The 207,403-nt window shown below is 43.8% G+C and overlaps 2 protein-coding genes across 7 annotated transcripts; one reads left to right on the plus strand and one right to left on the minus strand.

The window, feature by feature from the left end:
- Positions 1-1,042: 1,042 nt before the first annotated feature.
- PEAK1 (pseudopodium enriched atypical kinase 1) lies at positions 1,043-106,685 on the minus strand. Of its 5 annotated transcripts, none has more exons than XM_054272450.1 (8): positions 106,598-106,685; positions 58,776-58,945; positions 41,576-41,666; positions 28,676-31,936; positions 22,368-22,484; positions 20,379-20,575; positions 12,547-13,295; positions 1,043-2,966 (listed from the first exon to the last, which is right to left on the minus strand). In XM_054272450.1, the coding sequence occupies exons 4-8, from the start codon at positions 31,828-31,830 to the stop codon at positions 1,812-1,814; spliced, it is 5,373 nt and encodes a 1,790-aa protein (XP_054128425.1). In that variant the 5' UTR covers positions 31,831-31,936; positions 41,576-41,666; positions 58,776-58,945; positions 106,598-106,685; the 3' UTR covers positions 1,043-1,811. The 5 variants fall into 5 exon arrangements, with proteins under 5 accessions (XP_054128425.1, XP_054128426.1, XP_054128427.1 ...); XM_054272451.1 differs by lacking the exon at positions 106,598-106,685 and adding an exon at positions 90,273-90,294; XM_054272452.1 differs by lacking the exon at positions 41,576-41,666.
- Positions 106,686-107,035: 350 nt separating this feature from the next.
- On the plus strand, positions 107,036-146,659 carry HMG20A (high mobility group 20A). 2 transcript variants are annotated; one of them, XM_054272905.1, is made up of 10 exons: positions 107,036-107,203; positions 128,472-128,564; positions 130,688-130,835; positions 132,121-132,336; positions 134,432-134,564; positions 134,896-134,927; positions 139,083-139,158; positions 140,001-140,216; positions 141,505-141,648; positions 143,921-146,659. In XM_054272905.1, exons 2-9 carry the CDS (start codon positions 128,476-128,478, stop codon positions 141,639-141,641), a joined length of 1,047 nt encoding a protein of 348 aa, XP_054128880.1. In that variant the 5' UTR covers positions 107,036-107,203; positions 128,472-128,475; the 3' UTR covers positions 141,642-141,648; positions 143,921-146,659. The 2 variants fall into 2 exon arrangements, with proteins under 2 accessions (XP_054128880.1, XP_054128878.1); XM_054272903.1 differs by lacking the exon at positions 107,036-107,203 and adding an exon at positions 107,212-107,312.
- The last annotated feature ends 60,744 nt before the right edge of the window (positions 146,660-207,403 follow it).

Here is a 207,403-nt window from a genome sequence, read left to right on the forward strand (position 1 = left end):
CATTTATGTGCCAGGAGAGTAAAGGAAGGGGCTGCAGATCTAGCATCAGGTAAAGGCTGGTGTGTAAAGTGAACACTGTAATGTACAGCTTTAAAAAATAATACAAGAATTGCACATAGATCCATAGGAGAGAAGCACAGGCTCATAACTACGGCCGTCTGCTTTCCATCACCCGGGTCACAATATTCAGGATTGCTTTTCCCTCTGCATCCAGATCCATTCTTCGGAGCAACTTGGAAAACAACTCCTAGCCTACCAATACTGAGCAAAGATATTGTCTGTACAGAGGTTCCATGGGAAATGGCTCTTAGGGCACAGAAGGAAGTCAGCAGTGGCCTTGAAAAGTGAAAAAGCTCCTTCAAGTTGAGGTTTTAAAAATTCTGACTCTTCAATCCTCACTAATTCCTGCTCTAGTCCAAAACTTTGTCTGTGATGCTCTTTGAGCTCTTCTGACAACATTCCATTTTTAGGGAGTTGTCCATAGCAACATGAGAAAACACTGGTTTCAGCAGACAAGAGATGGGCAGCCAAGCACTGCTGCAGGAAATGTGGATCATGATGCTGTTGGTTGTGGCTGCCAAACTTAACAGCTCCCTCCATAATCAAACAACAGTGTTTTTGCACCCTTGTTCTTACCCTTCGTAGAACTGTGTCTGCAGTACAAGTATCTCCATGTTGCCTGTTAGCTACACACAGACAAGCTCTAAACATTTCTATCTCCTGCCAACAAACCTGCAGAGCCAATTTCAGTCTCACTTTGCAGTATGGCATAAGTGACAAGAGCAGACCAAACCAAAACAGAAGAGGTGGCTTTTATTTTTGTCCCTGATTCATAGCAGTGATTGTCAGAGAAGGTTATGTACGTCCCATCCATTTCAAGTCAGGCTTTAGTGCTTTTTGCAATGGAAGGGGAATTTCAAGGGTCCACCATGTATTGTTGTATTGTTCTTGTATAAATGTGGTTATGGCTACATTACATCAACAGTTCAGACTGGTGAAGGTTTTCTAGGAAATAGGATAGATAAAGTGTGCATATGCTGCTTTTTAATGCACAGGTCTCAAGCTAAGGGTAATGGTGTGATTAAGGCAGCATTGATGAAATTGTGAATGGTTAGAAAGGATATGGGTAGGCAATGAGGCAGAGGAGGAGGGAAGAGGACTGAACACAGGTGCTTACTGCTCACTGACACTTGCCATGCTCAGTGGGAAAACCACATCTGGGGAGGAAAATACAGGTAGTGTAAAGTGTAAGAGAAAGATCAGAACCTGTTTGGTTGAGACCAAAGGAAAGAGGAGCACAGCCTGCTGTGGGGGACTGACTAAACTGAGAGGAAATGTGTGGTACGTGGAGTGAAAGCAAACGAGTGTTCTGTGGCATGGTGGATAATTCATCTCACATTCACCACTAATCCATCTCTGCTTATGGTCACTGCTATTCACTAATCAATGCTATGTAGGAAATGACAGAAACTACCCAGAAGAGGAGGGCAATTTGTTTACTGTAGTGGTAGAAATAGTGGTATCAAAGCTTGCTCTCCTTTTCAGCCAGATATGAATCAAGTTACATACTGTCTGATCCAAATGCAGTTGTGTACATGATCAATCCCTAGCAGGCCTGGCAAAAAAGTAAAGTTTCTGTCATACTTGGTACAGGATGCAATTTCTCCAATTAGAACCTATTTGCTCAGAGTTGCTGGCTTCATTGTCTAGGCTGTTGGGTAACCACTGTACAAAGTGTGAGCCCTAGTGCAGGCTGGAGTGAGGGCTGGGCAGAGGTGGGGATGCTTCACGAAAAGCAACAGGCTCTACAACTAGTGCTGCTTCATGAGTCTCACAATGCGATGAAGTGAGTCTGTAGTGGCAAAAGCCAGATACTGACAACAAAGCCAGTCTTCCAGAATAATTCCACAGTCCCTCTCCAAGGACTTCTCTGCAAACTTGATCATCAGCAGCGTCCTTTTTATATCGAGCCAGTTCTGAAGTATGGCGTCTCTCCGTGAGGGGTTGGAAGATGTACTGAGAGCATGGAACAAGTCCTCACGTGGGCCCCAAAGCAGACACTGAAGGATTCCTTTGGCTTCTGATATCAAGATCCTCTCCGAAGGGTTGGGATTCAGCAGGCAGCTGGCAAGTTGTTGAAGCCCTTGCGAGTAGAGGGAACGGCAAGGAATCTTGGGGAGATCGGCACAAGTGTACTCCTTCTCTTTCAGCTCTGGATTCTCATCAAAGGGGTTGGGTAAGTGCAGCATTTCATAGATGAGGATGCCAGTCTGGAACTCATCACACTTCTTGTACTGCGTTGCAGTGATGATTTCTGGCGCCAGGCGGGACTGATCCCGCAGGACCTCAGGGTCCACCATGTGACTCTTCTGCTTGGCCTGCGAGAAGTTGCTCACAATTAATCTGGCCGGGCAGGCGGTGTTGGGATTGGGCTCCGTGGCCTCGGGGCTCAGGGGGCTGCCTCCCGGCCTGGAGTGAACCAGCAGCAGGTTCTCCAGGCGCAGGTCACAGTGGGTGATGTGGTAGGGCTTCAGGTGCTCCAGGCCCAGGCACAGCTGCAGGAGCAGCAGGCACACCTGTCTCTCGTACAGGTCGGGGCTCTTGCTGTGCCGGGCCGCGGAGTCGCGCACGAAGTCGGCCACGGTGAGCTGCGGCACCTCGCGCGTGATCACCACCACGCGGCTGCGCGGCTTGCTCAGGGTGCCCTGCCTGCTGGGGCTGTCCCTGCACGAGCCCTCTGGGCTGCAGGCGCTGTCCTTGCTCTTCTGCTCAGCCTCTTTCTCCTCTTCTTCCCGCTCTTCTTCCACGTCCGCTGCGTCGTCGTCCTCCCAGGGAAGGAGGCGCATGGGAACCTCGGCCAGGAAATGGCCGCAGTCCTGCTGGATGTTGAAGTTGATAGCCAGGCTCTGCCGGATGGACAGGCTGTGGTAATACTGCTGGGACTCCTTGGCCTTGCTCTTACAGATCTGGGGGAAACAAACACAACAGACATCATTCTTTAATTCCTAAATTCTATATATATTTTTTAATATGTACTTTGCTAATGGGATCTCCAGTCTAGGCCTAAACAAGAGCAATGAACATTTTTTTAATGAACTGACCTTGGCAGACTGTCTTAAGGCACCCAAACAGCTCTCACTGGCTAGTAAGCAACTGCAGAACAATACATGCAGGCATCTCTCCCTCTGCACAGATGATCCAATGCAAAATACAATTCTGGTTTTTAATCAGAACAGCAGCTGATACATGGTAAATGCACAGCAAAGCTTTTTTACAGTTACTTGTTTACCTGTATCATTTTATTCCAAGTTCTCTCAGCTTTGTGTGAAGCTTGAACAAGACAAAAAGAATCAATAGCAATAGGGGATACAAAGAAATATGCATAAAGTATTTGACCAAACACTTGCACATGGCTGAGTGAGCATGGCATAACAAGTCAGGCCCTGTCAGCTGGGTGACTGATGTTTGCTCCTTGCCCATGGTAAGTGGAACTGAAATCCATGAGCTGCAGCAGTGCAGTGTGTCTGCACTGAGGGGTGCATGTGTGCATGCACAGGCTGCTGCCAGGCAGACTTGGCTCAGGTGATGAATGGACAATCAGTACAACATGGTACCTTACTTGCTTTCAACCAATTATCAAGATCCAAAATATGGTTTGCTTTTTTGCCATATATACTGTATTTATGTCCAAAACTATCTTATTGATATATACATTATCAACATAGTAATTATCCTTATGAATTGTTTGCACTCCCATAACAACTGGCAGCTCCAACCTCTGACAAAAGTCACTGGACAAGCCCCACTAGTGCCTCTGTTTCTAAGGCATTAACTGATTAAAATTACAAAGACTCAGCTGTCTTGACCTTTGCATATTAACCTTAGTTCTACTAAATTCAGAGAGATCATTCACAGCATGTAAGGTTAGGTGTATGTTTTGATCTTTTACATGATTAGAGTCTAAATATTCACTTGCTGTAATGCACCAACAGGTTTTAAGTGCAAAACTCAGAGAAGAAAAAAAGAGGAAGTCACTTCTCTCCAGATGAAGCTACAGCTTCCCTTAGCTCATCTCTGGAACCAAGGAAAGCCAGATACCAAGGTCAGCACTTGTTCTACACAGTCACCACCACCAGGAAACCCAGATCTCATCCCAGCCCCAAATGGAAGCATTAGGTGATTTTTCTTCCTGTTTCTCATTTTCCCCCTTTCAGAACTTCTGCAGCTAAGTTATAAACCTGTCTTTCAGTAACACACACATAAATTTTTCATACTTTACATGCTTGTGTGGTTAAGAAATATAAATTCAAGATTTAATCCTTTATGGTAGTTGATCAGAAAACTGCATTGTCAGATAACCACAGGAACTCAGACAAAATTTGTACCAACATTCTGATTGTCCTCTTATCTTTGAGACTCTGCATATTGCCATACTTCACAAGCATTCACATTCCCCTACTCATTATGTACACTAAAACTGCCTGTTTGTAACTGCCACAAACCCACAAAACTGATTTGAAAAATCCATTTTCTAGTCAATTTTATTTTATTTATGAGAGGAAATGTTGATCCTTACCCTGTTTATAGACTGGCTTTTGCTCACTTAAGTTTTCAAATGTATTTTACCCTGTTAAAGGTGAAGTGAGTTCTCAGTGGTATGTGTGCCCCCAGTCTCTACTCTCAAGGGTTATAGAGGCAAAAATATAGCAGTAACCTTTGAATTATATAGAAAAAGAAAATGCTAGCTGATTGTCTTTGAGACTGAAGTCCCCAGATGGATTAAATACTTAATACTGCACAGAAGCCAGAACTAGAAAAGCTGTACAGACTCACTCATATATATGTGTTGAATGTACACACATGGTGTGTATCAAATCTGAGTGGGAGAAGAGCTATTAAGGAAAACAAAATTGTTCCATCTTCTATGCCCTTCAAGTCCATGGCGTTTTTCTTGCACAGCCAGCCATGGGAATACTCAATTCCAACTGCAGAAAAGGTTCAACATGTTGTAATTCAGCCTTTAGTTTTAAAAAATACTTAAGTGACCTAATAAGAAAAAACCAACAAAAAACCTCATTCTGAAAGAGTTTAATTTTAAAGTCAAGTTTACTTGCTGATAAAAAACGTTGAGAACCACACTTGGCTTTAGCTACTACACTCAATTTCTTAATCCACAGAGGATTTCTAGTGCCACCAGTCAGCTAAAACTGATATTCTGCTAGGAATATATAATCCACAAAGTATGTGCTCTGAAAACAATATACACATCTCAGTTTGGTGGATATAAGGCTATTTTAAAAGTTTTTGGAAAGGATTTTTCCTTGCCAACAAGAAAAGAAAAGCAAAGGAATCAAGACTTTCACCTAGTTTCTAATTTTAGCCCTAGGCAGCCTCTTTTTCCTACTTCAGAGAATGCTCTCAGATTTACTACTGCTTCAGTTAAAGTTGGAGATAGGATCTGCACCTCTCAAAATCAGCTTTGGTTCCCTCATTTTAGTAAGCATGGCCAATCCCAGACCTGTGAGAGTACAGAAGCACACTTGGATCCATGCTTTATGGATGTGGTGCTGCTTTCTTCTCTTTCAGAAATGGCTGGCCATGCACATCTGCATCCAAAGGCATCCAGCTGTTTGTGCAGAGGGGGCTTTTCCTGAGCCAGGGGCCTGCAAGGTCAGTCTCCTCTGTCTGGTCATCCCTGAGATGACCTCTCCAGCCTACTAAACCCACCCCAAAGCAGTTCTCTATCTTCTCTATTTTGCTTTCCACTATTCAATCCTATATCAACTTCACAAGTAAGTGACAGCCCTTCTCCTTGCTGATTGGCTAAAAATTGATTCCTGATTCCCATCCTTAAGTTTTATACCTTTTCAACTGGGGAAAATATAACTTTCCCCATCTTTGCTTATTTTTGAAAATACCCAGCCCTTACTTCTCCTATCTTTGTTCCTAATCCTCTGATTTGTGTTGCTCTTTCTGCATTCTCCCCATGTATGAGATCTTTCTGAAGAGTGGTACCTATAATGAATTCAGAATTGCAGCTCCAGCATTCACAGAACAAAGCTTTGTGTCCAATGATCCTCTTTGCAGGATCATTGTGTCCAAGTGTCCAAGAACATTCTGCAGGGAGAATAAGTTACATTACTAACTCCATGTGTTCTTGAAAACATTCAGAGCACTGTCCACTCTAAAGCAGGGAGCCACAGCAGGGCCAAACTTTCCCCAAAATAATTTCTTAAATTTCATGAGGTCTTGCTTCAGACTCCTCTCTATAGCAATAAAACAGAATTTAAGTTATCAACAAACCAGACATGAAATACTAAACAGAATAATGATTAAAACTGATACTAAAATGACTGCATTCATTAAAAGAGAATTTCCCTTCTTATTGTGCTGTTAAGGAATCCAACCAACATAGGGAAAAAATCTCAAATCCCACAAATGACCAACAGTGATGGCTTTTGGACACTTCCAGCCCTCTTGTTTAGTACAGAGAAGTAGATGGGTACATGAACCTGCATTCAGTATCTACAAAGACAGGAGAGCTGAGATCTGATTTGAGATGTATTTTCTGCTTCTTGCTTTTTGTTTACAAACACCATGAAGTGAGAAGTGGAAGAGGCAGCTGGGTTATTTCAGGCTGATTAAACTGCTGACTACACAAACACTAAAATCTGTACACTGGGCACCCTTCAATTGTCAGGAGGAAGGGAAAGCTGGCAAGCTGGGCTTTCTGCAGGCAGCACCCAAACTCAGAGTGATAACAAATCAGACACCTGTCTGAATTCGTAAAGCAGTTTCTAGAAGACAGACCTGCAGTTATCTGATGCTCCTGTAAGTGTCTGGCTTCTCTTCAGGTAAGTCTTGGGGTTTGGCATTGCACTATTCAGATTCTTTTACATTGCAGGTTCTACTCAGAAGTCTACTTTATATTATGATTTTGCAATAGAACAGTAAATACTGCCCATCAATGGGTAATTATTCTCACCCAAGCCTTTTGTACTGGAATAACTCCACTATCACCTAAAACTACCATCTGAATGACAAAGACTTTAAACTTTCAAAATGGTCTGAATTGGAGTCAGTATTCACATTTGAAAAAAATTAGGGAAAAAAAAGTGAAATTTATTGACCTCCCTAGCAAGTATTTTCAGCTGCTGGTGATGAATTGCTAAAGGAGTGCACACAGAGCTGCTTTTCTGCTTGTGATGGTTAATTCTGTGTCAAAGCTGGGAAAAAATATATAGCCTATTTTCCTTTGCATTTTTAAAGCTTTTTTCTGTTCCAGTCATCTGCTCAAAAAGATGGAAATCCTGTTGCCTTTTACATGTAGATCATGCTGAATACCTGTTTTTTGGCCCAGGAAGAAAAGGTGAAAATACTTTGACTAAAACACTAACACAGAAAGTAGGATCAATGAGTCATTTGCTACTTGCTTTAATGAAATACATCCAGCTGAGCTATGAAGATATGGTATGTGATAACAGCTGAAAGGAAGGTGTTGATAAGGGCTTGGCCAGCCTTATTTCATGAGCTGATAAAGAGCTGGTTGCTCAAAAGATGAAGCAATGTTGATGAAAAACCCTTCCATATGACGCAAGAAAGCAATGAGAAAAAAGGAGAGTACAAGTAGGAAGGAATGCAAAGTATCCAACTTCCTTTTCACTGGAATGCATTGTCATCATGGATCTTTTCCTTATTGCATCCACATGAACTAAACATCTGTCATGTTTATAGGGACAGGACAGGTTTCTTTATACCCTGCCATTTCAGTTTTCCTCAGTGCTCCCAGCCCAAGAAGCAGGATTTGAACATTTCAGAGCTTCTACAAAATGTTCTGTGTTACCTTTCTTCTTCCTTTATGAGTGCTGTGGCTCACAGTGCCATCAGCTGCCTCTCCCTTCCCCAGCAGGGAAGCTCATTCCCACTCTGTCCCGTGCATTTCACACAGCAGCAGTGAACTCACAGCACCACCAGGATTGTGGGAAATGAATTTACAAGCACTGAAAATGAGAAACACAGAAGATCACAAAGACTGCACCATCTGTGCCACTTTGTTGTATTGCACAGAGGGACAACTGCAAATGAAATTCTGTGTAGAATGAAAGCTTGCTAATCCCAAATTGATAGCTTGTTCTTGGCACAACCTTGTTTTCCAAGGAGGCCAGTTTGATCTCTGATTGACCTCATTTTCTTGATCTGGCCTTGGAATAGAGCTTTGACTTTTTAATGATGTGCCAAAACACAGAATTCTGTTTTGCTGCGACTGAACTGGGAATGGGCTGGAAGTTGAACGTACATTGCTTTGTTTTGATCTGAAGCACAGAGTTCTGGGACAGCCTTTAACAATCCTTCTGACAGGAAGCTCCACCAGGAACCTGAATTACCAAATAAAACCACCTTAGCACACTGTGACAAACTACACATGACTGGGAAGTAATTGTCAGCTGCAGTATGAACCTGCCAGCCAATTCAGCCCAGTGCTGCTTACTTCTGCATTCCTGTGTTCTATACCTGGGACACAAACACAAACATTACCAGGAACCCTCAGGTTTTACTGCTACAACTTCTGCTGCCCTGCAGCAATCAAAGCAATAAATCTGAACTGCTCCTTGTGAGCTGTCTGCACCCCTGCAGCTGCTGTTACCCACCTGAGCAGCACTGCCACACGTGCTGTGGCCAGAGCCAGCTGGCTTTTATGGCTGTTGTTCTGTCTGCACTCTGAATCATGGCTTCTGTGAGTCAGCTGTGACACTGGACAGGTCTGCTTTGAGAGTTTAATTCTGAAAGTGGAACCTGTTTATGGCACTGACACAGTACTCATAGTGTCTGTTATTCCTTCTGAGTAATCTAACTTATTTATTTATCTTTTAATAAAAGATGTCCCTACCACATCAGTGCCTGATTCAATTCATGTCAGGACACTGAGAACAGAACTCATCCAGTCTGCTGGTGCTCTGTGCTGCTTTTACTTTGGTGCAACCTTTTCACCACATATTTGGAATTACTGATAAGACTGTGGTTTCAGGGGAATGTTCATCCATATTGCCCCAGATCTACCAACAACTTAGAAGGTGGTACTGCACTTAGGTGAAAGAAAAACACCTCAGGGGCTGGAATTTTATGGAAACCTTTCTTGAAAGGGAACTTTTATTTTTCCATTTGAAAAACTACTTTTCTGATCATGACTTATGTACTGGTTTTATTTCTAATGTTTCAGTCAAAATAATTTCCACATGGCTTCCTGCAGCTATTTTTGCACTGGGTGTTTACTAGCAGATTAGGTGAGAGTTGAAGCAAAAAGCAAAATAAAGTGCTGGGAAACAACACCCCCCTGTGAATGTTTCCTCTCATATCCACCCCAACAGAACAAGTTGTGCTCGTTCTCCACCAAATTTATCAGAGCATCTTTTACTGGTGAAACCACCAGAATGGAGAAGTGCACTGGTACATTCACCTCTACAAATCATTCATTGTTCTAAATTTAATTCAGCAGTAGTTAAATGGTCACAGCTGAATTTTTAACAATGCTTTTGTAACTGTATTTTTGGAAATAGAATATTAAAATGCAAATTTTAGGTATCAAGAGTATTAGCACTGTTTGGGGGTGAATCTCTGATTTTCTACAAAGAGAATAATAATTTTTAAAATCTCATTATGACATTGTTTCTCAGATCTAATATTAAAATCATAAAATTTGGGAACTGTCTGAATTGTTAGGCAGTGTTGCTTGGGTAGTTCTGTAAAACTCAAAAGAGCTACATTAATTTACATCATCCAGAGATGTGGCTCCACTTTCAAAGAGTATTTCTAAGACTTGATCCAAAATAACAGGAAGACTGTTTTGGATTCAATTGGCACACCAGCAATTTTCATTTCACTGCTTTTTCCACCCTGTTTTGGGGATAAGGGATTTAAAGTGGCAGGAAGACATAGGTTATTTGTTGAAGGTAGATTATTGTAATTTGGCTCACACAAAATACACCCATGGTAGTAAAAACTAGCATATTTGTTAAAGCTAAATTCCCCAAATCTCTGTGTAATGAAACAGCAATCTGTGGTTATGAGCTTTTGGACAAATCTGATCCTGGACTGATGGCTTATAAGTCAAAGATCAGCTTGGGGCCAACACCTTCCTGTAGCACAGTAAGTGCCAGGGGGGTATTTGCAGGAGGAACTTTTCCTCTCATCCTAACAGCACAACAGCTCCTGGTGACCTCTGCCTCAAGGATATTTTGTGCATACTTCACTCATATCTATTACCAGGCAATAGCCCTTGTTGGTCAGAGAACTATTTTTAAGAAATCTGAATTATGAAAAAAAATCTAGCACCTATTTGACCATGTTACCCTGCTTTCTTTCTTCTCTCTGGCTTTCTACAAGGGAAATGTATTGTGGAGGACAGGAGATAACAGACCAATGACACAGGGAATATTGTACAGGCACATCTGTGATGTGCAAAGAGATATCACATTAGTGATAACTCAAACCTGCCAATGGAGAAAATTACCACTTTGGGCCCTAGAAGGAATCATTTTGCATCATTGTATTAAAGCAAAACCCTCCAAACCAGCCATGAGCAATGCCAGTGCTGATTCTGAAGCACAGCTGACTGCAGGCAGGCTCATGGGCTGCCTCTCCTTGCCTGCTCTGTACCACTGCTCATGGCAGCTCCAACACAGCTACATTTCATTTCACATCTTTTCCAATAAGAAGTCCTTAATAATTAACACAATAGAAATGGTTAGACTCAGATATCTGCATTAAAAGATACCTCTTCAGGTCTCAGAAAAATATTAGCTGCACCAATCTTACCTTTCATTCAGTTTTTTATATCTTACTTGTAAACAGTCATGCAGGAGTGGTAACAATGTTTAGTTCCTGTAAAGCACCACCCTTGTGAGTATGTAAAATAAAAGGAATAACAGCTCAGGCCTCACACATCTGGGTCAGGCAATAAATGTTTTATCTCAGTTTCAACAAGGAGGAGTCAGAAGTTCAGTGATTTACTCAAGGTCACACAGGAAGCCTGACAGTGCTATGAGTCTCAGCTGTCCTCCTCACTATCTTCCTACCAGATAAGCAATGAGAAATGCAGAGTTACAGCACTCAGAAAGAACTACCTATATAAAAGCCCATGAAATAACAATATCTTGTGAGATAGCTGCCAGCTAGGCACTCATATATTAGCAGTAAATCTAGTAAATCTTATTTCTTTAATGTGTTAGCTGAAGAATTTATAAGGCAAACACTGATGGCTAGGCAGAGCTTCTGAAAGGCTGGTAATGAGCACTGGTGAAAATCTAAGACCCTATATGGGAACAGAAAGGTCTATTGCCCTAGAATTTACATTTAAAATTACATGGCTCTGAAAATGGAGAACTTTTCAATTTTGTAGGAAACCTTTCCTAACTAGGAGTGATGATTTAATTTCCTCTGCATGCAGGTGAATCAAAGGATTTTGTTATTGTGAGTTTCCAAAAAACCACTGACACATGTTAAAAGAGCACAGCTTTTCTTTCAAAATGTCATTAAGCAGTGACCACCGTAAAGACTAAGAAGTGTTGATTTCTCTTTCAGTCATTTTGGAGCTGCAACAAAAACATGCAATTAAACAGCAGGTACCAATGGCACAGATGGGTGTGGACTGAAGGAAGAGCCTGTATCTTGGGAACCTTCCTTCTCACCTCTGCCAGCAGCAGCCCTATCACTATGGGATGTGGAGCAGAGAATGGCTGCTGTCACAGTTTGCCACTGATGCCTGGGGTTAGCATTGCTCCAGCCCCTCTACCCTGACAGTGGGTTAGCATTGTTCCAGTGTAGGAGTGTTGGGGGGTAGCACCATCGGGACGGACAGAGACAGAGATCTCTGCAGCCAGGTTGTGGAACTTGGGGTTTTTTGCAAAGGGCCTGGGTGCAGGGCCCTGCTGGGAGCTCCAGCCACAGCTGGAGCAGCCCAAGAGAGGGGTAGAGAGGGTAAGAGAGTAAGAGAGGCAAGAGAGCAAAAGCATAAGAGAGTAAAAGGGGTAAGAGAGTAGAAGGGGTAAGAGGCAAGAGGGTGAAGTTCCCACTACAATACAATAAATCATCTTCTGTGTTGAATATTCTGATTCTCACTAACCAATTCAGTACAATATAGAGATCCTATATGATTTACATACAGCCTATAAGAATCACTACATTACCATACTGTGTTACATTTTAAACCCTAAAAACTCCTCTCTGGACCCCTTCTGCCAAGCTGGCAGGGTCCGCTGGACCCTTGGACCTGCCTGCTTGCAGAGGGTGTTGTTCCATCAAAAGGAGATTACCTTCAGCTGGCCACACCATTGTTTTCCAGTTGTTCAGTAACTAAGGGATCTCAAATCTTTCATTTCAATCTCGCTTATAGTTTCCATACTCTCAAAACCTTTTGCCAGGCAATCATATTTATAAGGCTTTCCTGTTTCATCTTCCCCAACACTCCAGCCCCTCTACCCTGACGGTGGGTTAGCGTTTCTGCAGCCCCCCTACCCTGACAATGGGTCAGCATTACTCCAATCTCCCTACCTTGACGGCGTAGTTGTTGAGGGGGTCCTTGGCGTAGGAGGCAGGGTAGTAGACGGCATCGCCCGCCTCGCAGCAGGGCTTGTCGCTGGTGAGGCGGAAATCCGACCAGCTGTCCACGCCGAAGCGCAGCTGGTCCTTCTGGCCCGCCATGAACAGATCCTCGCACTTCAGTGCCAGCTTCTTGAGCGAGTCGGCGTGCAGGCCGCGGATCTTGCCCACCACCTCATCCCTGTTCTCGATGCCCCGGTACAGCGCCTGTCTCTGCGGCTTCTGCACGCCCCGGCCCTGCCTGGCCTGCGGCAGGCGCCGCCCGCTCAGCGACTCCATGCTGGTGGAGCAGCGCTCCTTGATGCTGCCCGTGGCCAGGCTGGAAACGCTGCTCGTGGCCGAGGCGCCTGCTCTCAGCTTCTCTGAGGGCCTGTCCAGGGAATCTCCCGACTCGTTGTCCAGGACCTTGAGCTCCAGGCTGACCGAGGAGCAGGCGCTGCTCGCTTCCCAGTTGGTGTCAATGTCATAGGTGGGGTTGGCCATGATGCACAGGTTGTTCTCCAGAGCCTGCTTCTGGAGGTCTCGGGGAGTTGGCTCTGTGTTCGCTCTCAGAATTGTTTTCTTTGGCAGTGGAGGTGGTGTTGGCTGCAAGTTGTTCACCGTCTCCTGGTCTGCCAGCCCTCCAAAGGCAATGGCATCATCCAAAGCTCCTTTGGGTTGCCTGGGCTGTTTTGGAGGGATCATAGCTGCTCGGGACTGCCCTGTGGAATAAGGTAATAGTGAGAGAAGATTATAGTACTTCATATGTGCTGCTCTTGTTTGCACTCTGAAAAGAAGTTTAAGGCAAAAAAAATCCCAAAACCCTGACTAGGACCTGCCCCCTCCCCCAACATTTCAAAAACCTCTAGATACATACATGAAAAGATAAACTAATTAGCAAGTCAATGACCAAATCAGCATCATATATATCTAATTACATCCAGCCAGTCTTGATTTCACCTTGGCATATATTTTGAAATCACCTTCAGTGCTAGCAGAGCTGCCATTTTACATCCAGCAGACCAATGACAAGAACTGCAAGCAAAACCAAACCTCCATTTGACACTTTGGCCAAGTCCAGTTTCAGCAATTACACCCAGTGTCCTATAATTTCCTCTGCAGTCAACTGACTGTAATATTATTTCTTATTTTCTATTCAAATGTGCTAAAACTAAGGGTGGATAACAGTCCATAAAACAATTGGGAAATGCACTAGACAGGCTGAAAATCCTATTTCAGAATAAAATCCAGAAACTGCCAGACAAAAATAACAGTTTAGATACTCTGGAGGTCACATCAGGCAGTCAGGATTGCCCCAGCAGATTCACACAGTGAAATCAAGGAAGTCAAGCTAACTTTCACTCAAGTTGACAAGTGTGTTGCCATCAAGAGCAGGATCATAATTTGACAGAAATAGTTTCTACCCTGCAATCAAAACTGTTGTGCCCTCCCTTTGCCACAGGTACTTTTGCTGGCAATGTTACATTCAGAGATAATCAGACCTGGCTTTATTCAAGAGATCCCAAATGGCAAGTATGTACACACAGGCTGGGATTTTCTAGTTTCAGACATTTGTGTGAATCCAGGGAAGATAAACTTCCTGTCATGTGTTGTGGATGGCTTTTATCAAGGACATTTATGTTTCATAAGTGCCAGAGTCTTTGGAAATGCAGAATAAATAAATAACAATAATATAATGGAGAATAAAAACTAATAAGCACAAAATACAAAAGACCAGCTCACTGCTCTGGGACAATTAAACTGTTGTTACTCATATCAATTTGAGATCCTTCCAATTAACTGCTACTTTCAGAGAAATTATAAGTTTTCTGGTTCTCCTGGGAGGTTCACTCACTGTCATGGTAAGGTAGGAAGCCAGCTCTGATGGTTGAAAACAGCAGACCTGAAAGGGATGCTCTGAATAACTGCAGCTGAGCATCTTTTCTAGTAAGGGAACAGACACTATAACTATTTGAATATAATGTGCTGAATCATAAAATCATTTTGGCTGAAAAGCTCTCTAAGATCACAGTCCAGCTGTTAACCTAACACTGCCAAGCCCACAAAATCCTTGTAAAGAGAGGACTAAACTGGAAGACTAGGGGGATCTAAGATTCAGATCTAAATTACAACACTTCAATCCATAATTAATAATTAATGACTTTGCAGTTTGCAAAAAGAAATATTAGCTTCCTCTGCTTGTTAAGGTAGGTTGTTACAGTTTTTATGAACACTACAGAATCCAAAATCCACATGGCCAGGATGTACCAAACCCTGCAATGATGGGACAAAATGCTGAAATACACCTCCTAATTTCAGAAAATCAGAGAGGATCATATTTCTATATGTATCCACAAACAAAACAGCCTTACACCCTTTCTTAGCAATTGTTCTCTTGTCAGTCACTCCAAGGAGACAGCATCTCAAATGAAAGTTCTATCCCCATCTTTTCTTTAAGCTCCAGAAACCCTCAGAAAAGCCTTATGGATTTAATATAAGTCTGGCTGTTCCAATGTTTAAAAAAACCAAGTTTTGAGCAGGAAATTCTATCAGTTTTGTACATACCTGATATTCAGGGAAGACTGCAAATCATTGTAAAGGTTGCTGACAAAAATGTAACCCTTGGAGGGCTGGGGGAACCCGACTGCTCCTTTGTATTGCAGTGAGTGTTTGCTGTGCTGCAGCACTGAATGCTGCTGCCAGCTGGGCACTACAGGAGCTCTGTCCTGAAGTTCCTTTTGCAGAGGTGAAGTGTGGGATGAGTCCAAGCCAAAAGCAGAATTGATGTCTGTGTGCCAGACACACATCCAGATGCCTTTTGCTTAATCCTGAGACAACTTCATTTCTACTTGATACCCAATTCTCTTACTCATGCAAACATGTGTCCTCTTCCACAACTGCTCAGTCTTACAAAATCTGTGACCTATGTACTTCTCCCCAGCAACACTCTGTGCTAACGAGCACTTGCCTGTTTTCTCCTCCCCACTCTGCTGGGACAGCCTGGCTGCTGGGTTTTACAGACACTGCTCAGGAGGCACTCTGCTAAGGGGCCTTGCTTTGGGACTTGCTAACCCAAGGATGCACAGCTGCTAGAAGGAAACAGGGAAACAAATCAGAGCCAGATGCACATCCTGAGCAGCAGCAGCAGCAGCAGCTCTCTCCAGGAAAGGTAAGATTTATGAGTGTTACTGCTCCCATTCTCTTGTTTTCTGTCTGCTGTAATGACTTGTCCTCCAAAAGTCACTCACACAGAGGAGAGTGTTGGGACTGCAACCATGGCTGCTTTTGCACAGCTACTGGCACTGTGACATCCAAACAGAATTGGAGAAGGTTTTCATAACCAGAAGTTGTTTTTTCAGATGTCTGGAGGGGGTGGCAGGTTCCAGAGAACTGAATGTACAAGTCATTCTGTAGTTACTGTTTCAAGTACTCTCAGCTGAGAAAAAATGAGTTTGTATAAAATGCTATGTTACAGTGTGGTTTCTTCCCACAAGAACAAGTTTTCCATATTGAAATCTAACCATCTGTATTATCCAGTTGAAAAGTTTCATGTCTGCACTGTTTCTGTGCTGAGTTCCAGCACTGTACATTTCTTTCATAGCTCTTGGGCCAGTCTCCAGCTCAGCTTTCCCCAAGCATGGCAGGAAACTACAGGGCCAATTTTTATAAAATCATTGCCCAGCAAGAAAAATATTGTCTTAAATGTTGTCCCTGTCAAAGGCACAAAAATGTCCTTTTGCATAGAAATACCAGCAGAGCATTAATTTCTTTTTCTTGCCTATCCTTTCCTTCTCCCCTTGCATGCTTTAACTCCTCATTTCCTTACCTACTGCACAGACTCTGCAACACTGCAAGTTCAGCCTGAGCCACACTCTTGGGAGGCAAAATGAAAAGGAAGAACAGGGACAATATTAGGCTACCACTTGGAGAGATCTTTGAAGTGGATTCCAGACTGCTCAATGACAGAAAAAAATTTAACTCTTTACAGACAGCAGATTTCTAGAGAGCTTTAAATAATTCTGCAGCTCAAAAAGATCTTCCATTATAGAATCTCAATACACTATTTAAATATTAATGCTTAAGTCTCCAGACACCATGCAGAGTTCTGAAACTCTGAAAGACATCTGAGAAAGGCATTTAAGTTTAATTTTTCTGGGTAACTGCTTTATCATCAGACTTTGCATTGCAGCCTATTTATGTTAGCTGCTGAAACTATCAAATCTGACATCACTCCTTAATAAACACTTATCCTGGCTGATAAAAATAACCAAACCATGAAACAAACCCACAAATGCCACAGCAAAAGCTACCAGTATGCCTCACAGCCCCAGCTCAAATAATTGCTGTGCATGCACGCCACCCTGCTATGAACCTGTCCTGTACAGATTTGCACTAAATCCTCCACTGTTTACACATGTAGTGTTCATTGAATAGTTAAAATCTTACCAGAATGATGATAGATGTTAGAGAAATGGAAGCTAACATTTGTTAAGCAACATTGGTGGTGCATGTGCAGTGTCTCAGCAGTAACCTGAGGCTGGCACAGGTCTCCTGGGAGATGCAGGAAGAGAATCTCACTTTGTTTGCTTGGTGACTTGTCAGGTCTTGCTGCCCACCCTCCATTGCACCACCTCAGACATTACCTGTGCTAATTATGCACTACACAAAATGCACCAGACTGATGCTATAATCACTGTCTGTCACTGAACTGTCAGTTTTCATCAACAATGATCTCATTACTTTATTTACAGCCTGGCCAAAGCACTGCTTTCTGCCCTGGTCCAACTGACTGACTGAGGCAATGCCCCATGGCAGACACTGTGATTGGGATTTGTTTTCAGTGTCAGCAGTCACAAAGGCTAGAAACTCAGCCTCCTTTTTTCCCCATCTTTAGGTGTAAAGAGAAAAACAGCTGATAATGAAATAACCTATTTTTTTTCAATGGCAGAAAAACTATCCTGAGTATACTGAGAATACCTTAATCTACTTACAGCCATGCAAATTCAATCAAGTCAATTTCCCCAACAAATTCAGACAAAGACAGAACAATTTAAAGATTTGTAAAGGAAAGGCTTTGTCTTCCTTATCATCAGTTACAGGGCTTACCTGAATTAACTTCTGTAACAATAAAAGAACCCCTTACAAAAGAAACATCCAGGCCCTCCCTTACACATCTGAACATTTGTTTCTTCATCTTCATTCAAGTGGCAGCCTCTGGATTTTGTTAAATTGTTGATACCACAGGTCCCCCTATTGCAGTTCTGCTCACCACATGAGCACCCCCACCATGATCAAGCCAGACTCTTACTTTGATAAGCTGAATGGATTCAGATTCTGAATTAGTCCCTATGAAGTGCTTGCCACAATACCAGGCATTTGCAAAGCTTTTCTTTAGAGCCTGTGCAATTTGTAAAACATTCTTCTTAAACTGTGGGCACCAGAGCCTGACTGTGACCATGGCAGTCAAGAACCTCTCTCCTCCTACTCAAGTTTCCTTCTATTTCCACAGCCAGGAACACACCTTATCCTATCATCATAAAAGCTCCAACTCTTTTATGTTGTACCTGACTCCTGGAGGAGAATCCTCTGTTTTGTAAGGTTTGTCTCTTGGAAGGCCAAACCAAATATATTTGAGGGCAGTACCTGACATAAACTGTTACCTGACTGCAGATGAAAATCCACCAAGGCTTGCAATTATTTCTGTTCATGACACTTCATGAGTGCTAAGGCATCATGATGTGTCAGAACTGAAGATTAGCCATTTATTAAAGTAGAGACATATTATCTGCTTTTTAATAAAAACCACAGAATATGTATCAGATCAGTTTAAAAGGTGAACCTTGTGCATTATGCTGCAAATTGACATGTGCACGTGACGCATTTTACAAACTCCAAACTGCAGCATGCAGCTCTAACTGCAGCTGAGGCAAGAGTCAAATGTGATGTAACTTCTCATATTATCCTTTCTTCCAGTTTCACATACCAGTATTTGTTAATTCTACAAAAGATAAGGTTTTGCTGCCCAGGTGATGCAAGATGTGAAAACAAGTAGGGATTATTCTCTGTCCCTACCTAGAAATCTCTCTGCTGCCATCTGAACTGGAGAGTGAGGCTGGCTGAATAAAGCAGGAAGCCTTTGAAGGGCAGCCAGGGAGCTCAGTGCCATTTAGGGAAGCATTGCTCCTAGCAGCAGGCAGCTCTCCCAGCCAGAGCCAGGCAAGCCCCACAGCTAATTAACCCTTTCACACCAAAGGTACTTTGGAGACAGCACAGCTCCAAGTGAACCCACGGTGAGGAGAAGGTTTTGAATAAATTGCTAAGGGGTTGACTTTTTTATGGCTTTAAAAAGAAACATTCGAACTTAGGAACAGCATTAATACAGGCCAGGACTGATGGAAGGGATCTCTTGGGACAGGCAGGCAGGGTCAGCTGGAGCAGGTTGTGCAGATCCTCTCCAGTTGGGCTGGAACTTGTGAATATCTCCACAGGCAGAGATTCCAAAACTCCTCTGAGCAAGCTGTTCCAGTGTTGATGGTATTTTGCTGCACAGGATAAACATGGTACAGGCAGTTCTGATGCAGCCAGACCTCAACTGCCTGGATTCTGCCTGCAATGTCCCTGTCTTCTAAATACAGCAAATATAGATACAGATACATACCTCACTAAATTGAAAATAATTCTTAGGTCTATGAGTAATTCACCATAAAGATACAGATTTTAGTTTTCCTCCTCAGAGGAGGAATTTCTTGGTAGACGTTACCATCACACTTGGATAGGATATTTTTCCTCCTTATGCTTTATAAACAATACCTAATTAATGTTTTAATAGCAGAGTGCACTAATAAGCTGGCCACTAATTCACATTTAAGTAAAAAAATGCAACACTTTCACTGAATGTCTAAGGAATGTGGGCACCTGAGGGTTTAAAGTTTAATCCTTGATCCCTGAAACCTGTGTGGACATGCCAAACTCCCTGTACTTGTGAGCCATCTCTACACACAATCACTTTACTCTTGGCAAATGCTTAATAAGTTGCCGTGTACAGGATTGGGATGTTCAAAAAACATGTATTGGGATATCCTGGAATGTAAATAAATGAGAGATTTTGTTGTTCTAGAAAACCTGGCTGCAGGTATCCCTGAATTCACAGTGCTGCAAATCAAAATGCTTTAGAAAATCAGGCTGATAATATTGATACTGTCCACTGGGAGATGCTGCTCTATCTTGCTCCCTTATCTTTCAGAGAAGCCCTGCATCCATGAATCTCTTGATAATCTTTGAGTAGCACCTTCAGGACATTTGTATCTCATTGGGAAGGACCAAAAGTGAACTCTCTGACCAGGATAAGGACAGTTTCAGCCAACAAGAGATGGGTACAAATATTTTAGCAGTTATTGATGCTCTAAAATAAAAAGCCCTATCTTTTGATGTAGTTTAGAAAAATACTGAATTTTATTTATTCCTTCTAAAGAAATTAGGTAACTTGCTCTGCATTTTAAACCTCTTTAACAAAAATTCCTCCAAAGAGATAAAACAATGTTGATTTTAAAAATCATCTGAGATATTCATCACTAAGAGCAATTAAAAGACTGTTTCAAATTACAGGAAAACAAACCTTTGAGTTTGTTGAATCTTCACTTTCTTGGTTATGACCTCTGAATGAGACTATATATCTTTATCTGCTGTAAATCAATATTAAGCAGTTAAAAGCTACCCTCATGAAGATGCATTGAGCTGCTCAGAAGAAAAGGCTCTTCACACACTGAAAAGGCCTCCAAAATGTGATGCGGTTCCTGTGCACTCACCTAGGTTGCTGTAGGTAGCGCTGCAGGTGCTCAGATCAGGAGAGTTTGGAGCTGCTTCCTTCTCCTCCGGGCCCGGGGCGCCGCGGGAGGCTGAGGCGGGGATGACGGAGGCGCTGCCCCCATTGTCCTGCTTCACAAACACCGCCCTGGGGACACGCGGGGACAGCTCCTCCAGGGCCGGCTCCTCGGGCACCTGACTGAAACAGACAGCACAGCGTCACCTGCGCTGCCAGCCGGGCACACTGCGGGACCCACGGGCTGAGCTGGGAAACGAGGAAGTTCTTGCAAAGTTCTTGCACCCTCCTTTCCTAAGTATCTACAGTTTTTCTTTTCCTTAGTGAGAAGGAACAACTCGTGATTGAAATAGTAACATGTTAGTTACTATTATCGTGATTATAATAATATATAGCATGTAAGAGTTCATGCCTTCGATATAAAAGCTACAATAACATGTTTTACAACTTGACTACCATCAACATCCATACTCATAAATGTGCAGGCATGATTCTGGGTAAAGTGAGTGGGACTCAGGACAGCAGCAGAGTTTAGGGTGCTTTTTGCCAGTGCAAGCAATTGTGCCTCAAACAAATATAACAGGGCATAGGAAGTAGGATTAAGTCCCAATAAATGCATAAAACTTCAATGATACAGTTTCATATCCTGGTAGGATTTTGGGAACTGACACTCTGGGAAACAGACCTCATTTAGGCCAGTAATCTCTTTCCCATATAAAATTCTCCACCATTAAAATCCATCTGCATTAGGCCAACTGCAGAAGGCACTGAAGACATTCCTCTGTGCCTGCTCTTAGCTGTGAAGTTTTAATCACACTGTGATGACTTACAGCACAGAACTCTGAAAATTGTGCATTTACTTGGTTTCCATGGATATATTTATTGCAGTATAATTTAAAAATGATGCATTATATGCATGAAAAAAGTCGAGATTTAATAAAACCCCACAATCATACTGAAAATATAACAGCAATTATCAATAATATGGCACAAAAACATGTCAGAGCAAAAATATTTCCATGCCTTTATGTTCTCTCACTTGCAGGAACAAATACTCATTACAGGCCAAATCTCAAGAGCATATGTGCTGTTTGCTAGCTCTCATTACTACAGCCTGATCAAATACAACAGGAAGAATTTGAACTACTTGTGACTTCCATTAGGGACAGGAGTAAGACACTTCCATCAAGAAACAATCAGCACATCATGTATCTGCAGAGATACTTATTTTTGGTGATAAGGATTTCAAACTTCCACAAAGAGTTAACACAATAAATTATAGGTATTTGTCTACGGCAAAGCCAAACCCCTGAAAATCCTGGGACACAATCTCGTAGCAATCCCCAGTAAAAGGTTCCAACATGCCAATGCTCTGCATGACAAGACCCAGGACAGTGCAATGAGCACATGCTGTTTCTGCTCAGACTCATGAATTTTAACTGCAGGCTGACACAAACCAAACTCATTAGAACTTGTTAGTAAAAGAGAAAAAATGGCGTCAGTTCAAAAAGATGTAATCTTTAATCAGCGTACCAGTTTTTGTTCCATTTTAGTACCATGCATAGGAATGGTGTGAAGAACATTCCATGTGCCATAAATATATCCACATTAAAGAGTTAACCTCAGTAATTTCAGAGTAAAGCAGACATAAAATTAAAGCAGTAACAAGGCTCTCAGGATAATTGAACTGAAGGCTTGTAGTTGCTGTAAATAATGTACATACCTGCATTCCTCAACAGGAATGTTTTCTTTAAGAAGAAATAGGTTCTAATAGCTTCACAGTTCTGTCATTGCCACAAACCAGGAATTATCACATCTCAAAGTAACTTTTTAGTATCACTTGGTGAGGTAAGAACATACTCATTCTCCAAACCAGACACATGCATGCACATACACTAAACCTAAGTTCAGAAGCATTTTGCCAAAGTAAACCAACAGCTAGAAAGGAAGAAAGAAAAAAAAAATACCAACTCACCCACTGTACTCACTCACACAATTCCCCATTAAAGGAAATTCTTTCAGGGCCTTCTTGAGTCTTTTAATCATGTCTTGAAACTCTGGCGAGCCATTGATTCCACAGTGTTCTGGTGTGCTACAAGTTGTGCAAGCTGTGAGCAAGAGGGCTGAACTCTGCACAGAGTGATACACCTACTGCACCTTAGTGTTTACCTTCGGGGGCTGGGCCCTGCCAGAGCCAGCACAGCAGCCCTGCCTCCTTAACTCCTGCCCTGCCTCCCTGCAGGGCCAGGGCTCGGCTGCATCACTGCTCTGGAATGGGCTATGGCCTCACTCATGCCACTGCTCCGGGAAAAGCACGGCTCAGCTCTCATCGGGAGCTTCAGCAAGTGACACTAACCTATTGTTAAGAGTTAGAGAGTATCTCAAATCTGTATTCAGGGCCTCAAAAGAATACATTTTAAACCACAGCAATTAGAGGTCAGGTCATGAAATCCATGGGGAAATGCTTCCCAGTATCTTAACGCTGAGAACAGAGAGATCAAGCTTGTGTACACAGTGCAAATGTCAGCCCTTCGGTGGTGCTGGCAGGACACAGCAGGAGTAAAAGGGGAACCATCCTCACTCAGGGAGCTCCAAGAACCACATCCCCAGCTGCTTCATGAACTAAACAGTTAAAATAGCTGGTTTTTTGAGGAAAGATGAGCAGCTGATAAACAGGCAGTTCTCTCAGATTAGAACCATTAGAACCTGATTTAGTGTAACTTTCTATCTGCTTACTGGTAACAAGTCATACTTACAGCTATCTCCTTATTTGGGATATTTATAGATATTTTGCCAGGATGGATTCTTTGATGCCTTGCATAAGAGCACATATTTAGCATCTAGCACAGTGGGCGCAGCCTCCTCTGTCCAAGTTTTTTTCTCTCCTCTTTTTTATTTCAGGAACTAACTTCACAGAAATTAATTATCTTAGAGAACTCTGCTCCTCAGGCACAAGTGGCTGAAGCTAAACAACTGTTCAGTTAGTGGAGGAAGCAGTCCTCTGCATGCAGAAAATGTGTCTGTTTTCCTAAGTAGCTGAGATTATGTGAAGCAAAAAAACTTGCCATAAAAATGACTGTCCTTCAGACAACACCCCACTGAATTCATATACTTGTCATTCACGTGTGCACATGCTCAAAACCGTCTTAAAAGTGTTATTTTTCTGCAGGGACAAATGCCTCTCTTTCCTTCAGGCTCTCCTCCTGCATGGATTTTGGAGGCCAGGCAGAAGATGATGTGGTCTAACTCGCCTCAGTCTTTTGGGAACAGCAGGATGCAGAAAGCTGCCTGTGTAGGGTGTTAATTTTGGTGAGGACACTGGAACCACAGCTCTTGTGTGACCTGTGTTCTCCTCTATTCAGAGCACGCCTGCTCAATTAGGGAGATTAATAAACAGCAATGAATACGAGGGAGATAAAGTGGAACGTTCATAAGAAGTGATTGTGAGAGTGTATCCTGAAATAGGGTCAGATCCAGAGGTAAAGGTGAGGGAACACAGCTCTGTACAAGACAGCACATAAATCCCAGTGGCAGGAATTAGTGACAGAGACAGAGAGAAGCAGATGTGGCCTTGGGGCCAGCACAGACTCTGATCTCCTCCCTGAGTGGACATCAGCACAGCAGCCATCAATGGCAGCTGTACAATTGGAGATGACAAGGAAGAGGACTTTGCTTTGCACACACAAAAACCCAACTGTGTAATTTGTAGCTATATTAGTTTCAAAGAGAGCGCTTTGAGATGCCCTCAGGCCCTGCACTTTTAAGCTAATAAAGCAAACATAATGCCTAAACTGACTGAATGATGCTTGAGGGAAAATGCAGAGGTGAATGGCTGGAGGGAGGTCAGAGGCCACCCTACCCAGAACTTCTGAGACCACTGCCCACTCTGTTCCTGCAGAGCACTGGGCACAGGCAGGCAGTGCCCAGGTCTCAGTCAGTCACAGGGCACTGAGGATACACAAAACATCCCAGTGGCTCCTGCAGCTCAGTCCCTCCTCACCGCCACCAATAGTCACTGAAGAGGAAAGTGACACAAACTTCTCAAATGACAATCTGAAACTACTAAGCCATGAAAGTTCATTCTTAATTCTGATTCTTGAGAAGCTGGCTTAGTCCTGAAGCTTGAGAATGTTTTTTTTTTAGATCTTGTATAATGCGATGTTTGCACGGATAAAGGGAGTACACTCGATAATCCAGTAAAGACATCCTGCTAAGCTCTTTAGTGTCACTGAAACTTAATGGTAATGACTTGCACAGATTAACTGTGCATTATAAAGAAGATATTTTTCTTTATCCATTTTAGGTTCTCAGTCTTTCCATTTTACAGACTGTATTAGAGGAGTTAAGAACAATACATGATTTTCCATTTCTTAATCTAAATTTATAAAATAATAAATGGTAAAGTCCCTTCTACTTGGATCTTTAACAGTCCTTGGTGTTTAGAAGTTCTCACATAAAACCAAACTTATGATGTTACCAAACTTATTGCTTAATGCACATGCAGAATTTCCAATTGTGTTAGAATTGGAAAATGTTCTAGAGAAAAACCTCACAAGTTTTTAATTTCTGAAATGGTTGAAGAAAGCTAGTTAATACTTTTAAAAGCACAGCTAAGCACGGCTCAGTAAGGTAGATAAAGCTTGCTGACACCAAGATAAGAAAAGCCCTCACATGGATTTGACAAGAAGGAAGAGCTGATCCACCTTAAATTTTCAGGGAGAATTTCTCCCATTTCAGTAGACTTGCTCAAGCAAGGAATTTCTTTTCATCTATAACATCCTTGAAAATGCTCATCAATTTACTTGGGCTGTACCTAAAAGGTTCTGGGTTCATGTGAGACCCTTACCCTAAGAGTTACACCAGAAGCCCTCCCAACAGGGAAGGACTTTGTTTTAAACAGAGCCCTACTGTGATTTCACAGATTTTCTTATCTTCCCAAGCAGTTTCTGAAGCAGCTGTGGAATCTGCAGGACTGGATCAGACACAGTGTGAAAGTTGAATGTGGCAGTGGTGGTTATTCCTGCCTGTCTCTGGATGAAATCCTCATCTTAATGTATGGCTACATTGTTGTAGAACAGTGATTCCCATTGTTTCCACTGAGTGATCTGTCACAACACTCATACTCCTCTGTACAGAGCTCAGATCTATCAGTTATGAGATCAAATCCCTTTGCAAAAATTAACACAATCTTAGGAATTAGATTGGTGATCACAAATTTAGCTATGAAGAAATGCTTCCTTATCTGAACCAGAACAAAATCACATACAGACCTCACTACCTGAAGGAAGTATTTCAGGAAAAACAGAGTTTTACCTTCACTTCATCCAAGACTGGCCCAAAGATTCCATAAAGGAAAGTTATGGCTGACTTGCAGCTGTGAGAGGAAACTCCTGAGTTGAGCCTGTAACTGCAATGGAGATGGCTATGCCCAGCTCAGATTAGTTCAGCTCTGATGTGCTTTCTGAGAACAGCCAAGGCAGCAGCAGGACTGGGCTGCACTTTGCTTTGAGGAAATGTCTCAATCTAACAAGTTGCTGCTGGGTATGAGCAGTGATGTCTCAATGAAGGAGAGAAGCCTTTACCTTGTGAAACTCCAATAGGAACACTCTGATCCATAAGATAACAAAGCCTTTGAAGGATCTTTTTGTTCAGCCTGTGATGAGTGGATTGCAGCTGTGCTGTCCCACCTCCATCAATTACAGTGACTCAGGCCAGAAACACCATGGTATCTTTGGTCAGTTTTAGGTTTTGCACCTGAGAACAACTGCTGGCTCATGAACTAAAGGTGTTCTCGTTCTAATTAATAAGAAAAATGGCATGACTGCTGATTTTTAGCAAAAAATTATCTATCTACAAATTTCAGTAAATTTATTATATCATTATTTGCAAGCTTCTTTTGAACCAGCATCCTGCCATCAAACAGAAACAACCACCCTGACAAATCCAAACCAAGTTCCTTTGTATGAGAGATCATTTTCAGCTTTCTGAAAAACTGACAGTTTTGCAAGTGCTGTTCAAAGGGAAAACTGACCTTTCTAGTGATGGCTTGAAATACCTTCAGCTGTTTTGTAGTTGTGTTATCAATCTTTAGCAGCTCTGTAATCCATTGCAAAGTAAGGAAATACTGGATCTTCATTAAATTTGCTTTCAAGACCCCCCAGTAATCTGACATTTTTAAAGCTTATCTTATTTTCCAGGGCATCAGTTTGTTTTTTCAGAGAGCTTGCTGTTCTTGGTGTTCTGAGTTAGGGAAGTGTCCTGTTCACTGATGGCTATCTTCAGGTCATCCATTCTCCTCTAAGCCTCTGCAGGCTTAACTGAACATTCTAAACATCTTTTTCATGCACATATTTTAGCCTGAATTACAGCTAACCTTCTACTAATACCTGGAGGGTTAACACAAAACAAGCAAAGCTTCTCATGGGTTATGCCTCCTGCTTGAGCAAAAATGGCATTTAGAAATCCTGATTCTCACCCACCAGGATATTAAAAGCGAAAGCCAAACCCCTTAAACAACAATAAAACCCTTCATTATGTGGCATTATAAGGCTTCACTTGGTGTCATTAACAACATTAAAATGTATTAAAAAACCCTAAATAACTCAAGGCACCAAGAATATAAGAACTGAAGCATAAAGCTACCCACTGCCCAGTGCTCCCACAACTCAGCACCTCAGTGTACTTTCTTCGAAATTTGTAGAAACCAGGGAACAATATTGTCAGAAAGAAGAAATTCCAACTCTAACATTTGGGAAATTCCAGTTTTCACTGGGGAAAATTCTGAGATATGATTTTGACCAACATCCTTGTGGACCTGAAGAAAACTGGAGTAAACATGCTTTTTGGAATGAGTGAATGAGAGATCAGTGACCCACTGCCTCCAAGAGGAAGGGCAGGAGGAGAACAGGACACATCCCAACAGCACCATCTCCAGGGCAGTGCCAGGATCCCTGGCAGGCTGCTCCTCTCACCACCCAGAGGCAGCTGCTGCCTCCTGCCCATGCCCTCCCATCAGCCAGCTGCTGTGCCTGAGCAGTGACTGCCAAGCTCCTTCTCTCCTGGATCTCAGCCCTGGCTCACCAGAGCACACGAGCAGGGCACTGAGAGCTGGGGCAAGGCAAGCTCCTGATGGCACTGGAACCAAAATCAACCTCACTTTCCCTGGCTTGGCCCAGAGACAGGAGAGAGAAACCAGGTTCCTGTAAAGGAACAATCTCCTGCAATCCTTTAACTTGGCCTCTAAAGGCAGCTACTTCTCACCAATCCATTTAGGGCAAATCTAGAGACTGCACTATTCTGGCACTTCTATGGAGGAAGAAAACCAAGTGATTTTGCTTTAGGATAAGTGGCAGTCAGTTTATGGTAAGCTTTAACTATGCTCACACAGAGATTTCTATTAGGTTAAAACTGGTTTTACCTAAAAACCACTGCAGTTTTCTTGTACAGAATACAGAGAAAGAAAACCAAAAAACACTGTCATGATACATTTTCTGGGGCTCATAGTTCACAAAATTTTTGGTTTTGTTATAATGAAATAAATAATTCAAGTTTGAGGCTACTTTAGAATTGGTTTGTGTAATAACACTGGAAGACAAAGTCTAACACATCCACAGCTGCGGTCCAGCACTCAGGGAATTCTACTCTGCCCACATGACTGACTGCAACTGATGTGACCAGCTCTTGCTGGATCTAATACTATGCCAGGGGACAAAGCACAGTCACTGCTAAAGGCCTTACAAGACAGACATAACACAATTTTGTAGATAGCCTAATTCTGTTACTACCTTTTTACAAGGTTCATTTTGAGGGTGCTGCAGTGATGCTGCAGTGTTATTAATTAGCATCTGTTGAATTCTTGGGCATGTGAGGTAAAGTTAGCACAACAGCTTCCATGAGTCACAGATCTTTTCATTTCTATTGTACCTCTCAATAGTAGCCTCCTATTTCTGCTGAGAAATTCTCAAGTTTCCCATAACACAGAAACATTTCTTAAAGCAGAAATTCAAGAGAATGGATCTGATCCAATGAAATATGACTATTGTGACACATGAGTGAGCCTGCAAGACAAACTCTAGATATCAGGTACTGCTTCTAGTAAATGTTTTACATCTTTTCTGGTATCTAACATAGCAGAAAGATTTTAAAATACCCTCTAAGTTACCTAAAATAAATATACTTTGAAAAAATGGCATTAATGTAATAAAACTCCTTAGTGTGTCCCTTTTCACAGCATATACAGGACAGCTCACAACAGAGTAAGTGACTAAAACAGCTGAGTGGTACCTGGGGATTTTCTTGGCAGCCTGAGGTGGTGAGGAGTGGCTGGCTGTGCTTTGTTCTGAGCTCTCTGGAGGCTTTTCCTGTGTTTCCCCCTTGTCCTTGGCCAGTGCCTCTGCGATGGCAGAGTCCAGGCCAGGCTGGGCTGGGAGCTCAGCCCGGGGCTCGGTCTGTGCGGGGTCACACCTGTACATGAACACGATCGAGGGCTTCTCGCTCGACTCCGACTTGGCCTCGCTGAACCAGTGGTGCCGCTGCACCGGGGGCGGGGGCAGCATGTGGATCACAGTTCCATCCAGACCCACCAGCTTCCCCTTCTCCCTGTCCTTCTCCCTCTCCTCCTCATCGTCGGCTTTCCTGCGGCGGAAGAAGCTCTTGAACGAGATCCAGCGCTTGGGTTTGGCGTCGGGGCGCCGGCCCTCCGAGTGCAGGATGGACTCGGCTTCTGTGGACCTGGGGGGGCTGTTGGGCTTGGCCCAGTTGCTGAAATGCCTCTGCAGCAGGTTACTGGCATGGTAGGGAGAGGAGGTGGAGCGTGGAGGGGGGAATGGCGGGGCCTGCTCTGCCTGGGGACTGGTGGCGCCCGGGGTGGCTCGCGCTGCCTTTGGAGAGGGAGTGGCAGCTGGCTGTGACAGCGGATCCTTCTGCACTTTAATGGCAGTGCTTTCCATCTTGGAGGACTCCACTTCAGGCTGCGATGTAAACAGAGATTTGGGTCGTACCAGGGTGTTTTTACCAGCATCTCCCTCAGGGGGTAAGGAATACAGTTCTTCTACGCTGCAGGACTTGGGAGCAGACTGAGGTGTCTCTGGAGGAGACTGTGGAGGCTGGATAGAGGCCACAATCTGTGAGAGCACCGTGCTCGCGTTCTCTCTGCCACTGCTGCTGCCGACAGAACCCTCCGGGGTCACGTCTGCCTTTGCCGCAGGCTCTTGCATTGCCTTTTGAACTCTGGAGGGGGAGCTGTGGTCAGCACTGTGACTTCTCTGCGGGGATATCTGGCTTTTACTGAGGCAGCTGTTGAACTCTTGGACCTTCTGAGCCACAGAGCCCAGCCTGCACTCAGGGCTACTGGCTGCCCCCTTTGCTTGGGGCAACTCAGTGGATTTGCTGCCTATGGCTTCAGTGCCTTTACTTTCAGTTTCTATTTCTTCATAGGTATGGCTTATCACACTTGTAGTTTTATCTTTGACAGACAGCTCCCCAGTTGTCCCTAGAAAACTTTTATAGATTGCCAAGTTATCATACGCATTTGGATTGATTACAATGGGAACTTTAATAGCATTTTTGGAGCTCTTAGCATAAGTGGGCTCATCATGAATGATAATAGGGAAAGGTGGCATGCCAGCATTGTTGTAACTGTTGAATTTTATCTCAGACAAATTGGGAGACTTAACCGGGATGGTTTTCGAAGAAACGTTTGTAGCTGTAGGTGAAGTAGGAGCTGACTTGTGGCTTGTCTTCCTGGGAGGAACGGAAGGTCCTGAGCCGTTTCCAATCAGTTCCACCTTAGGTATCTTCTGTCTTGGACTAGTGCTGGAAGTCCACACTTCCTGGTATCTGATTGCGCTGGATTTTTTCAGGTTGGCGTGTACACGTACAGGTGATGCTGCAGAGGATGCAATAGGTGTGCCTGGGGTTACTGGTGAGCTTGGGTTAGATGATGCCTTTTTGGTTTCTGAGGTTTCAGTCTGGTTCTCTTTACATTCACTGCTCATGGCAGCTGATACATCCACTACGGTGTATGGCTTGCACACTGGCTGTTCCATGTTCACCACCCTGTAAGGTTTAGCTTGCTCCTCCACAGGCACCAAATTAATAGTCACAGCTTGACCAGCAACATCTGAAGAACTTTTATTCTCCTGCATATCAGTCTGCACAGCAATTTTGCCATCCTTCTCCTCCAGGCGAAGCGCAAGGACTGCCTTGTGAGTTTCCGGACTTTTCAGAGCAGTTCTGGGTGCTTTTGGCACGTCCTTCACTTGTTGATTGTCACAAAGACTTTCATATTCTGGTTCAATCACTTTGAGTTCCTGAGGAGTGCTAGGAGATAACCCTCCATTACAGAGCTTCTGGGAAGAACTGCTGGTTGTCCCAGAACGAGACTCTTCTGTCAAAGAAGAATCAGGAGATGTAGAATCAGAAGATGCCATGCTCTGCATGCTCTCTTGCCCATAAAGAATCACAGTCTCTTCCCCATAACCATTTAAAATTTCATCATAACTGTCGTCATAGTCCACGGCACAGATCCGCTGCAGAGACTTGTTCCGAAGGGGCACAGTATTCCATTTTTTGTCAACACAGAACGGAACAGGAGACAGGGTGTTAGCTCTGAAATTAGCAAAGCGAGGCTGGCCCCTCATGCGGATTTCCATTGCTAACAACTCTTCATCACTTTCATCCCAGCTCTCGTGCTCTTCCTGCATGCTGCCAAAAAACGTGTCATCCTCACTCTCATCCCCACTAGACAACTCTGGATAACAGAAACGTCCACCTTCATTACTTATGACTTCAGTGCTTCCACTCAGAATAACATGCTTACTCTGTGAGTCCTTCATTCCACCCACCATGCAGCTCGGAGGGATCTTCCTTTCTAAGGATCTCTTGTAACAATTATTTATCCTTCCCAAGAAGGTTTCTCTCGCGTTTGTTTCATTCCCAGCGAGCTGAGGTGTGGTATCCAAACCCGCAATCTCCTTCAGAACTTCTGTCAGCCCATTATTATTGTTATTGGGCACCTTCCCCACGCCCTCGCTGCTGCCATACGGCCTGGGAACATGGCTGTAACCTTCGATCTCCTCCTCATTGTTATTGTTCAGTGGTTTTTTGCTCAGCACCGCCTTGTTGCGGTTCCAGCCCACGGGCAGGGGTTTGTTCTCGCACTGCTCCAGCGTGGCCAGCTCCCCGCAGAGCCCCTCTGCCACCATCATGGTGGGTTTCACCGCTATCGTCGGCTTCTTGGCCACGGGCGGGCGGAAGCTGCCGCTGCCCCTGCCCGGGCGCTGCCCGCTGCTCTGGCTCGCATTGGCTTTCAGGTTGGCATGAGAGAGCGGCTTCTTCTCCGACACCGGGGGCAACTGGTGCAAGCTCTTGGGCTTGAAGCAGTTCTTACATTCACCGGGTTTCCAGACGTGCTCAGTGAAAGTGTTGCAAGCAGACATTTTCCCAGAGCCCTGTGTCTGAAGCCCTGCTCCTCAGTGCATGGCAGGAGTCTCCTCCATGGGCTCTGCTCACCCAGCGCCGACGCTTCCCGGAGCAGTGATCATGCTGAAAGAGCACAAAACACAGAGAGGATGAGAATGGGGGAAAATCTGCTTGATCATTATATTTTTCACACTAGGGAAAATGTGGAAGGGGCAAGTAGCCTTTTGCTGATGTCTTCATTTACAAAACTATATAACTGAAATGCAAAATCAAATTGCAACTATCATTCTTCTCATACATAAAGAATTAAAACTTTGGCAGCTAAGTCCTATGCTACTTAAAGCAGAAGGAGGGAAAAATGGCAATGACTGAGAATTTAGAGTAATTCTCTTGACTAGTTCAGGACCATTGACCTTTAATTTTGTCCAATAAAACAAATGCAGGAAGAGGATATAAACGCAAAGATTACCACACATTACGCTTTCACCATAACTACTCAAACATGAGAGAGAAGAGCATGAGTATGTTTACTCTCCTAAATGCAATTGAGATAATTTGTTCTAGCTTTGAATGTGAACAAGCTCAGCTTAAGTGAGAAAATGTGTTCAAGCAATCCCAAACTCTGCCATTTTAGCACTTTTTTCATCAGAGTCAAATGATAACTGGAGAGATATTTTGGCTGAACAGATAGGCTGTTCTGATGTCCTGGAAAAGTCAGCTAACAATACAGTGGAAATCTTTCTAGAAAGTCACTGTTTTTTCTCCTTTTGCTTACCACAATGGCAATAAACCATTCTGATATCCTCAAAACAAAGCTAAGGATTTTTAGTCCCTGATTTATTTCACATGTAGCTTTTCTACCTAACCCCTCCAGAAATAACACCTGAAGAAGAACTGAAAATCCCTTTCAAAGTGAATCTTTTTATTTCCTGAAACAATCAGCCTTAAGTAAAAATCAAACATGAATCTGCTGTGCTTCATAGCCACCAGAGCATCCAGGATTTGAGAGTTTCATGAATTAATGCCTGAAGATTTTAAGCCTTCTGAGCCAAATCCGCAAGTCTGTTCTCTTCGTCACTGTTGCATAACTCAAATTATCGGAGACATTTCACCGAGGGGAAAGGATCTCTGTGTCCACTGCTACTCCTGTAAGCACAGGCACTGGGAATCAATAATGCTCTATCCTGACAGGCCTTGGGGTGCAGATACCCCTGCTGCTGCCCCAGGCACACCGAGAGGGCAGGGCTGAGCCCCTGCAGGTCCAGCTGCAGCCCCCGCAGAGCTGGGCTGGGAGCAGCACCAGCGAGGCCGTGCTGGAACTCTCAGGGCACCACTGCCTTTCATCAGCGTGGCAAACACAGCATCATGAGCAGAGTGACACCACGAGGGGTTTGTCAGTCTCCTCACGTCCTGCTCTGTGTTTTGGCAAGGGCTGGCCTGCGCTGGCAAAGCAACAGAGCAATCCTGATCCAACAGCAGATGGGGCTGAAGCCTAACTCTATTAGTGCCTGCAGACACAGCCGTGCTACCAGGGCTATCACATTTCATATGCTGACTAAATATGTTTCCAGACAAAGCTTTTTGCCAAAAAGCCACTGCCAAAAGCTTTCTCTGTATGACCTAAGAGATAGAAACTCTGCCAGACTGAGATCTGCCCAAACTTTCAGACTTTATCTTACATATACAGAGTAAAATGCCTTTGTATGTTTCTTAATCTCTCTCAAGTTTTGTTGCTTCAACACTTTGCAAGGCCATATATTGTAAGCAGGAAAATTACATTAAGAAACAGTTCTCCTAGAACCAGAGAAAGAGCACATACAAGATTTTTATACTCTGGTTAGCTCCCTCTTTTCATGTGTTTAACAAGCAGAAGGAGTAAAGTTACACTAATGGGAATCTAAATGAAATGCTTTCTTGAAAAATATATTTCTCCATCACATAAAAGCTTTGAACAACCAATTTAAACAAAAGGTTAGTGCTTGTGCATGGGTTTTAAAATTTACCCATGTGATTCTGAAATTGCATAAGCTGCACTTGCTCTAGAATTCCATCACAAGGCAGCAGCTTTAGGGTGTTCCAGGCATCTCCTGCCAGGAACAGGGGGGCACTGAGGAAGCTCTGCAGTGCCCACCTGCCTGGGGCTACATCCTGATGTGATGACACCACTGCCTGTGTCACAACTGTCACTCTCCTTTGCCCTGACACTGCCGCTGGCACTTCCTCTAAGCCAGAGAAGGGTTACACTCAACCTGAGAATGGGAACTACAGGAAACTCAGCAGAACCAGAGTTCTCCAGAGAGAGTAACAACTACAGCCCTGTCCTTCATCCCAGAACCCCCTCTGTGTGCCAGCAGTGCTGCCTGCAGCAGTTCACCTCAGCAATCACCCCTGGGGACTGTGGAAGTGCAGCTGTGGAACCTGCATACAGTATATACAAGCCATGGGTAGATATCCCAGCTCTTTTGGTCTCCAACAGCCAACAGAAGCGGCTTGAACACAGCCCTGACCCCAGGATGATTTGTGACAGTCTGGAACAGAAGAGCCACTGACTGCAGGTCTGTGAACCCCAGCTGGGTTTGCAACTGGCTCGGGCACAGCAGGACGAGCAGTTCCTGTCACAGGCCCTGACACTGCCTGCAGCTGCACCACAGAGGAAACAGCCACCTTCCAACCAGAGGAAATGGATCCTAAGAAAACAACCAAAACAATTCCAACACTGTGCTACTTTTGTACTTTGAAATCAGAAGCACTCCTACGCTATTTCAAATTAAATCCACAGTGACCTTTATATGCTGAAGCAAGCATTTGCATTCTAAAAAAAAGTCAGTTTCTTCCTTGCTGGACCACTAAAAGCAATCATTCTGCTGCTTTCCTCTCCTTTAAAAAGAATGCCTTTTTCAACTACAGATTCTCTATCATGCGTGGTAATTATGGTGAGAATAATTAGGAGTGATAAGAGAAATGAAATCTTTCAGTAGGCTGCTGCTTCCATGGCTGTCACCAGCTGCAGCTTGGCAGGGGGCAGCAGAGGCCATCGAAGGGACTGAAAATACACACAAAGACAAGGAAAAAATCACCCTGACATTGCTGGATTCCTACACTACCTCCAAAACAAAGCAGGGCAAGGAGAGATCCAGGCAGTCACACCTCAGATCTCTCCAGCTGCAGGTGACTAGGTGTCTTTTCTTCCCTACCTTCCCTGCTTCCACTGACACTCCATGTGCCTGCTAAGGAACAGGAATGTGCACCCTGCAGAGCTCCTGGCTCTATTGAAATCAGTAGTTCAGATGACAAAACTTATTTAAAGATGCTCAATCCACGCAAAATCAAGGCAATGACAAGATGTTACTTACAAAACAGCATCAGACTTGTAAACAAAGTATTAATAGCAAATATGTGACATCAGCAGTCTGCATTTCATCCCTGCATCTCAAAGCCATTTATGTAAGTTGGTAAACAGAACTATTCACAATTTATAGAGGGAAACACTGCAGTGCAGTGACGTTCAGGAACTAAAATTCACGCAGTGAGTCAGTGTCAGGAGCAGGCACAGACAGACAACTTCTGTTCCCAACAGCAGATCGTGACACTTCATTCACTAAATGCCTGAGTCAGCACAGATTATTTATCAACCTTAAAGGCCAAATCATTCTTTGTGTATGTGAGACTAATGCCCCTCATTCCAGCAGGTACACAGCTGTGCACAGGAGGGCTCAGCCTGGCCCTGTTGAGTTGGTATCAAGCAGTCAGGAAGGCAAAAGCATATTTCAGTTTTCAGGTCAGAGGGAGAAGATGACAGATCTGGAGTTGCAGTGCAAAGATGAAGCAGGGATCAGCTGAGATACCCTCGTGTCAGGAACCTTGCAGAGCCATGCAGAAATGTCTCTGTGGAGCTTTTATTTGTTGACATCATCTTTGCTGAGTGCATGAAGATAGTAATAAACATGCATTTCAGGCATTTTGCCTTTGTTCTAGGTAATTTCAGGCTGGCAGGTCTCCTTTGGATGCATGCTGGCTGAATCACAATGAAGGCCTTCTCCAGTAATACTTTATACTAAAATAATCCAATTAAAAAGAACTTAATTGGTGTGCAACATTCCCTACAATTTCAACATTTTAAAAATGAATAGTCTCTGTAAGTACCAGATGGTGACACGCACTAATTAATCAGGCCTGCTCAATGAAGAGCATATGAAAATGAATGCACCTATTAGACATGTGCTTGCAATGCTGTGTGCTGCAGAGATCTCCCCCCACTGACAGGCTGGGGCTCTCCTGAGCTGGACCAGCACCCTCTGCTCTCCTCTGGGATCACCAGGGCTCCTTTGGTTTGTCCTCCTCCAGGGAAAACCCATTTACCTTTAGTGCTGCTGGCCCTGACAATGGGGCTGCAATTTTTATGCTGCAGAATAAACTGCATTGATCAGCATTCTTGGGCACCAGTCCAGTCAGGGCTGCTGCACAACCACAAACCTCTCCCCACTGCCAGGCCTGTCCTCAGACTGAAAAAATCAGCAGTGGGAATTCAGCCTGGGCTTCCTATATGGGAGTGCCCAAAGGCCACAAAACCACCACAGCTTTGTGGTTTGTCTGAACCACTTAAAGGCATCTGGACAGTCAGTGATCATCATAAACAACAGTGCAGGTCTCACACAGCAGGGAAAAAGGGATGGCTATTCTCTGCCAGGATTTCATTTCTGTTTCTTTTAAATTTTAATGCAATCATAAACATTTCAAGAGACTGTTTTAAAAGCTGACCCTTGTGCAGGTCCTGCCTGGGGGGCAGTGGCTGTGGGGAGGCTCCCAGGGAGTGTCCAGCACTCCCCTCACTCAGCCTGTGCCAGGAAAAGCCATGGAACTAAAGAATGCAAGAAGCACCATGGGCTGGCACTACTTTTCCCCAAAGTGAAGGATATTTGCTAAATATCAGCTCACTGCAGTACCAAGACAGAGCTCTGACTCTGGCAGAGAGCACAGATGGACATTTCCATAAATGCTGGGCATTACCACTTTTGTAAAAAAAGAAGTTTTATCTTGCTGCAGATAGGTTTTTTTTCCTGTTTTAATGTTTCCCACTGTATTTTCTCTCCTTTAATAAGAGCTCAAATTACATAAGTATTTCAAAATACTAAGTAAGTGAAGGAAAACCATAAAATGTGATTTTTTTCCTCCCTAAAACTTGCAAGGATAAAACCTGACATGGAAATAACCAACGAACTGGAGAAAAAACCTGCCCAGGGCTAGACAATCTGTGATGCTTCAGAAGAAAACAGGCATTTCTTTGCAATTTACCTAACCCAAAGAGATAATGCCACAGAGCAAGGAAAAGGCAAGGAATATCCTCAGGATGTGCCCAGGTACTCTGAATGGATTCTGCACCACCACACTGGAACACACAGAGCTGTAATAAGGCCAAGCTCTGCCCTTTGGTGCTGAGGGGCCAGCCAAGGAAGGTATTTGAAAAGGGACTCTTATGTGTTCCAATAATAAGAATTCTTGACATTCTAAACTAGAGATTTTTTTCCTTTTGGAAAAAGAAATAATAATTTAGCATTAATAAAAATTTAAATTTATTTGGTCCATTTAGACATATATAAATTTTTATAATGATGATCACTCAGACACAGCAGTACAGTATATTCTTTAGGAATACTTTTTTATTTACATGGAAAATTGATTTTATTTTCTACTTTAAAAAAATGAGGTAAGCCAAACTATAAATTGTTTGCTTTCTGAAAATGGCTGTACAACATTCTAAGATTTAGCAGCAAATTATGGGTGTATATATCAGCTGACAGGAAAAAAAGCACAATAATTATAATTTCGAAAAAGCATCCTCAATTCCAGTGCATTTCAGTTTCTCCCCACTTTATTTAAAGAAAACTATGAGAATTAAGGCCTTCACAGCATTTTAGAAGTGCACCTGTATAAGTGTATCTTGACCAATCTAATTATCTTTGATTTACCCTTCCTGGGCTCACTTGAAATTCTGCCCTTTGATCTTTTTCCTTTTGTTTAAGCACATGCAAACACTCGTGGAGAAGAATGAACTTTACCAAATCTCTCCAGAGGCTGCTCACAATAAACAAAAAAAGCAATACCTGAGAAACATTATAGTGCTCTCATAGTCAGAGACCTGGGAACAGCTGTGGTTATCCTGTGCTGAGCAGAGGTGGAGAAGGAAATCAGGGTGGATCACTCCAGGATTGTGGAGTCCAGCAATTCTGCAACCTCTGTTTGCTTCAGCCTCTCTCCCTTGCACTCCTGCAAGTCTCCAGAGATCTGAGTGCTGAACACCTGAGGCAGCAAAACACACAAGTGCCAGCCCCCAAAACGCCCCAAAACGCCCATTTCAGTTTAGCAAATCACTTGTGGATAGCAAAATACAAACTAGCATTGGAAAGGATGGACAAGAAGTGACTAAACAGGACCCAAAGGCCCAGGGAAGTGTCAGGGCAGGTAACTGAGGAGGGAGGGGCTGGCTCACAGCCAGGGCAGGATCAGCTACAACACCAAGGCTGCAGCACAGGGGGCACCCTCCAGTGGTCCCAGTCCCCCCTGGGAACCTCAGGAGTCATTAAATAAAGACTTCCCAGGATTAAGTTTAAAAATAAATCACCACGAGCCATTATAAAAAAATGAGGTATTAAAAATAACCCATAAATTACAGCAACAGCACAGCAGGGCTGGACTGTGCAGAGCCAAGAATTGTGGAGAAATTCAGGAACCAGGTGGCTGAGCTGTGCAAAATTACAGCCCCTTATCAGGACCAGGCATCAGTACAGCACATGGTGAAGGCACCTGCTCTTCATCATCACTTCTGGGAAGGAAACCTGCTCTTCCTACCAAACCACAAACCAATGACCAAAAGAGAAATGCCACAATTTTATTTTAAACTTTTAAAAGTTCTCTCCAATTCCTAATGGCTGGGCATGCAAATGGTGTCACAGCAAAGGCCAGGCAAGCAGCAGATTACATGCTTTCTGTGTGAGAAAATCAACGACATGATTTACTGAGTATTGCACTCAGTTCTATTTATGACTTCTCAGGAAGAAATGCTGCATAAAACAGCCACAAAAATATTTTAATATGGAAAGCTTTTCATCCCTTCAGTGAAACAAAAAGATTAGGATAGTTTAGTTCAGAATTGAGACAAATAAAATAATGTAATGGTATATTAAATGATCTGTCACATAAAGAAGACAGACTGGGTGTTCCCATTTAGTGTCTATCTCAAAAAAAAAAGCAATAAACCCAATGCAGCATATTTACATCTCCAAAAAGAAAATTATTCCACATAAAACACTTCCTGAAAGAAGCTGGCACTGAGATCAAGGGGTCAGTGGATTCAGAGGAACAAGCAGACATTTGTACATGGGCTGAGCCATGACAGTTGTACAAGGTGGGGGGAACCCAAAGCTCCCAATTTCAGAGTCTGAAAGCTGCATTAACCCCTTCAGTGGAGAAGAGGATTTGCTCATTAGCAGATGGTTCCTGTGCTGGCCACTGGAGCAGCCTGGGCAGGTGAGGGCAGGCACTGCTGGGGGCTGGACCTGACTGCTGCTCCTCTTACCAGATCCTGCTTTTCCTGGTTTCACCTTGAGCCAGCAAAATCACCCCAGGGTGCAGGAGCACTGAGATGCCACCATCTCCCACGTAGGGTCAGGCCTCCCTCTCCTCCTCCCACACTTTGTCACTGTCCCAGACTTGTCACTCAGTCCTGGGCCATCCCCTTTGTACCTTTTGTGCCTTCATATGTTTGACCCTGCCAGTGTCTGGGCCAAGGGGCTGTGCCACACCCACAGGTCCTGCAGGACAAACCCACAGCCAGGCCAGGAGTGGGAATCAGCCAGGTGAGGAGGCCAGGTGGAAAGAGATTACTAAAGATTAGTACTGTTTGAAGCTTGGCACACTACAGACTAGAAAAATCAGGGTAAGGTTGCAGAGGAATGAGAGAAGAGGAATTTTTCTTTAAAAATAACCTAATCAATTTAACTTTTGAAGACACATACATTACTATTTTTTGGTGGAAAATATAAATAAAAATGAGCCCTATACTGCTGTCTCATTCACTATGTGGAAGAGCAATGCCTGGAAAGGGCCTGAATCTTTGTAAAAACTCCTCCAGTTTTCCATTCCACAGCAACCATCTCCTCCCCCTGCCATCTGCTTGGTGCACTCATTTTGCCTCATTCCTCACATCTATGATCAAAGACAGACATTCTAATTTGAGGGCCTCTTTGATAATCTTGAGAAACTAGCTACAGGTAATTTTTTGACCATCAAAGCTGGTTCCAGCAGCTTACTCTCACTCAGGCTACTCTTCTAATTAGGGTGTCATTTATTCATCCCAATAAGCTACTTCACCAAGCAAGATGAATGCAAGAAATTTTAATCTGCAGTCGTAAGCCAGAGCAATGAAATGAATGATGAGCTCCAAGTCAAAAGGTTAAAGATATTAATGTTTACTAGTGTTGAAGTTTACAACAGATAATTTCTTTACTTATTCTACTTATGCTTTGCCTAAAATCCATTCCCATAAAGTGGCAAGCCACCACTGATAAGAATGTTATTAGGGATAAAAAGCACCAGCATAGATGAAATTCAGAAAAGGAATTAGGAGGTACTGGCATTGGATGCTTTTAGCATACATAATAAGAATTGACTTTTTCCTTATTCTGATGATTAAGTGGTGTGCCTGCCAGCCCACAACACCCCAGTGTTCCAGGCACATGGTGGGGGCTCTGTGGGCAGCCCTTTCCCTCCATGGGGACAGAAAAGGACTAACAGCCAAACCCGGGGTATCCCACAGTCAGTAATCAGCTTTTTAGCCTACCAAAAGAAACAAGATGTAGGGCAGGAAAAAAACCCCACCAAAACCCCAGTAATTTATTTTAGTTTCCCAAAATCTGATTCCATACTTTAAAATAATCCACCATGGAAAACTATGCAGTGAAGGCATCATTAAATACAATCAAGGACAGAATCAGAAAGGAAATGCAACAGAAATCCTGTGTCAGTTTTTATCTCTACAGTCAATCACTGGTTTTTGCAGCTGGGGAATTTGCTCAATTTACTCCATGAGAAAAGAAAAAGCCTGCATTTTCACAGACAGATGTTTATACCTATCAAGTGTGTAAAGCACTATAATTTTTAGCCAGTGCTGAAGGAGGAGTAAGGGGAAGCATGAACCTGAATGGGCTGCTCCAGGCAGAGCAGGCAGCAGAGCCGGCAGGGCAGGCAGCTGCATGCGGCCAGCCCAGCACCACAGGCGGCTCTCAGGGCCGCAGGGCTGAGCCCAGCCTAACACCAGAGGTGGGCTCAGGGCCGCAGGGCTGAGCCCAGCCTAACACCAGAGGCGGCTCCTCAGAGCCGCAGGGTTCAGCCCAACCCAGTCCGGCACCAGAGGCGGCTCCTCAGGGCCGCTGAGTTGAGCCCAGCCCAACACCAGGAAGTGGCTCCTCAGAGCTGTAGGGCTGAGGCCAGCCCAGCCCCGCACCAGAGGTGGCCCCGAGGAGCCACAGGGTTCAGTTCAGCCCAGCCCGGCACCAGAGGTGGCCCAGCACAGCCGCAGAGCTGAGCCCAGCCCCAGAGGCGGCTCCCCAGTGCCGCAGGGCTGAGCCCGGCCCAGCCCGACACCAGAGGTGGCTCCTCGGGGACGCAGGGCTGAGCCTGGCCCAGCCCAGCCCCAGGAGGCCCAGCAGAGCCGCAGGGCTGAGCCCAGCCCGGCTCGGGCCGGCCCGCAGCCCCTGCGGATCGTACCTGGGGATGCCGAACTCGCAGCCCGGCCAGCGCTCGCTCCTGGAGCAGGACACAGCAGGAAACAACAAAGCTGAAGCACAGCAGACGAGCTCTAGCAAAGGAAAGAGAAAGAAAATCACCACCAACATTCAATTCTCTTTCTTTAGTTCTTCTTTATAGATTGAAATGTTTTCCTAAAGGAGTTGATTGCCAGACACAAATTTTGCTACTTGTGCTTGACAGAATCCTGAGAATGCAAAGCCTTTTGTAGCCAGAAAAAACAACGTGAATTTTCTGCTCTTGTACTGCTGAGATGACTCAATACCAGTCCACAGGGGTCTGAAGGTAAAAGCAGAACCACACTCATCTGAATTCCTTGCCTTTCAAACGAGATTTTTATGACAGAATACTTTATTAGCAAACTGGGCTGCTGCAAGCCCAACCAGGAACCACACCAAGCCCAGGGCAATTACCTTTTGTCACTGCCATTGCAGTGAAATGGGACAGGCTGCTATTACCTGCTCTCTTGCAGGGTCTTGAGGGAGGCTTATTCCTGCCATGTGCAACACTGTGGCATTTGGAAGTAAATTGTTTATAACAAGAACCAGTGTGAGACAACAGCCACAGCAGCAGCACCAAGCTGCACAGCAGCAGTGAAGCTCTGTCCCTGCTCCCTCTGAGCTCCTGGGGCTGCCCAGGACACACCAGCACATTCCAGTGCCTGAGGGAATTGCTCAGGAGCACAGCCTGGCCCTGCTGCCACCTCCTACCCAGGAGGGGAGGGTGATGCCAGGTGTCCCCAGGATGGTCACACAGCAGACCCCACGCTCCCTGTAGTGCTTAACCCTGCAATTTATACAGAAAAAAAGAGAGGTACGGCAGATCTCGAGGTTCTGGGCTCAACCTTGGCTTAATTAGTGGTGGTGGCATATGTTCTGTGATGGTTACATAAACAGGGATGGCATCCCGACCGGTGGCCAAGGAGTTGCCATGGTAACTGTGACAGCCTTCAACGCTGCCTTACTCATTGCTTTCCCCCTACTCCAGCAGCACTTCTGCTTCTACTTTGCTATTTTCAAACACAAACATGAATAACTGGAACTCTCTGGCCTTCTCTGGGAACGAAGCTGCCCAAAGCTGTGAGCCGCCGTGCCACTTGTGAGCTGTGAGCAGCACCCTTGGGCACAGTGCAGTGTTCCACCCTGGGGACAGCCACCAGAACAGCCCTGCCACTGCTGCAGCACATCCCTGCACACCTGGAGGCCAGGCACTGTCCTCTGCAGCCCAGACTGTTGGCCAGAACTCATGAGGATGATGATGATGTGCTCGTGCCTTCCACAGGCTTTTCAGCAGCTTCACTTCTTTTAGTGCATTCAGGCAAGCCTGGCCTAAAATATTTTATTCCCAGTTTACAGCTGTACATAATGAATAAAATGGATTTCCTCCATCTTTTTTTTTCCAGTGCACATCTCTGCTTTCAAATCTCTCCCTCTCTCCCTATTTACGTTTTCTTTCAGACTGCTCATAAAAACCCCTGACTAATTTTAGGACAAAGATTAATACAAAGCATCCTGCTCAGTAGCACCTCCTACCTACACCCAGTTTCAGACCTGTCACCTACAGCCAGGCCTAATCCACAGAACATCCACTGCATTTTCATCATTTTGGTTTCTCAGTAAAAACACAGAAAAAGGAAATTAAAATATACTAGATTTAAAAGTTCATGTAGCCTTTTGTATACTTGTTTATCACGTTATCTATTTATCCCTCACTAAAATCCAGCATCTGCAAAGATGATATACAGAGGCACAAGGAAGACAGGAAACATGGTTTTTCAAACACAAGAAATTTGTATTTTATGTTAAAGTCATTTTAAAAAGCAAGTCTTTTGTTTGCAATAGTATCCAGCAGTTATTCAACAGAAAAACCAGTCTCAGTAATGTGAATAAAGATTAAATGCTAAATTTTTTTGATTTCAGTAATTTGCAGAAATATTTTTTGGCATAACCAGAAAATGAGTCACTACTAACTTCACCTTCTATGACTGTTTCAAGCACAAATCATTTCTTATCTGACAATCACTCAGCTTTTAAAGCCAGCTGTTTTATAAAGCCTTTTGTTGAAACCTGGTATGTGAACAAGGATCCCAAAGCCTTAATTTTGAGAGAAATTGCAGTATGTCAAACTCAATAAAGGCAGAGGAGTTGTTTAGATGCCAGAATTATGTATGTTAAAAAAAAAATCAAAAAGGTGAAGTTAATAATAGGAGATTTATCAGCTGCCTGGATACAGGTGTAGGATTGGCCTCGTGATTGCTTCATACAGCAGAGCTGAGAAACTGAAGCAGATCTGCTCTGTGCTGTGCAGGTCTTCAAACTACATGTTAATACAAACATTTTTGCTACATAAAAATACTTGTTTCTTCTTCCTTTCTTCAGAGAGCAAAGTAATTTCCTTACTTCCATATGGTACTGCAGGAACAGGAAGAGTAAAGTGGAGAGACAGTGGTTGTGAGGAGCAGCTCTGCACAACTTCTGTTCACCTGTGGCTATGCCAAAGCAAGGCTTGGCTTTTGGGGGGCTTCCAAACGGAGCCCCTGCCCTGCCAGGACACAGTGCAGTGCCACAGCCAGGCAGCCCCAGCTCCCTGCACTGCTGCTCCAGCCCAGAGCTCTTCCAAGGCCGGGCTAATCCAACAAAAGGACGGGCTCTCAATGCTAATTAGCTCTGTGTAGTCAGGAGATGGACTGGGGCCTCTGCCTCTAATGCCCGATGTGAAATCTCTGCTCTCCACATAAAGCCCGGGACATTAACCACGTCTTATTTTCCCATTTTTCTTTTCAGGGAGCCTGGATGGATTGTAATGCACATGGATAGACTGAAATGCTCAGCAGATGATTTTGCTTAAATCTCAAGTAAGACAAATGTGAGGAGATCTTCAATCACTGCCCTGGGAGGTGTGGGCGATGTATTACACTTTACAAGGAACAGCATTTGGAAAAATTCCCTTTTCACTCCTCAGCCACTGTACTCTTTTAATTACTTGCTAAACTTGGAGAAAGAAGAACGGGAAAGGAAAAGGGCAGAGGAGACTTGGCAGAGATAATGAGATGGCTGCCTGCTGAAGTGAGGCATCATTAGTGCCTGGGCTGAAGGAGGGGCAGGCAGATCCCTCCCCTCCCCTCGTGGCAGCAATTCCTGCAGCCCCTGCTCTGCAGCCACACACCAAGCTCCAGGACACTCTGCAGCCACACACCAAACTCCAGGACATCCTGCAGTCACACACCAAGCTCCAGGACACTCTGCAGTCACACACCAAGCTCCAGGACATCCTGCAGTCACACACCAAGCTCCAGGACACTCTGCAGTCACACACCAAGCTCCAGGACATCCTGCAGTCACACACCAAGCTCCAGGACATCCTGCAGTCACACACCAAGCTCCAGGACATCCTGCAGCCACACACCAAGCTCCAGGACACTCTGCAGTCACACACCAAGCTCCAGGACACTCTGCAGTCACACACCAAGCTCCAGGACACCCTGCAGTCACACACCAAGCTCCAGGACACTCTGCAGTCACACACCAAGCTCCAGGACACTCTGCAGTCACACACCAAGCTCCAGGACATCCTACAGTCACACACCAAACTCCAGGACACTCTGCAGTCACACACCAAACTCCAGCAGCAAGTTCCCTGCTTCAGTCAAGGCCTTTGTCTCATAGGCTATGATGGATGATTTCAGTCTGAAGCTCTGTAGAAGTAATAAAATAAATTCTGCCTCAAATCTCCACAAACCTGTAATATGCCAGGGACCAGAGACAGATGAAAGTCTCTAAAGGTCCCTGGAATTTTACCACTTGCTATGCCTATGCATTCCCTGGTGCACGCTTCATTTTTACTGAAAATTCACTGCAAAGAAATAAATTAGGAAGAGCTGTCATACTAATTTTTTTTGGAAATGCAATTTCAATTTTCCCTATGAAAAATGTGATTTGAAAACTCTTGTAGATATTAGTATCCAAGGACTACAGTTTTTTTAATCTGGTTGGTTGGATTTGATGAGCTGCTCCACACCAACGTGGACAATACCTTTGTTTCCTTGTAGATGCAAACATGGGAGCATCTTCCTGAATTATACCTACTGCAAAACACACTCCAGGAGTTCTCAGGTGAGTACATCCTTTTCTTACAGAGGTAACCAAGTTCTGACTCTGACATGCTCGCAGGTCATGCACCAGGTAAAAAAATTTTGCACAAGTAATGCCCAACTGAGAGCATTAATATCTTTCAATATTATTATTGTAATATCTGGTGATAAAAGTAATGCCACAAGTGTACAGCTTTAACTGAAATTTAAACAAATTGTCCTCTGCTAATGATGAAAATAATTCTAATAATTACTGTGCCCAAAACATCTGGGAAGGAGATCAAAATCACTATCTAAAAATTAAGTACAGTAGTGGTTCAGGGCTTAAAGTCACATAAGTGGTGCCTTCTTTAAAAATACACCTCTATAGTTTGCACAGTGCTGTAGCAGAGAAGTATAAATTAGAGATATTTATAAACACACACACAAAAGGGAAGAAATCACAAGTATCAGATCCATTGGGATATTCTGACATCTCCAGATTGAGATCTACAGAAGATACATCCCAGGCAGAAAGCTAAATTAAGTGTGACAGATAAAAGGGGACTTAAAGCTGAGAAAATATTATTACAAACCAGAAATATTATACTATGAATGAATTCCAGGAAGAATTAAGTTAGCCAGCTGATCCAGTGAAAGATGTTAAAGTGGGGATGGTTTAAGGCCACCCCACAGAGAGCAGCCTGTGAGTAGCCAGTGGGGAAGGTGAGTAACACCCAGGAGTAACACCCAGGCAGGCCCTGCTGGAGCAGACCCACAGGAGGTCACAGCTCTGCCACAGCCCTGGCTTGGGGCTGGTGCCCATTCTGCCCCCAGTGGGTCTGTCAGCATGGGGGGCATTTCAGCAGCCCCTCACACAGACCCACACATGCTGTGCCAAACTCCAGCAGGTAACTTCCAACCCACATCATGCACTCCAGCTTTAAAAAACACTGCAAGTCTTCAATTCCTATAGTAACCCTGTGGACATGAGAACATGCAATTTATGGCAATTATTTTATAAGGGAGAAGGGGAGAGGTTACAATAGGATTACGAGCAAGGGACTTCCAAACCCAATTCTAAAATTATCTTCAGCTTTAACAAATCACAACTCTAACCCCCTCTCCTTTTTACTTATTCCTAAAGCCTTTCTTCTTTCTCCTCTTGTGCTTAATCTGATCTAAATTCTTTCAGGATGTCAAGGGGATAAATCTGCTATTAAGAGCTACTAGTTTCCATTTGCTTTTTACAAGTGGGTGTGTGACAACACTCTGAGGCATTACACAGGCAATTAGGTATGCACAGGATGCCCTACTCCAGAGAGACAATATGCAGAGAAGTGGAGGCTAAAGCACTTCTGCATTAACAGGAGGACCCTCCAAGTGCTTTGCACAGTGTGCTCCAGGGCCACTCAATTGTCCCACAGTGTCAGTATTCCAGCAGAAGACATTTAACTTTGTTTCTTCCCAGACCAAAGGATCAACACAGGAATCAGGTATTTATCCAATGCCAGTAGCAAGATTTCTACCTAGCAATTTTCTGCAACTTGAATGTAAATGATGCATGAAAAATGTGTTCTTATGAGATATTAAATATAAGCCAAGTGCTTTAACAGAAAAGTAGGAAACACCCCAATGATCTCTGTGTTTTGTCATCATCAGTGACTGCAGCCCTGAGGAGCCTCCAGCTCCTGCCAACCCAGTAGCAAATAAGGACTCAGTGCAGCTTCGAAGAAATTATGGCACTTTCTTATGTGCATTCAGAAAGAGACAGCCATGAAGCATTGCCTTGCTAAATGTTATAAAAGTTCTTATAAATATTCATGTGCAGCATTTGTACTCTGAGTATTTAATCATTTCTTTACAAGAAAGGAGCAGGGAGAAGGGGAGAGGAAGAAACTACTGTTTCTCGAATTCCAAAGAGATCAAGGTAACAAAAGAGGCACACTTGTGCACAGGTGAGCTATAAATTAGTCAGCACCAAACCCAGAAACATACAAAAAAAGAGATTTTTTTCAGGTAGATTTTCTTTTTTCATTACATCTGAAGTTACACAATAGTTTGCAGGTATTAACCTAATGATTTCTCTGATCATTTGAATTACTTGCATTTTGATCCTTTGAATTTTTACATCATTGGCTTTTGAAAAGCAAGCCTGATCTGTTGCTTCTGACATTGGTGTGAAGACAGATTGAGCTGCTGCACTCTGCACTCCAAAGCCCATGGTCCCAGGTAAGGCCAAGACCAGAGCAGCAGCACTGTCTGGAGCAGAGGCTTTGTGCCAGGGGCACTGGATCCATCCCTATGGGAAACAAGGCAACCCCAGCCAAGGGGGAGAAAGATGAGGAGGGCTCCATGGACAGCTGAAGGCTAATTAATTACTTCATTATGCTATATTATTCTATACTATATTACACTACATCTAAACTGGATCTGCACAGAATCTTGTGACTGTCTGCTGACCAACAGGCCAAGGAACCGAGCCACCATCGCTGTGGGTAACAATCTCCATACTGCTTTCTACTCTGGCACAGCACAGGAGCAGCCAATGAGATAAGAACTGTTTTGATCATTCTGTTCTCTGCTTCTCTCAGGTTCAGAGAATGTGCATCCCACACATCCCCTCTGACCCAGCAGGGCTGAGGGCCCTGCCAGCCTCCGTGCAGGCACTGCCTGTCCAGCTCTGGCCTTGGCACACAGCCCTGCATCAAAGCCTCTCAGAGATGAATTTATCAATACTGCTGGGAATGAATATGGATTTCTGTAACACGTGCTGACAACACAAAACCTGCTCACAAGTGGCTTGTGCGCCAAAGAGAAAATACATTGTAAAACAGCTTTGATGTCAAATGATAAACCTGATAAAAAAGCCAAGAGATGTGGAACAGTAACACCTGAACTGCTCAGAAATCACCCAGCAGAGACAGCAGTCAGGGCTCCTGCCTTGCTGTGATGTGGCCTCCAAGGCAGACCAAGAAAGCCTTGGCCACTTTTTCCTCTCCTTCCACAGGAGACACAGCAGTTCCTGCTGCAGACACATGTTACACCTGGCTGTGGGTACCAGTGCCTTTGCAGACCCCACAGTCTGGATGACCCTCCCCAGCCAGGATGCTGCAGCTCGAGGAAAAAATAACAATCTCAGATGTTTATTACTGCAGGCCCAGCTCCTTCACACACACCTTGGCTGGCAAGCAGACCCACTGCTGGCAGAACAGGCTGGGACAGCAGCAGTAACAGTGGAAGAAGCTTATTGCTCTGGTTCCCTGCTGGATCAGCCAAGGCAGATTCCTGCCAGCTGTACCTGTCTGTGCTCTCAGGTGGATTGGACAGGTCTCTGTGGAGTCACTCCAGGCCCATGCCATGTTTAGAATTACAAAGCAAAATGAAAAGTGGTGCTGCCTTTTGCTTCCCTCAGGAAAACTGCCTCTTGCAAATGGTTTTATCATTTTCATTATATCCTGTTTGATTTGCTTTACCATCTTGACTGGAACAATAGCTAAGACATAATAGAAAAAGATTTTTCCACAGGCTGGTTCTAATTACATTAAATCTCAAGTGAGATAGGACATTTAAATAAGAAACAACAACTGCAGAGTCTGAGATAATGACATACCGAGATACCAGGCTTTTTGAGAGTGCCATTAAAATGATGCATGAAGCATTACAGCCTCTCCAATTGGGTTTCAACACGAAAGCCATTCCTTCTGTGGCACAGTGCTGCAGAGAGAGGTCAGCACTTACTGCACTCAATGTGCTACTCAACAATTAGGAACCATTATCCCTTATGCTGAAGTTGCAACATAGACAGGCTTAAACTTCTGCATGAGCTGAGGCAGTTGGGAAGGCAGGGTCCCTGGGATGAATCACCTCATGAACCACAAAACAGTGGAGGAGCTTCTCAAGAGCTCCTGGATTTTGCTGCAAGTTGTACCTTTAACATTTTGCCATCATAACCAAATTCTCTTAATTTCCTGGAAAATATATCTTTAGATTTTCTGGAAACCACTGAAATACAGACATGCAAAATGGAGCCAGTGGCTGTGTGTCCTGCAAACACAATGGAACCTGTCACAGTCCCACTGCTCGTTTGTTTAACCTTGGAGCACTGCCCAACTGTGCTGCCAGCACTGGTGCCTGTGGGGCCCTGCAGCCAAGCCAAGTCCCCTGCTGGAAATCAAACTGAGGAAAGGGAGTTTCTGTGGGGAAGAAAGGACTTCAGGCACTTCCCCTGTGCCTCCCTGTCCTTTGGCTACCAAGTGCTAACCCAGGCTAAAGGGAAGGAGAAGGGCTGGCCTGAGGGGATTGAGGTGGCAGAAGCACTGGATGGGGTGGGAATGTTCACCTGCTGGAGGGCTCTGCACAGGGACCAGGACAGGCCAGATCCATGGGCCAAGGCCAACTCTATGAGGTTCAGCAGGGTGAAGAGCTGGGCGCTGTCCCTGGCTCACAACTCCCTGCAGTGCTACAGGCTGGGGCAGAGAGACTGGAAAGCTCCCCAGCAGGAAGGACTGGGCACAGCTGAACACAAGCCCAGGTGTGCCCAGGTGGGCAACAAGGCCAATGGCCCCTGGGCAGTGCCAGCAGTGCTGTGGCAGCAGGAGCAGGGCAGTGACCATCCGTCCCCTGTGCTGGGCTCTGCTGAGGCCACACCTCACACCCTGGGCTCACCTGGGAGCCCCTCACAGCAAGGAAGACACAAAGTGCAGGGGAGCTTTAGGTTGGAAATTAGAGAAAAATGTCTTCCCTGAAAGGGCTGTCCAGCCTGGCAGAGGCTGCTGAGGGCAGTGGTGGAGTCACCATGCCTGGGGGGTTTAAAAGCCTTGTGGATATGGATTTGGGTGTTGTCTTACATATCACAACAGTTCTACTGTCATTATGGTGCACAGATTTCATACCTCCTTGATGTTTCTCCTCTGAGCACTGACTGTTCCTGTCCTTGCAGCAGCCACCTGACTCCTCTGACTTCTCTCACTCCTCTGACTTCAGTTCCCACCAATCCACTCTTTTATACCACCAGTTCTTATTGGCTACAGGTGTTGCCTGTTATCATCTGGCCTGCTCTTAATCTTTAGTAATAGGGTCCAGCTGCAACTCGTTGGGGGATAAGATTACATTCTACATTACCCATACTGTGTCCTCCTACATTTGGGGACATGGGTTAGTGGTGGAGCTGGCAGTGATGTGTCAGTGGTTGGACACAATGACCATAAGGGTCTTTTTCAACCTTAACAATTCTCTGATTCTGTAATGGGGGAGAAGAGCTCACCAAGTGCCCTTGCTCACAGCTCATCCCTAGGCTGAATAACATCAAACCATGGCTCTGCTGGATGGCTGAGCTGAGCAGGGCTGTACTTACAGACTGGGATCACTTTCTTATCTCCAGCTGCTTTTGCACAGCTGTCATAGGAACGTTTCAAGGAAATTAATGAGATACTGAGGATTGACAGACTTTGTTTCAGTCAATCAGCAGAATCTGTGATTTTAAATTCTATACTCAGAGAATAGAAACTTTCACAGAAGCAGGTCAGTAAGTAAAGCATTCTTGTCCAGGCAGCAAAACATTAATTCTCTATTAATAATCAAGTGCACAAAAGAAAATTTACAAGGTTTTTTTCAGCACACAAAATAAAATTATTTTCTTGGGTGTATATTCCACACTTCAGCCTTGCCCCACTGAAGTGCTGTGACACACAGATTGTCTGTGTTCAGCCAGTGCCAGGGCACTGCAGGATGGTGGCTCAGACACAGCTCAGTATTGCAGTTCTGTGACCACATGGCAAAAGCATTTGCTAAATGCAGCTCAGGTCCCTGCACAGCACTGCTGGGGATGCCTGCACAGAGCCAACCTGAGCAGAAACACACATGCAACTAGTACTGCTTGTGACAGTATTTAATCTGCACCAAATAAAGAAGGAATTTAACTGGCTTTGTTACCTTCCTTAAGCTAAATGAGATGGCCATGCTCACCTCCATGACACCTGTGAACAGCCCCAGCTTTCAAACTGCAGCAGCTGCGCTGAGGGTGAGGAGGGAGGGTGGATTTCTGTCAGGTGAAGGACATCAGCAGTGAGCACCAGCATGGGAGGCTGCTGGGCCTCTGCCTCCCCCTGCTCCCCAGAAGTGCCAGGAGAGGTTTCAGCAGGTTTTGTGCAGCATCATGGCCTGAACAGATCCTGTCCTGAAGTCCTTGGGCTCACACTGACTGCACTTTTCCCTCCCGGCTGCTGGCACAAACCTTCCCCACTGGATCCCACTGAAATACCAACATGCAATTTTACATGCAAACTACACAGAAGGCTGTTTCTTCCCCAAATAGAGGAATAATTTGAAAACTTGCCAGTGTTGCTCATGAGCTGAAATAGAGGCTGCACAGGTCATGATGACCTCAAGGGAGCTGAGGAGTGTCTCCCCAAGGCAGGACATCCCTGGGAGCCAGTGCAGCCCTACAGAGCTGGGAGCTCAGCAGCACAAGGGCAAACCCCAGAGCCTGCACTGCACCAAGGGGCTGGCACCTCTGGCCCTGGCAGTGCTGCATCCTGGTCTGCCATCCAACCTTCTTCCTGCACAGCCTGCTGGTCTCTCATTACACCAAAATTTACAGAGCAGATTTCAGCTTTTATAAAACCCACTGTGCTTTCTAAAGATCCGCCTTGTCTTCCAGGCAAGTGAAATAACATCTTCTGTCTATGGCTCCTGGGGGTTGTTTTCCATCTTTGTTTTTTAAAAAAATTATTTAGATCTTGCAATGCCTATTTCTCAGCCAAACTGTCAGGGATGTTAATGAGATTTATCTGCACAGCCTCTCTCACTCTCTGCCCCCTTTCATTCTTTGACACACAAGTGCTTTTATGTTGCAGGAAATAAGGACAACAGAAAGCTGCAGATCCCATGAATGTAAAAATTGTCTTGAAGGCATGGAACAATCCAGCCCTAATTACAGCCAGCTGGAGCCTGCTCTCTCTGCACTGATACTTAGATAATTAACTGAATACTGACTGATGCAAGACTCAAGTATGTCACTACCAGATATTCAAGGTTAATTTTTGTATCCATCACCAGCATCAAGTTTAATGAATATTATCAGCTAAACTCTTGAAAATCAGTAACACAGAGTCATAGTCAGGCAAGGACTATTTTTCCTTCAGTGAGCTTGGTGCCATCTTTCTTCAGCTGCAGAAGAAATGTCTTTTACATAACAAGGCAAACTCATAAATTTTGATGCATTTAATACCTGTAAATTCACTCACTTGAAGCCCTAAACTTAAATACACTGAAATCACAACAGTGATGTAATAAATACACCCCAGACTGCTCCAGTGGGCATTTAATACCTGTTTATTTCTCAGAGTATGGCATCTTTAAATTGGTGGGTGGGTGTAGCCTCCTCAGTAAGCTTTATATGGATGTTGAAAGCAAACAGTTCTATGCTGAAAACCAAATATCCTGATTTGACTGTGCACATATCTGAAACAATTACAGGAGGAGACAGCAGAGACAGTGCTCAAGAAGTCTGAAATGTCTGAAAGTCAGAACTGCTGATGCACTTCTCCTCCTGCATGGAACAATACATGTTTAGATTGTGAGGTACCTGAACTGTGCTCTCAGCAAAAAACTGAAAGAAGAAGTCAGTCCCAACAAGAGAAAGTTGTCTGTCTCAGTTCCACTTTCAGCAGTGCTTTCCCTGCAAACAGGGATTTTTGGACAGATTCAGTCCCTCTGACTGGTTTACAGCTGCACTGATAGGAGAAAACAAACTGCTTATCAAGAAAACTCCTGCTTATCAAGTGGTACTTTTATTCCTACTTACTAATTCAAGAAATCACTGTGAAAAATCTGAAGTATTTTAACCTGGCAAAGCTGTTCATAAGAACAGCAATGCAGCACAGCAAAGCCACAGTAAAAGAGGAACAGAACTATTCAGGAATTGTTAGAGCTTGGGTAGGGCAGTGCAGCAGACAACAGCATGCACCTCAGCAGCCTGCAGTGCTCTCCAAACATCTGGGTGGGGAGGCAGAAATCCAAAGAATCCGGAATAGGGATTCTTTTCATTTTGTATTTTATTTATCCTTGCACCTTCTTATCTACTAATGGGAAAATAAACAATCCCAGTTATGTTTGCACATGGCCTACCACGCTCCTTCAGCAGGAAAAGTCTGAATTTTGTGAAATATCTTTGGAATGCCACTGTAATGTAAATCACAAAGCACTGCCACCACAGTGCAAGTTAAAGTGTAACCTGCAGTTCTCCCCAAGAGAATACACAGAATTTATATCACCAGAAATGGAAAGCAACAGAACAAAAATAAAAGCTTAGCAAAAAAAGTAGGTTAACTCATATAGAGAATGATACATAAGACAAGGCTGAAAAAGAAAGCAAGGCAGGTATTTTTGGAAATATTTTGAAGTCTCTTTAAAGCCCTGCCTATTTGCCTGTGAAGTATTTCTGCTTAAAATATAGATATGCTAATGTTCATATTTAAGATAGAGATGATTGGGCTGAAAGAACTCCTCTTTGGAAGAGCAAAGGAACAAAGACTGTGCACCATCACCAGCTGGTTCTGAGAGCATTTTCAGACTTATTCTGGGGAGGGTTAAGGAATCACAGGATCATTAGGGGTGAAGGGGTGGCTGGAGGTCATCTAGTCCAGCTCCAGGGAAATGCATGTTTGAGAGAAAAAGCTGCATTCTGGATAAAGTGAAGAAACCTTTGGAATCTGAGAAGCCTCCAAAACTCCAATTATTTTGTGTTAAAGGGGGCATAAGAAGTGCTGCTGCAGCAGCTCCCTGGATGAGGTGGGTGCTGTAGTACCAGCACTGCCCAGAACCCTGGCACAGTGGCACTAGCTGCATTCCATGGAAATGATTATTGCCTGCAGCAGGTTCAAATGTGATAATTATTTTTTTCACCTAGAAGTTCATACTTTTCTTAATTAGCAGGGTCTGAACTGTATGCAGGTTTCTTTTTTTGGCTTGGGATTTTTTTTTTTTTTTGTTTGGAAGAATGGGAATGTGTTTCTTGCCAAGGCCACATCACATAATACCAGACTAGAGAAAAATGAAAGGACCCAGTATGAAAAACACAATGCAATTATCACCAACTGAGCAGCTGATAAAAGAAATGACAGAGTTAAAGACACAAGTTTCACATGATGGAAATTCAGGGAAAGTGAATTTGTTACAAACATGGAGCAAATGAAAGCAGGAGACCCCACCCTAAGCAAGGCCTCTCACCTCCCAGCCACTGAGAATTCCCTCCTCCTGCAATAAGCAATCTGCCATCCCATCTCAAAAGGAGCTACAAGACCCCCAGCAGCAGATCTGCTTGGATGGAACTTACAGGGGCATGGCCAAAATGAAGACCAGGAGTCCCACACAATTACAAGATAATTTTTCCATTTTGTCCTGTTTATTTGAAATTTCCAGCCATCACACCAGCATTAATCCAAGCAAACACAGCCTCAGCTGCCTTCTATCAGCTAAACTGACAAGGACAGAATTTTTAACACACCTGTGATGGGCACATTTCAGAGATAAGTCCAAGTGAAAACAGAGATTCCTGCAAGCGTGAAAAATCTGAACTGCCCTCTGGAAAGAAGTGCATATAGGGACATGGAAAAAATATTAAGTTATTGTTGCTTAGTCTGTCAATGTTTCCATTTGGAATCAGCCTTCAGCCATTAAAACCTCAGCTGGAAAAGCCTGGTTGAACTTGACAAATGAACAAGCCTGGTCTCTGGAAGAAAAAAAGTAATTTTTTCTTAACCACCAACTCAAACAGATCCTGCCTTCAGTATCTTCAGCTTCTTTTGAGATCAATATCCTCAATTTTGCATCTTTCTTTTGTGCATGTGCAATTGCAGTTCAAATGTTCCCCTGTGCTCCCTGTTTTGCCCTGAGAGGGAAGCAGCTGGCCTGTTCTGCAGGGGAGCACACCCAGCTCTGTGCCCAAAGCTTCTCCAAACTGCAAGCACACAGAAATTATACAGCACTTGGAGGGTGGAAAACTGTTCAGGAATGCACACAGGAAATGCACTATAGAAATGTAAGATCATTAAAAGAATGTTATTATGGTTATTATTATCCTAAAAATCCATCTAAGTCAGTAGCCCCTGCCTGTCCCTGCAGATACCTCACTTTATCTGCAGCTCACATGGCTCCTCTTCAGTGCCAGCATTTTCTGCTCCTTCCTTGTTCTTTGTGCCAAGGCAAAGAGAAGCAACAAAGGCTGGTGTTGTTCCTGGAAAGGAATGGCTCCTGCAGGAGTCAGTGGGCAGCCTCCTTTCATGCCCACACGGGCTCGAGCTCTGTACAGTGAGGGAAGCTCTGCAAGCACGTTCCTGGTGCAGCCTCCTCAATGAAAGCATCCCACAGAATGTGTGTGGGTCCTGTGTGTGGGACAGGAGCCTGACAGGGCCTCAGAAGAATCCTCAGTGTGGCTGCAGAGCCAGGCAGGCTGAGGTGTGTGAGCTGCCCACAGCCTCCCATTGTTCCTGGGAAGGTGGTGACTTCCTCTTCATTGAATCTTTCCCCTTACTTTGTCCTTCCTTCCTGATGATAAATGCAGTTTTTATTTTTCCAACCAATTCAACATTACTTTTAGAAATTTTATCACTCATTCAGATTTCAGTCAGTGAGTCAAGCGGAAAAAATGTGTTCTCAAGCTGAGAGAAAACCCTCCCATGTAAAATCCCTGAGCCAAGAGCACCTCCCAGGCAACATCCTCCAGCTGCTCTCAGAGACAGAAAGAATTTGTGCACTCCATCAGTTCCCACCTAGGCCACTCCAGAGCATCTCCAGCAGGAAGGAGATGCAGGAAGGAGATCTGTCTGCCCAGAGCAGCAAGCCCTGGCTCTTCCCAGGCTCATCCCACCCAGCTGTTCCCTCAACTGCAAAAACCCCTTGCTGTTCAGCTGATGAACATCTTCCTGTGTCAGCAGAGGAATCTATCCATAGCATTGTTCTCCCTGTTTCTGGGCCTCTGATTGTCACTTTTATCAGCTAAATAATAGTAATTTGAATGCAGAAACAATTATGGGAACCTATTTGCTCAGCTGAAGTCCTTGTCCCCAGCAGATTTACAGTTAGTGCTGTTTTGTCAAAGGCTGAATGCACAAAGAAGTTGCTCTGCCAGGCAGGGATGTACAAGGGAGCAGAAAAAACATCACCTTTCAGTTTCCTAGGAATGTTTCCTCTAATGATGGTGGTTAGAATGTGTTTGTATCCCCTCCTGACTGCCTGCATACAGACAAGCCAAGGGGGTGCATTTTCCTTTGTAAGAATGGGCAAGAGTTTGTGACTAGGACTGCTTTGTAACTTGTGCTGCTCATATTTGTGGCTCTAAAGTGCCCTACAGAAACCAAACATCCTAGTGAGGTGCTCCAGCTCCAAAACTTTTCCAAAACAGTCATTAGAGCTGGAACTGTCTTTTTCTTGTTCTCATTAGACACGTGAGTGAATCATATCTGAGGATCTGTGCACACCTTCAAAGAGAAAGGACTGCAGGGCTACAGGGAACAACAGAGAAAAGGCACTAAGGAGAGCACAGTAAATCTGAAATCTTGAAAGAAGAAAAACATTTTTCTTTTAAGTTCTTTTTGAGCTCCATTTGTCACCACTGCAGACAGATGGAATCTGCAAGCCCTCCCTTCCTGCCAATGCAGCAGAAGACACTGACACAGTATAGAAACAACTCTGGCAACAAACCAGACAGCTCCTAAAGAGGGGAACTCAGTGAGGGAGGAACCTGGCAGCCTCCTGAGCACCTGGTGCACTCGCTGGGCTCTGAGCTCTTGGTTGGGAGGCTCCTAAGTGCTGCTCTGACTGTGCTCTCACAACAGCCACAGAGCACAGGGTGGGTTTCAGACAGAATTGCTACATTAATGCTGACCATTTCCTGAAATCCCACCCTTAACCTCACAGAATCCTCCTGGGGCACTGACTGTTCTCCCATTGAAGCTCTAACACAGGCTGTGATACAGGGGTGGAGTGAACACCTCACCTGGACTGGTAAATAACAACAGCTATATGTGTGAGGTTCAGAAATGCTGGTCTAATTTTTCTGCCATCAGTCACATAGAACTACTGTCAGATCTGTTCACTCTCCCTCTAAATAAAAGAGGGTAGAATAAGAGATAAGCATTTCAAACAAAACCACAGCACATAACAGATTTCCTTTGTTTTGTTCATGACAAATGAAAGGAATGTGGTGAGATGTCATTTTTGATATATGCAGTTACATCACAGTTTTCAAACTAAGGCAGAGTCTACTGAGCTGGGGTTTAGTGAGGCTTTGAGGAGAGCACAAACACCTCCTTTCACTCTCTTGCCTCAAAAGACATGGAAACATCATCTTGGTGTGGTAATAAAGACATGGTAATTCCCCTTCACCCATTTAAAAGCTTCTGTTTTTAGTGGCCAGTTCTACATTGTTACAAAGGCACAGAGCCCAAAATGGGACAGCAAGACAGACCTGGGGGTCTTTCTGCTCCCAATTTAACTTCAAAAAGTACAACACTTTTGTATTCCTGACTACTAAACTGACCTCAGGAGAACAGGCATAGAAGTATTCAGATGTTTAATCCCCAGCTATGAATGGCAGAGAAAAAGATAAGTAAATAAGAGCAAAGAAAAGAAGAAAATGGAAAAAGATTTTTGAGGAAATATTGAATGTCAGCAGAAAAAAGCAAACTTCCTAGTGTGCCAAATTAATGTACCTTTCCACAGGTTTCAGGAGTCACACAAAGTACTTAAAATATAACAAAAAACAGGGACAGAGCTACTTCTACGCCCTGTTCCAAACTGCATTTTGCTGGGCATTGGGTAGGAAGACAGTCAGTAATAGATAAAACTCTTTTTGTTTTTCAAAGATGAAGACATGGGATAAAACCACAGGAAGAAATTTCCACTACTGAATAAAGCACCAGATACTAAAATTTCAACTTTTTGCTAATGAATGAAGCTGACAAAATCACGTTTGCCTCTTGTAAGATTCTCTATTTAAACTCTGGTAGTAGTAAAACAATATCATCTATAATATAAGTTATCCTGCTGTACTGTATTGGAAATCAAAAAAATGGCAGAAAAATGAGTTACCACTTAAGTCTGAGGCACTGAATCCATTCTCATGTCAATGGTTGGCTTGGCAAAGCCTCCTGCAGCCACTGCTAATAAATCCTGCTGAAAATTTCAAACTTCCCACTTGTCCAGACAAATTCGCTTCACTCCCTTCTCTTCATTACTGCTGGTCAGGGCAGCAACATTTTCTGTGAAAGACAGACAAGAAGATTAATTCAAACAAATGTCAAATCTGATTTATTGTAAATTTTCCTTGAGTGACCTCCTGATCTCTTAAATGCTGTGAGAGCATTTTTTTTACAAAACACACATTTGAATTATTTTCAGAATTCTGGCTGCAGAGCTGGCACCTCAGATTTTGGTCCTCAATGTTCCCATTTGTTTCCCACTCCCCAGGAGCACACTGCTGCAGCTCTGCAAGGAAGGCAGATTGGAGGCACAGGCTGAGGAACAGCCTCTAGAACCCACTGGAAGAATGAAGGACTTTTCCTGGGAAAAGGAGCAGAGCTCTTTGGAGTTATTCAAGGGAACAGCTCTGTCCAGTTCTCCTGGGGTTTTGTTTGTGGGGTTGGTTTTTTCCCCTCCTCTGGTATTCTGCTTCTTGTGACTCCAAGTGTGAACACGTTTGTGGGTGACAAAGTTGGCAGAAAAAAAGCAAACACAAATAATTTGTGTAAGGGAAGCCACAAATAACAAGGAGCAAAGCACTTAAACTTGTGTGCAAAGCAAACAGAGCCTGGTGAGGGCACAGACTGAGCAGCACAACCAGAACTCCTTGACAACGACTATCACCACAAAAGGACTTTTTAGGACATTTGAAAGGAAGATTCTGAAATAGCCCTGCAGATGAGCAGCAACAAGTGAGATGAATAAGAATTATCCAAAGAGAAAACACACATTATGTGCTTGACAGTGGACTTAATGAGAAGGGTGAACATCCTGGAATTGAAGGCAGGTAAGGGAATCACCCCTAAATCATTTCTTCAACTTGTGGCTCATTGCCTAAATAGAGATATTAGAGATGAGGAAAAAATTTCCTGTGGATGGAGAAGATTGAATCTTCTCCTAACCCAAGTGTTACCAACCAATTTGCTTTTGCAGATGGGATTAGCCAGAAATAGGATGCAGGAGAAGAACAGGAATGAGAACTGAGCCCTGCAAAGCCTCCAGAAGGAATGTTAAGGGAACACCACAATCCTTTGTAGTTCTGACATCCTCACACAGCAGCAAACTTTTTCTTTGCATATTATCAAGTTGTTTGAAATAAAGAGCCCTGAAGAAAAGAGAAATCAGCCAACACTTTGTGGCATAGAATGGCTACAATGAAAGATTATTTAAAGTCTCAGCGTAAGGAAATGTTGTTTGTGTAAAATTTTAACCCCTTCCAAAATCTTTTTTTTGTGGGCAAGAAGAACAAGAGACTGGGAACTTTGTGGATTCATGCAGGATGCTGCAGTTCAAGGAGCTGGCTGGGGAAGGAGGGGGATGGATTTCTCCTCCTTTAGTGCCCACCAGCCTGCAGAACCTGTTCCCAGGTTGTGGGCACCTCTGGGCACATCTCTATAGGGAGCTCCAAGCCAGGAAACATTGCCAGAGCTGTAGCTATATAATAAAGTATCAACAGTTACCTGCATTTTTAAATTTTAGTTGCATGCAGGTGTTTGTACTTCTGTCCTAAAATTCTGCAGGCTTTGCCCAGCAGTACAAAGGGCTCTCCTTGCCCTTTGCCTCCACTTGTGGAGCTGCACAGCTGGAGATAGCAGAGACTCACTGCCACAGCTGGATATAAATCTGGTGTTCCTGTGGCTTGTGAGATCACTGAGGTGTTTCATAGGTGCCACAGAAAACATTTTATCTCCAACACCAGCACAGTGCACATTGAATGGTAGCTAAGGCAACAGGTGGCACAGAGATCACAGATACAGTTGTCATTGTACTCACAAGCAGCACAGGGACTTGAAAAACACAACCTACCACTCAAAAAGAAATGACTCAAGCCACTCTATATTCACTTCTGTTCCAGTGCCCAGTACTACAGATCCATTTAAAACATTTGAAGTTAATCAATAAAGATGATGTGCAATCCTTTTTAGCAGCTGCTCCAAAGAGGCAATTCACATGGCTGGAGTGAATGATGCTGCAGATGAGTCCCTCTGCATCTCCCTTGGCTTTCCCTGGGGGCTGGGGCAGGAGAAGCCCCTGTGAAGAGCTGCCATGTGCCTTGGTCCCCTCTGCTGTCCTTGCAGCACAAAGGGCAGGAATGTTCAACAAATGAATCACAGAGCATTCCTGCAAACACCTCACAGTCCATCCCTGCACCCATCCCAAGGGGCTGCCAGGGCTGGAGCAGCTCCTGGCCTGTCAGGCTGAGTGACAGCCAGGGGTAAAGGGGCACCTCCTCACAAGATTAGGAACAGGAAGGCTGTTTCAAACCCCTCCATCTGAATTATGATTGCTGACTGTGTAAGGAGGCAAAAATGGAAGCAAACCCACTGTCACAGACATCTTTTATGAAAAATCCTTTCCTTAGGATTCTTCCTCCTGAGAAGCTGAGAGGCCTCAGGAACAAAATGTAAACATTGATTATCTGCTGCTGTGGAATGCAACAGGTGCATCTGTGATTGGTCTCATAGAATTGTTTCTAATTAATGGCCAATCACAGTGAGCTGGCTCAGAGTCTGTCTGAGCCACAAGCCTTTGTTATTCATTCCTTCTTTTTCTATTCTTAGCCAGCCTTATGATGAAATCCTTTCTTCTATTCTTTGAGTATAGTTTTAATATAATATATATAATAAAATAATAAATCAAGCCTTCTGAAACATGGAGCCAGATCCTTGTGAACACTGTCACAACCCACAAGGAAACAAAGCTTCATTTGGAAAGGTTTTTCCTATTCATGATGATTGCAAGTGAATTCTTCCTGAGCTGTGAACAACTGGTGATGCTTCAGCGTTCAGTACATGGCCTGATTTTATCATAAAAGCTCACCCTGGCCTTCAGCTGGCTGTCAGATTTGCCAGCCTGGAAGGATTCTGGCAACACTTGTGCTGTTTAGTGTCTCAGCATGCTGTATCTTGGACACAAACCCCTGCAAAAATACCCAACTAAAAATATTTATGTTTGTTATCCTTTTTGCATGATACAGTCAAGAGAGGGGAAACATTCTTTCCAAATGGACTGAATCAGAGAAGCATGACAACATCACAGGGTCAACATCCATGAGCAAAGCATCCATTAAACCATGGGATCCCCTCAGTGGAGTCCCACACACACCCTGAGCAGGGCAGCTTTGCCCAGGAGGCTGCAGGGACCCCCTGGCACAGCAAACTGTGCCCCCAGGAACTCCCAGCCCCCAGGGGGACATTGCTGGGGGTTGCTGCTGAGCTCCTGAGGCCGCTCAGGTGGGGGCATTACACAGCCACTGACCAGGAGAGATGTGCTCTGCTTTCAGAGCAATAATATCTTCACTTCCAAATTGTCCCTTTGGGCAAAGAAATGCTGCACACACAGCATTTCCACTTTTGGAGGAGAAAGGGAAAGCATCAGTACAGCTCCTGACAGATTTGTTTTTAATACAAATTCACAGAGGTACACGAGAGACTCCTGAAAAGTTTAAAAGTCAGAACTTCTGATACTTTAAAAAAATATTAAATACATGATGACTGTTTAAAATAGAACTGATTCATGGGGAGAAAGGAAGTACTTAATGACTTGCTCATGCTTAAGGACTCTTAAATAAAACAAGTATCTGTTACTCATGCCTTGGAAGGATTTGCTGCTCCCGAACTACTGATTTGAAAAGCTTTTGACACAGCAAGATGAAGACACATCCCCAAGGGCTGCTGTGTGAGCTGAAAGCCTGTGTGCTCTCAAACACTCTTCCTTTCATTGAAGAAGGGAAAGATTAGCATGAGGAAGAAAAAAAAATAAAGACTTAGTTGTTTTGGCTTTGGAAATGAGGTGTCAGTAGGATTTTCTAGCCTGAAGAACCACCAAAGAATCCCAAATTATCATGTCAAGAAGTAGTGATTGAATTTGAGACCACCAGAGGCTATCCTGGCCCTCATGTGCATCTCTCCTACTGCAATTTTATTCATTAATTGCTGGCCTAATATTACAGACCCGATACCATTGAATAAGAGAATAAAATTAGCAGAAAAGACAGAAATGACAACTAGTCACCCTCCATCCTTATGAATGAATCAGGTAGTACAAACTTCAAACACAGGGTTTATCAAGGCTTGGCCAAAATGCAGTTTTGGCTCTGGGATAGCAGACAGGAACAATGAAGCAACACAAGCCTCTGCTCCATTTTTACTGCTCTGTGCTCCAACAAGCACAATTTCCTCTCTCAGCAGCTCCTGAAAACCTAGCCTGTTATTGGTATTTCATGTTCCTAAAAGCCCTATGAATAGCTGAATGGGCCTTTCCAGAGGAGGGCTCTTGGCACAGCCACCCCAGCTCAGGTAGCAGCACGGACACAGGGACAAGGAGACGCTGGCAGCAGCGTGGCAACAGGAAAAACTGAGAGCAACAATACACTGCCCCCAGTGCCAAAGCCTCAAATGGCTGTTTATGCAACTTTCCTTCACAAACTAACCCCAAAACTTGCACTGGGATTGCAATTTGCATTTCAACCCACTCTCCCCCCGCCCCCGTTTGCTGTTTGCCCAGTTTCATTAGAACCATCTGCAAGATCCTCCCCTTCCAGTTCCTTGTGCCGGTTCATCTGGCAGCTGCACTTCCTCATCTATTCAAAAAATCTTTGTTTCAAAGTTGTTGAGACAGAAGGTCTTTGACAGGCTAAAAATCATCATGAAAATCAACACAGAAACCACATCAGATGCTGTTTTTTACAGATTGAAGGCGAAGAATGGAAGCTGGAATATATACATATATCTATATATATGTGTTTTTTTTAATGGGAAGATAAATGAGGGTTTTGGGGATCAAAACAAATTTTACCAACTCTATTTATCTGCCAAAAGCCACAATTTAGTGAAGTACTGCAAGTTGCCACTGCAGAAGGGGTTTCAGGCTCACCATTATTACTGACAGAACAAGAGAAATGCAGAGAAGTATTTCCTTACAGCAGCTCTTAGCAAAAGATCAGTGAGGGGAGTGCAAAGGGAAGGAAGAATGTTAGTGAAGTTGTAGGGTTTGAATAATTTTCTTTAAACATGATACAAGTATTACAAGTTTTTGAATATAACATGCTTTTCAATCCCTTTCATTAGCTGGTGCATGGTGCTGCTTAAGCTTCCATCTTTCACTGTAACCCTCCTAGGGATCCTTGTTCCCTTCTAGGGACAGATATCCCTGGTGCCACCAAGCTGGGACAAGCTGATGGGACAGCTCCTGCTGCAGCACAGGGCAGGGCACAGCTGAGAAATGGCACAAATCCTGGGCCTTTCATTGCTTTGGGTATTGTTCTATTTGGGTATTTTTCGACTCCAAATTGTTTCTGCAGAAGAATGGCTCAACCTTCACTTGGGGATTAACAGAGAATTCTCTTCCAGATTCCTCCAAATCTTCTCATAAAACATTCTTAATAAAGCAAATTCACTTCAAGTATGAACACAAAATACTCGAACACCACTCCTACTTTCCCATTTAGATTAATACAAACATTTTCTTTTTTCTTATGCTGTTGCTGTTTAAAAGGTAACAAATAACTACAATATTCACCTGCTACCAAACCTTGCTTGTACATGCATAAATTTGAGGAATCTGCGACATGAACTGAACTATTTCAAGTCTCCCAGAGTCCCAGCAATGCTGGAAATAACTTTCTCCACATTTGCACAAGAAGCTCAATCCTTGAACTCTCCATCACATCCCAGCCCTGCTGTCATCTCCCCTGACCTCTCTGATTCTGTTTTATACAACCCCCAGCCCACGTCTTCCCTAAGCAAATTCCTAATTCCTTGTTTAACTAAACAAGACCATTTAAAGTTTCTCAAGCACTCTGACAAGCTTTCTACAGCTTCTACACTGGGATTTGCCATTTTCTTCCCACACTTTCCTTTCAATCCTAACCGAACATTTTTGGGTTTAAATAAAAGTATTAAGCAGGATTTAAAATTGCCATGAACAAATTGGCATATCTTCTCCCTTGAACTTTATCATAAAACACAATTTAAGTGCTTTTAATTGCACAGGCTCTAGAAAAAAAGATGCAAATCTAATAATTTGAGTTGACACATCATGCAAGGCAGACTTTAAAAGTATTTTCAGAAACACTGGAAACAGCATTATCATAATCTAACTTTATAAATTTTATATGCAAATAAAAAATTAAAAACAGAGACCTGAAAATATTTAACAAAATCCATATATTTCAATGAATAGTATAAAAAAAGTAGATCTGCTCTTGAAAAAGTATCCTGGAATCTCTCAGGGGAATTAATGGAATAACCACAGAGTTTGTGCTTCTGTGATCAACTAGCAGGAGAGACTTTTATTGAAACACTTAACATTACTTTTGTTAGCATATATTCACTCCAGTGGCTTATTAGAAGTTTTGGTTAAAACGAGATATTCTTTGTCCAAGAAAGCTGAACAAAAGCAAAGTCTGAGACACCAAGCTTGAAATTTCTCTTCCCTACCTCCCCACAAATGTATTCAAAAAAAAATACCATTTTGATGAGTAATCTCTTCCAAATCCTCTTTTCCAGTCACTTTTGATCTTTAGAGAATATATACATTTATATAAGCCAGAAACAACCACAAAAGCAATTTCAAACCCCCATCTCATTGCATACCCCTGTTTCAAGGTATCATGAATATATTAAGCTAAAATTGCAAACAAAGGAGAGCTTGGGACTATAAAAAAAAATTACACCCTGCTGTTAATGCCATTTTTCTTGCTCTTGAATAGGTGATGTCAATTCCCTGGTTTCCATTCAGCAAAAAAAGCTGTGAAATGGCAGTGGATTTTCTGCTCCAAGTGCAGGCCCACATCCAAACAATTCTAACATTAAAACTGTGGCTGCCAGCCTCAAATATTCCCTCCCACCGGAAAAAGCACTCCTGGATGTACCACAGAGGCTATCAGAAAATCTTATTGAATTGGCTTAGAGGAGAAAGTGGCAGATTGAACGTGTGCATGGCATTCTCCTAGTGGAATCTGCTCCTACAGAATGAAGTTCCTGAGAGCAGAGGCTGCTGTGGGCCTGCTGAAAGCTTCATGCCATGGACAAGGGAAAATCCTGCTGAAAGCTTCCTGCATGGACAAGGGCAAATCTGGGCAGATTCTGCTGAAAGCTTCATGCCATGGACAAGGGCAAATCCAGAGTGCCCAGCAGCAGAGGCACTGCAGAACTCTGCAGAGCTGCCACAGGAGCCCCAGGACAAACCCAATGGCACCTCCCTTTCCTGGCACAGCAGCTGCCAAAGGGCAGGGGGTTGGTTGGTGCAGCCTCTGCAGCCCTGGAACCTGGGGTGACCCACTGCCATGGGCTGCACCTCTGTCCTGGGAATGCAGCCACAGCTCCTTCTTTCCTGGGCTAAGGCAGGGGATCCACCTCTTGATGCCCACTTCTGTACTCTCAGTTAGGAGCAGTGCCCTCCATGGCTCTGTCAGAACAATCCTGCCCTGTCCAACACCAGCCCTCCCAAAACACAAGTGCTCAGGCCAGGGAGGCAGCTCAGCTTGAGCACATACCCCCTCTGGAGCCCAGAGCCCAGCTCAGCTTGAGCACAAGCCCTCTCTGGAGCCCAGGGCCAGCGTGCCCAGCACAGAGGGCTTGTGGCCCCAGGCAGAGCAGGAACAGCAGCTCACACAGAGCTGGAACATTCCAGAGATGTGTGGCACTGAGCTTTTCCCACAGCTACAGGCAGACAAGAACACTCAGTGCAGCAGGAAGCTGCAGAGAAATGCTTTAGCTGAATTCTTCTCATCGCTCAAGTCAGAAATGCAATCTTTACTTAAATGTTAAGCCATATACATGGGCCATTAGTCAAAGTTCCTGTTCTTTTTTTAATAGCTTTACCAGGTTTGACATTTTGTAACGCTATTATTTTAAGTCTGGTCTGGACTAGAATTCAAATATTAGGAAAATGATTTTCAAAAGACTATGCTAAAATATCTTCCCCATATTGCTATCATTTGTCAAAGTTTTGCTTAAAAGCAGGTATTAAGATAAATGAAATGGATCAAAAATGGAATACTTCCAGGAACATAAATGATGGTTAAATTAAGCTTGTGACAAGAGCCAATCCACACATTTTGACTTCTCAGTGAAGTACCATTTGACCTTGCAATGAGAAAGGCACTCATATACTATGTAAATCTAAAGGAAGAAAATACATCAAAAAGTGAACTCAATTGGTTGAAAGAGCCAGAAGGCAGAAAAAGGCAACAAGTGGTGAAGGTGAGAGAGAACATCAGAAATCGAACAGCAGCTCAGGGAAAGGGCCAGAACTGTAGAGTCGGGCAGCAGAATAAGCAGAGTTTGAAGACAGGTCAGAAGATACAGTTCACTGAACATAAAACCTGAGTGAACACTGACAAATCGAACAGAACCAGCTCTACTTGCTGCAAAGCCTCCTTAAGGCAAACAGCACTGGGGTGACAGCAGTGCTCCCTGCACAGGCCTGAGGGCATGGGAAAGGCTCTGCGAGTCCTTCCTGGGCTATTTCTCTCCCTCGAGTACTTAAGGCATTTTCCCTTGTTCTGACTGCAGTTTAAAAATACTGATGGAAAACAACTACAGTTGTAACAGGGAACTTCAAGCAGCACTTAATATTTCTGAAGTATTAAGATACAGAGTATGCATTTAAATAGCACAAAATGCAGCAAGTGTTCAGTGGCTCCAGATTTTTTGCCCAGTTATGTGAAATGCTCTTGCCTGAGCTGCATACAGAGCTGCACCCACACTGCCCTGCTCACCCACTGCACCACGGCCTAGGACTGAATGCACCAGGCAAACCACATCATCACCCAAAGCACTGCCAACTTTCAAACACTGAAAAAAAAAAAGGCAAGATTATTTCTTTAAACTCTCTGTTGGTAGAGACAGGTTGGGCATTAGTGGTTTTGGCAGCTGTATAAAACAGCTGCAGCTGGAAACAATTGGTGCTGAGCAATCGGAAACAGGCAAGGACAGAGGACAATACACTGCAAGTATTGCTCCCGTTCTGGCTTGTCATTACACACAGGAGAGCTTCTGCAGCCTCACTTCTCCAACAGCATTTGCTTAAAAAACAATTAAAAGATACTGAAATTTAGTATCAAGATCAATAGAAGAGTTATGCACTTGCATTGATAAGTATTGTTATGGAAAGGGAGACTCTGAGAAGCTTTAATTCTAAACTCACTTGGCACAGAAAAGTGGTTGTTTGAATCCTGCACTTAAAGAAAAATGAGGCAAAACCCCAAAGAGGGTAGTAAAGGACTATCAGAGAGTAATGCAAATGGTGACACTTGAGAACACCCACAGCTGACACACAGTTCACTGGGAATACACAGAAAGGAGAAACAGGTATCAGCAGTAAGGGGGAATCCTGGATCACAAAAAAGAACTGCTGGTGAACAGGAACCATTTGCCAGGTTGGTGCAGACCACAGGGCCAAAGGAACGTGGTTCACTGTGCTAAAGCAACTGCCCAGCGTGAGGGGACCTCAGTGAGTGTTATACTGCAATAAAACAGTTACCAAAGCTACAGAGGAATCTTTTAAATGCTCCTCTAGAAAATGATTTTACATGTTAGCTCAGAATAAAATTCCAAATTGGAAAGGTTGAAGCAGCAAGTTACTTTTTCAAGCATTTTACTCCTAAACACAAATTTAAGGACAGAGGAATGGAAAAGCAGGAATGCTCCATCTGTGCAGGATAAATTTTGGACTAGAAGGGAGGACAAAATTCAGCTGCTGACATTTGAAACAACAGAGGTAACAAACTGCAGATTTAGCAAAGCTGCCAGATATCAAAAATGTTGAGAAGGAGATCAGAAGGATCACAAATATCCCAAGGAGAGCCCCAGAGAGGACAAAAGTGGTTACAGGATGCCAGCAGCCAACAGCACCACCTTCCCCAAACTCACTGCCACCTCCACCAGCAGCTCAGAGACTTCTGTGACAGAACTGGGGTCTCCGTACTTCATATTCTTGCATGGAATTTTCCTTCAGAAATTCATCCAATTACCTTTTGAACCCATTTACAGTCCCATATCCACAACATCCTGTGGAAGGACATTCCACAACTTCTCGGTTTTGTGCGTTTGTTTTGAGCAGCCAGGTTCTTGTCAGAAAACAAAAAAGAAAACAGATAAGAAACTTGGTTCCTTTATTGCCTCTATTTATTTTTCCCATGCCATCCATAATGATCTGTGATTTCTTTCCCAGGCCCCCTCAGCCTGCCTTGCAGTGGAAGTGTCCTGTTGTGTGTTTTTGTGCTGAGTGGATGCTGCTCCATACCTCCAGCTCCCCACCCTGCATTCCTCTGCTGCATTCTTTTCAAGTGAGGCTGTGTGTCATATTCTGAAGCTTTTGAGAAGAGGATGAAAGAATTCTAGAGCAGTGAGAACAAAGAGGCGTGTTTGAAGGGAGAGAAAACTTATTTAGGGAAAAAACACAGGAAATAAAAGAAGTTTCACCGTGATTCTACGTGTTTGCAAGCAGAATCATTCAAGCATTATTAAAAGATATGAAATAGGGAACAAACTGTAAGATTTGTAATAGAAATCAGCTTATTTTTCTATGCCTTCATGCTTTACAGAGCTGAAATAATTTCAGTGTGCTCTGTTTTCCATTCAAATGAGCATTTCACCTCAGTTTGTAACTTCCCAGCTCATCTCAAAAGGGGCACCACTGCTAGAGGCAGACACTAATGAGCCTCTGTATTCTAATTGCATGAATATACTGAAAGAATAGAAATAAAGGCAGTGAAACAGATTGCAAAGAACTGGACAGAGGGTGCTGGTAAAGGAGGCTAAAAAAGAATTACTGGTCACTGTACACTTTTAATGTTGTGGGAGCAATACCTGGAACTGAACTTTTCCAGTATTAAAAGCCAACGGGGATCTTTATCATTGACTTCCAAAAGTACAAAAATTACAAAAAGTACAAAATATTCCTGAAACTCTGGCAGCACTGTGATCTAGCACCCAGGTCAGGCTCCCCTCAGGTCCCACTGAAGCACTTTGAAGCTGCTGTTCCAGGTAAAGTTGCTTTTCTCACCTCATCACCACTGGCTGTAGGTGGGCACAGCAGGACATAGTACATGGCAGCATTTCTTTACTAAAGGAGCCCTCAGTGAAGCCCAGCTGAGGGCAGGTAAGGGCACTGCAAGTAGAGTCCCTCTTGGGAAACATCTTGGATTAAAAACTGCTGCAAACCACACCCATGGCAGGCCCTGCTCCTCTCTGGATCTGCTCCGAAGCTTTGGGCAGCGCAGACACGGACATTGTTCATTTGCTGCCACAAAAAATATCCTATTAACATTTTTGAGGAACATCCCACTTCTGATCTCTGGTAAGCATCCCAAATACCCAAAACTATATTATTAAAACAAAAAAAAAAAAAAAGGAAAAATCCCACATAAAACATTCCATGCTATTGCATCCCTGGGCTGCAGAACCCCACAGAGGAATTTCACAGTATATTTTTTCAGATCACAAATGTTCGTGTAAATGCTGTGAATTGCCTTAAAAATGTTGGCTTCCATTATTTAACAAAAAATCCCAGCAGGTGTCATTCATGAGAATATTTAAATTTTTGTAGTCTGCCACTCCAAAAAAAAATTGAGAGCAATCTCAATTTTTTTGTTGTTAAGTTACACCAAGTATATTTTAGATTTTTCCCAAGAGTAAGACAGAGGAAAGGAAAAAAAGATATTCAAGTGCTACTCTGTGTATGTACTTGAGAGCTTTCCCACTTAGAAATTCACTTTAGAACTGAATTTTGGCAGGTGTAAGATTTTTGCCTTCTTTGTAAAATCCTTCTAATTTGGCAGAGTTATAATGGTTTGAAGAAAAAACCAACTAGGTTTATATTTTCTGCACATAATCTTAAGTGTTTATAAAATTCAGTATTTACTAAATACATTTTAGGACATTGGGAACTAGGGAAGGGATATTTGCCTTTGATCATAGCAGGTCAAGATTGGAAGAAACATGAGGTTTTCCACATATGACTGTTCTTGAAAATAGGCACAGAAACAGGAGAAAAACCACTGATATCTGCAAATCACGTAACACTTCTGATATTTTAAAACTTTTCAGCATATATGACTTCATAAACTTGATGCTGCTATGAAGAGCTACAGGCAATGGAAATAAAATGAGTGCTGTGCTGGTTTGCAGTGGGAATTCTTGCCAGCTCCCCACTGCCCATTCTGCATAAACCCATCAAAGTCTGATGCTCTGCCATGATTTCCCCACTGTAATCTGCTGCCTATTATTCTCTCAAACCCCATCTGCAGGTCATTTTTCTATCAAATGAGCTGGTTAAAATTCCTTCTCCCTTTTTATTTAAACCTAGGGGAATTTCAAATAGTCCAGCACTAACCGACAGGAATTTATTTTAACCATTATTTAAAACATCAGCAGCTTTGCACTGCTACAGTTTAACAGCTCTGATGGGTTTCATGCAGTCTCCCTTCACTTTATCTCCTCTGACACAGGCATTAGCATCCTGGGAGCCCAAGTGTGGCTCAGAGAGTCATTGCCTTTATTCCTTTTTAGGCTCAGACCTCTTTCCACACAGAATTTGGAGCATTACACAAATTTACTATGGACAGAAAGGATGTACTAGTGTGAAAATAGCTATATAACAAGTAAAAATATTTAGAAATGTATACTAAGGTAAATCCTCTTTCCCTTTATAATTTAAGAAATTTTGAGGTGATTTTCCTTATATAAGGGAAGCAAACTGATTATTCCCTGATCTTTGAGGAAGGAGATACTGAAGAGTTAAAATTCTGCATATGCATTTTGAACTGAAGCTTCTTCCTCTACCAGATAGCACTGTGAATGAAAGCCTCACACTTGCCAGCACTTACCTCCATGCCAGAGGGCTGAGAGGGAGAATGACCTGCATGGGATTGCTTCCTAAAGCCTGCATTTGAAGTGATCTAACAGGGTCCTGTGCAGCCTGGCTGCTTCTCACAGGCTGCCACACACACTCAGACTCTGCAGCCAAAAAGCAACTGTTCACTAAGAAGCTGTAGAGAAATGTATTTCTGCAGGCTGCAGCTTAAGAACCTCTTGTAGGAAGCCAACAGAATAGAAGACAATGGAAAACTGTTGGCTGTGATGGGGCTTGAAAAGAATGAAGTTTAACATAGCTTTTTTTTTCTTGTATGTGTGATGGAAGACAGACAGGTGAGAGCAGCATGATGGCCAATGCTATCACAACATGTTTCCCTAAGAAAACACCTTTGGAGCACTGGGACAAAGCCACCTAACCAAAGCATCAGGTGGCTGTGATTCAGTGCTCATTGCAAATGATTATTGGTGAGTTTCAGAAGTTAAAACTGCAGGTTCACAATTTACCACAAAAACCAAACACCAAAACCACCCAGTGCATGCATCAGGGTTCTCCTCCTTTTAGCAAAATGCCCTTAGCTGTGGGCTTGCTAAAGGGAAAGTAATTTTTCTTTTTCGGATTCTGAGCTATGCACAAGCTCATGGCAGTGCTGCAGCTTGGCTTGGGTTTCACTGAGCTGAGAGCTGACACACACAGAGCAGTGAAGGTGTGACACACAGCCCTGGTGCCACAGGCAATGCTCCTTATCTGCACCGCCTGTGGCACTGAGTGAAGTCACACAGGCTGTCCTGACAGATGAAAGGCAGGATTCAGCCCTTTCCCTGCCTGTGCTGTCAGCCAAGCCACTCGGCTTCCTCTTCTGTGCCCACCCACTCCTCACAGCGGGAGCTCTGTGCCCTTTCCAGGCTCTGTCCTGAGCTCCTGCAGAGACCTGAGGGGGCAGCACCACCACGGCTGGCGAGGAGGGGCAAGGGCAGAGTGCTCAGAACTGCCCCAGCAGCAGCAAGGGCTGCACTGGATTGTGACCTTAGAGACTCTGAGGGTGCTGTCCCCACTGCTCTGCTCTGACTGATCACTGTACAGGGCACACAATGGTACACACACCAACTGCAGAGCTGCCAGCCTGGCTCTAGCCTAGAGAAAAACAAAGGGAAACACCTGATCCACGAGGAATCCTTGTCTTCCTCATTTGCCCTGACAGACCCAAAGCTGAGTCAGTGGAGCCATGTGCACATGGACACAGGAGCTGCTGGTGTGGGGCAGGGGGCTGGTCCTGCTCCACAGGGGCTGCTCAAGGGCACCAGTGACCAACACCTGCAGTGCCAACACCACCTTCTGCACTGCTCCTCAAAGAGGCTGCAACCTGCAAGCCTGGCCCACAAAAGCTGCACCAGACAAACCTCATTGCATGGAACTCCAGCAATCAAGTACTGTGCCTGAGCCTCATCAGCATTACTCATCTGAGTATGCTTTGATTTAATTCATCTTAGTAAGGACCTGACCTGAGCTAAATCAGCACAGAGATCTGAAAAAAGAGATCCTGGTGGTGGTTGTTGTCTCTTTTGTTGTGTGTGTCCCATTTAAGGATCACTTATTTTTAGGCAAAACCTTCATTTTTAGGCTGTGGCTCCATTATCAGCAGGAGAACAAACTTACACAACTCCTACCTTTTCTCCCCCAGCTGTTTGTTCCCATGCCAGCCCAGCCACCCAAGATCACATGGGTTTATGCTGGCAGTTGCTCTTTTTGGCAGGATTCTCTTTCCTCAGCTGAATCACTTCCCTGGCTGGGTTCACCAACATGTGCTGGCACAGCACAGCAGTCAGCGCAGAGAGGAAAGGAATGACCAGGAAAAACCAGAAGTCAAGTTTTACTGGGCTGCAGTGCCACCACAGACACAATCCCATTTAATTAGCTTCCTGTTCCTCACCTGAGATGAGCTACAGAAGCATTAAGAGAGGGGAAGAGTGATGTTAAACTAAAGATAAGGGAAGGATTCGGCAGAGTAGGGAGCAGATTCAGAATAGCAGCATTTAAATGGTTAAATCTTGAGAGGACATCTTTTAATCATCCCACAAGTCACACAAATTCTAAGTTCCATAGAAAATTTAAACACACTTCACTCTGCCAATGCAAATATACTATTTGATATCAGTCTTCAGAACAGGGCCACACAAAGTTGCCCAAACAAATTATTTACTACTCAATGCCCAAAAACATTTCTAGGCTTTGTAATTCCAAGTTTGGCTACATTATCCTCCCAAATGTACAGAAAGAAATATCTCTTTTGTCAATACTGCCATCACTGAACAGTATCATTCCAGAAATCATGCAAAGAAATACCAACTTGGTCAAACACCAGAGTTCAAGAAAATACCTTAATTTGCAATAAAAAGCGGCTTTGGAAGAAGACAGGGATGGGTGCAGAATTGAGTATTTTGTATTTTTGGAGACAATATGCTTTGGTGTTTGCAAGAACATTCTGAGAGATGCCAGAGTGCTGGCTGAGTGCCAGCAGAGCTGAGCACCACCCTGGCAGCTGCTCCAGGAGCAGGGAATGCCCATCGAGGCTGTTGCACACCAGCAGCATGCAAAGGGAAGAGTTTCCCAATTTCCAGGGACTGCTGCAGTCCCCCAGGAAGGGGATGGGCACAGCCAACTGCCTGGAAGCCCTTCTGAGTCCTCAAATGCCCATTAGCTCAGCAGCCAAACATTTCCATAATTCCCTGCTTCTCAAAAAGGCTGTGGCCCACAGCCCACAGGTAGGAGTTAGTTAGGCTTAGGAAATGATCTAGCAATAAACCTAGGCAGAAATCCTTCATGTTCTCATCTAAAGTTCAGCATTAAAGGGACTCCAATGAGACATTTGGACATCGTGGCAATCTGGCAGCTTTGCAGAACACATTTGACTGCTGAGCTGTGCAATGATAAATACAGAGACAGACCAACCCCAATGCCCCACATCCATTAGGCACTTTCAGCCACTTTGCCAACACATCAAACCAATAAACATTGAATAAATATCACCATTTAGCACACCATCTAAACTGTGTTGTCCAAAAAAGTGGCCATAAACTACTGAGTTTTATGCTAACCCTAAGTTCTGATGACTAATCTGGTTCTTTCATTCCAGCAAACTGGAAGTACAATGGCCACAGTGGCTGACTGGCTGCTGGAAACTACAGCTCTTATGTGAGCTAATCCTGGGGATCTCAGCAGCTCTAAGCAGACAGTGGGGGAAGGTCCCATGCTCATGACTCATGCTACCATTTTTCTCTCTCCTATTGTTTTGCACATTCTATGCTTAATCTAAAATCCATTTCAACTAGAAACTTCCAGGCTCGGTGGAAACTTGAAGATAATATATTCCAAACAAGTGATGCTTCAGAAGGGTGTGGATCTACAACCCTTGAAATCAATCTAGATCTGGGCTGGCACTGCCCTGCCCTTGTCACTGGCCTCTGCTCCTTCCCATGCTTGCATGGCCCCACAGAGAGCAGATCCAGATGTGACTCAGCTGGAAACCAGGGCAGTGCCACCACGAGGAGCCACAGGGAGTGGGAGTGATGGAGGACATGTCACAAGATAAAGTTGTGGCAATCCAGATTTAGACAAATCTAAGTGGAGGTCTACCACTAAGAGTTATTAATCATCCTGAATGAGCCATGTCTTAAAGGAAATGGGCATCCTGAGCTTTGGGTTTCATTTTAAGGTATTGATTTATGTCCCTAAAACATTTTAAACCTGAACATTAGCAGAAAAGTTATCCTACATATACTGGTAATATATTCTCTTAATGGGATACATAGCAATGAAATTTTGTCTCACTAGATCTTTAAGAGCAGATTCAAACTTCAGGGATTATGAGTTCAGGCAGGATAATGCCCTGATGGCTGCCAGTAATGCTTGGAAGCTGCTTTTGATAATAGGTAGGATACCACAGTAGCCACACTCAACTCTAGGAATCTTTTCTGCTTCATTGCTTCAGCTTTAACAGGCCATTTTTGAGTGGTAAAACAGGAGTAGAAATGGCAATATTTTTATGAAGACACGCTAAATAAAATTGTATTGCTTTTACAAGGAAAAGCAATAGATTATACCAAAGTTTTAACAAAAACCCTGTGTGTCTGTAAGAACAGTGAGAGAACTGCAAGACAAGATTCCATCTGCCTCCCAGGACAACTGTTCATGCTGGGTACCAAGCATGGTTGGCATGAGGCCAAACACACCTCCAGAAACAAATGCACTAAGTGTCAGATATTTTAATATCAGCTTTCTATGCAAAGCATTTCTGTTGGCCTACCACCCTCTTCCAGACAGGGAAATTCCCACTAAATCATCAATAATACATCCAGGCAGCCATCAGTCCACCTGCTAATGAGCACTTCTAGCACACAGCACCCATCCAGAGAAATCAGGCCTGGAAGATGAGAGCATAGCCCTTAATAATTTACAAGGCTCATTAACCTTATCCCATAAGACAAACAAAAAGAATGGGGCATCTACTCAGATTTCCAGAGCAAACCAAGATAGAGTGTTTCAGAGGCCATTAGGATGTATCAGTCAATAAATACTCTCTAAATGTTCTTCTGTGGAATACCCTGGCAGCCAAAGAACCATCCATCTCTAAAAGCCTGTATTATTAGAGACACAACATCAGGAACCTTAAGAAACTTGCACTGCTGAAAATGAGATTGAAAAGGTTTGAAAATTATTCAATATGGCAAATGCTAAAAGATCTTCTGAATTTGCTATTTTAAGTAGACAAAACCAGTCCAGTCTGGTTCTGCATAGAATAAATACCAGCCCTCTACAAATGTCAGGTGTGCCCAGGGACAGAACTCACATCCAACATCAAATACTCACTTTGGCAGCACAACACAGAACCAGGAGTGGGGGAGAAAAGACAGCCCAGGGTCTTGTCCTGGGACTATATACTCAGTTCTGTACCTGGCCAAGCAGGGCATCCCTATTCCCACAGACATCCCTTCCACAGGGACTGGTATGAGTATCTGGGAAGGAATTATGATGATGCAGTTTGGTCTGCAGTTCATGAAAACCAACAGAAACAGCCCTAATACAAATTGCTTGGTTTTCATGGTGTCTCCTGCTATAAACACACACCTTACTGCTAGAAAACTGCTTTTCTCTCTGCACAAACACCCAGCAGCCACGAGGGTTTGCCTCCAGAGGGAAACTCTCCACTTACATCTCCTCTTCTATCAGATCCCACACTCAGTTATCATATTCCTGTGCCTGCTTTGAAGTCTTCCTAAAGGAGATAATCTAAATGCTGGAGGAGCTGGCTGGAACACCCAGTCATGCTCTGTGGGAAAGGAGGAGGCCCTGTGTTCTTCCCTGGCTCTGCAAAGCAGGTGTAGGAACAGGAGCTGGGAAGCTTTAGGTGCCCCACCTTGTTTCTCACTCCATTTACAGGGATCATGTGGGTTTTTTCCAGCGGTTTTTTCCAGACATTGTGTATGAGCTGCTGCATCCTCCCTTCCCTCTCCACATGCCCAGTGAACTCTCCCTCCCAGCTACAAAATCAGCATGCAGAACTGCTACATGATAGAGGCTAAAAGCACTTAAAACCCAGATGTGCTTCTTAGAGCCCATCCCATCTCACTCCTTCCAAAGGGAGGACACAAAGCCCCATTTTACTGTCGATCATCCTGAAATGGCAGCAATTAAGGAACATGCTATTTCCCTAATTACAATTTCGTTTTCACCAAAGCCCCTTTGCTCCCAGCAGCTTCTATGGCAGGCACTGAAGCACAGCCCTTGCCAAAGTCAAGTGTGTGTGACTCTTGTTCTTTCCTAAGCTCTGCCTTTCCACACCAACAGCCACCCCTGAAGGCTTTTCCAAGGTGGGCCATGGCACAGGGACTGTTCAACTGCTTGATGACATTTTGGGGCCACAAGGAGAAAAAACAGCACTTAAAATAGAACAGAAGAATCCTGAATTAATAGAAACAAGGAATAACAAGGTAACTATATATTCCATAAAGAGTGCTGATAACCATTATTCTTTTGATAATTTCTATCTTCTTGTAAAGAGAGTTTTTACTGAGGTTTCGTGTTGCATATTCTTTTGAAACAGGACACAAAGATGAAGGAAAAAGTGATATCTTTTCAAACTTTCTTCCACAATTAGAGTGTATCCTTAATGCTTAAACATAATTAAACTCAGAACAACTAATTCAAGGTCAGTAAAAAAACCCATCTTGGACAGAAGATGATCAGATAAGGCAAAATTATTATTTCAGTGCATGATCTGGGACATGCTGAAGATTAAATATTAGCAGCATATGTTCATGGAAGGAAAATAAAAAGATGGCATGTTAGCAAATACAGTTTTTCCTTCTGGCTTTCATGAGGTTACATCAACTTAATTATATATAAAAACTTAAATACTTCAAAATAAAAATCTGTATGCATCAACTTGTCAGGCCAACACAACGTCTCAGCCTATAAATAGCACTCTCTGACCCCACACAGTTGTGGCTAAACAAACATTATCCTGTTTTCCAAGGAAAAGCTCCAGCTCTGGATGACCTGCAGGGTGATGGGGCCAGTCTCCTGACAGAATTCCTGACTGCTCACAGGCAGCACTCACCCTGCCACACCCCATGGGATGAGCACAGAGCGAGGGTGAACAGTGGATGAGGTATAAATACTGCCAGAAAAGCAAGTACTGCCAGAACAGCACTGCTGTTGTGAACAGGTTACTTTTAATCAAAATTAAAACCAGTAACTGGTGTAATTTATCTGGACACATGTTCAGTGGTGCCATATTTCAGTCTCAACATACCTTTCTTCCACAGAAAAGTGCTTTTCTAATATCCAGAAGTAAAAGAATTTTTGAAAGACCATTCTGTCTCCAAAGAGACCATTAGGGTCAGTTTTCCATTCTAAACAGAAATTCCTATCTTCTCAAACAGCTCCAGCTCCTCCAAAATAACCAAACCATCCTGAGCTTTCTCGTGTCCTCACCTGCCAAAAGCAACAAACACTTCTAAAGGAGGAACAGCAGAAAACCAAGAACTATTCTTTAATGGCAGTGAAGTCTGAACCAAGTGAAAATTATTGTTGCTTTCTCTGGAATGACAATTACCAAAGGTTTAGCCCAGAAATGCCTTAAAAAAAAAATTAGGATACTAAGATTTGCTACCTTTCTTCATTTGTTTTTTGTCATATCTTTAAGGATTTCCTACCTGCAAGTGAGAGATTATCTATGTTAACACTTTAAATATTCATATTTGTACAGGCAAATGTTATCTACAATTTTCTAAATCACTATCTCCCAAAGTTTTGAGGTTTCTGCCTCAAAGTCTCAGTCCCCAGTAAATTTTATTTCCACGTCCCATTACAAAGTTTTTAATTTAAAATTGTAAGGCAGCACAGTCATGTGAGGCATTTCCTAACACAGTGGTGTGCCATAAACACCAGGTACTTTTGAAGAAATGCACACACCACGTACACTTATTGAGAATGGGTGTAATTATGCACCAGAGCCTCTCACCTTGCCTCTGCCCAGCCTGCACACTGCTCAGCAGGGATTTCTGCACTTGAGAACCTGATTTTTCACACACACTCCTCTCTCTCCTCAGGTACTAGAAGTTTTAGAACAACTTTCTCATTCATAACAGAACATTTTGCCTGCAGACCACACACAAATGTGACAGTGTGGGTGTTTGGAGGCTGCTGAGATGCTGCTGGATAAATTACAAAGGCCATGGCACTTCCAGCCCCCCCAGGAGCTGCCCAGAATCCCCTCTCAGTCCAGCTGCAGTTGGAAATAAGGCTCCCAATGCACATTTATTGTCCTGAAAGTTACAGCATGGACACATGACCTTACAAGGTGCACACAGAATACAGGACATAAGTTACACCTGAAGAGCCCCAGGCCTTCCTATAGACAGGGGAGAAAGATTACATGGACAAATTACTCTTTCAACTGCCCTTCAGGTCAGTAGCTTTCAATACTAACTTTTTATTAGATACTTCATTAAGTTATTGACAATCTTTATTTTCCTTTTCGAAACTGCAGAGATTTAATTTATTTTTCCTTAACAGTACAAGGTATGCATTCCCTGAGGATCTTAAGTTACTTCATTGCTATAGATTAATTTTCTCTAATCTTACTCCTTTATAGCTCATTCCTCTGTTCAAAGAGATTTTCTCTCCCCATGAAAAACTAACATGACATCAAAGCTGCAATGCTGTGCTTTTCCCAGAAGTAAGAGAAAGCGATATGTGAGATACCAAATTTTTTATACTGGAATTTTGAACGGTATCTTGTGACAGAATTTATGACATTAAACCTTACAGAACTTTGAAATTTTCTATTTTTTATGACTTGCAGTTACTGTACACAGCAACAAAATTAAATACATAAAATATACACCAACTTGATAAAAATTATAATGTTAAACTCTCCATTTTCAACATAACACAATGTAAACTTCTCTGCAAATGCCAGTCTGTCGATCTGCAGACACACAAGCTCATCCCTCTACTGCTGCCTCTCTCCTCTGTTGAAGTAAGCACTGAATTCAAATAGGAAACATTCTGAAGCACAATTGTTGAGCTGTTCCCAAGGGACAATTACAGTTTCATGCCTTAATCACTTCAACTTTCCATTTTGTTAATAACATAGTTGAATAAAAATGATCTGATGTTACTTGTGCATTCATTTTAATGAGTCCCTGGAAAGAAATGCCTACAGTGAAGCATGCCCAGATCTCCTGAATCAGTGGGAAAAGTTCTGCCCAAAGATTAGAAATATCTTCAGCTTCCATGCATCAGTAACATATTTTTGATCCTGAATCCCAATTCAGCTCTGAAGAAAAATAAGTTTAGGAGAAAGTTTCACAGTTAAATATGAAAATCAGTGCCTGAGCTAACATAATCCTCCAACCCCAGCTCCCCCTTCCAAATCTGAGCATATTAATCTCCTTTCCTTTTAGCTGCTCCAGTTCTTGCATAACAATGCCATTTCCTGAATTCAAATCTCCACAAATAAATCTTAAAGCTGAATAATACATTATTAAGCCCTATGAATATTCCCTTAAGCAGGGCATCCTTAAAAAACTGGGCTACACTGTCACAACTCAGCATCATTTTCTTTGGACTTTCAGAGTAAGAATAAGAAGTACTGCAGCAGCCAACAACCTAAAAACCTTACTGAAACATAACATTTCTCCCCTCTGCAGAGGAGATTTTTAATAAGCTACTAATGCTTTGTTGAAATCCCCATCCCTCCACACAGCAGTCGTTTATTTCTCTGTGGAAATGGAATTTGCACAGGCTCCCAGGGAAATTCTGGACGGGTATTTTTGGGGGAAGGAAAAGCACACGGCATCCCCACCTTCCTGCACAGCCCTGAGCCACACACCTCTCCCAAGTGTTCAAACCATCAAAGCTCAAACATTCACCTAAATGATCATTCCTGCAAGATGCAAAATTTACAAGTACTTTACCTAAGAAAGATGCTCAGTTTCGATTTGCCTGCTCCCTCAGCTCTGATCTGTTCCTCTCCTAGTGCAAATGCTCGCTAGAAGCTAAAAATGTGTGTAATTACTGTGTTCCAGCTCCAAGCTGAGCACAGGCTGGAGACTCTCTGCATTAGTTATTATCTCAAATGAGCTCCCTCAAGTGTGACTTGCTGGATGAGGAGGATGGCAGCTGATGGCAATGCAGATTGTGCATGGACATGGTCCACAGGACACTTTTCACCAAAAGTCTATCTCAAGCAAGGAAAAAATAAATCATCTTGAAGTGCAGCTAACTACAGGGTAAAGTCTACTGGATGTCAGAGAGCAAAATTTATTTCTCAATTAGGTCCATAAAAGCAAACTACTCATTATCACTGTTGTATCATCCACTCGAGACTCATGATACACCTTTTCTCAAGGGACCTGGAGAACACAAACAGTGTTACTAAGGAAAGATCAATTACCTGTTGTAAGCTAAACATTTAAAAAATGTCTTTGCAGTAATCCCGAGTGAAAAACAGACTGACATCCAACAGGACAAGACAGCGTTTCACACATGGAAATGAGACAAGTTCATTACACAGGAAACAAGAAGTAAGGCACTGAGAAACAAAGGCACATAATCTCTCCATTTAAACATTTTTGTATCAGCCACTCAGCAATCAGCACACAGTCCTGCCCCTGCCTGATGGAGCAAGTGCTCAGTACCTTTATCAGCTCAGTTATTCAGTGCAGCAGATGAATGCTGAGCCTGGAGCATGCCTTGGCACGATGAAATGCCAAGCAGTGAAAAGAGCTGAGCCAAAAGAACTCTGTGCCAGTGCAGCCTAAGCAGTGCTTTCCTCAGGAAAGAGGAACAGAAACCAGTGCACTTTTTAAAAACTGATCCTGAACATTTACCAACCAGGAAAGAGACTCACAGCTCTTGGAGTGGTGCCACTATCACCAGCATCTTGTCACCTCCCTCCCCATGCCCTGGAAGATCCATCCTCCAAAATGAACCTGGAAAATCAACTGAAATGGAAGTGAAGAATCTGGAACGACAGACTAGATCTTAAGGTATAATTATTTTAGGTTAAAAAGAAAAAAAAAAAAGGAAGCTTGAAAACAAAATCACAATTGAATGCAGCACATTTCAGCTCACTGTGTGACACCAACACCTCTCATTCCAGTATCTTACAAGTCTAGACATCTGTCTGGGACTTTGGATCTGAAGCTAAAATCTGGCAAAACTGATGCAGTAGGAACACAGCAGTGTAGCAGACTTTATGAAGAACCCTTTTACTTTGGTAAGGAACGGGATCTGTTTACAGGGCATTCTGCTCCAAACGAACCAAATTTAATCAGTAAGAAGTTTACTCACAGAATGATCGATTGCTCCCCACACAACTCCATTCAAAGCAAAGCTTCTGGAGCTTTGTTTTTCTCTTTAAAGTGCAAGGAAGCAGCTGAGCCATCCTGAGCCCATCTGCATGTTAACAAACCATTTCTTAAGGTAGGGATTTACAATCTGTGTAAGAAGATAAAAATCTGCACTTTTGGTCCAAGGGACTATCCCTGCACTCCTCTGGCAGCTGGAGCTGCTGAAAGTGCTTGAGGGTTGTGTAATCAGCCTGATAGATGTGCTCCCTAATCTGGCTGGAAACTAATCCCACACACAAGAAAACTTCAGCTTCGTGCTTTTCGTATTACTTCAGGTCAAGATTATTTACAAGAGGCAACTCTAATTTCCTACCATGTCATTGCAATTTTTTTTAAAGTTATTTCATGGAAACACATTTAGAAATGCTCTTCCAGAACTGTGGTAATTCTTAGGTAAAAACTTGAGTTGGACATGATATAATAACATCCTCAATAAACTCTAACATTTATTCCACTGGACTAATTTTCTATAAATTGCATATCCATATTGGTATTCTAAGAAAATGAAGTTTTATTGCTATATGCCCTCCCTTAACAACTGCAAGGCAAATAAAAGGAGTGTTAGAACTACTGTATCTTAAAATCAACAAAATTCAGGGGGGAAAAGCACCATCTAGTAAACAAAGTCTGCTGAGGAAGGCTTGACAGTTCAAATTCTGTCCTTGGCAGAGCTGACAAAAAGGTCTGAGGGATGCACTGGGTGTTACAAGGGGTGGTGGTGATGGAACAAACCAGGACAGGAAAATGAGGAACCACAGGGAAAGTGGATTGGAACCTCAGCTCTCTCCTGTACTTAGAGATGGTTAAAAAACCTCCATAAATCCCAGTTTTCCAAGAACTTGTTTACTGCCCCAAAGTGAGAGGAGTAAACATTTTTTTCACGGAAATTAGATATTTCACAGCTTTTTTTCCAGTGTTGTGCTTACACAAAGTGATACCACCACACAAAACAATCCAAAGTTAACAGGTTCAACAAAATGTATTTCAACTCTTTGGAGAAAAAAGGAAAAAATAGTGTAAAGTAGCTCAAGACAATTAATGCACTTCTGTGCATTCTTTTGGTCATAAAAATGACACTTCTCACTTAAAAACTGTTCATCCACCTTTTCCAAACATGAACAGACTTGTATTTCCACCATAAATCTAATCTTTCCACCCTGACACTGAAAATTTTCCACTGACCTCAAGTGCTTTTGGTTCCTCTGAGTCCCAAAAGGACAATCAGTAGCATAAAAGCTGCAGGTGAGCAGAGCCCAGATCCATTACTCTAAATGGATTGGATAACTGATCCATAACTATAAAATATTTATCTACATTTGGCATGTGGCTATCAAACACCATCAAGTTCATTAGGCAGTTTGGTGCAAGGATACATTTCTTGCAAGAATTATTCCAAGGTTTCACAAGAAGTTGGGGTGTGTTTTCAATCACCACAGCTTATTTAGAATATAATCAATCTGTAGAAAAAGAATTGGTTAATTGGCAGATCACCTAATCAAAAAATTCTGACAGAATTACCTCATTAATTCATCCCTCCTACCCACACAGAGTAAAATCACGGGAGAAAAATGCTCACACTGTTTTAAACTAGTCACTTCAGCTTTGTTTTGCTTTTTTTTCTACCCTGAATAGAAAAATGGAAGTAATTTTCTTAGATTGGCAACAGCTTGTCTCTTGAATCCACATTAATAGTTGGCTTTCAGTTTTGAAGATCCAATTTGATTAGTTCTCTGAACAAAATCCAAAAATCAGCAGCTGGTCCCTAAAGAAACTTTCTTCTTTTGGGGAGAGTTCTTGTCCCCTTTTCCCTGAGCCTCTCACAAGCAGGATGCAGTCACTGCCACACTCAGGGTTCCAGGCTGGTATTTTTTATGTGGCTCTGATGCTGGACTAAGTGATCAGAGTAAGAAACTCAAAAAGTCCATCCCCCAAGCTGAACTTGCTGGAAAATGACAACTTAGCACCTGGAGGCAGGTGCAAACTGAATTTCTCAATATATGGATAAAGGACAACCCATTTCTATTTATGTCTAAAAACCAAGGAAAGGAAGAAAAAGAATAGCAAGTTACCAAAATACAACTGCTGCAATACATTATATAAACAAATACTTGCAATCCTAGCCAAATTTATTTGTTAATATGTGAATGTATTTGACACATCAGAATGAAATCACTAAATAATCCTGCCAAGATGTTCTGGAAACAAAACTCCTTCTATGAGAACCTGGTGGAAAAGCAGACAGCCTTTTTATTCTGCTTTTCATTAACATGCAAGCCCAACAAGATCAGATACTGCAGCAAGTTACAGCCTCACTTGTTACAATGGACCATTACCAAGGCTACAAAGATAATCAGAATCATCTGATGGGCAATGCAGCCTGGGACAAAGAGTGGTTTTCAAGACAGGGATTTCAAGACACATTTCACTTTTTTTTGAAGACAGTAGAGGAGAACAAGTCAAAAGTACCCCAAGAAGCAGCTTTCTAAGTTTCTAAAAATAAACACATTTTCTGTTGTATTCCTAATTCCATGAAGCTCCTAAAATTTTGAATTATTTTAAACTCCCAAAACCCAAACAAAAATTATTTTTCCAGAACTGCAGCACCACTTGCAATATACTCAGAAGACAAATTCTGCTCATTTTCCAGCATTAAAAAGCAGATGTTCTTCTGTGCATTAACAACACTTGATTATAAAATAAATTTATCCTCTGTGCAAAGAGGAGTGAACATAATGGCTCCCTGAAGGCACAGCTTCGAGGTATGAGGGCTATTAGCTCAATTTCTTTTTCAAATGCTGCAGAGAAGGATGACAGAAAGCAAGCTTCCAGTTGTGATTCTCTAATCTGTCTGGTCCATGGATGCCCTGAGTCCAGATTTCCATAATAAACCCCATTACAGCACAACCCTGCCCTGTCCTCACGACACACAAACTGCAATCTGTGTGGTCCACTCAGAGAATAGCTCAGGGAAAGCATTTTGGGTTGCCAATGATTATTTTTTTAAAACCTGAGATAGCAAGAGAAGGTCATCTCATTTAAAGAACCCACAGGAATCTCATAACATTCCAAATATTTTTATTTGTGTGTGAAGATAGACATTTGTGTGGGATGTGGAGGGGAAACTTTGGGTTTATATATTAGTTTATTTGGGCACAGGATGATTGCTGGTTTCCTACCAAAGTTTTTGCTAAATTGCTTTTCTAAACTCTCTGTAGTACTGATTACCTGTTAAAATACTTAACTTGTGCAATTAATGAAAAAGAAATCACACAGCCAGGTAATTGGTCAAGAGCAAAAATTATCAAAAAGGAAAGAAATCTGTGTTTGGGAGAGTGAGAACAACAAGTACCACCGGTACATTTAAATAGCAGAGATACATTGAGGGAAACATAAATGCCATCAAGCATGTAAGAGGGAGGAGGAAAACCAGGCAGAAGCATAAAGGGCAGAGGAATGAAGAGAATGAAGGGTGGTTGAATAACAACCCATGCAGAGAGGACCATCTTGGAGAGATCTGATCTGCTACAGATTCCTCTGCAGAGCACAGACAGCCTTTACAACAGTCCACAGGACCTAAAATTCAAAGCATGCTGTGTCATAAAGCCCAAGTCCTACAAATAACTTTATTTTAACCACATCCTATAGGCTATGTTTAGCCCACAAGTGTTTCATTGAATTTTTCAACAGTTACTGGCTACACTTCCAAATTTTGAATAAAAGCATCAGAAATGTACACAATGTGAGAGTATGGATAATGAATATTTACTTTCTTTTGTGACAAACTCGAATCTGAAAGGTGTCACCTCCCCACCCAGCTCTCCCAAATGTTGCTGCTGCTGTTCTGCAGATGTGCTGCTCCACAGGCACCTCCCCTCTCCAGGTGCTGAGCCCACAAGGTTTCCATGGCCTGCTTTCCTGCACAGCCCTATGAACCTGTTCTCTGCACAAACGAGAGAGCAACAGATCTGGGATAAGCAGATGGAATGCAATATGGCCAAGGGGCTTTAAAAAAAAAAATAAATCTGACATAACTCATTCCTGGTGATGCTGACATCCTTCTGCATGGCCACAGGTTGAACTCCTCTGGGTAAACAGCAACTCAGCCACACAAGCACTTGACTCATGCCCATTTTTTCTGGGATCCATCTCTGGACACAGGTACAGAGTGCTAACCAAGGGACAGGACAGGAGGTGCAAGCAGCTCTTCAAAGTGGCCAAAACACTACTCTGGTCTGAGGGCTGGGGTAACCACTAGGGATTACAGGGGAGGGATCCCAGAACCATTCCCTTCTCTCCTGGCCCCACAGCATGCTCTGTTTCCTTTTACATGCCTCAGGATAAGCTCTTTCAGGGACAAAAAGCAACATAAATCTTTGACAAGAGTCATGGTTAAGCAAAATGAAGAATTTCAATAATTTCATTGTGTTAAATACAGATTTTGCACAGGTCCCTCTCCCTTACCATGTTCCTGTCCTCCCTCCTGTGTGCTGCTCCTGATGTTTGTGAGCCTCATCACTGAGCCCATCTGAATTGCAAACCTAGTGCTAAAACTCTCTTTTCTCCACTGCAGTAACTCCCTGCTGCTTTAACAAGCTGACTCAAGTTCAGTGGAGGGCCCACAGGTGCTGGTGGCAGGGGAACAAGCAGAGGCAGCTGGGGAGAGGAGGAAAGATAGGAGGAAGAACTAAGCCATTATTTTTGGATTAATTTAGGTGCTGTTTCGTGCTACAGTTGGGAGAGGAAAAGGAAATAAGACCTATAAAGAGCAAAGTACTGCTGCTGGTTAATTAAGACCTAGGAGTAAACATGCCAAATGGTGTTTGCCACCAACAAACAAATGTGAATCAGAATGTGAATCAGTACTGGAGCAGAGGAGGGAATGTTTTCTCTGCTACTCAGGAAGCACTTCAATTGTTTGGGAAAGGTGTGAGTCATTAACTCTCCATGTACAAGTGAGACATCCAAAGCTATAAATACTTGACATACTTCAGGGGCCCTTTGGAATGGAAGAATGGAAATCTGTACATACTTTTTCAAAATTACAGCAGCGTGAAGCCACGCATCACTTCACAGATTTTGATTTGTTGTGTTTAGGCTCTTCTGAATTGCATTACCCAAGCATGACAAGCCCTAACCTTGAAAGGCCCTGCTTTCTTGCTTCTGAGCTCTGGGTAGCTGAACAGCTCTTAGGGATAGAAGATGAGAGGTGCACAGGAACTGATGGAATGCTATTTTAATGCAGCAATTTTCTAGATCTCAATTGGTTGCTGATCACAGCCATTTAGCAAAATTACCTTTCTGATGGCAACCAAGAATCTCATGGCAACAGTCACATGCCATAAACACAATCCTCCCCCTCTGATTTGGCATCTGCTTGCAGGAGCTCAGCATGAAGGCAGTAAGGAGGTTTTACTGCCATCTTGTAAATTGACTTTTATGGATTCTTCAGACTGTAACGCACTGAAGCTCTTCTTAATCTAGCTCCTAACATAATTTATTACTTCTAGGCACAGGTAAAAAGGCTGGTTGGACTTCAGCAGGGCTTTCATTCCCAGGTGAAACCCACCACAGAGGGATAATCAAGCCAAGGTGAAGGGCTTGGCTCCTGAGCTACATTTAGCCAGTCTGGCAGCCTAATGGCAAATATTAGTGTAATAATCCAAGTATAGATCCCATTCCTTCAGATCTGCAGCTTTAACATTTTTCCCTATGAACATCATCAAGCTGAGATGGTATTAAACACCTACACAATCCTTCTAGAGAAAAATGGTTTTTTCCTCATGATGTGTTCTTCAAAATGAGTCTTGCACTGCCTTTTATCTTGGATATCAGAGATGGCAAGAAATACTGATGGGCTGCATGTGATCACACAGACACCTTCCAGAAGGGAGGCATGAAATATCCTGAGAGTCCTGGCTAACCCAGGCCCAGGCAGTCAATGCATTACTCCACTGTCACTGACAGACTCCTGGGAAAACAGATTGCACAACAGGAAGAGGGTAAAGCAGAGCTTGAGAGCTTGGACACACATGAGAGTCATTCATTTACTCCTGACCCCAAATCTCAGAACACAAACAAGAGGAACACAAAAAGAATGCTTTGCTTTATGTAGGCACATGGGAAGTATGATTTTGCAGTATCATAAATGTTTAATGACACTTTTATGCAACTAGTGATATCCTTTCTTAATTTAAATTCCTTTTAAAGTTCCCATTTAAAAAACCTCTTTAGAATTATACTTCTATTTTCCCTAATTTAATAAATAAAAGGTTGTGAAAAAATATTTTTATGAAGAACTTATTTTCTCCCAAACACATCCAAGTTATTTTGGCCTCAAGAGAGATTGATCAGGTGTTCTTACAAGCCAAATGATCTGTAGAACCTTTGATGAAGAGCCTTCAGAATGCAGAAGTCTGACTGCCCAGCTTATGGCTGCATTTGATGGGCTGCAGTCTGCATTTAACTGGTGCTACATCACACCCAGATTCCTTAAGATTGGGAAACCAGTGCAGTATGAGGTGATATCCCTTCCTTTGCTAGCAAGTTCCAAGTTTTATTAAATTCCCTCACTCAGTGAAGGCTTTCAGTTCTTGTACACTTGGCATTACAGTCTTTTCCCAAAGTGAGTAACTTTCTATACATTCAATAAAACCCTCCCATGTTTTAAAAACCTCCAAGTCTGAACCAAGTATTCCCACTTGCTGCTTCAGAGCAAGTAAATCAAGAAACAGGAGCTCATCATGAAAGGTTCTGCATGCCAGAGCTGCCCAGACTGCAGTGTGATAACACAGATCCTCACAAGCACAGCTGCATTATTCTGTTGATGTATTTGTGCAGACACCACGGTAATGCTGACAATTTATGTATGAAAGACATCTAAAGAAAAATTAATTACCTTGTGCTGTGGCATTGGTGCATTTTCTCTCCTCTGTCATCTCAGGAGGCAGAAGCACTGCTCCTGCACGAGCCCTGCCACAGCTCCCTGTGTCTGAAGGACACTGAGGCTGAAGAGCTCTGAAGTCACAAGCTGCATTTGCAGCACAGCTCATACATTGGCTCTCCAACATGGCAGCAATAAGAAAAACATGAGTTTGTCTCCCTTTCCACAAGTCTTAAGTAGCAGTAAGGCTTTTCAGCCTGGAATCACAAATCACTTAGCACTGTGCAATTTCAGAAGGATCCAGGGGATGCAGGTTTTCCACAGCAGGGCCCCATCAAGCTGTGGAGCCAGCCAGCAATCTGCCCTGATCTCCCTGAACATGCAGCTCTGCACTAAAATGCACAGAATGGAAAAAGCTAAACAGGCAAAGAAAGAGACACATGTATAAACACATCTATGTTTTTCAGATAAATTTCTCCTGGAAGTGTCAGTCAAATGGAGGCATCACACTGAAGTGATTCTTCCCAAAGGACTGCAGGGAGGCAGCCCAGAGGTCCCTTCTGGGGTCCCTCAGCAGAGTTCTGTCCCCCAGGGGAGCACAGCCAGCTGCTGCTCCCTCGGCCTCACAACTGCTGCCCTCAGGAGGGGGGCTGACACATTCTGCCACTGCACATACACATTCTTTTCTCACATAACCAGACATCTGAAGAATGGAAAAAAACCCACCTCATCTGTGAGTGGGCTGAAGGTACCAGTCAAGAAGTAAAAAGTTGCTCTTGTCAGATGAAGTGATTGATCAAGCTGCTGTCTCTCAGCAAGGATACGGAGAATGCCTGTGCAAGCTCACTGCAGTGCAAAGGAAAACAACTTAGATTTAACATGTTTCAATCTCTAAGTAAACAAATCCACCTCACTTGGTACTGAAATCAAGCAGGAGGTGTTGCAGCTCTGTCCTGCACCGTGGAGCAGCAGCAGTAACCTGTAGCTGAGGGAAGACTGACAGGTGAGGGACAATGTCCCCTTATGGATTCCAACTTGACCTAGAAAGAATTTATCAGTCTGCATCAACAGAGCACTGAACAGACCTGCAGGAACACAGCTGGCAGGCCTAAGGACTCCATCAGTTTCTGAATCAAAAATAAAATTATCAAGGTACAAAATGCTCTGAAAAAAATCTTTGTTAACCAATTTTTTTTTTTTTTGTAAGTACATAGCCTCATTTTCAGAAAGAGTAGTGGCAATGAGACACACACAATGGTCAGCAGAACTCCACAAAAAATATTTTGGGAACACATCAGTGTTCCAGGCTCTCAGCTCTGCCCCATTCCATTTTCTCTTTGATGTCAGTAAGTTCTTCATCTTATTAGTTCAAGCTTGAGCTTTTGATCAAACTTTTGTAGTACATAATTTGGAAATGAGTTTCTTAGAGGGACAAGAGCTGTCAAATCAGATTGACCCAAACAAAGCAGTAACAGCTTAGGACAAGTGACAGCCAAAGCTGGAATTTCTGAACATACGTGCAAGTTATTATTTTCTAAAAACCACAGTGTTGACATTACAAGGGAAGAAAAGAGAGGAAAGATCCTATCTCCTGAGCCCTTGATCAAATTACTTCATAATTCACCCACTAACCCTATCCCCTGGTTCCCATAACAGACAGCAATCCGAGACAGAACAAGCCTGTGGATTTTGGAGCATTAAGGGGGAGAAGGGAACAAACTACAGCGCTGCAGCTGAATCTCCCGAGGATGGAGAAGCACTCAGAGCTATTTTACATGGCAGAATAATTTTACAGAACCTTGCAGATATAAAATATGGGGACAAGTTGAAATCAGCCACAGTCCATGTGCATGACATAAAAACTAGGAGCCCAGAACTATATACAGTGTCTGCAGTTTCCTGTGGTTTCTTTCAGCAAACTTTTTTCAAAGTAACTGTCAAAGATATTAGATTCCAGTATTTCGAAGATGGTATCTACTAGTTCTTAATTTATCCCAGCCTCTTATCTTTGAAGCAATTCAGTTTCTGTCTCAGTGCCTAATTTCCATTTTACACATCCTATAATTGTGTTTGTCCTTTTGTCCTTTAAAGTTGACTTCTAAAGATTCCCATCATTAACACATCTACCAGGAACAAACAACTTGCTCTCTGTGTTCTTTGGTTGAGATCTAATTATTAAAGTTATAATTATTTCTCCTTACAGATTTTAATAAGTTGGAACTGGCTTTAAATTGTTCTTTTACTGAAAGCTGTGGGCCTGGACATTTCTTTCTTTAGGAAAGGATGTGTGCTTTGCAGAAGTTTCAGATCCTTAACCTGTAAATTAACTTGTTGCATGAGTTACTGTTCACTTGGCCTTCTATCAAGTCCTGGCTATTTTCAATCATATTTAGTTTCCCTCTGCATATTTAGGAACGACTCAGCCCAGAAATTTTATGCAGTGTTTCTAGAATTCCTTACTAAGATTTTTAAACATTTTACCTATTTTCTCTTTTCTTCGGTATCTATTTTCTTAATGGGTAAAGCATGAACTTTATCTTTTTAGAATATGGACATGGTAACACTTTTAAACATGCAAACCCAAAAGCTGGCAAGCCCTCTCCCAGATTAAAAAAAACCATGAAAAATAACTCACAACATTGAGCTATGCTTATTTCATGACACAGACTCTTTTCTATACAGGAAAGTATAAATAGTGTCCACAGCTGTGCAATTTATCCTCAGCCATTAAATGTCTCCACAGTCTTACAATTCCTAAATGTGTCTGCACTGCCTACAAATGAGCTGCATTAATATAAACAGCATGTGAATGTCCAGAGAGCCTATAAAACAAAAGCCCTAGGAACAGGCCTTAACTAAAAGTGCCATTCTCAGATTTAAAAAATAAGAGCTTGTAACTGTTTCACTGTTGATCAAATTGCCAAAGAACCCTTTCCAATGTTTTGATCCCACAATTTTGAATCCCTGGGTTGGATACCTGGAGGGAAAACCAGAGCTGATTTGAGAAGTGTGGAGCCAGCCTGCACAGTGCCCAGGTGCTGGGGTAGGAGCCATCCTGCTCAATCCCAGAACTGCCTGGCTCCACCAAAATCCAGCTCCTCCAGACAGAGGGGATGAAATAACCTGCACAGACTGACAGATCCAAACAGGGATCACTAACAGGCATGCACAGGAAACACCACTAAACCTGATTCATTGGCTCAGGTCCTAAACAAACACACTCATGGTATAGATATATACTGCTATAAATCCAGCGCTGTTCACTTACAGTGTACAGCTTATTTTAGTCTGACTTGTTCTTCTGCAAAGTGCTGTATCTTATCTCCATTTTAAGAATGAGCAAGTTTCTTAACCTCTTTGTCTCAGTTTCCAAGGCTACAAGTGAGGCATGACAAAGGCAGGAAGAAAACCCAGATATTTTTTGGCTCTCAGCTTTTTCTTTTTTTCTTGCTGCTCAGTCATCTTCTCTTCCTAAACTTCGGGATTTAGTTATTTTAGCATAGATATTATTCTATGTTCAGCCTGTTTTCTTGGTGATTCTAATCAGTTTCTCTGCAAATCTGGCCAATTGTTTGGTGACTAAATTTGATCACTTCTTGTTTTATGCATAGAAATAATCAAAGAAACAATACCCTGACCAGCACTAGCAGAGGAAGAGACATTCCTACAAAATAAAGTTAAACCACGCTATTTTTTAAAGGTACGCAAATGACGTGAGAGAAGACAGGAAACCACATTTAAAGTGTAAATCAAATCCATTCTTTTGTAAAATTTCTGGAAAAGCTTTGAAAAATGGCTTTTTCTACTTTTCTCTCCCAGAATTTCTTTGTTCCTTACAAAAGGAAAAACAAAGCAACAGGAAAATGAAGTGATGTTCCTCCTCTGGCAGAGAAGCAATGGAGTCTCCTCCCCCTTCCAAAGGGGATCACAGTTTGCCAGCTTTGGCAGCCACTGCAGCATTTAAAATAGAAATGAATCCCAAAATGTGATTTGGCAAAGCCCCGCTGCAATATTCACTAAGTCTGTTTTCCCTCTTTTCCACTTCCTTTCTCGCACTCCAATAACATGGAGAGGTGGCTGCAGCACCTCAGGGCTGAGAGGCACCCGTGGCTGACCCCCAGAGCAGAGCCCCACGAACTTTAGCACACATGGAACACAGGGATCACACAGAGCAGCTCCTTGTATGGCCACAGCCCCGAGCCTGGGACACGGCCAGCAGCTGCTCTGGCTCTGACACAGCTCCAGCTCCAGGGGAGGCAGCCCTGTGCCTCCCAGACCTGACAGCATCACTTCCTCTGGCACTGGGGAAAAAGCCAGCAACACCAAATTCTGCAACACGTTCCAGCAATTTTCCAACAGGACTGTGATTTTCGTAACACTTTTGTTTTCACCTACACTGAGGTGAGTCCTACAAGCCAGAACACACACAGTATTTTAGAGATGTGCTGTGTTGAAAGAAAGAATAAAGAAAATACAAGTTCAAAAGATGAGAGATGAATCAAAGATGCAAACCCTTCAGAGGGATAATCCAAATCCACTGCCAGAGTGAAGAATGCTGGCTGGAGTCAGCATGCAAGAACCTTCACTCAAAACAATTGCTTTGGAAAAGAATGACTTCATGTGAGACACCCTGGGCTCTGGGTGGGACAATAAGGCAGTTGTCACAGATGCTTGCAGCAACAGCAGAAAGCATGTGTGATTAACAGAGGTATTGAGCTCCAGGTGAAGGAGCCATGACAGCCCAGCTTTAGAGAACTGTCTTCAATGAGAGGAGCAGATTGTGTGGCATCCATAACCACTGCTTCACTGGGCTTTCAAACTACTGACTTCACTCTGACTAGGATGTGTGGTATATCAATTAATCCATCTCATTCATTCACAGAAAAAAAACCATTAAATATCTGAACCCACAGAATGTTAGCTTCAGCATGCAAGCAGCCAGCCAGCTGACTCATTCATACCATGGTTTCAATTTGAAAGGTGGGCAAAATGTCTCCAATATATTTATGCAATAGCAATAATACCAAAGTAATTCTGTTCAGGATCTTGTGACAAACCTCCAGAAAGTGTCAGGACCAAAAGTCTCTCATTCCAATTGTAAAGAAACTTTCCAAACATCAACATTTTGTCTTCTGTATGTTTTAAGCTTTAGAATTTTTATAATCACATCCCAAAGCCTGAGTCATTTCTACTTTGCCATCAATGAAACTGTTCAAAGGCAGCAGCAGGAAGACTCAAAGATTGATTTCACAGATCATTGGTCCAGGCAGTGTTTGTAAACTGCTGACCCCAACCATGGAGAATTGCTAGGGCCTTGCAGATTGAAGGGAGACTTCCAGTTTAAAACTGATTTGAAACCTGAGGTTAGCCTGCCAGTTTTTCCTAAAAAAAACCCCCAAACTTTTAAAGGAGTTCATTCTAAATGAGTCATATTAGCCCACACAAGTAAATCAGCACATTGTTCTGATTTCCCCTCCCTAAAATGCATCGTGTCCTCAGCACAATGCTACTGCACAAATAACTCAGGACTTGCCAAAAGCTTCCACCAAGCTTTAATTACAGCAGTCCTATTTTGTACATTGTCAAATCAAACAAGAACTAAATCAGCCTGCTAAAAACCAGCCAGTACTTCAAAATCTCCAATGAAGATTAAGAAGTAAATCTCTGCGATAAAGCATTAGCCAGCCCAGAAACATCCTCATTTTCTTGCTTCAAGATAAGACTGTGGTACACACGTGAAGTCTGCTGTGCAAAAGAAATGGCACAGCATTAATTAATTGCAACAAATTATTTTAATGCAGGTCATTGCTACTAAATGTTTCAGACAACTTAACTGTATTTCCACTTTGCCTTTTTGGCTGCTCTTTCCAACTGATTTAGCTCCACAAGTGAGAATGTTTGCATTGTCAAAGTTTTTGTCACTGTCAGCATTTTGTTGAGAACACTACGCCCCATTTCAGATTTCAGTATATTTTCCAGAAGAGTTAAAGAAATAGAGGGTGCATGTCATTCTGCCAGTCATTCTCATCTTATTAAGCTTTTGTCATGGCCTGACAATACCAAAAGACTTGAATGCATTTGACTGTTTTGCAAGCAGACTGCTTTCTCTCTTGTCATAAATGATGGAAAATGTGATCCTGGGGTCAACAAGGGAAACTGTAAAAATGAGGCTTCCTTACTTACAAGTATTTATTCAGTCTCTGACTCGGAGTTTAAAGGCAGGATCTTTCATGCTCTAAAAATAGCAAAAATCTGTTTTAATCCAAAATTTCAATTTTTGGATGGGAAAAGAGCACCTAGATTAAATAATCTGAAAACTGAGCAACAAACCAAGCATCATCCCAGTTCTCAATTTTCTCCAGTTGCTGAACAACACAGAAATTAATTCCCAAATCACATATCAAGTATTCAGCCACAAGCAAAGCAAATCCTCATCAGCAGGCTGGACTGCAAGCTTCTGATATGCAAGGCAGCTCTTGCAGCTCCCAGAGAGAAATATTTAACTGGCAAAATGTGTGCTTGCTCTGAACTGACTGTAACACATGACCTGGCATGAGCTTTGACAGCAAGTTATTCAAGAAAGATGACAATACAACAGAGTTACAAAAACAAAATACAGCAGTGCTAGGAGAAGCCTTTGGAAACACAATTTGTGATGTAAAGCCATAAATCTTTAACATTTGAACTAAAGACTTGAAGCTTTTAGAAGCAGCAGCCTCACTGCTAAGGTTAGAAGACATTCCCATACTCTATTATGGCAACTAAATAAATATTTACCATGGCTCTTTTCAAAAGGCTGGGTTAGCAAACTGAGCAAGACCATGAGAGTGCTCTGGGTCCTCTTTTAAACACTAGAATAATTGACTTGAGGCAAGCCAAGCTTTTAGCTCTCTTATTTGTAAAATCAGTAAATTATGGAGTTCTGGGTTTTGAGAAGAGCTGACTTAAAAAGCCATTTCACTCCGCTGCCTCCCTGCTCCCAGCACACAGGCAGCTGGGATGCTCATTAGAAATCTCCTCAACAGCACTTTAAAGGAAAAAAAACTTCAGCAAACCAAAGTCCCAGCAAATTTCTGGAGAGATGAGCACTTCAGTCACACTCTCCAGACAGTGAAATGTTTTTGAATCACCCCTATTGTACTACCCTGAAGATAAAAATGGGCTCTTCCCAAAACATGAATATAGCAGAGGATTCAACACCACTTCCTAAGCCAGCATTAATTAATTACTTCAAACAAATATATATGCAAGACATACATATGCACGTCCAGATAAATCTGAGCAAAGACACTCTATTCTCAGGATGAAAACAAGAAATGTCTTCTCTTTGAATGAAAGTCTGTACAACATTTTGATTTTGAGATATAAATATTTTTTAAGCTGTACATTTCAGAGCAACATAATGTAGGATGATCACATTTGTCCAAATCTTCATGGCCAAAGATATTTACAGAGAGGCCTCTTGAACTATTGACAGAAAATTTATAGCTTAACTTCCACAAATACTAAAATGGATCAGTCAATAACTGCTTCCTATGAAACTATAAACTTATTTGTATAAATAAGACAGGCAATCACAGAAGGTGATACACAAAAATGCCAGAACTGACTGGTCTGCAGAGCCAAACAGCAAAATAAGCCACAGCACCTAAAACTGTTTCTTCAATTCAGGCACTTCTTTTTTCTCCACCCAAAAGACATACTCTCTTTTCCAAGTGACTGCCCTTTTGTCAGATTCCAGAGCAGACCCTTCAGCCCTGAGTTTGCTTTGTCCACCAGCCTTTAATTATGAGGTGAAAGAAGAAATAAAGCAGAGAAAATGAGTAATTTGAATACAAGTTCCAAAACTTAACAGCTTTCACAGTTTGTGCCAATATCTCTTCAGAAAGTCATAATTTTATACAAAGCAAATTCTAATGATTTTGAATTCTGTAAGTGTTAAATAAAATATTTTCTACACAAAAGACTGCAGAGTTAAAGGTGCCAAACAAACTGTGGGGCATCAGAGGTGTTACAGAGCTAGAATAAAGGGAAATGTATCCATTTTTACATGGCTACAAGCAGTAAATACTTTATGAACACAAAATAAAAACTTGTGGCCATGCTCCGAACTTAACAACTTACATGTTATGTAATAAAAAGCACAAAGCTCAAGAGAGTTGCTCATCTGAAAAATATTTAAAAAACCCTTTCAAAACAATGTATTTATTCCAGCACATCCGAGAGGCAGAAAAGACCACGTTCCCTCTGTGTGCACATTGTGTACAGCTCTTGCAAAGGGAATGTTCATGCCAGGTCCCAGCACAGGCTGTGAAGCAGTGCAGGCACAGGAGGGGCACCAACCAGCAAAGCAGCACCCACAAAGCGCTGTCTTCATCACAAGGCACCTTCACTTTCCTCTCTCACTAAACATAAAGAAGGCAGAATTGTATTTCAGTATTTTTCCTTACCTAAAGGCCACAGTGCTGATTTTTCAGGTGCAGCACAGGTAAATTTGAGACTGCCATCCCTTTTGTTCCCTGTGTATTTTGTTCCTGAACCCTGCTGGTTCCTGCACCCAGAGCACAGCATTGAGCAGCTCCTGTGGTTTGTGGGGCTCCTTCTCAGCCTCAGGAAGACAGGGCTGTCCATTCTCCTATTTTTTAAGCTCTCAGAATAGAACTTGACTCTAGTTCATCTCTCAAATTAACAAGAAGAGTGGTGTGACATCCCTGCTTTCTAAGCTCCATCACAAAGCCACTGCCAAGAAACCAACCAGAAAGTTCAGTGCACCCCTGAGACCACAAATCCCCTCCCACGTGTCCCAGGAAGGATCCAGGAGCTGCCCAAGTTTTCAGCTATCCTCTGGCTGTCATTTTTCAGAACTCTGTAGCAGATAATGCAGCTGGGACAGATATTTTACCATGCAGCATGAAATGAACATTTGTATGTCTGATACACATTTACCTTGCCTGCAGAACAATTACTCCAAGAAGTCATGGAAAAATAGTGATGGAAAAGAAACCTTGACCCATGTGGCAAAGTCAACTTATGAGTTGAAATCTATGGATTTTTAAATACCCTAAGTTACAGACATTTGTAAACTGGCAACTGAAAGCCAAAAAAATTACAAAAAACCTCCAGCTCTTGCCTCACATTCACAATTGGAAAGAAATAAAGTTTTTAAATTATAGCTGTTCCCATTTCATTTGAAACACCAGCTTGAATGGACAATCATCTCTCACTCATTATCAGCAAGAGAAACTCAAGAAGCCTCATCCATCTGCTGCAGAGAGATGGAGGATGGGACTGTGCTCCTCTACAGTGACTACACTCATGACAAGCTTTGGTTTTTGGAAAAGCAGAGCTTACCTTGGTTTAGAAACTGATACTGATTTTCAATTATTTCACTTGTTCAGTAATGTCTTATCCATAGTTCAGATATTTGCATGCAGCACAATCACTGAGTACTGGCTGCTTATTTTTCCAATATATTTTCAAACTTCTATTGTGATTATTTGATTGGAAATGTACACCAACTCTTTTAGTCAGCAGAACACAAAAAACTCAATGTGTTATCTGTGCAATACAATTTAGTGACTATTGACTGAACTTCTAACCCCCTCAGTAAGCTGTGCTTGCTGCTGGAAGCAACAATATTCATTGTATGGATTTGTATTTCCTCCTGTGTTCTACAGATCTCACTCTGCTTGGGTGTTTAAATACTTTTTCATGAAAGCACCCCAAGTTAGCTGCCTGTGTAGACAGACCAATATTGAACTGCAGAGACTGAACTCCAGGGGGAAAACCCAATTATGTAACATTTGATCTATTTAATCTAATTCCCACTTTTTAAATGCTGTTGCTTTGGTATATCACCTGTTGACTTTTATTTCTCCGGAGAATGATTAGTGTATGCATGAACCTTCCAGCTGCCCCAGGAATTGTGCAGGAATACTTCAGAAAATACCATTATTCCACAGCATTTCCATCATCCCCTCTGGGGGACTGAGCAGAACTCCCTGATAACCTGTGCTGGTTTATCTTTTCCACCATGTTTCTGTACAACACTGCTTCTCACTCAGCAAATTTGGCTTCAAAAGGTCTGTCTGTTGCTATCTCCATTGTTCAGGAATAGCACTGTTGATTTACACTGATAAACAAAGATAATGTACAACCATAAGCAATGAAGTCAATTTGCAAAGGACTCAGTGGGAAAAAAGCCTCCAATGTTATCACTACCAAGTACTACAGAGAAAAATTACAGCCTTGTGGAAAAATAAAAGATGAGGGGTGAGAACTGGGCACCTTTTTTAATGCAGCACTCCTGCTGTTTACACCATTATGCAATGCAGCATGATTTGCAGTTGTGTATGTAAAGAATGCATTTGCTGAATGCCCTTGTGGCGCTGATGGCAATACTATCACAAGGGAACCTGATTCAGCTTCTCTCTGAAAGCAACAATCAAACACTTCCCACACTCCAACAAGCAGAACAACAGAGAATTATGCAGAACACAGGAGAACTCACCATGACTAGAGCTCCAGTGAGGCTGAGGAATCTCCATCTAGACCACTCTGCAATCTCTCCTTTATGCTGCTGCAGGAGGCTTTTCATGGCAACTGTTACTAACAGTGTGTCTCTCCCAGCTGCTAAAAACAGGTACTTTATGTACCAGAGTGCAACACTCCTCCTGATGCACCAGTCACTGAACACCTCACTACAGAACCACCTTTGGAAGAGTTCTGCTGCTGCTCTGAGAGGATAAGTGGGGTAACTTGTAAGGAGCCATGACCCAGCACCCTGCCTGCCAACAGCTTCATGGAGCAAGATGCCAATGAGGAAATGGCACGGGACTGCCAGAATCACAGGAAAGTGAAATACAGGGGAAGCTCTGAGCTCTGCTTCTGCTGACATTTTCTCTCACAGGGATGCTGCCTTTGCTGCACATGAAACACTTAGCAGGCAAAATTCAGGGAGCAGGAGCCTCAGTGAGCTTTGCCCTAACATGCCTTGGTTTTCTGCGCTTCCCAAGGAAACTTCTCTGGCCAAAAACACTGTCCTTAAACCTGAACCTGCCTCACTTCAAGGCCTGCAATAACACTTCCCAATTTTTGTTGTTACAATTGAAATGTATGTTATTGACAACTTCATTAGCAGCAGAGCAGGTTTGAGACTTATTGCTAATAATCTGATATTCCAAATTTAAAAATTAAAAAAATCACAGCAAGAAACCACAATTTTACATCTATAAAGCTCTAAAATAGTCAGCATTTTTGTGTTGGATGTGTGTTTAACACCAAGTTCAGTGAATTCTTCCACTGACTACAACACAGCACAAGCTGTTGCACAATCACAGCATGTGTAAATCATCACACTGGCAGCTCTCATGTGCCCCCCACTCTCTACATCTTTACTGGGAGATGTCTCCCTGCTTCTAAAAACTGAGAATGTCTACAGTTTACAGAACAAAAGTCATTAAATAAACTAGCTCCTCCAAAGATCATTCCAAATGGCAGGAGTCACACTCCTTAACCATATAGTTACAGCCTTAGAAGTCTCAGACTGGGGAATATTGTGCAACCTGTTTTCAAGGAAAACTACCCAATCTGGATGAGGAAGGCCCAGAAGGACAATTAGCAAGGTTTAAAGCAAATGGAAAAACAATTACACAACATGACTTACTCCCCCGTGGAAAACTCCTGGACTAATATTTATTCTCTCTGAGCTTGTATATATTTGCATTAAACTTCAAACTTTGTTAAAGCAACATGGATACAATTCTGAGCCTTCACAGAGAGAATCAGTGATTTTAACAGGATGCCAAACAGGCTAAAAGGGCACTCTGCAGAAGGCTACTCAGGGCTAAAACAAGGTAGAGAGAAAGGCAGAACTGGGGGGAAGAAAAAGGTGCAAAAAGACTAAACAGTTACCCAAGGACAACTTCAGCTACAGAGGCACTGAAATTTGAAACGTCTCTATTACCTTCACACACATGCTTCTGAATGTCCTGGCCAGTTTGGGGGGAAGATTATGCATTTTTAAAACTGTTCTTCCTTCTTGCTGCACCACAGAAGCCCCAGAAAGGACACCAACAAGCATAAAAGCAGAACAATGACACTCACTAAGAGGAAATTTGGCAGCTGAGACAACAATAAGAGCATCTGTGAGATGTACAGAGACTTATGCTAAGAGGGAATATACATGAAGCCAGCATGGAAGGATGTCTATATTTGTTCATGTTTATACTGTAAGATTTAAATGTCTTTTAAATGTGTTTGAAGGCTTTTCTGACAGCAAGACCCTGGGAGCTGGAAGACTGGATATAAATATATCCATGCAGAACTTACATCTCCTGCATTACAGACTGTCTTCCTCCTCTGGGGAGCTTTGTAGGGAGGCCTGTGTAAATACAGGCATGCATCCAAGAGGGAACATTTTAGGATTGAGATCAGTTCTACAAAAACATGGAAGGTCAAACTGTGAACACTAAACAGCTTCCTACAGAACCTGTAGCCAACAATACAATAACCCAAATCTGCCTGAACACCAATAAGGTTGCTTTGGCAAATTCTGTGCTAGTAGCAGTATTTTCTGAAATAGCACTAACTTTATCAAGTCAGTGATCTTACTTTTTAGCACCACACTGAACTGGCATCTCAGACAAGATGTTACTAAAACAAGTATTGCTAGAAGCCTACAATGTTTAGCCTGGCATGATTTTTATCCATTTGTTTACTGTGATTTCAAAAACTTTGCTAAAAATGTCTCCTGCAGTCAACAGTGACTGCATGAAGACAGTTGAGCATTTTTCAGCATTTATATTTAAGCACATGTAAGGCTTTTTAACTGAAATAGTACTCTTAAGGAAAATATGGGATAAAGTCCACAAATGGAAAGATTTTAAAATGCCTTTCCCAGACAATATTTATATTTTTTTACACTTTATGTAGATAAAATACTTTCCCCCCCACACTTTCCCAGAACCAAAGACTTACAAAAGGAAATCCATTACAGATTGATTACAAAACACTTCTCTAAGAGGTATGGCTCAAAACTGAGTTTGTCTTCATCCTGCACAGCAATATGTGATTACCAGGAAGAGATAAATGGTGCCTGAAGATCCCAGAGGTTCTGAAATCCTGTTGTTCTTGTTGTCATCTGAACAGAAAAACTCAAAAACATTTGTGGCAAATCCATTTTGTAACTTGGTGAGCTAACATGATAACTTTTATAATAGCTGAATAGTTTTGCATCCCAAAATAAATTCAATTCAAAGAAGGTGACCTCAGAGTTACACCCACTGTGTAGTTTTCCTCTATCCACATTTTGCACTATCAGGCAATCTCAAATCAACCCAGTCCACTTAAAGAGATATGGGAAAAGAAATTGCTTGAGTCCCTCAGCTACTTATCTATCTCAGGCAAAAGGAAAACTGGAAATTTCTTACACAGTTGATAATTTCTGCTTTTGATTTGGAAAGCACAGAGCCCACAGCGCTAAACCACAATTTATGGAAACTGCAGCTCAAATATTGGACAACTAGTTAGAATTATTACCAAGTAAAAACAAGCCATTCATCCTTGTCACTGATGTTGTAGAGATTCTAAACCTGTCACATTCTCCTCAGTGTTGACTTGCTCCACTTCACCCTGCTTTAAAACAGTGAAAGTCAACTAGCAACTCTTCCTCCAGTTTGCAGCCTGTATTTTTCCACTCCAGATTTAAAACTGTATGGTAATGGAAATTCTGCATTATTGTGCTGATCCATATGAAACAATGGAAGTATTTCAGCCTTAGGCCAATGTAAATCCCAGTGCAACTCCTGGTCCTCACACAGGAGCAGTGTGGGAGCACAGGAAGGTGGGAAGACTGGTAATGCCAAGCAAGGCTCTGCAGACAAGGTCCCTGCAGCAGCCTGTCCCAAGTAATGCACTCACAGAACGTGCTCCATCCACCCCTGCAGGTACCTGCATGGAGAACCCAAAGCCTTTTCCCGTGGGTCTGGGGCTCCACAGCTCCTCCTCCAAAATCCAGGGGACTTTACATACATAGAGAGTGGAATTTCCCTCACTGGTGATTTTTGGCTGCCACTAACAGCCAGTAAATTCTATATATGGCTGCAAATAACTTGACATTCTCTCTTTCAACTTTGCTTCAATTATTAAACAAAAACATGTTCTACAAGTTATTGTTTTTGTACTAAAAGTAGGTTAAAAACATCTGGAGGTGTTAACAGCAGAAAGATAAGAAAGTTACATTTTTAGTTCCCCTGTCAGTTGTTTCCTTTCACGCCACAGGTACTCCACAACCTTCTCGGCGCTTTCCACCAGCTCAGCACCATCTCCCCGTCAGAGCCGAGGCCTTTGCATTTCAATGCGCTGCCCGTACCCGAATGTCAGCTGTGACACACCGACTGCACGGGAGGAGCAGCTCGGCAGGATTGCCGGCAGGACTCCTCGGCAGGACTCCTCGGCAGGATTCCTCGGCAGCTGCAGCAGCGCAGCCATGGGGACAGCACGGGGCTGCCGGGGGACAGCGCGCCTCACCTCGGTGCCCACCTGGCAGTCCTTGGGGGCTCTGCTCCAACGGCCTCACAATCCAAAAATAAAAGAGAAAGGACTATTAACACTGCCTGAAACACAACCTCATCAGAGAGCCATCAGAACAAGGAGGAAAGCCACAGATCCCTTCAGAGAGAAGGGCAGAGAAAACACGGGCCATTAGCAGGGATGGGATGGTGCGATCCTAAACCGGGCTGAGAGGCAGCTGGAGGGAAAAGCAAAGACTAAACAGGAAAAGGAAAGGAGACACACAGGAGTGTAAATTCAGGAACAAGGTAGAGAAAACATGCTACAAGTTAACTTCGAGTAAGTTTTTTTGCCTACCTATTTTTCCTAGCACGATACAGAACAGTATCACGAACAGTATCACTAGCACGATACTGAAACTGTCAATATTATGACCCTTATCAATAGATTACAATACTTATCATAATATTTTACTATCCTGTTTAGGAAAAATAAATTAGTCAACATTTAGAAGTCATTTAACCAAATATCATCCTCCCCTTTATTTTTCTTTAAATGAGTGATTCCAAGCAATTCCTTTACTTGGAAAGTAAACAGGAAATAATACATATAATAGCAAACATGCCTGGAAATGGATTTTCTGAAGAGCTGAAAAGTCAGAAACACAAATTACCCAAGAAATGGGAATAGTATTTTGTCTCTTTGCTCTCTTTCACTAAAAGAGCCACAAGACCTGCAGATACATAGGAAATGCTGTTCCTTCAAACAAACTGTATGCTCTAAAGCAGAAGGAAATGCAAAAACTGCATCCATTATGAGCTGCAGCTGAGTGAGAGCGCCTACCTGCAGCCAGGCCAGGCAGCAAAGCCTGCTGGCTCCTGGTTCTGCAGCTGGCACCTCCTGCCCAGGCTCGGGAATCGCCTGAGCCCCACCTGCCCCTGCTCAGGTGAGGAAGGTGTAGTTAAGCCAAAGAGGTCTGTCCAAAAAGGTAGTTCAGGAAATCTGTGACTGAATCATCTACATGGGATATCCTAGCAGTACGGTAAAGCCATCAGGAAATGAATACCGAAGATTAATCATGGAAAGTTACTCATGGAAAAACTGGTGATTCCTTCTTGCATAGTTCTGTGTTTTAGAGAATAAAACAAAGTTTTCCTGAAAACACACTAAGCAGTAACTCTGCCAGGAAGATGCTACATCTGGATAAAACAACTTAGCCACTTTACAGACACAACCTTTTAAGCCAGTATGAGGCTAGATTAGGAACTCTAACAAGCCCAAACAACCAAATAAAATCTCCACAACTGTTTGCCACTCTTGCTATATGCCTTGATTCAAACTGTCTAGAGGAGGTTGTAAGTCAAGCAAAAGTCACACAGAAGGAAGTAGAACCAGTCTGTCACAAAGGCAGTTGTTCAGCTGGCAATTTTAAGCAAGTTAAAGTAAACTTTCTAACTATAGAACCTAATTATTGGAATTCCATAAAGTCTTGGTTCCTAAAACAACTGCGTGTTCTTTCCTTCATGCCCATATATCTCCATATGTTATTTTTTCTGTAAATACCTGGGAATAAAATGTTTTAGCAGACATTAGACAGCCTTTAAGCCACAGCGAGTAAGGGGAAAAACTTTGGAGGCACTTACAAAGCGGTTAAAGAAGAATGAGCTCTACAAAAGTAAATGGCAAAGACCTAAAGTAAACAGAAATTAGGCTATCTGAGGAGGAGCCCCTATTAAATCCGAGGTCAGAGATCCACCAGACGACATTCCCCTTTGCCCCTGTGCTTACCTCGGAGCAGCCTGGCCATTCTGCACCAGGTACCAGCTGCTCCACAAGTAGCAGACAACTGCAAAGTATTCACATCGTTTCACTCGCTGTCCCACGCGAATCCCAGCCTTCCAAGCCCAGCCTCAACTTCACCCTCAATAAAAACGGCCAAACAGACCGATCCACCTACAAATCCAAAACAACCTTCGAGAGAAAGGACCGAGATGATGGAATGCAGCTACACACGTACGCGCTAACACGTAAAGCCTTTCGAGTCAGTAATTCGTAATAATAACAGAGCAGGGTCAGAGCCCCGGCAGGAGCAGCATGCACCCGGCACCCTCAGCAGCTCCGTACCGGGCAATTCCTCGAAGGTGTCAGCGCGGCGGAGGCGCTCCCCAGCGGGGCGCGGGATGGCGCCGCACTCTCCCAGCCGCGCTGCGGGCTCGGCCAGCGCCCGGGGCTGTCGCCGAGCACCCGGGGCCCCGCGCCGCGCCCGGGGGCGAGGGCGCCGCTCGGCCCCGCGGGGGCCCCGGCGCGGCTGCCGGCGCCAGACGGGCTCTGCGGGCGCCGCTGCGACCGGGACCGCGGCGGGGCGAGGGGAGCCGGGGGAGGGAGTGACGGGCAGGCGGCGGCTGCGCCCCGCCGGAGCCCGGCTCGCTGCCCCCGCCGCGGCCCCGCTGAGGAAAGCTGACCGCCGCCGCCCGGCCTCCCCTCAGGGCATGAGGGGCCGTCACCCCCCTCCCGTCCCTCACCCCCCTCCCGTCCCTCACCTGGCAGGGGCTTCCCGGCCCCGCGGCGCCTCCCGCGGGGAGGCGGCGGCTGCGCCCTGGAGGCTCCGTGCGGGCTCAGGTTCGGGCTGGGGCTGGGGCTCCGTTCCCGCCGGGCCCCGGCGAGGACACAGCTCCCGGGACGGGGCTGCGACCGCCGCGCCCGCCCGCAACAACCAACTCCGGGCGCCGCCCCCCGCGCGCGCACCGCGGCGGGAAGCCCCGCCCCTCGTTCGCTCATTGGCTGCCGGCGGCGAGCGGGCGTGGCGCCACCGCGGGGCTGTGCGTGGCCTTGGGACGGCCAGGAGAGCCGCCGCGAGAATACTACAACTCCCGGCGTGCACCGCGCGCGGCCTTTAAATGCGTCCCGTCAGTTCGCGCGCGCGCGTGTGCAGAAAGCATGTGCTTCCGCCTGCGATGGTGAAGTAGTCCCGCTGCGTGGTTTGAGTTCCAGCCCCGCGCTGGGCCGCTGAGGGGAGCGGACCCGCGGGCGCTGAGCCGGGAGTGCTCCTGACTTGGCTGGGCCTTTTCCCGAGGGGCTCCTCAGGGGGAGGCGAGAGGGCCGCGCTGAGGCGGGAGCGGAGAGATCCCAGCAGGCGGGGCTGTAAGGTGGCCGTGCGCGTGCGGGAGGCGCGGCGGCTGCGCGGGCTGAGGGGACCCGGCTGAGGGGACGCGGCCACCCCCGGCGACCCCGGCCCTGGCCGAGAGCCGCCGGCAGGTCAGTAGGGACGGGCCCGCCGCCCCTCCTCGGCCGCGGAGGGCACGGAGCCGGCGGGCGGCCGCGGGTGCCATGGCCCGCCGTGAGGGGGGCTGGGGGAGCCGCCGGGGGGTGAAGGGGAAGAACCGGATGAGGGTCTAAGTGCTTGGCTTTCGGTGTTCTCCGTTATCTTTCCACGGTTCCCCCAAAGCGATATTTCATGGCTCCTTAGCTCTATTTATTTGTCCTTTCTGTAGGTCCATTTAACGTTGCCTTGTCAAGCAGGTGATTTATTATGGCGGGGGTTTCCCATACTTCTGTCCAGCTTTCCACATTCAGTTTCCCGTTCCTGGGGAACCAAGTCTCTTATTTTGAGGTGGCAGAAAGAAGCCCCGACCCTGGGGTTGGGGACACCGAGGCCTCGTGCCTTGCGAGGCGCCATTCATTCCAATCCTCTGGAAAACCAGCGCTAGGGCAAGGAGCAAGGGCAGGGGAAATAGAAATAAAAGAGCTCCTGCTCTCTAGAGTAGTGGCCTCCAGCTATTCTGGCTGTCAATAAAGAACACTTTGTATCATGCGTCTCTCATGTATGTAAATTTATTGGTTTATCAGTTATCTACACGCTGTACTGTGCAGATAGATACGTTATGAAACATACTCAGACATAGAAATTGAAAGGATAAAGACAAAAGTGAAATAGACAGTATTTTACGACATTAATTCATAAAGCTGCAAGTAATGTAGCTTTATTTGCCTTGTATGTGACCCCCTTGACCACTTTTAGAGCACATGCATGTTGTTCTGAAGTGACCATTCTTAACTTCTGAGGAGCGTAAATGTAAACTGCTAATGAAAACAAATAATTTATTTTTCATAAATTTTTTAATCCTGGCCACATGTGTAGGGGCACAACCTATTTGAAGATAGTGAAATGATAGTGAAATGCTGTTTTACCTTCTCTTGGCTTTTCGCACCTGAATCATATGCCTGTTAGAAGGGATGAGATATTCAGTATTTCTAGAACTATATCACTTGGTGGCAGATAGTGTAACTTCAGAGTTCAGGAAATTGAGGGAACCTGGTAATTTTTTTCCCCTGTCCTTAGAAATCTGGCATGTCTTGACATAGAAGTTGGGAAGTTTGGGACAGGTCTGGTGATAATGGTGCCAAAAGTATTTGAGTTAGTCTTGAAATCCTAAGTTAACTCTTATATAGGATCCCAGAAATGTTAGAAAAATGAGAGATTGTGTGATCTGACCACACTGTCTTGGTTATAAATGGATTTTTGTTCCTTTGGTTGCCCCTGGTGGGGCACACAGAGGGTGTGTGGTGATGACCTTTCATGGCTCAGAAAAGGGAGGAGAGAATCGTGTTCCTCTGGTCCTGAGGCTTGGGTCCAGCTGCTGTACCTGACTGTTAGAAGGTGCCTGTAAGAATTTCTGGTGCTGTGCTGTAAAGCAACCACAAGGAGAGAGATCCTCACTGTTTACACCGTGAGCTCTGGCAGGGGATTTCCCTGGCCCAGCTCAGGCTTGCAGGGTATGGCCATTCCTGCCCCAGAGCTGACGGGCTGAGCTCACTGTGCTGCTGATGCCAGCCCTGACTGTGAGCTCTGCTTTTGCCTGTGTGGCATCACAGTGTTACTGTCAGGGCACAGGAATGGGGAAAATTGTGCACGGAGGTGTTGGGGCTGGCTTTGTAACCTTTGGTGGTGTCTGTTTCCAGTGAAGTTCAACGAAGGGTCACTCAGTATCCCGGTGTGTCTCCTCACCTGCCACAGCAGCTCAGCCTTCCATGCTAATTGCTGCTCCTTGACTAAATTGGAAGTGTTTTAGGACCAGTTATTCAGTGGGATTTCTCTCAAGCTTACTTGCTCATCCAAGTTTCTGAATTCTTGCTGTACTTCTTGCCCTCTCCAGGCTATGGGTGAAAAATTTAAGTATTCCTGCTCACCATTGCTGCAGTGCACACAGACCTGTGCTTGGATTTTTTGAGTGTTGTGGCATGTGCTGTGAGGAATTGTTAGAGAATAAAATAATGGAGACACTCTGGATAGTGATCTGTGGGAGAGAGGGGTGACTCAAGGGAATATGCCTTTACAATTTTGAGGGCAGTAGGTGAATACAGAAAAGCTGTCTTTTTTTTTCCCCCAGTTGTTCATGTACCTTGTAATAAAATTCTGTTTCAATCTATAATGTGAGTGGCTTGGGAGTCCCAAAATGAAGTTGCTTTCTGCATTCCTTCTAGCTTTTTTGTTTTTTTTACTTCAGTGATTTCCCTTAGAAAGAGAGGGAAAATGTTTCTTATGTTCATGGAAGCTGTTAAGCTTCTGCTATTTTTAAGACAAGAAGAGCGATCAATAAACACACATTAGGTGTTCACAAGGTATGAATTACTGATGTAGTTTGTTTTCAGAAGCCACTGGTTTTTCCAGAGGATTGGTTTATGGAAGCAGGTAAGGCTGGTTGATGGTTATTTGCAATACATGGTCAAGTTAAAGCTTTGTTGATGTAGGTCAGGCTCCATGGCAGGGTGGGCAGTGTTGGCCAAATTGTGGGGTTGTGGCTCCTTCCTGTCAGTGCCCTCAGCAGCACTGCTGGCTCTGATGGCAGCTGCTGGTTTCTGCAGCAGTTGGACCTGTGGTCCTTGTGGGTCCCTTCCAAATCAGGTGTTCTGTGCTCTGTGGTGCAGACCTGTGGTCTGATGCTGGATCTGGAATTGTGAGGGCAAAGCAGCCAGATGTGGGTTTGTGCATGCACTGCCAGTGGGACAGGTCTGGTGATCAGCATTTCGTTACCAGACTAGTCTGTTTTAATCTCTTGCATAATGGGATTGTTGGGATGTATATGGTAAAGCTATTTGTATGCACATTAATCCCACAGGTGACTAATTCTTGTTAAAGGAATAACTTGCATTGTTCATAGCTGCTAGGGGCAAAGCTGAGACTGACATTTGATTTCTGAAGGTCTGCTTGGTACCACTTTGACAAGGACAGCTTTTGATGAATTGCAGCTGCACCTACTTCTGAGTGTGTTTATTTGTGAGAAACTTCATTCTGTGTTACAGGGAAACAAAACCATTTAACTGTGGAATACCTTCCAAGTTTCTTCCAAGCTCTAAATTTGTTAGGAAATCTTTTTTGTTCCTAGACCTTACTTTTGCAAGTTCTCGTGTACTTGGAAAAAAACCCATTGGCTGGAGTATTTTAACAGCAAATATGCTAAAAAGAGCCTGTGCTGTGTTGCCTTCATTAATGATTTTAATCCTAGAAAGAAATAATCCTGCACTGTTTTGCAGGAGACTGAGGCAAGAGCTGACTTTGGCTGATTGATTTCAGTCTTTTGGACCATGCATCTCTCCTGGCATACAGTGAATTGCAAAATAAACCTCATATTTCACTATTTCTGAAATTCCTGTGACTTGGATTGTTTGTACTGTTTCTTCATGTAAAAGGAATGGAAATCTAAGACATTGGAATGTGCTTTTTGTGCATCATGGCTGGGATAAGTAATGAGGTGAGCAGTGGCACCCTTAGCCTGCAGTTCAGGATACTGGGGTAGCATGAAAATGGCAAAGGATGGTTTGGTCACAACATTGAGTGGCAGAAGGTTTTGTTGCTGACAACAAAAATGTGTGAAGTGCATTAGAGAGTGAGGGTAGTCAAAGTGTTGGTTATTAGTTGACTTCAAGAGGCTTAAGACTGACAGGATTTATTTCTGGATCCTTTTTTCCATTTTTTTTCTTCCCCTAACAAGTGCAAAACACAGAGGATTTCTCAGCAATTTAGTGAATTAACAGGGGAAAAGTCTACTTTTGTTTTATTATTGTGCTCAAGTATGAAAAGATGATAAATTCATAGCTTTAATTATATGGTGGTGTCTGAGGGATTGTTTGCAGCCAAAAGAAATTCAGCAGTTTTCAACTGCCCTTCAAAATGTCATCTGTAGAATTGCCAGGCTTTGTTTGGAGGGGTTCTCAGTCTTAACCAAATGGTGGTTAAAGCAGGTCTGGGTCTGTTCTGTAGTTCCTTTTATTTCAGATAAGTAGTATGGCATGAATTAGTGGGTTTTTTGTGAATTTTTGTGTTTGTTACTTAAGAAATAAACTATTTGTTCCTCTTGGAATTCCCTTGGCTGCTGTTTTAAAGCCTTGGACATAAGGTGGTTTGTTTCTTCTTAACTTTGGAGTATTGTTTGCTGAAATCCAGTAATTGGCAAAACATTTAGTAATGGAAATGAAAGAGATTTGGGGAGAATGGATAGGGTAAGTAATCTCAGGCTGGTGTCCAGGCCATAATGATATGTTCAGAAAGGCTGAGTTTCTGATGTAACAGAATTAGTGTCCCATAGCAGAATGGAGGATGTGCTGTGCCTAACAATATATGGGAAGTGTCACTCCATAGTGGAGAGAGAGCTGTGGCAAAACAAGTGCTGGGAATATATGAGACTGTACAGGACAGAAAAGAGATCAACACAGAGCAAAGTGCTGGAAACAGTAAAGTGTGAATCTTCTGTCACACTTCCAAATGTGGGGTTTGCTAACACTGCATTTCTGCCAGGAAAACTGGGGAGCCAGGAGGGTGTTCCCAGTGCAGGGTAGTGGCACAGGGAGGTGAGAGAAGGAAGCTTGGAGTACAAGCTTTGTAGTTTGTCATTTTAGGGGTGTTGTTTCCTTACTTGTATTCTGGGTATGGTGCTGCTCCTCTGCCCCAGTTTTCCCCATCTTACTTTAAGAACAGTCTGCCTTGTTTGAATTTTCACTTATCCAGGACATTGACAAAGACACCTGCTGATACCTAAAGGATAAAAAAAAAAGACTTACTGAAGTAGGATATTCCATTTAAAGCTACCATCTCTTCAAATATACAAACATCTTGTTGGAATATCTCAATAATGACAAATTCTGGGGGATTTCTAGAGCAGAGGAGCAAATGTTCAGAGTCTCCAAAAGTCCTGAAATATTGGCATATTGGAATGCATTTTTTTTCCAACCCTGACAACTAGTCAGTAACTATCATAGGTAACCTCCTGAAATCTTTTGGAGCAGAGTGCTGGCTCTGGGTGCATTTACTGCAGTATGTTGTAGCTGCTATTGCACATGACTCATGCTGCTGCTGAAATGAAATTGAGATAACCATAGTTGACTAAATCCTCACTGTTTCAATATGTGGGAAACATGACAGAATAGACTCCAACTACTCTTTGCTGAGCTTAAGATAAGAAATTGCTGAAATTCATGTAAGATATGACAAGCCAGTATAATAAATAATAAGAAGAAATTAATCACAATTGTAGAATTTAAGTTCTTTTTCCAGACTTATGGGGAAGAATCTCATCTTTCATCAGGAGAATAAATGTTTGCTTTAGATTGGAAAGGGGGAAAAAGTCATGTCAGTTTATGATATAACCCTAATTTTTTTTTTTGTAATCATATTTTGTCCCACTTAAGACTATTTTGGGGCCCTCTGTTACTGGAATGGTTTCAAATGTTCTTTGTTTCTGGCAGCAGTGGAACTTTAGGGAGAGCTGAGTGGCAGCCTTTGGAGTTACAGCAATGTACATCCCTAACTCCTGGCTCTGTTAGTCACATCCCTTTTTCTCCTGCCAGCTGCTTTTTGGATCCTTTGCTGAGCCATTTCACCCTTTCATTTGGCATAAACTAATTTGGTAAATGAACTAAATGCTCTTCTGTTTCTTCAGCAGGCTGAACCACCATGTGATTTGTCCAGGGAACAGGTGCCAGGCTGAAAGATGATGCTCTAGGAGTAGTTGGTAGCTCAGCAGGCTTAGGCTGCAGTGAAACCATAGCCTCAGGCAGTGGACAGCTGGTGTCTGCACCTTCCAGCACCTGGCTTGTCTTCATGCAGCCAGAGGATCTTTCTGGATGCTTCTCTTGATGTCTTGTGAAAACTGCAGCCCACTGCTGCCAGAAAAATCCAAAAAGTTATCTTGGGTGGTTGGAGGTGGCTCTTCAAGCTTGATATGACTTTACCCCGCATGGCAGTGGGAGTTCCCATGCACATTCTTTTCCAATTAGCTCTGGTATTTCTTTGAGCCCTTCCTTTCCACTGTCCCTAGCTGGAGATACTGAGCCTCCTCACTTCCCTGGGATTCTCCCAGAGGGAAGGGTTAGGGAGTTCAGTAGCTCTGTAAAATGTCCAGTAAGCTGTAACCAGCTGAGAAAGGGGGAGAGGGCAAGACCTTCCTCTTTGCAGCAGCACATTACTGCTTTGTAAACTATCAAAATCTAGGCTGTAACAAAATATGCAAAGCTTGAGCATTAGAGAAATACAATTTTCAGGCCACCAGTATTTTGCTGGTTTCCCATTCTGTGTCAGTTGATAGCTGTGTATAAATTGTGTGACATCACCAGGATTCTGTAAATTGTTCACTAACGCCAAATGTGTACTTGTAATGTAGAAGCACAAATATTTTTTCTTCAGGCTCTGAATATAGGAAAAAGGTGAGAGAAAAGCTTCTGAATCATATTAGTTTGATCCCTGCTTTCTAAATGTCAATTTCAAGTAACAGATAGTGCGTGATTCATGCTGCTTGCTGATGGTTTTGAACAAAATGCCATCAATTTAAAACTTGTGGGTTATTTGTGGAGAGGTAATGTGACAAGTGCTTTTTCAGTAGTTGTGGTTGACTAACCTGGTTCAGCTTTCTGTTTTTAAAGAATGTACTCAAGCAAACCAGACTTGAGATGTGGTGCCATTAGAACAAGCACAGCTCTGGACAGGTGTGGGCTGGGAAAGGCTCCTTGGCAGCATTGACATGAGGAGGTTGTAGGGGGATACAGGATGGGTAAATGAAGGTGGTGTAGAATGTAGTCTTACCCCCTAAAGAGTTGCAGCTGAGCTAATTATTAAAGATTAGGAGCAGGCCTGATTTTAACAGGCCACAGCTGTAGCAAATAATAAGAAGAATGTTATAAAAGAGTGGATTGGTTAATTGAGAAGAACTGGAGTTAGTTGGCTGCTGTGGGGACAAGGAAGAGTCAGTGCCTAGAGGAGCTGCCTACAAGAAACATCAAGGAGGTACAAAACTCTAGCAATATGGAACCTTTGCAATATAATGACAATAGAACTTTTGCACTATAACTACAACTGGAGGTGACAGGATAATCCAGCTTGGGAACATTAGCATTTAGTGAAGCTTGAGCAGCTAAGCCTTAGGTATAAATAAGAGAACAGAAGAATCTGAACAGGCAAGGTAGAGCACGTGTCTGCTGCAGCTGGCACTGGCACTGCTACAGCTGCTTTGGAATTCAGAAAAGGTTGCTAGCACACTGGAAAAAGATCAGTTTGAACATGAGTTTAAGGCATATTTTAACTCCTAAAAATACAGGCAGGTGCAGCTTTAACTTCTTGAAATTATACGTTTATCAAATAACAACTTAATCAGAGTTTATTGATACAGGCTCTTAGCTTATAGGGTCTAACCTGTGAAATCATAACAAAATCTCCATGACAGCTGCAGTGAGAAGTTGTACAAATTTACTGTGTGCATAACTGCCACATGGGACAGCTGCTGTAGTGATGCTTCTTACTTTAAAACCATGATGGAGGTTTGAACTTCTCTGTGTTTCTGTTTTTTAGCACAGGGTAGTGCCTGGTGTTAAATGGGTCACAGTGATCACACTCATCCCCTCTGGCCTGTTCCTGTGGCTGTACTGCAGCTTTTTCTATAAGGAAATAAACTTTTCTAATTCCAGTCCAGGACATTTTTGGAAAGTACAAAAACTCTGCAGGTATTTATATTAAATTAACCCAAGTGGTCTTTGTCTTGACATAATATTGTTCTTCTGTTTACATTTGGATATCAAAGCCTGTAGCATTATTAACTGCATATTAAACTTAGACTGTGAGACTTTATGTGAATTGTTTTGAATGTGTAGTGATGTGAAAATTTTCCAAATATCAAAGATACTTTTCTTACTTGAGAAATCTTTTCTGTTAATATTATTTTAACCTTAAAAAGCTTAAAGTTCATTGCAAGTATGAAAAGCTGTGAACTCTGTTACAGATGGCTTACTTCAGTTTTCTCTATTAGAAATACACTTTACATGTTTGGATTTTTTTAGGCAAGTTATTTATATCATTTTATTGCCACTTGTAAAAACATGCATTCTGTCCCAAAGTCATTTCAACAAAGTATTTCTCAAAAGAATTACAGAGCAGACATTTATCAGGAAGGATTTGCAAGGCATGCAGAAAATAACTGATCACAAGGAACTTTGCAGCACGTTCTTCAAGTTTTTGTTCTCACATTGCTGTTACATGGAAAAGTACTATATTCAAATAACCACATGCAAAGGGTTTGCATTTTTATAGTGAGGAAGAGTGGGAAGACAGATTTCAAATGCATACTAAAGGCTAGATACATTTTAAAAAAAGACAGCCTTCAGCTTTTATCTTAGTGTCTTTATACTATAGACTTCTGTGAATTACTTTAGAAAAGTGTGTTTTCCCTATTGATACAATTTCTTTATTGAGATAATTTCTTATGCACAAGTCTGAGATCATTAATGTTTGTGAGCTCAGTGTCTATATTTTCCTGGAGACATTTGAGTGGTGCTCTATAAATGCAGGGACCTGCTGCTCTCTAGCTCTGATGCATGGTTTGGTGTTTTCAGTGACTGATCAGTAGAAGACTCTGGGCAAGTGATGAGCCAGGATTGTGGTAGGGCAGCAATACATTCTAACCTAGAAAAGGTCTGTCTTGTGGATAAATTTTACTCAAATCAGTTATCAGTCTGTAATAGGAATTGTGTCTGTCATATTTGTAGTTTTGAGACTTGAGTGTCTCTGCTTCTGAACTGCTTTGTAGCATCTCAGGTCTGTGGATGTGTTTGTATACCATTGTAACTAAAAATACAGAAATTTGAGCAATTGGAGGTTTTGCAGATCAGATAAAGGACTTTCCTGGCATTTGCTGTGACTTGAGATTACTAAATAATTTAGCATTTAAAAGGTGAATGAAGTGCAAAGAAACACAACAGCATCAACAAAACCAGACAAGACTTAGGATGGTAATTTATTGAAAGAATAGAGAAGTGTCAAGTCAGTGAAACAGTTGACAAATCAGTTGCTTTTTGGGTGTTGAATGTAGAGGGGGGTTACAAGTGTGTGAACTACTGCAGCAGTTATTCAGGTAGGGCTTGAGTATCACTGCAGAGAAGGGTTCATGCTGCTGGTGGCAGGAGTGTTCATTGGGGATTCATAATCCAGCTTTGGCACAGAATGTCTCTTCAATTTTTCATATGGTGCTGACTATTTCTTTTAAGATTTAAAGCCCTTTTGTCATGCAGATAACAATATATCCTCTGTCAGGCTAGAAATGAGAACTTCTTTTGCTCATAGGCAATGAAGGGCTTGATGTTACAGTATCTTCTTGGTCCCTCAGTCATCTGTCCCTTCATCTTGTGAAAGTGTGTGCAGCTCATTTTGCTGTGCCTTCCACTTGAAGGACAGATTGAACAAGTGGAGTAGCAAACACAGCAGCCCTGAGCTAAGCTCTCCATTTGAAGAAAAGAAAAAGAACCTGTTTAAAGCTGCTACTGTGTTAAACCTACTTGAAATCACTGGAAGTTGAGTTCTGTGAAGTGAGCCTAATGTGGGACTTTACTTGGAAATGGCAGCTCCTCATTGTTTTTTACAGCTTGTTGAAATGGTTTGAGTTGGGGTAAATACTGCTTATTGTACTCAGAATTGAGAGTGAACCTGAGCTTAACTCAAAGGCTGAGGGAGTCTTGGATTAGGGTCAGTGTTGGAAGTCCAGCTGTAGCTTCACAGAGAGAAGATCCTGGATTCCTTCTAAGGTTGTTCTTGATGGATTTTCTGGTTAATAGATGAACACAGTGAAAACCTTCTCTCTGTTCCTGTGCTGTTTTATTGTCTTGTCCCTCCAGCTTTCTCAGGACTGGGGGAGGTGTTGTGTGATACACCTGTGTTCCTATGGCCACTCTAAGGGCTTTTCCAACTGCTTTTGTCCTGTCTTCCATCCATCACTGTCTGTGTCCTGAAAATAAGCAGTGCTTATTTCTTCAGCTCTTGGTAACCTTCCTAGCAAAAAAGCCAAAGCAGTTGAGGGCATTTGATGATTTAAATCGGTGTTGATCAGGATTTGAGTCAGACAGTGTAACGTGGTGTCTGCCATAGAGATGACTTCACCTTGGTTTTGAGTGGGTGTTGGGATCAAATGACCTCTAGAAGCCACTTCTAGTCTAAACTTGGAATCACTAAATTTGAATGATGCAGGAGATGTATTCCTTGATTTCTGGAAGTAGGTTTAATTCAGTATAGCAGAAAATGGGGACCTTTCTCACATTGTTTCCATTTTTTCCCCTTCAGCTGACAAAGAAGCTGTGGTGGCTAGACATGTGCTTGGCTGGGTGGATCTTAACCAGCAAAACTAGTTGGCATCTTCAGATTTCTTTTTTTGTATGCTTAGGGGATACTTGTGTATAAAATGTGTAACTATTGGGTGATGTCAGCAAGTGTTATTGAGAAAGGCATTTTACATAGGAATAAAAATGAGTTCATGCTGATTAAGACATGGATACTTGAGTAGAAGAAAATTTAATCGTGAAGTGAGTGAATGTTTTTGCTTCTTGCTAATTGAACTGTTAGCTGTACATGAAATACACTTCAATTGTCAAAAGCCACAATTTTTACAAACTGAAATTTCAGACAGGATTTCCTATTCAGCTTGGTTTTTTGGCACAGTTTCAAATAATAAACTGCTTGTTTCCTACATGCTAAACTCCAAGACCTGGGCTTGCTGTGCTGTGGATGGGAGGTGTTAAGGAGAGATTGGTGCAGTGTCCTCTGCCAGGATTCTTTATTTACACAGTGCAACCTGCTCTGAGGTTTCCTCGTTGCTGCTGCTGATCAGGTAGCAGTGGGACTGGTGATGTGTTTGGGGACGTCCTCGTTGCTGAAGGATCAGAGTGTGCTGCTTACAGCAGGTAGGGCTTCACTCAAACCCAACCCTTCCTTCTGACTGTTCTGTCATGGAAAACAAAGCTCAGTTCAGATGTGAACTGAACCTGCTGAATTCTTTTTGGTGCTCTTACCAGGGAGCTTTGGAATGCTGTGGCCATATTTTGTCTGTGTTATACATAGATGACCCTTTCTGTAGGTCAGGAAACAGTTCCAGGGTGGGAATATGCTGGTTTGGGAGACTGCTAAAGACAAGGAAAAACAAGCTTCCATTACTGTAATAAATGTTTTATCTTGGGACATCTATAAGCTCAAATATGATTCAAGTTTTCATAAAATCTGAAGACCTTATACTTTTAAAAATATAATGTTTAAAAAGCAATATCATGCCTTTTTGCCTTTGTTTTGGGAGATGTAGGGAGGAGCAAAATATAAATGAGTATTTTTCCAGAGGAGCCTTTTTAAATGAAAAGGGAGTGCTGGTGACTGAGAAGGCACTTGTGTAATTCAGAAGGCTCTTGAGCTAACTTTGTGGATTAAATGTGGTATTTGATCCTCAGCTAATCTGTGTGCTTACTTCTAACAGTGCAAAAGGTAATCAAAGAATGTAACTTTTCTGTGCTTGCACTTCTGTTGTAAAATGTTCAGGCTCCACAAATAAAAAATTGTAAAATGTTTAGGCTCCACAAATCAAAAAAGACAGTAGTGCCTGAACTCTTGTTTTCCACCAGTTGCCTTTGTTTCTGCTCAAGGCAATGAACTTCAGGTTATGATATTATACTGAGGTGAAATCCATGTTGTAGTACTTTGGAAAATAGAAATGTTTTTCCACTTTCCCGCTGTTTAATGCTGTGTAAAGCAGAGTGTTGCTGACCTTTTGCAAGGATCACAAGGACTTTAGTTCTTATTTCTCTTTGCAGTAAGAATTGCATGATGTGTATTCAGGTCAGAGTCTCAGCACAACTTGAGATCTCAGAAACCAAGCAAAGACTAACAATTAGTTGAGCTGTCCAAAATAAAGGTTGAGATTGGTAGTGCTTCAGAGTTTGTTTCTGAAGTTTGGTTGTATTCTTAGCTTTGGGAGATTTCCTTTATGACCTTTTAACCATCTGTACATCTCTACCCATATATAGGGGTATTGGGATAATATTTCTGCTTTAGCTCAGAGGAACCATTTTTACTTAACAAATATATATAGAAATGAAATCATGCAAAAGAAATGTAAAAGCAGTATAAATCTGTTTGCTAAATATGGTAAATACTCAAACCTGAATGCCAGATTTCTTTCAGAACACTTGTAACTAAACATAAATTAGGAATCTTTCCAAGTGCAAGTGCTTGAAGACACAGTGTTGTGTGAGACCTCAATCCTCATGCCTGTTCAGTCATCAACCTGTTGGAAAAGATTTACATTCTCTTCTAGGGCTAAATTTATTGAGTGCTTTGATCAACTCCAGTTTTCAAAGCTTGAGCATGTTTCCCACCTGCAGTTTCTCGATTCCAGCATATGAGGAGCAGCTGTGGAAGAGGGGAGTTGGAAGAGCAGATTAAGTCTTGGCCTTGCTTTTGCCAGGTTCTTCTTTGCTCTTTGGCTCCGAGCCCTAGGCAGTGATACTCTGCTCTTTTGGCTTTTCCCTCACCTCGTTTGCCTTCTTGCCTATTTTGTGACAGGAGCTGCACAAAGAAGAGGCTGCAGGAGAAGTTCAGCACTGCCCAGAGCAGTTTGTTTGGGCTGCTGGAGATGGTCTGGAGATCAGGTGCAGTATTGCAAATGTGCTGCGGCTGTTCCAAGCACTCAGCCTAGGATATTTAGGCACACTGCTGCCTTTTTCTCAATGCTATTTCAGCTCCAAAATGAGCTATTTTCATTACCTATGCTACAGGTGTTAAAATGTGCCCTCTGCCTGCATATTCCCATCCCTCATGTGCATCTCTGGATCTCTCATGTATTGCTTAGCACTGGAGAACAGTCAGACCACTCCAATGGCTTTATGATTTTGTTGTTTTTTTCCTTTGTTTTCCATTCATGATGCTAACTATTGTCTTGTCTTCTTGCTTTTGGATGAAGATGAGTATAAGGAAAGCTTTATTCTAACTTGTCTGAATTCTGTTGTTGATTTAAGTTGATTCTTCTATGGAGCCATGGAAGTACCAGGGTTTTTTATGATTTTAAAATTTCTGTGGTCTCTCCCTTTGGTGCTGAGAGGGGTGTCCTGGCATGTGCCTAGTTTAGAGCACAAAGTTTGCCTTTTTATATTTTCCTGAATTTTTGTTATTGGTGTAGTCTTTTCCTCTAGTATCCATTTTAACACATTTTGTCTGTGAACTCAGACAGCTTTCAGATCTTGTTAACAGTGGTGAAAGAATCTGACTGCTGTTCCTGGAGAGGATGCTTTGGCAGGACTGGGCTGTCTTTTCTGTTTCTTTTCTTTTCAGGAATCCAGACAAGGATTTGTAAGCAGTGTCCATGGATGTACTGATGCTTACATGAACCTCTTGTCTGTTCCTTTGTGCTCTCCTTCCTTATTAGTTTTTCCATCAGAGTGTTTCCAAGGCCTTTACAAATCTTACCCTGTGATATCAGTGGGACTGCAAGAAGGACCTTGGCTTAAAAGGGATTTTGATTCATTTCATGTGATGTACCTCCAAACTTTAATTTCTGATAGATATTAAACTATTACCAGAGAGTTTTAGGGCCAGATCAGAAACAAACAGCCCAACTCAGTTCTTCACTATTCTTGCTATTAGAAAGGATTTGCTAATAGCAGTTCTGTTGTTCAGATTTATATGCCTGTTCTTTTGCACAACTAAAACTATCTAAAAATTGTGATTTCTTCTACAGTGATGGGTTTGAGGGTTCAAACTCATTTTATGTTGGAATAAAATGCCATACTTGTTTTATGTTGTATGGCAACAGTAAGAAAATAAGAACAAAAATGTATGGAAGCTGACATGTCATTTTTTTCCTGAAGATGGATCTTCTCTGAAAACAGACAGAATGAGTTGCTTGTTTTGTGTGAGAATCACTGACTCTTCCCACACTTCATTTCCTCTAACCTTTGTCCCTGTCCCCATATCAGTGCATTTAAAATATCCAGTTCCATGCTGTCTTTGTGGCTTTTGAGGTCAGAGTAGATGCTTTTGTGTTGGGTCATGATGCCTGTGGTGAGTCATTCTTGTAAGCAGATACTCAGTCTCTTTCTCAGTGCATTCTCACATCCAAAGTATTCGACCCCATATGCTGTAAATGGCCATAGTGACTTGTTTTGGTGGGGATGTGCATGAAAAATTCCAATCTGTATTCCTCTGGGGCAGCAGCCAGAGCTTCCTCTTGCAGAATATAAGTGAGCTTGGAGTATGTGCTCTGCTCCTGTACCACTTCTATGATGAGTAAAGCTTTGAGGAAGAGCAAAAGTGCTAAAATAGCTTTAAAATTACTTTCCAATCTCATCAGGTATATGCAATCTTCAATTATTTTATTTTCAAGTATGTGACTTTGCATTTCTCTGGCCAATCCCAATCAGAATTCCTTGACATTCAGTTATCTCTAGTTCAGAATACTTGTTTGGCATTTTAAATCAAAATATTCCTCAAGCATTAATTAATACTGTTTCTTATTTCACTGATGTGATGCTGGTAAATGTTTGAACTGGGTAAACACCATGAAAACTTCAGTCTGTTCATTTACATTTTTTAATAACTGCTTTGCTTATGGCACTTTTATGTTTGCATTGCACAAACAGTGAGTGATTGAGTCTTGCAGACATAAATGATCAGAGGAATGGAGCTCCAGTTTGGAAGGGAAGGGACCTCTGCTCACTGCTGGGGAGGGCTGGCTGCTTTCTGGCTGCTGGGCTGTGGGAAGTGTCTGTTCCAGGCACTGTTTGTGGCACTCTGGAGCTTGTGGGGTTTATGGGGTGCCCCTTGTACCTCCTTCATGGGAAAGGAACTGTTGGACAACTTTGTCCTGTGGAATACGAGGTCCTCAGCTCCCACAGGAGTTCTCAAGTGGCAGAGCAGGTGAAGAAGACTGAATTGCCTATAGTAACTGGAAATTCAAAAGGTATTTTCATGTGCAGATTACAAAACCTGCTCCCATCCTTGGTAATCATCTATTAAACTTGCTTTAGGTAGAGTGATTAATGAAAAATAAAAAATTCTCAAGATTTATTCTGAGATGTATTTTTTGTGATCTGAATGGTTTCTGTTTTCTCATGTAAGATCTGTAACATGAGAATTAAATTAATTTTGCAGAATTGTATTTCTTAATGGTATTAGTTTAAATGACAATTGATGCTATCGTGAACAAAGTTAATTCAGACTAAAATGAACTATCCTAATCCATAGGTATGTAATACCTGCAGTGAAGGGCTAGATAGCAAAGCATTCCCTCTGGACACCAGAGGTAGCCACAGTTACTGGTTTTAGCTATCCAGGGGTTTATAGCACAATTAGTTTTCATCTCTTTGTGGGCTTTTGTTTTCCCTGAAGTTATCCAAAAGCTGGTTTAATGGTAATGTAAAATTTCACTCATGTATTTGAAGGGAGAGAATCAATGTGGGACTGTTCCTGCCTTTGTCTGGAGAGTTGAGTGTATTCCTTTGCTATGGCTTTCATTCCACTGAACAGCAAGGTTTTACACACATTATGTATATATTTATATGTATGTGAGAGATGTCTTGTATGTGCCTCATCCTAAAACTTCATATAAATTAGACTGCAGAATTGAACACTTGTGTTTCTAAAAGACATGTTTGCAGATGTTTGACAGCTGTTTCTAAGGTCAGAGTATGAGTAGCTTTGTTAGTGTTTGCTGCAAAGGCCCAATTAAACTAAACATAAACCTCAGCTTTACATCTTTCCCTTCTTTCCTGAAGCTGCTTGGAAATGCAGTGGAACTCTGGAATTTTTTCCTACAAGTCTCTATTTTGGTCTGTGGTGTTTCTTTGTTTTTACTGGCAAGAAGTAAAAATAAAAGCAGTTGGCTATTCTCTGGAATGTATTTTCTGACAAAACCTTTTTTTGCCAGAAAAACCTTTGTCCCATTAGGTTGAACTTGCAATTTTCCTAGTCACAAAAACCTTTGTCTGATGAGTTGCCTGTAGGGAAAAAGTAAAATCTGATTTTTTTGAAGTGAAATATTTTAGATATTGAGCTTGTGCTACAGCTTGATGGAAGAAAAGGCTCTGTCAGAGGGATCTGAACTTTCTCTGACAGCTCCAAAAGTGTTGTGGTTTTAATAGGAGATGGACTTAGTTCAGTTTTCTTTCTGATGTTCTGGTTACTTGTGGAAAGGCAGAGGAAGTGATGGTCCTCAGTATTTTTAGTTTTTCTCTCAGTGAATCTGAATTTTTTTCTCAGTCATCTGAATTTAGATTGTTTGCATTCTGAAGTGCTTGGGTTCTGATGCTGAGATAAGGAATACTGTGACTCCTCTGTGATGTAGCAGATTGATTGGGTTTTTGTAATCTGTTAGCCTCTGAATGGTAAAATTTGGACATATTTACTCTGGCAAAGGGGGATGAGAGACTTGAGGAGAAAAATTCTCCACTCAGCAGTAACGTTTCTAAAACTAGAGCTGGTGATGAGGTAATTGGAACTCCTGCAGTGTTTTATAATCAGCCTGTAAGTTGGATTTCTGATGCTGACTTCATATTTAAATATGCTTAACCTTAATAAATAATCTCACCATGTAATTGGATGGCTAAAGAGTTTAGTAATTTATTTTTTTATTATTCATAAGATTATCTATTGTAATGTAGCCATTGAAAAGGCAACATTGTTAAGGCTGTTCTCCCTTTTCCCAGTGTTCAGGGGCATCTTAGGCTCAGCCTGGCCTTGGGATGAGAAGGAAATCAATGTGCATGTGCCAGTGAGTTATTGACCAGGGCTGTGCTCACCCTGCAGTGCCAGTGCCTCACTGGTGACCAGGCTTTGTAATTAAAAGAAAAGGGGGAATTGTGCAGGGATAGAATGTAAGAGAATAGTGCAGAGGGCAGTCTCACACCTGAGGAGTTGCAGCTGTGCTAATCACCAAAGATTAGGAACAGGCCTGCCCTTAATAGGCCACAGCTGTGTCCAATAAGAAGAAGAGTGCCACAAAAGAGTGGGATAGCTGGGTGAGGAGGGAGTTGGAGTTTGTTGGCTGTGCTGTGAAGGAGGAGTCAGTGCTGTGAGGAGCTGACCATGAGAAATCACTGAGAAGGTACGAGAGCATTGCAGTAGGATGACAACAACCAGGGCTGTGCAGAGACCCTGCAGTGCCAGTGACTCCCTGGTGACCAGGGCTGTGCAGATCCTGGAGAGCTGGGTCCTGCAGAGCCCAGCCCTGTCCCTGCTGGTGTGACTGCACTGGCACAGCAGGTGCTGTTTGTGGAAGCAGTGAACATTTTGGGCTTGGGCTCTGCAGGAGGCTTCAGGGGGGTGAGCCCTGGAGTGCCCAGGGACAGGAGGGGCAGGAAGGGCTGGCTCCCTGTGGCCCTGCAGCTGCCTCCTGACACCCAGCAATGCAGCCAGACTCCGCTGGATAAAATTCTTGGCACGTTTTAAATGGCATTTTTGCTCTTCCTGGTGCTTTGACTGTGGGTAAATTTTACCCTTCGTTTGTAGCGTGTATTAAGGACCCTTGAACTTTCTCATGTCCTTACATGTGCTGCCCTATAGGAGTGCTGTGAACAGTGCAGCCACAGTAATGTTGTGGCAAAGTGAGTCATTCTGTCTAGCTCCAGCCATGGATTTGTTCTCACCCTGATTTTAAAGCTACCTGCTTCTGAGTTTTCCTCTCTGCTGTACCAGTGTCATTAGAAATTTGATCACATGCTAGCTTTCAGTCTATGCAAAATGTAACTCGACTACTTTACTACTAGAATAATAATTACATATCATGGCCTACAAAAGGTAATGTGAGAAGAAATTAAGAAAGGTTATTTAAACCATATTCTGGTTTTGAATGGTGTTTAATTACCCACTGTTTGATCCTTGATGTGTGTAGTAGCACTTAGATCTTTATGCTGTAGAAGTTTTGCTGTCATTTCCTGAGTAACTCTGTCAGACCATGTTGGTACACTCTGTACCATTTTGTGTAAGTATGATCTCTGTGGCATGCAACCAAAGTGTCCAGCTGAAAATTTTAAACTGAAAGTTATAAAATACTGTTGTCCACTTTCTGTGTCAGGAAGTCATGATTGCTCAGGGAAGAGAGGGAAAGGAAAAGCTAAATTAAGCCACTTTCTTGATAATGTAGGATGTTCTCTAGGCTCATATAGAGGTTAACTCACATAACTAATGCTAACCTTTGAAATCCTGTCAAATACTGCTGTAAATGAATAAATCAGGCTCTTTATTTATGTGTAGCTGGGTGCTTTGTTGGAGCCAACACAGCCAGTAGTGTAGCAGTACAGTGAACCCAGAGCTGCTCCAGTTGGAATGCATTTTATTTGGAGGAGAGGCTTCCCTGCATTGAACTGTAGGGCTGGTAGGGTTTAGGGTTTAACCGCAGTTTCAGTTTTCGTTTTGCATTTGGGTAGATGTAGTTAAAAAGTGAAAATAAGGTATATGTGTGAGCCACTAGAAAATGAAATGTACATTGTTGCTGTTGCCTTGAATTCAGTTAAATGTGTTTCAATAAACATGGAGCTCTGCAGTGGGGCTGAAATTAAGTGGGTAATGATTTTGGAGCAGAGGTATGGGAGGTTATCCCTGAGAAATGGGACTGAAAGGCTGCTGTAGGTTCCCATCTGCTCTCAGGGAGTTTTAGGGGAACTGTTTTGTTTTCTTTCTCTCTGGAACTGATTAGAAGCCATTGTAAATTCACTGATGTTACTTTTTCTTTAGGATGTGGGTCAGCATCCTCTGAAAGAGCTACGCTTTTTTTATTTAACCCATATGCTTTAGACAGTATCGTCTCCTGGCTTCCTGTGTTTGTGTGCTGTTTATGTGTTGTTAAGGTTGGTGTCCAGCTGCCTCCCTGCAGTTTGAAATTGAGCTTGGGCCAGATGTGAGCAGACAGACCAGGACCTGGTGAGAAGGTCACAGTGGGCATAATTGCTTTGGCTTCCTTTTTTGAAAATCATAATTTAGGTTTTTTGACTGATGAATATTGTGCACCATGAAGCAGAACTTAATTTCCCTCTTAGATGATAACTGCATGAAGCAATTTATGGTGTATGTTTAGGAGCTGTGCTTAAACAGCTTCCTGGGCAGTGAAGAGCATAATTTTCAAATCAGTTGAATTTTCAGATTTCTTGTGATACATAAAGTCCCAGCCTTTATGTAGTTTCTTTTCTCTGTGTGTAGATTCTTATCCATGTGTGAGGAAGGATTGTTTGCCTTCTTTAAGGATTTAAATCCCATTTGTTTCAGCAGAGTATGTCACTACTTTTCCTCACAACATTATATTATTTGAGTTGTCTTTCTTTTCCTGTCAGAGATGCTGGTATTTGAAAAAAAACCCCATAATGTGGAGTTGTGATTCCTAGAACTGCAGATGTTGCTTGGAAGGGACATCTGGAGGGAGGTCATCGTAGTCCAGCCTCCCACTCACAGCAAGACTATTGCCAACATTGGTTTAGGTCAGTTACAGCTTTCAGCATTTAAAATCTGCCAGGGTAGACTCCACTTCTCTGGGAACACATCCTGGTGTCCAGCCTGAACCTGCAAAGCCAATAGAGCTGGGGAGGATTTGGTTCTGTCCTCTGTGCTACTTCCCCCCAGTGCCTTTGGGCCCCTGTGCAGGCTGAGCAAGCCCATTTTCCACCATCCCTTAAAGCCCAGCTGCTTCAGAGCCCTGAGCATCTTGGGGGAGCCCCTGGCTGCTCAGTCTCCAGCTGTGCCACAGCTGTAAGGGTGAGCTCCCAAAACTGGACCAGTCCCTGGTTTGTAGGGCAGAGCAGGAATTCAGTTTGTTCACTCCTGGATGAACCTTTCCTGTACACAGGTAAAGGTGTTCCTCTGCTGGAGATCAGTGCCTGTACCACCCAGGAGTACTCTGCTTAGCTTTAGTTATTTTCCAGATGAGGAGTCAGGATGATGGGATGCTTAAGGGTGGTTCTGAGGATCTCAGCAGCTGCAAAAGCAGGAGAGAAAAGGTGAATATCAGCCATGTTGTACTTGTGATAGAGATCTGCAAAATCTGTAAATGCAAGAAGCATTTCTACCTCTGCCTGTAGAAAACATCTACCTTTAGAACTGGGGTGGGATGTGGGAAAGCACTTCAAATATTCAAAACATGGAGCAGGATTTTATTCTCAGATCACTTGGATTTCAGTGCTGGGTGGAAAGCACCAACCCAGGAGAAAGCAGTACAGGGTGATAGCTCTCCTCAGTCCCTCCAGGCCCGAAGCCAAGTGTAATGGGTGAAAGGGACAGCAGGAATTGAGTGCAGTATCTGCTGCTCATCAGAGGTGATTCTGAAACTGAAGGAGCAGGAATTTAAGTACTATGGCCCTTCAAAATGGCCTGAACTGGCAACTCATCATTGTGGAGTGAGTTTATTAAGGCTTTTTGGTTTTGTTTGTTTTTATTTTCACTAAAATACAACATTTTGGTGTTTTAGTAAGGAAGGGAATAAATTAAGTTTTAGATTTCATCTCTTACATTAAATTCCCATGATAGGCCACAGGGTTACAAATGGAACTACTTCTAATTTGGGGGTAGTTTGTATTCAATGAGAAATACACAGTCCTTAAACCATTTGCTTCAGCAACAGTTCTGTGGGATTGAAGATAAAATACTCTAAATAGCTGTGTTCTATGCACACGTGGATTAATTGTGAAAATCTGGACAAGAAATTATTAGTACAATCTTAATTTGAAACTTCAGGGAGGACTTGGTGTCAGTTTTCTTCTGGGATCAACACAAACCTCTGGTGAAGGGCGCACTGTGAGGAATGATCAGGCAGGTGGACTGGAAGAGCAGGATCTGCCTACCTGTGTGCTGAGGATGGTGAATAGGGTTTATCTTGAGGGATAAAACAGAACTGCAGGGATTTCCAGCAGCACTGTGGCACTGGCACAGAGCTCAGTTAAAATGGAAACTTAGAATTGAGGTGTCATTTATGGTCTTTGCTGTCTGTCCCTAAGCACAGGATCTGTCCTGAAGCCATCAGCTGGGACTGGCCAATTGGTTCATGGGGTAAAAAATTCCTGCTGTGTTGTTATGATTGATTTGAAGGACTGCTGAAGGGAAACAATGACATGGTTAACTTAACCTTTTTTATCGTTGTTTTTTTTCCCCAGAGGTATGGAGAACTTGGTAGCTGGCTCCAATCTTCCTCCACTTTTTACAGATGAGGATGGATCTAAGGAAGGTGGTGAAATTAATGTAACTGGGTAAGTAACTCCTTTTTCACCTTCAGCTGATAGATACTATCTCAGCACCTGTCAGGGAGATTGTTTCAGTGGAGAAGGGCATTCTGAGTAATTTGTGAAAATAAGAGAAAGAAACCTGACAGAATTCCATTTTGCAACGTTCCCTTGGCCTTGATAGAAGATCACAGGACTCTGTTTAGGAGAAACCAGAACTCTTCTGAAGTGATGGAAAGGAAGGATGAGATGAAGGACAGTCTCAAACTGTTCTTTAGTATCTCTTAGCTTTAAAAGGTGAATCCCTAGGATTTCAGTCTTAAGAAAGTGACGTTATGGGGACAGAGAGGGGGGAAGTATCTGTTGGTCGTAGTGGCCTCTGCTAAGTAAATTATTTCAATTAAGGATATCATCAATGTTCATCAGTGATCTCTGAAACTGCTGTCTGAAACTGATCACTGACACTGATATCTCATTTTTGTCAGTCTGACTCTGTTTTTAGAAACTGCAACAATGGCCTCTTGAAATCAAATTGCCAAGAGAAGTTTTCTTTTAAGAATACATGGAATTTTTGCGGTGTTTTTATAATTAAAGCTTCTTTTCCATTTTGCAAAGCACCAAACAGTAAAATTCAGACTTTGCAGTCAGGTAAAACCCTGTAAAAATGAATGTGAACACTTTCACTCTAAATAGGTCTGAATTTGGATTTACTTATCTGGGACTTCAAAGTTATTGGTGCCAAATGAGGTCCATGTTCAAATGAGGCTTGTGTTTAAGAGGTGTTAATATTTTGGCCGAGCTTTCATCAGTATTTGCTGCAAATGGCTGCATCACATGAAGTTTCTCCTGTAGAGAAGTTTAAAGGGCTTCTCTTCTAAGGGGGAATGGAGAGGAAAGCTGAAATACTCTTCAGACCCTGACAGTGCATCCAGAGCTGTGCTGTTCCTATTCTTTCTGACACGTAGCAAATATAATTAACTTCAGGGAGGATGTCTGCTCTGTTCCCTTGCTCCCTCTCTAATTGTCAGTAATGTGAGCTCAATCTGCTGTCTCAAAGTCAGCCATGGATCTCTGCAGCCCTTTTGTCTTTACTAGTAATTATGTCACAATTGCTGATTGTAGTGAGTAATGAAAATATGCTGTTCTCTCTGAAGACAGACATTCCCATGGGCATTCAAATAACAATTCTGTTAATATGTATCAAATTTTTATAGCTGTAGTCTACATTAATAGGAACAGTTATTTTGAATATTTAAAATTTGCCATAGACATGAGTAGCTTTAGAGTGGAATAAATGAGCAAAGGAGATTTGAAGCATATCCTGCTGTTAAAGGAATTTTCATGAATGTAACTGGGTAAGGCCAAGTATTCTTTAGTCTCAAGAAGGCTTTAGAATCTGAGATGAGTCAAAAAATTTTACATTAATTTGCCTGCTGAGCACAGGGCTGAGAATGTCCATGAAGTTGTTGCCCCAAAATATGTGTTCAGCACTGTCAGTCTACCTTCAGAAGCATTTCTGCATGTTTGCTCTTCTTTTTTGCCTGCAGCCATCTTGCCCTTTTTTGGAGTAAGGTAGATTGATACAGCTCTTGCAGCAAAATTAAATTAGGGCCATTCTGGAGCCTGTTGGGACCTAGTCATAATTGTGTTTAAATACCTATGTGTATGAACAGGAGAGTGTGTGGAATGAAGTTCAAGCCAAGATCATACTCAATCACAAATCTCTACATGTGTTTGTGGAGAAATATATTAAATACATCCAGAAAGGTGTATCTTGGTTGATGATTAAGCTTTTAATTTCAAATTCCTTATGGTACTTTGGAAGAAGGATAGATTCATGCTGACTGGTTCCTGATGCAAACGTTCACTTGCCTGCAAGTTGTTTGTATGATCAAATGCTTCACTAAAAATGAAACAAAATACCACTTTAAAAATCAAACTGGTCTGAAAGTCCATGGGAGCTGTGGTAGTTATAGTGGTTGCTTGGATGGAACAGCCAGTTCTTCAAAAATCACTTCTAAATCCCATTTTTCTTACTAGTGTGAGAATGAATATATTTGCAACATTTTTACATGTTTTAGAAGATTAGGGAGGAAGTGATTTAGGAATGATGATTAAATTTTTTGTTCTCCACTTCTGTGCTTTTTCAGATTAGCTAATTCGGAGAGTTCATTCAGTGGTGGAGCTTCACAGCCTGTGAATAACCCAGATTTGGTGGAGGACTTGTCACAGGCTCAGCAGCAGCAAAATGAGTCTTCTAACGCTGCTGAAACCACTGAGCAGAAGCCTGAGGAGGAGGTGAGATGAAATAATAGTAACTTTTCAATGAAGCAAAGGCATAGAATTTTGTCATTATATTGTCTTACCTGCTCAGATGTTATTTTTAATAGGATCACAAATTTTTATCCATTTGCCATGTTCATCTTCTGATTGCCTAATTTCCTCCTGTGTTGCGCAGCTGCACACAGATAGCTGGCAGTGCAGAGAGCAGCACATGGGTCTCAGCTTAGCCAGAGGGGCCACAAGCTGGTGCTGCATTCAGGACTCAATCTTCAACTGCCACAAATTATCTTATCTCTTGTGAGCCAGCAAAGTGAGCCATTGTAATGTTCTGGTAGTAACTGAGGTCTTTAAACCATTATGCTTTTACTGCTTTAGACTATACCTTGTGTACCATCCAGCACTGATTTTTGGTGACTAAACCATGAAGGACCTGAAGTTCCACTAGGAAGTGGTTTTGGGGTTTTCTGGTTTGGTTTTTTTTTTTTTTGATGGATGTATCTGATATTCTCCCTTGTAGTTTGTTTTCAGCTGTGAGGTCCTTTTTTAATTGAGTGATAAAATTCCAGGAGGGAAACAAAAAGTAACATGATGGCAGGAACATGTTGATCTGGGGAAAGATTAGAAGTACTGAAAATAATTGTATGTACATAGCACTAAAAAATAGTGTTGTCCAGAGCTTGCTGTAGAAATAATTTGAAGCCAAGAGGATGAGTGATAATGTTGTTATTCCTGTGAACTCACAAGTGTGCCCCAGACACATCTTAGCATATTCCCTCCTTTGGAGTTTGTTTGTTGCTCCATTGGAGGTGGTTACTGGGAAAGGCAATCTACTTAGCAGATGAGAGTAGAAAAGCCTGTTTACTGTCTTTACAGCCACATTTTGGGCACATTGTGCATGAAGGACAAAGATCTGGAAATGACTACTTATCTATTATTAACTAGTACACAAAATCTCTCCAAAAAACCTATTGAAGTAAATGACTTGTAGGGGAGGGTATGTGAGGGTGAGAATAACTAAAACCAAGCAAACAAGTAATAAAAGAATATTTGCAGTTGCATTAGTTGAGATGATCATGTTTTGGATTATCAGTCCCTGTGATTTTACAATCAGATGTTGATGCCAATGTTATTTTGTTGTCCCTGTGGACTAGGAGACAAAAGTCAGGATATCTCTAAAGTAGCGTTTGAAAGCTGCATCCATGGAGAGGATTGCAGCCGTGTACTCCTGATGAAGTTGTTTATTCCTTCCAGAGGGGGTTATTTTCACTCAGCCTGAATTACCTTCCTTTTCATGTTGCAGCAGCAAAGAACCAAGCGAGGAGGCTGGGCCAAGGGGAGGAAGAGGAAGAAACCCCTGCGGGACAGCAATGCCCCCAAGTCGCCCCTGACCGGGTACGTGCGCTTCATGAACGAGCGCAGGGAGCAGCTGCGGGCGAAGCGGCCGGAGGTGCCTTTCCCTGAGATCACCAGGATGCTGGGCAATGAGTGGAGCAAGCTGCCCCCTGAGGAGAAGCGGGTACCACTGCACTTCCTTGTCCTTGCTGCTGCGTGGGAATGTTGTTAGTGAGGAAGGTGACACGGGCTGGTGGTTGAAATGGTGTTTAGGAGGATATTTCAAAATGAGGGCCACAGGTTCACATGATGGGTCCTGGCAGGGCTGTGGCATCTCCTCCAGGGGGGACTTGAGGAGAGCTGTATCCTATAGGTAAGGCAAGAATACATCCAGAGTTGGGGCATTGCTCTAATGAGACATCCCACAGTTCGTGTGGTCCATCCGGATGTAATTCTGCTCTACCACCTCAGATACATCTGAGACTTGTAAGGCCAAAGTCTTGGAATGTGATGTCTCCTAACTGGGAGTCTTGTGGCCTTCTGCACTGACAAATGAATGAAGCTCAAGGCCGTGTTTGGGCTGGTTCTGGAGTGAACCTTGTTAATGGGTTAATTGCTAATTAATGTCTTGCTGTCTTACTGTCCACTCCTGATTGCTAGTTGGAGGTTACTGCAAAGCAGTTTTTAAATCATACTGCTACTGAATGCTCTCATATGAATTTAATCTTCATATTTGAACTTTGAAAAATACTTTAAGGGTGTAATGAAAAATGAGATGACACCAAGATTTCCTTTTGTTGCTTTTTACTAAGCTTGTAGAATACCATTTACAGAGATGATATAAAATGGTGCATAGGCACTGTGATTGAACCGTAATGGAAAATATGTGGCAAGGCAAAGCAGTTGATTTGGTAACAGGGATAGTGAGAATGATGTTGCTTAGAGAAAAGTCAGGATTGTTCCTGTGTAAGCCACAGGAACATTACATCCATGGAGAGGATGTCTTGTGGTGATGAAAATGTCTGCTGGGAGAGAATGGTAAAAGACATCTGCCCCCTCTGTTCCCTGCACTTTAACATATTCCTATCATGTCTCAGGCAGATTTTTAACCTGAAAAAGGAAATTGAGTTCAAATCTCTAGTCTGTATGATGCTTTTTAAATCCCCAGGGAATCTGTCCTCAAATAAAGCTGTAAGTTTCTAACTCAGAGCAGGTCAAGGGAAGACTGCTGAGCCCTTTCAGCAACGCATTGCTGGAGGTGGAAAAAAAGATTTAATATCTTACAGACAAATAACATGTCCAAAAGCAGTGCCAACCCAAAAGCATCACCAAATTTGCACCTCAATCCAGAATGTTACTATTGTCATCAGCTGGGTCAAAACTATGTTGCAAATGCATGGAAATCATAACTTACAGGTATTGCCATGATGACTTAGAGAATACAGGTGACTAAGGTTCACTGATTTAATTCTTACATTCATTGAATTTTAAATTCATTTGGAGAAAAAATTGGGAAGGCGACTCTTTTTCTTGAGAGGATCCCATTAGTAAGCCTTGTGACCATTCATTAAATGTTTTTCAGTTCATCAGTTCCCTTAAAGAATTTTCCAGCTAAGCTCATTCTGTCATGCAGATGTGTGAAATACCTTCAGGCTAATAAAAAAAGGTTTCTGTTAACCCAAATGCAGATGGATTATATAAATTGAAAAAACTTTTCTATAAACCAAAATGCAGATAGATTATATCAATTAAAACCAGACTTTTTTATCTTTACACTGCTCTTTGCAATAGCCATGATGTTTTGTTCACCTCTCAGATGTGCCGACTTTTTTGTGGTGCTTTTTTGTCTGTGGGGCCTGAAAACAAGTGTGTGTTTGGAACTCTGCTGTTATGGGTCTGAACCATAAAGCATCATCTCATCTATCATCTGATAAGATGTTATTGTTTCGCAGCACTTCCTCCTGGCCACAGAACAGAAATTCTGAAGTGTCTGGTCAGTAACATGTTGGTAATGTTCAGTTGAGTAGAGTAGCAAGTTACTCCTAGGCCTAGCAAAAAAAATTTAAGATAATAGTTATTATAAAAAAGAGAGAGAACATGGGACACCAGAATACAGTAATTTATCCAGAGATCTTATGTTGTTGCACCTCATTGTTTCTTCACTCCTCTCCTGTTTGCATAGGTGAAATGGATCAGCACTTCATTTGACAAGTTGTTTTTCTTCCCTTCCTCCCGAAGGGGAGGGAACTCCCTGAAACCCTGGGACTTTTTTGTTTTAGCGCTACCTGGACGAAGCAGACCGGGACAAGGAGCGCTACATGAGGGAGCTGGAGCAGTATCAGAAGACTGAAGCCTACAAAGTCTTCAGCAGGAAAGCACAGGACAGACAAAAAGGCAAATCACACAGACAAGGTATTGAATGGGACAAAAGTATGTGCCTGGCTTGAAAGCCTTGGATTTAAAGGCTGGTTAAAAAGTGAATGTTCTTTCTGTGGCATTTACCTCAGCTGTGTGTAAAGGGAATTAGACTTAGGTGAATTTAACTGTGTCTAGATTGTGTTGGAGGATATGCTTTAAGAGCATCAAAGTTAAGCACAGCTTCTCTGTGGCTTTGTAGGAGAGCTGCACAAGTCTGTCTAGAATTGTTGTGTAATTAGGGTTGTGTAACTGCCTTAATTCTTTTCTTCTTGTTTTCTTAAATTTTGTTTATTTTGAGAGATTTCTTGTTTGTTTTGTTTTTCAGATGGAGCAAGACAGCCAGCTCATGATCATGAGGTAAACCTTTTAATTCTACATTTACATCAGTGGGTAGACTTTCAGGTGAAAAAAAACTTCTGGTGAAGTCTAAACCCAGTTTATCAGAACTTGAGTGTGAATTCTTCCTTACTAATGCATGTTAGTAAGGAAGGAACTCTTCCTAATGCAGGTTTTGAAAAGTTAGAAAGGACTGAGTGTTCTTACACTCATTGGTATGACAATACTCAATTTGATGAATCTTGGACAGGTACAAATGATGCAATGGAGCATAGTATACACTGAAAACATTGGTCTGTTTTGTAATGCAATGTTAGAACTTAAAAATAGTGTGAGACCTCCATAAGCCTGCCAAGTCAGCACCTTTAGGTGGCTGTTTTCAGGTACCAATTTTTTGCAGTAACACAAATGCTTGTGCCTTCCTTGAGAAGAAAATGGGTAAAGCAACCAAATAATTGGAAAATCTCTGGCTTAAACCCCCTCCTGCCCTCCCTTGCCCTCTGCATATAATGTCAGAGTGATAATGGCTGGAGCTCATCAACTACAGCACAGGCATCTTTACCACAAATCTCATGTGTCCTGGCTGACTGTGATTTCTCTCTCCTTGAAACACTGCAGCTTTCTCCAGTTGTATCACCTAGGGCCACAGTGCTTCTGTAATGGTTACCAATAAATTGCAAACAAAGAGCAGGGAAAAAAATCTTGATTATACACAGCCTCTTCACTTGTAAGCAATAGGGCTTTCTGAAAGATCTGTTTTTCTTTGTGAGGCTTTTTGCCTTGGGAAAGCAATCCAGTGTGCTTCTAATGTGTTCATTACAATAGTGACAAGGCTGAGCACTGCTGAGAGGCAGCTACTGGTCTTGAAGGAAAGTATCTTTCACTTTCAGGACAATGTTTTGGTAGCATGTTTTTTATATGCCTTTTATTAACTCCTAAAGGAAGTGCTTGCAGTGAGATTATCCTTTGGAAGTACATGGTCCCCAAGTTTTCTGATTCTACAATCACTGAATCAAAGTTTGTCTCTAATTGTACAAAAACTGAAGGCCTCAAGTTCTAGGTTGGCTGTGACTGTTACGTATTGTTTAAGTTATATAGGTGGCAGACTACAAATTTGGAGTCTTCACTCTTACCCTTCTGATTCAAGCTATCATTGCTGATGTTTCACATCATAAATGCAGTAAAAAATGAATTCTCCTCACCCTGCAGGACATTTAAGCTTCATCAGATACAGCTGAACATCAACCTGTCAGTCAGACATCCTACTCTGCACTGTGCCTTTGACTACTTGGTGGTTTTCACCTTTATATTTATAATATCCCACATGCTTATCACCTGATGTGCTTTTGCATCTTTTGTGCAGGGAAGTCAAGTATTATAATCCTGTGTAGGAGGGGAATAAGCAGAAAAGCTTAGATTGCTTTTAGAAGTATCTGCTCACGTTGTTACTGGAAGTGAGGCTAAAGCTCTTTGTCATCTTGCTGCTTTCTCCTATCCACACTGACTTCTGTTGCTGTGTTTGTGATTAGCAGGTACAAGCTGATGAAATTATTTCTTGAGAGAATATAAGAAAATAAGGTCAAAAAAGCTTTTTTCTTTCCCTTCCTCAATTTAAGTGTTTACTGATGTGGTTTCTGTGAGTCAGTGTTGAAGATATTTTCAACATTGTACGTAGAGTTGACCTCTAAAGAGTTTCATGATGGACAATTCAAATACTGATTATAATAAAAAATAACTAAAGGATGAGAGAGAACTTATAATAGATATTGCCTTGAAAAACATGCACACACTGTCCCTGAGCTCATCTATATGCATGAAATAGAACATTTTTCTTCCTTCAAATTGTAGTTTCATAAATATCACATATAGCAATATACAGTGGAACTATTGTCGTCAGCAGTGACTAAACCCCTGGATAATTGTTCTCCATTGTTCTGTTATTGTTTATTTCCTCAAGCTGCTTGATTCCAAGTGGGTCTGGCATCATGCACTCAGTTACACTTGTTACTGGAAAGCTTTCAAAGGTTTGTGCACACAGACTGAGGAGAGCAGGGGTTGCCTCGTGGTACCTACTCTGAAAACACTTAATGGGGTAGTACATTTATTATATCTGTTCCTTCCACTGTCAGCAGCCTGACCATGGCAGCAAAGGTGAGCTTAAACCCCCCAAAGTCTCAGCTGTCTCATTACCATACTTCACCAAGTCTCTAAGAACTTCAAGCCTGATTCATTGCAGAATCTTCAGAATTCAGCCTCAGTTTTAACAACCAGATGAGATTGTTGACTCTTGAAGCATCTCAGTCTTATTTAAGGTAAATGATAGAATTCAGATTGTCTTTTGGTTTGAGGGATGACTAAATGAAACGTGAACAGACTGGGTCCTTTCCAGTAGGAGGTAATCAAAGCCTTTTAAATGAGGATTTTAATCTTCAGTGAACCTCAGAGTGGCTTAAGTACTTTGGTGTTCTCAAGAGGATCTTTTATGTGCTGGGTAATGTATTTTGTAATGGGAGAGTGCTGATGGTTTTAATGATCACTCTTCTGCTTAGTAGAATTTCTTGCCTTTTGGAAGCTGGGCAGTTACATCTAAAGCCTTAATATTTTTGGTTTTTAGCTGAAGAACCTTTGCAACCTAGGGCTGCAAAGAGAATATCTTTTCCTGGCAGTGTTGTCTCTTCCACCATCTATTCTGTAGGAGCCAGTGATGATCCCAGCCAGTGGCTCTTTGCACACAGGTAGTAAACAGTGAGCACGAATTAGAATGTTTAAAATGGATGTTTTATAAGTGTTCTAACCAAGCTTCATAACTGCCAACATTTCTTAGTGCACATTAGTTTTGAGATCCTGGATTCTGGGGTGAAATTAATTCTTAGCCATCTAGGCAGCGTTCAGACAAAACAAATGGATTATTCACGCTTCTGTGTATGTCTTCTCTTTCTAAATATACTCTTGAGATATTTGCCCTGTAGCAGCACATACAAAAACTTCAGTGAAAAGCAGGTGTGATCATAAACCCTAAATAAATCCTACTGTGCATCACAGAGCTAGGAAGAGTTGCCCTTCTCTCCAGTCTTCCCTGTTTCTCACGTGTCTCCAGCTGATTCAGGCCAAGTGAGGTTTGAATTCTCACTCAGTAAATACAGAGCTCCTCAGCTGTAATTGTGCCACACAATAAAAGCTACCTTATCTTTAAAGGCAATCAATGGGCAGTCTGTCTCCTCAGGGCAAAACAGAGTAGCTGCAGTTCCATCTAGTCCTGTCTGTCCTGGTTGGTTGTCAGCTGGCATTCAGGTACCCCTCTGTGGCAGACAGCACCATGGTGATCTGAACTCAGGGGCCAGAATTCCCTTATCAGCTGTCAGACTTTGGGGTTGTCTGCTGGAGGACACCAGTCATGTGTAACACTGCAATTCTGGATGAGGAGTTTGTGATTCATTATCAGCCATGGTGTTTGAGAGTTGTGAAAAGCTTTTGTTCTCCGCACTCTTTCCTGCTGAACTTTATTTCTGTGTTAAGTTACAGGTTGATCGTAGTTGCTGCAGTTTATCAAACCAAATTTACATTGGCTTTGTCCATAACAATTCAGGTGCTAAAACAAGCATTAATTCCTGTTGATTTAGAAGTGGTGACTGAAGTATGTTATAGTAGGGGGTTTTTGCCTTCAGTCAAATCACATTATGTACAGTTTTTTTTACTAAGTTGTAGAGCATTTCCTGATTTGCAAGTGTTTTTGTTTTTTCTCTTCAGTGTTGAAAGGCCAAGAGCCATGAAACCTATGGTGCATTTTACTCACTCTGTCTCCTGTTTGTTGATATTCCTGTAAAGACTATTTCAGAATATGTCAGTTAGTTGATGGTGGAAAATATGAATGCATTCAGATAGTTTAAAAAATAATAATAATTTAAAATAATAATAATTCTCATGTATAATGCCATTAGAATGAAAGAGTATATTTTAGTATGTTGTATGTTCTTAATGATGGTTTGATTAAACCTATATCTTGAAAATCTAAGACCCTTCCTTTGGCCTTCTAGGAGCTGGAAGTGTCTTTAATCCATACAGCTTTTAGCTGCCTCAGGTTTTGGTCTCCTTGGCCTTTTATTCTCATGATCAAAACAGTTAAATGAATTCCTGAAAACAAACTGTTTAGCTATATTATTACTTGTTCTGTTGTAGAAAGAAGCAGATACAAAGGAGAGATCTGTCTTTGATATCCCAATCTTCACAGAAGAGTTCCTGAATCATAGTAAAGGTAATTTTAACTTTTCTGGGATACTTTCCTCTTTGCTTTTCCAAAATTCTTGGCAAATGCTGTCCAGCTGAAGAGTCCTTGCACTCCTCCCATCTCAGCTCACATAAAGACTTGGGTATAGTTTCTGCTATTACCTTACCTCTGTATATACACAATGGCTGAAAAGCAGTTTTTCCTGGCATTGTCTTCCCAAATCAGCCTTTTTTGAGAATGTTTCTGATGTTTATTCCAGCCAGTTCAAGGTTTGTCTACTGTTCTATAAGACTAAGAAATATCTAAAACGTATCCTGATGGTGATTCAGGCTGGTTAGCAGTGTTTTATTTCCCCCAATATGTGGAAGATTACACTGATATATTTTCTGTTACTCTGTTTAGTTTTCATATCTGTGTGTCTCAAGAGTTGAGTATTCTTTGCCAGATTTCTTGAAGACTTTCTTTACTGAACAGAATTTAGATTCAGATACTTTCTATGGTCGACAGAAGATTATTTTTGTAACTGGTGTCTTGATTGCAGGATTCTTAGCACTGCCACTAAACTTTGTCATGCTGATTGCATTTGAAAACAGTCTTGCAGCCTTCCTCCCTGATCAGTTCCCCCATTCATTTCCATTCTGATGCTTTGAATGTTTTCCTAGTTGTCTTTCTCTCTAGGAATGATCTCTGTAAAGTGCCACTGTAGGTGCTGTTGTCACTCCATGATGTGATGCTCTTTATCTATAAACCACAATGGCACCATTTGTAATTATCAGCTGAGCACTCCAGAACATTCTGTCTCATTGCCTGCTGGTCCTAGAGATGTTTGTAGCAGATTCTGACTCTCTGGGCTGGGTTGGTGTTGGCAGCCCGTGAGGCGGAGCTGCGGCAGCTGCGCAAATCCAACATGGAGTTTGAGGAGAGGAACGCGGCGCTGCAGAAGCACGTGGAGAGCATGCGCACGGCCGTGGAGAAGCTGGAGGTGGACGTGATCCAGGAGCGGAGCCGCAACACGGTGCTGCAGCAGCACCTGGAGAGCCTGAGGCAGGCCCTCACCAGCAGCTTCGCTGCAGTCCCGCTGCCAGGTGGGCCTGGGACATCAAACTGCTCGTGTTTATATTGTGGTGTGGGCTGAAAACGCATGGGTTGCTGTCACAGACATATTTTATGAAAAATCCTTTTGTTAGGATTTTTTCTCCTGAGAGGCTGAGAACATATTACACAAACAAAGGCCTAACCTCCTGAACATACATTGACCGAGTCTCCTCTCCTCCCCCTGCTAGTCCTTTCATGCTGACTCCTCTCCTTCATAATCATAGCCAGCCAAAACCACCTAGAACAAGAACCCATCGCCCGCAAACGAATCTTTGCCACAACAGTAATCCTAGCTCAACTATTCATCCTTCTAGCCTTCTCAGCCTCAGAATTAACGCTCTTCTACATGGCATTCGAAGCCACCCTAATCCCCACCCTCATCCTCATCACACGATGAGGGAGCCAGCCAGAACCAAATGTAAACAATAATTATCTGTTGCTGTGGAATGCAACAGGTGCATCTATGATTGGTCTCATGTGGTTGTTTTTGATTAATGGCCAGCCACAGTCCAGCTGTCTCGGACTCTTTGGTCACTCACAAGATTTTATTATCATTCCTTTCTATTCCTTGCTAGCCTTCTGATTAAGCCTTTCTTCTATTCTTTTAGTAGTTTCAATATATAATTTTCTTTTAATATAATATATATAATAAAATAATAAATCAGCCTTCTGAAACAGGGAGTCAAGATTCTCGTCTGTTCCCTTGTCCTGAGACCCCTGTGACCACCACCACAGGCTGCTCTTGTACTTCTGTACTCTTGGCCATTTCTGAGCTTTTGTTGCATGGGATAATGAAATACTAAAATGCATGCAGGGAGAAGTGTAGAGTCAGTGCTTTATTTCAACATAACATTTATTTTCTTATTGCTCCGACTCTTCCTAATAAAGTGAGACGCATATTCAGTCCTGGCTCTCCTTCACTTGTTTTATGAAAATGTTACTGAATAGAATAGACAGGACGTGCAAGTTCCTTGATTAAAATACAGGCTGTGTCTGTATTGTCAGCTGCCAGGGAACCTGCTTAGATTCTATGAATGCCCAGCTGAAAGAGTTTGTTATAATCAACTATGAGACCCAAATAAAAGAGAGCCATGCTTCATTAGTCCTGATATCCTTGGAACTACTCACTTTGTGGAGTTAGGAGGACATTGTTTAGCAGAATCTGTCACAAGAGCAGTTTGTGTGTTGGCACAAATTACCCTTAGCATAGTGTTAACGTTTTTGAATTGCTGTGGTCACCAAAGCACCTCGTGGCTCATTCCACTGTGTTCACTGTAGGCAGTGGGGAAACCCCCACGATGGAAACCATCGATTCCTACATGAACAGACTGCACAGCATCATCCTGGCCAACCCCCAGGAGAACGAGAACCTCATCGCCACCGTACGCGACGTGGTCAACAGGCTGGAGCGTTAGTGACACGGTGAGTGCTCCCTCCCAGGCTGCTCCTGCTGCCTGCTCCCTGCCTTTGGCACCTGTTCTGCTGCTGATGCCTCTGCTGATCACCATATTGTACAATCAAAAAGGTTTCTTCCTCAAAGCTGCTGAAGCAGGTTGTCTTAATGAAAGTCAAATTGGGTTGAAAGGATTCCATGGCATTAAAGGGCTCTGAAATTCCCTTTAGCTCCAAGATCTTTATGTATTTGTATAAGTTGAGTAAGAGTTCTGACAGAATGGTAACAGGGTGACTAATTTAGAAGAAGATTCCTTTCTTGAGTGAAGCAAATCTGAAGATTTTAGCAGTAATTGTAGAAACTGATGGCCATGGGGAAATTCTATTTGTCTCAAGAGGTTACAAGTCAACTCAATTCTGTTATAAATTGAAAATACCTCTGCTCAGTGGCACCTGTAGTCAAGCTGTTGTAATGAGGAAGGCTTAGATGCAAATGGAACACTGAGGTATGGTTTAAGCTGTACGTAGCATTTGCTGAGACTAATGTTTATGTGGCATGTGCGTAGATTATTATTGAGCTCATGATTCTGTATTTTTGCTGCTGTTTAACAGCTTGGAAAACTGTAATAGAGAACAGAGTAGAAAAACAAATTAACAAAGAAGTAAATACCCGTCTTTCTGCATTACTGTGCTGCTTTGCATTTCCCACACCTCTCACTCCCCCACTTGCCCATGATGCACAGCACTAGGCAGCCATGAGGAGTTTGCCTATTTCTATTTTAACAAAGTGCATACCTTCATTCTTCAGGCATTTATTATGTAGAGATCTACTGTACATGTCTTGAATAGTGTTTAGAAATGCAAATCAAGCTGCCTTGTGCCATCTGCAAATATGAAGACAGGGCTTTTCATCCTTTCTGGTTCTGACCTTTTGTGGTGCTGTGTAGAACAGTTAATTACACATTTCCCATTATAGTGTGGCTTTAGCTGGGAGATCATTGTCCTTCAGGAGGGTAGCCAGATGGAACGGACTGTAGTTCTAAGAGATGACTGAGCTCCCAGCAGAATAAAGAAGTGCCTTTACTGCTGCTATTTGTGAAGGGAACAGCTTGTCGATCCAGGTCTGGGATTTTTCAGCAGCTCATCAACCTCCTCTTTTTTGTATACTGTTTTCAGTTAGTTCTCAGGCTCAGAGGGAGAATTGGGAGGGGAGGGTTTACAGAATGGCTAACAGGGAGAGCAGTTTCTCATCCATCAGTTATTAGAAGGGTATGCCAGGCCCACAAATGGATATTTGTCCTTGAAGTACCTTGCTAGAAAAATCATATCACAAAACTACTAAAATCTAGACTTTCATTCTCTTGCCAGCTGGCTTCATCTTTCCTAAAGGATGGACAATTCCTGTGTTCCTAAACATATAATTTTCTTGGATAGGCTAGATTTGGCTGTAATTGATTTAGAAAAAGTAATTCTTGCTTTAAAATTCTTCCTTCTAACCTCTACTTGAAAAATAGTATTTCTTTCCTTTCTTTTCCTGGCAATGCCTTCTCTCTTTTCAGCAGCAAAACAGTGTGAGGCAGTCAAAAATGGGATTAATAATCACAAAGTTTCACTGGATAATGGCATGCTTGTGATGGGATATAATGGTCAAATAATTAATGGGACTGTTAATGACACTGACTTTCACTTGGCACTGATTATATTTTGAGACTAAATTTTGAAAGGAAGAAGGTTGGGTTTTGTTGGATGCAAACCTAGAAAATAGAGATTCCCTGGAAAACAGGGAAGTTTTGGATAAAAGGTTCATCTGGCACATGATAAACTGTATCAACAAACTGTCATCACCAGTGTCCCTTTGTTAAAGTGCATATGTGTATATTAATGCTGGATGTAATCTCTGTCAACCAAGTGGTCTGAGGCTGGAACACATCACAAATCAATACCACAGAAAACTGTGCCATAATGCTCCTGAAAACAACTCTTTCACAGATCTGAGGTGGGTTTTGGTGGCTTTGTACATTGTGTTTAGGGATATTTGATTCTACTGGTCAATATTTTGGTTTTTCTGTACTGCATGGTAAAAAAAACTTCCTTGTGCAAACAGTATATGGGGATAAGAGGAAGGGTTTTGTTATTTAGCACTGGATGGAAACAGTAACTCAGTTTGGTTGTGTCTCTAGAGGCTGCTTTACTATCCTGAGTGTTGTGTTTTCAGATCAAACACCCAAACCCCTGTCATGGTGCCTGTTTGGTCCTGGCAGATTGTAGCCTTCTAACCCTTATTTTTCTGTTTCGTCTGCAGGTCTCGGGACCCGGGGAAGCTTTACAAAATTTTTTTGGCCAGTGTGGAATAAGAAGCCATGGGGGAAAGCCTGGGGTGGGAGGCAGGATGGCAGGGTTGTGCTGGGCCCTGCCTGTGTGATTTGTCAGGGAGACAAACAGATCAATGCATTAAGAGATGTTAAGAAGCCACGGACACTGCCCACTAAGCATTTGGAACTGTCCTCTGTGTGACCATTTAAGAGCATGCAACTTCTGTGCAATCTACATTTTTTTATGGATTTTGCTGGGTGTGAGGGTGCCTGCATTCTGTGGACTGGCTGACTGGAGATGAAATCTCAGCTTGTGAAATGGAGTCAGCGTATATGTTGTAGTAATAACTTTGATGTGTTATATTGCCTAATGTCTTCTAGTGTCTTTTATTTTGTTTTCATGTTTATCCTGTGGGGTTACCTTCCTTCACTTCAGTTCTCTTCTTTTGATCTTGTTCCCTGATTCTTGCAGTACTGGATAGCAGTGCTTGTGTTCTCTGCTCTAACAGGGAATTTTCCTTGGTGCACTGTCTTGTTCTTCTGCTATGTTTATAGGAGCTTTTCTTAAGCAAAATCCTGGAGGTTTTTTGTGTTAGCCTGCAGTTCCTACAATGTGAGTTTGCCCCTGCTAGAGACTGGCTGTGGTTGATGCTTTGTGACTTGATTCTACTATGAGACAGACTTCTTCTCTCCCCTCTCTTCAAGAACCTCTCTTGCACATTGCATCCTGCTCTTCTGTGAAGGTCTCCTGTCATCTCTTGAAAACGTTTGCTGGAGCATTTTACTATCACAAAGATCAGTGGAAATCAAGATAGAAAGTGAAACACTAGTTCTTCTCAGCAGGGAAAATGGGATTCTTCAGTTTAGACTAGACCCACAAAGCTTGCCCTTCATCTGATACATTGTTCAGTCTAATTTAATGTTATTGCTTTGTTTTTGAGAGAATGATCTCATGGGGAAAGCAGTTTTCTATAAAAAGAGAAATGGGCACAGGGATTGCATTTTTTTCCCTCCCTGCCCTCCTGAAATTGCTGTGCTGGGAATCAATGTGTCTGGAAGCAGCACATATATTTTTGCATGAATTATTAGAGCAGAGAAGGTTATTAGCAACTAGGTCCACACAGCCCACAGAACTCAGCATTGCAGCTTGTTTCTGCTCTCACCTTTTGTACAGTCCAGTACTGCCCATGGCATTCAGCATTTTGTGTTCCAGCTGACCTAAATGGCCTTTCACTTGTATTGAATAGAGCTCTGCATGTTTGAGTCTAATCTTGCAGAGCTACACCACACCTCCTGGCAGAGCTGGGGCACCCACTGCCTGCACTGGCTTATGCAAAACTTTTCCCTGCCCTTTGGTTCCTGTCAAATTGTTGGTTCTGACTTTGGCTCAGCACTTGTTGGACATCTCTGGGCTTTATGGGAGTGGTTGAAATGCTCTTGCTCCCACATGACAATCTCTTTGCTCCTGCTCATAAGTGTTAAGGTTCCCTGTTGTGATGTGGAGGTTGCTTGTGTTGCTGTCAGCATCACTTTCATGTACCTGTGCATGCATATTTTGAAGCTTAAAAACCAGTTTCTTCTTTTCCTGTGCTGTACACATGGACGTCATGCTGGCCTGGAGCCATCTTCAGGTCAGCACCTTTATGCCAGGTCTCAGCTTACTCCTGGGGTTATTGCTGTAGCCAAGAAGCAAGGATTTCCATGTAAAGCAAGTCTTCCTTCAGGGAGGAAACTCCTTTCTCTTGTTATCTGTTTTGCTTTCAAGACTTCACAAAAAGGAACCTCAGTTTGCTGCATTGACTTCCACTCTCCTCAGCATGGATGAGACCAGCTGTTGCTGCCATGAACTTTTTTATTGTGTTCTGTAAAGAATGTTGTAGATCCTAGAGGTTGTTAATGCCTCCAGTAGAAGCACCTACACCTTTATCTCATGTATGTATCTTGGTTTTTTAGAACTGGTGATGTTTGACTCTCTGTTGAAGTGGCCAAAATGCACTGCATAGCCAAAAACTGATTTACAAAATCTTGTAGTTCTGTCTGTGGCATCCTACCTAATACCTGGAGTTGTATCCCATAATGACTCCAGAAATTCCATGTAATGTAGGATGCACTTCCAGGCTGTAACATATCCAATCCATCAGTAGGGTCAGATGGCTCCAGGCTGCCTGCTTACAGAAATCTGCTCATGGATGCTGCTCATCCATCTCTGCTGAGAAGCATGCCAGTGTTGTGGGATAGGAAATTCAAGGTGATATTATTAGCTGGGGGCTGACAAATCTCTTGCCTTTTCCCACAAGGAGGTGGGGTGGATTATCCATCTTGAAGCAGCTGGGAGAAGGCTGAGTTCTTGCTCACTGATGATATGACAGATGATGTTTTGTCTCATTAAGAAGCTTCTTATTTATGTTTATTAACCCTATAAAAATGGATTTTGTCTTTCCAGTGTTTTCGGAGTGTCACTTCAGTTTACAGTTTTCAGTGTTGACTGATTAAAAAAAAATGAAGTGGGTGTCAGGGAGAAGAGAGGAATAAAATGATTTTGTCACTTGCAGAAATGTTAAGAGAAATATATGAAAGCAGAATCCATTTGCTGGATTAATGTGTTTGGAATTGTTTAAATGCCAAGTTTTCTGTACAATGTTTTTGTAATTAAACTTTGGAGCTCCTTGGTTTCTAAGAAGTTGATGTGCTTGTTTGACACTGCTTCATTAAAATTGTTCAACGCTGAATCCATTCTGATTCAATTTTAACTGCATTTTCATGAAAGAACTGTTACTACATTGACCTCTTGTCAGAGATTTTGGCAATTCCACGTTAACCTTTGAACAGAAATGTACTTCTTCTACCTCTCCATCCTAAGTGCCTTCTTTTGGAAAAGCTGAAGGAATTTAGGTAATTACTTACAGTGGTGAAAGCATCAGAGTTTTTGGTTATAGCTGATGATTGCCAGCATCTTTCCCCAACTTGACTAACTTTAAAAATGTCATATCTCTCATTCATCCCTTTTTTTTTACATCTTTGTCTTCCTTTATCCTCCCTAATTTCCTACCATCATCGTGATTTTCTTTAAGAACCTTCTGTATCCTAACTGTTGATAACTATTATAACTCCCCACTTGATTTTCTTTTCCCCTACTAGGTTTTTTTATCCTCTCTTTACCCACCTGCTGGCTGAGAATGAAGCAAGCTGTAGCCTCATGACATTTGTACTTGGTGTGGGTGCTCTGTGGAGGAGTTTTGATGACTTCTGTCTCTGCTGAGGCTCTTTTGAGGTCACAGTGCTGTGAGCAGCCATGTCTTTATGCCACTTTTGTGGTCACATCTCATTATTTTGGTTGACAGATTAATGCCTGCTCTGTCTATATCAACAGGCTTGGTACTGTCCTCTTCCTGGGACAGACCATCTTGAGATTTAGAATGCTTTGGAGATTTTTTTAAACCACTAATTGTTAATGATAAAGATAGTAAAAGTGGAAGGAATGTAGGGAAAAGCTGCACAGGAGAATCAGCTGCCATGTGCCACTGGCTGGTTTGGAGCTGGAGACAGGAAGAGCAAGACAGGTGCACACCCAGAGGAAAGAGTAAGAGGAGAACAGCAGTGAGTTCATAACGAGTGAAAAACCTCATTCCTCTGTAACCTGTGCTCCTGTTTGTGGCACCAGGAGCAGATGGTGGTAAATCATGCTCAATTTGAGCAATGTGGTGTAATACTTCCTCTGTTTGTTCCTGTTTGTTCCCCTTGTTTACTCTGCAGCTGGGCAATTGGACTGATGAGTAATTATCATCCAAGGGAAGTGGGGGGATCTGAGGCCTTTGGGCTCTTTAGAGGAAGAGATCACTTCCTCTCTGCACAGGCAGCTTCCTGTTGATAATGTGGAATGTGGATTCATTTGGAATCTGAAATTGGGTCCTTTTTACCCTTCTGCTTCATTTCAGTTGAATCCTTCAGAGTCAGGAATACACTGATGCCTCTCCTTTACTTTTACCATACCATCTTTCTGCTTGGGATCCATCAAGAGTTTTGCTGCTGCTTTCTCCTTCATTGCTGATAGTACTGAGGTTTTTAAAACGTTAATATATTAACGATTTGCTGTCTTAATTACAAAATCTCTGGATTTTGTGTGAACTGTACCATTTTGTGTGTGATGAAGTGTCCACATCCATTATGTAATACAAGGTGTAGCATTTATACTTAACTGATTTATGGGTTTTATTAATTAACTTATAATTCTTAGCTGTTTAGGTTTGGGTGTTTTTGCTATTTACTGTGCAAGCACTAATGGTTTGTGTGTCTGAAGATGTAAAAATGCAAGTTATTCTAAGATGTAAGGTAATTGTAAGGGTCTCTGCTGTCTCTTCCTGTTGATGAAATGGCTCTTCTCCTAAAGTTATTAAATATTCTGTTTACTGAATGGTCATGCATGCTCTGGAAGGCAAAAGGCATTCTCACTTTTCCCTAGAAATATGTCTGTGCACTGAAGTCCATGTGATCTTTTTGTTTATAAATTTGGACTCTAAAACCTTAATGAAAAAGAGTTCTACCTGTCCAAATCCTGGGCTGCTAGATACCATCTGTTTTCCTTGAATTGAGTGGAACAATGTTACTCCCACGGAATACCTGACTTGCTGGAAATCAGAGAGAGAGTTCTAGTTTTTGTTTTGAAGCAGTAGCCCTGTGGGATTTCTCTTTCTATCTCATATCAGCAGTTCTAGTTTTATTAAATCTATTCTAGTGTTAATCAAGAGAGAATTCCCTCATCTAATTTATTTGAAATACTGCTTAAGCCCAAGACACTTGCAAAGAAATCCCCAGCTGAAATTCAAGGCCTACAAACACTGTTCGAAGCCCTCCCCCTTCAAAGTGGGTGTTAACAACTGTATCAGTATTTGGATTCTTCTCAGAGGAAGTTCCTTTTTCTCAGTAACACTTCAAATTCCTGCCTATGTTGGGTTTGTGTCTTGAATATTGAAGGAAGAGAAGTAAACTGTTTGGACTGGGGGCAGATTAGCAGGAAATTTATCAAAAGTACAGGCCAGCAGGGTGGCTGAGTCCTGGAGAGTGAAAAGCTCTGGAAAATTAATCTAACACCTTTCCCAGAAAAGACTGCAGTGCTTTTAGGATGAATGTTGTACATGCAGCAAAACACAGGCAGCATTCCTTGTGTTTAACAGCTGGTTATGGAGAGTGTTGACATGGTCATCCAATGATTTCAGTTCTCTGAAATTGCTTTTACCAAGCAAAGCATCTGCTCCTGTACCAGTAATTCTGTGTAGTGGCTTTTAGGCATATGTATGAACTTGATGTGCAGGAGGAAAGGGTTAAATTTTCTTTTGTTTACTGGCATTAATGATGAGTGGCTCACACATATGTAAATGCACAGAGACAAATTCTGTTTACAGCCTTTTTTTTTCCTTTTGTGATGAAGGTGGCAAGAATTGCCTTCTATCTTCACCCTTTTAAAAATCTGTTAAGGGAAGTGGTGGGATAAGGACTGAAGAAGAGGATACAAGAACAGAATTTGCCTTTGTTCTTGAGGTTAATGTTCCCTTACTGTCAGTACAGAAATGGTTGAATTTTTAGCCTCAGTAAATTTGAATTCAGACCTGCAAATTCCATACATTCTTGAAGTGCTTTTGAGGAGGAAGAGTAGCAAATATAAAATGAAATTCCAGCTGCCCCGTCGTTTCAGGACTTCACAGTTATGTGGTAAATGTGCATTTCCAGATCTCTGAAATCTCTGTCCAGTTAACAGATTTCCTCCTGGGGGGAGCAGTGCCCTCTGATGATCCATCTTGGTATCTCTGAATGAGAGTGAGAAAGCCTGGCAGTGAAGGCCAGAGCTTTTGAATGTGAAAATTTAAGTCAGTTCCCTGGTTTTGTTCTCGGCATATGGCAGTTTCTCAGGGTTTTGGTATCTGTTTTTTATTTTAACAGATTCATATCTTTGTTTCATGCAGATAAATTATTCTTTTCCTACCACTCTTTGAGAGCTTGTCAGGGTGAAAGTGGTTCAGCAAGTATTCCTGTGTTACAAGGACAGCAGCATAGAAAACATGACCTGAGTTAGCTTGTCTTTGAGGTCATCATTCTGACTGTGATAAAGATTTCTGGTTGGCTAAAGCTGTCTCTGTGTCTTGGCAAAATCAGCTGCCTGACTTGGAGCTAGCAGGAGCTATGAATACATAAATCCATGGAATGGAAGCTTTGCAGCTGTTGGTATTTACACAGTTCCCTGTCTTTGCAGAGCTGGTTTTTGTTCTGGAAGCCTGCAGCAGCTTCACACTTCATCAGCCCCACCAGCTCTCAGGTGTACAGCAAGGTGGCAGCTGCTTCTCTATGGCCTTACTCCAGCCAGGAGCACCTCTGTCCAACCCTGGGCTTCACTAGTGCTTCAAAATACTAAAAATCCACACAGCTTTTGGTTGTTGTAGAATGTTGTCTGTAGTTTGTGCACTGGCTGAGCTGCTGTAGAAGTCTGGCAAGCACTACGGTTTTTGTGAAGTGAGCAAGAGGATCAGAGAGGAGAGGAAGGGAAGCAGGAGCTCCTTTCTGGAGGTACCCTGCTTGCCTTTTGGCTCCCAGTTTCATGAGACTGCACTCTGAATTGATGTGGGAGCACAGACTGTAGAGAATTATCTCCTTTTCAGCACCTAGGGCTGTCAGTAAATGCATGACAACCAAAATATAACTCCTGGCTTCATGCTGTTGCCCTTATCTGTATGTTTTTCTGTATGTCTTGCCTTTCTCTCTCTTCCCCTCTTCCTTTGTGCTGAGCTGTTTCAGCTTAAAACCAGCTAAAATTGACTTAGGTGGCTCCACCAAGAAAGATTTTTTTATAAAGTCTTTTTTATGAATGTCACTGGAATGTCACTATCCAGTGGACTTAGGAGGGGCTCACAAGTACTGCAATTGAAGTATTTAGAAAAGGCAAAATTATAGAAATAAGTATTTTAAATTGTCTTGTTTTTGGGAAATGAGGGCAACAAATCAGCCCAGCAACAGTGCTCTTCTCTCTGGTACCAGTTTCCAAGCCAGATACTGACAAAACAAACTGAAGGGATAAAATCAATGCTGCTTAATCTGGGGGAGGGGGATGAGGGGCAAGATCACATTACTGATAAAAGAAAATATGTAAAATAACAAATTCCAGGCTTTCTCCCTTGGGGTGTGCATTCAGCTGTAGAAAGAATGTTTATGGAAGAATACATTGTGCTGTTTAAGCATGCTTCAAAGAACAAATCTTTTCTTACCTTGTAGAAATTCATCTCAGCTTTTTCTTTTCTTTCTTTCAGCCCATAAGTCAGAAGTGATGTATGTTACCCATGGGCCAGTTTGTACAGGGCTAGCTTAATCTGGGCACGTCCTTACCTTGGATTGGAAGTCTGTTCTATTTAATGGAGTGTTAACTCAGTTTATTCCCTGGGACTTCTGCAGTAATTTTATTGCCTGCAAAAGGAGCAATTTGAAGCCAGATGAAGTGAAGGTATGCTCTGTGCCATACCTGCTGAGCTTGGCAATGATGCCTGCACACACCTTATGCTGGGGTTTCTGTTTTCTTCATCATATCTCTTGCATGCATTTTCCTGGTAGTTCTGCTTTGAGTTTGAGGGTTATCTCACTTATTTGAGGAAATAGATCCATAGGCACTGCATCTGGTCTGTTCCCAAGTCTGTGTCAAATGTTCTTGGCAGTACAGACAAGCATAAGAGGAATGGATTCTGAAGTCAGATTTTACAAACGAGGCTGTTTGGTAGTTGAGTTCAGTGATACTGCAGCAGAATCTAAAGTGAATTACAGTGTAAGACATTCATAAAGTTAAAGAAACGGGTTCTTATAATGCTGAAGCACTAACAGAACAAAGAGGAAAAATCAAAGACAAAGATAAAATGTCATCTTAAAGTGGACAAACTGTGCAGGATGACAGACTTTTATAAAGACTTCTGTCAGCTGTGGCTGTTTGGTGAGGGAGGATGGTGTAGATCAGCATTGATGCCTCAGGACACAAAGCTCAATTGTTCAGTCCTCTTACACAGGTGGTCTTACAACTCCTCTGTGGTAAAAGCACAGACAACAGTTTCATGAACATTAAAAAGCATTTGGATGTTAAATTACTGGGCAGCATGTGTTTAGTGTGAATGAGAGACACAATGTCACCTGTGCCTGGTGTTTTGGAGAACAGACTGCAGTAACTTCAGCAGACTCTTCTAAAGCACAACTTTGTCTGAACTAATATGAAATATCAGGTCTCAGTTCAGTTTGTTGTCATGTGGTTTTGACATACTTATCTAGTAGGAAACACTTCACAATCAGATCAACTGTTTTCTAAAGCCAAAGCTTCAGTGGACAGTTTTTGGCCCCTATGAAATTAATGAAAATTTAATTATTGACATTGCTGGAGCCAGGATTTCATCTGCAGTCTTCAGCAATTATATGTGTGGTTATGGATTATCAGTCCATATGGAAGCTGAAACTGTGTCTGCAGCTTTTCCTAGACTCATCCAGTGTCTGCAATCCTGCAGCTTCACAGAGGAGTCTGTGTGGGGGCTCTTCCTAAGGAAAATCCAGGAGGAACTCCTGCAATGCATTACCAGGCTGACAAAGCATATGTTTCTTCAGCTAAAATAGCACTGCTCTTTCACATATAATGGGGTCACTGTTTCTCTGCTGAGTTTCTCATGTTATTGATACTTACTAGCTGGGCTCCAATTTGATGATAAAATATCAGCACTTCAAAATCCTAGCAGTGGGAGGGCTTCACATCACCAAAATGTCAGTCCTGTCACTTAAGGAAACACTTCTGTTACTTTCTGTCACTGCTGCTACTTTTTCTTTTATGATAGGAAATTTCACTTGGATTCCCAAGCAATTCTCCATTAGCAGTTTCACTGAATTCAGTATTTCAATACCATGGGCAAATGCAATGAAAGTGCTCCCAGGGTGGGGTGGGAGGACTCAGCCTGGATCCAGAGGATCTGGGTTTGTTTTTCAGGCTCTCTCTGTGTGACAGATTCTATTTCTGCTTCATGGTCCAGTCAACAAATTAGTGAAAGATACTCAGTTCAGTGATGATGATGTTAGAAGAACTGATGGAGACAGAGTTTTTGGACAGTGGGCTGTTTTTGGTCTGCTTCAGTTCTTCATTGTGCAAATGAAAAGAGTAAACATCATCCTTTTAGACAGAGCTGCCTGAAAAGGGGGCTGTGTCTTAGCCAGGAACTACCACTGAATAGGAATCTATAGGCTTTGTTCTGTTAATTCAGCTACCTCCAGTGATAGTTTTGGATATGATTAAGAGGATTTGGGATTGGAAATAGTAATTTCTTGTTGGCTTTTTAATTATTATTTAAAGTAGACTTGTGATGTCTTTTTTTCTGCTTGAGCTGTACTGCCTGAAATAGTGCAACTCTTGCAGTTGAATCCTATTTTCAATTTTCTTTCTCAAGCCCTGACCTTTAAGAATACAAGTGGAACTGGTATCTATACAAGGAGGTGGCCAAGGTCTTGTGTAGCCTTCTGAAAACACTCCTGTTTTGTTTGATGACAGAGTAGTCAGAAAATGTATCAGGAAAGAATAGTGGATAAGAGAAAATTAATGACATGACTGAGTACAGCAGCCAGAAATAACCTCCTGCATGGGCTTGCTCACCTCACCAGAAATTATCAGCATAATGGAAGTGGGATTTTGCACCATCTTTAGCCATAAAGGTGTAGTCTGTGTGGACATACATTTATGTCAAAATTCTTAATTTTGGTGTGGATACTTTAATAAAATGATCCAATATAAAAATCAGTGGCTATATAGGCTACATAATTTAACTGTATCAGTTTAAAAGCTGTTTATTTAGCATACTAATGAGCCCTGGCTGGGTTTGATGTCTACAGACAAGACTATGCCTAGTAAATAATAACCATTGCAAAAAAAAATTGCTTCTCAGGGTCCTAAATTCACCAGTCTCCACAATCTATATTTTCTCTTCGTGTGCTACTTAATTTCTCCTGAACTTCAGTCTTGTTCCTCACTTGAGTCAGTATGAAATGTGTTTCTACTGGGTTTTTTTAAGATTTAGAACAAATGACAGGCTGACCCACGGGGTTGGACTGGAGAGGGAAGAACACTGAGTGCTGCTCAGCTACAGAAATCTTGTTTTATTAGCCCAGTCTGACATTTGAAGAGGAGAACAGATCAGATTTGGGCTTCACTGGTAGATCTAGAGCTGGCTAGGTTGCTGCCCTAGAGGGAAGGGTTCCTGTCAACTCCAGATCTCCCAAGAGACATAATTTGCTGAGCTGGTGTGATGAGAAAAGGTTCAGAGGTAGTGTCAGTCTGGATGGTTCATTAGTTTAAATGTCTGGTGTTGGGAGGTATGTTCTCAAGCAAAGGCTTCTAAATATATAATAGTCTTGTGAAGTTTTCATCTTATGCATATTCACTTGTTGAATTTACATTTTGTTTTTCATCTCTGAGCTCCTAGAACAAGGCCTTTCACAGAGGACAGCCTTCCCATCTGTCTGAATAAACTGACAGAAAGTTTTTGCAAAAACAATCCCTTGTTTAACATGTCCATGCCCTCCAGCTAGTTTCTTTCAGAGCACTTTGAAGACACAGCCATTGTCACATGCAAGCCTGAATAATCTAAAACTTGAGGGAAAGTTTGATCTGTGCACCCTTGAATACCTGGACTGTAATTGATGGAGGTGGAACCATAACACAGTTTTGCCTCAAGAGACTGAAGCAGTGCAGGCAGTGCTGTCAGTACAGTTTTGGTGAAGCTGGGAGAGAGCAGACACATCTGTCACACATCTGTGGGGGTCTGGAGTGGCTGCCTGGGAGCTGCAGGGATCACTGGGATGGAGCCTTCCACCAGAGCTGCACCTGTGCTTCACCTGAGCCCATCATCTCTGGCTGTCACTCCTCTGCTTTCCTGTGCACTGCAGTCATGGGAAAAGGCATGAAATACATCAGTAAGGGGATGCATTCCTCATCCTCTCCAATACTCTTGGGTGCTTGATTGCTTCTAGGCTGTGGCTTTTGTTGTTCTGTTCTCATTTACTTTCTTTTTTCAACTACATATCAAGTTCTTTCCTGATCCGGCTTCATATGGTGGCTAATGGAACAAAATTGATGCAATTGCTCCAAAACCAGGCTTTTAGCTGGTAGATTCTAATTAAAGCAACCCTTTTTTTATTTTTCACAGGGCAAAAAAAATCCTTCCAAGGGCCCACTTTCTTTGTATCAAATGAATATATATGCAATAATTTCCCAGCCTGATGGAGACAGAAGTTGAAATATGCTTGGAGCAGTTATAGCCAACCATATGTAAGTGCTGGCATTACCTGGAGCTTATTTCTCCCACAAGGTGGTATTTCTACCATGCTAATCTTGCTGCTTCCTGCTGTAGGCAGTATTAGGGAGAATGTGTCAGAAAATTTGTCTAAATGGCTTTTTCTCAGAAGATTCCATTTTAGTTATGCCCATTGGGGGGAAAAAAGTATAGGTTTAGTTGAAAATTCATAGTTCTGCGGTTTGACCAGCATGAGTTTTAGGGACAAGTCCTTATGCCCAGCTGCAGAAGCTTTTGAATTTACAAATTCTACTTACAGGCTCTCCAGGGAGATGGTTTCTTTGTTCTTGTCTGCTTCTTCCATGTGCTTGGTTGCCTAAACAGATGGAGGTGAGGAGATTTTCTCTGCTTCCAGGAATAAAACCCCAAACTCCACACCTACAAACATGATTAAAATTATCCACCCAAATTCCACGTGTGGGGTAGGTTCTCAGTGGCCAAAGCTGAGTGGAACTGTGGAAGGGTGGAGTTAAGCTGCCTTGATGTGACATGGACTCCTCATTGTGCTGGCTAGATATAATCTGGTGCTGGGGGAATTACCTTATCTCCAAACCTCATCTCCCTTCCAAATCCACCCTAATGTCAGACTGGGAAATCAGTGCTCAGGAGAACAAAGACCCATCACAAATGCCCTTCCACTCCAAGTGCCAGGAGCAGGTTTTTTTTTTAATCTTCTTTCTGTATTAGTGAATCTGCTTAATAAGGCTTTCCAAGGTAAGTCATTGCCTGACCCCCAGCCATCCCCAGGAGGAAAGAGTGATGGAAGGAACCAATTGCAGCTCATACACAGTAGCCTCAAGGCCTGATGAAAAGACATGGTGGGTAAGTGTGCAGGAGCCTCAGTACATGAGAATCTCTGAATTTTTTTTCTCCTCTATAACTGCCTGTGTGCTTCAGAACCACTTTTCATAATTCCCTTCCCTTACTGTCCTAAAGACCAAACAGCCTCTTACTCCCCATTTGGAGCATTTAGGCTCTCTATTCACGGGGAACCATTCCCTGTCACTCCCCAGCGTGCCTAAAAATCCTTCCTGAACAACACTTAAAAAAAAAATCCTTTCTTTGTCTGTCCCATTCCTGCTGGCCCCCTGCACCTGAGCTGGCTGGATCTGAGGGGCTGGAAGCCTGCAAGTGATGCTGTTTGCCTCTGAGTCAGAGAGGCTTTTAAATCTGAGTGTAAAATGAGCCTCCTCCGGCAGTAAACAGCCCATCATACACCTCCTTTGAAGTTCCCATTTAAATAACCTCCAGGGCTTTCCTAATGCGGGAAGGCAGCAAGAGGAAGCAATTCCCTCCTTCTCCCCTCTCCAAAGCAAGGAAAATGAATTCCCTGGCAGAGGGGGGATGCTGGTTTTCAGGGTACTGCAGAGGAGATGAACGGCTCTTGTTTGCAGCTTAGTTAGTGAGTCAGCACATGCTCGTTCATGGGCACAATTGATTAACCCCTGAACACCACAGATGATGGTGTTATCACTGTAAAGTCATTTTAATTTGTTATATAATTTATAAGGTAGCTGCTGCATCAGAGGGAAGCCTGTGTCTGCTTGTGTGTCCAGGTCCTGGTGTGATGCTAAGATGGGAAGAGGATCAGGGAAACAAAAAGGAGGGATCCTGGCAGGACTATGGGAGCTGACCTGGTTGCAGATGGTTTTTTTGCTGATTTCCCACCCCTGTGGGTTGTTCCTGGTGCTGCTGCCTCATTTAAAGGTGGCTGTGTGTTTGCAGGCCTCCAGCTCTACATGTGAATTGATGCTTGGATTTTTCCTGAAGGTGAACAAACACACAGCAGCAGGAGCACAAGGGAGTTTGTGTGACATCTGACAGCACTGGAGGGATGTTCAGTGGTGTGTTGGACAGGAGGGTGTCCTGTGCTAGATGGGATCCTGGATTTCAGCATTTTATATTCTTGAAATTATACTGGGGCCTTCTCTATGGACTGGTGTCATGTGGCTGCCAAATGTGAGAGTACAGTAAAATCTCCTGACACCTTTGTAGTCCTGTGTGCTGCAATGATTTAATGGGACAGCTTTCCAGTGAGACAGCAGGTTTGCCCATTACTGGAAAGACTGGAAACATTCCTAATTCCCTGGGTATTCCTTGTTTGCCAGGTAGGTTAACCAGTCAATACCTAAATGAGTTCACTCCTTTGTTAAGTGATTTATTAAATAGTAAAGTTTATTCAAATCATTAAATAGGCTTTACTAGTGTACCATCTTAACTAGAGAATGCCCTGAAGACATCTTAAATAAGTCTGAAGCTAACCAAGCTGCCTGAGGTTGGTTCCTCCTGGGCTCAGAGCTGCAGAACTCAAGGATCCCTGCATTTTCAAACTGCTCTTAAACAGGTGTTTGGGGTTTATTTTCCACAAGGAGAAATGTGTGCTTGCCTGAACATGCTGTTAGTCAGTCCTTGGCCTGACTGAAAGTATGGGGAGTTCCAAGGCAATTATACCTGCACTAATCATAATTTGCTCCTTAATCTAGGAGTACCTGCCTCTATGTCCCTGTTTATGCTAAGCTGCTGAACAATTTGATTAGGTGCTTTGAATAAACCTTGTAATTATGCCATAGATACTCCTGATGCATTATGTTATTTTTATTATCTAAGTTAACACTGCCCATTGTTGTAGCATGGTTACACTCAGAGGCTGCTATTAGAGCTGAAGCTCAATTGTGCTAAATATTGCACAGACATAGAGCTGCAGTCTGTGTCCTGGAGGACTCACAGCTTGGCTGTACTATTGTGCATCAGCCCATTAGAGCACCCTGAGAGGCATTAGTGCCCCAAATAGTGCCACAGGTTCTGTAATGGAAATGGCCTTGCAGACCTTTTAACCTGTGAAGGCAGCAGTGCTCCTGAATTCAGCTTTGTCCGTGCTCTTCCATCATTATCACTGCTTGTTAGACAGAATCTTGGGAAATGAGAGTTTCAAATGTGCTTGGAACAGGCCAATTCTGCTTTCTCAGTGAGTCCTCCTGAGGGTGGGAGAGTAGAGCCAGGCCACCCTCTTTCGTGTTCCCAGCATGGTTTCTGTTTTGTCAAAAGCATTACAATGTGAGCTCAATTCTTTCCTGACTGGTTTGTGCTTCACCAGGTTTCCCTGACCTTGTGCCAATCAGTGATGAATTGTACAAGTGCCCATCAAAAACACTGCAGAAGCCAGAGGAATACCAGCCTCACTGTGTAGTACAATAAGTCAAAATATTTTAAGCCTGGGACTGATGGGTATGATTCTTCTATTTCAATCTGCTCCTTCAGATTAAAAAGCTGCTAAAAGCTTCAGCTTGTCTTGCTGCATCTGCTGCTTCAAGACCAATGAATGGCATGTCCAGGACTGGAGGCTGTGGGTAGGAGGATGATATTTTATGATAAATGTACCTGATGGTGTTTTATGTTCACGAAGTCTTTAAAAGCCTTCTACAGCAAATGATCAATCTGTTAGAGAGAATACTGAAAGAGCATCTAGCGCTCCTTTGTGAGGAATCAGTAATGTCTAAAAGACCCCAGACCTCTAACCTGTGCAAAGTTATGGCACTTTTGGTTTAACTTTCCTTCTTGCTTGACCCTCTTTGGTGCTGTTACTGTCAGATTGGCTATAACTGCAGGATATTATTTTGTATGTTTTGTGTATTGGCTCTCTTACTAATTCTCTATCCCCTTTTTACAGTTTTGTGGCTAAAAGATTAAATCTGCAAAGCATTTATATGAAAAAAACATAAAATAACAGATTATTGTTGTTTTTCACTTGCTTTGCATTAAGTTTTCATTGTCAGAGTTTTAGTGAGGCAGATTCTGTGATGATGGGAATCAGTGGTGGTAGAGTTGATTGATTTGAATTTATTGGTATAATAATATGAGGATTTCCTGAGTAAGCTGGAAGGTGGGAATCATGCTCAGAGACATAGCTGGTAGAGCCAGTCTGTAAAACCTTTGAAATGATGAAAAGGAATAAATATCAGACTTCTTCCTGTTAGACTACTGTGATCTGTCACAGCACCAGTGGTAGAAGGAGGAGAGGTGCAGAGGCTACAAAAGACAGCTCATATTTCTGGAAGTGGCTGGTGGGATTTAGAACTGGTTTTAGCTCACATGAAATTTTGGGACTGAGGCCATGTGCTATTTCTGTAATTTGAGGTTGACCCATGTTTAGGATGAAGGGTTTGAATTCGATTTGCTTTAAATCTGAGGCTGAACTTGGTTGACACCTGCTGGTTGGGATTCTAGGAAATCAAAGGGAGCTTCACTGACTGACATGAAATTCTGCTTTCAAATACTGGTGAGAAATCAAATACTTTTCAGCCATTTTCCAACAACAAAATGAGAACTCAAACTTGTGATGCTTGGGTCTGACCTCAGCACCCTCATTTCTCCTGTTTGAGAAGCTGGAGCTGGCAGAGAAGAGAAGAAAGACATCAGGCAAATAGACATTCAATTGGCTTAATACAGGGACTGTTTTGCTGCAGTGGAACTGGAGCCTCTTATTAAGAATCTGATGGCACTTCTAAACAAGGAGAGCTGATCCCTTGGAGGGGGCAATCTCCAATCATATGCCAACATTGCTTTTGACATATTTATGACTCCAATAAAATCTCCCATCTGGTATATTTTAAAATAAAATTGAAAATTTATCACTTTGCTGTAGTTGGTTTGTCGTTCTCCCTGAGAGAAGATAGCCAGGCTGAGATTATTGCATTGGCAGCCTGTCAGCTGAGGTTAGGCTGAGGTGTGATTTAAATTTCAATACTTTTCACATTACAGCTGTCTGGGGTGGGGAAATTACAAGGAGAAAAGCAGAGAGTCTGTTATTTTTATTCATTAGTCTCTCCTGATTTGTTTTGTTTTTCTTTTGTTTTGTTCTGCTTACCACATAGAGCACCTGGAGGAAAAGATATTCCCCATTTTTCTGTGTTTCTCCAACCTTTGCTTGGCCAGAGTTGTTTGGGAGGGACAAGGCAGACCCCAGGTTGTGTCAGTGTCTCTGTGGCTGTGATAGCAGGGTGAGATCCTTCTGCATGTGGGGTACTGTGCAAGTTTATAGCATTTAGAGAGACTGCAGCTTTCAGCAGAGCTAAGGGAGCCGTGCTGATTCCCATTTCCCTGACGAAGGACCAAAGGAGAGATGTGGAAGGCATTTTGTTTCACTTAACATGGACAGCTGTATCTAAGTCTAGATTTCATCACAGCAGAGAGAAATGTGCATTTCTGGAAGCAGAAGCCAACATGCTGTGCATGTGCCTTGCTGTTTCTAAGCTTTTATGATGGGGTTAGGTCAGGTACTTTTAAATGATGTGCAAGAGATTGAATGAATCACCTGCCACAGGATTTCTTTGTGTGTCCATAGTTGGGGTAGGTTTGGAATGTGGAGCAGCTGGAGCAGAGTCTGGTGCTCAAGCTGCAAGGCAGAATGTGTCTCCCAGTGTGTCCCTGGGATTTCTGTGGTGGACAGAAGCTGTGGAACAGGAGTGTTTGTCTATGTGCAAGGCTCTCTGCAGTGGAAGGCTGGCTGCAGGCCTCAGCAGGCAGCAGACAGCAGACTGTTCAGACTGTTCTGCTTCCTGCTTTTGATTCCTGCCCCAGTCCTGCCTGGCTGGCTGCTCTGGCAGTGCCCACTGGTGTGTTTGATTAGGTGCATTTGTTTCTCTTTAGGTCCTCCATAGTCTGACTGTAAAATTATCAGAGGTATTATCTGGGCAATAAAAGGGAGTAAAATGCCTTTACCCTCCACCTCCAGCAGCTGCTTTGTTGCTGAGGTAGTGACTGGTGCTGTAGTGGAACCAGTGGCTGCCCTCCACTGCAGCTGTAGAGGTAGAGAGGTGAGAGGACACAGGGCTGATTGAGATGCCCATGTGAGGGCTGCATTACTTTATCCTCTATAAAATCGAATACTTGGGCCCCCCTAGACAGGCAGAAAAAGTCAGAGAATTGCCAATGAATCTCCAAATGGATTTTGGCAGTCCAGACACAGTAGCTTATGTAGTTCTAAGATGGCTCTGGGGAATTACAGCAGCAGTGCAGGTGCTTACTCTGGGAGAAGATGAAATTCTCCACATGAACTGCAGGCACTGAAGCTGTGTGGGGCCAGCTGTGACCCAGCCCCACTGCTCTGAGTGCTGTGCTCTGAGCTGCAGGGTGAAATGCAGCCCCCAGTGTGTGAGGATTAACAACTGCAGCCTGCATTCGAGACTTAGGAATTATTTTCTGTGGAGCACATATATAACACTTACATGCATGAATTGGGTATTTGTGCAGTGTGTTCCTCATTTCTAAAGTGTGCATTTTTGAATCCTTATTATGTGTAATGGGCTTTTGTTCTTCTGAGACATATTTGTGCAGGTGAGTGTATGGTTAAGGATCTGCCTGTGTGCACTTGAGCACAACAGAAGTGTATGGAGGAGTCCTCTGGGAATGCTGTGTTTGTTTATGGTGGGGAGTGCTTTCCCCAGTGTACATTCTGTGCACACACAACCACTGTGTGTGTGGCATTTCATTTGATTGTTCTGTTTTCCTGTTTTCTAGGCTGAACAGTTAAGGGTGGTTTTTTGAGTGCATCAGATGTATTATTTCCTTTCACAGCAATTGTGCATTTGCTAATGTTAAATTTATTCTAAATGGATATACAGGTGCAATTCTTCATTTGGTAGACATAAATCTTTGCTACATGGAATGAATGGATGTTTTGTCTGCATGCTCAGTGTATGTGTGCTCCCTTGGTACACATGTTCCTGTTGCCTATAGAAAAAGATGCTTTGCACTGAAAATCATCTGTGCCAGCCTTATGTGCTGTAAATTTGTTTTTGTGAATGTGGGGGTTAGAGTATGTGTGCAGGGTGTGTAGTAAATGCGTGGCTCTAAAAATCTATGTGCTCAGTTTAATATTTGTGCCAGGTAAGCACATATTTCCCTGCATTTGCTGGCAGACTTACACAAGTGTTGAGTCTTCATATTGTTAAAATAACAGAAGAATTGTCCACATATTTTCTAATTTTTTAAAATGTCCTGGAGCTTCCATGGTTTAAGTTTCTAAATGTCTGTCCAAGTGATGTATGTCAAAACATCAGGAAGGATATTTAAGCAGTTATGTCAGTGGAATGAAACAAAGTCATGAGTTAATGCTTTTCTGATGCTATATAAAAGGGAAAATGGTGAAGAAGGGCCACAACTAAAATACAGAATGAACAAGATCAACCAGAATAAAGTCAAGCAGTTTGCTCTTAAACAGAGACATCTACAGCAATAGAACTCACATGACTGCATTGCTATTTTTATGCCATCCTATGATCACACCATCCTGTCCCAGATCTCCCACCCTCTAGGGTCAGTCCCCAGGAACCAGGAAGGATGATGGAGCACTCCTAACCTTGTTGCTTCCTCCTGTTTGTCCTGCCAGGTGCTTTGAAAGAGAGTCAAGGTATTCATTACCGGACCCTTTCTTTTCAATGACATTTTAAAAGACCTGGCACAGTAGGAATGATTGAAGTGCCTGCTGCTTTTCTCTGTAATTATCCAGTTTCCTTGTTGGGACTGAAATTATTGCCCTGCAAGAGGGCAGTGTCCCTATTGCCACGTAAGAGCTACCCAAACACAAACCTGCTTGGCTGCCACCAGCAGCACTCCACGTATCCAGACATAAAAAGGTTTTTCCTTGGCTGCTGGGTTGCACTGGGAGTGTGGGACCCAGACTCAACTGGTGAAGCTCCAGTTGGCTGAGGTGGTGATGTTCTGGTAGATGGTTACAAAAACTTACCCCTTTTTTGTCTCTTTTCATGGCAAAAAGTAGTGCACTGAAAAAAGGGACAGTGAGCTGTAATTAGTCCTCAAACAACCTTTGCTGTGGATTGCCCAACTGAAGGCCTTGCCTGTAATCTGTGTCAGGAACAGGAGGACAAAACCCCTGAGATCATCAGCTCAGCTGGTTAGAGCATGCTAATAACACCAAGGTTGTGGGTTTGCACCCTGGATGGGCTGTTCACTGAAGAGTTTGACCTGAGAATCCTGTGTGCCCCTTGCAGCTCTTATTATTATGTGGAGGAACAAATACAGGTGAAAAATGGAAGGTACAGGAAGAGGATGATGATTGAGGAAAAAGTCTCACTCAATTATGGAGCATCTTCTGTGGCATTTGCTTTTTAGAGGGTGTTCAAGGAATGTGTGCAGCTCTTGCCAGGGGAAGTTAGATCTGGAGCTATCAGGAAACACAAAAACTGGGAGTTGAAGTTTCTTCAGCTAAAGGTAGGAGTGTGCCAAGGATGGTGTGAGACAGCAGAGGGAGCTGGCAGGGAATCCTGTAAGGATCTGTTGGACAGCTGCTATTCAAAGCCTGAAGAGTTAACAAATAACTGGTCTTGATGCTCAAGGACTGCCCCTCTGCAGTCTGTTGAGTTCTGTGTCTTCACCTGGGCTGTGAATTCCTCTCCAGAATGGACGCTGGAGTGTTAGTGGATGAGCAAGGTGAGAGAGGGGGGAAAAGAACATTAGGTTGAAGGATCAATGAGGTAAATGATCCTTCAGCCTATATAATGAGCCAGGAGGCAGAAGGATCCTGTGTGGCCTCAGGTGTGTGTGCAGATCCTGTCCCAGCCCTGGAGCTCAGCTCACACTGCAGCTGCCTTGGCCCTCACTTCCCCCTTCCCTTGGAACACATGCTGCTCTGCCCTGCCCCCTCTGCCTCCAGTTCCTTGTGACAGGCTTAGAAATCCTGGGACCCCTGATGCTGGAATGGCATTTTGGCCTAGCTGGAATTGTTTATAAGCACAGAGCTTTGATGCTGTCTCCAAAGCCTCTGGAGAGCTGAGAAGGGCTATTTTTCATGTGATGCTTTTGGAGAATGCTATGGGAAAAGGTCAAGGGACAGAGTGGGAACGAGTAGGTCACATACTCATTGGTTTAGGGCACCAGGACAGCATTGGTTCTCTAGGATGTCAGAGGCTGCTTTGTACAAATAAGCACCTCTCAGTGAGCTGCCTGGGAAAGAGCAGGGCCACGCCTCCCATGACTCCTTCTCCTGCCCTGGCCTTCCTGTGTCTCAGCATCCCTGCCTGACAGGCAGATCCCACAGATGGTGTGCAGCATCCTAAAAAGCCTCTTTGCCTTCTGCTTTCACCTTTGTAATGCAAGGAGATGTTCTGTAAGCAGGGGCCTTCTGCACCTGGCACAGATGGGGTCTGGCAATAATGCTGCAGGATTCCTTAGTCCATTCCTATGTCACCACCCTGGGCCTGTGGGCAAGAAGAGCTCAGGCTTGAACAGCTGTTTACCCCTTGGTTTAGCATGTTATCTTTCTCATTTCAATTGGGCTGGGGGGAAGCAGTCTAACAAGTCCTGTTTCCTTTTTCCTCCCTGATTCACACATGCTTCAACTACCAGCCGGAGTGTGGGGGCTACGTGAAGGAACAGGAAGCAGAGGGTGAGGTGGCAAGTCATTTACATTGGAAATATGAGCTGAATGTGCATTTCCCTACTGCTGCCATCAATCACTGCGATTTCCTGCACGCTACAGAACAGGGGAATGGAGTTTTCTTGCTTCCCACTTCCCCTGGGGAATGGAAACGCTCATTTGTTTCGCTGCCTAGAAATGCTGATCACTCAAAACATTTATTGTTTCAGAGATACATGCACTTCTGAAGCTGAATTTTTCAGCTTTCTCTTATCTGGTCTTCAGAAATGTCTTCAGATGTCCTGCAGACGTGGGGAGTCACTCTGTTCTGGTAGAGATGTGAAGGTGCTGCTGCAGTAGCACAGGAAAGCCCACAGGCAGCAGAGCAGATGCTTTACTGCAGAACCCTGGCAGACACCCTCTGCTCTCCATCAAACCAGTTGCTTTAGCTTGTTCATGTGGTCTGGCACCTGATCCACTGAGATGAGGTTTTTAGAGTCCTAAGTCCTTCTTATTGTTGGAAACTTTTCAGTGGCTATTTTATGGGGCTAACCAATCTGTTAAGTGAAAGTTATAGGGGGGAATGACATGGAGCAGACATATCAGCACATGTTCACTGCTCAGCCCTGTTGGAAGGGATGGAGACAATAGAAGAAACAGAACCTAAAATGTGGAACTGAGAAAGAAATAGAAAAAGAAGAAAACCAGAAGGAAGTACTAGGACAAACTAGAAAGTGAATGAAAAGTCTATACCAAAGAGCAGAAAATAACAAAGAGTAGAAGAATTCAGGTAACCTTGCACACTGCAAAGGTAAAATAAAAATGCCTGTGTATTCATTGCCCTTGGGATCATGTGAAGGTCTGGCACACTTCTGCTGTCTTTGGTGGGATCTGGTCTCTGATTAAAACATCTTCCTCTAGTTTAACAATCTCTCATTAGCCAAATTATTTTCCTGCAGAGGTGTGGAGACATAGAATGTAAGAAAATAAAGATAGTGCAGGAGGTAGTCTCACACCTGAGGAGTTGCAGCTGTACTAATCACCAAAGATTAGGAACAGGCCTGCCCTTAATAGGCCACAGCTGTGTCCAATAAGAAGAAGAGTGCCACAAAAGAGTGGGATAGCTGGGTGAGGAGAGAGTTGCAGTTTGTTGGCTGAGATGTGAAGAGAGATGGAGTCAGTGCTGTGAGGAGATACCCATGAGAAATCATCGAGAAGGTATGGGACTTTTGAAATAAGATGATAACACAGAGGAAATGCTGACTTCATTCCTACATGGGGGCCCTTAGGTTGTGGACAGTTTGGGACTCATGGATAACCGAAGGGATGGGACACTAAACTCTGGTGTGCTTCCTGCAGCCCTTGTTTGGGGATGGCAGGGCATCTCTGAAGCTTCTGTGCTGGCTGGGACTGGGATGTTGTTGCTATTCAGTTCAGTTGCTGTAATAAAGAGGCTGGTGAGGCACCATGTCCTTGAAGCATGGTGGTGGCCAGGAGAGCTCTCCTGGCTGTGGGGGCCTGGAGCCCTGTTCCCTGTGAGCTCAGCAGCTTTTATGAGCTTAGCCACTGTGGGTCTTAGCAACTCAGAGGGGACCTGTTGGGAAACCCGGGGGATGGAAGGAAGTGCTGTTGGTGACTCAATAGGCAGAGCTCTTCCCTCTGTTGATGTTGGAGCTGAGCCACACAGACACATCCCTTCATAATTACCCAGCAGTTACTTACAGTCCATGCTTTGTAACCACTGGCACTCTCACATGTGGATTTGTAAGGCTCAAATCCATCCCGGGAAATCTGATATCACTGCACTGCCTGCAGCTCTGAGAAGCAAGTATGTGTTTGCCTCTAGGTGAGGGGTGTTTGGCCCATGTGAACATGTCTCAGGCACGTACAGGTGTTGCACCCATGCAGACAAATTGTGGATTCATTGCTGTGGCTCCTGCCCGGGAATGGCTGCTGTGGGATTACGTGCACAAACCCCAGAGATGTCATTACCCGCTGGTTTCAGCCTGGTGAGGAGCTGGGAGGTGTCGGTGGCCTGGTGTCAGGGTGCTGTGGGATCCTGGGCAGCACGGGGGAAGGGCTGGGCTGGGCTGGGCTGACACACATCCTGCAGGACAGAATTCCGCCAAAGGGTGGGGCTGAGCGCGGGGGACCCCTGGCGGGCAGCGGGCACGCAGCGCGCCCAGCCACGAGCCCGGCCAGCTTCCCGTGTGTGCTTTTCCATTCGCTCATTTCAGACATGAAGTCACGCCATGACTTCAGCCCTAGACATAAAACACAGATTCAGCTGTGTTAACGGCATTGAATAATTGCACTTTTTTTTTTTGTTTCTCAATGATCCTCTTGGAAATAGGGAGGCGCATTGTAAAGCTGACACAATTTTCAATTGCTGTATTGATTGCTGTGTGATATTAGTGTGTTTTGTTGCAACTGCTGCCTTGTGCTGAGAAGTTCCTACTTCAAACTCCTTGTAAATTTATTTTACCTGTCACTGTGCATCCATCCAGCCACAGTGGCTTCCTCTTCTCCCTTGCTCCCCACCAGCCCAGTGTAGTTGAATTTGGTGAATGCCATTAATGAATCTGATTCTTCCCTGAGGGGGTGGTGAGGCTCTGGCACTGGGGTCCTGCAGACCCTGTGAAGCTGTGGATGCCCCATTCCTGGCAGTGCTGGAGGCCATGGACTGTCCTGCTCTAGTGGAAGGTGTCCTTGCCCATGGCAGGGCTTGGAATGAGTTGGTGTTTGAGGTCCCTTCCAACCCAAACCCTTCTGTGATGCTGCAACACCCTTATCCTGCTTGCTAGCAAATGCACAGATAATTTGCTTGCTCCTATCAGAGTTATTTCTGTGCAATTATTCTCTTTGCTGTGGCTGGCAGAGGGACCAACCCACCCAAGCAATGGATATGTCCTGGCTCTGCAGCAGTGCTGCCTTCCTGTCCTGTCTGTGAGAACAGTGTTCTCTAGGATGTTCCTAGGTAACAACCAGCAGCAGGAAAATCATCTCAGCTCTCATACTCTTTGTGAGATTTAGTCAGGGACTGTAGTCTTCCAGGGATCTGTTGTTGTAGCTTGATGAGTGACAGGCTGGGAATTGGAAGAGATGGGCTGGACATCTCGAGGGGTGCTCATTTGGGGTAAGTCACTTAGAGCTAATAACAGAGGTGTGCAAAACAGGGATAATGGTCTGACTCACTTTGCAGAGAGTTTAGAGAACTCAGCTGACACTGGTTTTTGCTGACACTGTTTTTTATTGCCACCTCCCAGCTCCAGCAGTGGTTCAAGACCTCCCTTAGGACTCAGACAGCAGGAATTCTACTGGTCTATTAGGAATCACAGCAATATATTGCAGGGCTCTTCCTTCTCTCCCAGTGCTGCTCAGTAGCTGTGCACAAGTTACCACAACATCATCATTGTCATCATTAGGATGCTGTGTGAAATCACCACTTAGTGTGTTCACTGAGTCAGCTCTTTCCTGGCTTCCACATTAGAGCTGACTGATCAAAACTAACACTATCCTGCAAAAAAACCAGAAAGCTGAGATCTCTTTTCTGCCCAAATTCCCTTCTGCATTGTTATTATTATCTGTCAGTGCTCTAAGTAGTAAATTTTCTGAGGTCATGAGCTGTTACAAGCTGCTAATGATGTTGTGTGCAAAGAGCTGATGGAAAGATTGGCTTGGAAGAACCATGAGATCCCAGACAACTTCTGGATAAAGGACTCCAGTAGAGGCTGGACCTTGAAGTTAATGTCTCAATCACCATTGGACCTCTTCGTGAAACTTCCAGCTCTGCTGTTTGTAGAAGACAATAAGGCAAGGGGTGGTTGTTTCTTTAAGCCCCCCCTGCACTGCTCCTCTCTGTTTTCCTGCTGACACAGATTTTCCTCTCTTGCTCAGTTTCAGTGCACCTGCTCATATCAACTAGGCTGCACTGGCTCCTCTCAAGCTGAGCTTGTGTATGGGAACAGCAGCAGCACCCAAAAGCACATTCCTGGGCTGAGAGGAGCCATCAGTGTGCAGGGAGCAGCCTGACTTCAGCAGCCCCACAGAAACTAGTCAGGAGGTGAAGGAAGTGCCTTTAACTAAAGGTCAAGTCACCTGGCATAGGCAAATGTAGGGATATTTTAGAGAGGTAGCAGCAGAACAGGAGGCTTCCCTATTGGATCTGGTATTCACTCTGACTATACTTCATTATTATTGTCTCATATACTCAGTACAAACCTATTTACCTGTGCATGCTAAAAGCTTTGCATTCAGATTCAATATCAAACAAGACAAGTTGACTTGAAATGTGAATTCCCACATTGTTTTACTTGAGCCTCCAGGTCAACCTGCCTTGTCTTAGTCCTGCTTTAACCTGAGTTAAGTAATGTGGCTTAGTCAGCCTGTATTCAGAACACGTATTTTCTTGGTTTTTAAAAGCCATTTTTGTGTAACCAGAAGGACTTGAAGATGGATAGGAAGGCCTCTGTGGTCAAATTTCAGGAAGCCAGAGTGTGCCAAGTGGGAACTGGTTAGAGCTGTGGAGGAAGCTGGCAAATAGCTGGAGAAGCCTGAGAGTTTGGGGGCAGCAATGTCCACTGGGCCTGTGCACATTTCCAGCTTGTTGTAGTTGTGATGAAAAATGCAGTCTCAGAAAATGTTTGTGTGACAGCTTGTTTGCCATCCTGCATGTCTGGAGAAGGGAGATACTCTCTCAGAAGGAGAGGTGCAGCTGAATTCATACGCAGCTTCTGGAGCACAGACATGGTCTCTGTCAGGATGTTCTTGCTCTCAGCTTTGTGTGTGGCAGAGCTCCCAACATGCCCCTCCTGGCATGGTGCTGGTGCTGTTCTGTGCTCTTGGCTGTTCCCTGTGGCTCAGGGCGGCAGCACAGTCCCTGATGTGCCCCAGTGCTCACCTGTGAGCTCCAGAGCTTTGGACAAGGCCAGTGCCATCCAAGGATGAGCTGCAGTGCTCCCCAGGCCTCATGAGTGGACAAAGCAACTGTGGTGAGGCTCCAAATTACATTGCAGGAAGGCAGGGTTCCTTGGAGTCTGGGTGGGGGCTAATCAATGTACATTCATCATTAATTTATGCATATAAGGGGCTTTTGGAGTGGAGTTGTCATGCTGGTTTTGATAATGCTAACTCTATCCACGCTGCCAGCTGCTGCAGTGTCGTGGCAGTTTGTGTTGCTGCATGCAGAATTATGGTGCTTTTGTGGGAATGTTATGTTCCCTGAATAGAGCCCCACAGAGCAATTTGCTTCATCCTTACAAACCCATCCAAATAACTGGCAGTGCCTTACAAATACAAAACAATTGAGAAAATAAATGTATTATACTGTACATCTGTGACAAAACAATGCTTTCATGTGCAAAGAGAGAAATGTGTTTGTTTAACTTACGGTCTCCCTTTTGGAAATAAATGCATTCATTTAAATCAAAATGGGATGTTCTTCACTATTACAGTATTTTGCACGCCAGATGTAAGAAATATGCTGCTTGAGGAGCAGACAAAAAACTTGGAGTGGTTGATCTTACCAAAAGCATGTATGTATGTGGTGCCTTATTCTAGACCCTGCCTCTCCTGCTGCAGGGGGAACCTCCTGCCTTGGTGCATGAAGGATCTGTGTGCAGAGGCTTTGGGAGTGTGGCACTCTGGTGTCCTGTTTGCACACAGCAGTGCTTCACATTGCCATGATCATCAGGCAAATTCCTTACAGGAGTTGTAGCAGTACAAAAGATTTTGGATCCTTTATGGGTTTTGTGTTAAAGAAACATTAGTTTCATTTATATGCAGCAGTAGAAGTGTTAGATGGGGAAACATAATCAATAAAATACAGGTTGAATGTTCTAATATTTGTTTTAAAAATGTGCCCCATCTTGTAATTTTCATCTTTTTAAATGGTTGAGCTCTTGTAATGAAAGTCTGCTGCATTTCAGTTTACACATAAGCTTAACATCATCAAGCAAAGTTTGTTCTGGGAGTTAACATTTGCATTTTTGAAAGCAGCAGCCTAATCCAGAGCAAAAGCAGATGAGAATGTATTATAATATAGCACATTACCAGCTGTCTGTCAGTAGGTGTGAGAATTGCCAGAAAGGTGCTGAAACTTGATTTCAGTGGTTTTCCAAGTCTGCAGCTTCTTCCAATTCAGTTTGAAAATCACTGCCACCAGGAGTAGGAGTTGTAAACAGAAATTCCAGGAATGGTTTATTAGAAGGAAAAATAGCAAGAAAAAGAAAGTATACCCCTGATCTTTTCCAACCTGATCTTTTAATAATAATAATGCTCTAGACTACATTCTAGGCTACTTGTTATTCCTTAATTAAAATAACTTCTTAGATTATAGGTGAGAAGGAAAGAGTTAGGAGTTTCAGCCCCTTGCCAGTGTTGGCTGCTCTATAATGGTATTTTCACATGTATCATCAGGTCTGGGCAAGCATTGGATTGGATTTGTCTTTGAGTAGCTGGAGGGCGCCAGGTTGAGATTCCCAATTCAGCAAGTCTAGCATTAATAAATACTCTTTAATTCAGCTGGAAAGCATCATGGTCTGCATCTTCCCCATGTGAAGTGTGATATCCATCTTACTGCTGGATCCAGCCAGCCAGAGGACTCCTCACAGCCTGCAGGAAATGTGACACCTTTGTGAGAGCCAGCACCTGTGTATTGACTGATTGACCAGCAAGGCTAGTTTGGCCTAGCTCTCTTTTTCTCCTGGATTGATTAATCAAATACTTCAAATAATTGCTGCAGTTGTGATTAATGTCAACTGCATAGCTAATCTCCCAGGAGAATAAAGTGACTCTGTTTGAAAAAAAATCAAAATCCTGTAAATGAGTTAATTATTTACTCTGCTCACCTCTCTAACCTTGTTATGCTTGTAAATGAATAGAAATATTGATCTTGGAGCTGACTTTTGTGTTATCCATCTTGCCTCAGTTTAATTGGGGGGTTCAGTGTAACCCTGTGCCCTCCTTTTGCCCAAGGACATGTTCCTTCTGCTTTGATTTGCTGTGACCTGGGAGAGTGGGGCTGGCAGGACCACTGGGCTGGAGCTGACCCAGGATTTTTAGGGCACCCCTGAATCAGTAATTCCTCCTCTCCATGGGCCACCGGGGCCCCTGGCAGCAGCACCTCCTTGGCCACCTCTCTCGGTGGCAGACTCTACCACCCAGTGGCTGCCGCTGTTAAAACAATCTTCTTTCCTCCCATTAGCTTCAGCTCACATCCAGTCTTCCCACGTTCCTGCTCTGCCAGCACATTGTCCCCCCCTTCCCACGGACACAGGACACTTTGAGAGCAGCCAGGGCTGCAGTGACAGATTTCTGCCCCTGGCAGTGCAGTGCAGGCTCGCTCACAGAGGGGCCTGCCGTGGGACAGACACCCCTGTGCCTCCCCATGGAGCTGCTGCAGCCAGGGCTCTGTGCCCCAGCACTCCTCCCCAGCTCAGCAGTGCCTGGCAAAACGTGGGGCTCTCAAACTGACAGAGAATGCCAGCTTTAGGAACATTAGCAGGGGTGTACCACCAGCAGCCACACAAATCCCCTCTGCTCTTGTATTTGTGCAAATGTAAGTAAAGGAACCTTTAAAGCTAGATGCTGTTTGTGGTCATGTCAACTCCCTGTGCTTTCATTTTCTTGAAGTTTGGATTCCAGAAAAAGGTTGGGTGCCTCAGCTTTGGAAAAGGTGTTTTAGACACTGTCCAGGGACCATCAGCTTGTGTAACACAGAGCTGGGACAGGTCCCATGGTGCACAGGTACTGTTTGCTGGCCACAATGTCATGTTTTCCTTGTGAAAACTCAGTTTCAGGAAACAGGGAAAAGCAAGTGAACAGTAGCTACAATATCTCTGCATCAGATAGAACCTGAGGAGAGGTTGTAGCCAGATGGGATCAGTTTTTTTTCCCAGGTGACAAGCAACAAGGGAAGAGGAAAAAGCTTCAGGATGCACTAAGGGAGCTTTAAAATGGATATTAGGGATTTTTTTCATCAAAAGGGTTGTTAAGTCCTGGCCCAGGCTGCCCAGGGCAGTGGTGGAGTCACCATCCCTGGAAGGATTTAAAAGCTGTGTGGATGTGGCACTTGGGGACACGGCTTAGTGGTGCCCTTGGCTGTGCTGGGCAAATGCGTGGACTTGATGATTGCAGGGGTCTTTTCCAACCTGTACAATTCTGTGACTGGGAAAAAATAAAACACCCCAGCATAGAGAGAACACGATGGCTTTCTCTTCTGCATCAGACTAGTGAAGACAAAAGGGCAGGAGTTTCTAGTGGAGCTCTGGAGGAGATGTTAATGTTTCCCAGCAAGGCAGACACAGCTCCACCAAAGCATCCTGATGGCCAGACACAGGAATGAGTGTATTAGAGCCAGACAAAGACTTTGTGCCAGGCTCCATCAGCAGTCCCTGCCCAGACACAAATGGTCTGAGTTGGTGCTGAGAGACTCAAATTTTCTTCTTCTTTTTTTATTTTTGGCGGCAGGAGGCTGAGTTATATCTGTAGCCTCAGGGCTATATGGACTTGGTACAGGCATGGCTGGTGCTACAAAGATACAATAAGTAAAATAAACAAGAAGCATTTTTGCTGCTGGACTCAGTGGCTTGACTTTAATGCCAGGTGCCATCATGGGAACTTGGCTGCAATTCAGTTGGTGAAACTTGATATGTTTTCTTGTAGCTTTCGGATGTGGCTGTGTTTTCTGGCAGCTGGGGGAAAATGGCTTTGAAAAAGAATAGTGGCTTTTAAGTCAAATGAGTGACAACATTCACTCTGTGGTAGTAGAAGCCAATCAGTTAAAATTCCTACTTGGCAAATGAAATTTCTGTCTTGATGGCCACTCTCTGCAGCCCAGTTCTCATAGTAGCCCAGCTATTGTGATAATTCTCATGCTACTTGTTTTTCACTCCCTTTCTTTCCTTTTAGTGTCTGGTTGAAGAAATGTTTGGTTGCTGAGATGTAGGATCATGAAGGTACCTGTGCTTGGGCCTCTCTCCTTTTGTATAGGACCAGTCTTGCAGGAGCAGAGGGGGAAAAAAACAAGCAAAAGTTGGTGAAGCTTTAACGCCTGCCTTGGGCACAGTTCAGCTCATGCAAACCAGCAGTGCCTGCTCTCAGCAAGGCCCCTGATTCCAGCTGTCCTGCCTGGGCTGAGGCAGGTGGGTAGTGAGGATCCATGGGGGAGCCATTACAGGCTATTCCAGGTGAACAGAAAAAGAAAAGAAGCAAAGCTGCCTGTGAATAGAGAGAATCAGGAGAGCAAGAGGTAGATGGGCTGCTGAAATAATGCTGCCTTTAGCTGTGAATAAGTAACAGCATCACAGGATGCATTCAGGGCAGCAATTTTGGAGGGTTAAAAGAAAGGTTAAAGATTACATTTAGGATTAGGATTAGGAAAATTGGGACCCCTAGGGCACACTCAATGCTTGCTGAAGATAAAGGTAGAGGCAAAACTGGCTCTGTCTGCAGTAAGGAGTGGTAATTAGGTGTGTAAGATACACTTCATCATTTTTTATATTAACACCTCTGTATTTAATATCTATGGCATGTGCACATATAATATACAATATCCATGTTATTAGCAGATTAGATGTTATGCAGACTAATTCCTCAGATTTATGGAAGTGTTAGAGGTTGCTGTGCCAAGAAAAGGTTTCCTCTGGCAGCTCTTTACATCAGCTCCTGTCCAGGAGCAGCTTCCACACGAGGCTTCCCTGTCGAGCTGAGTGCTGGGCTGTGAATGCAGCCCTTGCTGAGGCCCTGGGTTTGGCTGGAGCTCTCCTGCCCTCCCTGAATGCTCAGGGATAATGCAGGCTGTGTTAGCACGCAATGCAGATGCTGGGGAATGAATAAAGTGGGAAAGGAAGGAGTGAGCCTGCCTCTGTCATGCTTTTCAGAGAGCAGAGGAAGGCATTAGCAGCCTCCAGAGGGAGTTTCACTGCTCAGCTGGTCCCTCGGCACGGGCAAGTGGTGCCTCAGGGAATCTTGTGATGGATGAGCCTGTTTTACTTAGTTCTGTCATGGCCCTTCAGAAGGCACTCGTTTCCTGTTTGGGTTTAAAAGATTGGGTTCACTGTTTGCTAATTTTGTGTGAGGGCATCAAAGCTTGCAGAGGAAGCAAAGAAACCCCCTCCCATGTGTGCAGCACTGTGCCTGCCAGCCCTGGGCCCTGCCATGGGGGGCTCAGGTAAGCCCAGGTGTGAGACTGAGCTGCTGCACCTCAGGAGCCTGGGGATCGACTCCCACAGTCACTGCTTCCCTCTGCTAGACAGGGTTGCTCTGCTGTGCAAGGGTTGACTGAGCTGTTTTGTAAATCTCAGCAATAAAAACGTGTCCACATTCACCCAAATAATGGAAGGAAAAGATGAGAGCATAAAATGATTATGCTGGTGAAAGAAAGGAGGAACTAGTGGAGTCTGAAAGAGATACAGGCAGGTGACCAATGGGCCTGGTGAAGCAGAACGAAATGCATTATTATTTTTAATGGAAATTCAGAAAAGGCTCTGTAGATGTGCTGGGCAGAGGCTGAGTAGAGAAATTGCTAATTCTGTACTGTTGGAAGTGAAACCAGCTTTGTTCCACTGCTCAGGCAAATGGATGTGGCAGTTGGAAAGGAGTTTGTGGCAAGGGATGGGAGGAACCTCATGTGAGGATTGCACTTCACACCTGCCAGGTTTTCTTCCTGTTTGCACCCCAGGAGCCCATTGTGCTGGTGTGAAGCTCTGGGTCCCCTGCAGAGGATATGTCTCAGAAATTTCAGTGTGACACTAATTCCAGGCTCCTTCCTGCCCCTCTGGCTTGCACATCAAACCTGGCCACACCACATACTCCCTCTGCCTTACCTAAGCAACCTTTCTGACCTGGGCCATCCTCCATCCAGTATCCTCCCAGTGTGCTCAAGCCTTGCTGCCCTCAGGAAACTTCCTGCAATGTGGGATTTCCAATAAAAATGTAAGATCGCTGGTAAACAGGTTAACTATTTCTTCCAAATTACAGGTAGCTAAAGCTATGCTAAGCTTTATGCTCATAAATTAAGGGAAGGTTCTGATGTCACCACCAAGGAGCAGAACTGAGACTTTGACAGACTCTGAGGTCTTCTTCTCCCTTCTCATTTCTTCTGGGTGCGGTGCCTAAAGCTCAGCTTAGAAAATGGCAATCATGTCACAGGATATGTGATGGAGTGTCATATGGGACATTCCCATTGTGTTTAGTGCTCCTTAGAAAATGGTTCCCAACACCTATTCCAGAGGCTAGAGGAAGTGATGCATTAAAAAAATAAAATAGAATTAAAAACCAGATAAATCTGTGTCCATGGGGAGGGCATTCCCAAAAGCAACATTTGCTGAGAAAGAAAGAGCATTTACTCTGTTTCAGGCAGAGCAGAAGCAATTAAGGCACAGCACCTACCCAAGGCAGCTCCCAAGGTTGCTGGCTGGCCAAGTGGGTAATGTGAAGGGATTTAGGTGGTGATAGTGGCCTGTGATGGTGTTTAATAGAAAACAGGGGTTGGGTTATTATTTCTGGGGCATTTAACCATCCCAGACTTGGCACAGCACAAGCTTTCCTGGCATGAAGTCATGCTACATGTCTTGGAGATGCTGAGGACTCCTGAGGCACTGGGTGACTGTACCACCAGAGGGGACAGGTGAGGGTGCTGCTGCTGTGCCCTGAGGAGGAGCAGGTAACAAATGCTGTATCTCAGGGTGCACCTGATGACTTGGGCCAGGTCCCCTTTTCTGAGAGGTACCAGTGCCAGGATGGCCTGGGCATCTGTTGAGCTGCATGTTCTCATTCTGGCTCAGACAAATTTTCACTGTCCATGCTTGTGTAGTCTAAATGCTGGGCATGCAGCCTGCCCTTTGTCTGGCATTTCAGGGCTCAGTGTGACCAGTGCCAGGCTCCTCATGGAGAAGCACTGTGCCCTAGTACAAAACCAGCAGGGTTTCCTTTTCACACACAGCTCAAGCTGGATCTTGAGGTGACAGGACCAGGCTCACCTCCCTGACAACCCACCAACATTAAACATTTGCTTTGTGATTGCCAGTGCCCAAAACCTGATTTCTGTGCAGGTCTGTAGAGAGGGGAAGCGAGAACAAAAGGAGAGTGAGGTTTTAGGATTTGCTTTCTCAGTGGCAGTTCCTTCTGATCCTTTGTGCATGTGCTTGGGGAGTGCAGGAGTGGAGGGGATGCCACTGCTTCCTTCAGTGCTCCAGAAGACTAATGGACCTTGACAACTGCAGCACAACATGGAAACTATTAGAAAGGGAGGGCTGATTAAAGCCCCAGCCATCCCAGCATCCCCCTGGGCTCTTAACCCCGTGTTGGGGCTGAGCAGCCCAGCAATGCCTCCTCCCAGTCTGCACAATTAACATCTCTTGTCACTAATTGATTCCTGTGGTGCTCACAGGACAATTAGAATTTAAATTGCCTTTTACAAAGGTCATGAAAACATGATAAAAGACGAATCTATTAGGGAGGATCACTCAGGAGTCTCTCTCCTTTTCTGCAGTGCTGGCTGTTGGTTATCACACAGACATGAGTGAGGGGAGCTGGGAGGGAAGTTCATGCCTTGGGTTCATTTCTTGATTGTAGTTCATGGCAGAGGCTCAGCTCTTTGTGACTTGTGAATATTCTTGCACTGAAGATGGCATTTAATTTTTCACTGCCTCTTTTAGAAGGTTTTTGTGTCTGTATGTCTTGCGATAAACTTGAAATGCTGGTTCTGTGCTTGAATCCTGAATTTACTGCAGAGGGGAACCTACAGTGTTTGCAATGTGAGGGCAAAAGATTTGCCTTTGCAGGGCAAGGGTGTCCTAGTACAAGCCTGTCCTGGTCCCCAGAGGGTGGAGAAATGGATTAAAATCTGCCATGACTGCCTGGAAAGCACAGGCAGTGAGGCAAAGGGCAGCTGAAGTGCTGTCTGCACAAGGGTGCAGTGAGGATCTGAGCACTTGCTTTAGCAGTACTGTCACTCCAGCTTTCTGTAAAGCAGTCCCCAGTGAGGAGGTCCTAAAAGAGAATGCATAAATGTAAGTGTGGGAAGGCATCACTTCTAAGCCCATACTTGCAGTTTTCCCTATCTGTAGCTGATACTTCTAGGAATGGCTTCAGAAACCTCTGGAGCTGCTGCCATCACATCTGAGCTGGTGCAAACCCTGAATTCAGGTGTCTGCAGCTTCAGGGCTCAGAGAGCTGTGAGCATTTTGCCTCTAAAGCAGAATATGGCAATTTGGGGTGAGCTTGCAGGGGGGGCTGGTCCTTCACTGGCACAAGGGAGTGCAGAGTTGTTACAGCAACTCTCCTCTGTCACCCAACAGTGGAGGAGATATAAAGTTTGTGTGTCAGGGCTAAGGCAATGTCTTGTGCCTGTAGCAGATCAGCCTGGCCTGGATCTTGGCAGGTTCCCTGACTCATCTGCCCTCTCCCAGGCAGGACCAGCCCCACCCTTGTCCCCAAGCTGTCAGCCAGGAAGCCTCTCACACCAGCCTTTGCTGCAGTGGGGACTGGGATGGGGACAGGTCACCTCCTGTAGGAGTGAGCACATCTTGTTCTGACACACCTGGCCCTGCCTCAGAGCCAGCATTGTGGACTAGCTGTGAAAAGCAGCTTTAAATCCTGCAGCTGAGTCATTGCTCTCCTGTCTTGTATGCCCCAAGTGTGGGGTTTGAACGCAAAACCAAAGTTTGAGAGCCACCACTGTGGTCCAGAACCCGCCTCATGTAACTACAGCAATATTTCATGCTGAGAGAGAAAATCCAGCCAGAATGTCCAACTGCCCATCCCATCCTATCCCAGTGGCATTCCCATTATAAAGAAAGCTGGCTGGCTTTTTCAAAAACTCATGTCCTTTCCAAGTCCTGCCTTTGACTTCTTGCTATTCTGGTTATTGAAATTGATTTTGCACTCCAGGCATGGGATTTTCCATTGCCAAGTTTAATGTGGGAGATAATAGAAATTATGTTTCCACTTGCACATAAATCTCAGGGCTGTTTGTGCTCAGATGACTGGACAGTAAGTACAGGTGAAATTGCTCCTGTGATTGTTTCAGTAAAAGTGTATTATTGTTGTAAGGTTTTATAAAGTGTGTTTAACTGGCTTACACATATTTCTAGCAGTCACCAAGTAGATTCTTTGTTGAGGTTTTTTTTTTCTATTCCAATAAATATAAACCTCTACACAGGGCATCTAATTTCTCTTCTTGACAGGGTGGTAAATCAGCTGGTTTTGGCAATAGGCCAGAGAGTGAGCAGCAAGCCCACCCAGCAGTTGTGCAGTGCCCCTCTGCTGTGCTTGCCCTGCAGTTTTGGGCATGGAGAAACCAACCTGTGCAAAAAACCACAGGGATGTCTCTGCCTTTGCACCCCTCCTCACACAGAACAGGCATCAGGCTTTGTTCTGACTGCAGCACAGCCTGGTCTGCACTAAACCCAGCCATCATTAGGCAGAACTCTCAGCACCTGGCTCTAACAAGCTTGGGAAAGAATAAGCAAAGGTCAATCTCTTGAGCTTTAACGGCAAAACAGGCAGAGAAGGTTCCTGCAGCTCCCAGGAGCTCAGGGAGATCATGGTGTTAGTGTGAGGCCCTCAGGGATCAGCCAGGGGTTGTGGCCTGAAGGCACTCCAGCCTTTGGGGTCCCCCTGTCCTAACCCAGCAGCTTTTCTGCTCCCAGGAGGAAGGACTTTTCTTTGTCAGAGTGCATGAGGCAATCTCACACTTTACAGGGATAAAAGAGTGGAAGGAAGGACTCCAGAGTGATACAGGGACTGAAGCCTACATCCACTTAAGCTCCAGGCTCCTCTGGGTAGTTGTGAATCTGCTCAGCTCTGCAGTCCTCACCTGGGTGACATTCCTGTCATCTGGAGGCCTTGGTCAGCTGCCCAAAGAGCTCCATGTAGCCCAGCCAGCTGGCTGCCACCCAGCCCTGCTGCCATCTGCTGCCCTGGGCCTCTGTTGTATCTGGGTGCCAGAGATGCTGCCATAGCTCCTTCCTGAGGGAAACCCGGGCCCTGCCAGCTCAGGTGTTCAGAAAATATCCTTCCTGCACAGAGTGCCAGCCCCAGCAGCCAGGGCATGCTGTGTGTTGATTAGAGCACTGCAATGCATGCAACACATTGCTTGGGTGCTTTCCTATCTGTCCTGACCCCGCATGCTTTTATTCTTTGCATGTCTTGTGTCCTTGGCTTGAGGAATATCATTACTGTGTCAGGTAGTGCCCAGCATGGTGAAGCTCAGCTTGAGCTGGTATTTTAGATGTTGCTGAACATTTAAAAATGCTGCACTTGGCTTATTTTTGTACTTGTATGCATTTGGCAGAGCTGCTTTGGTGGATCACATTGTTTCCTTCCCAGAGATCTTAACTTTGGCTGGGAGCAAAGGGACTCAATTTATCTGTGCCTTGCCTTGCAGGGGTTTGGTGAAGCTCAGCTAGCAAAAACTTGTAAACTGCTTGGAGATCATTAGAAGGAAAGTGCTGTAAAAGAGCAAAGTATTATTTATTAATGTGCCTCTGTCTTACAGTGCCAGAAATATCAAGGTTCTAATTGTGCAGACTTGTAATCTGAGTAACTTCCTGTTGTGGGTTTTGTTTTTCCTTTGTTTTCTTCTTGGATTGCTTTGGTAAATAAATTCATGGAGTCAGTGCCCAAAGTGACACATGGGAGGGGTGTTTAAAAGCCAGGTCTGTCAGATAGAAGGCAATGGGATGCCACAGAATGACTTTCAGTTTTCCTCTGCCTGCTCTAATCTCTACTGCCTCAGTCTTATCCTCTGCATCTCAACTTGCTTTTCCTCTGTCCTTGTTTAACATCTGACCTGTGCTCAGGAGAGGAGTGTGTGACACAGTATTACAGAAGTGAACAGAGACCTTACACTGCAGGGATCACTCCATCAGCCATATGCAGCCACTGATAAACTCTGGCCATGCCTGAAAACCTGCACTATTGCCACTGTTGGGCAGGAGATCAATGATGTGGCTGAAGGGCACAGAAGGGAGAAAATGCTCCCCCTCATGCCCCTAGCTTCAGCTGGCAGGGGGAGGTGGGAGCTGGCCCTGCTCTCACACCATGCCAACAGTGGCTGCAGCCAGTTTGAGGTGACAAGGGTGGTTGTGAGCTGAGTGTAGCTACTCCAGGAGCAGTTGGAGTAGACAAGATGCAGTTAAATGTATTTTGGGTTTTCCTCTGCTTAAGAAATGTCTCCAGATGAGTGATATTAGGGGCATAATCAGCTGCCACCTTGCCCATCCCACCAGGACTGGCCAGGGATCCTGCACATCCTTACCTCTGGGGCTGTGAAAAGTGGAACCCTGGTGTTGCTGCAGGCTGCTCTGCAGAGGCTGATCTCAGATGCTGTGCTGCTGGGATGGTATCAAGTGATCCACAAAGAATGATTGCAAACACTGTGGTGTGTGGGTTTAAAATTGAACCTTTCTGTAGTATTTCTAATGTGCAATGAGGAAATTCCTGCCCCCTCTCTCTCAATATCTCTCTCCCTTTGCCTGTTTTGTTTTAGTTGCCTCAGAAACATGGCAAGGCTCAGCCTGCTCCTGTTTTCCCAAGTGCATGGGCATCTGATTGCTTGCTCCTGCATTTCTGGGGTCTGGCCCTTTGAATACATCATTCAGAGGCCTCTGAGATCACCCCATTTCATACAAAATTCACCAGAAGCAGCAGCAATTTGTGTGTGTTCTCACTGTTTTCCAGCTCTGGCTGATCAACATCTGGTTTAAAATGTTCATATTGGCTGTCAGTGAGATGCAGAACTGGTCTGGAGACTTTCCTTTCTTCTGGGCAACAAGATATGAACAGCACAGTGTTCTGCCCTCCCTGTTTCCCTCACTTCCCTCTGATCCTTCCCAAGCTTCCTGTGGGATTCTGAAGGCTACAAGATAAAAATTTCATAACAAATTCAAGGGGATGGAATCCCAAATACATCAACATTGCAAGGAAACCTTCAGGCTGGGTGGTGAGCATGTCCTAGGGGGTTATGCCTCAGGTGTGATGATCAGACAGCTCCTCTGTGGCCATCACCTAGGCCTGGAAAAGAGAGGATATCCACTGTTATGACCCCACACTGAGGCCATGGCTGAAATCCCCCAGGCTCCAAGGGATGGGCTTTCAGTTGGCAGCAGAATTCAGTAGTGCATCTGGCTTAGCCCTCAGCTGTACCCATCTGCCTTTTCTGTTTGCTCACAGCCTCACTTCCCTTTAGCAGCCCTCCCCAAGGGACTCAGGTGCACTTGAGAGAGAAGGGAAGCAAATGGTCTGTGCTTCAAAGGCAATGTCAAGTCCTAATTCAAGGGCTGTGGCAGCCTGCTCTTTGCTCATGAGCCAGCCTTGCACTCTGTAGGAGAGGAAATCTCTAATTTCTGCCATTGACTTCCAGAGGGTCCATGAGCAAATGGGAAACAGCTGCAAATCCTTAGGGCCATGAAATGTGCTCCAAGGAAACATCTCCAGTAACAATGCCCATTGCTTGGGCATCATCACTCAGGCCTGTTCCCTTTAGCTATGTAACAACCTTCAATGCAGTGATTCCACACTCTCTGGTTGGTTTCAAATGTGTGGCTGATATTGAAAAGTGCATTTGAAGCATAAGAGGGCTTTGAGGAGCTGTGTTTATACTTAAGAAAGGAGATCCATGTTTCAAAGGTGTAGATGAAACAACATTAAAGTGGGAAAGGAAGAAAACAGCACATTTCTTGACTCTACAAAGATTTCAGAAGTATTTTGAAACCTAGAGAAACTCTGCACTACAAAATCTGTTTTCTTCATATATTTTGGCTGAGATTTCCAATTATTTTTGCAACATGAGCACAATCTGGAGTCTGAAGAGAGAATGTGGTGGAGTGTGCTGCTGCATTCACTGGGCAAGCCTCGGGTGCTGCAGGAGGGAGATGCAGGGGAGGCTTTCAGAGGAAATTGTGTTCACAAGGATGCCCTCCCTGCACAGCTAGGGACAGTGACTGCACCCAGCCTGGCCTCACTGAGGATGTGCCTGGAGTTCAACAGTTGGCTGAAACAAACCCTGGAGATTGGAATGAAGACTTGAATTCTTCCCAAGATCTCAGCACAGAAGTGATCTCTGTGCCTGAAGCTCCTGGCCTGGTGTTTGAGCCTCTTGCTAAAGAGGTGCACACTGCTGAGGGCCCTGCTGAAGGCTCAGTTTGTGCCTGGCAGGAGAGTTCAATGCAGACTGCTCAGCAGTGATCCCACCATGCCCTGCCCAGCCCAGCTCTGAGCTCTCAAAAAATGTATCTACATTCAAATTATAGGCATTTAACACTCTTCCTTCCATGGCTTCTACTCCCTTCAGCTGATGGCTGGTGACTGATCCCTTTAGTGAGGGGCCTTTGAAGTTATTATGAGACTCATTAAGGTAATTAAACGGTTGGAGCCTATCAGGAGTGCTCATGTTCCCACTGGTGCAGGAAGGGAAGAGGCAGCATTTTGTCTGGGGTTGTGGGGAATGCTGACACTTGTGAGCTCACTGCTGTAGCTCTTGGTGATTGCTGGTGCTGCCAAAGGACCCGTGGGCAGGCTGAGGTAAAAGCTGTGTGCACTAAGGAGCCTAGCAGCATTCAGGCTGTAGTGAAATTAATCCCAGTCCCTTGAGACAGGCTCAGCTTGGGACTTGCAGCACACTGAGTGCTGCAGGCATGTTCATAGTAATGGCTGGAATTAATTACATTTCTTTCAAAGAGCAGATGGAATAAGGCAAGAGGGAGAAAGTGAAGGGGCTGTGGGACAGATGTTGTTCTCTCACCCTAAGGATCCCTGGAAGCCTGGGTGGTTGCTGTGGCTGTGTTCAGCTGAATGGGTGCTGATGAATTCTCTTCAGCAGAGAAGGGGTTAAGGTGGTGCTTTAGAAATCCAGTGTGGGAATAACAGAGGCTCTAAAGATGGGCACTAAATTGGTACAACAGGCTTATGTGGACAAAGCTGGTGGGGAGACTTCATTTCACCAGTGCTCAGGAATGGAAAAGAAATGAAAACTGGCACATGATTCTGTTTCCACTTATGAAGCACCCATCTGCCTCTTTAAAATTCAATTTCTGGGCATGGTGAGTAAGGCTGGGCCAGTTCATAGCTATTAGATCCATGCCATTAACATCCCAGCCCCTTCAGAGTATCAGTAGCACGCACAGGGCGAGGGACATCTCTCATGCAGGATTGGCAGAAATTGATATTAATAAACGGATCTAATATTCTTAAATTTGCATTCCTTCCCTAGCCTCACAGCGACCCCAAAGGGCAGGAGAAATAATAAGTGAAGGCCTAATTCATTATTTATAACCAGGCAAACCAGGGAAGTAACTCTGGGAGATTACCTGGATAATCCAGCATTAGCATCTTGTTTCAGATATCTTTATTAGGACTCAGGAAAGGCTGCTGGGAGACTGGAGACAGCACAGTAAATTTGTGTGCTAGCCTTTGGCCCTGCCTGCTGCCCTGGCCTCCTGATTTACTTTGGGACGTGTGTGAGTTGAAGAGAAAGATAAACACCTTTGGGTGAAGAGAGAGGGAAGGAGGCTGAAGAGGGGCAGAGCCTTTTCAGGCTGCTTGGAGTGCATCTCAGAGCAAGGTGCTCCTCAATCTTTTAGACTGTTCTACAGAATGGAAAGAATAATATCACATCCTAGAGCTCAGGCTGATGAGGTTAATGTTTATGTGATGCTTTGAGGATAAAATACATTAGTTTTTCTAGTCCAATGTCTGTTATTCTTTCTCAGGGCAGGGCCAGCCTATAGGCCTTCTGAAAAATTACTGCCTTACTGTCCTGTGCTTTGTTGCTCTTGTATGGGGGATGTGGGTGATTTTGCAGAAGGAAGGGACCAATTGCTGTCTGAAGGTTGAGAAGTATTGTCCTCACTGGGTTTTTGTTCTTTTTTTCCTGCAGAGGTTTAGAATGGTCTCAGGTTGCAGGAATGAAACCACCTAAAAGGTCACAAATAAATTTTTGGGAGATGATGTAGATGAGAGTACCATAGGACAGAGAGTGAGATCCTTCTTCTGAGATTCCCAGCTCAGCTTTGCAGATGTGAAATGTTTGAATAAGTTATGGGAGGAGGATTTAATGTGTGTTTAGTCCTGATAATGCCTTCAGCTCTTTATGGTTTGCTGAGCAGCCCCTTATTGCATGAAGAGCTTTGCTTTTGTGTACTAATAGCAAGGCAGATGGGAGACACACTCCTTGGAAAAGACATGGGGACTCCCCTCTGGATGACTTTTTGATTGGGGCTGTTCCTCATCTTAATTCTTGGCACTCATTGTTGATTCAGGTCTGTGGGCAGGCAGTTAAAAAGGAGCAGGGCAGGCTGTCAACAGTTAATAGAGCAGCAGTGCAACTGCTTTGCATTTATATTGTACCTTCCCTCAGAGGTTCTCCAAGTGTTTCCAAATATTAGTTAATCCCCACTAGGCACCTACCAGGTAGGTACAGTCAATAATAAGCCCATTTTAGATGAGGAAGTCTGAGGTGGAGCAGTTTAATGGTTCTGTAACAGATCAGTGGCAGTGCTGGGAATAAAGCCCAGGACTCCCAGGTGCCTCTCCGTGGCTCTGATTCACTCTTCTTTGCTTCTTCCTCATCGCAATGGATTTACCCATCCCTAATAGAAAGCAGATCAGATCACCTACCATGTCTGCTTACATGAATTTCCTTTAAACACTAGCTGTCAGTGGGCCTTTTTGTGAAATTACACACAGAGAAAAGAGGGAATATTACCATCTGGGATATCATATCAGCACTTCTAGAGATACAGGGTACAGGATGTATCCAATTATAAATGAGCTAGAAGCCTACAGTCTGACAAAAGCACATGGAACCTTATCAGCAGCAATGAACAGTTAAGGGAAAGAGAGTTAGCAGGATTATTAACCCTCATGAAATAGATTCTGTCTTCCAAAAGGGAAAATAATAATGTCCAATACTGAAATAATTAACAGAAAAACAATTTGCAACACTTAATTAAATGACTTAGGATATGCTAATGCAGAGTTAAGACTGCACAAAGGCTTCTCCTACATTGCATACCAAGTATGCAATTTTCATCTACTCATAACTTGGTCAAATCAAAGCCCAACTTTTTCCAATTTAGGGAAGCAGAGGCTCCTCATTGAGGTGCCATGTGTCAGGTCTCAAGCACCAGCCACACTTTCTGGCTGCAAGGCTTTTGAGATTTGTTGGGGGTTTTTTCCCACCACAAAGTGTGCTTTTCATCATTCTGTAGCTCACAAGCAGCTGAAGAGGTTTTTCAGAGATGATTCAAAACTCTGCAGCTCTGGGAGCACATGAAATTGTGAAAGAGCTGTTGAGGAGTGTGCTGGAATGGCCTGGGAATGAGAAGTGTCTCGTGGCCATGCCTGCTGAGGGTGTGCCAGCTCCAGCCTGGCACACTGGGCACGCACTCTGCTGCAAATGTGTTGGGAGCCAGGGGCACAGGTGTGCTGCCATCCCACACATCCCTGCCACCAAGTGCCACAGAGGTGACTCTGTGTTTATTGTTGTGGTGCCAGTTCTGTGCCACTGTGTGTGACCCAGCTGTCCCCCTGGCTGCTGGAACCTGGGCATCCCAGCTCAGGGCTGGCAGGATAGAAACACCCAGTCTTTCCCCTGAAAAGGGCTTGTGCTGAGAGAGGGGATGAAGTGTAAGACTCCTCTGGGGGGGCCTTGAAATGCTCTCTCTGCCTGTCAAGGAGTGCAAGCTGTGCCCTGGTTCTGTCCTGTTCTGCTGGGCTGTGCTTGTCATGGAGCCAGCCCTGGCACAGGACAGTGGTAAATTTGGGATGTCCTGCAATGTGTCTGTGTGAGTCCTGCTATGGTGACAAAACTGAGGTGGGACTGAATCCAAAAGGTTCTGGGGAAGCAGAGCAGGAAAATGTTCTGCTTGTCTCTCAGGATGAGGTCCTTTCTGCTCCAGTCACTGACAAGAGGGAGCTAATAGGGGAGAATATTTTAAATCTGCATTTGCTATCTTCTTTCCTGGGTTTCCTCTGCTGCCAGCACAGAGGCTGGAGGTGCTGGTTGTGGATTTCCTGTGTGCATTTTCTGGTATCCAAACACTACCTAGTGGCACATAAAATATCCTAATAATCACCATTGGGCAGTGTGTGCTTTTTGGAACCTGCTTGCCTTATGCTGAGAATTCTTTGGGGTTTAGATTTGCTTTCTCAGTGGTGAGGAGATGCCATTCACCACAAAAGCATTTCCAAAAAAATTGGTCCAAAGTGAGCCCTGTTCTGTGTTAATGGTTTTTGAAGTCCAGCACCCCTTCTTACCTTTGCAGGGAGTGCAGGATGCTGGGGCTGATGAGCACACTGATGTTATTCTGGAAAATGCTATTAAAGACAGCCCAGGAAACCATGTTCTGGAAACATCAATATCTGCTCTGGGAGGTGGTTCAGGCCCTTTAAACTGATCCCTGATATTGCAGATTTCTCTGCTGAGAGCCCCAGTCTCATTCCTTACATGTCCAATTCTTTTATGCCTGGAGTTAGCTGTTAAACAACTGGTTGTAAGGTTGGCATGTGGGAATAGGGGGATTCAGTTAGCAGGGGTGGATTGAACTGAGCAGCACATGAGTGCAGGGCTGGGGACTTTCCAGGATGAGCTTAAACCCCTCTGCTCATCCTCTTCTGCTCTTCACAACACCCAGGCTGGCTTCAGCAGGTGGGGGCAGTGGGAGAAACATGACAAGAGTGTGGGAAGAGGCATAAATGGTTCTTGTGCTTTCTCTGCTGAGCTCTGCTCTTGCTTTTTATTGCCTGTGAGAAAGTTGGGAGAGAAATTCCTGCTCAAGTCGGAGGCACAGGGATTTTTAAGAGATGACTACAGTGACAAGAGGGAGAAGAGCACATGAGAATGGATGTTAGCAGCTCATTTGAGTCCACGTGGCCCAGAACAGAAGGCTCTGGCTCCAGCACAGAATGACTTATTCCCACATTGCCAAAATGCACACTTTGGAGTACACTATCTGCTGCTTCATGACTCTTTTAAGGCTGAAATGATAGAGCCTCCTCTCCCATGGTAAATGATTGCTGGGCTTGCAGGCTGTTTGGTGGGTTGACACATCATAAGTGCAGGTGCTTAGGTAAATATTGCCTCTTCCTTGCCTGAATCAATACCCGCGCTGATCACTTTGTAAACGGATGCCTTTTGATGAGAGGAGAGGGTGCAGTTTGCCATTTCACAGTCATTCTGCAATATCTTTCTCTTCAAATTGTTTTGCTTTTATGGGACTCTGGCCTGTATTCTGCAAATAACCCTGGAATTTTAAATAGTTAAATGGAGTTGGCCAAATTCTTCCCTTGGAGATGCCCGTGTGGTTCCCATGGCATTGCTGAGAACTCAGAATGCATTTCTGAGGACAAGCTTAAGCTCAGCAGAGCCATTTCACTCCAGGCATAACACTGTTCAAAGTCAATGGAAGCATGATTTGAACACATCATGTTTGTATTTTTACAAGTGTTTTTCTATATTCCTTTATTTCCAGGCTAGAATCCAACTATGCAAATGCCAGACAGAAAATTGCTGGTTTCTTCTTAACCCTCCATGAGCTGTGCATGTTTTTGGGGAGGACTTGGATTTTTGGATATGTTAAGGTTATCTGGATTTGATCCTACTGAAGCTGGTTTATAATCTTGGCTTCCCAGTGGCTAAATAAAGCTGGAGCAGAATGCCTTGGAAAAAATGTCATTCCTCCCTGAAAAAGATCAGTTTTCTGACCAGTTAAAATCCTTTTCTTCCCAGATTAGCTGTCAGTGCTGGTAGCCCCATTCTTTTGGCTTAAAGCACCTGCTGCCTCAGCTTCACAAGGTTATGCACAATTGCCAAAATTTAATTGGCTTGTGTTAAAATCTGTCTGAGGGGAAACACAGCCTACTTGGTACCTAGGCTGGGTCAAGCTGTCTGTGCTAAAAGTGTTCATCCTAGAAATTCCGCCTGCAATCCTGAGTCTTTCCTGTTTGCTCTCCCTTGCTGTATGTTGTATTCAGGGTTTTTACACGGTTCTCTGTGCTGTGGGAGCTTTGTGGCCAATCGTGGGCCAATGTGGCTCTTGAAAGGAAACCATGAAAAGGCTTTGGAAGGCTACCAAGATGGGAGTGATTTGGCATAGATGGCATCTCATCTCTGCTCACACCCACAACAAAAATGTGTCCAGGCTGGAGCTGTGTCTGTGGTGATTTTATGCTAAATCCTGGGTCAGAGGGGGTGCAGCATGCTCTGTGTCCATGCTTTAGTTGCACAGCTCTCCTGACTCCACTTAAGTTTGGGCCTATCTTGGGAATTGATGTAACACCTGTGTGGCTCTGTTGGGAGAGCAGTTTAAGATGAGCAGAACTAAGGCTGTCACTGCAGTTGGGCATGTACAGTGTGTCTGGGCTTGTGCAACAAATCCCGGTCTTGGATATTAAAAAAACCCACTCTTGGCAAATTCATCTGTCTCCCCAGCAACTGGCAAGATGACAGGAAAATTGGCCAGGCAGATTTCCAGCTAGCTTGTGGCAGCCCTGATTTAAGACGAATGTTCCTTGTCAGATTTATTTAGAAGCTCCAAGTACTCCTTCCTGGTCTCTCCTTATCCACTCCTCATTGTTTTGTTGTCTGCTTCTCAGCATCTTATTTGCTGTTGATTTAAGGCAGCCATTGTTTAGGGTGAGTGTAACACAACACAACTGACAGTGTCTTGCTCACTCCATTTCCCCTGGGAATATCCCAGATCTGTGCCCTGGTACTTGTGGCGTGGCCCAAGTGCAGTTCTGGGGGGACCCTGCTCTCTGCAGGAGCCCTGGCTGGGGAGGGCAGCTCAGAGAGCTGCTCTGCTGTGGGGAGCAGTCAGGGTCACTGTGCCCAGGGCAATGGGGCACTTCAATCCTGTGATAGCTGTGTGTAGAGACACTAAAACTAAGCCAGTTCTGCTGGACAGCAGTGGCTGGGCCCTTGGCCTGGCTAATAACAGGAGCATACACTGAGAATGTCTTCCTGCTCATTTTTGATTGGCACACCTTGTCAGGTCTCCTAAGTGAGGTGTTGAATGCTGCAAAATGAGTTCTGGACCCTGACAGTGGGCCTGCTAATACAATTCCAAAGTAATTCCTGGGCTCCCAGGGGCATGAGGAGCATTGGCTGAGCCCTCCTTGTGTAAGCTGGTATGGAGGGAGGCTGTGTCCTTTTGAAAGCACAAACTGCTGTGCTTGCCCCATGGGATTTCCTTATTGTTCAGCCTGAATTGAGGCCTTCAGGAAAATGCCAGAGACGCTCCAGTGACCTCCTTGCAGTACCTCCCAGAGCTCCACAATCAGATATTAATTACAGGCAGACTCTATATTAAAGCAGAGATTTGCCAAGTTACCATAGGGGTTTCAATACTTGATTCACATTAATTTAAAGTGGAATTTAAAATCCCCTCCCAGCAACTTTGGAAATCTCATAAAAGCAGAAATGAGGAATTTTGCTGGATGTGCCCTGCTTAGCCAGGTATCTGTCTAGTGGGCACCTGGCTGAAGTCAAAAGGGTTGTCTGTGTTGTTTAGTGTTTGCTCTGACTCTGTTTTCTTCTCTGTGCCCCCCACCTGTGGGCCCAGCTCCATTGCCTGTAGCTCTGCAGAGACTCTAAAACTTGCGATGCCTCCATATGCAAGGCCTGATTCACCTGTCACTCGTTTCAGTCCAGTGCTTCATGCTGCTGTCACTGTCCTCTTGCACTCAGATCTGATATGACTTCTTGGCTTTTCCAGATTGGGAGGACCTGGCAGTGAGTCTCATGGGGCTGCATCACTGGGTAACTAAGCAGTGATGTGGCTTTGTAGGGCTTCCACTGGGATAGAAACTGATCCTGGGCTGCTTCTGCAAGGTAAATCCTTTTTCCAGAGAGAGCCCAAATTTCACTGTAAGCATGGGGATCAGCAGGGGAAGCGATGGTCATTGGGCACATGGGGAATTTGACTTTGTTTTGAATGCTCCAGGAAAACAAGGACCAATTTATTTCTAGTTTAGTGAAGTAAGCTGTGTGAAACAAGAAAATCTCCTTCATATTCCCCTGGATGTTGTTGGGAATAAACTTCAGCTATCTGCAGCAAGAGCTGGTCACTGTAACAGGGCATCTGCTCAGCATCCTTGTGGGATCTGGGCCACCTCTCTAAATGTCCTGCAGCAAAATTTCTTCCAGGGATTCTCAGCAGAGGAGATGTTGCTTTTGTGGTCCCAAGATAGATGCTCCCACTCTGCTGCCTGCTGAAAGCTGTCCCTTTCTTAATCCCAGTGCTGAAGTGGGGAATGGGATCAGTGGGTCACAGAGGGGCTGTGTCCCAGCTGCCTGCCTGTCCTGTCTGCACTGGAGAGGAAAGCTGCCCTTGTGGCATGGCAGGGCTGGCTGGGGACCTCAGTGGGGCCTGGGGGAAGGGACATATGTGAGTGAGCAGCAAGGATTTCCTGCTTCTGTCCACTGGCTATAATCTGTCCTCTGCCTTCTCTGACTCTCAATTTCCCTTTTCTTCCCTTCTCTCATCTTTCCTTCCTCCTTCAGAGTCTGCCATCTCTTGCAGCTTCCTCATCATGCTCAGCTCAATATTCTTTGACAGCAGCTCTGGAAGGAGGGAACAAGTTCAAGCAGCCCTGTTCCCTTCAGAAAACTCTTCCTGAGGAACAGGGCAGCAGAGCTGTGCCCTAGAACACAGTGTTTCCCTGGCAGGGCAGTGTGCTCTAACAGGCTTTAATTGCCCTGATCACCCTCACCTGGGCCCTCCATCCACCTCTACCCACCAGCCCTGGGCCTCAGCCCTTTCCTGAGCTCCACTGTATCTGCTTCCAGCCCTTTCCTGAACTGAGCCTTGCTTGGATTTCCTGGACTGACCTCAGACCTGATTTGTTATCTTGCTCTTGCCTGATGATTTATTAATAGAGCTGTTTTTAACTGCCTGACTCAAGTGCTGTGGGACCATATCCTGCTGGGGAGGTTGTTGTCCACACCTCTGCCTGCAGGCTGGTCTGCATTTATGGGAGAGCAGGACCTTGCTGTTTCCTGACACTCCTTTGAGAGCTTCAACTTGGAGTAGTTCTGTCTCTCAAGTTAGATATGGACAAAAGAAAACAGCTGTGAAGCTTAGACTTGCTCATGGACCTGGGGCCTGGTTTTACTCTTGTGCTGATGGCTTGATGAGTGTGCTGTGTGTTCTGTACTCCCAGGCTGCAGTGCTAGGGGTGATCCCAAGCAGGACTAAATGCCATTGTGCTTATATCTACAGAAGCTGATGCAGTCAAATAAACCTGTTGTGACAGCAGCATTTAATAGCCTTGCTGTCTGCAAAACCCTGGGTTCCTGTGCTCACTGGCAATGAGTGTGTGTTTTCAGCAAGCTGAATTTATTGTCTTGGAACTGGATTTACAGCTGAGTACCTGCACACCCAGACTGTAAAAGAGAGGGGAAGGGGAGGTGTTCAGTGCTTAAGCAGACCCACAGGAGGGAAGGCAGCAGCTTTTGTGGCCCGTGGTGTGCTGGAGCTGACACACAGGAGGCTCCTCAGTGCTGGGTGAGCAGGAGGCAGTGCAGGGAGCCCAGAGCAAGGCAGCAGCAGCAGGCAGACATCTCTGCTCCCACAGAGCTCCTGGGTGTGGGAGGCCTGTGTGGGGAGGGATGGTACAAGTGCAGGGTGTGGAGCAAAGCCTCGTGCCAAGTCCAACAGGCTCTGCATCTTCCTGGTGCTTTGCTCTGTCCTTACAACATCCTCAGCCCCTGGCACACTTACACCTGTGAGGAAGGAGCAAATGGCTGGTAATGGGGATGTCTTCAAGGAGTGTGAGCCTCTGAGGTGCCTTCAGCCCTTGGAGTCACCAGCAAGGGTCACTGTGCATCAAGGCCAGGGGCAGGGGTAGTAACAGGAGCCCTGCTTTTGGTTTCTCTCCTCTCATGTCAGGAAAGTTGTGGCAGGGAGGAATTTTGGTGCTCTCTGCCTCATTTCACTTCTGTCTCCTGTTGTGGCTGGTACAGTCATGCTTGTTTCTGCCTTTATAGATTAGGTGCTGTCACTGCACACAGTTGCATCCCACCCTGGGGGTGGCTGCATTTTGGTGATTCATGCTAGCCCAGAGGACTGCCTTCTTATTCCATCAATTTGATGGAAAGAGGCAGTTGAACTTCTTGTTTACATGACTACTAGAATGCCTGCATGGCAGAAAGCTGTGTTTGTAATTAATATCTGTACCAATGGCCTAACAGTTAGTCATCTCTCATTACTAGATGGGCATTCTCTCTTCAGCAGCTGGCAGGGCCTTTCTTTGGTGTTGTGGCTAACAGCCAGTGAGGGCAGCCAGCTGTTCTGAGAGCTCTTGGGCTCCAGCAGAAGAGGTTTCAGTTGCTGCATGACACAGAAGGCATTGCAGCATTCCTCTTCTTGCTTTGTATCTGAATGGAGCTTTCAGTGGATGCCTCAGGGAGGATGTCAGAGATCTGCTCTGCCTGGCCCATCTCAGGCACAGGGTTTGTTCTGCTGCTGCTCCTGGGAGTAACTCCTGTCCCTTTGGTGGGCCCTAGGTATGGAGAACGCACAAACACTTCTCCAGGCCACAATGTTCCCTCAGGAGCAGGGTTTCCTGCCCATTCCAGGAGACAAGGTCAGTGATAGGTGCTACTAACTTTGAGGTGTCATTCTCATTTTAATATCAAGGAAAAGGGATTTACTGATTTACAGATCATTTCCCCAAGGACTTAATCAGGCTTTTGCTTTTCTCCTGCTGGATCCTTTGCCCTGCACTGAGGTGCACTGCTTGACTCCTCTGTTCCTCCTGCAAGTCCACATTGTCTCTTCCTCCTGCCTCTGCTCTCCCTTCTGTTCTGCTTTCTGGTTTTTTTCCCTCACAGCTGTTTGTATTCAGGGCTCTCCTGCTGTGCCAGGCTGCTGGGTTAGCCCTGCATGAGTTTCCTACATCTCTCCTAAGTGTTTGTGTGCCAGCACATCCACAAATCATATGGATGTGTGGGTGAAGAGCAGCCACTGGCTCCCATGGCATCACAGGCTCTCAGAGGGAAGGGAAGGGCCTTTCTCCAGGGACTTCACTGCCTAGGAAAGGGGAGAAGCTCCCTGGATGCTGGAAGCAGCCTGTCAGCTTGGCAGAGAAGAGGGAGGGTGGGTAGAAGCAGGTTGGGAAGGAGGACAGTCGGTGTTGGGCAGGGTGGGCTGGGGAATGGACTGGCAGCGCCAGGGGCAGTGAGGGAGGGGGTATGAATGAGAAAATGCCTCCCTCTGAGGGTGGGGTTTTGTCACATGGAGCCCTCAGCCATTTTCCAGCTCAGACATGCTTCTCCTATGTATGGCATTGCTGCCCATGCCTGGGCAGGGGATATGTGCTCTTCTCCCAGGGAATCCTCTCCACAAGGTCAGAAGTGTGACACTCTCCTCGCTTGACTTCAGGCCTGGTGAGCTTTGGGTCACCCCTTCCCCCTCCAGCCCTCTCCTTTCCTTCTCAGCTGTCTCTTCTTCTTTCCCAACCCCTCCTGTGGCTGCCACAGAACTCATGGTCACCTCTTGCCCCTGGTTTGGCTCAGGCTGAAGGAAGCACCTTCTCTGGGCCCCCAGAACCACTTTGGTCCTGGATGCTGTTCTGTTGGAATTTCAGGGGTGCTAAATGGTGAACTAGGAACTAGAGGAGACATGGGAAATTCTTTACTTGGGGGAGCAGTGGAGAGGATGCTAGTCTTGTATGGAGTTCTGAGGTAAATCCATCATGGGAACAGCCTTGGGTGAAACAAAAAAAGCAAGCACAGCTGGGTTTGTAACAGGTCTGCCAGAAGCTTCACTTGCTGGTCTCAGATGTGCTGCCATTCTCAGCCATCCCCCTGTGTGTGTTTTCCAATCTCTCCTTCTCCATTCACAGGGAGTGCTTTGGGACAGCAGCCTCATCTGCCAGTGTGTTTTGCAAGCACTTGAAGCATACTTGGTGCTGAGTAAATGGCTGCCACCATTGTTGTTATTGCATCAATAGCTCAGGGCCCCAGATCATCTCAGCAATTGCTTTATGCACATTGAGGGCTCTACACAAAGCTCTGGGCCTGCTCTGCAGGGGCTGTGCCAGGCAGGAGGGGTCTGGCTGAGGTGGGCTGGGGTGCAGTGTGTCCTCCTGCCCTCCATGCCAGTGCTATCATGTCCTTTGGTTTTTGTTCCTTGATTTCCCCCTCTCCCCCCGCTGGCTCCCCTGCCAAGGTCTGTGGAGTGACTGCATTGTTTGGCCTAAGGGTTGCTGTGACTTGTCCAAGACAACCAGCAGTCAGGAGCAAACCCAGGGACTTGTGCTGCCCAGCTGTGTGTTTCACCTGCTCCTCTTGCTGCCCAGGAGGACACCAGGATCCTGCTGGAAGCACAGCAGATGGAGGCAGGCAGCAGGTCCAGCCCCAGCTGCCTGGCAGCGAAAGGGCAAAGCAGCAGCACCAGTGACCTTGTTGATTTATTCATCAGACAGTGCTTAGAAGAAGGGAGGATTGATTTGTCTGTCAAATACAACATGAAACCATGTGGCCTGCAAGGGGAGGACTAATTGTGCTGCTGACACACAGGCCAGCACTGACTCATGCAGTCAAGCACCTTTTTATTGTGTTTTCCTGCTAGTCAGCTTTTCTTTTCATCTATCCCATTATCTCAGGCAATTTATTGATGCAAAGTCAAATTTAAGTGGTTATTTTGCCTGTGAAAACGAGAAAAAAAATGTCTGAAGTGAATACCATGAGGTGTTGGATCAATCTCTGTTATGGAACCAGTTTGAAGCCATCCAGCTCTAGGATCCACAGTAACAAAATGCCTTCAAGGGCCCAAGTTCCTGGTTCAAAAGCACTTTGTGGGCTCCTAGTAAGTGTCCCAAAACAGTCAGGTTCTTGATTCTTGAATCCAAGGGATTCTTGAAAGCACCACACTGCCTGCATGCCTTTGAAATCAGTGCCAGAGCTGCTTTAAAGATTAAAAAAAAAAGGAAGAAAACTTTTTGTATGTACAGTGTGATCACTCTGAGGCTGCTGTTCTTGCAAACAGGCAAGGGCCCAATTTAAATTGGCTGTTTCACATGCAAGGAGTGGCCCTGCTGCAGGAGCTCTCCCAGGCAGCACAAGTGGGCTCTGCCTGCTCTGTGAGCAGCACAGACACTGCTGAGCCTCCACCAGCACCGTGCTGGGCTAAGGTGAGCCTGGCTGGGTGAGCCTCAGGGAGCAGCAAGGGAGGCTGGCAGGGCACAGCACAAGCACAGGACAGACTGAGCTGTGCTTGTGCTGTGCCCTGCCAGCCTCCCCTGCTGCTCCCTGAGCTGCCAGGCATGCTGCTGTCCCTCTGTGCAAGAAGATGTGGCACTGTCCTTCATAAGGACACTGAGCATGCAGCCACAGGGCTCAGCCCCTTCTCTCAGTTTCCTGTCCTGATCAGAGCTTCGCCTGCACTGCAGGAGGCTTTGGCCTCTCCCCCACAGGGCTGAGACATTCCTGTGTGTGTGGGATACCTTCAGAGACTCCTGGTTTGCTTGGGTCCTGGACAGCTCCTGATGGTGATTCCCAGCCCAGGCCTGGCCTGGAGGGTCAGTGCAGTCCTCTGGAAGATTTCCAGTGGCTGCAGTGGGTGCTGAGCTGAGCCTGCACTGAGCAACAGGGGAGAATTCCTTGGCTTTGCTAATTTAGTTTTCATTCTCCCCCGCTGCTCTGCTCAATGGACCTCGACCCTGATCTTGAAGCAAGTACTTTGCCAAAATTTGCACCCTACAGCACTTGAATAGCTCCTCCTCTCACTTCCAGCCTCTCCTTTGCTTGCAATTTCTGTTCCTCCTCCACAATTTGTTGAAGGCCATTTATCCTCTGGTTGCAGAATGTGCCTCTCTCTCCCTGCTTTAGCTTCTTGCTGCCCACAGGATGTTGAACGTGATTCCATCCTGCATTGCAAATCTAATCACTCTTTAATTATGCAGAGGAGAGGGAGTTGGAAAAGCCTTTCAAAGCCCAGAGTCCTCCTGAAAAGCAGAGGCAATGTGAGCCTGGCAGTTTTTTGTATTGATAGTGAGCTGTTCCTTTAAGCCACACATTACACCTTCCACCAGTGTTTAGCCATGGACAAAAATGCCATCTGAGAGATTCCTGGGCTTTTCTTGAAAGCAAAGGTGGATTCCTTTGAACAAGACCTGGATTCCTTTCTCTTGGCTCCTCTCATCCCCATGGAGATAAATTAGGGATACTCTCAGCATGAAGGCAACACAGTTGGAAAGCCAACTGTTCTGCAGAGGGATTTCAGAAAATCTTGTGGATTTGGCAGGGAGGACATCAGTACAAATGACCAACTACCTCCCAAAGGGTAAAACTCCTCTGGATCAGGGAAAAGCTGCTTGCAGTTTGTTTTGGTGCTTTGGGTCTCGCTGTGGGGCTTTTAGGACTTTGGAGGGAGTAATGAATCAAGGAATTCAACTTAAAAGACTTCTTTTTTGCTGTGATGCTCATGTGAAAAAGTGATAGCAAAGACCTGTGAGAGCTCCATTAATGTCTCTTATTCATACAGCCTGGTTTATGGTAGTCACTAAATTGGACACTTGCTAATCTTGTGCTCACTTCTCTTATAGCTGTGCCCTGCTGCTTCTCCCTTCATAGTTCCTGTCCAAATCATCTGTAAGAGAGCAATATTCTGCATTCATGTAGCACCTGGCAGTCACAGACAGGCTTAGGGAGCAGCAGTGGAGTCTGCCATGGGACCCTGACCCTTTTCTGTACCCCAGGTGAATGTTCCACTGGGCTGAACTATTGAGTCATTGCACAGTTTTTCTCACCTCCAAAAAAAGAAAAAAAAAAAAAAGGAGAACACCTTTCTTTTTACCTGAGCCATTCAGGTAATTCAAGGGCAGATAGAGAAACAGGTCAGGGATCTCCAGTTGCTGTGTCATGTGTGTCATAGTGGATCACACTCCCTGTGTGAGGGGTTGAGAAGGAGCAGCTCTAGGCTTGGATACTCACCTGGATCTCTGTGAGTGGCTGCTCAAAGGGAAAACCCCGTGTGACCACATGTTCTGGTTATTCTCTGCACCTGAGCTGTGACAAAGTTGAAAAAGCTACAGAAGTACAACTTTCCTACCAGCATCCTGGGGAGCCTGGGGGGAGAAAGCCCAGGAATTGGTAAGCCTGAAGGACAGACAGGCAAAAAACAGCAAAGCTGACTTGCGCTATTGGCATGAGGGTTTGGGTGAAAGGTGAGAGGGCAGCTAAGATGGTGAGGGACAGGAAGGAGGAATCTGAAGATTCTGTCCCAGCTCTGTACCCACCTAGAAAGTCAGACTTTGATCAGCGTGTTCAGCCTGCCTTGCCTCTGGTTCCTGTTTGGATACATGGTGAGTGATTCTCAGCTGTGACATGGCTGCAGCTCTGCCTGAGGGACTGCTATGTGCTGAGTGCTGTGATGCTTGGTGTGAGGGAAGGGCAAAGTCCCCTTTACTGACACCATACTGCACCAGCAGTCAGCAAACAGCCGTGTTCACCTTTGCAAGTCCTTCTGCCCCAAGAGAGGCCCAGGATTAAATCCTCACCCACTACCCTGAGGAGAGCAGGGCCCAGGAGTTGAGGCAGTATCTTTCCCTGGCCAGCTGTGTGCTGCAAGCCTGTGCTAGCAGTTCATTTACATGTTACCAGGGCTCACTGCAAGCTGGCAGTCAGCCAGGGCAGCGATGCATTCAGCTGGCAGGCCGGCTGCAAATCCTCTACAAGTTCATCTCTTGATCTCCAAAAGACACAAGTAATGAACCTCTTGAAAGAAAGTTGCTGTTTTTGCTGTTGTACTGTCACAATGTTTGGACACCGGTTAGAGGAGGCTACAGTCAAAGCAAGAAACTGTTGAATGAATAAATCGGCTTAGACGGCTTTGTGGCGATTTATTCTGCTCCTTTGGGCTTGTGTGCAGCTCATCAACGAGCTTATTATTCTATCATGACTCACAGGTCTGTGACAGAGGCTGGATGTGCCACCAGGAAAGACACAGGGGCTGGAGATGGAGCATTGCAAGAGGAGATCAGGCAGAGGTCACCTGGAACGTGGGGGAGAGGGAGAGGCTGTGGCTGCAGCCAGCAGTGAGAGACAGGGCTGGGGTCAGGGCTAATGGATCAGAGCTGTGGATCGGGGCTGGTGAATCTAGGTGCTGGATCAGGGCTGCTGGATCACTGCACGTGCATTGCAGGCACTGGGGAATGACCCTCCCTTATTAGGGTTTAACTTGTGGCTGCTCTGGCATTCATTTAAAGATATCTGAGATCTCCCAGTGACAGGAAAGTGCTTTGTACATCTGCTGGTAGGAAGCTTAGTGATGGGATACATACAGTCTGTCTATAGGGAGACTTCAGCCCTCCCATCTGTATCCTGGGACTTCTGTTTCCCTTCACTGTTCCCAGCAGCCATTTCAGCCTTTCCTCCTATCAGTGGCAGAGTTTCTCATTGGGATGTTTTGCTCTAGCACACACCAAGGCACCTCAGAAGTCCCTCATGCTCCCCTTAGCATGTATGACATGATGTCCTACTTAGAGTGCTGCACAGCTGGTTTCTGCATGTTGGGGGGCCCTCTGTCACTGGAGATTAATGCTGCAACAGGAATCAGCTTGAGATGGGGCTTCAAGATGTCCCAGCCCATTATCTGTGTGTCTGATCTAATCTGTCAGTCAGTCTCCCTGGCAAGGGAGAGACAGCCTGTGCCAGGCTGCTTAGCCAGATGCTGTGGTATATTTGGTGTTTCAGAGCTGTCAAGGAAAAAAGGAGAAGCCCTGGCCTTTAGCACCTCCCTTGGTTTTTCCAGCATGAGACAGAATTGTTTCTGCAGGGCTGCTGCACAGCTCTGCCTTTAGAGAATGAGCAGGTGGGCTTTGTTCTCTGTGCCCAGGGCACAGGAGCCTGAACCATGCTGTCCATACCCAGTCCCTGAGCTCAGTGGTGTCCTTTATGTCCCAGAGACCTCCTGAGCAAAGGCACAAAGGCATCTCAGCAGAGCCTGACAGCTGCTGGTGCAGCTGTGGATGTGGTTTCTCAGCCATGACCTTGGGAGGCTTTCTCTGCACATCCTTCTCCCTAGAATCACAGTGGGACTCTGATCTTGTTTGCTTTTCCTTTTGCCAAATGCAGGGGTTATTTTGATCAGGAACCTGCCTGGAGTGGCCCAAGACACAGGAGGGTTGAGAACAGCCCTTCTCAGGGTATTCACAGAGATGCTGTCCTGGCATTCCTCAAAAACAATTCTGATGGAAGACTGAGCCTCCAGCAGTGCATTACTTCACACAGGGCAATGAGGTGCAGGTTCTGTTCTCTGTGTATATTGTTCAAGTTGGGGTTCATCCCATCCAAGCTGAGGAATGCAGATAAACTGTGAGTGTCACAGTTTGCTGGTGTCACAGTCACTGCTCTCAGGGAGAGAGGGAAACCAGCCCATCTGAGGCCAGTGGCCTTCTGGCCATGCTCTCCAACTTGCTGATTGTAAATGAGCTTGGGATGACTATTCTCTGTTCCTCCCTTGGGGGTTGAAGCTCACAGAGGTAAATGCAGGTCTCTGACCCTCTCTCTGAGGTGTGTCAAGAGGCAAACCATTCATCATGACACTGTGGCTCTTTGCTGTAGCTCCTGGTGCAATGTGGTGATAGTGGGCAGCCTTGTGAGGGTTTGTTCAGGTGATTTAGGGGTACAGGTGTATTTGAGGGTGCTTTGCTTGCCTTAGCCCAAATAAAAGCATCCAGCCAGCCAGCCAAGTGTTCCTTCTCCTGCAGTGGTAAATAGTGGATGCCTACAATAGAGGAACAGGATAAGCATGCAGTGACACCTCTTAATATATTCTCTCCATCTCCAGAGATTTGGCATTCTTAGCCAAAGTCATTTCCTACAATCAGTAGCTCTACATGGGGTTTTCTCCCTTGAATTTGTTCAGTCACTCAGCTTACAAGAATTTATAGCATCCAGCCCCTGAAACAAGGAGTTCCACTGCTCAAATCCTGTTGGTGCCCAAAACACAGGATTTTGTGTTGTCTTCTCTAGTAAAGCAAACCTAATAACTCAAAAAAATGAAGGTCCCTGGGTAGGTATCTTTGATGCTTCTGAAACCTGAATGGCTTTCTGTGGAAGTGTGAGTCAGCAGAGTGTTGCCTGTAGCTTAGAAATACTTTCAAGGCTTCTGGCACAAATCTGTCTCCTGAAAAGCAGCCTCTGGTTGGTGTCTGCGTGGGCTCTGGGATGCTGGGAGCTCCCAGAAGATGAATCTGCAGGAGGTGTTTCTTCAGTCAGCTGTGTTAGGAAAATGCATCCACAAACACCAGAGCTTTATGTCCAAAAATGAGACAGAGGAGTCCTTTCTGGCTTTATTCTAATAAAGGGAGGGGCCATGGGGCATTTCCCTGGGATCTCTCCAATTTTTGGAGGACGCAGCCTCCTTTTTATCCCAATTTCCCATCTGCCTTTTCCTTCTCTCTTTCCCCATTGGCCAAGGTACTTGAGAGGTTCAGATTTCCCAAAACTCCTGGTACCAAAGATTCCCCTCTAATGTATAACCCTCCCTTTTAATTTTTAATTCTTATGGAATTTAGGGGTTTTTCTTCCCCATTGTTTCTTTCATCTTTCAATGTCTAATTTTATTTATCAGCAAGTTTATTTGTAAAAGCAAATATCTTTTTCCATTCATCAACCAGTGGAATCCTTCCCACTGTTTCTTTTATCTCCCAGTGCTGGTTTTATCTGCCAGCAGACCCTCAGCTTGTTTGGAAAGACAAATCCACCATTCCTCTCAGCTGGGAGCAAGGAGAGGCAGTAATTTCCTCTCCTCCTCGGGCCACAGCCACTGCAGCAATGCATGCACGGGTGCCTTCTGCAGCCCCGACCTGTGGGTGCAGGGACAGGCTGTGTCTGCCCCCTCTGCTGTCTGTGGTGCTGCAGCAATGCTGAAAAGTGCAGAAAAGTCACACATTCATTCATTGTGTGCTTGACACCTGTGAAAAATGCCTATTTTCTGATTGGCTTTTCGCAAATATTAAAATGAATATTCTATGTGTTATGTTAGGAAGTTATGCTGTATTAATTTTCTTAACTAGTGTGTTAAATATAGTTTTAGGTTATAACATCATGTTAAAATAGAAACTGTGCTATGTAAGATACTTTTTTTAAAGAAAGGACTCCCAGTGAGACAGCAACCACAGGACACCTGAATCTTTCAGAGAAAGAGAATTTATTGCCTCATTATCAGGAGAAATTAACTTCTTCCTGCCTTACTCAGGCTTGAAGACGCTGTTAGGACTAAGAGAAAGAAGCTGACACTGACCAGACAGAATCCTGTGTTTGAATGGAAATTATGCATCATGGATGAGGTGTATGAATATGCAACAGGTTATTGTTTTTAAGGGTTAATCCTCTGTTAAAGTGTGTCCTTTTTCAGGCTTATGCTGCCCACACCATCCATAACTCTTTGTTTCTGTTGTCTCATATTGTTCTAATCCAAATTGTCCAAATTATTATTACTCTAATTATATTGCTATTTTTATAACCATTTTATTACTGTTAAACTTTTAAAAATTTAAAAACAAGTGATTGGCGTTTTTCACAATACCCTTGCAGGAAGCTGAAGGGAGCACCGCAGCCTTTTGGCTGGGAAGGGACTCACATGGGACAGCCAGGGAGAGCACAGAGAGTGATTTGGTTGTGAGAAATGTAAATGAAGGCTCTGCTGATTCCACAGGAACTCTCAGCAGGCTCATCAATCCCTCTGACCCAACAGCCAAGCTGAAAAGAGTGCATTTACATTTCAAAGAGAGGGAGAAGGTGTGCAGAATGAGGCAGATTCTTCATTTGGCGATCCTCGGGTAGGTTAAAGAGGCAAGAGCTGCCTCCTCTCCTGTGCTTCAGTCACATGTGCAAAGCATGCGACCGACCTTTCAGAAATGCTTGGGATCAAGAGGTCTCCATCAGGAAGACAAGTCCAATTCAGGGTGCACACAGATTGATGTCACTTTGTCAGAGCTGCACCTGCTTATGCCAGCTCTGAGGGTGGCTGAGGGCCAGGCAGCACTTGGGTAATCAGATGGGAAATAAGGAAGTGACTTTGATTAAAGCTGAGAGACAACATGTGAGGGAACAGTGGGAGGACCCACTCTGAGCCACTGGAAGGGAAATCTACTGGAAAAAAATGCTGGGGAAGGATTTCTGGGGTTTGAATGGGTGAAGTAATAAGAAAAGAAAGGCTCAGAGAAGGCTGCAAGTGTTTTGGAGATGTAATTGTTTGGGACAGCGGCAGGAAAACAGCCAAATTTTCCTGTCACCGTGTTTCAGACCCACTGTGGGTGAGCGCCACAGCAGTTTTGGGAAGTTTTTGAAATGACAGAATACTAAACCCCACTAGCAGAGGCCTCTCTCCTTAGGGAGACAAGGAGGGGTCTGATCCTGGGATGTGCCAACCACTGCTGGATGTCTGAGGTGCTCCTCAGCCCAGAGCTCAGGGTTTGCCCCTGTGAGAAATGATACTCACTTCAAACAATGTGAAAGGTTTATTAAACCTTATAAAAAATACAACAGAAGACTAACTACGGAAAATATTAGTGTGCTGAGAGCAGAGGATCTTTCCCACCATGTGCTCACCCACACAATGGATGTTCCACCTTTTAATCCTTTTGGCTCCTCCCAAAGTCTTGTAAATCACTCCTTCTTTGCTGTCCAGGGGTGGAGATCAATTTCTTACGTCTTGATAGGAGATCAGGTGCTGCCATAGTGAGAGGAATGACAGATTTGTCTTTCCAAACAAGCTGTGGGTCTGCTGGTAGATCAAACTGGCACTGAGAGATAAAAGAGACAATGGGAAGGATTCACTGATTGATGAATGGAAAAAGATACTTGCTTTTACAAATAAACTGTAGGTTGGTTGATAAATGAAATTAGACATTGAAAGATGAAAGAAACAATGGGGGAAACCCCTAAATTCCATAAGAATTAAAAATTGAAAGGGAGACTTATACATTAGAGGGGAATCTCTGGTATCAGGCATATTGGGAAGTCTGAACCTCTCAAGTACCTCAGCCAATGGGGAAAGAGAGAGGGGAATGTGGGAAATTAGGATTAGAAGGAGGCTCTGTGCTCCAAAAATTGAAGAGGCCCTGAGGGAATGCCCCATGGCCTCTCCCTTTATTGGAATAAAGTCAAAGGACTCCTCTGTCTCCTCTCTGGACATAAACCTCTGGTGTTTGTGGGTTAATTTTCCTGACAATAGTAGTAAGCCAACCTTGCCAAATGCCCTGGCTTCCCTGGCCATCCCATGAGAACAATGCAAAAGGGAAGGAAATAAACCTGTGAATCTATAAAACTTCTCTTAGCATATACATAATATTTGCCCTTTAATTATGAGAGTCAACCATTTCATTACTCATTTATCACAGCCCTGTGCTGTGCAAAGCTTGGCTGGGGTATTGGTGGAGCCTCTGTGGCCCCCCAGGGGACAGTGACATGGAGGCAGAGCTACCTGGGGATGCTTCTGTGACGTGACCTGGTGAGCACATCAGGCTCTGGGGCCATGAAAGCTCCAACCCTGTGAATTTGCTCCTCCAAATAGCTTCTCAGCTATAAATTTGATTTGGCCAAACCAACTTTTGTTGTTTTAGTGAAGGCCTTTCACTAACTGTGTGTAAGATGGCAGGTGTGCAGTGGGTGAAGGAGGCAAGGATGGCTGAACACACAGAGCACTCACCAGAGCTCCCTCTAAGCACATTTACCAAGGTGGGGCTCCTGAGAGCCACTGGTTTGGACAGGAGGAGAGCTGGGCTCTGCAGCTCTGGGGGACACAACCTGCCTCAAAGCCTGGAGCAAAGCAGCTGAGCCTCTGTTTGATTGAGTCACTCTGAAGGGAGGTAGAGTCTGTCACACATACCCACTGTAATGAGTATGAACAAACCCAGAACAGCTGGCTGGAGCATATGGAGCATCCAGAAGGGAAAAAAGCTGAAATAATTCCCTTTTCTCTGCTCTTTGCTTACCCTGGCCCTGATTCAGGAGCACACTGGGGACTGTGCTCATCTCCAAGCCTGCACTTTAGATCCCAATGATTTCCTTTTCACTTTTACTATCAACTTAATGAGTTCTCTGGGCTGATAAGCACCTGCCTGAGTGCAGTTGGGGTACAGCATCTTTAATCAATCCATAAGGAATCTGGCTCCCCCATGACCAGCTGGCTCCTCTGTGGGGTCAGGTGGGAATCCAGCCTGCACCCTTGCTCCTGGATAGGAATTGGGTCTGTGATGGGCCTTGGTAAAGAAGGCAGGGAAGAAACACAGGAATGGAATTATCCTGTCACTCACAGATCCACTTCCTGGGTTCTTGTGTTTTCACTTTCCCTTAGAGTTTGTCAGGTTTTTCAGTTTAGAATCAAATAGTTTCCTACATCTGTACACTGCACATGTGGGAATAACTGCTCTGAGGCTCAGAGGTGGCAGGTTTGCTTCAGAGAGTTGGTTACATCTTTTTCACTCTTCCATGGTTTTTTCCATCTGCATCAGGAGGGACAGAAGGGCACAAGCAGATAATTGTTCCCCATTGCCAGTATTTCTGTAGCAGAGCAGTGACAGAAGGACTGAATTGTGCCATAAGCAACATATATGTGTGAATGAAAAATGGGAATGTGGCATAAATGATCTCACCCATCATTTCTGGCTTTGATGCCCAATAGAGGATAATTATCAGCTGCTCTTGCACAGAATGCCCTGGTGAAATCCGGGAGAGTCTGTCAGAAACCAGTAAGAGGAGCAGAGGAATTCACAGGAAAGTTGCTTACTCCTTGTTGAGAATCCCTGTGTCTGTGTGTGTGTGCACATGAGCATGTGTGTATGGGTTTTGCACTTGCCTCAGCATTTTTGGGTAGGCTGTGAAGCAAATTTCCTAAGCAGTCTGCACCTCCTGCTAAGCAAAAGCTGGCCTGAACATTTGTTATGTTAGTAAAATGCATCTTTGTGGTACCCTTTAAGCAACTGCCTCATTTTAGATAAAAATCTGTTTGTGATTTTTTAGGGCTTTTGCAATTTATTGCTTCCTCTGATATCCTAAACCTATTAGTTCTCTACCCATCCACAAAATCTTCCACAAAAACAGAATTGACAAGACCTGAATGTCTAATAAAAAAACCCTGAACAGGAATGAAAACAACCAACTAAAGTTAAAAAATTGACAAAACAAAAGCTGGCCTGAGGGTTTCAGGCTCTGCTGTGTATGGCACAGAAGGGGCTGTAAAAATAGAGCTGTTTTCCCTCTGCACTGATGTGGGGACCCAGGACATCCCTCTGGCTGCCCTGGGTGATTCCAGACCCTGGCAGGGGCTCAGAGACCTTGGCACGGAGTCAAAACCACCTGTGCCTTGGATTTTAGCCCATGGAAACAATTACCAACCTTGTGTGAAGATTTACAAGCCACAAGAGTTTGAGTACAATGATGGTGAATTTGTCACAGGGTGAAAAAGTAGAATTTTGGGGTTTTTAGAATGAGGGTTCAAGAAGCAAGATGGAGGAATCTGGGCATGTCCTGCCCTTCTTCTTCTTCTTGTCCTCCATCTTCTGCTGTGATGGTGACACTTTGGGATTGGTTTAGAGTAGAGACAAACTGTCTGACATAGGTGATAGGTATTGGAAAATTATTGTAAATAAAGTACAGGTAGTTCTTAGTAGAAAAAATTAACACCACCCCAAGGGCAGGGACTGTGCCACAACCCAACCTGCTGGACAGATCTCAGCAGGTCAGAGAAAGAAAATAATAAATAAGAAAAAATAAGCAACCTTAAAAAGCAGAACCGACAAATCTTGACTTTTTCAATCGCAGGGGTGGGAAAAAGAGACTTTCTAAAACCTCAGGGGTCATCTCCACCACAGAAACCCAGGACACCTCCCTTGTATTCAGAGCAGCCCTGAGCACTCCCAGTGGATGGGCTGGGATTGTAGCCTGGGAGCAGCCTGGGAGTGCTGGGGCAGCACTCAGTGCCTGAAGGGAGTCAGAGCAGCCTCTTGGTCACTCTCACGGAAGTGCTGCTCTGTGGGATCCCCTGGCCACAGCTCTCCTTTGGCTGCTCTTAAGCAAAGGCCAAAGGAGACAAGACAACCCAGAGCACCTGGAGCAGGAAAGAATTTTTCAGCAGCACCCAGCGTTGACATTACAGCACATTTCTCAGCTCCCAGGCAGAAGCAAAGCCTTGCTGTTACCTGCTATTCTCAAAGGTGCATTTCATCTCTACTCAAATAGGCATTCGACACCAGATTTTTAAATACAGCCTGCAGAAGGCTTTAATGTTAACATTAAAAAGATAATGAAAACAGGCAAACAGACAAATCATGATGCCCAGAACTCTGCTTCCTCATTGATAAAACATGAGAGCAGCTCCCCCCTTGCAAGATTTTGCCTTTCCAGACTGCTAGTCATTTATGGTTTTATTTATGAAAAGAAGAAAAAATGAGTTTCCATCACAGCCCCTAAGCATAATAGGAAGGGAAAGCTTTCATGCATTCTGCATGGGGCTGTGCTGTCAGGCTGTGCAAGTGGCTTATAACAGGATTTCTTCTGTTTCAGCCCCAAACCTGCCTTCCAGTTCCACCACAGAGCTCAAAAATTAAGTTTGCATTCAATAATATTCTGGTTGTGCTTATCCACAACTTCCTGCTTTGTACCTGTTTCCCTTTGCAGTGTTTTGGGGTGGTGCATCCCCGTGCCAGGCACTGCTGTGTGCATTGCTGCTGTTAACTGCTGCAAGGCAGAGAATTATCCTGAGAGGCCTCAGTGCAGTAAGAGTCTCTCACTTAAGATC

This window comes from Melozone crissalis, unplaced genomic scaffold, assembly GCF_028551555.1.
Source record: "Melozone crissalis strain CALT ecotype California unplaced genomic scaffold, PUWL_Pcris_2 ptg000014l_1, whole genome shotgun sequence".
In the NCBI taxonomy this organism is placed as follows: Eukaryota; Metazoa; Chordata; class Aves; order Passeriformes; family Passerellidae; genus Melozone; species Melozone crissalis.

Bases quoted from the DNA above. Each gene is read 5' to 3' on its own strand.
- PEAK1 (XM_054272452.1), bottom strand. From the start codon at position 31,830: ATGTCTGCTTGCAACACTTTCACTGAGCACGTCTGGAAACCCGGTGAA. The intron at 20,576-22,367 runs GTGAGTTGGTAT...TGTCTGTTTCAG, and splicing joins TGTGTGAGTGAGTACAGTGG to TCAGGTGCCCGAGGAGCCGG. The intron at 2,967-12,546 runs GTAGGGAGATTG...TGTTTCCCCCAG, and splicing joins TCAACAACTACGCCGTCAAG to ATCTGTAAGAGCAAGGCCAA.
- HMG20A (XM_054272905.1), top strand. From the start codon at position 128,476: ATGGAGAACTTGGTAGCTGGCTCCAATCTTCCTCCACTTTTTACAGAT. The intron at 139,159-140,000 runs GTAATTTTAACT...TGGTGTTGGCAG, and splicing joins GTTCCTGAATCATAGTAAAG to CCCGTGAGGCGGAGCTGCGG. The intron at 140,217-141,504 runs GTGGGCCTGGGA...TGTTCACTGTAG, and splicing joins CGCTGCAGTCCCGCTGCCAG to GCAGTGGGGAAACCCCCACG.